The 211,290-nt window shown below is 39.4% G+C and overlaps 1 protein-coding gene across 6 annotated transcripts; it reads left to right on the forward strand.

Moving 5' to 3' along the window:
• Positions 1–88,790: 88,790 nt before the first annotated feature.
• On the forward strand, positions 88,791–210,871 carry MET (MET proto-oncogene, receptor tyrosine kinase). 6 transcript variants are annotated; one of them, XM_081958609.1, is made up of 21 exons: positions 88,791–89,061; positions 125,467–126,684; positions 138,376–138,567; positions 154,851–154,985; positions 156,917–157,090; positions 166,688–166,848; positions 169,652–169,754; positions 169,876–170,012; positions 177,951–178,112; positions 179,951–180,050; positions 185,547–185,762; positions 189,276–189,422; positions 194,563–194,722; positions 196,796–196,936; positions 200,801–201,031; positions 201,578–201,658; positions 202,302–202,483; positions 203,358–203,467; positions 206,621–206,786; positions 208,067–208,203; positions 208,401–210,871. In XM_081958609.1, exons 2-21 carry the CDS (start codon positions 125,482–125,484, stop codon positions 208,609–208,611), a joined length of 4,149 nt encoding a protein of 1,382 aa, XP_081814735.1. In that variant the 5' UTR covers positions 88,791–89,061; positions 125,467–125,481; the 3' UTR covers positions 208,612–210,871. The 6 variants fall into 6 exon arrangements, with proteins under 6 accessions (XP_081814735.1, XP_081814732.1, XP_081814733.1 ...); XM_081958606.1 differs by lacking the exon at positions 88,791–89,061 and adding an exon at positions 89,503–89,653; XM_081958607.1 differs by lacking the exon at positions 88,791–89,061 and adding an exon at positions 89,641–89,685.
• Positions 210,872–211,290: the final 419 nt, after the last annotated feature.

A 211,290-nucleotide genomic window follows, 5' to 3' on the forward strand; every position in this document is an offset into this window, starting at 1 on the left:
AAGAGCCATCTAATGTTAACGCAGGAGGTTTCACATCAATAGCACCTGTGCCTTGACCTCTGCTCCAGGAGGAGGGAGGAGGAGCCAGGAAGTGGAAATAAATGCCAGACAGATGTTCAGCATCAAATTATGTCTCTCTTGCAAGAAACTCTGACATTGTTATTCTTCTATTCGTCACTGAAGAATTGCAGCACTTGGAGGTTGCACCATGGGAGCCAGTTAAAAAAACTTCAGCCCCATCCCCCACCCCCAGAAGAACCTGAGAACTTGAGGCTTTGATCAAATGGGTCAAGGGCTTGAAGATGATTAAAGGAGTTTTCATGGCATGTAATTTATTGTCATATCAAATGGCTGCACCGTATGGACTTATTGCCTATGCTTATTAGTCTACAGATTGTTTCAAACATCTCATGTGGAGTAAGCCCTGTCAAGGTGCTTTTATAAAGCTCCATATGTCACACATTTTTCACAAGTTTAGCAGTATTTTTTCCAATTTCCTTGAAGTGTGAACTTTTAATCAAGAATGAACCCATCTTCACCCCCCAGACTTCCAAAAGAGCTTTACATTATAGCACCTTCTGAGCATTACAGGTTCTTTCAGTGATCTCTCTCTATTTTTTGCGTCTCACTTTTTACAAGGAAATGCGTAGGAAGGACTGAAACATACTAAGATATTATTCCAGGTGGTATAAGTTTCATCTAAGTGGGATCAAACCAGACTAAATTCTTTAGCGGAATAGCCTTGGAATTCCAGGGTATATTAATAATATGTTACACTATATCTGCTGGGTTTAGAATTGGTTGCTATATCAGATAACTGCAGTGAACAAGCTAACTATACAGTATTTCAGATAAGCACTATTTCTTTTCTGGCCAATATTGATGCTGGCTTCAACCAAGGGTGCTAAAATGCTTATCTGGAATAAAAATAATAGAGCTTCCATTGCAGTAGCTGGGAAAGTTACCCTTTACTCATGGCTGTTGTGAACTGCAATGTAGCAACTGAAAATTGGCATGTAAATAATGTATTATTATTATTATTATTATTATTATTATTATTATTATTATTATTATTATTATTATTATTATTATTATTATTATTATTATATACTTTATTCATTAAACATGAAACTCAGCCAACTGAACATTCAAAAATGCATTACAAATACCAGTGACTGGTGCTAATGGTTGATACAGTTTGCTGCCAGCGTCCTAGGTATCAACCAAGGACCTTCTTAAAATATAAAATGTTCCGAATAGCGCAGGTTTTTGCAGTTCCACTGGTGTTATTGCAGGAAGCTGCAATTTGTTGATGTATCTTGTAAAATTCTTGGACATGGTGCCAAGTGCCCTGATGACAATGGGTATCACTGTTACATGCTTCATCCGTAGCCGTGTAGTTTCGATGGCCAGGTCGCGATATTTCATTATTTTTTCTAGTTCTTTCTCTTCTACTCTGCAATCTCCAGGAACAGTGATATCAATAAACTGTACACTTCGGCCCTCTACAACCATGATATCTGGCGTGTTGTGCTCCAAATGACGATCCGTTTGTATTCGAAAGTCCCACAAGATCTTCACCTTCTCATTATATTAGTAATTATTAATTATTAATTATTAATTACTAATTATTAATTATTAATTATTAATTATTAATTATTAATTATTAATTACTAATTATTAATTATTAATTATTAATTATTCATTATTCATTATTCATTATTCATTATTCATTATTCATTATTCATTATTATTCTTGTTGCTGTTGCTGTTGCTGTTGTTGTTGTTTATTGTTATTGTTGTTGTTATTATTATTATTATTATTATTATTATTATTATTATTATTATTATTATTATTATTATTATTATTATTATTTTACATTAAAGCAATGGCCCCCAACCTTTTAGGCACCAGGTGTTATATATTTCATATATTATGAGTATATCACAAATGTAAGTTATGAATATAGAGGGCCTGCAATACAAACATAGTCTTTTCATGAACACACCTTGCTGGAATGTGTGTACTACTACCCATAAGGAAAAATTCTGAGTGTGTGTATGAATGATTTATTGTTGGTGATACCAGGTAGAACATTGGTGGGTGTAAGGAATCTAGTGGATTCATAGATCAGGGAGTAAGAATGTGAAATTCCTGAGAAGACTGGCAAAGGTGCTATACACATGGATTCAGAGTAAACAAACTGGGTATAAAGAGAAGACTGTCATGAACACAGACCTCCGAAGTTCAAGACGACTCTTGCTGGAGTAGGGGACGCCCTGAATCTGCTTCCCAACCCATTCTAACCTAGCCTGATCACCTATATTGAGAGTTTATGTGAGTATTGTATGTATGTGCAGCCTAGTTGGGCAAACAATACTTACAGCAACTTGCGTAGCCTTGTTGGGCATAGCTTATTGTAATAACTTTGAAATTAGACAACAACATGTACAAATATAAAGGAACTAATTAAGCTTAGCTGCACACTTGCTTTGCTTTTTGTCCAAATAACAAGAATAAAAGAACTATTGAAAAACACTATTTTGAATGGCGTGAACTCAAATTTATGATGCAGGGACCTGTTCTGTGGAGAGAAGTTTTTTCCTTGGACCAGAGGAGGTGTGGTTTCGTGTGCTGCCTGCAACTGGGCAGCATGGGGCTTCACTTGTTTGCTTTCTTGTTTTACAGAAATGATGCTGTCATTTCAAGGTTTTCTCCTATGCACACAGCAATAGGCAACATATCTAGATTAATCCAAGGTATTAAAGGTCAATAAAGCTGTAGTATCGATATTTAATCATTTGGGGTAAAATCAAAAACAATATATGAAATTGAAATGCCAAAGGAGTCATGGTGGCACAGTGGTTAGAATGTAGTATTGCCAGCTAACTCTGCCAACTGTAAGGAGTTCAATCCTGAGCAGCTCAGAATGAAGTTCACACATCTTAAAGTTACCAGATTTGAAAACACTGCTTCAAAATGAGAAGTGAGTATACTATAAATCAAATTGCCACCCCACGATTTGAACTTTCCAGCTTGCATTAGCAGTTTATTGACATTTTCCCATACTTTCAGTTTCTATTAGCACACTATTTTTGTTGGCTTCAATCAGCTCCCAGCACTGAAGAAGACTGTTTGTCTTCTGGATAAGCCAAGAAGTTGGGTTCCATCTTATTCTCCTTCTATCTGGAACTTTAAGTGGTAAGACATCCTTCCCAGCTTTTTCACATCCATTTCTATGTTAAAGCATATTAAAAAAACAAAAAACTTCTTGGTTATTATTTTTTCCCAGGCCAGGCGGGTGGGGGTGGGATGGAGATGACAACATTATTTACCTAGTAAGGATACTGTTGCTTTTGAATCTGGAATAAAATCATACACAAACCTTCCCTGGAAAAGCACCTGCTTTAGTTTTCATTTCAGACTGTCTTGCTGCTTGCCCTAGGCCCATCTTGGTGAACTTATGGCATGGGTGCCACAGGTGGCACGCGGAGCCATTTGTTAGGGCATGCAAGGCATTGCCTTGTCAGCTCCATTGCGCATGCGTGCTCTGGCCAGCTGACTTCGGCCTTCTTTTGAGGCTATTTTTCACCCTCTGGAGGCTTCCTTGAAAGCCTCCAGAGCACGAAAAACCGTTCCTATGGGCAAACCCGAACTTCAGGAACTGTCTTCCAGTTTGGTCATAGGGCCATTTTTCGCCCTCCGGAGCCTTCAGAAGGGCGAAAAATGGTTGTGCATGCATGCCTGCTAGGATCATGCACATAGCGTTATGGGTGTGGCATGCCTGGGCATGACCCCCCCTTGCTCTCCCCATGCAAGCCAAAAAAGGTTAGCCATCACTGCCCTAGGCCTTAATCTTTCTCGTGAAGCTTGCATGCCAAGTCTTTCTTTCCTGGTTTTAATAAGTCAGAGGACAGCTCCATGTGGATATCTTTGATTTCTTTGTGCAGGAAGGCAGTCTTTATAACAAGATGAGTAACTCCCATGCTCCTTACAGCTAAGCCGAGCTGTGTTCTTGCTGAAGCCTGCTTTATCACTGGTGCAAATATCTTGCTACCTTCTTTGCCTTTTTCGTTGCCTTTTTGGAGGGAATTATAGCTACCAGTCTAGCCCCATAGCACTGGAGATTCCCTTCTACATCTCCCATAGCTGCCTTCCTTGTGGGTAGATTAATAAATTCCTGATGTTATTCTTATGGACTGCTTTAATTTCTTGTTCTGCAGCTTTTCTCATAGATTCAACAGCTGACATTCTCTCAATGTCTTTTGATGAACTTTCCAAGCCTTTTCAAACTATTATTCTTGGTAATATAGGAAAAATCATGGGGTTGTTAAGTGAATCCAGCTTCCCTCATTAACTTTGCTTGAAAGAAGATAGCTGGGAAGATTGCAAATGGTGATCACATGATTCTGCAACTATTGTAAATACACACCTGTTGCCAAGTGTCTGGAATTTGGTCATGTGACTGGTGGATGCTGCAATAGTTTTAACCAGGGGTGGGCTTCAAAAATTTCAGGTTCTCTGCTCGGTTGCTGGATTCACCCACCCTAGTCAGCCTCATGCAGGGAACAGGGGGGGGGGCATTTTCATCTTCCCCAGGCTCTGGAGGCTTTCCTCGAGCCTCTGGGAGGGTGAAACTGCCTCCTCTGGGCTCCGGAGGCTTTCTGGGAGATCCATTTTTCCCCTCCCTGAGCTCCGTGCAGGGTCTCCACTCCAAAATGGGCTGCGTGGAGACTCCTGGGAGGGGCAGGGAGGGTGTGAGAGGCAAGGGAGGATGGCAAGGCCAGTCAGGGGTGGGATTTTGAGGTTCTCTGAACCGGCCATAACGTTAGCTATGAATTCTCCCGAACCCAGGCAAATCTGTAGCAGCCCACCCCACAACTGTCAGGACTGGTCATACATCACTTTTTCAGTGTCACTCTAATTTTGAACAGTCACTAAACAAATGGTTGCAAGTTGAGGACTAGCTGTATTAGATGTATTTAAAAAGGCTTCTTCCTCACATCTTCAATTGAGATGTTCTCTTCTATTCCTGAAAGGTAAGCATAAACTTTAATACCAAACATTCTGATGTGCCTGAAGCTTCCTTTTTTGCTATAATTCATAGCACATCATGTGGGATCTTGGTTGATAACCTATTTTAGAAATAATTGCCAGTATTGACTACTTTGTAAAAAAAAATTTATAAGCTCAGCATCTTGCAGAATAGACCTCATGATTTTTGTTAGAGTAATTTTTTACCCTTCTATATCATTCTGTTCTGAGATATAGATATTCTAATCTATAGAACAGTGTCATGCTCATTAGCGTCCTTTTTCATTTTATCTGTCATACATTCATCTCTAATATACATGCATAACTGGGACCTTCTGCCAAATGTGTTCCTCACCAAAGCCTCTTATTCCTTTAATATTTTTTTTATTTGACTCTTCACTAAACAAGTACTAAAGCAATCATCTATGAAAGTCAATAAGTATTTGTCTATGCATGATTTTACTTGCATTGACCCACATATATTACCATGGAACAATTCTAGGGACTGCTTTGTCTCTTTTCTTCCAGGAACTAAGGAACCTTTTATTTTGCTTTTCATTATCAGGGTCAATTGGATTAAGTTGCATATGGCTTTTACCTCAATCCTTTCTTTCTATAATTTATGAACAGCATCTGGATTTCTATTCTGCATCGTTCTGTGCCATAGTCTTAAATAAATTCTCTGACTGCATTTTTCCCAGCATATTCTCTACAGTACATAATCCATTGCAATTTCTTGAAGGGTGATGATTTTAAGTCCTATAACAATGATTGTCTTTAAATGTATTCTTTTGTGTCAGATTTTATTGGAAGCTAACTGTATTTGTTCTAAATTTGGCACATTCCAAACATCCAAAAGAATGTAAGAAAACCTTACTAATATTCTCCTTGTTAAAAGAAGTTACATTATTTAGCACCATCTGCTACATAAATTGCTGCTTACTGTGTCTAATTGGATAAATCTTTCCTTTTTCTTAACAAGGTTATTTGTAGGACCAGAATCGATGTGCATTTCATTTTTGAACCAGGAAAGCAAGGTTGAGACTGATCTCTCTTAGTTTCATTATTTATTTACAGTCCATTTTTCCCCTTGTGGTATGATGATTCATTCTCTCTGAAATTTCATTGAGCTGGATTTCATGACTTAGATTTCTTAGGACAATAAGCTTGCAAATAACTAAGGCTGTTACAATGAAAGCAATGCCTCTCCCTGAACCAAAAGTAATAGATGAACAAGCATAGCATTACTCGCCCAGAAGCAGCTGATTCATTTGCAGCATCTCAGGTTCTGATGCTGCCCTACACCTGTGCATCTTTCTTTGATTAAAGGGGGATGCAAATATAATCGGTCATTCAATCCGTTGAAGTTTCAGAAGCATTTTTATTAAATTCTGCTCCTTTCAGCTTCTCCATTCTGAGAGTTGTCCACTTTTTCCCCCAAGTTTTTTCTTCGGTGACTCAAGATGACCTTTGTCTTTTTTTTTTTTCACAGAACATTTTGTTCATTGCTCTGGGCCCATAACTTTATTGAAGGAGGCAATCTGAGCATTTTTGGAGACCAGGAAACTCACTTGATCAAGTACCCATGGAGCCACCCTGGAAATGCGGAGGGGCTGACTCCCACCGCCTTAGTCCCGGCCCACAGGACTTTATTCATGTAGATCATTTTTTTTTAACCTAAAAGACAATTATGAGATTATATTAGAAATGTTTCCTGGAAGAAAGCAAGCATGGAGGGATGGCGGCGCCTGGAAACTGCTGCAAATCTTTGGCTTCACCTGGCCTCACCTCCCTCTGCCCGGCCTCATCATGCCCACCTGGCCTTGCCATGCCATGCCATGCCATGCCAAGCCTCACCTCACTCTACCTGGCTTCAACATGCCACGCCTCACTCCACCCCACCCCACTTCACCCGGTCTTGCTACACCTTGCGTGGCCTCATCCTGCCACATCTCGCAGCAACCTCTAGGAAGAGATAAGCATGGCCAGACACCCCCTCAGGGAAGTGGGGCTAGGGTGGGCTGTGGGTTCCCAGTGCCCTGGGAGCTCAGGACCAGGCTGGGCACTTGTCCTCCGTTGCCCAGGGCTTTGTGAGGCATGCGGCTGTGAGCCCCTCTTTGAATTAGTTGTTCTGGTGTGCAATGCCCTATAGTGTCCTTTTGAGGGTAGAAAACAACACTATATGGCATTGCACACAAGAACAACTAGACACAAGGACAGTTTTTTTCTCTCATGCCATCACTTTCCTAAACAACTAATTCCCACAACACTATTAAACTATTTAGTAAAGCTTTATTACTATTATTTTTCTCATCTTTCCTATTACCTATCTCCTTTTCTACTTATGACTATAACTTTGTTGATAGTATCATTACAAGTTATATTGTTTTATTAGTTTTCTAGTATGATTTATGTTGATTGTCTATTGAATATCGCATGACTAAGTGTTGTATCTTATGATTTAGTTTTGAGACACATTTTTAGAATGCTTCATAATGCTGATTCTATTTTACCATCATAATCATTTTGTATAATCACCAAACATGGCCACTTCACTGTTCAGCCCTAACACCAAATCATTCATATAAAAGTTAAAAGCAAAGATACCAATCTGGATTCTTAGAAGACCCTAACCAAGTACGAGAACTGTATATTTATTCCTACCATATTTTCACTTTTTTAATCAGTTGCTTGTCTGCAGAAATGGTTCTTATATGACTGTAATTAAGTTTGCTCAAGAACCTTTAGCAAGGAATTTTGCCAAAGGCTTTTGGAAAGCCAAGTATATAATATCTATTAGGCCATCTTTGTATACACACTCACTGACACTTTCAAAGTTTAAAAAGTTAGATTGCAAAACCTTATCTGAGCCTTTTCAACAAGTGTTGTTCTATTTTTGTAATTAATTTTGCTTTAATAATACTTTAAATAAGTTCCACTTGAACAGATGCTAAAATAACACATTCTCCTTTGATCCTTTAACAAATAAAACAGGGTCACATTGGCTATTTTCCAGTACTCTTTTTATTAGATTTTTTCTTTTCTCTCTCTCTCTTCTATGTATCCTAATAGGTGGTCTTGACCTTAAACCCTCTGCCATCTTTAAAGCCATCTCACTATTATTAGTATCTCTGATACTTCCTGCTAATCACTCTAATATTTGTTTGGACTTGTTGTATCTTTCCTGATCTGAACTATGTATTCTACTTGGATGTTAATAAACTCTGCACATTGGCCCCATCAAAGTTGGGAGGTGGCCAACATAGCAAATAGCCTCCAAATCAATTACGTCTCTATCATATCCAAAATATGTGGATATAAATAAGGATAAGGATTTTATTTGGAGCCTAAATAAACTATATTAAATAAACAAACAAACAGGTTTAGCTTCTAGAAGAGAAGAATGAATGATGGATGCTTTGGAGACTATGATGGATATTTGCAGACTGAGAACAGTAGAGAAATAATATTTTCCACATCAATAATAAAGACCTTTAATTCTGTGCTTCCACTTGAGATGATCAATAGAGGTTACAAACGTTCAACATAAAGCAATATATTTTGGTCTAACTTTACATTTAAAATGCCAAACAATTGGGCACCAAGCCAAGTTTAATAAAATAAAATGCTTGTGTGAATGATAAATCATTCTTTGGAATTCTTTGCAAGCTAAAGTTTTAACACTTGAGGGGATAGTTCATTGTGTCGTTCTCATTTTACATCCATTTAACTTCCAGGAATCAATAGATTACTCAGGACTTCAAACCTAATGAAATCAGAAGCATTTAAAACATACAAATGATATTTATGCTAAATATTATTGGAATTAGAAGTATTTAGCCTTTTCTGTTCCTGTTGTAGTTTACACACATTATTATTCTGAAGAAAGGTTTTCTTTTACCCCAACAGGAACTTTCTCCCAATCCAAATAGTAGTTTCAGGGGAGTGATTTTTATTAAGATTTCTGAAAGAAGAGGGAAACTCCCCTTATGCTTGCTTAAGTCTGATAATTAAATTCTCTTTCTGTCATTCATAGTTTTTATAGTTGGTTTCCAATTTACAACAAAAATTAAGACCAGAATTTCCACTGAAAGTCATTGAGGTCATAAGTAGAATCAGACCTGATTTTACAACAATTTTTATCACAGTTGTCAAATGAAAAGTTGTATTTGACTATTTTCCCTTGCCATATATATTTAGATATATCTTTTTGTCATTATATGACTGGTATAGTCTGAAACAAAAACATCATTCTAGGCAAAACATTTGTTTTTATCAACATTCTTCCTAACAGTGATAATTTTAATTTCCTCATTTTTAACATGATCTTGATTTCATTCCATGTCTTAACATAATTATTTTGAAATAACATTCAGTTCATATTTGTCATACAAATACCCAAGTACTTCAATTTTTCCTTAAAAAAATTTTCTCTGTCAGTTCTATTTGATCTTCTAATTTCATTTTAACATCTTCAGCTTCTGGTCAGTAATCTTAAAATCTGCTGGCGTACTAAAATCATAATTTTCCTATTAATGTTTCTAAGTCACATGGCAAGATAGGCAGCAAATAAATTTAACAAATAAAATAAATAAATCCCTCTACTGCCGGGGTGTCAAACTCAATTTCATCAACATTATGGTTGCCCTCAAAGGGCCAACAGCATGTAAGACTGTGACTGTGTCACAGCAGCCAGGTGGGTGTGGCTAGCTGGGTGTGACCAGCTCTATTGTGTGCATGCTCAGGGGAGCGCCCTGCTGGGCTGGTGTGGGCCATGGCCACTTTCTGGTATATTGTCCACCACAAGATCCAGAGATTTTTCTCCCTTACATCTTGGGTTTCCTCCCTTAAATGGGGTAAGAGAACAGGAGTGGAAATAAATAAAATATACTAGAAAGAAAAGGGAAAAAATATGTAAAACAAAGGAAAGGAAAGAGGAAAGAGAAAAGCATAAGGAGAGGAGAGAGAAGGAGAAAAGGAAAGGGAAAAGCAAAGATGAATCAAAAAAAGAAAAAGGAAAGGAAGGGGGAAAGAAATAGAAAGAGAAGGAAGGGGCCAGGAGGAAAGACAGCTGAGAATGGAAGAGAGGGAGGAAGGAAGGAGAGAAGAGGAGAAGAAGGAAGGGAAGGGGAAGGGAAGGAAGGGGAAGGGAAGGGAAGGGAGAAAGGTGGGAAGAAGGACACTGCCCAGAGATGGCATCTACCTTGGCAAAGAACCTTTATCTGGGTCTGGAATGAAATGCAAAAACTGAGTGATTTGAAAAATTCTGCATTTGCAGAGCGAACAGACTAATCTAACTGTCCTGGGCTTTAACCCTTTTGTCTTCGATCATTTCTCACAACCATTGGTAACTTTCTCATTGAATTCTCTGGTAATCCAGGTACAAGATTTTGTCAGTATTTTGATCACAGGTGAAGCCAGAAAAAGGAGACATCTCAAAAACACTCAAATGCAAGAATATTGCAGAAATCCTTTCAGGGGTCACAGAAATGTGTAAGGAACACATTTTAGGTGGAATGGATGAGACATTTGGAGTACATACAAGATATGCAATAAGAAATAACTTGCCCAGAGAGGTACACATAAGATTTATTTTAAAAACCCTAAAAATGAAATACTGCAAGCAACAAGAAGTACTAGAATAAAATACAAATCTAGAGAGATAGTGGTATTGAAGCAAATTCCAAGGAAGGTTAGAGAAATAAGAAAAGAATACCACTTCCTGACCAAGAGTCTGATTAAGAAAGGGGTGAGTTTTAGATGGCTGGTTCCAGAAGGAATTTGGTAAACTGGCAAGAACAAAGGCACAGATTAGATACACTAGAGAAAACAGAATTATTTTATGAATGACATATAGTAGCACAGGAAGGAATGTTGGTAAGAGAAGAGGGAGGAACTAAATCCCAAGAAACCAGGGGGAAAGATCAAGGGAGGACAGAGAAAGAACAGGAAGAGAAAGCGCTAAGAGAAGGAGCAAGGGCCAAAGAGACAAAGGACAGAGGCAGCTGAGAACGATTAGATCAACTAAACCTATAAACCAATGATATGGAGGAATAAATAAAAGTAATCTCAATTAATATAAATGAACTAAACTCCGCAATAATAATAAGAAGAACATTCAACAAACTAGAGAAACTGAAATTGGACATTATATTCTTACAGGAATACATATTAGAAAGAAACACAGAAAACTTTTGGAACAGGTAAAACTAGGTAATTTATACACAACTCTAGCTGACCAAAGTAAAAAGGGAATAGCAGAAAGATATTGAGAAAGATATTATTAGAGGCAAATGATAAACAAGAAGAATTTTTTGAGAAACTACACAAAAAGATAATAGAATATAAATACGAAGATATATGTTTACTAAGAGACTTTAATGCAATTGTAAATAATGGAATAGACTATAAATCCACAAAGATGAACAAGAAGCCAAGAAAAATCCTACCCAAAACATTTTTCACAATGACAGAAGAATTAAATTTGCAAGACGTTTGGAGAATAAGACACCCGAAAGAAAGACAATATACCTTCTACTCAAACATACACTTATCTTGGTCAAGAATAGATATGATGCGGATATCAACAGAGTTAATACTCAAAACATTCAAAATAGACATAGACATAACCACATGGGCTAATCATAATCCAATAATAATAATGACTTGGAAGGGACAGAGGAAAATGGGGAGATGGACTTTAAATTTAAGAATATTAAATGAAAAAAGTTTCCAGCAATATATGGAAAAGGAACTGTCTTATTTATTCCAGGAAAATAGAAAGTAAGACACATCATTACAGACTGTATGGGACACCTGTAAAGCATATATCAGAAGTCTCACAATAACATACTTAGGGAAAAAGAATAGGCAGAATAGACAAACTCAAAAGAAGTTGGAATTAGAATACAAAAGTTTGGAGACGGGGCTGCAGAGAAACCCACAAAACAAAAAAGTTAAAAATATGTTGGTACTGCAAAAACATAAACTGAACCTGATAGAAAATGAAGATTTGGCAAACAAAATAAAATCGGCAAAATAAAACTTTTTTGAAAATGCAAATCGACCAGGACATTGGCTGGCCTACAAGTTGAAAAAGGAAAGAGGAAAAAAAACTCATCAACCAACTGGTGGCTGAAGAAGGGAATTTACAACATTCAAATGGAGAAAAGAAAAAAATAATTGAGAACTACTACAACAAGCTGTATCAATATGAGAGGGTACCAGAAGGGAAAATAAGACAATTCTTAGAGAAAACCAGAATAACTAAGAAATTTCCAAAATTGGAAATCAAATAAGCTACCAATAGATGAAGAGATAAAGAGATATTAGATTGTGCAGAGATGAATAGGTTGACAATGAAAATAAAGGATAAAGAGGAATCGGAGTACTTCAAGACATGGGGAAGATTCTATGATTGGCTAGAGAAAGGAAACTAGAAAAGAAAACAGGGAGAAGATATAGAACCCAGATGAGGCATTGTTAAATGGAAAAGTGGGGGAAGAAGAGGAAAACAAAAAAGAAAATATTACATATATAAGTATACATCCAAAAGTGAGATATAAAGGGAAGGAAAATATAGCTAGGATAGATTAGTGAAGGTAAGGGAATAAGAAATGATATCAAATTATATTTGGGTCTGCGGAAATACTATCTCAAGGAAATATAAACTGAGGCTGGAAAGAGACACCTACAATAATAGAAAAGAAAGAGAGAAAGAAGGAGAACATGAAAGGAAGACAGGGGAAAGAAGAAAGAGGAGGATGGAAGGGAGAGGAAGAGAAGGAGAGAGGGTAGGAAAGGGAAGAGGAAGAGGAGGAGTGGGAGAAAAGCAAGGGAAGAAGGAAGGGGAAGGAGAGGAAGAAGGAAGAAAGTAGAGAAGGGAGGGAGGGAGAAAAGAAAGGGAAAATGAGGTGGTGTTACAACAGGAAGAAGGGATGGTAAATAAAGCAACCCAAATTTTATATTATAACCCATTAAATGAAATATTAAATGTATAAGAATGATAAATGTATAGAAGAATAACAACTATGTGAGTGTACACTTAAAATGCTATATAAGAGAATTAAAAATTAAAAGGGGAAAAAACACTCTGATGCAAAATTGTTTTCCCTCTTCCTCCCCTTAAGTTTAAATTAGGTTTATGAGGCTGTTTCTATAGGAGGCATGGATTCTCTGGCCTTAATAACATTTTAATTTTAAATTTAATTTAAATTACTCATTCGAGTAATTTCACCCCTGGACAATCTCCCATTTGCCCTTCTATTGCTGAAAGGGGCATTGGAAGTAAAACAATAAAAGAAAACCAATGTTTCCTTTGTGAGGCTTTAAAAGGGCCCACTAAAGACAGCAATCCACCCACATGCTGTGGAACTCCATGCAGGATTTCTCTCTCTGAATTCAAGTGACTAGGGGGGGGGGCAGGCAAATTACAGTCCCTAAAATTAATGTCACTCCAGAAGTAAGCATCCTTCATTTTGTCACTTCAGTGGGATTGTAAATTGTTATTTTTTAATTGAGGATTTAAAACCAGAATTTGCTTTTTTTTAAATTTTCTTTTTCCTTTTTTTAACGGTGGAGGAAAAGAAAGTCTTTGTGAGTCCTTTGCTAACTCTCCAGTTTTTGTTTGAAAATAGGACAACAGTCTGGAGTCCCTTAAATGTGGGTTCGCCACATTTAAGTACCCCAAGAACTCTAAACAAGAGTTAATTTTTACAAGGCATCCTTGCCGTGTTCCTTTTTTTGAATTACACGAAGTTTTGTTATTCTCCACTAACAATTATTTGTGTTTTCTGTGAAGTATAAATCTACATTACCTATTTAATAAAATTATCTCTAGAATTCGTGTGTTCTAGAATTCTGAACAAGGAAACCCAATTCAAATTGTCAAAAGGCTTCTCTGCATCCAATATCAATACAGCTTGTTTTTCATTGTGTAGCTCCAAGTACTATCCAAAATATTTCTAATATAATCTCATAATTGTCTTTTAGGTTAAAAAAAACATTGATCTGCATGAATAAAGTCCTTTAAAATTACATTGAACATTTTAGCCAAAATTATGGTAAACAACTTATAGTAATTATTCAATAAAGACATGGGTCAACAATTACTTGTTAAAGTGAACTCTTGGTTCTTTTTAGGTATTAATCCTAAATTAGCCTCCTTCTAGCTATCAGGAACCTTTCCATTCTATAAAGTAATACTTGTGGTTTGTTGTAAAAGCTTATAAAAGTTGACCCCCAAATCATTTATAACAAGAGCCCAGCAGCTCATTTAGACCAGGTGTTTTTCCTGTTTTTTAAATAGATTTCCCTTTTCATATATATTCCCTTATTGTTATAGATCCATTCAAAATTTGTCTATGATTCTCTATGATCCTTGGTAAATTCTGTTTATATAAATATTATTCCATCTTTTCTAAGGAAATTTCTTGAACTTTACCTAAAGTAGAATAATATTGTTGAAACAGTTTTGGCCTTTTTGCATTATCTATTATTACAGTATTTCCTCCTTGTAACTTAATATCACTTTATTTCCTTTTTCTTTTTCCAGCTTATATGCTAACCATTTCCTTGGTTTATTTGCAAACTCATTTTTTGTTCCATGTAATTCATCTTTATTTCCATTTCTCTCACTGATAACACAGATAGTTGTGACATTAAATATCCTTCCCTCATATGCCCCTACTATGGACAGAATATGTAAGGGGCTTGCAAGAGTTCATAGATAGCCACTGCTGCATTTGACAGTCATGCTGTCCTGCCAACTATATGGGAGAGATTCTGATAAGGACGGTATTTCCTGCATGTTGAAGTACTCAAGATACAATATATGTTAACAGTCTGTTCTAACTTTCTTGAAATATTCAGCCAGTAGAGGACAGTGCTAATCTGAACATCCACTATGCTGAACCTTTAATACTTTAATATGGTTAAAACAGTTGGATATATGGGCCTAATAAAATTGCAGGCATTAAATCCCATGAGTTCTTTGTACTTCATTACTGAAATTATAGAAAAGTCTGTTCTAAGCTATTTTTTCCCTTTTCATTCAGAGAATGTGTTGCAGAAATTGACAGGCTTTAGACTTCTCGGGATACAGGAAAAGTTTATTTGGCAGCCAGGTTCAGAAAAGTTAGCCCATGGCTAACGTTGTGAATTTCTGAATAACCTTCATTAGCACACATTCTTATACATTCTCAAAGACAGCATAACACGGAAACACTTAACTCATTTCTTATTGGTTACCTTGAGGAAAAAGCCTTATAAGGAGATGGGGGTCTTACTTCTTATTTTGTTACAGGTATGGACTACGTGCCATTAACGAACTTTAATTGAACCTTGTGGTTTTGGACTTTTGACATAGGGACATTTACTGGAACATGTTGTGGTTGAAGGCTGATGACATTTCCCTGTCCCTTTAAGCAAGCTTCTAACTGTCCCTTTTATGCCACGTCTTCATTCTTATATTTTAATCCATATTTTATTCTACTTTAAATGGGCCAGCTGAGTATTGGGCTTCATGCTTATCTTGATGGCACATAAACTTGTTAACTATTTGTTATAAATTTTATTTGGCTCAGATTGCTTTTTTTCTGAGGCAAATGCATTTAAAGCTGAGCTTTCTGACATCTGTAGTATACTTATTTTTCTACAAGTAATAATAAGAGCCACATAATAAGAGTCAATGTACTATATTAAAGTAAAATAGAAATTGTTTCCAAATGCTTATATAAAAGAATGGTAACATTGCAGGTAAGCCTACCTATAGAGGACCCTTAACTGGCACATATTTTGAATTTTAATCAGTTTTCGAATGATGTAAAAGAATGGAAAGAATAGGGTTGGAGCACGAGTTTAAAAATATCTCTCTGGTAATATTCTACAGAAATCAAAGGCAAAATAGCAATATAGACTATAATTGTTATTGTACTGTGGTCTATCAAGAACTCTATTCCCAAAGCTGCTGAGAGGTGCATTTCATGCAAATTGGGAAAGGCCCAAAGCAAACAGTAGGTATGGCCAAAGTCAGAACTAAATCTGATCATCATGCTTGATGCTCCTTTTTGGGGGGAGGGTGTATTTTCTGGCACCCTCTTTTTCTCTATATATTTCTTTTCGTCCTGAAGACTGCCAGAGAATGACACATTACTCCTGCCAGAGGTCTGAATTAATACTGTGCCAAAGTTTGCCTTGCAATTTCTCAAAGGTTTTATTCCCCAGAGAATGAGGCTTCTGTTATTCTCAGGCTGCTGAAGGATTCTTTCAAATTTCTCTGATTGATATGCTTTTTAGCTGACTTTACCCAAAGTGAAAGGTGCTGGTGAGCTTTTTTTTTCCTGAGGGAGGTCTTCTCCCCTCTTCTGGCACCTCATCTGTTGCTAGCATTTCTCATCAGAAAAGGCTTCATGGAAGGAGATCCCACATGCTGCCTTCCTTTGGGGCTTAATGAAGTGTGGGAAGCCTCTTTTTTTAAAAGGAATTTTGAAAGCCAATTCTCTTTCATCAGACTAAAGGTACTTCCATGACAGCTTTGCATTGCTTCTGAATCAGCCGTGGACCTCTGCACTCATTTGTCTCTAGTTTTGGCAGGATTTCTTATTCTGCTGCAATTTCCTTGTAGACTAGAGCCAATCTGTTTTATTCTTTGCAATGCTGCTGCTCTTTGGAGTTAACCTGTTTGTCCATAAAAGTTTGTCAGCCTTGCTATGTCGCCTGACTCCCAAATGGCAACCTTCTTTCTTTCTTTCTTTCTTTCTTTCTTTCTTTCTTTCTTTCTTTCTTTCTTTCTTTCTTTCTTTCTCTCTCTCTTTCTTTCTTTCTTTCTTTTTTCTTCCTTCCTTCCTTTCTCTTTCTTTCTCTCTTTCTCCCTTTCTTGCTCTCTCTTCTGTAATCTTCCCCATATCCTGTGACCACCATAGATGTGAAGATTGGTCACACTTTTACAATTTGATATGGTCACTAAATGAGGCAGTAGGTAAGTGAGAACTAGGTATACAAATATCTACCCTTTCCTATGGTCTTTAGGGGCTAATCTCAAACCAGCAACTCTAGGAATAGTTTCTAATCTGTTCCCCACTACCTTTGAGGTCCTGCTGCCTGCACTCTGCAACTTAGTTTCTAATTTCAACTATAAATCTGTAGATTTCAACTATGTTAACCTTTCTTTCCATACATCAACGTCCTTACAACTACTGGAAAGAGTAATACACTACACTATTAAGAATGTATAGGCAACTGATCTCACAGAGACGGCTAATAGGATGTCCTGAGATGATGATTCCCATATTATTTATGAAACTTTTATAATTATTGTATTTTTATTTATTTATAAAATTTATTTGCTGCCCATTTCTGGGCAGCTTTTTAGCCTATCTTGGAGAAGCTAAATCTTCTCTTAAACCTAATAAAAGGTAATAGCAGTGTGTTAATTCTTGGTTGATTTTTGTTTCAGAAGCTAACCTAAGCAGGTTCAACTCTGGTTAATAAAACCAGAACTGGAAGCTAGATTGGAGGTCAAAAAATATCCTACAAAGAAGGCAATGGCAACCTGCTTCTATACTGTTGCCAAGAAAGTGACACAGAGATATCGATGAAGTTACTTGAGGAAAACTTGAAGGGCATTAGTTTCTCATGAGTAAATCAAAAACTGCCATGTAGCTTTTCTTCTTCCCCTTAAAATTATGTTGATCCAACAATAAAGGAAGCTCTAACACCACATTAGTTTATTTTGTATAGAAACAATTAAATGTAACTTATCAAAAGCCATAATTAAAGGATTTTGGACTAAACTGAAAAAAATATTCAGTTGTCATTGTAGTCTTAAGGATTGTAGCAAGCGACAAGACTAAGAATATCCCTGAAGACAGAAATAACAGTGTTAAAATAATTTATCCCCATTCTTAACCTTTTTGATGTCTAATGTTTAGGTTGTTCATGATCATTTCACAAAACTGGTTGAAATAAAGTGAAGTGTATTTACTTAATGAAATAAAGGTATTTCCCAGTAAAAGGAAATGAGGGAATCCCCATTATAGTATGAATCCACAGTGCAGACTTTTTTCCTCAATGATATATTTCCATTGAAATAACAGAATGGTTATTTCAAGAAGGTTAGGGCACATCTACAATTGATGGCTTTTCACTTGAGGTACATTAATCTGAAAGTAGAATAGAATAGAATAACAGAGTTGGAAGGGACTTTGGAGGTCTTCTAGTCCAACCCTCTGCTTAGACAGGAAACCCTACACCACTTGAGACAAATGGTTATCCAACATCTTCTTTAAAACTTCCAGTGTTGGAGCATTCATAACTTCTGGAAGCAAGTTGTTCCACTGATTAATTGTTCTAACTGTCAGGAAATTTCTACTTAATTCTAAGTTGCTTCTCTCCTTGATTAGTTTCCATCCATTGCTTCTTTTCCTACCCTCAGGTGCTTTGGGGAATAGCTTGACTCCCTCTTCTTTGTGGCAACCCATGAAGTATCGAAACACTGCTATCATGTCACCCCTAGTTCTTTTCATTAAACTAGACATACCCAGTTCCTGCAGAGAATGCTATATAACATCTATCAGTCCCTGTAAAATCAGAATATATGTTTGTATTTATTATTTTATGCATCTCTTCCATCTAAGCTGAAGTATTTACCTAAATCAGGGGTGTCCAAACTTGGCAACTTTAAGACTTGTGGATTTCAACTCCCAGAATTCCCCAGCCAGCAGAGAATGCACATCCCTTTCTAACAAATGTTGGGAAGCAAACCCCTCTTCAAATCTAATCAAGCAGCAATGCTTATGATGGTCCCAGGAGTTTCCCCAGAACTGGAAAATGAGAAAATCAGTGGCACACTTTTACAAAACCAGCTCCATTCCCTTTAAACACATCTGTGATGTCCAAATGTGTGTGCAAATAATGCCGCCTTGTGTAACAACAATGAAGTCATTGTCCCTCACCACCATCCCCAGCATTTCTCCCATTCCCATATAAAATAGAAGGACCAGCTCAGGATATAATTGGGAACAGGCAAAATGAGGAAATGCAAACAAAAAACAAACACGGATTTCGGCCTGCTTCTCTGCACTTCATTGTTTTCAGCAATTTACTCGGAATCTGTTTCCAACGCAGGAAAAAGACAGACTAAGGAAAAACTGCTACAAGGGTATTTTTTTCTCATGTCTCATTTCCACGTTTTTCTTACAGGTAATGTTGAAATCTGTCTCCTCCATTTTGTTTATGTATGATAAGGGCATACCAATAATATACCTGCTTAATATCCATCATGGCTACATTGATCCTGGCTTTCTAAATTCCATTCAAAATTTTCTGTAGCTTATCTGCTGAGATGAAGTATTGATTCCTTATGGACCTTGGCATTGTGATCTGAATGCATCCTGCTCAGAACCTTTCTTCAACCCTTCAGCTGCTTTGCTTTAAGCCGGCAAGCTAGGGTCAGACAAGAGAAGCCTTTGTTTCATCTTCTCTCCTCCTATTCAAGGGCTTCTTCTCTTTGCCAGCATAGCTTGGCTTCATTCTGATAGCATCTGCCTGTGATTAAAGATAAAGTTAGGACAGACTGCTGGCTCACTGGCCTTTTAGTTTTAATTTGTGTTATTGATATTGACTTTGGATCTTGCCAGGCTTACTTTCATTTGAAGAGGATCTTCTGGGGAACCGGTTCCTATGGTAACAAACAGCGTGCATTGTAATAGGAGCAGATTACTGATGAAATAAATAATAATTATTGGCCTTCCTTTAAAAATATTTTTTCCTGTTCATTCATAGTAATAATGGGCAAGTTTCTTAATAAGGGCTTAAATGTTATACATTTCAAAGTTGGAAATACAAGTGTACATATGGAAAGGATATTTACCTTTCTTTCCTATGCCTCCAGACTATGTTAGAGTTTGCTTCTTTGCAAGTAGAAGAAAAATTTTCATTAGCTCAGAGCTCAGGATTCCCACAGAAGCAAAGAAATCCACTGCAGATAGATTTTATTTACAAAATGCACTTAGGGACCATTCAAAGTTACAACAGCACTAAAAATGACCCGAGTTAAAAAAAATTAAATATGTCGGAACTAATCACATGTTGGTTCTCTTTTCCCATTTTTTATACAATTAAAGGAAATGGCTAGTCTTTTCTGTTCTTTTTGTAATAGCTTTCAAAACGGGCACACCTGACTTTTTAGTGGCATGGGGTCACAGCCAAATGATTTATTGCTCCAGGGGAAAGAAATAAAAAGTAACAAAGGTAATTTAATTGAAATTAAATTCTGAACAGATATTTCAGTACCATTTGAAAAGAATGAGATGGAGACAATCAGAAGCAAGGTGGATTGATTCATTTATAGTGGTGGCGGGTACACAATTCTGATGGATCTGAATAGAGGCAGATACTCATGGAAAAAAAATCTATTATGTGTTGTTAAAATTGATTCTTTGTGGCACATTATCCATCAAGTAAATTTAAGGAGTGCCCTGGAGAACTTATGCTGGGATCTCAACTGGTATACCCATTGTTAGATATTAGCATATATCGGGGCAAGTCTCCTCTCTGGTCCGCTGCTACAGCGGGAAACAGGTATCGTTCTGATTGGTCAAGGGGCGTACCCGATCCCTATAAAAGGGGAACCCTCCGACCACAGAGTAAGCTGGATCACTACTACTACTAATAAAGAGTTGTTAAGTCACTTCCTGTCCGCAGTCTGTTCTCTCGTTGCCCAGATCTAACATTGGCGACGAAGGTGGGATCGAGAGACAGATAGGACGAAGAACGCTACTCCAGAATCTCCGGATTTGATCCAGCCCAGGAATTCGGCAGAAATTCCGGCAGCCATCTCGGTCACCGCAGCGCAGCAAATTCAAACGAGAGAAAATGGCGATGCACACTCCCCCCGCTCCATTCGACCCAGCGAACGACGAGTGGGAAGCCTTCATGATTCGTTTCGAGTGCTTTCTCGAAGCGAACGAATACACAGGGATCACCGACGCCCGGAAGAAAAACATCTTCCTCGGCTACTGCGGGAAAGAAGTCTTCAACACGGCCAGAGACCTCACCGCGCCTACTCCAATACAGGCAGTATCATGGACAGCGTTGCAACAGGCTCTGCAGACCCATTACGCGCCAAAACCTTCCCGCCATGTTTGCCGCAAGGAATTCAACACGCGGAACCAGAAAGCGGGAGAATCAATCAATCAATATGTTGCAGCCCTGCGTAAAGCAGCAACTCACTGCGAGTTCAGGGATCTGGACGAGCATATCTTAGCGCAGCTTATCTGTGGGTTAAGAGACATTTCACTACAAAAGAAGCTGTTGGCAAACCCGAATTTAACCCTACAGATAGCTCTAAACGAAGCAAGAGCGTCAGAGTCAGCAGAGAAATCATCGGTAACCATACAACGAGGTTTCAGTGCAAACCAGCCAGTACCAAGGCAAACCAGAGTTCACTACGAGGACACAAGCCCCGACTACGAGGATCCCGAGTTCGAGGACAGTCACCTGATGCGGAGCAGTCACATGAGGCCTGGGGGGAGACCCGGATTCCGTTTGCCACCCTGCGCAAGTTGCGGAGGGAATCACCCCAGGTCTACCTGTAGGTTCAGGAACGTTGTTTGTTCGCACTGCAACAAACTTGGGCACATCGCACAAGTGTGCCGGAGCGAAGTCCCTGCCTCATGGCAGCCACCCATGTACCGCCAACAGAAGCCCAACCCAGGGGCTTGGCGAAATCAAAAAGGGCGCCCAGAGAGAAATCCACAAGTGTTTATCCAGAGAGAAAATTCCCAAAGAGCTGAGCGAGTGTATCCCCAGAGAGATTACACACAAGGAGCTGAGCGAGCGTATTCCCAGAGAGACTACACACAAAGAGCTGAGAGAGCGTTCTATCAAGATGCTCAACGAGAGTATTTTCAGGATACAGATGATGAGATAGAGTTGACCCAGAGAGAGGAATTGCGAACGTATCTCACATCAATAAGCCAGGTCCGCACCAAGCGGCCTAAAAAGCTGAAAGTCACAGTCCTCTTGGAGGGCTCACCTTGCGAGCTGGAAGTTGACACAGGATCATCCCTAACGATCATTTCATGGGCATCCATGAAACAGGCTATCCCTAGCCTCAAAAAGAGCCAACTACGCGTTCCAGACATCCTGCTACGAGACTACCAGGGGAACCGAGTCCCCATCGTAGGCCAAGGCACGTTCCAGATCCGTTTCAAGGACATCGTAGCCCAGCTGCCCATGACCATTGCCAGTGCACCATTACAAAACCTCCTAGGACTGGATTGGTTCGAATCCTTGGGGCTAGAAGTCATCGGAATCAACGCCATGGAAAACAGCAGCACTGAGCAGATTTTTAAGGAGTTCGAGGATGTGTTCAGCCCCGGTCTTGGTAAGTATGTGGGTAAACCAATATCATTCAATTTAGACCCCAAAGTGGCGCCAATCCGACTTAAACCGAGACGAGTGCCTTTTGCACTCCGCCCAAAAATAGATAAGGAAATAGATAAGTTAGTGGAGCAAGGAATCCTTGAGCCGGTGGATCACGCGCGCTGGGAAACACCCATCGTGACCCCAGTCAAACCAGACGGATCAGTCCGCATCTGCGCGGACTATAAATGCACAATTAATGTCGCGCTACAACAGAGCGCATATCCTGTGCCTGTAGTACAGCACTTATTGCACTCGTTGGGGCCAGGAAAGGTATTTGCTAAATTAGACATGGCACAAGCTTACCAGCAACTGCCAGTTGATAGCGCCACAGCGGAGGCCCAAACTATAGTGACGCATAGAGGAGCATTCAAATGCAACCGGCTACAATTCGGTGTGAGTATTGCCCCAGGATTGTTCCAGAGCGTCATGGAACGACTTTTGCAAGGGATACCGGGAGTCGTCCCCTATTTTGACGACATCTTGGTGTCCACTGCAAACGAGGAGCAATTAAATAAAAGAGTCAGAACTGTTTTGGCCAGAATCAGAGAAAAGGGTCTCCGCCTCAAAAAGGAAAAATGCCAAATTAACGTGCCTAGCGTAGAATTCCTGGGTTATAGAATCGATGGTCAGGGAATACACCCCACTTCAAAGAAAATTAAGGCGATCCAGGACGCCCCCACACCACGAAATCAGACCGAGTTGCAGGCCTTCCTTGGACTACTTAACTTCTACAGCGTTTTTCTGAGGCAGAAGGCGACCGTTGCTGAGCCACTACACCGTCTACTCCAGAGGAACGCACCATGGAAATGGGGACGATCCGAAGCTGCAGCTTTCGCCGGAGTAAAGCGCTTGCTCACCACTGACTCACTGCTTGTCCAATACAGCCAGACCCTACCGCTGGTATTGACCTGCGACGCATCACCCTTCAGAGTTGGAGCAGTCCTCAGCCACAGGATGCCCGACGGAAAAGAAGCACCCATCGCCTTCTACTCCAGGACTCTTTCATCGGCCGAGAGGAACTACAGCCAAATGGACAGGGAAGCGCTAGCTGCTGTAGCTGGAGTAAAACATTTCCACGAATACCTCTACGGCCGCGATTTTGAACTGATTACAGATCACAAACCGCTGTTGGGACTTTTGGCGGGAAACCGCCCCACTCCAGTCTCCCTTTCTCCACACATGACCAGGTGGACTGTTTTCCTGGCTGCGTACTCCTACAAATTAATTCATCGACCGGGTTCCACTCTAGGACACGCAGACGCACTCAGCCGTTACCCACTACCGGACCTTTTGCCAGACCCCACTCCCGAAGTACCGGTGCTGCTCATTGATTGTTTGGACTCAGGACCGGTTTCTTCCTACGATGTTGCAAGGTTTTCTTCTAAAGACATGTTAATAAAGCAAGTTCAAACATGGGTTTGGAGGGGGTGGCCGAAGGGAAACGTGGGCCCGGAATTCAAAGTGTTTTGGTCAAAATGGGACGAACTCTCAGTGTTACAAGGTTGCTTATTGTGGGGGGATCGAGTTGTTATTCCGTATGCTTTACGTAGGAATGTATTAGATGCTTTACATGTGGGTCATCCGGGGATTGTTAGGATGAAGGCGTTAGCAAGAAGTTACGTTTGGTGGCCAAACATGGACAAAGAAATAGAGAAATGGGTGGCCACTTGCGACCCATGCCAGGAATCGAGACCAGCACCCCCGGAAGCGCCCGCCACAGAATGGGAGAAGCCTAAAGCACCCTGGTCGCGAATACACATCGACTTCGCAGGGCCATTCCAAGGTCAGACTTTCCTTATAGTTGTGGATGCATACTCGAAATGGCTAGAAGTAGTCCTAATGACTTCAACCACGGCAGAGGCAGTCATTAAGCTTCTACTGCGACTTTTAGCCACTCATGGCCTGCCCGACCTCCTGGTCTCCGATAATGGGCCCCAGTTCACGGCCATGCAATTTGAGACATATCTAGCAGGACAGGGGATTCGGCACGCCCTCGTCGCGCCATTCCATCCGGCTTAAAATGGACAGGCGGAGAGAATGGTGCGATTCGCAAAAGAGGCCCTCGCTAGGATGGGTCCAGGTGATTGGCAAACACGCATTGACCATTACCTCTTAATTCAGCATATCACCCCAAGTGCAACGAAGGGTAGGAGCCCCACTGAACTACTCATGGGCCGCCGTCTACGGTCTCACCTGGACCGTCTTCACCCAAATTACTCTGCCACAGCTCCCCCAGACTCCACGAGCAAAATTCGGTCTTTTAGCATAGGGGATTCAGTATACGCCCACAACTATGCAGGGGGGACATTGTGGATGCCGGCAAAGGTCATTGGCATCACGGGTCCACGATCGTATCTGCTGGAGCTGGAAGATGGGCGGAACTGGAAAAGGCACATCGATCAACTTCGGGGTCGCCTAGCACACTCAGACCTTCGAAACGAAGATGAGAGTTTCCTGCCAACGGAAAGTCAGCCACGCGAGAGCCCCATCATAGAAAACTACGACACCTGCGAATCCAGGTCGGAACAAGAGATCGAGCACGAAGCAGAGCAAACCCCAGACAACGCAACCGAGCAGACTCCGGAACGCCCTAGCAACGAAGGCACGAAACCCCCCGAACGTGAAACAGGAAAAGCATCCGATCCTGCAACCACTTCTAACCAACCCGAACTGCGACGCTCCTCCCGAGTAAGGCAAACCCCAACATACCTAAAAGACTATGTTACTAACCGCAACGTTCGGTCTAGGAGGGGAGGGGTGTTAGATATTAGCATATATCGGGGCAAGTCTCCTCTCTGGTCCGCTGCTACAGCGGGAAACAGGTATCGTTCTGATTGGTCAAGGGGCGTACCCGATCCCTATAAAAGGGGAATCCTCCGACCACAGAGTAAGCTGGATCACTACTACTACTAATAAAGAGCTGTTAAGTCACTTCGTGTCCGCAGTCTGTTCTCTCGTTGCCCAGATCTAACACCCATGTAGTTGATTTTCATGTTTAGTTAATGCTCAGAGCTGCTCACCCATTTCTTTTTCTTGTCTTCTAGCAACTGTTCTCAAGGGACAATTGCTCATTGCAACTCAGACCTTCAATTTAGTTTTGACTTCTTGTGTGGCCATTTCTCAACTGTCTTCTGACCAGATGTAGTGAAAAGCCGGTGATTTATTTCACAATCAATCACTTCACTGTCAAGTTGGGAGTCCACCTAGGTTACCTTCTTGGTGATTATTCCCTAAGTATGCAATTCCTTCTTGGAAAAAAAACCATCAGGCTAGTTTCCACTAAGAGATCTTGGCAGGTAAGAATCTTTCTATTTAATCAGAATTTAGTTGTGTTGGTTGGTTTGACAGTTCAGTTGGAAGGAGGGCTGCTTTTGCTGAATTTAATTTAGCATTTTAAAATTAAATTGTCTCTGCTGGGGATTTTATTTATGGCATTGATCATTAGGCATCCTGAACACATTTTGTTGATAGAAAGAAAAGATATAGATCCAAAAAATAAAATTTATCTTGAGTATATATTTCTACTACCAAACATAATTATGTATCAAAGTCCATTTCTTCCAACTTTCTGGGCCATCTTCATATCTCCTCTTCCAGATGGTCCATGCCAAATGCAGTGGGCCTTACTAATGAAACTTCTACCCTTTCCTCAATGATTGCAGTCGTAGCGCTGTTGGCATGACATGTGGCTATTTTACATCTGTTCATGCGAATGGTTACACTGGCTTAATTAGCTCATGACTTTGCTTTAGGCCCTGCTTTGTTTATATTGTTGGAGTGAAATTCAATTGGCTCTGGCATCAATTCGTATTTTATTCTCAGATAAATGTCGAATATGTTATCGCTAGGGGTGAGGTTCACATTTCTTTACAATAAAAATCTAAGAATCAATTAGTGATCGAATGTGGCTGAACTATCATAGAACCCCTTTGTTGAATAATGGAAAAAGTTTGGTCATGGGGAATAATTTTATGCTTGTTGCACAATTATAACACATGGCTTCAACAACGAAATAGGAATCAGTATGTTTTAAAACTCTGCAATATAAGCCAAGAAAGCTGGGGAGATTCCTGAAAATGCCACTTGTCTCTTTTGTGTGGTAACTATGGAACCAAAGCATATCTCCACAATGGACCTTTTGTAGATGGTATCTGTTGAGTGATCATGGACTCGGTGGGCATGGGAACTGAACAGAAGCCACCTTCCTAACAACATTTCTCCCAGCTCATGAATGATGCACTATGGCAAAACATTTTTCAGGAAGCTCCAGCTTCTCTGCCTGGGTTACAACACCTGTTTGCAAAGTCAAAATGAAGATTCATTAGACGAGCAAATCTCAGGGGATGGGAAAATAAGTATAATTTTAACAACTTTTAAAAATCATTTATCCAAAAAAGGCACAGAGAGTTTGCCTCCAAGCGAGAATTTTTTTGCCTCATTTACAGCATCCCACTTGTTTTGCATTGCAGTCCCAAGATCATTACATTGACAAGGAGCTCTTCCTCACTACCCCTCCACCACACTAAACTCAAAACCTGGAGATACAACACAGCAGGAAATAGTTGATCTTGGATTTAAAGAAATGAGCTGCAAGGCTTGCTGTGATCATCAGCTAACTTACTTGTGTTTCATCAATTTCTGGTCTTGCCAATGTCTGTCACTAGCCTGCCAAGGAATATGCCTCCTTCTTTTATGCTTAAAAAAAGCAATTGTAACTTCATCCTCTATTCATCAGAAAAGAACAATAGTTTTAATGGACCTGTGTGATGGATGTTAATTTCTAAGAGTAGCTGCTGGTTATGCTTTAAAGGAGGCTCCTTATACAAAAGCCAAAAAAAATTTTTTTTTGAAAAAAAAAACACATCTATAATTTAACAGCCAGTGTTGGCAAACTACTGACATAGAGATATTCATATAGGTATAGAAACACTCTATAGAATGGTAAGGGGAAAATCAATATATATGCACTCTTCAGACACTTGAAAAGATGTCACAAAGGAGAGCAAGAGGTTTATTTTCTGGTGATCCAAAATACAAGACAACACTTAATGGCCTTAGGTTAAGGAAAGGATGATCCTGTTTGAATGCTAGAAATATGCCTTAAGCACACAAGATATTTGATAGTGGAATTAAGGAAGTTCTGAGCCGAGCTCAGTGATGAAATGCTACTGGTTCGGACCAGTTCACACGAACTGGTAGTAAAAATACTACTGGTTCACCTGAACTGGTAGTTAAAAAAATGAAACCGGTCGGGTGAACTGGTTTTTCCGACGATCTGCTGTGACGCGTGATTTATATTAATCTAATCTAATCTAAATCATGTGGCACAGCGGATTTCCCCCCCCCTGCTGTTCACTTACCTTTGCAGGCGTGCTCAGTAGCAGGCTCCGCTCATCAGCCTAGATCATCTATTTTTGATGCTCTGCACATGTGTGGGAGGTTGTGCGTGCACGCGATCACATTGCTACCAAACCAGTAACAAAGGTAAGTGGATTTCACCCCTGGCTGAGCTCCTCTCTATTATATTCAAGTGGAGGCTGGAAGGCTTTTTGGGATACTTTGATTTGGATTCTTGCACTTAAGGAATTGATACTCAGAGAGCAGCCTTTTAGGCTATATCCTCTTTTTCTATCTCAGTAACCAGGGCTTCTTGACTGCTACCATAGCACAGTGATCCTGGATTGGCTCTTAATAGCTTGTTCCTGCTCCCTGTGGTCATGGAAGCTTTAATTAATTGTCTCCTGATTACAAAACAGCTTATTAGAGTAATTATGCTTCCTAAAACTGCCACTGAAATATTCTGGCCATGAAATAAACACTGAACCAGGTGAAATAATTAATTTGGGATGATATTGAGAAAGTAAGCTGGAAAGTGCCCGGATTTATACAAGACTGGAAGAAAGGATATGCAAGCTTTCTCTGAGCTTCTGTCTTCTTGATGATCTCAAACTATGATTTATAACAGTATTTTCAGCTATGAAGATAAATGCAATACCATTAGTTTAAATGGACTTTCCTTGAGTCTTGGAAGATGAACACCAGGCAGTCAAGACAAACAACTCAAGTCAAAATGAAGTCAATAAGAATTCTATAAAAAGCATGGCTAAAGTAATTATTCAGAAAGCATGACACCAAGACAGGGTAAGAATATTTATAATGCTACTTTTGGTAAATCCACAAATCAGAGCGTGAGTAATAAAGAACTACAAATAAAACAAAACAATGGGTTATTATTTAAGCTCACTGAAGAAGAATGAAGCATGAGCAGCTTCAAAAGCTGCTAAAATAAAAATATCACCTTACAATGGATGAGTGGAGCATATAATAGAGACAAATAAATCACAGCTTCAGAAAGGATTACAGAGCAATGTTTGATGATGATGTTAAATTTAAATATATTAATTCTAATTGTTAATTATCTGAAGGACCATTTACAACATGTTGGAAAAACATGAATTATCTGAAGGACTAATTATAACATATTAGAAAAACTGTCTAGCCTTAATATAAATTGTAATGGAATTCATGGCAAATTGAGATAACACTGCGTATTATCCCATGTGATGTTAGAGAGGCATATCTTCTGATATTATTTATTTATTTATTTATGTTCTTCTAACATATCAAGACTTTAAGAAAAACCTTAAGATTTATTTCTGGTAATATTCTTGATTGGAATCTCTCTCACATACATGCATATGCACAGTGTTTGCAAAAAAAAAAGCATGCTTAAGTTAACCATTAATTATCTCAATCCGATTTTTTTGTACTCATAGAATATGCAGAACCATAATCACTTTGTTTGCATTTGGGGTGGACTAGTCTGTGGTTCACTGCACCATGTGAACAGTTTTACTGAAAAAAATGGCTTAAACATCTAAGTGAAAAACTCCTTCTCTTGTTATTTGTCCTCTTTGAAAATTAATTTAAAAGCAAATTTATTGTCGCATTTCTTGAACTTCAGAGAACAGTGACCAGAGACCTATTGATTGGTCTTAAATTGCCTATTATGAATGGCATCCTAGAAGGACAACTTAGGAGAATGCAGCTCTGCAGCTTTTCAAGTGACATCATCTGCCAGAATGCCAGGTAACTAATGGAATTTCCTTGGTCTGACAAGCATCAAATTTCACTTGGTGTCTCCCATAAACATGTTCAATGTGTTTCACAGCCAGAACAGTCCTCTTTGAGGGAGATGGGCAGTACAGGAATGTAAAAAATAAAAATAAACTTTCTTCCAAATAGCTATATGTAGGATTATACTTATGCTTAATAACTTGGATAATTATGCTACCTATTGTTGTTCTTGAGAGGCAGGTGAGAGCATATATGTAAGGGGGTTTGATATGAGTATTTGCACTTCAAAGTTACCATTATGCTATTAACTGTTATACAATAAATTTGATCAGTTGAAGAATGAAACTAAAAGGTACGTTTATGAAGCCTTGGTCATTGTAAGGTAAAGGTTCCCCTCACATATATGTGCTAGTTGTTCCCAACTCTAGGGAGTGGTGCTCATCTCCGTTTCAAAGCCAAAGAGCCAGTGTTGTCTGAAGATGACTCTGTGGTCATGTAGCTGGCATGACCAAATGCTGAAGGCACACAGAATGCTGTTACTTTCCCACAAAATGGTCCCTATTTTGCTACTTGCATTTTTACATGCTTTTGAACTACTAGGTTGGCAGAAGCTGGGACAAGTAACAGGAGCTCACTCTGTTACGCGGCACTAGGATTCGAACTGCCGAACTGCCGACCTTTCTGATCGACAAGCTCAGCATCTTAACTACTAAGCCACCGTGTCCCACTTGGTCATTGTAGAAACTATTAATGCAGAACACTCAATAAAACATATTTTCTTCCCTAGCTTTACAGTGTAATTACAGTGAAGAGACATCTATATATTTTCCTTGCCCTAGCATTGCAATGGCACACTTACCAATTATGAATGAGCTTCTCACAATGGAGCCTGTATCTAGATCAGACCTGGGCATTGTATGCCCCCCCCTCCCGCTCAAAGGCCACATCCAATCCTTTCCCTTTTGCTTTCTGGGTTGGGTGAAGTCAATCAGAAATTCAAAATAAAATATAAATAAGCATATGATGTGCATGCAATACAACTGCATTGCTTTTATTTTGAAGGTGACTGCTATTTTTTCCCCATATTTATGTATTTAGGTGCATACTTGCCTACATATCTTCACAGTTCTATTGGTTCAGCTCTCCAGAACAGTCCCAGTTTCTCATGTAGGCCCTTGGGAAGATTAATTGCCCAGACATGATTTAGCTATTAGCGTGCCATTGAGGCAGGGTAACAAGGTATCAAAGCGATCCAGCAGAAAACTAGCCATCATCATACCAACATGTTTTCATTCTGCTTCTGTTATGATTTGACAATGTCTTGAGCTACAGTGCCCCTGAGGCTATTTCTTCTTCAAATATTGGTGAAAACAAAACCTACCTTGCAAACATTTTTGTGCTACGAAAGGAGAATATTAACTTTATGGAATGTTTTCATGAGATTGCTATTCCCACTCGTATCTCTTGAAAGCCCACCACCATCTTCCACCTGGATGGCATGCCCAACAGGTTCCTCTCCTTCCCATGTGTTCCTTATTCCTCTTCAATCTGCCCAGAGGTGGGTTGCTCCCAGTTCAGCCCCGTTTGGCCAAACCAGTAATGGTGATTCAGTGACCCAGATGGCCATGCTGTACATGCGCAAGCAACATGCGGTGAGCGCACATGCGAGTGAAGCAAACCAGTACCAGCTGGTACATGAACTCACCCCTGAATCTGCCTATTGCAAAACCCTGATTCTCACTCTCATTTCAGATGTGCAGCAAAAGGAATGCTATACAGACAATACTTTCCTTTAGTTTTTTCAATACTTGACTTTAGCTTTAAGGAAAGAACAAAAGCACATTGCTGGGTGTGTAGAAAAGAGTTTTAAATTTTAAGCTTATAAGTTTCATGACTGTCAAAGAACTATTGAATCATGAGCCTATTGACTCATAAAGACAACATAGCACTTGTATAATTTCCTGCCTCTCCTAACCAGATTGTTCATTCTTGCAAGTTTCAATCTGCCTGGAAACTATCACTCTATCTAGTCAGAATTCCTCTACCATTTGCACTCTTCCCCACTCCCAGAGCATAAATACCTGGTTCTTTATGGTAGCTCATGGCAATTGCTAAATTATAGTAGAAGCAAAAGAAAAATAGCCCTCTTACCTCTCAGGACAATCCCATAAGTACTATTTTTAGAAGACTGTAATCCACAATTTACTTAAAATAGAGGAGAATCTGGACTTCTAAAAAGGGAGCAATGGGTGGGCAACAGCAAATGGAATTGCTTTAGGAACTGCAGCAGTTAGGGGGTGGAACTGAGAAAATTTTTGAAGTCTCTTATCGGTCAACTGATGAGAATGCTGATTAGTTTGTAATTTGAGCATTTTCCCTATGTTCCAAGGCCAGCAGGAGTTAATAAGATTGTGCAGCAGAGAATAGATCTGGTGCCATGTGACATTGCTCACAGCTGAAAGGTGTCCTCCAACACACTACAGAATCATTATCCTGTTGCCTGTCAACTTTGCATTTCTGTTAGATTTGTCTTCCAACAAAAACATTTTGTATGGCTATCCAAATTTTGTCCATGCTAGTGAAATAATTCAGAGTATCTGAGCCAAATCCATAATCACTCTGACTCCAGAAATGAATTCTAAAGACAATGATACAAGGAAATGTTTCCATCTAATTCAGCAGTTCTCAACCTGTGGGTCACGACCCCATTTGGGGTTGAACGACCGTTTCACAGGGGTCGCTGAGACCAGCACAACTCTAAAGTTTAGACTCCACCTCACGTTCCTTGAAATCCCCGCGGATGGGCTCCGGAATGGCCGCGCAGCGTGACACTGTGGCTCCATGCCATAAAAAACATAGGTGCACGCACACAACCTGTACAATTAGCCTCGGAGACTTTGTAATGGTGGAAAAGTGTTCCTGCGAGGGAGGAAGGGTCTTAGGTCCTGCTCCGGGTTTGTAATTGTGCGGGGCATGCATGCGGCTATGTTTTCCACACTGCTGCCAGGTACTTTTAACTATATCTAAATCCACAACCAGACCTGTCATCAAGAGCCAAGCTCAGGAGCCCAAATTGGCTCCATTCACACAATGAAAACCTGCCTGCTAAAAGTACCATAAACCATGCACAAAGGAAACAAGAAAACAATTTAAAAATGATACAAGTGGATTTATTATTAGAGATAAAATGTAACAGAGAAAATGATATGTATGAAAATATAAAGTTGGGTTTCTTGAAATGCCACCCCAAGAACCCATCAGAGAAAGTAAACAAGCAAGGGCAACAACGGAAAGGAGGAAAAATGAGGAGGGAAAGGAAGAAAGGGTAAAGCAGAGGGAGTAAAGAAGGGGAATCAAGAGTAGGAGAGAGGGTAAGAGGGAGGAGAAGATGGGAGGAGGGGAGGAAAGAGAGGGGAAGAAGAAGGGAGGAAGGAGGAGGAGGGAAAGGAAGAAAGTGTAAAGCAAAGGAAGCAAAGGAGGGGAAGTAAGAGTAAGAGAGAGGGTAAGAAGGAGGAGAAGAGGAGGAGGGGAGGAAAGAGGGGAAGAAGAAGGGATGAAGGAGAGGAGGAAAGAAGAAGGCAGAGAAGGGAGGTAGAGAAGATAGAAGGAGCAAGGTTGTTGCAAAATAAAATGGGGGGGGCAAGAAAGTGACTCAAACTGTATTCTATATATTTGTAAGAAAATAACAATGATAATGATATAATTGATGGTAATTATAAGAGTGTATATTTGTGAATGAACTTGAAAGAGAAAATAAAAAACTTTTGTTTAAAAAAATAAAAATAAAAAATAAACAATGCACAATATTTGCCCAATAAATTAAGGTTAAGCTTACACCACCACCAAGGTTAAGAGCACTACTGCAAACAACCCCAAACCAGGCTGAAGATCCATCCAGGCAGTTTTCCAATATCAATATCTACATTACGATTCATAACAGTAGAAAAAGTACAGTTATAGAGTAGCAACAAAAAAATTATGGTTGGGGGGTCACCACAACATGAGGAACTGTATTAAAGGGTCACGGCATTAGGAAGGTTGAGAACCACTGATCTAATTCATCCTTCTGTAACCTGTTGAGAAAATCAAACATAGCTGGATACATTTGTGCATGTGTCATATATGTAGGTTGTAATTGCCCAACATGCTAAATTTGATTAATTTTAACCTTGATTAATCTAGTCAGACATTAATCAATGCAAGCACAATTTCGCCTAGAAGTCCCTTCCCCTAGTACATTTATTTAAATGAAAGTTATACACTATCTTTGTAGCAGAGGTGGGTTCCTACCGGTTCGCACCGGTTCAGGAGAACCGGTTCATCAAATCTACCAAACCAGTTAGAAGAGGTTCCACCGGTGGACCCGGAAATAAGTTCTGGAATGCCTGCCCCGGCCCTGTTGCTTGCTCGCTCACCCCCGCCTTTCCGGAGGCCACTCGTTCGCTCACTCACCCCTGACTGTCCAGAAGCCGCACCATCGCTCCCTCCCTCCACCCACCCGTCCCCACTATCCTAGACCTGCTCACCGCTCACTAATTGGCTGGCTCACCAATTGCCCTGCCCACCTCTAAGAACCATATCTAAACCCACTTAACTTTTTCCCTGCTTGGCTCTCTATTGCTGCCTGCCAACTCTGAGGAGGTAAGTAAGCTACAACTAAGCATGGAGCTGGGGGGCAGGCCATCTAGAGTGGCCTGCCATGGTCCTGCATTAAAAGCGAGTCTGGTGACCTTTTGCGGCCTTGCAAGGATCTTGGGCTCGCTTATAGCACAGGGCCACATGGCTGTCAGCAAGCATGGGCGTGGGGGCGGGGGCGGGGATGGGAACTTACGCGGCGTGGCCAGCATCTTTGACAAGTTCGAGGACCTCGCAAGGCCTTTGCAAAGTCCCCGGACTTGCCTAAGATACTTGGCCACCAGAAAGCATGGGCGTGGGGGTGCGGCCTTGCAAGGATCTCGGGCTCGCTTATAGCACAGGGCCACAGGGCCACAGGGCTGTCAGCAAGCATGGGTGCGGGGGTAGGGATGGCGGTGGGAGCTTATGTGGTGCGGCCAGCGTCTTTGACAAGTTCGGGGACTTTGCAAGGCCTTTGAGAGGTCCCCAAACTTGTCAAAGATGCCGGCCGCACCACATAAGCTCCCACCGCCATCCCTACCCCCGCACCCATGCTTTCTGGCAGTCAGGCATCTTAGGCAAGTCCCCTTTGGGTTGCCGGGACAGCAAATTTCAAGGGAAAGCACAGCTGCTGGAATAGGTGCACCACTGTGCCTGCAAAATAATGCTCTCCAAGAAGCCTGCATTACCGGAAGCAGCAGAAGGAGCAGCAGGGGACAACACCCCCACCCCCCGGTATCCAGCATCCTCCTTGGGAGCCTCGAGTTGCGGTTGTTTGCACATCTCTCCCGAGCTTCTCTCGGGAGGTGAAATGGCAGGTGCCTCACTGGCAGAGTCTCTGGGTGAAAGACGAGTGAGCTGGGTGGAGGAAGGGCGAAACTGCTGGAGCTGCGTTGCCCCCTGGGTTCTGAGACTTCTGCCCCTCGTACCACACTTTGCAGCCGCTGGAGGCCCACGCGGACCTCTTCAGGGTGCTGGGCAACCTGGTTCTGGGGATTCCCTCCTCCAAAAAGACCGCCCGCTCCTCTCTCCAGATCTTGCGGCTTTTGGGGGGGGGGTTCTTTTTTTAAAAGCCTCTCCAGAGGATCTTGAAAACTTGCGAGGTTGCTTTGGGAGGGGGGGGCAGATGGACAGCATTCCCTCCCCTTCCCTGTGCACCTGTAGCCTCAGAGCCAGCAGGGAGCGTAAGCAAAGGAGGAGGTGGAGAGCTGGGTGGAAGAAGGGGAAAACTACTGCTACTGCTGGAACTCCATTGCCCCACTGGGTTCGGGGACTTCTGCCCCTCGTGCCGCGCTTTGCAGCCACCGGAGCCCTGCACAGACCTCCTTCTCCGGCAGCAGCAAAGCACAGCATGGGGGGCAGAAGTCCCCGAATCCAGCAGGGGAACGTAGCTCCAGCAGTAGCAGTAGATTTCCCCTTCCTCCACCCAGCTCTCCACCTCTTCCTTTGCTTACGCTGCCCACTGGGTTAGGGGGTTCTGCCCCATCATGCCACACTTTACAGCCTCCAGAGCACCACACAGACATCTTCAGGACACTTGGCAACCTGGTTCTGGAGATTCCCCCTCCCCCCAAAAAAGACCAACCGCCCATCTCCAGATCTTATGGCTTTTGGGGTGGGTTTCTTTTTAAAAAGCCTCTCCAGAAGATCTTGAAAATTTGTGAGGTTGCTTTGGGGGGGCAGATGGCCAGCATTTCCCATCCTCAATTCCCTGGGAGCCTGCAGTCTCAGAGCCAGCGGGCAGCGTAAGCAAAGGAGGAGGAGGAGAGCTGGGTGGAGGAAGGGGAAAACTACTGCTACTGCTGGAGCTGCATTGCTTTTTGCGGAGGAGGGGGGATGCCATACCCACAACTTTTATCCCTTTCCCACCCACCTAACCACCCACCCCCACCCCGCGTGTCCAGGCACTACGTCGGGGGAAATTGGGCGTGACTGGTCTTGAACGCACGTTTCCACCCACCTCCACGCTTTTGCAAATTGGCTGCCTGTGGAGCATGGGCCCTTTTTGAAGCCAGGTTGAGTCCTTCCTTGGAATGGATGCCCATACACAAGGGGCACAGGCTAAAATCAGGTGCCCTCATCTGTTTCTCCCAAAGGTACTTTTTTTCCTCCATGAGGCAACTGGACTTTCTGGTTTTCTTTGAAGATGTTTTGCTTCTCCTCCAGGAAGCTTCTTCAACTCTGAGGAAGCTTCTGGAGGAGCTGAAGAAGCTTCTTGGAGGAGAAGTGAAAGGTCTTCAAAGAAAAAGCAGAAAGTCCAGCTGCCTCTTGGGGGAAAAAAGCATCTTTGGGACATCCTGGATGACCAAGAATCCCCATAGACATCCCTCATTCTAGCTTTCTGATGTCTCCTAGCCTTGCTTGCCTTCCATCCCTTGTGGTGGCCACTCTCCCAAAGCCCATGATAGTTGAGCATCAATATGTCTTCTTGTAGCATCAAGGGTGGCTGAGGGTTCAGAGGTGGCACACACCCATGGTTTCCTGATTGCCAGGGCTATTTGGGAAATCTAAGCTGGAGAAACCTGGTCTGTCCCGAACTTTTGAAGCTGGTGGGCTCTGGATAAAAGTCAAAACCTGAGCTTGATGCTGACCTAGAGGTTTTTGTTGAAATCCTGGTTCAAGTTTTGAAGAAAGACTTATTTCATCCTAAACTTGTGTCTGCTTTCATCAAACCTTAGAGCAGTGTTTCTCAACCTTGGCGACATTAAGTTGGCTGGGGAATTCTGGGAGTTGAAGTCCACAGGACTTAAAGTCGCCAAGGTTGAGAAACACTGCCTTAGAGTGATTTAGAAAGAAAGAAGGGAGGATGGAGGGAAGAGAGAAAGAAAGAAAGTGGGAGAGATAAACACAAGAAAGGAAGAAAGGAATGGAGGGAGAGTGAGAGAGAAAAAAGATAGAAAGAGAAAGATAGAGAAAGAAAGAGAAAGAAGGAAAGAGAACTTATGACCACAATTGAGCCCAAAATTTTGTTTGCTAAGCAAGAGCATCGTTAAGTGAGTTTCACCACATTTTCCAAGTTGGCCATGCCTATGTCACATGACTGCCAAGCCACTCCCACCCAGTCACATGACCACCGAGCCACTCCCACAAAACAGGCCACACCTAAAGAAGAGGTTCTAAAAAAAATTGAAACCCACCACTGCTTTGTAGCTATCAAAAAGCAGTGTAGGATGTGGGAAGCAAGGTAGACCATGACTCGCCAGTGAAGTGCCAGCCATTTTCTAGCATCAAGAAATAGTAGATTGTAGAATATTAACTGCAATGAGAACAAAAAGGGGCAATTTTAACTGTTATGAAATGAACACTCCAGCTATTTAAAAACTGGGCATTCTCCTTGAAATGATAATTCTGTTTTGGAAAATTAAGATGAATTCTCTCTTTATTTTTTTCCTTTGTTACCTCTTGATTAATAGAGGTCTTGTTCAAATTGTTGTATTAACTATAGCTGTCTTAGTTTAATAAGCACTTGAAATGGAATATTCTTAAAAAAGAATGCAGAGAACGTATCTATTTTCTTATTTGTAAAATATATTTATTGCTCATTCCTTTATTCGCTCTGGATGGCTTCTGAAATACCATAGAAGTAAATTATTATATTAAATTATTATTAAAGCATAACATCTATAACATACAAATGTTATAGGAAAGCTCTAAAAATGCATTTATCTAAACTCTAAAAAGAAAATTCTTTCAAATTCATCAGCAATTTATTACACTATATGGATCCGACCGCAGAGAAGCTGAATTGGTTATCAGTGGCAAAGATATGATGACAGGACCTATAATGTAAGTCTCTCTGAAGACCTGAGTTTGATACTATTCAGAAACAAGCAAAATTATAATGCCTTAATTCAATTTTCCAAATAGTAAAGTCCCAGAAAGTTGAGATTGCACCACCCAAAATCCCAGCCAGCAACCTGAATGCTGGAAGATGCAGTTCTAATACATCCTTGGGGTAGTTTTTTAAACTTTTTAAACTTTTAACAGTTTAAAAGTTTAAACTTGAACTTAAATGCGTGTTCTGGCTTTGTTATTGGGAAAGATTAGAAACAGAATCATGAGAATCGATTTCTTGATGCCACTTACCTCTCTAAATTGGCTATTAGATCCCTGAGGGAAAGAAGACCAAGAAGGATTTATCATTTGGGCTAGAACGTCTCCTGAACAACAACTATTTATTGACTTGTCTAAGTTTTAACTCACTTCTGTCTACTGTCTGGTTATTTGTGTGTGCGTACATGTGTATGTGTATGTGTACCTTCAAGTCATTGTTTACTCCTGGCAACTGCCTGGACTATTCCTTGCAGTTTTCTTGTCCAGATTTTTCAGAGGTATTTGCCATTGCTTCCTTCATAGGACAGAGAGAGTACGGCTGTCCCAAGGTTATCTACAGTAACTAGCTTTCTACCAAGGCAAGACCTGAACTCACGGTCTTCTGGTTTCTAGCCTGGTGCCTTAATATTACACTAAACTGAATCTTTGGTAACAGCCCAGCTATTTCGACAACATAGACACCACTAAAGCCAATTTGTACAGGATTCTAATGAAAAAGAAACAAAATGGGTTACACAAGACAGAAGCCTTTCTACTCTTCATCTGTGGGATACAGGTACTCAGTAAGCAAATAAATTGTCTTGATAACTTTTCCAGCCCTGCAGTCTACAATCACATCTCATTTTTAAACTTACTATTTAGGTGTTTGCTTGCACATTGGTTTCTAAACTATTCTGCACTTATATGATAGAGCTGCTTATGACTCTAGAAGACCCACTGAGCATAGCATAATTATTGCTGTTTTTGATGTCATCACCTGGTAGGGATTTTTCTTCCAGATTCTCAAGGTTTGAAATAAGCTGTGAAATCAAACAGAAGTAATGTGCCCTCACCATTTATGTTTCCTTTCTGTTGCATGGAGAAAAGCATGATTGTTTCCAAGCAAATTATGTGGGTCCCAGTATTTATTTCAATATTCCCTAGCAGTTGAGTCATCTTTAAATGACAAGGCATTGTTAATTTTCCTCTCTCGCTCTACTTGCCTTTCTCCTTGCTTCTAACCTACTGAAATCCAAAAAATCAATATATCTTTTTAAAAGCTCAAAATATGTTTTTGTTTATAGTGAAGTCTGCCTCCAGTACAGTTAGCTTAACTAGAAGATGAATTACAATGTGTCTACTGAAGCTGAAAGGTAGTTAATAAGTCAAGCTGTTCAGAATCCAATATCTCGGCAAAAGACCATTGATCAGCTTGAGTAAATACTTTTATCTGGTGAACATCTTAGTGCAAAGGAAATACCAACAACTTCTCAAGCATTGTTTTACTCTTTCCTCTACCTGGGGTGATCAAAGTGCTCAATAAGAATGGAGCCATAAAGGGGCAAATCTACCAGCCACCCCAATTCTCACAAACTCCCACGCCATTGCTTTATCCAGGCTCTTAGGGTCCAGGGAAATTAAGGCTCCCTACTTATACTATGATCCAACAACCATTGTGCCAATGTAGCAGTAATGAGGGCAGGCTTTATCTCACCTCAATTAAAACTGGGGAATGCTTCAAAAAACTATAATTCACAAGTGAGGGAATGGCCTTCATCTTTTACCAGTAATTGCTAAGCAGCATTGTTCATCTGAATATCCAACCAGGACTCTGTAGAGATTCTCAGTCATCCAGGTCATGGTTGTTCCAAAGGTGTTTTTTTTTTTCAGGAGGCAACTGGACTTTCTTGTTTTTTTTCTTTTGAAGATCTTTCACTTCTCATCCAAGAAGCTTCTTCAGCTCTTGCAGGATAGTGGGGAATGGAAGGATTTATATTCCTTGCAGACAGTGCTTCAATGACCCTCTAAAACAGGGGTGTCCAAACTTGGCAACTTTAAGACTTGTGGACTTCAACTCCCAGAATTCCCCAGTCCTGCTCTAAAAGGATGCAAATTTCTAGCTGTCAGCAAGGAATATAAATCCTTCCATTCCCCACTATCCTGTAAGAGCTGAAGAAGCTTCTTGGAGAAGCGAAAAATCCTCAAAAGAAAAAACAAGAAAGTCCAGTTGCCTCCTGAAAAGGTACCTTTAGGACATCCAACCAGGATAAAAAAAACTCTTTTTCCCTTCCTCCCACCTCCTAATTCCTGTTTTTAAATCCACTCTTTAAAAACATTCTGCTGAAATTGGTAGAAGCAGATGGTGTGGGTGTAGTCTGCAATTGTTGAGACAAAAGCATTGCAGCTAACTGGCCAATTAGCTCACCAAACTAAGGAATATGTCTCTTTCATATATTTTACACACTCGCAATCGCACTTTAAAGCACACGGACGCTTTAATGCAGGGGTGTCCAAACTTGGGAACTTTAAGACTTGTGGACTTCAACTCCCAGAATTCCCCAGCCAGCCATGGGAGTTGAAGTCCACAAGTCTTAAAGTTCCCAAGTTTGGACACCCCTGCTTTAATGAAAAGCACTCCACTTTAAAAAACACATCATTATCCATTTTACTTTAAAATAAGAAAAGTTGGGGAAATGATTTAAGGAAATGATTTTTCAACTGATGAGGAAACCTTGCACAGCTGGTCCTTGACTCACAAGAGTTTGCTCAGTGACCATTCAAAGTTACAATGGCACTGAAAAAAGTTACTTAGTGACCATTTTTCACACTTATGACCATCGCAGCATCCCCATAGTCATACCATTTATGTTCAGATGCTTGACAAGTGGTTCCTATTCACGATGGTTGCAGTGTCCCGGGGTCAGGCGATCCCCTTTTGAAAACTTCTGACAAGAAAAATCAATGGGGAAGCCAGATTCACTTAACAACCCTGTTACTAATTTAACAACTGCAGTGATTCACTTAACAAATGTTAAAGGAAAGTTGTACATAAATTTAAACATAAATTTTGGGCTCAATTGTGGTCGTAAGCTGAGAACTACCTGTACACATTTACATCACTGGATCAGGTTTGCTAATGTGAGAGCCAGGCCACTGGGTGGCAGCACCTTCAGTGCGCTGTGCTTAACTAATCGGAAACACCATAAACATGTTAACTTGCCAAGAAAAATATTAGTGCATTATCTTTTTCCCTAAAGATTTGGTTTTTCAATGCCTAAGGAAGTTTTCAAGGTTCCTGTACCTTCATGTAGCTTATCAGCCACATTATATACAACAGAATAGTGTGGTTCTTTGTTAGCATATTGCTTATAAAGGACCAACAACAGAAAGTGCTAGGTTTTTTTCTCTCTATTTTTTTCTCCTAAAGCCCACATTTCCTCAGAAATATTGTTCTGGCGTCTTATCACTTACCAGTGCTGAATAACCCTGAAGCAAATAAAATTGAATAACAAAGCTACTATTTTCTGCCATATCATATTTCTCCTTTCTCTGCTTCGGTCATATTTCGTTCATTCTCTTTTTTCTTTCTTTCTGGCACTCTTGGTTCTATTTCCTTTTGTCATCACATGGTAGTCTGCTAGGGAGGAAAAGGCCCCACGTGTCAGATATTTGTATTCATCATTTGTATACAAGACAACTTTGAGATGAATATTTCATATGCCCTTAGACATGCACATTCCTCAACTCTGTTCTAAGTGGTGTTTTACAAAGGCACAGTTTGCCTTTTCCTTTGTGCTTATTGAACTGATCCCACAAAAGGATTGAGATCCAGACAACTTTATTTAAAGCAATGAAGGTCTGTAGGATGAACTGCTTTAAAATCCTTATTGGATGAGGATCCCACCATTATGAATGAAACATCATATTTGTGTGAATGTGGATATTGCTCAATCAGAAGAAGTTGGTCTAGGTCAGTGATGGCTAACCTTTTTATTGTCACATGCCAAAAGCGTGTGTGCACCAATAATGGAATTTACATGTGCCCCCCCAGGCATGTGCACATAATCCCCCATGCTCTCCTACCCCCTGTGCATGCACACTCATCTCCTGCATGCGCTCCGCCCCCCACGCATGTGCGACAGAGACCTGAAAACCAGCTGGCCGGCGGGAGGCACGTGCGCATGCATGGTAGAGCTAAGCTGGGGCAATGGCTCTGCATGCCACTTGTGGCATGTGTGCCATAGGTTCACCATCATGGGTCTAGGTAAAGTTAAAACTGTAAAGGACAATATAGATAGTGAGGCTTTTCAGGGATGAGAAACCACTAAATGATCCAAAGGCATTTCTCTTGGCAATAGTTTCCATTTCCACTAGTAGGACACAGTGATAGAGGAAAAAGTAGGTGTCGGGGCTGCCTCTGTCCAATTCCTAGGAAAGAAAAACCCTTGGCTTCACAGATTCAGAAAAAATGTACTTTTACTAGAACTGAATGCAGCAAGTTTCAGGCAAGATCTGAGGCAAAAGCACGCAAAGCAACAAATTGAAACAAACTTTGAAGCAGTCGATGATGATGTCTAGCATCCACCCAGGGTGTAGAGGGAAAATATTTCCAGGCAACGAGGTATTGGACCTCTCCTCTATGTTTCCTGGAATCCAGAATTTCTTTAATTTCAAAATGCTGCTCTCTTTTGATTAGAGTGTATCGGGTCCAGGGTAAAGTGATGACACAGTTTCAGGTTTCAATAAACTGCAGTGAAACACAGGGCAAATACATTTAAAATTCTTACACAATTCCAGTTGTATAGTGAATGAGTTAAATACTTTAATAATGAGAAATGGCCCCACACATATTTAGGACCCAATTTCTTGAATGGTTGAGTGGACTGTAAGTACTTTGCAAAACAGCAGTCTGTAAAGATGCAAAATCAGCACTGAGAGCTTCCACCTCCCGACAAGCTTTATCAAGGTGGGCCATGTCCTCTTTCCCCTGGCTAGCCTCACCCCATCATCAGTTATGTGGTAGCCTAGCCGGCGGGGCTCCACCCAACTATTCCGTGCCCCAGAACAGCTGATTGTCGGGCCGGAACAGCTGGTCATTGCTTGGAGCTTCTGATCCCTGCCGGTGGTGTTCCTTGCATCACCACACCTCCCCACTTCACAGCTGAGCCCCATCGCTGCCTCCATCGCCTCTGCAGCCTTTCCTACACCCCTATCACATTGCTCCATTGCTACGGTCCCAACACCTCCCTACACCGGTGCTGCTCCATCCCGCCCATTGTGGCAAACCCCGGACATCAGGTTTTGACAATTGTGCTATTCACTCCACTAAGGTAGTTTCTCTTGAGGCAGCTCTGGCATAGTTACAAAGTCCTGATCAAAGGCCACCTTATATGGAGTGAACCCTGTGCTACTATGCACAGAATTGTTATATGCTACCTCTGCAAAGGCAAAAGGTCAGCCTAACTGTCCTGCTGGTAATCAATGTAGCACCTGAGGTATTGTTCCAGGACTAAGTTAGTTTGTTTACATGCCCTGTTAGTTTGGGGTTGGTGGGAGGAGTTTAAGCCCTGGTCAGTTCCCAACAGCTTCACAAATTCCTGCTGTGATGTAAATTGCAATCCTCTATCTGAAATAATGCGCTCAGGCCCTCCATGCAACCTATACACGTGTTGTACGAAAGTTTAGCTAGCATCTTTGTTGAGGAAATCTTGGAGCAGGAAACAATGTGCACCTGTTTCGAAAAAAGATCAGTAACAACTCAAATAACTGTTCTCCCCACTTTCAGGCAATTCCACAATAAATCCATAGATATTTCTTTCCACAGTACCTCAGAACTGGCCAGTCTGTAAAAGTCTCTTCGCCACTGGACGAATTGGACAGTTGGCCACATAGCTTTCAATGTCTTTCTTCAAGGAAAGCCATAAAACTGCCTCTTAACCAAGTGCAGGGTTTTTACAAATCCAAAATGTCCTGCTGACTTAGAATCATGAGCATCTTTTAAAACGGTGCTCCTCAAGCTTGAGGGCACATATGATTTGCCTCTGACCCAAGCCAATCCATCATGCATGGTGCAGTCATTTTTATGAGTAGTAAGTCATTCATCAACCTTTAACACTCCTTTAAGCTTCTCACACAGTTCATTTGGAATTTCAGGCTCCTTCTTCCCCTGAGCTCAAGTGGTTATTGGGGCTGCTAGTTGCTTCGTAGGGATAACAGGTCGAGCTTTAATACTGTTGTATTGGGGCAACCTAGACAAAGCATCCGCCAGAATATTCTTCCCCCGTCGAACCATTGGCGAAGGGCTGTCATAAAGTGGTCATAGTTCTGCAGTTGGGGGGCATTCTCATTGTGGAGGGAGACCTTCATTGGCCAGACCAGGAAATGTTGTGAGAAAGTCTTTGATTCAAGCGCTTTGTCTTTGGCTGCTGCATACCAGAGCTAGAAGAAATGGCCTTGGAGAGATAAGCAAAGCCCAGGCCATAGTTGGAAAGCTGCAAAGAAAAATTCTCCACCGAACCCTCCCTCATTTCCATGGCAGCCAGCAGCAGGCTGGCTGACATTAGGTTTGTTTGTTTGTTTGTTTCTTTGTTTGTTTCTTTGTTTGTTTATAAAATTTATAGGCCACCCATCTTACCTCAAAGTAACTCTGGACGGAGAGGTTGTTTCAAAGTTACACAATAATTCCTGGGCAGAGTAAAAATCTTCCTGTCAATTCCATAATGGAAAATAGGACAATGTAGAGAAACTTAAATACAAATAACATCTTGCCCCTTTTCCAGCTTAAAGTCCAGTCACTTCAGATTTGAAGTTAAGAATTAGAGCCTCTGTTAGAGATTTTCTAGAAGAGTAAAGGAAAAAAAAAAGATTTCTTATTATTATTTCAAATTAAAGTGGGGTTATTAAATGCTTTGATGTCCCTCTGAGCTGCAGTTGCCTCTAAACATTTATCCAGTAACTGAGTTGGAAACAAACTGAGGTGGAAACAAAATCTGATGGGAAAATATTTTGTTCCTTGTACAAGACAGGATTATTGAAATATTGTTTTCTTTTGAGACCACCAGTGATGTGGTTACATTTTGCATGCATCTCTACATAAATCAAAACTGATTTATGGTCAAAATGATAATGGCATATCAAAGACTTGTTTATAATGGTTGACATTATAATCATTATGGTGATGGATGATGATTATGATGATAATCTGCTTTACATATAATTGTTGAATATAGATAACAACCCCCTAGCACCTACAATTTGCATATTAGCAGTGGTCCCACAAAAAGGCAAAACCGTGTATGGAATTATAACTGTTATAAAAATATATGCATTTTGCTGTTACAATCTATGCATATCTTGCAATAACCACAGTTCTATACAGAGATTTGAAATATGATGTTTTTCCTAAGAATCCTCTTGAAAGTATATCAGATATTTAGGTATCCCAGAAGGCACACGGACCTGTTACTTTTAATATCACTTACGATTAATTCATAATAATGGAATAAACTACAGTAGATACACCCAGCTGACAATGTTTAAATATAATTGTAAAAATAGCTGATATAAACACTACCTGCCTATAGCCATGGCAACCATTTAGTTCTAGTCAGGGATGTTGATTCTTTTATTTTGTTTTTCATTTTCTAACCCCAGCTCAAAATTAATTCCCTCTGGATACTTTGCTATCATGCATCAACCAACAGAATAAATGCTCTTCTCTGAGAAACACTTTCCTTTTGTGCTTTATCTACAAATTGGGGGTTGTTGTTGTACTGGCCTTTCTGCTACAAAATGTCATCCTTGTCTGAGTTGTGTAAGCTCACTGGGGGATTAATATGGGCGTACTCTTGTCCTTTGGTTTTGGGGGGCTTCAATTTGCCCTTGGGTAGAGGCAGCTGATGAGTTCAGGGCCACAATGACAACCATTGGCATATCTTAGATAACATGTAGAGGGAACACATTTGATCTACCTTTTTTTTTTTTAGAATCTGAGATGCGATGAAAAAACATGTTGAAGAAAAGCAAAGAATGAGTGCAATAGAACATGAGGAAGAGCCCAAGTTCATGTCGTAAACCATAGTGGCTTAGAATAGTTTCAGTTTCAGTTTATTAAATTTATAAACCGCCCCCTCTCCCCGAGGGGGAGCATAGCAAAGTAGCCCTAATTCTCTGTTTCCATTGCACCTGCAAATAGCTATCCAGCAGCATTGTTTACATTTGCTTGGAACTTATTATGGAAAACAATGCCAAAAAATTGGCTGATGGGTTATTATAATGAATTTGAATAGTATCTGGACAATGAAATACCGGGTTTTCCCAAAAATAAGACAGAGTCTTATTTTCTTTGACCCCAAAATAAGTGGTTGGCTTTATTTTCAGGGATGTCTTATTATTTTTGAGGTGCAGGATGCCCCTTATCCTCAGCCCATGGCCTGCGGATCAACTGATCCAGAGAGGGCCGGAAGTTCTGTCTCTGTTTCTGGCACACTCTTGCCAGCCCTACCATCACTGAGCGTGCCGCTCATTTTGCGGTCGTCACTAAGAGAAGGGGCACAGTAGCTAGGGTTTGTGGGAGTGGCCTCTGTGAGGCCATTCCACATGGATGGCAGGGGCATGTGAGATACATGGGGCATGTCCCTCCCCTTTCCTCCCCCAGGAAATGGTGGGGACCAGCTGTGCATGTGTTTAAATATTTTAGGGAAGGGCTTATTATCCGGGGAGGTCTTCTTTTCAGAGAAACAGGGTAGCTGTGGATGCAAAGACTGACTGATTCCATAGGTAGTCCATCTTTAACAGTGGGTGAAGTTGTGTTTTCTGTTATGGAGCCTGCTTGCTATTTGCTCTGAAAAGAATGTAGATCTGACTTTCAGAAGTGGAAGGAGTGCAATGAAACATTAAAGACAAACCAAACAGCAACTTAATACTGAAAAGGTGAAAAGTGTGGGAACTCAGATTAACCCTCCTTTGATTTTGTTTGGTATAAGGAGAATAAAGAGAGAGCCTCTAATAGGCTTTCAAAATTAAGTTACCCTATTTTACAACATTAAAGAGCATTCCTGGAATTTCCACTGCGTCTATATCTTTATCTTGTTTGCCTTGAAAAAGAGACATAATTTGAAGGTCTTCAGGCACTCAGCCTCCAGCTTGAACAGCCAACGAAGGTTGTTGCCAAGAGGACCTTTGCACAATATAATCAAACCTTGTGTGTCACTTCCAACCATTCCTCAAACAGGAGGCTTTGCTCAGGGTCACTGATCTCCTTGTCCTCTTACAATTCACTCTGTGTGTGTTGCGAGAGCTCTGAGAGCCCTTCCTTCACCTTTGAACTCATTTTAGCAGAATTATCCTTGCCTCCTTTTAAATTTTTAATTTAAAAAAACCCCGTGTTTTTATATTCTATATACTGTTATACATGGTTTTTATATTTTAACTTTTTAATTTTCCACTGCCCACAGTCCCTTTCTGAAGAAGATGGGTGGTTCAAAAATGTGAAACATATACCTGGATAAGGGACTGGATAAATCTAAAGAACAAGAGAATATTAACAATAGAAGGGCATGACCTAGAAATAGGTTGGCATGCCTTTATTTGGGATGGGAAGAATAACACTTATAGTTACTTTCAAAGGCACCAAATTAGAAATGCCCTACTTCAAACATGGTTGAAAATTAAAAGAAAACACTACAATAAAATTCCAATCTGGCTATCTACTATGGAAGGACTAATTTATCAGAATGTATTCGATATAAATAAAATAATAAGATAAGAAGATTTATTAGATAACCAGGAAAGATTAGAAACAAGACAAGAATAAAGAATGAGGGAATAGATATAGACTGGTGCCCATACTTACAAATATAGGCTAGGTACAAAAAGACTGAGAAACAGATGGATTTTACAAAGAATCACAAGAATTAGACAAAATTTTACAGGGAACTGAAGAAAGTTTGATTAAAAACGTACCACTACTTATTAAGATTTAATATGGAAGAAGAAGTTGTGAAAAAGACTATGATAATGTGGGCTACAAATTTCAGATACACTATAGAATTAGCAGATTGGGAAAATCTCTGAGAAACAAATTACAAATTAACAATGGCAATGGTATACAGGGAGAACTTACACAAAATGTTCTACAGATGACACCTACCATCCGCAAGAATAGCAAGAATGTTTCCGGAATGTTCACCAGCGTGCTGGAAATGTAACCAAGAACACGGAATGTTTTATCATATGTGGTGGACGTGTGCCTCTGCAAAAAAATATTGAACAAAAATAAAAGACTGGTTTGAAGAGATTACTACACACACAATAGAACTAAAACCAGAACTATTCTTATTAGGAATAATCAAGGGGAATTATGAGAAAAAAATTAAATACCTAATACTACATGTAATCATGGCAGCAAGAATCACATATGCACAGAACTGGAAAAATAAATATATGCCCACAAAAATGTGAAATATAAATAAGCAAAGAAACAACTATGAATGGAAGACTTATGGAAACTCCAGCTTTTTCAGTATATTGTGGGTATGCTTAAATCTACTTATGTAATGCCACTACTGCAAGAACTGCATTGGCTACCAGGTAGCTTCCATGTGGCATTTCATCAAAGTGTTAGCTTTCACCTTTAAACCCTATCTGGTTTAGGGCTTAGAAATCTTCACCATTACCTGCTCTGGTTATGTTAATCCATTTATTGAGATCTGGAAGAGATCCAACCCATCCCACTGAGGGAATGTCATCTACAGGGAGTCCATTATTAAGCTTTCTCAGATCACCCCTTCTTTATTAAACTTTTGTAGAGTTGGGAGAGATTTAGAATGGTATTTGAAGACAAAATGAAAGATCATACCATTGTTGAGGTCTAGGTAAACTCGATATAATGCTATCAGTAATTTTGTTATTATTTCTTATTGCCTTAAATCCTTTTCTATATTTGGTTTCTTGCATGCTGCTCTCTGGTGTTCATACCAGAGTAGTATATAAATACACAGCAAGTACATATAGACTTTACTATCCAATATGAGAGAAAGTTGCAAAGCATATAATGCTTAAAATTGAATTTGGAGTATTGTGTGTCAGCTGCATCTCATCATGAGTTTCTGCAGCATGCTTGCTCTCTGCTGCCATAGAAACCAGGAGGGGGGAATGGGCATTTGGGATGGGGAACTAAGCTGGTATGTAGTAGTCCTTTGAGAACTGGAGGGGAGGTTTGAACTCCTGAATTATGGAGCTGCTGAGTGGAGTTGTTTATACTCCATCAAGGCCAACAGTCCTGAGACTTCAGATGTGAGAAATACCTGCAGAGGAGCTTCCCCATAACATCATACTGGACATTGATTGCACTCTCAGTGCTGGACCCTGGAGGGAGAGATTTGGGGTGACTTGCAATGTGTAACTTTCACGTGTTTTGAATCAGATCTTGCCTTGCTTTTGCTGCTATCATTTCAAACTTAGTAAAAGTACCTCTTCTCTAATCCAATGGAGTTGGGGGTTTCCTTTCTTGAGTTTTGAATGGAGGCAGGCCTGACATTGTATCTTTCAGTGTATATGGCTGAAGACCATGAGAGATGAAGATTACTTTTATAACTGTCATCGAGTTGGGTGCTCTAGGGACAGAACACCAGGTAACTTTCTTGTTTCCAAGGATTTCAGCAGCTTTGTTCAGTGATGTAATGACATCACCAACATTTTCTTCCAGATTTTCAAGGACTTTAAGGAATCGCTGGAATGGGATTAATGGAAAAAATAAACCTAACCTGGTGAAAGTTCAGAGCAGGGATTTTGTCCATTAAGCCTTCGAAACAAAATAAAAAATAATGGGCTAAAAAGTTTGTTCCAATTTATTTCTGATGTTCTCTAGACACTGCCATTGGGGGAATGCATGCAGTCACTTATAAGTCTGTGTTATTATATTATGGCAAACAAAAAAAAATGGCAACAATTGCAGGAAATTCAGACGTGAGTACTATGATGACAATCTGCAGCTAAAATCAGCCACATCATCATAACTTAAAAAAAGAAAAAAAGCCTTGTTTTGTAATACAGGTAATCTTTGGCTTACAACCACAATGGAAACCAGAATTTCTGTTGTTAAACAAAGTGATTGTTAAGTGAGTCACGCCAAGTTTTACAGTCTTTTTTGCCACAGTTGTTAAGCAAATCACTGCACGTGTTAAGTGAATCAGGTGGTCATTAAGAAAATCTGACTTCCCCCATTGCCTTTGTTTGTTGGAAGCTGGTTGGGAAAGTGGCAGGTGGTGATCACATGATCCCAGATGCTGAAACCATCGTAAATACATGTTAGTAGATAAGCACCTAAATTTTGAATATTTCACCATGGGGATGCTATATCAGTTGTATGACACTTGGTTGTAAGTATTTTTTTTCAGTGTCATTATAACTTTGAATGGTTGTGAGTTAAAGGTACCTGTTCTGACCCCCCCCCCCTTCATCCACAGCAAAACACTCTGAGCCAAAGATACTTTACAAGGTTTATTGACAGAGAGACAGGTCCTTGGCAGTAAACCAACACAGATAAACCTTAGCAACAACCCGGCACTGATAAGTACTAGCAGCAATCCAGCCTGCCATGCTCACAAGACTGTTCTCCAAAATTAGTTCATGCGTTGACTTCTGCAAAAGGGGCATGTGCACAAGCAGTCCTTTTATACTCTGGAGAGGAGCCTAATTACCACCAGCTGAGTACAATTACCTCCTGTAACTGCGCAAGCGTTCCTTACGCCTATTAGCTCTCCGGTGGTGAGCATCCAGAAACAACTCACTGCTGATGTGCAGATCACACTCCCTTGTCTCCATCCCACTGGTCCAAGGCTCAGGCGCCTCCTGGTGGCCAACCAGGCTCTCTGTGCCCTGTTCAGAGTCGGAACCCTGTCCAGGGTCCTCCACCTCCTCCTGAGCTGACTCATAGGGACCCTCACTGTTGGAGTCTAGTGGCAGCTCCAACAGCTCCTGCTGGGCCACAACAGGTACCTATAGAACATTGTCTTTTTCTAGACAAGAAAACACAGCTGATAGCTCATAAAGTGATTGCTATCATCTTAAATTATATGTTCATTTAAATTCTTAGAGAGTAGAATTTTGTAGCAGAGGGAGACTTCTTAGCATTATCATCATTAGTTAGATACACTTCTGAATGGTTTCCAGCCGTATGAAGGGGATTTTTTTTATCTAAACTGGGATGGAGTTTCATTTAAAAAAATGGCATGTTGGTAGTCTGCCCAGATTTAACTGGCTGGCATTTTACTTGAATTGAATAGATATTGGTTACCTTTTCATGGAATTCAGGCACTAATGAACCAAGTTACCCTCTTTGTTAGGCCTTGGAGTGACCTAATTGTTAAAATATTTGAACGCCTTTGTTGAGTGCAATTAGTAGAGATGATTTTGAATGTTTGCCCTTATCAAGCAACAAGTGTTAAGGATCACTCTGTCCTTGTGCACTGTTAAAATTTTGATGCCTCTCGCTTGTAACATTTGGTAAGGACAAATTGACCTTTGTTAAATACCTTCAGTAAGAATTTTTTGTCCTTACCAGCTACATTTGGTTAGATTATGTCTGCTCATTATATGTGAATTAATAAAAGGATCCAGTCTTTGGTCCTTGAGATGAAGGTCTAAAGGTTTTTTCTTATCCCAGAAAAGAGCACAAAGAAGGTTTAAACATGCTTATTACTGTCTGCTTACATTATTTTGTTGTGTTATTTATCTGTGCTTATTTGCACACACTTATTTTTTGGCTGTCACTGTAATAAAGTCAAATGCTTTTCGTAGAATTCACCAAGTATTCTGTGATTATACTCAGATGATTCTAGAAAATTCCCCCCAAGCAATTTATTGCAAGATTTTTTTAAAAAAATTTTCTGTGCTAGCCTCCTAAACATATATTCTGTGGATATTTTCCTTCTTCTTCTCCTATTTATAGGCGGAGAAGAAAAATATTAGAACAGAGGAAGGCAAGGGGACAGAATATAATATCCTACCACTTGGTCTACAAATCAGTTTGTAAACTGTTATCCAAATCTAACAGGAGATTTGGCTGTTTTACATATTACTTTTGCTTAGGAACTATTTGATGACAACTATGGTAGTTTGAAATTCCTGTCTTTGAAAAAGAGATAGGATCATACATATTTATACAGCTGATCCAAATGCTCAAAAATTGGATTAGAAAGGTGAAGGTATGATGTTTTGAAGTTCAGATATATTGGGACTCTTGACTAATAACCTAAGATAAGATGTATATTAATAGAATTTTCTGCATTATAATCCTAATTTCAGACTTGATTCTATTTTTACTATTGTTTGTTGTAAACTTTTATTTAGTCTTAAATTGTTACCTATTATTGTCTGTATGGAATTTTTACTAGTTTATTTTGACAAATATGATTTATTTCAAGTTTCTTGTAATCAGACTGCAACCTTACACATAGAAAACCAGCCTACATTGATGTAAAATAAAATTTCAAAAATCACTCAATCTCTTCTTACTTGCTCATAAACAAATTAAGGGCACCCAAGTTTACTGCAGCAGTCGAAAAAGAATTGCCTTATAAAGTAGATTGCCATCATGTATTTAGATTACCCGGATGTTTACATTCCCAGCTGGATGGTAGCTGTTGCCAAAATTCTTAGGAATTCAATCCTTCCTCAATTTAATTCGTACAAGACTTTCATATGCATACCTTATCTATTGCACTGCCATACAGGAATATTATGTCTAATAGAGGGAAAAAGTAAAGTAAAAAACAACATAATCTCCCCGAGTTGGAAGCTGAAAGAGAACTAAATATACTTTAAAATGTCTTATATTATGGGGCAATAATGATTACTATAAATAGCTCTGATTATCCTATAATATATATTTTTGTTTGTTTTTCACACTTCTTAACCACCATCTACCTCATCATCACATATGACCTTAACATGGAGAAAAGTATGCAGTAGGATACCACAAGGTTCCCTCTTAGGTCCAGCACTCTTCAATATTTTTGTAAATGGCTTAGATGAGGGAATGGAAGGGGAATTCATCAAATTTGCAGATGACACAAAGCTGGCAGGAATAGCCAACACCCCAGAACATAAACTCAGGATCCAAAAAGATCTTGACAGACTTGAACAATGGGCCTTATTCAGCAACATGACATTTAATGTGAAGAAAAACAAGGTTTTACAGGTAGGTAGGAAAAACCAAAGGCATAAGTACAGAGTAGGCGAAACCTGGCTTAAAAGCAATAACTGTGAGAAGGACCTTGGAGTCTTGGTGGATGATCAGTTAAACATGAGCCAGTAGTGTGCAGCAGCAGCCAAAAATGTTAATACAATCTTTGGTTGTATAAACAAAGGCATAGAATCAAAATCATGTTGGGAGAAAAATCCAGGTCCAGTTCCAAGCCTGGAATAAAATGGAGGCTGATTGGAAAGAAAGTTGGTTTATTGATGAACAAAACCACCAATAGCATGTGATTCTGGGACAACTGACAAATTGGTTTAGTTTTACATGGATTTTTATACAGTTTTTAGAGCATTTTGTAATCTGGAGACTTGCTTTGTGTTTTTATTATTTGATTGGTTTTACTTGTTTCACAAAGACTCAAGATGGGTTTTATTATTACTTCCTTATTCCTAATCCTGTCAGGCATGTGTAATAGATTTTATCCTGTTATCTATTGCCTCTAGCCTGCCTTTCTTAATGGACTGGTATTGTTTCCACTTTTCTCAATGAATGGAGTTAAAATATTGTCCTGTCCTTTCTTAATCCCATCTTAATTCCTAAAGGTGTTTGTGAATAGATTGGCCCAGTCTTTCTTAATGGGCCCAAATATCTTCTGGAGACAATTAAGACTGAGTCTGCTTTCTGTCTTCAAGAGCATGTTTCTCCATTTCTGCCTTTGGGGAAATATAATATTCTGCTTCTTTTAATAGTCCTGTTAAGTCTATCCCCGTTTGGAGACTAGAGTTCAGCAGCGGAATGTAGTAACGAATAAGCCGCTGTATAGTCACTCACAGCCACAGAAGGTAAAAACAAAGAATAGGTTTACTTGAGTAACAAATATGGGATAAATAGTCTCCAAACAGACTATAAGCAGTCTTGAAGTATATACAGTCTATTTACACCTTGTTGAAGTTACAGTTGCTCAACTCACAATTCACCATGTAGACAGGTAACTTAGTTACAGACTAGCCACCATCCAATACACAGTCTTCTCTCCAATACAAAGCTCATACAGTAACAGTCAGTAACAATCAGGAACATCAGAGGCTGGGGGGGGGGGGGGAGGATGGTAATAGTTCCTTCCTCCTTATATGGCTGCTTAAAGCAATTAGCATCCAATTACATCTCTCTAGCATTTCAAGTAACAGATACATTTGTTACAATCATGGGCTATTATACATTGCCAAGCCAAAACTAGGGTTACATCCCTAACAAGTCCCCAAAATATTTCACTATTCTTCCACAATTATGTGCTGTATTAGTACCACTTTATAAATCCTTAGTAAGGCCACATCTGGAATATTGGATCCAGTTTTGGTTACCACGTTACAAAAAAAAATGTTGAGATTTTGGAAAAAGTGCAAAGAAGAGCAACTAAGATGATAAAGGGCCTGGAGATAAAAATATATATATGAAGAATAGTTGCCGAAATTGGGTATGGCTAGTCGAGAGAAAAGAAGGACTAGGGGGACATGATAGCAGTATTCCAGTATTTCAGAGGCTGCCACAAAGAAATGGGGTCAACTTATTTTTCAAAGCACCCAGCACCAGAAGGCAGGACAAGAAACAATGAATGGAAACTAATCAAGGAGAGAAGCAACCTGGAATTAAGGAGAAACTTCCTAACAGTGAGAACAATTAACTAGTGGAACAGCTTTGCCTTTAGGCGTTGTAGGCATAACACCCCTGATCTTGGCAACTACATCAAGTACCGCAATAGTCGTGATTTTTTTTCTTTTTGGCTATAGCTGTTTGTTTATTTATTTGCTTTCTATCCCATCTTTCATACAGAAGCTCAACATGACTTTCCTCCTCTTATACATTTCATACATAAATAGTCTTTAAATATTATTAGAAGCAATAGTGTTAGGTACTCTATTTATTAGACAAATTTATATGGCTGCCCAACCACACATGTGACTCTGGGTGGCTTACATTAGAAATCACAACATAAAAATCATAACGTCTATGTTCCCATGGCAGCAGCAATGCAATCAGATCAATCACCTGAATCAACTTCATCACCATTCAAGGTCCCCAGGTCCATAAGAAAGCGGCCATCACCAAGAAGGCCCACCTGTCATCCCTATCCCTGATAGATGGGAACCACAACTTACACTACCTTCCCATCCTAGTGAGCCGGGTGATGTAATGTGGGAGAGGCAGTCCTTTAAATAACCTGTCCCCCAAACCACATTGTGTATAATCTGCAGCAAGATAGCATATATGTGAATGCTTTTTTTCCCCCTCATCAAGTGCAGCCGTCATTACTATATCCGCCCACCGGTGCCTCTTGTATCACAATTGGCTGGGCGCCGGTTGTCCTCGCACCACCGCTCCTGTCAGGTAGCCCCTCCCTTTCACAAGGCAGTGCCTGCTACCGCCCACCACCTCCACTCCCCTGGCTCCAAACACTGGCACGCAGGTGTCTCAGTTCCTGAGACCATTGAAAATATGTGCTTTCCGGTGGTCTTAGGTGACCCCCGTGAAAGGGTTGTTTGACCCCCAAAGGGGTCGTGACCCACAAGTTGAGAACCGCTGCTGTAGACTGTGAAGTTTGGTTGAGCTTTGCTTCTTCCCAGGTGCCCTGTGGTGAGATTGGTAAAGGGCTAATACTATCATGCCTTAATCAGAGGGGGAGACCTTTGTTATGTAGAATAGACTGACTCAGGCATTTTAATGGCCCATTGACAAAGGTGGCGGCTATTAAGAGTGAGTCTGCTTCCTGCCTAAAAACATGTTTCTCCATTTCTTATCCAGGGAAATAATCTGCCTTTTCAATATTTCCCAGGATAATTTATTTTTCTAGGAGAGGAGTGGGTTTTAACTTCCTACAGACTGATGCAGAATGATAGCCACAACAATTAATTTTAATATACTGTTTGCTGAAGAAGTTTCTCTCTTTACTGATTATTTTAACTGTAAGTAGCTAGACCTACTAGGTCAATCAGTTACCCAAAGTTGCCTGCAATGTGCCAAACATACCTGCTTCTAAGTTTATATATTAATGAGAGAGAGGGAGAGGGAGGGAGGGAGGGAGAGAAAGAGAGAGAGAGAGATCTTTTATATGAGAAGCAAAGCAATAGCCTCTGGAGTTATCTTCATTTCCCTAAGTGGCTTACTGGCTGAGTGACTAGGGACAGCAAACAGTAGCTTGACAAGGGAATTTGACAGAAAAAATAAAAAAGAAGGTAGCTTTTTCTTTTCTTTTTTTTAGTTCATTTTTCACTTGAGCAACATAGAGATTGATAGAATTCTTGTGATCTGCAGTGAATGTGCCATGATTTCTTCCCTAAATGTAAGAAAGAATTATATATGTTTAAATGCCATTTGCCTTCTTAGTGAATATGATGAAACAGCTAGAAGTAGACTAGAAGCTGTTGGATCTGGGCAACGAGAGACAGACTGCGGACACGAAGTGACTTAACAGCTCTTTATTAGTATTAGTAGTGATCCAGCTTGTTTGGTAGTCGGAGGGTTCCCCTTTTATAGGGATTGGGCACGCCCCTCGACCAATCAGAGGGATACCTGTTTCCCGCTGTAGGAGCGGACCAGAGGGAAGACTTATCCTGATATATGTTAATATCTAACACCCCTCCCCTCCTAGATGGGACGTTGCGGTAGGTAACATAATCTTTTAGGTAGGTGGGTGTTTGTCTTGCTCGGGAGGAACGTCGTAGTTCGGGTTGGCTTGAAGTGGTTGCAGGACTGGGTGCGGGTTGGTTTGAAGTAGTTGCAGGATCGGGTGCTTTTTCTATTTCCCGTTCTGGAGGTCTTGTGCCTTCGTTGCTCGGGCGTTCAGGAGTTTGTTCGGCTGCGCTGTCTGGGGTTTGCTCTGCTACGTGTGTGTAGTCTTGTTCCACGCTTGGCTCGCCGGCGTCGTTGTTTCCTATGCTGGGGTTTTCTTGTGGCTGACTTTCCGTAGACAGGAAACTTTCGTCTTCATTTCTAAGGTTGGAGTGTGCTAGGCGACCCCGCAGTTGATCGATGTGCCTTTTCCAATTTCGCCCATCTTCTAGCTCTAGCAAATACGATCGTGGACCCGTGATGCCTATGACCTTTGCCGGCATCCATAATGTCCCCCCCGTGTAGTTGTGAGCGTATACTGAATCCCCTACTCTGAAAGACCGGATCTTACTTGTAGAGTCTGGGGGAGCCGTGGCAGAGTAATTCGGGTGGAGCCGGTCTAGGTGAGACCGTAGGCGACGGCCCATGAGTAGTTCAGCGGGGCTCCTACCCGTCGTTGCGCTCGGGGTAATGTGTTGAATGAGGAGGTAATGGTCGATGCATGTTTGCCAATCACCTGGACCCATCCTGGCGAGGGCCTCTTTTGCGAATCGCACCATTCTCTCCGCCTGTCCGTTTGATGCTGGATGGAATGGCGCGATGAGGGCATGCCGGATTCCCAACCCTGCTAAAAATGTTTCAAAGTGCATGGCCGTGAATTGGGGCCCGTTATCGGATACAAGGAGATCTGGCAGGCCATGGGTGGCGAAGAGTCGCCGTAGAACCTTTATGACTGCCTCTGCCGTGGTTGAAGTCATTAGGACTACATCTAGCCATTTTGAGTATGCATCCACAACTATAAGGAAAGTCTGACCTTGGAATGGCCCTGCGAAGTCGATGTGTATTCGCGACCAGGGTGCATTGGGTTTTTCCCATTCTGTGGCGGGCGCTTCCGGGGGTGCTGGTCTCGATTCCTGGCATGGGTCACAAGTGGCCACCCACTCCTCTATTTCTTTGTCCATGTTTGGCCACCACACGTAACTTCTTGCTAACGCCTTCATTCTAACAATCCCCGGATGACCCATATGTAAAGCATCTAATACATTTTTACGTAAAGCATGCGGAATAACAACTCGATCCCCCCACAACAAACATCCTTGTAGTACTGAGAGCTCGTCCCGTTTCGACCAAAACATTTTGAATTCCGGGCCCACATTTCCCTTTGGCCACCCCCTCCAAACCCAAGTTTGAACTTGCTTTATTAAATTGTCTTTAGAGGAGAACCTTGCAACATCGTAGGAAGAAACCGGTCCCGAATCCAAACAGTCAATGAGCAATACCGGTACTTCTGGAGTGGGGTCTGGCAGAATGTCAGGTAATGGGCAACGGCTGAGTGCGTCTGCGTGTCCAAGAGTGGAGCCCGGTCGATGTATCAATTTGTATGAATATGCAGCCAGGAAAACAGTCCACCTGGTCATGCGAGGAGAAAGGGAGACCGGAGTGGGGCGGTTTCCCGCCAAAAGTCCCAACAGCGGTTTATGATCTGTGATCAGTTCAAAATCGCGGCCGTAGAGGTATTCGTGGAAACGCTTTACTCCCGCGACGGCAGCCAGCGCTTCCCTGTCCATTTGGCTGTAATTTCTTTCGGCCGATGAAAGAGTTCTGGAGTAGAACGCGATGGGTGCTTCTTTTCCGTCGGGCATCCTGTGGCTGAGGACTGCTCCAACTCCGAAAGGTGATGCGTCGCAGGTCAATACCAGCGGTAGGGTCTGGCTGTATTGGACAAGCAGTGAGTCAGTGGTGAGCAAGCGCTTTACTCCGGCGAAAGCTGCAGCTTCGGATCGTCCCCATTTCCATGGTGCGTTCCTCTGGAGTAGACGGTGTAGTGGCTCAGCAACGGTCACCTTCTGTCTCAGAAAAACGCTGTAGAAGTTAAGTAATCCGAGGAAGGCCTGCAACTCGGTCTGATTTCGTGGTGTGGGGGCGTCCTGGATCGCCTTAATTTTCTTTGAAGTGGGGTGTATTCCCTGACCATCGATTCTATAACCCAGGAATTCTACGCTAGGCACGTTAATTTGGCATTTTTCTTTTTTAAGGCGGAGACCCTTTTCTCTGATTCTGGCCAAAACAGATCTGACTCTTTTATTTAATTGCTCCTCGTTTGCAGCTGACACCAAGATGTCGTCAAAATAGGGGACGACTCCTGGTATCCCTTGCAACAGTCGTTCCATGACGCTCTGGAACAATCCTGGGGCAATGCTAATGCCGAATTGTAGCCGGTTGCATTTGAATGCTCCTCTATGCGTCACTATCGTTTGGGCCTCCGCTGTGGCGCTATCAACTGGCAGTTGCTGGTAAGCTTGTGCCATGTCTAACTTTGCAAATACCTTTCCTGGCCCCAACGAGTGCAATAAGTGCTGTACTACTGGCACAGGATATGCGCTCTGTTGTAGCGCGACATTAATTGTGCACTTATAGTCCGCGCAGATGCGGACTGATCCGTCTGGCTTGACTGGGGTCACGATGGGCGTTTCCCAGCGCGCGTGATCTACCGGCTCAAGGATTCCTTGCTCCACTAACTTATCTATCTCTTTGTCTATTTTAGGGCGGAGTGCAAAAGGCACTCGTCTCGGTTTAAGTCGGATTGGCGCCACTTTAGGGTCTAAATTGAATGATATTGGTTTACCCACATACTTACCAAGACCGGGGCTGAACACATCCTCGAATTCCTTAAAAATCTGTTCAGCGCTGCTGTTTCTTACGGCGTTGATCCCGGTGACTTCTAACCCCAGGGCTTCAAACCAATCAAGCCCCAGAAGGTTCTGCAATGGCGCGCTGGCGATGGTCACGGGCAGCTGGGCTTCGATGTCCTTGAAACGGATGTGGAATGTGCCTTGGCCCACGATGGGGACTTGGTTCCCCTGGTAGTCTCGTAGCAGGACGTCTGGAGCGTGTAGTTGGCTCTTTCTGAGGCTAGGGATAGCCTGTTTCATGGATGCCCATGAAATGATCGTCAGGGTCGATCCTGTGTCGACTTCTAGCTCGCAGGGTGAGCCCTCCAAGAGGACTGTGACTCTCAGCCTTTTGGGCCGCTTAGGGCGGACTTGATGTATTGTGGTGAGATACGTTCGCAACTCCTCTCTCTGGGTCAACTCTATCTCATCGTCTACATCCTGAAAATACTCTCGTTGAGCGTCTTGATAGAACGCTCGTTCAGCTCTTTGTGTGTATTCTCTCTGGGGATACGCTCGTTCAACTCCTTGTGAGTAATCTCTCTGGGTATACGCTCGTTCAGCTCTTTGGAAATGTTCTCTCTGGGTAAACACTTGTGGATTTCTCTCTGGGCGCCCTTTTTGATTTCGCCAAGCCCCTGGGTTGGGCTTCTGTTGGCGGTACATGGGTGGCTGCCGTGAGGCAGGGACTCCGCTCCGGCACACTCGTGCGATGTGCCCAAGTTTGTTGCAATGCGAACAAACAACGTTCCTGAACCTACAAGTAGACCTGGGGTGATTCCCTCCGCAACTTGCGCAGGGCGGCAAACGGGATCCGGGTCTCCCCCTAGGCCTCAAGTGACTGCTCTGCATCAGGTGACTGTCCTCGAACTCGGGATTCTCGTAGTCAGGGCTTGCGTCCTCGTAGTGCACTCTGGTTTGCCTTGCTGCTGGCTGGTTTATGTTGGCCCCTCGTTGTATGGTTACAGATGATTTCTCCGCTGATTCTGACGCTCTTGCTTTGTTTAACGCTGTCTGTAGGGTTAAATTCGGGTTTGCCAACAGCTTCTTTTGCAGCGAAATGTCTCTTAACCCACAGATGAGTTGCTCTAAGATGTGTTCTTCCAGATCCCTGTATTCGCAGTGAGCTGCTGCTTTTCGTAGGGCTGCAACATATTGATTAATGGATTCTCCCGCCTTCTGAGTCCTCATGTTGAATTCTTTGCGGCAGACATGGCGGGAAGGTTTTGGCGCGTAGTGAGTTTGCAGAGTCTGTTGCAACGTTGTCCACGATACTGCTTGTATTGGAGTAGGCGCGGTGAGGTCTCTGGCCGTATTGAAGACTTCTTTTCCGCAGTAGCCGAGGAAGATGTTTTTCTTCCTCGCATCGGTGATCCCCGTGTATTCGTTCGCTTCGAGGAAACACTCGAAACGAATCCTGAAGGCTTCCCATTCGTCGTTTGCTGGGTCGAAAGGAGCGGGGGGAGCATGCATCGCCATCTTCTCTGTTTGAATTTGCCGCGCTGCGGTGATCTGAGATGGCTGTCGGAATTTCTGCCGAATTCCTGGGCTGGATCAAATCCGGAGATTCTGGAAGTAGCGTTCTTCGTCCTATCTGTCTCTCAATCCCATCCTCGTCGCCAATGTTGGATCTGGGCAACGAGAGACAGACTGCGGACACGAAGTGACTTAACAGCTCTTTATTAGTATTAGTAGTGATCCAGCTTGTTTGGTAGTCGGAGGGTTCCCCTTTTATAGGGATTGGGCACGCCCCTCGACCAATCAGAGGGATACCTGTTTCCCGCTGTAGGAGCGGACCAGAGGGAAGACTTATCCCGATATATGTTAATATCTAACAGAAGCAGTCCCTCAATTTATCATTAAAAATTTAAATATGGACTAGAAATAAATAATATTGGAAAAGTGGCAACACTATCAAGAAATCCATCAGAAGATGTAACATATGAAGGAATGGAATTGGGAAGGGATAGAAAAATGGAGAAACATTACATAAATGAACAATCATGCCAACAAGAGCTCTTTTCTGTAGATCTTCATAATTGTTTGTAGAGATCTCACACAAAGATATGATTTTGAGCCCCTATATGGAAAGTGGCTGCCACAAACATGACTATCTAAGGACAATGATTCTCAAAGGAAGAATGAGAAGAAACTAAGAGAAATTTCAACAGGAGAATTTGCAAAGTACTACATTATTCATTGGATAGGAAAAAATCTGTAAAAAGTCAGGGAGGGTCATACCAGCCAACAATACACATGAAAATAATCTGGCAATCTTGATGGCTCTCCAGGTGAACATGAGCTAACAGTGGGATTCAGATGCAATAAATAAATAAAACCACAATCCTTTGCTGAATCAAGAGAACTATAATAGAAAGATAGAGAAGCCACCATGATTTCTACTCTGTATTGGTTAGATCACATGACTTAGAATAATTTTATTGTCACTTTGAATCAGAGGTGATATTCAGAGGTGATATTCATATTGAATCAGTTCTGAGGTTCTGGAGAACCGGTAGTGGAAATTTTGAGTAATTCGGAGAACCAGCAAATAGGCTGGCCCCACCCCTGGTGCCTCCCAGCTCATATTCCTTTGTTGCCCTGAACAGAACAGAGCTGTAAAGCAGGTTAGTGGGGTGGGGAGGGAATGGGGATTTTGCAGTATCCTTCCCCTGCCATGCCCACAAAGCCACACCACTCCCACAAAGTCACGCCCACAGAACTGGTAGTAAAAATTTTTGAATCCCACCACTGCTTTGAATGAAATTTTGTTGCAAACGGCTCTCAAAGGGACACCACCTCCAATAAACATGACAAAATAAATAAATACAAAGTTATACATATACCCACATATATGACACAGAGAAACAACACAGTCTAGTTCAGATGTATACATGTACATGGCAAGAAAAACGAATCTTGAGCGTTTACCTAATGGATGGCATAAGGAACAAATCTGTTACAGAATCTGGTAATCTGGCTAGAAATACCTCGAAACCTCCTCTCAGAGGGGAGCAACAGAAACAGACCATAAAGTGGGTTTGTGGGGTCTCTAACAATGATTTGAGCTCTAGGCACATAGCATTGCATTTTAGAAGACATTGACAAAGAAAAGCATGTTCTAAGGGAAACAAAATCCTAAAAGGACACCCATTAAAATAATAAGGTGCCTTATTAATAATATATGAAGAGTTGTTGGAGGAGTTGAGAAATATATATGAAGAGTTGTTGGAGGAGTTGAGAAGCTTTAGTCTAGAGAAGAGAAGACTGTCTTCAAGTATCTGAAGGGTTGTCATTTCATAAAAAGGGTAGAATTTTTCACAGTTGTTTCAGAAAGTGGAACTATAATCAATACATAATAGAAAAGCTAATTTCAGTTGTAAATCAGGAAAAAGTTCCTAAGTGTAAATGCTATCCAGAAGTAAATAGACTGCTGCTTCACAGTGTGATTGATTTTCCTTCACTGGAGGTGTTTAAACAGAGGCTGGATGTCTATTTGCCAGAAATGCTGTAGTAGTAGATTGCGGCAATGGCAGAGTATAAGATTCTGTGAATTCCAAGGTCCATTCTGATATAGTATGTACTATAATTCTATGAATCCCTGTGTAGTTCCAGAAATTTTTTGGAAATTTGCTGTAGCTTAATTTAACATTTAAAAGGTGCGTTAAATTATTTGCAATCAATTCATTGTTGACTCATAGTGATCACTTAGATTTTCTCCATCACAATCAATTCCTAATCTGTTTTTTAATGTCTCCCAAGTGTATACTAATTGCCATTGTATTTGAATCCCTTCTTCTCTTCTCTTCCACTTTTTCCAGCATTAAAGCCTTCTACAGAGAGCTAAGGTTTCACAAAATGTGCTGACTTAGAGTAATTTGAGCTTGGTCATTTGTGCCTCTAGTAGTAACTTTGAGCATACTTTCATATTTGCTCTAATTTTAACAATTTGGATTAAATGCAATTTAATTGCAATAAATGTAGTAAAATAAATTATGAATGGCTACAGTCTAATCCTGTGGAAGTGGCCACACCGGTCTTAAAAAAAATAGGCAAAGTAAGTTGCCCGGTAAGGGATATGTTAGTGCACCAACTGCACTAACAGAACAACTGCATTTGATAAGATTGTTCCTTTCTGACAACCGGTTATTTTGTATCTGGTTTAATAAGGAACACCCTTAGAAGGACTTGGCAAGAATTGTTCCTTTACTAGTTTGTCTGGCTGGTAAATGGGTACTTTGTGACTGCCCAAGCCCCACTATCAACCACATTGTGACTGTATCCCCCACTATATACTCAACATCTGAGATAAGCCCACAAGCACAGAAGGGCTGCTTATCCTTAAGTACCCTCACTGGGGTATCTTTCTTGTATTTCATGCTTCCTTTTCTTGACTCTTCTCTATTGAAATGTTCTCTTATTATTTTCTTTCTTGTTATCTTTTCTACACTTTTCAACTGATTTTCTCCATCTACTGTAATGCTCCAGAGATTTCCATACCACCATCATGCCATTTCATTCTGTTCCCAATGCTTCCAAAGAAGTTTCAAGTTTATCCATAGCCATCCTCTCTGCCACCTACTTCAATATAATAAAACACTATGAGTCAATGCTTTACTGCAACTAACCAAAAGAGAACATGATGCCCAAATACGTATTTAGCTCACATTATGTAAATATGCCTGGGGGTTGCCAGAGAAAAAAGGGAGCAGTTATGAGAGCAGTCCTTACAGATCCAAGAGATTGCACTTCTGTTTCATTAATAGAATCTGTCAAAAGGATGGCATCTTGTCATCATAATAAAGTGAGAGAAACTTTAGAAAAGGTTGGGATATGCCAATATGAACTCATGAGCTGAGACAGAGTATTACAGAATAACAGAGTTGGGAAGCACCTTGGGGGTCTTCTTTGTCCAACTCCCTGCTCAGGCCGGAGAGCCTATACTATTCCAGAGAAGTAGCGGTCCAGTTTCTTCTTAAAAAGCCTCCAGTGATGCAGCACTCACAACTTCTGTGAGCCATTCCACTGTTAGTTCTAGGTTGCTTCTCTCCTTGATTGGTTTCCATTTATTGTCTCTTGTCTTGCTTTCTTATGCTTTGCAAAATAGGTTAACCCAGAGGTTCCCAATCTTTTTCGGTTTGCGGCTCCCATAACACTTCGGATTTTTTCCGCGGCTCCCTTAATAGGTACATCCGATTTTTTTTAATTTTTGACTTTTTAAGGATTTGGAAATCTACTTTTTAGTTCGTTAAGGTTAGGTTAATTGAAAAATAAATTAAACACGAGCTTTAAATTCACAATTTATTGAACATCGTTTAATGATTTAAAATTATTAATGGGATGGATGGGCTTGTTGTTCGCTGCACAACTTCTCAAATCTTGGATCAGAAAAATAGCTTTTGAAAAGTAACTTAACCACCACACTAGCCCAATGGTGGGCAACCTTTTTTTTCAACTGAGCCAAATCTCGCCAAAACCACGATTGAAATTTATTTGGAGAGCCGCTCTTGCTTAGCAACCAAAATTTTGGGCTCAATTGTGGTCATATGTTGTTTTTCTTTCTTTCTTTCATCTCTCTCTCCCACTTTCTTTCTTTTTTTTTTTTCTTTCTCTCTCTCTCTCTGGCTCTTTGTCTCTCTCTCCCTCCCTCCCTCTCTGTCTCCCTCTGTCATTTTCTCTGGGTGTCTATCTGTCTCTCTCTCTCTCTGTATCTCTGTCTCTCTCTCCTCCTTCCCCCATCTCTGTCACTCTGTGTGTGTGTGTGTGTGTCTGTCTGTCTGTCTGTCTCTCACTCACTCTGTGTGTGTGTGTGTGTGTGTCTCTGTCTCTCCCTCTGTCTCTCTCCCCTCCCTTCCTCTCTCTCTGTCACTCTGTGTATGTGGGTGTGTCTGTCTCTCACTCATTCACTTAATCACTCACTCTGTGTGTGTGTCTCTCTCTGTCTGTCTATCTTTCTCTCCCTCCCTTCCCCTCTGTGTGTGTGTGTGTCTGTCTGTCTGTCTGTCTGTCTGTCTGTCAGTCTCTCTCTGATTCCCTCCCTCACTCCCTCTCTCTGTTCCTCTCTCTGTCTGTCTGTCTCACTCACACACACACACACTGTGGTCACCACAGTGTGTGTGTGTGTGAGTGAGACAGACAGACAGAGAGAGGAACAGAGAGAGGGAGTGTGGGAGGGAATCAGAGAGAGACTGACAGAGATGAATCAGAGACGTACTTTTAGCTACCTGGCAGCGGCGTTTTGCCTTGGGGGGCTCCTCAGGACTTCCCAAGACTTCGGAGGGAAGTTTACAGCCCTCCCTCGGAACGCTTCGGAGGGAAGCTTCTGCAAAGGCGAGTGGCAACAAGTCTCCCAGGCTTTAATTTGCCGAGCTGTGCGCACGCGCCTGTTTTCCACGGCGTGGAGCAGCGGCGAGATTCTGCGCGGCGAGTGATGATTCCAGGGGCCATCCGGGAAGATGAGGAACGTGAGGGGGACCCTGCCCCCCCCACTGATGCCCCCCGGAATCATCGCTCACCGCCCAGAATCTCGCCGCTGCTCCACACCGTGGAAAACAGGCGCGCGCGTACAGCTCGGCAAATTTCAGCCTGGGAGACTTGTCATGCCCGGGCTTTTGCAGAAGCTTCCCTCCAAAGCCCGAGAGGGATGTCAGCGTTAGACCCAGCGGGCGCAGGTATTAATTGAATATTTCACGGCGCCCTTATGACGATAGCGCGGCTCCCCAGGGAGCCGCGGCGCACACTTTGGGAATCACTGGGTTAACCCATTCTTCTTTGTGGCAGCCCCTCAAATATTGGAACACTGCTATCATGTCACCCCTTCTTTTCACTAGACTAGACATACCCAATTCTTGCAACTGTTCTTATTTTAGCCTCTAGCCCTCTAATCAAAGTTGTTAGAAATGGCAAAGTTGCTCACTCAAAAGCTTTCCTCAGCTTTAGGGTTCCAAATGGACAGTATACCTTTGTTAAATTCTAGCTACTGCAGGTGAGCCAGAAAAAATAGTTCAGCAGCTGAACACAGATGATAACAGGAGCTCACATAAATATACAGTCACTTCTATAGCAGTGCAAAGACCCTGCATGGAATTCCCCTTATTATGTTTCCACCACACTCAATCATTTTCATGCATAGGATTTACTTCCTTACTTCCAGTAATTATTCAGTAGGTAGCTATATTTAGGAATGGCCTATAAATGAGTTATTCCATCAAAATCCCTTAGTTTTCTACAAATAGTGTCAACATTTCAAAATTAACCTGATAAATGGAGAGCTGCCTTCCTACTATCATGATAAAAAATACTTTGCTAAGGGAAGGTTTCATAGAAACAATCATCAAGATCATGACTAACTGCCTACTACTTGAGCAAGCTGCTTGTTCTTGTTTATCTGGACAAAAGTCAGCAGTGAGTGTGCCTCAATTGAAATTGTGTGTGTGTGTGTGTACGAGGCCCTGTAACAATCTTATTGGCTGTTATTTTGCCTCTTAACTGCCAAATGTAATCTTTGTATCATTTACAAAAAGAAAAAAAAATCCAGAAACTTCAAAAACCAACCACCAAACCCCATGACCACCCAAAATTGGTGACAACAAGAAAGCTGCTTGGGCAACCGTATAAAATCTTCAAGCTTGTGTACTGGTTTCCCATCCCTGCCTTAGAGCATTTAAGATGGTCCAGTTTCATCAGCATATCTGCCATTCACAGCCATGTATTAAAATAATCCTTGTATTCTGTTTGTGAACAGTAAATGAGATGGGCATCATATAAATTTAATAAATATATAAAGAATTGTGTTCAGCTCAGTTGAACACTGAATAGAGTTAATTTAATATGGAAATGTTTATGCAGAATGATTATTTAGTCCTAGGTTATGTCTAAGAAAACTAAACAGTCACAGTAATATTGTCATAAACTTTCTTTTGTGATGTGTTACTAACTTCATAGCCTGACAAATCCCATTATCAAAGACTGTCTTTGGCCTCTTGCACATTTGAGTCAGTACATGTAGTCCTCAAATTATGACCATAATGAGCCATGCCTATTATTGTTATAAGTTCTAATGGCCATAAAATGAGTAAGTCTTGTGACCAACTCAATTGGTCAAACACACACACACACACACACACACACACACACATGTGACCATGGGATACTGAAAGTGGGGGTAAACATGAATGTGGCCATGTTGCTAAGAGCCTGAATTGTGATCAAAATCTAGAACATGTCCATCAGAACTTCAGATCTGGGTTGTAAGCCTCTTTTTGGATGCCATTGCAATATCAATGTGTTGCTAAGCAACTAGGCGTAAGTTGAGGTTTACCTTTACTAAAAAATTCTCCCAAAATTCCAATGAATACTTCTACTCCTTGTACTATGCTTTTATACATCTTGCCTGCATACACATACAAAACAGAAATGTTAAACTGTTTGCAAGACTATTTCTAAGCTAGCAGCTATTGCACACAATAAATATCTGGTCTATGTAGCAGCAGTCTTCTGGTAGCTAATAGTGTGAGCTAAATGTCACATGCATCAAGTTATCCCAGCCCTACAAATAGCCAGAAAGCCTGACTAAAGTGATATTTAAAATTCAGTGCCCACAGTTCATTGCTGAAGTTAGTGTAATTAAAACTCATAAGGAAAAAGAACACTTTTTGTGCATATTACATATGTTTATTAAAAACCTATGAACATTTTAATGTCTGTAGCTAATAAAGTTAGCAGTCAAAAGCACCCTAAACTCTTTGATAAGTGATGGGCATCATACATCAACATTTTATTTGTGCATCTTTATTCATATTGTAGGAAGTTATCACCCAGCCCTCTCCCAGAAAAACGAAATATCCTAGGAAGTATTGAAAAGGCAGAATATTTCTCTGGATGTGAAAAGGAAGAAACATGTTTTATTAAAGAGAGAATAGCTCCCTGCAGCTTCCTGCCCATCCCCCTTTGTCAATGGGCCATTGCCCAAGCCTGTCCCTTTACATAATAAAGAGTTCTCCCCTTCAGCTCCAAGGTGATGAGATTAAGGCATGATCAGCCTTTACTCACTCACCACATGGCATCTGAGAACTCAACCAAACCTGGATTCAAAACACAGCCTAGAGAGTTGCCCCTGCATGGCCCCAAGGGAGTCTGACAACCAAGTAGAAGACAAGCTCAAGATCAAAGGCCAGAGAGGGCATAAAACCAGGGACTCAGCATCTCAGTCCCTCCTTCTCTTCTTCTCCCCAACATTGAAGCATGTGATCACTCTTTTCTGTTCAGGACTCAAGCCATGTGGTCCTGTCCACCAATAAACCATCTTTCCAAGCAGCCTCCATGTCTCCAGTGTCTTTTTCCCCACTTGGAGCCAAACCCAGAAGGACATTTCTTCCAATAATATTATCAGATGCCCACAATCCATACAAGCATTAGTTATCATGTTTTACTTGGTTAGAAAATGGAGAAATGGGTAATATGATTTATGAAACCTTTTCAGTTAAATCCTTATTTGATGTGTTTGGTTTGTACAGTTTTTATATGTTTTTTTATAATTTTTGAAATATCTTAATATCTCACCCATCATTTCATAGCTGCAAATTATCTGGTATTTTTTCAGCAGCTGAGAGAAGAGAGCAAAAAGTGATGGGTGATTCAGAGCTTACAAAATCATTTATTTTGTTTGCCACCAAATATTGATCCATGCTTAATAACTTGTGCTCCGTTTTATTGTCATAATGTCCAAGAACATGGGGTTCTTTAAAATATAGTTTGGTGATGTATATTGTTTTAGAATGATTTTTTTTAAAATCTTGGAATGAATGGAGATCAGTTTAGCTTTTTAAAAGGCTACATCCAGAGAAAATATCTTCCATGGTAAAAGCTAAACTAAAAAGAAGTGTGCATGTGGTAGGTTTCCTTTCTTTAATTCACATTTCTTTCCACTTCAGCTTAGTTTCTAGTGACTTCATGGGCATGTTCTTGTAGCAGTAAAGAAGGTATTTGTATTCTCTTCTTCCCAGTTGCTTATTCAGCTTCCCAATCTAGCCTACAGCAGCCCTGGCATTTGTGTGTAACCTCCCATTTACAAACTATACAAGCCAACTCTACTTATCAGCTGAACCCAAATAAGGTCAGCCAGGTATTTCTACCTGCTGAGACATATCTTTTTTTAGACCAATAGTTAGTCTAGTTCTATTATATTTTGAATATCAAGTTAGAAAATGTTTTAAAATCATTAAAAGTATCAAAATGAAAAAAATAATTAAAATACCAAAAGAGCCAAAAGAGGGGGAGGTCTAATAGATTCCCTAATAACATATAAAAATAGTTTCCTGTTGTGTGTTTATTTAGAATTTTATCTACCTAAATTCCATCACAATTATTAGATAAATATCCATAGAAACATAGTTTTGGTTTGCCTTGGATGAGTGTGAGCCTTTGACAATTTTTTCCTCTCTTTTCCTTTATAGATTTAAAACAAAGCTTAGTGGGAGCTTTTGTACACCATGCAGCATAATCACAAGGGTTTCATTAGACTCCTAAAAGAGCAATCAGATCACAATGATGCCTTAATTGATCACTCCTCAATAAAAAACATAAAAGGTTTTTATTCCGCCTGAGTCCAAAGTCAAGCTTCTTTATCTCTGTCAGAGGACACTACTTGGTCTCAGTTCTTATCATGATGTTAAATAGACCATGGATGAACTGTTAACCTCTTTTGTTCAGTTCCTGATCATTCATCAAGTGACATTGCATTTGTTCACCACTCACTCACTCAGTTTGTTTTCCACATCTCACTTCTCTCCTGCAAAAATCCCAGAGATATATTTAAGAGTACAACACTAAAATATTATGAAAAACATTGAAACTAATCAAAAAGATAAGGGGGAAAACATGTGATCCCACAAATCCTACTTCATTTAGTGATGTTTTGCTCCTCAAAATAGGTGATTCTTAGTGTGCTGCCAAACTATCGATAGAGTTGGTACCAATAACAGGTTTTTGAAGAGAGTGATGATTGTTCTGTTAATATTTTGTTAATAATAACACAAAATAGGCCTTCATGAAAATCAAAGAACATGGCAAGGTAAGGAGCAAAATGAAAACTGGTTTAGGATCTATAGTATATAATTTCTTGAGGAATTAATGCTATCTGTATATCTTTAACTCACTCTGATACAAATAGAAATGGCATTAACCTAATAGTGTCATTTTCTGACTTGTGGTTTGTGAACTCATACTGTATACTTCTCATATAAATATAAAAAGCAGGTGGAAGAAAACAGGCACAGGCTGTAAGTGAAGGTATACAATAATCAGTTCCGAAGTGGAATGGAACTTTGGATCCAATGTAGACTTAGTCAACATATGAGTCAATGGCCCTTTAAAGACACTATGTGTTTTTCTGGTCTTACACGGTCAAGTGGCTTCATAAATATACATATTTGAGTTTGAGAGATATTAAGGAAAAATTGAAACATGCCATTCAATGCAGGCTTTATATAATACTTAAGGCATGTGGTGCTTTGGGTAGAGATTATGGTGACAATATAGCAGGGGCTCGGTTTGGTCTGCTTTTGACTACTGAGAACATGTCAGTTTCTAGTAATTTCTCTTCATGGTAATTTTGCCTAAGGCAGCAGAGGAGATCAGGCACTAGGCATCTGTCTAGACAATAGGCATCAGCATTTGTCAAAGTGTTGGTGATTCTCTATAATACTGTAGACTGTCTTATCAGTTTTACCAGTGCATGTAGCATTCTCTGTTAATATTGAGGGTGTTAATCAATTTTGACACATTTTAGTCATTATGTGAAATGTTGATGCCCTTATCCCTCCAATCACTTTCAGTGTACTGACTCAAGATGCTTCTATGAAATCAGCTCAACTCATAACAGGCCCATTGGGATATTGTAACCTGATCTTGGAACAGAATAACCAGCTATTCATAGGTCAACCTTTTTGCACTGCCAAGCAATATAAATAGAGATATAAACAATATATTGCTGGCTGAACCCCTCAGTGAACTAAAAATGCACTATAAATGTTTTTTCCCCCAAGTTGCCCTAAGGATACTCAAGGGATTGTTAATTAAGTAAACTTTGGCTTAAAAATCAGGATACAGAATCTTGCATTCAAAATACTTGGCAAAGAAATTAATGCACGGTACTTACTTTGATATAAATGTACACAGTTTTTTTCCCCATTTTTTTTCCTTGATAGAGTGAAAAATGTTGAAGGATTAGGCCTAATCCTCCAAATATTGTAGTAGAAGCAAGAATGTCTCTTTTTTATTCTTGCTACTTAGTAGTGCCTGTGGATCAGCAAAGCAATTCACTACATTTTTCAAATGGTTCTCTGATTAGATAATTCAGTTTATTTCCAACCTGTTTCTGTTTCTGCACTTTCATTTCAAAAGAACCACTCAGTTCAGCTGTTTGTAGCAGCAGACAGAAAGGAGCTGAGCAAGGGATTAGATTTTTTAGATTTCAACCTATGTTGCCAGGTTCATAATACTAGGGATCAATGGATCATTGGTAGTTTGGCCCATTAGCTGCTACTCCAGTAGTGATTAAGGCTCACTGGTGCCCTAAGCACTGACAAATCTTGGTGCCCCCCTCCTTTGTACATACTGTACAAATCTTCATTGTTGTTTTTTTTCTTTGTCATGCCCCCTCTTGGCCTGGGGCTCTTACCATGTGCTTAGTCTGTTTAATGGTTAGTACACCACTGGATGGAGCACCACCAGTGGATGGAGTAAAGGAAAAAGCAGGCAGAGGAGAAAAAGAAAAAGAGGAGAAAAAGAAGAGTGGAGTAGGCAAGTCAATGGTAGCCTGAAGAGATCTCAGAAGCCTGGAATCCATTCTAGATACAGGTTGTTATTGTGAGACCAAAATGATTGCCTGGATCCCTGGCTTTATTTTACCCAGCACGCATAATTATTTAATGCAAAAAAAAAACACCCAAACATATTTCTAGAATAAGAATATTGGCATTCTTCTTTTTTTTCAGTCATAGCTTCACAGAATGTCAGAACTCTTCTTAAAATGGGTGTAGTAACTTTACCACTCCTGATCTTAAAAACATTTGTTGGGTGCAATCCTTAATATTATTTATATAAAACTGACTTTTAAGTAAGTCTGTTTAGGAATTCAGCCTCAGCTAATATATGTTGCTGTAGGGCAATGATTTAAAAGAAATAAACTAGCGGAATTTTGAAAGTCTAAAGGTCTGATTAGATAACCTTATGTTCTTTTTTGAACTCTGGGAGAACAAACAGAGTGACAGTCACAGGTGTGTTTTCCATGCTGCCTGAAGCTCAAATCAAATAAATCCTTTTCCTGTTCTTCATAGCAGACGGAGGCATGGGGGGACGGGGGAGGGGAAGGAAATAATAGACGGATCAGATATTCTAGTATTGAGAAAAGCACATACATAATCAGCATGATCTGTCCAAAGCACATCTCCCACCCTCCAATTCTAGTCTGGGCTAGTCACATAACAATTATGAACAAAGAAATATGTGGACTTAATCAATTTGCAGGTTAGTGATAAAATTGTGTGTATCAACCTTTCCTTGCTTGGGGAAATGGGGTGGGGAAAATAAAAATGATGCGAAAGTATGAAAACACAGAACATCTAGATAAACTGACCCCAGCCTGAACTTATTAAAAATCAGGTGTCGTGACTGATGTTGTGTTCACTTCAAAATCATCTTCCCCCTCCTCACAGCCTTTGATTATTTTCTTTCTGTACTTTTGTCCTCCTTTCTGTCATTGTTATTCATGGTAGTAAAATATAAATTTTAGCACCCTCTTATTGGTGCTATTGGAAAATCTGGACAAAGAATTTAAAAAGTGAATAATTGATATAGCACTTAATCAAGTGGCACTTTGTTAACTCCATGCACTGGTGCAGGGATATGGAATCTTTTGATAAGAGCCCCAGTAGATAGGGTGATAATGCAAGTGGAGAGGGTTAGGGCTTTTGTGTTGTTATCCTGAAGAGCAAAGAGTTTTGATAGGGTCCTTCATTCTTTTTAAAATACTAGCTGTTAACCCAGCATTGCCCAGGTATTTGTTTATCCCAATCCTGTATTAGACATTCACAAAACGCAATTTCTAATGTTGGTTTTTCCCCATTAACAGAGAGAGACCCCTTGTGAAGTACTGTGAAGCCGTTACCATGGCAACTCCACTGGGCTGTACAGTAGAAGCCATTTTAAGGCACAACAGGCTGTATCTTAACAGGAACTTGAATCCAAAATGCACACTATCACTGTCAAAAGTACTGTGATTTGACACCTTTTCATTTCAATGGCCCAGGCATTCCAGATGCTGGGACACACAGACACAGACACACACACACACCGAGGGATGTTAGGGGTATTTGTTTCCAGAGAAAACTTCTGTGTACGAAGTTTGGTTGAAATTGCTCAAGGCGTTCCAGAGTTATGCTGGAAAATACACACACACACAGCCATTTATGTATATGATATTCCTATTATTGGGTTTACACTATTAGTGTACAGCAGTGTATTTTCTGCCTCAAACTAACAGAAGGCTACCAACTATCCTCGGTTGATGTAAACAAAGCAGGCTATAGAAAGAGAGGGAAATATATGATTAGGTGCTGCAGATTCCCCACTTTTGCATTACTAGAAATAATCAAGGGCAGGTGTGTTACTGCTGAAGCCTGTCCCTGCCAAACCATCAATATCATATCAGAGTGCTATGAAATGATGTTGCCTCCATCATAAAAAAAAAAATCTTGCAAATTATTGCAGATCACCATGACTGTGGCTAAATATAGACTGCATGGAATAAATCAGAGTTATTTACTCATACGTCTTTTTAAAGAAGATGAAATCTTGCTGATTACCGATTTGACAGAGAAAATGTGTTGGGGGGGGAGGTGCTACAGTAAAAAAATGGGTAAGATTAAAAGAAATAAGATATCATTGTGGCAATTTATCAGAAGCTACCTTTCCAGGTAGGATATTTGAACAAGATCTTTCTAAATCAGCTCCCAAAGCTCCCAAAAGGACAAAATATAGTGGTAATGAAGACTTCATTTTCCTCTAGCAGCTGCAAAAGAAAGTCAGCTAACAGTGGGAAGCCACATGGATTTCTGATTTGTTTTGTTAGCAGTTTTATTTTTAAAAAAGTTGAGATAAGAATAGGACTTACGTAGTTATTCTGAATCCATCAAGATTTACAGAAGGGGATTAAGTGATGGACTGAAGGGATCTTGATAATAAGTGATCAAATCATATTGGAGTTCAAAACAATTAGAGAAAGACATTAAAAGAAGGATTTCCCTGAATTTAGAAAGAACATATTTTAAAGATTTGAAGCAAAAGATGGGTAGAACAGTAAATTGACATTCAAAAGGATAATTATCAAAGATATATAAAAGCTATTGAAAGCATGGTACAAATTATCTTATATGGATAAATAGCAAACTCCCTGAGAAGATGAGATGTAAAAAGGAAATGTATAGAAAATGGAAGCAGGAGTTAATAAATAAGGAGATGTACAAACAGATATATTTAGAGCTTGTAAAGATTGAGTTGGGAAGGTGAAATCTCAGATGAGATGAGAGTCATGATAAATTTAAAGTAGATAAGAGTGTGAGACTATGTCTGAAATTAAAACCAAAGAGTGAAGAAAGATGTCAGTTTGAGGAAAAAGAGAAATACAATTCAGGAATGATAGTGGCATAGCTAGAGCTTATGCTTGCTACATTAAATAAATTTAGGTCTTCGGGACCAAATAAATTCCAGGGCATAGAAATTCAGGCCAAAGTGATTTCAGAATCACAGATGGTAATATTTGAAAACTCCTGGAGAACTGGAGAAGTGCCAGAACATCCGAAAAAAGCGAATATGGCCCAATGTTCAGAAAGAGAAGGAGAGAGAAAGAGGATTGAAAACCCACAGAACACAGATCTATTGATTTAACATCCATCTTGAAACAGATACTGAAATAGATAGTCAACTATAGGATCTATGAGTATTTAATACTATTTCTAAGAACCACAACAGGTTTGTCAAGATCAAGAATCAGACTATTCTTTTTTTTTATGATAAGTTTGGACGACCAAGACAAAGCTATATTATGATATGATATGATATGATATGATATTATATTATATTCTTCATTTTGGTAAAGCTTTTTACAAGATTTCTCATGGTATATTTGTAGACAAGGTAGATAGGAGGTAGATGCAGTGGTGGGTTCCTACTGGTTCAGACCTGTTCAGCCGAACCAGTAGTAACTTGGCGGCCTGGGTCACTGGAACCAGCAGCAACCCAGGCCTGCTACCACCACCCCGAACCAGTTCTCCCAGTGGTGCCATAGGTGCCACCATCTTATTTTTTTGCTTCTGTGCATGCACAGAGCAATTTTAGTTGTACTGTGCACGCACGCACAGTGCACCCTTGAGTGAACCAGCAGTAGTCTCTGCTGGAACCCACCGCTGGCTAGATGGTACTGTAAGGTGAGAAATTTGCAATTGGCATTGCATTGTCCTGGAGTAAAATATAGAGTTGGGTCACCCAGATCTCCCTCCTCAGCCCATTCATATTCAGCTGCTTTATAAATGACCTAAAGGGACACTCCCCAAATTTGCAGAAGACAGGCTAGAAGGGTTTGATATTCTTGAACAAGACAAAATCAAAAGTCAGAAGCTTGAATACTGTCCCAAATCCAATAGGATGAGGTTAATTTGTGACGTGTTAAGATCCTACACCTGAGGGGGGGGAATCAAGTCCATACATACAGAAATGGAAAGATATGGCATCTGCTTTGCAATAGGTTTTTAGGAGTACTAGTGACCCCCAACTAAACATGAGCAACCATATGATGTAGCAGCCAGAAAGATCAGTGTAATGTGGGAATGCATTAATAAAAGAAATATACTGTATCTATTGAGTTTTGTCTATGTTGATTCTCAATCATCCAGGTCACAGTTATCGCAAAGGTGCTTTTCAAAAGCAACTGGACTTTCTTATTTTTTTCTTGAAAACATTTTGTTTCTCATCCTAGAAGCTTCTTCAGCTCCTACTGAATGTTGGGAAGGGAAGGATTTATATTTTTGCAGTCCTCTGGTCATTAGCACTCTGAAGATTGGTGGTTAATTCTCTTGAGAGTCAACCTTCAGAGTACTTAAAACCAGATGACTGCAAAACACATAAATCCTTCTATTCCCCACCATTCAGTCAGAGCCGAAGAAGCTTCTTGGATGAGAAGCAAAACATTTTCAAGTAAAAAAAAATCCAGTTTGAAAAGTATTTTTGGGATATATCCATGGAGATAATCATTCAATTGTGATTCTCCACTGGTTAAATGAGACTTAGAATACCATGCCCAGTTCTGGACATCATACCTTAGAACTGACATGGAGAATTTGGAGTTGTGTCATAGGAGAACTATCAAAATAATAATGGATCTGTATACTAAGACCCATTAGGACAAATGAAAAGAGTTGGCATGTCTAGCTTGCAAAGAGGGAAGATATGATAGAAGTGTACAGTATCACATGCAAGAGAAAATAAACTCATTGTTTGTGAAATTGGAAAGAAGAACTTAAAATTAAAGATGTAGGCTCAATATTAGGGGAAAAAATCTTCATGGCAACAAATGATAATCAGTGAAACAGTTTGTCTAGATAGAAGAGTGGTGATTCTATGCTGAAATAGGGTCACCACCAGAGGTGGTGTTCAGCAGGTTCTGACCAGTTCTGGAGAACCGGTAGCAGAAATTTTGACTAGTTCGGAGAACCAGTAAATATCACCTCTAACTGGCCACACCCTGATCTATTCTCTGCCTCCCGAGTTCCAGCTGATCGGGAGGAAATGGGGATTTTGCAGTAACCTTCCCCTGGAGTGGGGAGGGAATGGAGATTTTACAGTATCCTTCCCCTGCCATGCCCACCAAGCCACAGAACCGGTAGTAAACAAAAGTGAATCCCACCACTTGTTACCACTTAGAGTGGTTTACAATCTTGCACTGATTTATATTGTGAAAGATGGGGAAGTTCATAATCACTCTTGGCTGTTTTTTAACTAACTAAGTACAAGAACTTCATAGTCTACCTGCAATATTTTTTTCTGAATCTTTCTCTTCTGGGAAAAAAAATCATTTGAAAAATTTAATTAGAACCAGCAGAGGAAAAAATGGAGTAGAATTTCTCCTCCTAGTAGTAATGCCTGGCTCTAACTGGCAAAATAATATAGGCATGGAATTTACTTTCTCGCATTTCAGAGATCACAGTTCACTTCAGTAAAGAGGATGAATAGGTTATTTAAAAATTGAAAATGAATTAAAATATAAACTTTATCTTCAAGAGATAGCTGAGCATGTTTCAGTTTATCTAAACATTTTAAATCCACGTAGCTTGCTATTGTCAAGTTTTGCTTAAACATCTGTTCCATGTTCCTGTTTTTCTATTTAATCAAAATATTGAATGTCATTTTGTGCTAGCAAAACAGCACTAAATTACTTAAGACAAACTTTAAATGTCATAACTATATTTTCATTAACTATTCTGGTGGGATCAGAGACTGTTCATGCTGCAAGTAGAGAATGTATCTTTAGTTTGAGAATGTATATAGAGAATGTATCTTTAGTTTGTTTTACTGTGTTCATCCTTTTTGTCTTTTTAAAAATCTTTTTAGGCTTAGTAATTGTTGAAATAACTAATAGAACATGTATTTCTTATTGGACATTCCAATTCAAACAAACATGTTGATTATAATTCCTGAATTATCCATTCTTCTGGCCTGTTTGGTGAGTAAGTTAGCTATCTATGGAATAGTAGACAAAAGGAAAAAATAAACATATTGCAAAACATTAATGATATTCAGCAAAGTCAATTTTGTTGTGGATTCACTTGAAAAAGTGTTCTGATTTAGAGGACTGCTCATGTGCAACTTTTAGTTAAAAAACAGGAACTTGAAAAAATGCTAATGTATCATGATATGTTATCTCCAAACCTTTTCTTCACTTAACACTTAACAAAAATGCTCTAATAAGATAGAAGTTCATGCTTGTGGAACACAATTTTATGGATACTCCTACTGAGTGCAGACACATTTACAGCCTTGTAACAATGCAATCATTTATAGAATTGTAGATTCCTGTGCAATTGATGGATTATATAGCCTTATAAGTGAGTATAGGCTTACAATCAAGGTATGCTTTGAATGATAGCTTTAACCGGGCTAGATATGAACATTAATATCTCATAGCAAGTCGATGCTATTTTAGTCTGCAGGTGTAAGTATGCAGGGATCACATGTTTGATTGCTTCCTTCATCACACACTCTTGAAGGCAAGCTAGAGATGGGCAACATTTAGCTACAGAGCTGCACACAAACGCAAAGCCCTTTCCTTTCTGTACACGACTGCAAAACGCTGTCTAGTTGTGTATTTTCCATTACTAGGAAGCAGACACAATAGTATAAACCCTAAACTCAATATAATTTTATAAACAAAAATGTGCAAATTTTCATGGGGGGAAAAGATAGCTCACTTATCATCTTTCCCCTTTCTAAAATATTGTTAATTTAAGGCAATTGTCCTCTAAAATGTTGCCCATCTTTAAAATAATATAGAAAAGCCACATCTCATAAAGACCTCACAGGTAATAGTCATACTTTCACATAATGGTGAAGTTTATTTTTTGTATAATGATATTTTTATTCAGAATAAATATAGAATGCAACTTTCGTTTTCTTCTTTGCAAAGGTGGCAGAACCCATCTCTCTGTATTATCTTTCTTGATACTGACAATATGAAAAACCATTCCTCATCAGAATTGCCGTGCATAATAGAACGAAAAAGGTGCTGTACATAGGAAAAAGGGTGTGTGTGTGATTGGGTTGGTGACTCATTCACTTGTGCACCAGCTCAGTCTTGTAGTGAAGGCATAAATATTAATAACAAAGTGTTATTACCACAATGAACCGCAATACGTGCAGAAGTAACAAATAAATAACTTTCTCTTTTTGAGGTTGTCAAATGTCTTTTGACGTGTTTACATCACAAAATGCAAATTGTAAGATATTATTTTGAGAGCATACCAAGGGCATACTGCTCACAAAATGGTTGCCAGGTCATGCGTGATCAATTGCTAAATATCATTTAGTCCCTAGTTAGTATAGAGGCTAATGTTGGATTTGAATTAAGAAAAGCAAAGTTAAGGCCCATTCAATCATGGAACTTAATGTGTAGCTTTGGGCCAGTCACATTTAGGGACATCACCTTCAGATCTGAAATGGGAGTAGCATTAGAAATTGCTACTATAATGTAGAACAGAAGAAGCTGTGGTTTTCTGATAGAAAAGCAGTTATTTCTCTGACTCCCATCTCCGCCCTTTAAAAATTACATCTAGTGAGCTTGAGAAAAGCAGAAAACAAAATTGCAACTACAGGACTGCAATCTGAACAATTAAGTTTACCTAGATTTCCTATTTGGTTGGGTTAATACATCATAGGTAAAGGTAAAGGTTCCCCTCGCACATATGTGCTAGTCGTTCCTGACTCTAGGTGGTGGTACTCATCTCCGTTTCAAAGCCAAAGAGCCAATGCTGTCCAAAGACATCTCTGTGGTCATGTGGCCGGCATGACTAAAAACAGAAGGAGCACGGAACACTGTTACCTTCCCACCAAAGGTGCTCCCTATTTTTCTACTTGCATTTTTTACGTGCTTTCGAACTGCTAGGTTGGCAGAAGCTGGGACAAGTAATGGGAGCTCACTGTTACATGGTACTAGGGATTCGAACCACCAAACTGCTGACCTTTCGATTGACAAGCTCAGCATCTTAGCCTCTGAGTCACATAGAAAAGAGTTAAAGAGGGGGACCTATGGGAACATCTATGAAAGATAGAAAGTTCCTAGGCAAGATAAGTTATTTATAATGATCCCTTCAGGGAAGGAATGTGAATGTCAGAGGATACAAAGAGGAAGACAAGTGTGAATGCATGACCCATGTAATATGTGGGAATGACCTTGGGAGACAGGGAGAAGAAACACAGCCAAGGCAATGGCCAGAAAAGAGGCAGCTTAGCCCACAGAAAGAACATGGGCATGGCAAATGTCTCATAAGGAACTCTCCCAAGTTTCTTGAGTGATAAAGGTGATTGGGGGAAATGTACTTTGAGACTTGCAAGATTCTGTTAGTGAAACCTTATAATAAAGTAGAATTGGTTCATCTTGATAGAAGAAGAAATATTGCATAGGCGTTCATGAAACTTGATGGGATCATATTCATGACTGGAAAATACTCCATGAACACTACAACTTATTCAAAAGAAACAGATTCAACAGACAGAATGGGAGCATTGTATTTATAAAGAAAACTTATGCTTGCACAGAAATTTAGGAAACAGTACAGAGAAATCCAATTGAAAGCATTTACAAAGAATAGAAGGAGAAACCAAAGTGATATTGTTGTGGAAATTTATGGAGTGTCTTGGCAGGCAAAATATATAGAGGAAGGTTTTCTGTGCCCAAGGACCAAACGTTCTAAGAGACACAATAGTAACAATGGGAGATTTCAATTTCTCTAACATATGCTCTAAATCTAACTTTTCCAAGAATCAGAGGACTAAAAAATTCCTGTTCTCTCTTGCTGACAACTTGATTTATCAGAAGGTGGAAGAAAGAATAAAAGAATATGCCTTCTTGGATCTGATCCTTACCAGCAGGAAGGAATTGCTTGATAAAATGAAAGTGACTGGAACTCTGGGAGAAAGTGACCATGTTATGATGTCATGTTGTGATATCACAGAGAAAAGCATCAGACATAAACAGTTCACAAAAACAGATTCTGATGTACTCAAAGAGAAGATATATCACGTCTGGTGGCTTAAAATCCTAAAGGAGACCCGAAAAGATTAACATTCCTGCCGAATAAAATAATAAAGGCACAACTGTTTTCTGAAAAGAAAAAAGGATACCTATAAGAAATGGAAAAAGGGGAATTCAACTAAAAAGGCTATAAGATTCTCAATAAAAACTATAAGGATGATGTCACGAGGCTAAAGAAGCTACAGTTACTTTAAAATGTAGCAGCATGAGCAGTCCTGGGTGCTTCTCCATATGTCCGTTTATCAATTTTGCTCTATAACTTTTGTTGACTGCCACTCAGCTTTTAAATGCAATTCAAAATGCTGGTTATTACCTATAAAGCCATGCATAACATTTGGCCTCGATATCTGAAGGAATGCTTGTCTCCAATTATTTCTTGACATTTTCCTGCAGAGTTGGTGTAGTCCATTACCCTTCTATTAAATGTTGTCATCTTGTGGGATCAAGGAGGCATGCATTCTCTGTTGTGGCACCCACACTCTGGAATGGCATGCCCCTGAAGATAAGGACAGTAGGCAATCTCTACTAGGATTCCAGAAAACTCTGAAAACTTGTCTTTGGTCCCCAGCTGGGAGCTGATATGTTACTGTTTGTCCAGGATCCCTGTTTAGTTTGATTTGTGTTGTTTACAAGATAGTTTTAGTCTGGGCTGTTCATTTGGTTTTATATTTATCTGTTTTTATAGAGTTTCCAGTTTCATACATCACCCAGAATTTATTAGAATTGGGCAGCTAACAAATTCAAATAAGTAAATAAATACATTTTAAAAAATAAAGTAATGATAGAAGAACTGGTAACTGTAATCCCTGACAACTCCTGGAGAACTAGGAGGTTTCACAAGACAGGAAAGTAAATATTGCCCTCATTTTCAAAAAAGGAAAGGGAGACTCCAGGAAACTATAGAACCTGATTTTTAAACTGGGCATGTTTCTTAAGCAAGTCATCTCAGGCTTATCCAGTCTCCAATTTTTAACATGTTTGCCAGATGAGAAGAATCCTATATACATGATGTACTTTGATTGAGCAAAATATTTGAAAAGGTTTTCATAATATCCCCATTAACAACATGACAAAATACAGGCTAGATGACACACATGCTGTATGGATTCATATAGCTGAGCAACTATATCCACAGAGTGTGAAGACGGAACCGTTTTGCTTCTTTCAAAAATAATAGTTTTCAACTTGTCAATGAACTGGGGGGAGAGAAAAGGAATGTAGGGAATGTATGCAGAGCTTGTGAGAGCTTGGAGACAGGTCACCACTTCAGGTGCTTGAGAAAGAGATGGAGTGTTCTCATAACAAAAGGCCATCTCATAATTGGACAATGTGATCATCCAAGGGTGGGGAGAAGGAGAAAGGATTGTATAATTGAGCAAGCATATGCACGAGAAACCAGAGCTGGTTTTGTTTCTTCAGTACCAAGATGGTGTATGCAATAAAGTTTTACTTTTGGGAATTAAATCCTCCCAAGAGTATTTCCTTGTTTTGGGTTTGCTAATTGGACAGTTGACACAGAGTACATTAGGTTGCAGTGTAATTTCAAGTAAATGGCTGCAAGGCTTTGCTTGGGACCAATACTGTTGAACATTTTTATTAATGACCTAGATGAGAACATGATTATCCAGTGTGTAGATGAAACAAAACTAGGACATGTATTCAACATTTTAGAGGACAAAAAGAAATTTCAAGGAACTCTAGACCAAAACTCTCCAATCCTCAGTTCCTGGACCGACACCGGTCTGCAGCATGCCAAAAACCAAGCCACGCAAACAAGTGAAATCTCATTCCCAGGATGCAGGCAATACATGAAACCATGCCTCCTCCTGTCTATGGGAAAATCTCTCTCTGTGGAATCTGTACCTGGTGTCCAAAAGGTTGGGAATTACTGCTCTAGACAGACTAGAACAGTGAGCTGAAACAAATATGATGAAATTTACATAAATAAATGTCTGTGTCCAAGAGAAAAAGCTGAAAGGCACAGGTATAGTATGGGGGAACGTTGGCTTGGTAGTAGTATATGTAAACTGGATCTGAATATCCCAGATCTCAAGTTGAGTGTGATGTACTTAAAGTTAAAAGTTCTATGGAGTGATATATTAACATAATACAATACAATAGTAGAGTTGGAAGGGACCTTGGAGGCCTTCTAGTCCAACCCCTAGTCCAACCCCCAACCCCTAGTCCAACCCCCTCCCATATATATCATGGGAACTAACTTTTCCTCTATGCTTGCTTTGTTCAGATCCTACTTGGAATATTACATCTAGTTCTGAAATATGTAGTTTAAAGTCAACATCAACAAATCAGAGTGAATTGAGAAGATATGTAATGATTAGGCAACTGGAAACTAATTGGTTAAACTGTTTAATCTGCAAAAGGAGAAACTGGAAGGTCGTATGACAGAAATCTTCAACAATCTAAATCAGGGGTTTGGCCTTCTGGGCCAAATCCAGCCTATGGGGTGCTTAGATCTGGCCTGTGGGGTCACCCTAGAAACAGCAAAGGACCAGCCCACAGTGCCTCTGCCAGTGAAAATCAGCTCGGGAGTGCTGCAGGAGGGTTGCAGGAGGCCATCGCAGTTGAAAACAGAGATTGTGAGGGCCACACATGATCCTCCCAAACTCCATTTTCACTGGCAGAGGGTTGCAGGAGGCCGTCGCAGCAGGAAATGGAGCTTGGGAGCCTGTTTTCATTGGCAGAGCACTAGTGGGTGCCCACAACACAAGTGATGTTGAGCTCGGCTACACACACCCTAACCACACCCACCCTGGCCTCACGAGGTCAAACACAACCCTTTTATGGCCCTCAGTGAAATTGACACCCCTAATCTAAATGATTGACATATAGAATAGATAGTAGATTTAATCCTTTGTTGACTTGAAAGTCAGGATGAGAATGAGTGAGTTAAAACAATAAGAAAGTGGATTCAGGTTAGTTATAAGAGAAATACCCTGACATTAGATGCTGGCCATTAGTGGAATAAGCTGTTTCCTAAAACGGTATGCTTGTCTTCAACGGAGATCTTCAAATCAAGACTGGATAGTCAAAATACATTTAGCAGTTCCTGCATCAAGCACGGGTTGGACCAGATGAACTTTGATATCATTCTCCAACTCTACAATTCTATGAATTACCCTAACAAAAATTGATTCAGGAAAAAATGTTTGTAATGCAAAAGGTTCCATATCTGCTATAGATGAGGGAAGTTCTGAAATTTTATCCTGCATTTTCTCTTCTCTAAACAAATGACTCCAAAATATAATTCTGTATAAAGCATTTGGGAACTCGCTTTTCTACTTCCAAAGGCATCAGCAGACTAATATTTTCATCTGCAGCTTTTTTAGCACATTTTAAACATCTGGATACCACATACATTTTTATTTAAACAAGGTCAGCTTGAGGATTGTTACCACTGTAAGAGATAATATGGTTAGGACTATAATTCTGGATTTGCCTTAAGGCACCATGCATTCCACAATTTCATGGTAATCCATGATGCCAAATTATAGGAATGAATTGTCAGAATATGATTCCTGATAGCAGTTTCTTTGGATCTCTCTGAATGGGAAGCTGCGCAGAATCACTCTTAATAGCAAGATGGACATCATAAATGTAATAAATAAATAAAGCTAAACAGTACAAGTAAAACCCCACTGAATATAAATATGAAGGAAGGAAAAAAAGTTTAGACAGAAGGCTTGGTGTACTATCATGTTAAGCTGTAACCTTATTTATTTTGGCTTAGCACAGTATATGAAGTTGGCCAGTAAATGATGCAGAAGACAAGGTGAGGAAAGACAGTATTTAGTTTATAATATTTTACTGGAAATGTGATGTAAAATCAACATTTTGTGACCTAATAGCAAATACATGTGCATCTTTCTTTTTGTAAACAAATAAAGTATTTTGAATCATTATCAGTTAATCTTTAGTGATTGATTTTTTTCAAATAAAACCAAGCTGAGTTCATACTGATGCCCATGAAACATTACTGGGCAAACATGTTTAATTCTGATCAAGTCTCTCAACTTCTTTATAGGACACTTGTACATGACTACTCTGTTTCTATTCAGAAAGAGCTCTGGTGATACCATGATAACAGACTATTTTTCAGGCATAATCTTATTCATTTCTGCCTTGTATTTGAAACCACAATAAAACTAATCTTTGTTTTGTTTGCTTGCTTCTTTTAAACACAGCACATTTGTGTAATTTGTGGGCAATCCATCCCTCCATTTGCAGGAACCTCTGACTGTCAGTTCATGGGCTTCAGGTCTTCAAAGAAGAAAAGCAGCTTTCACAAAACTATTGGAATATATAAATGATTAACAAAAAATTAACACTAAGATTGAGGATTGGGTACAAGCAATTCCTGTATTTTACATGAGATAGTAGCAAGGGGTTTGTTACCAAACCTGAAGCAGCTTGGAATACTGCATTGATTTCTGCTCCACATTTTGGAACACAGTGATTATAGGTTATCTTGAAACTGGATCCAAGGGATTGGAAGTAAAAAGGAAAATTGTTTCTGTCAGCTCTTGAACACTAACATTATATGCAATCCTTCCTAAAGATAGAAAGAATAGATTGGAAAGAAAGCTGAGCATCCCAATTTAAGAACAGGCATCCATTCCTTCCAATTCTGAGCACTTCCATACTTTATGAATGCACTTACTTGGCCCAAAATATTTTATATTCTATTTGCTTGCTCATGCTTGCAAGGGTTTGATTATCAAAGTGCTCATTACACATCCCAATTGTTTCACTTTTATAATTCAAGCAGTTGGTTCAAGAGACCCTATTTCTGGAGTATATATAAAATAGAGTATTATAGGCAGAATAGTCCAAGTGTTTAATATCTGTGTATTCTACTCTTCTTGGGAGTCATATACCCACAAATAGATGGTGATTTGATGATGTTTATGTGGTGATTTAAATCTGAGTCTCCAGGGAAAGATGTTCACCTTTGACAGTCACAACAGAGAGAATACAGATTGAATTTTCTCAGAGGTCCATTGCATTATCTCAGTAGGTCGGCATAGAGAAGAAAAGCAAAAGACATCAATTTATGTTTAAATGGAGGATAGGGACATTATATTTTATAGCATCTTCTATTTAGAAAACTTACGAGGTTTCACCAACATTTGTGTTTTACGCTTTTTTAAACAAAACATTAGGAAACAAAACATTACTCATACTCCTTAAATGCTACAGTTTTCTGCCTTTGTTTTATGCAGGTTCAAGTGTCAAAGAACATACTGTATGCATATGGTTAATTGAAAAACTGACTTCTGTAGTTAGGAGTGAAGATGTAGGTAGAAATCATTATTTGTATTAACATAATATATTTTGATTCTACACATTTTATCCTGATAATAGCAAGACAAAATGAAATTACGGCAGGAAAATGTGAACATCAAACAATTCATCTCTCAGAAGACATTAATATATTATCCTAAACTGCATTTTTTTAAAAAAAATCTGCCAATAAACTGTAATTTACCAACTGTTTTTGAATATAAACTGACTTACCCCATAATCAACTAATCTGCATGCGCTTGCTCATTTATACTGCATTAGTCAGAAAACAGCTTGCATTGTTTAATACTCTCACCAGGAAGCCTCAATAGATATTAAATATAGTGGTGTTTATAAAAATTAGTTGTTCTTTTTATTTCCTATGTGCCTATTGATAGCAGCGCTAAACCCAAGATCCGACTTCTTCCAATCTAAAGGGCAGAGGGGTGCTTGTAAAAGTGCAGTCACACACTCAGCTGATACATGCTCATACTTGAGCATAATAAAGGCTGTGTTTACATGCCATTATAACTCATAGGGATCAGAACTATGTTTCACTCCATTAACTTCAATTACCCAGTCTTGCAGAATACTCAGCCATAAAATAATCAGACTGGTTGTTTGTGCATCACAAACTAGCCAGTAACATTTTAGCCTAAACCTGCTGAGAATTGGTTTAATTTTCTTTTTTTCTTATTGTGAAGACATTTATTAGGATAGAAATTGGTTTGTAGAGATTGGTGAATAGTGAAATGCCACTGAGTTCAATTTTTGTATTTCAAGGGTCTCTATGTAGAATAGGCTGTCAAGTCCTCTAGAAAAAAGTAATCTAAAAAATAGAACACCCAGATGATGTCTGGTGTGGAGTGTTAAATTTCAGGCATGAACAGTAGCACTGAGGCACAAATATGACAACAGAAAGCATTGATGGCATTTTGAATGGTTTTATTGTGCCCTCGGGTTTCATGAACTGCAGCAGCCTTTCCCAGTGTGCTACTATCCAAATTATTTGAATTCAGCAGCTATAAACTTGAGTCAACAAAAAACACCATGAAGAGAAATGAGGGTTCAAGTCCAAAACAGCTGGAGGTGACCATGTTGCAGAAGTGTGGGGTAACGCAACCATCATTTTGATGAAGCATTCCTTCATGAAAATTGCCATAACATCTTGCTAGTTTTTAAAGTCTCCGCCATAAACTTAGTTGCCACCCATGTTAACATGGGAGCCCAGCCAGTGCAATGTCCCTCATCTTTTATGACGGGAGATGGGGGCTGTAGCTAGTATTTGTCCTTTAAAGTCACAGAAGAGGGAAGTAGTATCAACGTTAAGTCTTGTTGGCCAAATCTTCTCTACAGCTACACAAAGAGCAGTGAAATCCAACTTCCTAAAGAGAAACTGCCTTCCCTCTGCCTTAAGAAATCTGTCACTTGAGTGAAGAAGCATTTCTTTCAGTTGCTTAGTAATCCGTGTAGTTCGTCGCCGGCCGCCTCCCTCAGGACAATGGAGGGTTGGCTAACAATAGCTGAGCGAGGCTCTTTTCCTCCTGCGCCTTTGTCTCTGCGCTCTGTAACTCCTGGGAAAGTATAAGCGTTTCTTCTTCCACTCAGCCGTGCGTTTTCGTTCCCGCGCTGCCTCCCAAGACGCTTCCTTCCCTGGCAGGAGGAGGAAATCACCTGAAGCCGGCTGCGTGCCTGGGAAGAGAAGAGGAAAAGTGGGGCAATATTGGCGGGAACAGGAAGCGATCCTTGGCGCCTCTGTTGCTTGTGGCGACGAAGGGGAAAGGGGGAGAGTGGATTCTCCGTCTGTTGTAGTTGGCCCCGACGAACGGAAAGACGCGTCCCCCTTTGCCAGCGTTCCCGCACCCGGTACACAACACACACAGAGAGACACACAAGCACACCACCCCGCTCGTGCTCTGGTGAGTCACAAGCAGGTCAGGAGGACCGCACGGGAAGGGAGGGGCGCAAAGCCTTCGGAGCCGCCGCAAGAGCTGCGAGCCGCCACCAGAGCGGGAGAGGAGCTCGCTCAAGCCCTGTCACGGCCACTGCGAGAGACTCCCTCGCAGGCGGCGCCGGAGGCGTCTCGGCGTCCTTCCTCCAGGTGGTTCAGCCGCAGAAGGGAGAGGGGAAGCGTGTGGCTCCCTTAGTCCGGCCCATTGGTGGGACAGTGAGCAAGGAAGGCAGATGCTAAGGACCCGGCCGCTGAACAGCTGTGCCCTCGCCTTCAGCAGCAAAGGTATGTAATCCTAAGGATCCCCGCGGGCTGCATACCCTTTACGGAGTGGAAAGGGATCCAAGCACAAAACCGCCGCTGCAATGCACCAGCCATTAGCTCTGGAGCTTTGCACGACCCTGTGCTATGTTCTGCAGAAGTATCTCTTGCGTAGACGTGACTAGTTGGACCGTAGTCCTGAGCTCATCTCCGTAAACCGGCTAGTTTTTGTAGTAGTGCAGGGGGTTGCTTTTGAAAGAGTGCTTGATGAACCGCTTAACCTTTATCCCCCCCTCCTTTCGATTGCAGGTGGTTTGGAGGTAATGGTAGGAAAGGGGAGTGCCCCTGAGCATGTGCTGACTTCATTCCTGCTTACGGTATTTGGTTCAAGTGTACTACAATCTAGATCGGGGCGTGACTTGTTAGGGAGTGCTGATTCTTAATGTTTTGTTTGACAGACTCGCTATTAAATGCATAGAGTATTTTAGCCCCAGAAATTAAAACACTGATTATGCTGGCACGGACCACATATCAGTCACTCGCCTATTTAACCTAGTATACGATGCGACCCCGTCATGGTTCGTTTATGCAAGGAGAAGCGAGTTACCTGGTGAAGGTATGCTGCGAATCCAGCCATCGCGTCATTTAGTGAGTTTAATATTTGACTCTCAAGGGTAGCGGAATTTCATTTTGACCCGTCGCTGGTGTTGATTTGGGTGAGTGCTTGATATGATGCGTGGCAATTGGCTGTTGAGGTAACGACCGGCTAGATTTTTTTTGGCGACGGTGTTGCTGCTTTTGGAGATGTGCCTGGACGCAGCAGGGATCAGCCCTAAACGTGCTTTTTTTTGGTGTTTTTGTTATTTGCCAGGGATCATTCCCGGAACATGGGAAGTGGTAATAACATAAAAAGGAGACGGTCTATAAGCGGGTACAAAGTGGTTTCCCCCCCTCCACTGAGTAAGCTACCAGTTCTCGTGGTTTTTTTTTTTTAAGAGGTGGAGCTTCTAAATCAGAAGACGTTCCAATAACTTCTGCTTGCGAGCTTCGCAGATCTGGGCGACATTCTTTTCCAGGAACACACCTTACTCGCCCTTTTGCCCAGGGTAAAGGAAAATATGCACGCATGCGCACTAAGCTTCGAGGTGCCCTCCACGTGAGGAGGCCTGGATTTAGCAGGTGTCGAGAAAGCTCGAGAGGGGGGGAATCCTGGATGATAAAATGAGGATCGATCCTGGAGCAAACGGTGCGTTTAAAAATAGCTTCTGAAAATATAGAGCAGTGGTTCTTCAACTGACCCAGTTACCCATTTTCCTGGTCTCGAATAATGTCATTACTCCCCCCCCCCCTACTTTGCTCTTTTACAAACTGGATCCCAACTGGATCCTGGATTCACAAGCAATTACAAATTGCTCAATTATCCCCAGAATGTGCCCAATTTACCTACTTGCTTAATTACTCCCAATTTAAGAACTGATACGGAGAATACCACCTAGCCTTGTTTTTGGCGATCGCAGGGCTTTACGATAGTAACTCCGAACTATTCCACACTGTATCGTGGAGTTGGGAGAGGCGGCTGGCCTGTCTGTTAGCTTAAATACGAGGCGGTGCTTTGATTCCTTATGATTGAATTGGCGCGAGGGAGAATATTTCCAACGGATCCTATCTGCTTTCCAGAGGAAGACTGGGGTGGGAGGGACAGAGTGCGTAAAGTGGAGACGAGAATAAGGAAGCACATAAATCTTTTTCTTTTTTTTATTGAAATAGGATCCTGGATGATTCAGGAATGACTGTATCCTAAGGAGGAGGGAAGAGAAAGGGTAGAAGCGGTAGGAGGAAGCTTGAAAACGCGGGTTGCTTACAAAGAACTTCGGCGGCTGGTAGTCTGAGTCAGTTTGCTGGTAGCAGCGGTAGCGGCCAAAAAGCCATGCGAAGATTTTAGGGGCTGGCGGAAGGGGATAGATCTTTCAATACAGACCATTTTAGGCAGCCCTGACCGGAGAGGATGACTTCTTTGGGCGCTTTGCAGGTGAGCTTATCTGGCTGCCAGAATTTCCTGATCGTATCCCTTGTGTGTGAGTTCTAAGAACTCTGGTTCTTAGAAATGTGCTTAAGAAAACCCGTGTGCACGTTGGTCCTAGTGCTAATCTGGTTGGTGCAGAATCAGGAATGTTTGGGATTGAAGACAACTCTCCCCCCCTTTTTTTAAATTAAGGAGAGGGGCTTCAGACTTGCAACACCTTTAAGGACATCTACTTTTATGCCGGTTTGATTGGAGAATATTTTATACCTCATTTATAGGGGAGCTATAAGATGCAGTTCAGTAATTTGCCACCATAAAAGTCTGCAAAAGAATTAGGATTAGTGTAGTCAGTGGAACTGACTGATACCATTTGGAGCAGGCCACCTCAAAGATAGCTAGGCTTCAAACTACATAGCATATTAATTGATCATCAGAACTTTGAATTTGGCATGCAAACTTTGTGATTTTGTAATATATTTCATTAGATACATTTGATTGGTGTTGGCAGCCATAGAAAATATGTTCCCTGAATTTCCTGGTTTGTATTGCGGTGAATGAATGACTCCAAAGGAAAGTTTATTTTTCATTTTTGAATAGCTAAACCTGAGAAGAATATACTTTATGGTAATCCTCAACTTATGACTGTTTGTTTAATGACAGTGAAAAGTTACAAAGGCCTTGGAAAAAGAGACTTATGACCTGTACTTGCACTTAATGACTGTCACACCAGCTCCATGGTTACATGATCTCAATTTGGGTGCTTGGCAAATGTCTCACATTTATGACCAGTGGCAATGTCCTGCAATAACGTGATTGTGATTCATGACACTTTTTGTCAATATCTGGCAAAAATTGTCCACTGGGAAAGCTGGACTATACAGATTTTGGAAAAAAAATAAGACATCCACAAGTCCAGACTTTCATAAGTCCTAATGCAAAACCAGTTTTTCTTTGGAATATCTCCCCAATGCATCAGTAAAGACCATCATGGACTGGAAGAAGTTGCATGCCTTTGATTTAGGGAACACCAAGTTAGTGAAGATTGCCTTATGCAATTATATCCTATGACTATGTCTAATATCAAAAATGATTTGCATTCTGTCAGCAAAATAGGGATGATTGCATACTTTGATGACCTGATCAGTTTGTCAGAATGTAGTAATGCCTAATTTCTATAAAGTCAATTAGAATGGTTTTAAGTACAGTTAAACATTTTAAAGGATAAATTGGGGAAAATAATGTTTATTATCCATGAAAGTGTAGAGATTTGGAAAACACAACATCTTAGTGGTATATTATATTATTTGCATGATGGCATCATTGTACAACAATGCAAATTAATTATTTGGCTCATTTTACATCATTTGGGTAATGAAGTCTTTGCCAACCTACAAACAGAAAATGAAGGCTTTTAGGATGGGAGGATAAGCATAGTTGGACAACCTTTCCTGAAAGATCCCTGGTTGGGGAATGACATTTCTTAGTCAGTTGGCATGACTGGAATCTTGAGCTTCCTAAGTCTCCTAGAAAACTGCAAAGGAGGACACAGGTGAAGGAGGAGAAGCTTCCATGTTGGGAGGACTGTCATTGCCTCTTTACTTTGATTAACCTCTTTAAGCTTCCAGTGAAGCTTGAGCCAAGAAGCTAAGCAATTGTGGGGCTTCTTGGTGATAACCTAGTTCTCTGCTGTCCTTTTGTTGCTGAAGATTGGCCAACTAAAATAAGCCATATGGCATGTAGATATTAGTTGCTCGGGAAGATAACAGGTAGGCACTGGAAATCTTAAAAGCAAGGAAAATGGACTGAGTGGTGGATGAAGGCCAGAAGTGAAGAAGGAATGGCATCTTTGCATAATGATGTCTGTACACAGATGGTATCAATGTAAATCTCAGAAGACGTGATCTATTGCATGTGAAATTCATTTATTAATTTTGCTAAATTTGTATGCTGCCCATCTCACTATCAAGTGACTCTGGGTGACTTATCATATCATAAAAGCAATGTAGACAATTAAAATAGAAACATTAAGCCTTAAAATTGAAAGACTGGAATGATAAATTAAATAAAGGAGCAATGCATAAACAGGATGGAAGTGGGATTTTATGTAATATACTAGCTACCTCCTGAAACCAGCTTGCAGAACCAAGTTTTTAGGCCCTTATGGAAGTCTTAGACCCAGAAACATTCTTGGAAAAAAAATATGGTTGATGATTATAGTCCACTGCTTTCTTTAAGTCTGCATTTCCCTTCCTTTAAGAGCAGATCAGTAGACAGCATCCTCTAAGAATTGGGATTTAGAAAGGGAGGCAATGAACAACCTTAATGCCATCTGATAAATGGTAACTGTAAGTAGCCACATCTACCCAAGCAGCCTTTTTGTGGGTGTCACATGACTACTTCAGATATTTCCACCTGATCCAAACGGATCCTCTGGTGCAGAGCTTAGTGTTCCAATGAGGCAGCATACAACCAATAGTTGCATGGGGCATCAGGAGGGGAAGGGATGAACTTGAGATGATTGCAACCAAGATTTCTAACAGTTCAATGAGCATGGATACTAGTTGGGGTTTCTGAGACTTGTAGTTCATGAAAAATTGGAATGTTATAGATTTCCCGCCTCTGGTGTATAGTCTTATTAATTGAAGGTTGGCCAGTGTAAAAAATTCTGTATATAATTAGTTCTGTCTAGTGTTAAGAAGTATGGCTTTTGTAGAATGTGCTACTCATTGTTATGGCTGGGAAACATTCCAATAACCGTATTACATTGAACTACAAGTATCCACCAGACCTCTTACTAGTTTTTGAGATCAAATCTATGCTTCTGATTTGTGTACCACATTATTTCTAATAAGTGGAATACACTTATCTATTTATAATTAGCAATGGAGGCTCCTCTTGGTGTCCAACATAATGAAAAAAATGTGTTAGTGAGTTCAGAATATATGTGATTATTTTTAATCAAATAATTCATAGCATGTTCACTAAGTACCACAGTAACTCATACCTTCATTACCATGTGACTGGACTATTGCATTGTGCCCCACATGGGGATGCCCCTGAAGATCACACAAAAGCTTCAATTAATCCAGGTTGCAACTGGCCATTTATTAGCTGACACCATCATGAACCTCTGCCCCAGGACCTGCATCGACTTCTAATTAGCTTAAAACATAATTCAAGGTTCATTCCTATAATGTCTTATAATAGTCTTTTCGGTACCACTTTTTCTAATCAGAAATGCCCTGCCCTAATAGTTTTTACTATTAAACAACCAGTAGTCCTCCATTTTCACAAGGTTCACAAGTCAGACTCATAGATGCTCTTTCTCTGTATTAGCATCAGTATTAGTACTTTGAAACAGCCCATGGCTTGAATTGAGATTGGCCTCTTCAGTTTGGCCTTACAGAAATGATTTAAAATCTACCGTTCGGGAAGGTCTACAGCAGTGTTTCTCAACCTTGGGAGATTCTGGGAGTTGAAGTCCACAGGACTAAGTCACCAAGGTTGAGAAACACTGGTCTACAGAGAGATATAAAGTATTAGTGATTTTATAATTATGTAATTTTAGTGTTTTACTCTGGATATTTCCTATGTTTTATTACTGTAATTGCCAGAGGTCTTTGAATTGAAGTGAGTAATAATTCAAATGAATTTCTCTCATACATGATTTTGTGCATTCTTACCTAAATTAGCTGATTGACATCTTTCAATTCTCCTATATGCTGATGAAATGGTTATTCTGTTAATTATCTGTGGCAGGGATGTGAAGACCTCTTAGATTCTTTGTCCATTGTTGTGAAAAAGAGAAAATGATGATAAATTATCAAAAAACAAAAAAAAAATTGGCCTTTAGCACAAGACCTAAAATTCATACTTAGTATATCAATGCTTTAACTACCTGGGAATTATCTGTCACTCTTGGAGATGCAGGGACCCACATTTGACCCAATATGGTGGTTACCCAGACAAGTGCCACAGTTATGCTGTCCTTTTATTTCTCTAAAGGTTCCCATTATGTTACAGATTACCTAAAACATTTTGAGGCAAACACTATGGCACAACTATTATATGGGACTGAAATGGGGCCTTACGCTAACCTAACTGCACCCGAGAGAGTACAGTCCAAGTTCTTAAGTTCAATCTTGCAAGTCTCCAGATGTATATCTCACATAGCTTTAAAACTAGAACAAGAACCTGTTGGGTCATCCTTTGAAAAATATTCTATTACCTAAATAGAGACACCGGCAGGCAAAAAAAAAATCTGTTAATTCCAACTTCTTGTCAGCTTCCCCATTTACTTTACCTGTAGAAAGCTGGAAGGGAGTGTCAGAAACCACAATCACCAGTCTGTGGCTAATTGTAGCACTGGTGCAGTAGCCATATTTTGTGAATATAAGTGCATTATATTTCAATTACATTGGAGTAATGGGTCCCAGATTTTGTTTGCATTCTTTAGGTTAGCGGATTTGAGATACCTTGATTCAAAAAATGTTTCATTATGCTGCACCGTTTGGGCTAATTGAAAGTTACAAACAGGAGTTTTAGTAGTGTATAAATTAGGAACTACAAGAATAGAAGTCAGAATCTTCATTGCCATTTTTAACTACTGGCTAAAACTAATTAAACAGACCTAACATCCCTCATTAACAGTTATAACTTCCAACCTACTTCAAAATGCCCATTAGACAAAAGTTGGCAGCCTATGGTTTATCTAATGAGGCGGCACAAAGGATGGTATACAGCTAAGCAAAACAATAATTGAAGGAGAGGATCCTTAATATAGGATGGCAATATGACATCTAGAAGAGTAGACAGTAAGAACTATCACTTAATATTGCTGTAAGAGTGGGGCAACAAATGCTGTCCAACAAAACTGCTTTCTTCAATAACTTTAAAAATCTTCTCCTCTCTGCCCTTTCTTCTTTAACTCATATACATTAATTGTTTTAATTACCATTTTAATGTGTGTGTGTGTATGTATGTGTGTATGTGTATGTATGTATGTATGTATGTATGTATGTATATATATATATATATATATACACACAACACACACACACACACACACACATATTGTATAGGAATGTGAATCGGTATACATATTACATGCATACATACATGCACATATATTGGTAAAAACCATAATAAAGTTTATCTATCTATCTATCTATCTCTATTGTCTGTATATTACGATTTGACACTTTCTGTACCCTGGAAAAAATGGCTGTCTTAGGAACCTGATCATCCTGCAGATAAGATAGTTGTGAGATAAGATGCATAGTTTTCTTCTTGCTTTTTTCCGTTTTAATCTACACTTTGGGAACCAGTTTGGTATAATAAACTAAGAGGGAAAAATAGTAATATTGTAGGCCATGTCTACTAACAAAGAATTTTCATTGTATCTTTCTTGTAAATTTTTTTACATACATATTATTTTAGAAGTATTGATAATTGATACACATGCATGTTACAATAAGGTTTTTGAACAAATTTCTTTACTCAGTGAAATGTTACAGAGACATATTTAAAGATGAGACTAAGTAAGGGCCCTTTCTTTTTCATTTGCCATTTTCTTCTAGAAAAAAAATCTGTTGACCATTGACCTCCTTGAAATGCTGTAAATATTGTACAGAATTCCTTTATCATTAACCTTATGATGTTGTCTTGTTTTAGTTCCCTTTTAGGAACTTTAATCAGCAGTATAATATAATCTTAAAACAATTTTTTAAAAACAGGGCCTGTGTACCAACTTGTTTGTTTCAGGATTAACAAATCTTTGGAATTGGCAGCCTATTTGCCTCCAGGAAGACAATGTGCTGTACAGGAAAAGGATTACTCATGTTATGTTGCAAAATTATAGTAAAAGAGACAAATACCTGTAGTTGCTTTTTTTAAGGTGAAAAGCTAAACATATACTTAAACAAATCTCAACTCCTGATGACTCTACCTTAACAGATTACTTGGCAATATGGTGGAAGTGGTTTGACATTGCCTTTTTTAATTGAGATTATTTTTCAGTGTTCTACTCAAGCCTCAGGCTTTCAAATGATTCCCTGATCCATGTACTACCTGCTTGGTTTATGAGATCAGCCAAGTTAGATGCTGCTTTCTGATATTTTTCTTAATGCCTGGTATCAATATTTATTTCATTCACCTTTTTTATTGTTGTCAGTGTGGGCTGAAGTATAGAATAACAACATACTTGCAGTGCAAATGCTACCTTAACTACCAGTGGAGCAGTGCTAAAACTGAGATGTTCAATTAGAGTGTGTGTGTATGCGTGTGTTGTACTTATGAAAGAAGTTTTAGAGATGTAGTTTTTGGGGATCTTGATTTCTGTATATTCTAAAACATTGTATGTATATATTTTAAAGCATGATCTCTATGATGCTAACTTGCAGGTCCCTAAAACTATCTTTAAAAATTCTATATAGAATGTATAGAATGATAATGTATAGAAAACTGTGTTAGAACCATGGAAACAATTGATATAAGTATGTCGTAGTATTTTTTTTCCTGTCTTCTACAGACTACATTATATTGAATAAGGAAAAATGGTCGTAATTAGGATGTATAACATCATGTATATTTTTTAAAAATGCTGATACAACTAGTATATCACTGTGGCAAAGTTGAAATTGTGATGTAAAATGAAGAACAACATACAATAAAAATATTTTTAAAAATAATCCTCTTCAACACTGCAGTGGTCTGTCAAATTCATATTTGAATTGAGGAAATCTAAATAGAGTCCATCTATGATGTGCTATTTGAACTGTCAAAAGCTCAATAATTTCATATCCTGTCCACTTATGGTGGATGATAACACAGTGTATCTATCCAATGTGGCTCATTTAAAATTAATTTTTTTCTACTGATGGAGGTATATTTATATTATTGGCATACCCACTAAGTGAAGAAAAACCAGGTCCACAAACATTAGTACTTAAATTTTTATTGTAATTCCTTGGAATGTTAAGTATTTCCAGTCATTACGTCTTGGGTTATGAAAGTTTTGTAGAATGCTTTATATTCTTTTTGTGTAGGTCATAAAAATACATTGCTATCTCTCTTCTCCCTCTTTTTCTATGTGCTTCATTCCAGCTTCTTTAGACAACCATAATCCTATGTTATTTTATTATAATAACATTAGACATCCTAGCATCTAATTCATGATGAAATCTCTGCACTATTTCAGAAGAACTTCATGCAATTCTCAGGTTTTTGTATTTTTGGGATTAAATTAATATATACATTCAGGAAATAATTTTAAAAAGCTTAAGAAGATTTAATGTTCTTAGATTTTTCCCTTTCCCTTGCTCAGTAGGTTCATAGACATTTCAGAATACAAAGTGCCTTAGATAGATTGTTGAAATTCTTTATACCTTAAGAATTTAAAATTAGTAAAGCAGAGATATTTGCTGAAATGAATTCTTTGCTATTTAAACCCCTGAGCTATTTGCTCAGAAATACTGAAAGTAGCAAAGAGGTTGTAGAATCAATCTGGCTAAATTTGCAATTGTTTGTCTTTGACTTCTGAAAATTGATTTCCTCTTCCTGAGCTTGAGTGGTTTGCTGATTAAGAGCAGTGCGCTGAGCAGAAATAGGTATCAGTCGTTTGTGTTTTGCCCTTGTCCAAGTTTTAGCAGGCTATGAAATATCCTGGAAATTTTATAATCCTATAATGTGCAATTGTACATGGAATGCCTGCTTGTCTAAAATCTGCAGATGAGACATCTGTAGGTTCCATTGTATGAAAACAAATGCTTTCTTGCTGTATATATTTCCTGTTTTCTATATCTGATGCTGTTGGAACTAAAGTAAGCCTTCCTTCCCACATGTATTGACTAATCTTTTAGAAATAGTTTAATCCTGAAATGTTTAAATGAGACACTAACTGCCATATGATATAGGCAAAATAGAGGCTGACTTCAATTATATGTCTTATTTTTGATTTGGCATTTTGTTGAATTCTCAGTTAGGTTTCATTAATATGTCCATATTTCAATTTTTCCTTCTTTTTTCCATACACTGTTTTTCTACCTTGCCAGACAACCAGCACTTGCTTAGGTTTTCCCCTTTTCTTTGCAGCTTTAAATTTTACATTCTTTCACTTATTGCATACTCAGAAAAAGATGTGTATTTGCCAAGCTATTACAAGAATATAATGACCATTTCATGTGTAAAGTAAGCCATCTCTGTAAAGGAAGGGTGTCAAACTCGATTTCATTGAGGGCTGCATCAGGGTTGTGTTTTACCTCAGGTGGACATGTGGGCATGGCCAGATCGACGTCACACACGCATCTGTGGTGGGCAGGGCTGGGGGGGAATCCATTGTCATCCCAGACCCCATTTTTAGCTGCAATGGCCTCCTCCAGCTCTCTGCCAACAAAAATGGAGCCTGGGAGGGCCACACGCACCGCTGCCGAGCTCTGTTTTTGCTGGCAGAGGCACCACGGGTTTGTCCTTCTCTGTTTCCAGGATGGCCCCGTGGGCCAGATCCAAGCACCCCTCAGGCCAAATCTGGCCCACGAGCCTTGAGTTTGACACTCCTGGTGTAAACAATCTTTCTTTAGGCAACTATCATTAGTTACATATTTTAACATATTTAAGGTTGATCCATACAACCTGTTCCCTCATGTAATAAGTACAACCCACTAACTCTTGATGGCAAGAATGTACAGTATAAGATCATAGTCTGCTCTAGCCACCGAAAGTCAACTTCACCTGGGTTTTCCTGTTACATACCAAAAGCAAAGTTTTCCAATGTGGGTCAGATCACATGGTGCCAATTGTTGCTTCATTTCATTGTAAGCAAACACTTTACATCCAGTTGTCTATTGTACACTATACAATAGCCCTTCCTCCAGTTACTGTCTTCCATAGCCATTTCATCTTGGGCTGGTGGACTAGCGAACAGTGAACCTTTTTACATTGTTGTTGCTGCTGCTGCTGCTGCAACAGCAGGTACAGTGGTGGCATGGGGAAAGACCAAATTTGTTAATTAATCTTTTTACATACAGGTTCACTGGAGCATTATGCATACTACATACCACATACTACACTGTTCTGACCCCCCTCTTCCCCCGCCAACACAGACACACTCCGAGCCAAAGATACTTCACGAGGTTTATTGTACAGACAGACAGATCCTTGGCAGCAATCCAACACGACTAGACCTTCAGAACCATCCGGCACTGATACGCAATAGCAGCTATCCAGCCTGCCACGCTCACAAGACTGTACTCCCACAATAGTTCCTGCGTTGACTTCTGCAAAAGGGCGTGTGCACAAGCAGTCCTTTTATAGTCTGGAGAGGAGTCTAATTATCATCAGCTGAGTGCAATTACCTCCGGTAACTGTGCAATTTCTCCTGACGCCGCTTAGCGCGCCGGTAACGAGCATTCAATAACTCACTGCTGATGTCTGGCTCACTGTCCTGTGACTCCTCCCCACTGCTCCAAGGCATGACATCAGGAGCACCCTCTCTTTGGCTTTAACCACTGCTCCATGCCTCAGGCGCCTTCTGGTGGCCAACCAGCCTCTCTGATCCCTGCTCGGAGTCAGAACCCTGCCCAGGGTCCTCCACATCCTCCAGAGCCGACTCATAGGGACCCTCGCTGTCGGAGTCTGGTGGCAGCTCCAACGGCTCCTTATGGGCCACAACACTACACTATCTCATTTCTTTCTCTCTTTTTAAAATTCAACTGGTCTTCCAGTGGATGAATCCAATGGGAAGATATCAACTATAAGGGAGAAGCAACAAAATAGATTCCCCCCCCAATGTTCATGGAAAAGAAAGCAGCTTGGAGCCTGTAAAGTCCTGGGTCACCTGGTCAATGTTCCCTCTAAGGTGCGTGGCTGCGTGGCCACGCACGTGGCAAGAAAACACCGTGCAGTAGATTTCTACTGCCACAGGCTCCGGAAGCTGGGGAGGTCCTTTGCAGGCAGCTAGAACTGGCCGCCCGCAAAGGACCTCCCCAGACTTGTCTTGATGAGCATAGGAGACTCGTAGTTGTGAAGCCCCAAAGCCCCTGCTGCCACCGGAATAATTGCTGCCACCTCCTCCTCCTCTAACAGCACTGCTGGATTTGCTGCCCGGTGCTGCGGCTGAGGTGAAGCTGCCAAAGCTCCAGCCGGCATCCCCGTGCGTGGCAGCGGCGCCTCCCCCTCCGCTCAGAGCACCTGAGCTGAGCCCCGCTTCACCCCTGCCCCCTCCTCCTCCTCCGCCGTGCTTTTGAGGAGCCATGAGGCTGCGGGAGCCAGTAGGAAGGCGGGGGGGGGGAGCAGGAGAATAAAGGCCTCATGGCTCCTTAAAAGCACGGCGGAGGAGGAGGGGGGCAGGGGTAACGCGGGGCCCAGCTCAAGTGCTCCGAGTGGAGGGGGAGGCGCCAGCGGGAGCTTTGCCGGCTTCACCTCAGCCGCAGTGCCGGGCAGCAAATGTGGTGGTGCTGTTGGAGGAGGAGGTGGCAGTAGTTATTCTGGTGGCCGCGGGGGCTCGTTGGCATCTTCAGCAGCAGCCCTGCCCACGATGAAGAAACCAAAGATGGAACAGATCCATGCCGATGTCGCTGCAACATGACTGGAGGAGGAATTCTGGGAGTTGAAGTCCACAAGTCTTAAAGCTGTCAGGTTTGAAAACCCCTGCGTTTTTTCCCCCTAAAGGGTTAGGGGTGCAAAGGGTCTTGTAACTTGACAGCTTTAAGACTTTCACACTTCAATGCCAGAGTTCCTGAGCCAACATGACTGGAGGAGGAATTCTGGGAGTTGAAGTCCACAAGTCTTAAAGCTGTCAGGTTTGAAGACCCCTGGGTTTTTTTCTAAAGGGTTAGGGGTTCAAGGGTCTTGTAACTTGACAGCTTTAAGACTTGCGTGCTTCAAATGCCAGAGTTCCTGAGCCAACATTTTGGTTGCTAAGCAGGAGCGTTGTTAAGTGATACTGATATTATATAACACTTAATTAAGCGGGTACCTTGAAGAAACATAACTTTGAGTTTCAAATAATACTGATTTCGTTGTTGTCTTAGGTGACATCTGTGAAAAAAATTCAGGTGCTCAAGCATGAAAATGTGCCGCTCAAACACTATACTTTTCTGCTCACACTGAAAAGAATTACAGGGAACATTGTTAGAAACTAGTCAATACTGCATAGTCAGACATAGCACTAATCAGTCTGCATAGTGGATGTTCTTGCCTCTGAAGATGCCAGCCACAGTTGGTGGCAAAATCCAAAACTCAGGAAATCTTTGCCTAGACCAGTGATGCTTAACCTTTTTGGTGCCAAGTGCCCAAAGCGTGCATGCATGCGAGCGAATGCACACACACGTGCCCCAATCCCCAAAATGCAATGCAAGAGTCCCCTGTGCATGCACACCGCCCCCATCCCCCACCCCCATTTTGACTTCCAGGTTGGTGCAGGAGAATTTTCAGGCCCAAAATGGGACATGGGGGGCCCTCATGATCTTCACAGTTTCACAGTCTCCCCAACGCACCCTAGCTTCCTCCTGCATTCCTGCCTTCCGTGTCTTCCCCGATCTTTGCCATTTCTCTCCCCAGCGCGTCCTAGCTTCATCCTGCATTCCTACTGCTCATGCCTTCCCAAATCTTGGACATTTCTCCCTCCAGCGCACCCTAGCTTTCTTCTCCATTCTTGCCACAGAGTGGCAGCTGCAGAGGGTGGAATCTGCAGAGATCAGGGAAGGCACGGGCAACAGAAATGCAGGAGAAAGCTAGGGTGTGCTGGTGGGACAAAGCTTGGGCGTTCTGGGGAGAAAACTGTGGAGATTGGGGAAGGCCCTTTCCCCATGCATGTGCGGCAGAGACCCAAAGACCAGCTGCCGGCAGGAGGCGCGCACACATGCGCGATGGCTTAATACTGGCAACGAAGGCCTCATCTAAAATAAAATACTATTCTGATGTACATTTGGATATTTGACTCTTGAAAGGAAGAGTTGCTGTAATAAATACCAAGTAATGTTAGAAAGTAAATTTAAAGGAAAGAGGCAAAAACTGTATGGGCCAAAGCAAAATTGACATAATGGTTAAGGCATCGGACTAGAAAGCAAGAGATCATGAGTTCAAGTCCCACATTAGCCATCAAAGCCAATTAGGTGACTTTGGACCAATCCCAAAATCACTCTCCCAGCTCAACCCATTTCACAGGGTTATTGTGGATAAAATAGGAGGAAGGGTGTTAGATATGGTAAGTTTGCCACCTAGAATTATTCGTAAAAATAATAAAGGTTCCATATAAATTAATAAATAATGCAAATTTGCATTATGCAGACAAATGATAAGAGTTCAGCATGAACAGTTTTATACATCTCTATCTAAACCCTAGTACAAATACCATATGAACTTCCCCTTTACACCATTGCAAGCTTTGCAGATATATACAAACAATTCAAAATTTGATATGGCAGTGCATATAATTCAACCTCTCATTTGGGAATGAGTCAAAAGAACAAAATTAGTAAAAATATATTTGTTTTGATACCAGGTGAAACCATAGATCTAGGACTTTTCTCAGTGAATAAAACATATAAACATGAGGGTGAAGGTTCAATCTCCAAGCTTGTGGGTTGGTTTCTGAACATTTCGTTACTGGGTTAGGTAGCATCTTCAGTGGAGTTTAGGGGATGTCATTGTCAGTATTCTGTTTGTCATGTGGTCAGTAGGTCTGGTGATGGTGAGGTAACGTCAGTTGAGGATCCCATCAGGTGAGGGTCTTGTGATAGGTCAGGTGTGGGTGTGTCAAGTGAGGGTCTTGTGATGGTCAGGTGTGCGTCATCAGTGAGAATTTTGTGTTGGGTCTTGTGATGGGGAGGTTACATCAGGTGAGGGTAATTGGGAGGTGAAATGTTGGTTGGGAGGAGCTTGCGTGGATTGGTTGAGGGGCAGTGCTATCTCTGGTTGGCTGTGAGGGTGGTAGTGTGGCCAATGATTTTGTGTTGTTGGTGCGTTTGGTGTCTAGGAATAGCAATAGCTATAGCCCTCAAATCCACAGCTACACTCGCCAGAAATTATCCAGAAGACAAGATACAGAAGGATGAAAGAAACAATGTAATTTACAAAATCAATTGTAACAATTGCAACCAATTATATGTGGGACAAACATCACGTCAGTTAAAACCAGGATCCAGGAATACTGGCTGGCAGTCAAACACCATAATCCCAAATCTTTAATCTCTACCTACCACAACACCAAACAGCACTAGTTCAATTGGAGCAACACAGAAATCATTGGTCATGCTGCCACCTGCCACGCTCATGAGTTCTTCAGAGCCTAGCACTCCACAAGCAATTCCATCAACAGACACATTGACCTACAACCAGGCTACAAACCCCTCAGAATTCAACTGCACTGCCAACCAGAGACAGCACCGACCCTTAACCAACTCAACACAAGCCCTACCCCCAACCAGCACTTCACCTCCTAATGATCCTCATCTGATGTAACCTTCCTATCACAACTCATCACAAGACTCTCTCTGGTGACTTACACCTGACCCATCATAAGACCCTGATCTGATGGGACCCTCACCACCACAAAACTATTGACCACATAAAGTTCTTATAAACTGAAGAACATCTCCACTTACCTAGCCTGGTAATGAAATGTTCGGAAACCAACCCACAAGTGAATGAACCTTCACTCTCATTCTACACCCGAGCTACAGATAATTGCAAATATATACATGTATATTTGTACTATTGCAAATATATGCATGTATATAGATTAGAATATGTGTATATATATCTTTAGACTTTGGCTGCAGAGCAAAATATGTGCGTATATGTTCTACAGAGTCAGTTTTGACTCTTGGAGAGTGCCTGGAGTAGCCCCTGCAGGTTTGCCATGGCCTTCTTCCTAGGGCCGAGAAAGAGTGATTGGATTGGACCTAGGTCAGCCAGCCTTCATTCCTAAGGTGAGACTAGAACTCAGGGTATGCCAATTTCTAGCTTGGTTTCAAGCTTATAGGTGTTACTCTGCTTATGACCATGATTGATCCCAGAATCATGGTCATAAGTCATGCTGGTCATTAAGTGGGTCATCATGTGACTGTACCTGATTTTACAACCTTTTCTGCACCAATCATTAAATGAACACAGCAGTCGTAAAGCGAACACGTTGTCGGCAATAGGCATTTTTGCCAAAAATCAGAAGTAAACATCAATTTCTGCTTTGAAAAACATTATAAATCAGGGTCACATGACCAGAGGACAGATAGCTATAAATGCTGGCTGGTTTCCAGACTCATAAACTCTGAGTCTAAGTTGTAAGTACCTTTTTATTTTTTCAATCTGTCATCATTTTGAACGGTTGCAAGTTGAGGATTATCTGAATACCAAACTGGCTCTCATAATGGAATATAAAAAATGTTTTCTTATTGATTACCCAGTTTTTTAATTGCACTGGGCAAGAGGTAATAGAAGAATGGATACCATCTTTATTACTTTTTCTGAGCCTCAAAACTTAATATATTTTCTGAGAAATTCCTCTGAAAATGTATTTTATTGCAAACATAAACAGCAGAGTTCTTCTGTTTCTTTGTCCTTTCCCTCATCAAACCTGAACACTTTTTTAAAAATTCCTAGGATATTCCTTTACACAGAAACTTTGAAGTATTACTCAGTTTATGCAAATCATATACATATTTTAAACTGTCAGCTGATCAAATGATCTTTTTGTCTCTAGATGAAACTAGTAGCAATATAACTTCTGCAACTTACTTTGAACTCATCTAGTGAAAATCCAGATGGTATGAATTTCTTCAGACTAGATAAAATAAGCTGTTTCACGGATAATGTACTGATTTATTGTAATCCTTAAAAATTGAATCATCAACTCTTCAGAGTAAAACAAGCTTTTGGAGATTGAGTGGTATATATTTAAAATAATTTGATTTCCCCCCCCCCCGCTATGTATATTAACTGTAAATTTTAATTAGAGGAATAAATGAAAGTTTAGAATAAATATTTAAGATCTAGACATTTTCCCTGTGATTTTTTCCCCTGTTCCACTATATTTGAATAGGTAGGAATTGAGTGTTCCATTGGAATCTGTTCCATTCCAAAACCATCTTCATTTCATCCAGTTCTGCAGTACCACTACTTATAAAAGTAAAATTCAAAGTATTTTTCAGAAGGTACCTGATGCAGCATTCTTTAAACAATATGAGATCTGCATGCTTTTGTTCACCCAGTTGTCTTCTGGAATCATAATGTGACACTCAATGTTTTTGGTGTTTCTGTCACACATCCCTCATATATTATTTAATGACAAAAGCTGTTTTAGCTTTATAATCTGTCAAATCGCAGGAATTATTAATACACCATTTAAGCAGCCAGTCATGGCGTCCTGTTTGAAAATAATTCCAATTTGTCATCTAAAGCAGAGTAAAAAATCAAAGCAAAACCACAGTTGGGACAATATAATTAGAGCCCTGCCTTTTTCTAGGAACAGACAGTTTTGAAAATATAGGTGGAACTGCCATCCTTGCATTTTTAACTTTTTGCTGTGAATTTCTTTGTATTTGACTCCCCTACTTTTAAATGAATCTTCAATCATTTCATTTCTCTATGAAAATATCAAGCTTTTACTTTTCAGTTCTTTAAGTTTGGAACTGAACTTCCCTTTATTCTCCATCAACTGCTGTTTTAGTATAATGTTTCCTTACACACAAACATCCAGGAAGCATTTAAAGGAAGCCATCGTTATTATAGGGCTTCTCCACTTATGTTTGGTGCTAAATCATCAAAATAATGCAGCTGCAACTTCCAGGAGCATTTGTCCGATTTTTCAGAGATACTCTTTCTCTTTTTGCTAACCACACTAATCCTCAGTGGGGGGAAATCCAAAGCCTTTGATGATTCCAGTAGCGAGCAAAAGTATTGGATGACAATATCAGCAAGATTTACATTGACAAAAATAAGGACATTCCCAAAGTTATAACACAGAAAGTCTTCATAGCTATGAGCTGCTATTTGCTTTTCTTGGAAAGTATTTTGCTTTATTAATGTACAATATTGTGAAGACTGAGAAAAGCTGATCATCTGGAAAAGCTCTCGCTGCAATGTTTGGGTGCTGGGATATTTTCTGTGTTACGTATAGAGAAATGATGCACATTATTCTCCTAGGCACTGCTTGGAGTGTCCAAGCACGGGTTAACTTCAGCTTGCTGCCCAAGGACTGAGTTCAAATTCTTGTAGCTCCGCCTCTTGCTCCCCTCAGAGGCTGTTTTAAAAAACTCAGTCGCCCTACAGGACGCAATTTGGGGAGATCCAGTCCTTGAACAGCAGACTGGACCCTCTAGTTAGTGTAGTTTTGCTCCAATTAATTAAAGTTTCCAGTTTAGTTAGCTCCTAGATAGAAGTTTGTTGTTGTTTTTTCTGTAGTTTTCGACTTTCAAGGTTTGAATTTTGTGCGCGAGCCAGGCTGCCTGGAGCGCGACTCGCTTCTCGCAGCGACGAGAGCGACCACACCGTGGAGGGGTTCGTTTGGCGGCTGCCGACGAACAGCTGAGGATCAGGTAGGAGTCTAGGACCCCAGCGCACAGCATTAGGCTGTAGCCTTTTCCCCCGGTGCCGTTCCAGACGCGAAGACACGAACGGCCGCCATTTTTGTTTCAAACTTTTGGCGCGCTTTTTTTCCCGGGCTTTTTAGACGCATCGCGTAGCCTGCGCTCTCTGCAGATCGCTGCAGTAGGAATTGAAGAGGACTAGCGCAGGGTCTCCTGACTGGCTCCCTTCCCTCCGGACCTACCACGCGGCCGCAGGGGTTCTTTTGGTCATCCCAGACCATTCACCCTTGTTTTCTTCTGTGCGGATCTGCTGGCTTCCTGCCTTATCTCAGCCGGAGCCTTTTTCCAGCCACCACTTGCCAACAGCTACGAGGTTCCCAGCGATGCAAGCCTCAGATTCTCCCTCCACTCAGCCATCGGGAAGAATCCCCAACGCCATGGAGAAGCAAGTGGATCAGCAGGCTGGCCCACCAGCCGCTAAACGCAGCAGGACCAACCCTGCTGCTAAAGGTGAAGGGGTGGGATGCCCAGCTAAGGGGAAGGCTCCTAAAGCCAAGCAGCCTTCTAAGGCTGAGGAGAGGTTAGCTGCAAGGAGGCAAAAGGCCCTAGAAAGGCAATTTCAGAAGGCCCAGTCTGCCCAGCAGGCCCTTCTCTCAGCTCCTCCACCTGGGGAGGAAGGGACTCCTGCTCCAACCACATCCCAGCAAGGGGTGTCTCCCTCCCTTCCAGGGGAAAGGGAGGAATTTGATTTTTCCCCCAATCTTCCAGGGCCTCAATGGGTTCCCCAGGCCATTCCCTGGCAGCAGATTCCCTTGATGAGGCAGATTCCCTGGGAAAGGAGGGTTCCTTTATCTAGTCAGTGACTGGGCCAGATACTCCTCAAGCCCACGAATCTCCTTTGCCCAAAAGCATGCAGGAGGTGGTGGCAGAGGCCATTTCTCGGGGTATTACTGATGGGATGATGCAGTTGGCCTCTAAGTTCCCTTTTGCCTCTGCTAATCCCAGTAAGGGGAAACCAGCTAGGGCACAGGAGCCTCCAGCTAGGGAGGCCTCCCCTGCCCCCTCGGGCATCAGTGAGGTCTCTGATTCAGAGGAGGTGGAGCGTGATGCTCCTGACCTCTCTGAGGACGAAAATCCCACACCAGAGCCACCCCCCTCTCTGGGTCTCTTCAACCCTTCCATGTTTCGGGCTATTCTGACCAAGGCCCGGGCTGCGGGCCCCCAAATGAGCCTTCCAGCCCCTACGCCCAAACCCGCCTCTGATCAGGCATCCATGGAGGCCATCGGTCCCCAGGACCCAGGGGCATGGCTTTTTAATGAGGTTTCTCCTCCCCTAGACCTGGTTCCAGCTCCACAGCTGTTCCTTGATATTATACAACGCCAATGGGCCCAGCCTGGTTCCTTGGCAAACCCCAGTGGGAATGACAAGAAGTTATATACCATGGAGGGACCTCTGGAGGAGCTCCTAAAGCTTCCCCAGGTTGATGACCCTATTGTGTCCCTTACCTCTAGTTCGGCCCTTCCAGCTGATCTACTGGAGGGGCTCAAGGCAGAGGACAAAAGAGCTGAATCGTCTTCCCACAAGACTCATATGGCCACAGCTTGGGCCATGAGAGCATCTTCTGCCTTGTCCTATTTCGGAAGGGCAGCTCTATTTTGGCTCCGCAAACTGTTGTCCGGCCTACCGGCTGGGGACACTAAAATGAGGCAGAACGTGAATAAGATCATAGTGGCCATTGAATACTCTGCGGATGCCTCGCTTAGTGCCACCAAGTTTTCCTCCAGGGCACTAGCCGCCAATGTGACCTCACGCCGCCTGCTGTGGCTCCGCCACTGGCAGGCAGACGTCAAGGCAAAGTGGAAGCTGGCTTCCGCCCCCTTTAAGGGTGGGAAATTATTTGGGGAGGCTTTGGATTCCTACCTAATCGAATCTAAGGATAAACGAAAAGTACTCCCGGCCATGACCAAGAAACCAGAACGTAAGGGCCAGCCTTTTCGTAGGGGTTCCTTTCAGGGTTCTGAACCTTCCACCTCCTGAGGTAGTCCCGGCCGTCCTTTTTCCCAGTCACAAGAACGTCCCCAGGACAGATCCTCCTACAGGGATAGAAATAGACAACAGGGCTACCGTAAACCTTTCCGAGGGGGGTACGCCAACCGCCCCTTCCGGAAATCCAAGTGACCGTCACAGGGATCCTCCCATAGGCGGCCGTCTCCAACTCTATGCCGCCCAGTGGGAGGAGACCACGACGGATGCCTGGATCATCAACACGGTCCGTCATGGCCTGACCCTGGACTTCTTTCCCCCCCCTCCGAGATCCCTGGTTCGCTGCCCCACTCCCAGGTCACCTCACAAGCTCCAACTCATGAGGGCGGAGATAGACCACCTATTAGAGATAGCAGCCATAGAAAGGGTGCCCGAGGGTCAGGAAGGCACAGGCTTCTATTCCATCCTGTTCCTAGTCCCCAAGCCATCGGGAGGGGTGCGGGCAATACTGGACCTCAAGCAACTCAACAAGCATCTAGAGTACAAACACTTCAAGATGCAGTCCCTGCAGACCATCCTGGGTTGCATCAGACAGAGAGACCTCTTGACTTCAATAGACCTGAAGGAGGCGTACCTGCACATACCAATTCACCCAGCGTATCGCAGGTTCCTGAGGTTCTAGTTTGCCAACCAGCACTTCCAGTACAGAGCCCTTCCCTTCGGACTCTCGTCGGCCCCGCGCACCTTCACCAAGCTGCTGGCCACCATCGCAGCTCACCTGCGCTCAATTCCAGTGAGGCTGGAGTGTTACCTGGACGACATCCTTATCCACTCGTCATCCAGGGAGCAGGCCCAGCAGGACCTCAACACCACCATTCAAGTCTTGCAACAGCACGGCTTCTCGGTCAACCTGGCCAAGAGCCATCTCAACCCGACCCACAGGCATCTCGGCACAATCATCGACTCGGAGTCCTGCAAGGTTTTCCTCACGCAAGAGAGAGTGGACAGCATCAGATCCCTCGTGCGGAAGATCCGTTCCACCAGGTCGGCAACGGTTGTTTCCCTCTCCCAACTGCTAGGGAAGCTGGTGTCCTGCATTTCGGTGGTCCTGTGGGCACGCCTCCACGCGAGGGACCTCCAGTGGTTCCTGCTGCCACTCCAGAGACGCATGGCCAGCAACTCCAAGAGGGTGATACGTCTCCCTCCCAAGGTAATTCGCTCCCTCCGGTGGTGGCAGTCGGACGCTCTCCTGAAGGGCTCCTACTTCAAGGAACCGGAGCGCCTGGTCATCACGACGGATGTCAGCCTCTTTGGTGGGGGGCGCACCTTCAGAACCAGGTGATCCAGGGCAGATGGTCGCCAACGGAGCTCGCCCACAATATAAACTGGCTGGAGCTCCGGACTGCCAGACTGGCCCTGTGGCATTTCCTCCGGCTGGTCAGGGACAAAGATGTGCTGGTCCTGACTGACAACATCGCCACAAAAGCGTACATCAATCATCAGGGCGGCACGAGATCCCTTGCTCTGATGACGGAGGCGGAGTCCCTGGGTCGGTGGGTGGAACGACACCTCAGGTCCCTGCGTGCGGACCACATCTCGGGGGAGGACAACGTGACTGCAGACTGGCTCAGCAGATCCACCATCCAGAACACAGAGTGGCGCCTTCACCCGGAACTGTTCCGTCAGCTGTCTCTGCGATTCGGCCTTCCAGTCGTCGACCTCTTCGCGACCTCTGGCCAACCTCTGGCCAACGCCCAGCTTCCCAGGTACTTCACGAGGTTCCAGTGTCCCGGGGCAGAAGGCACAGATGCTCTTCGCTCTCGCTGGCCCCCGGGCCTGCTGTACGCCTTCCCGCCTCTGCCGCTAATCCCACAGGTCATCGGGAAGATTCTGGCAGAGGGAGCGGAAGTACTGCTGGTAGTTCCTCACTGGCCAAGGAGATCCTGGAGATCCTGGTTTGCCGACCTGATCAGTCTCTCAGTATCTCGTCCCTGGCGCATCCCTCAGGACCGCATATCCCTCAGCCAAGGGGCCATCCAACACCCAGAACCCCAGTGGCTGAAGCTTGCCATCTGGCACTTGAAGGGGACATCCTGAGGCTCAGCGCATATTCGGAAAAGGTGATCCGCACCATCCAGGCATCCAGACGTCCCTCAATGGTCAGAATTTATGAAGCCATCTGGTCGGCCTTCTCTCGCTGGTGCCTCCGACACCAGATCCTTGCCACATCTGCCACCGTCCCCCAGGTCCTGGACTTCTTGCAGGACGGTCTTGACAGGGGTCTGGCACCCAATACACTCAAGCGCCAGACTGCCGCCTTGGCCACCATCTTGTCTACAGGGTCGCACCTGCCCCTCAGCAAACACCCGCAGGTGCGTAACTTCCTTAAAGGAGCCACCAATCTGTCTCCTCCTACCATCCACAGGTATCCAACCTGGGACTTGTCCGTGGTGCTGCGTTCTCTGTCCGGGCCACCATTTGAACCTCTTCGGACAGTTGGACTACGCCACCTGACCCTCAAGACGACATTCCTCATTGCCATCACCTCGGCGCGCCAGATTTCTGAACTGGCAGCCCTGTCAGTCAGAGAGGACCTTTGCGTCATCCACTCCGACAGAGTGATTTTGCGACTGGACCCGGCATTCGTGCCTAAAATCAACAGCGTTTTCCACCGCTCTCAGGAGGTGATCCTCCCTGACTTTTGTCCGCATCCCAGGCACTCCAGGGAATGTGAGTGGCATAAGCTGGATGTTCGCTGCGCCCTGTGGATCTACATGAAGAGGACAGCTCCCTTCCGCAAGTCGGAGGCCCTCTTTGTGTCCTTTCAACCTGCCACCATGGGCAAGAAGGTCACCTCCGCTACTGTAGGGCGCTGGATAAGGGCGTGTATCCAGCTGGCCTACGAGCATCAGGGCAGGCCGGCGCCTCCTCGTGTCACTGCCCACTCAACAAGAAGTGCTGCCACCTCGGCTGCATGGGCCACCCAAGCATCCATTGAGGACATCTGCCGGGCTGCTACGTGGTCGGGCCCGTCGCCTTTTGTCAAACATTATAGACTGGACATCTTTGCCTCGGCTGAGGCAGCCTTTGGGAGGAGAGTTCTGCAGAGGGTTGTCGCTAGCCCCGCGCCCGTGAACACTTCTTCCCTCCCTGGGGGATCATAGCTTTGGCATGTCCCGTGCTTGGACACTCCAAGCAGCGCCTAGGAGAATGACTGTTGGCTTACCTGAATGGTTTTCTCTAGGCGCTGCGGGAGTGTCCAACCCCACCCTATTAGGGGCCGCGGGGTATGTTTCTCCATTGGACTTGGACTATCGCATTGGCAGTTCCTTTGGACCACTCCTTCGTTTTTAAAACTGAGCCTCTGAGGGGAGCAAGAGGCGGAGCTACAAGAATTTGAACTCAGTCCTTGGGCAGCAAGCTGAAGTTAACCCGTGCTTGGACACTCCCGCAGCGCCTAGAGAAAGACCATTCAGGTAAGCCAACGGTCATTTTGATCTAAATTCTGGTTGGCCCTCAATTCAACTACTGTTCCTCTTGTTTATTCGTTTCTGTACCTTTGCTATGGTTTTGCCAAGACCATCTCTAAGACCATCCTCCCTTCTTTGGGAGTAGTTAGTGCAAGAAGCTTCCTTTGCCATCACAAAAATTTTTGTTTAAAAAAGTAAGACCATCAATTAATATTTTATTAACAATTAAAATTACCACAGAGAGTTCATTGACATCATCTCCAAAACAACTTGATACTTTCTGTCTTGTACAAAATGGATATTAGGAAATTTCTAAATTATTTGTTTATTTGAAAATTTTAAACTTAAAAAAAATCTGTTGTCAAGAAAGTGCCTAAAATGTATCAAGCATTCCAACATATAGAAACTTCCTGACTTGTTTATAAGAAATACCATTAATCTGGCAAATTGCCCTCTTTTCAGTCAGACCTGAATCATTGATACTACAGATAGTCCTTGACTTACAACAGTTCGTTTAGTGACCCTTCAAAGCTACCAAGTCATTGGAAAAAGTGACAGGACCATTTTTCACAGTTACAACCATGACCAAGTGATCAAAATTCAGATGCTTGGAAAACTAATTCACATTTATGATGGTTGCAGCATCCCAGGGTCACATGATTCCCTTTTGTGACCACCTGACAAGCAAAGTCAATGGGGAAGCCAGATTCAATTAACAACCAGGTTACTAACTTAACAACTGCAGTGATTCACAACAACTGTGGCAAGAAAGATGGTAAAATGGGGCAAAATCCACTTAACAAATGTCTCACTTCACACCATACATTTTGGGTTCAATTGTGGTCATAAGTTGAGGACTACCTGTAGTTGGATATGACTTTCTATGATTCCTGCCAAGATATCTTCAATATGTACCTGGAGAAAATGATGTAATTAGGATCTATTTTGGTAAAACAGATGTAAGACTAATAGCTTTGAACATTGCAGATATTTCTCAGCATTTCCCTGTTTTTTGTACATAAAGCTGAAAGGCACTTTTTTCAGTTGAGTGAGAGATAAATACAGTGAAAGCTTGACATGCAGTTTGTGAGTTTATGATGCGAAACATATATGAACTAGGCAACCAATTTATAAAAGAGCTGTCTGCTCTTTGCACTTGTGATGATAATAATCTTTTCTGCTGTATTCATGGATGATGGTATGTAAAAAATGTCATGTATAAAGGAGCCTTAATGCCATTGATTTGAATTAGTAGTGCTATGATTACAAAATAGCACAATTTGCCCAAACAAGTCTTGGCCTTGAATTGCTTTAAACCTATTTTTTTTGTAAATGCCTCTAGGTATGCTGTAATTCAGAAGTTCCCCCTGCAGGTGTATCCTGTTTGACTTAAGCTAAAATAAAATAGTTTAATTGAATAATCCACAATCATGTGGTTATTCAAAACTGTAAAGAAGCAATGACTCAGAAGTATTGCTAATGGTTTGAAAACACTTACTGAACCTACTCATGTAATAAAAGATGATATTTTTTTAAAATTCAGAAATCCAGAAATTATTCAATAATTAAATTCAAATCTTATAACACCTTAGGAAAAATATTTTGGAAGGGATATTAAATGTGTTTGAATGAATGTATATATGCTATGTGTAAATATTTATGTGTGTGGAAGCTCTGAATGCAATGATTCCTTTTTAATATATACATTTAAACAAAAGTTTTAAAGCGACAATAAAAACTAATACAAACTAATGCAAAATAAGCACTAAAGAGAAAAAGAAAAAAGAAAACCAAGTGAAGAAACTATAAAAATAGAAGGTTCTGATTTCTTTTGCAACGAATACAAATAGGTTTACGAAGTTACCTCTTACACTGATTTTTTTAAAAAATTCACTTTCTTTAATTATCTAGTTTTTCCTCCAGTCCCCAAAGCACAAGTGCATTTCTGCTTCATGCAAAAGGTCTGTAAGGAGTTTGCAGTCAATCATACATGGGTGTATTGTGTTTTTGCTAATCAAATAAGTTTAATTTAACCATCTCCTCAAGTGAGTACTTTGTATTCAGAATGAGAAATCTGATTAGATTCTTAGCAGCATGTAGGGGTAAGGAGTTCTTTTGGAAAAACATGATCCCCAAAATTAATCCAGACCTAAGCTAACAACAACATGTTCAATACTTTGAATGCTAATAGGTTCATTTTAAGATTCTGTATCCTCATCTTCCTTTTTATCTATCGCAATATATTTTGGATCTTGTGGATAGTGTGTCAAACTGGAATTGTTCAAGGACTGAATCAGCATTGTAGGGGGGTGGGCACCTCCTGCAGCACCCTGCTGACCAAAATGGGGCAGGGGGGTCTACACACATCCCCCTTCACCTCATTTTCACCCTCCATGGCTTCCTGCAGCTCTCTGTAAGCCATTTTCAGGCCCGTTTTTGGCCCATTTTTAGCCGGCAGAGTGCTGCAGGAGGCCATGGAGGATGAAAATGAGATGCGGGGCGGTGGGAGGGCTGCATGAAGCCTGATTTAGCCGCCAGAGGAACCACTGGCTGGTCCTTTGATATTTCCAGGCCAGCCCTGCCTCTGGGCCTTGAGTTGACATCCCTGGTGTATTGGAACTAAATGTAAACAATACAGGTTTAAGTGCTATTCTGCTAAATTAGATGGTTTAAATACATTTTTGTCTATTGTGAATCATTAATCTGATTATTCTTGAAGGAACATGTCTAACCATAAAGGAAATGGTTTTAACATGCTTAAATTTCTTACATTGAGTCAAACCATTGGCCCACCTTATTCAGTATTATTTAGAATGTAAATTTCACTGACTAGCACATCTTGTCCCACTGTTCACACTGAAACCGCACAAATCATATTTGTCAAACAAGTATCATATTCAATGGCCCTGCACTTTGTATCTTAATACAACTCTTTTTCAGTTTCTTGGTATAGAGCTTACAATTTTCTGTCCTTGACACTCATTTTTTAAAAAACTGAAGAGCTACTGTAGAGAAAACCGTATCAAAATACAAATATAAACTAAACTTTACAATCACTATACAAATATCTGTATGAATAATATTACAGGCTATTTAATGCTTGAAATTTTAGTGATTTCATTGTGTTAAATATCAGATCTTCCTGGTTTCTGGTTGCTGTATGTATAACTGCATATTAATATTCATATACAGACCCCTTCATTTTCATTAATTTTGTTATGCTGCAGCCTGATTCTATAGTTGTTGAAATTCATTTTTTCTCATTAATTTACACTCAGTACCCCATAATGGTTAAAGGGAAAACAGAATTTTAGAAATGTCTATAAATTTATTAAAAAGAAAAAAAACTGAAATATCACATTGGTATAAGTATTCAGACTCTTCACTCAGTACTTTGTTGAAGCACCTTTGGCAGCAATTGTAGCCTCGAGTCTGTGACAAGCTTTGCACACCTGGATTAGGGGATTTTCTTCCTTGCAAATCCTCTCAATCTCAGTCAGGTTGGATAGTCAGTTGACAGCCATTTTCAAGTCCCTCCAGAGATGTTCAATAGAGTTCAAGTCTGGGCTTTGGCTGGCAATATTCACAGTGTTGTCTCTAAGACACTGCTGTGTTGTCTTGGCTGTGTGCTTAGGATCCTTGTTGTCTTGATGGAAAATTAACCTTTGGCTGAGTCTGAGGTCCTGAGCACTGTGGAACAGGTTTTTGTTGAGGATATCTCTGTACTTTGATTCATTCAGCTTTCCCTCAACCCTGGCCAGTTTCCCAGGCCTTGCTGTTGAAAAATGCCCCCACAGTATGATGCTGTCATCGCCATGTTTCACTGTAGGGATGATATTGGGCAGGCAATGAGTAATGCCAGTTTTCTCCAGACATAACATTTAGAACTGAGGCCAAACAGTTCAATCTTGGTTTCATCAGACCAGAGAATCTTGTTCCTCATAATTTGAGAGTTCTTCAGGTGCTTTTTTGAAAACTCCAGGTGAACTTTCATGTGTTTTGCATTGAGCAGAGGCTCCAGTCTAGCCACTCTGCCATAAAGCCCAGATCATTGGAGGATTGCCATGATGGTTGTCCTTCTGAAACTCTGTCCCATCTCCACACAGGATCTCTGTGTGACAATGGGGTTCTTGGTCACTTCTCTTACTAACTCCCAAATGCTCAGTTTGATCAGGGGACCAGCTCTTAGAACACTCCTGTTTGTGCCAAACCTCTTCCATTTGAGAATTATGGAGGCCACTGTGCTCTTACAAACCTTCAGTGCAGCAGAAATTTTATTGTAGCCTTCCCCAGATCCCTGCCTTGCAATAAACCTGTCTCTGAGCTCTGCAGGCAGTTCCTTTGATCTCATGGCTTTTGCTCTGCTACAGTATGCTTTGTCAGTTGTGAGACCTTCTATAGAGAGGTGTGTGCTTTTCCAAATCATGTCCAATCAATTTAATTTACCACAGGTGGACTCCAATCAAGGTGTAGAAATATGCCGGCAACAATCAAGGAAAATGGGAGACATCTGAGGTAAATTTCAGGTATTGTTTGCAAAGGTTTTGAATGCTTATGCCAATGGGATATTTCAGTTTTTTTCTTTTTAATAAATTTACAGACATTTCTAAAAGTCTGTTTTTATTTATTCACTATGGGTATAGAGTTTACAATAATGAGGAGGGGCGGGGGAAGAATTTCAATTGTCAAATCAGGCTGCAGCATAATAAAATTGACAAAAGTGAAGGGAGTCTGAATACTTTCTGGATGTATTATATATTCCTTTGCTAATTATCAAGAGAAAATTCACATCATTCTATGTATTGGAATCTCTTTGCCTTGTAACTTGTCCTAACAATAGATTAACAAAAATCATGTTAGTATCTGATAACAAATAGCAAATACGTTTACGCCCTACCTCACCTGATATAGAGGTTATTGAACATGCATATGCCTGTCCATTCATGAAAGGAATGTGACTTAATTCTATCTGTAATTAACCTCCATTTTAAAAAAGAAAGATGATAAAATAAAATAAAATGCTGCTACTGTAAATCATGTCTGGAGAAAATTAATTGCGATCAGGAGCTCTTAAAATACTTCAAGTGCATGGCAGAGCAAGTGAAACTTTTTTCTTTGAATCATTTAAACTCTACATCTTTTGCTTTCTTCTTAGGAAAACAGCTATGCAACTTTGCAAAAGATCTGGTCTCTTTGCAGTGGTGGGTTTCAAAAATTTTTAGGACCTCTTCTGTAGGTATGGCCTCCTTTGTGGGAGTGGCTTGCTGGCCATGTGACCGGGTGGGAGTGGCTTGTCAGCCATGTGAGTGGGTGGGCATGGCCAACTTGTAAAATGTGGTGAAACTCACTTAACAACGCTCTTGCTTAGCAACCAAAATGTTGGCTCAGGAACTCTGGCATTGAAGTGTGCAAGTGTTAAAGCTGTCAAGTTACAAGACCCTTGAACCCCTAACTCTTTAGAAAAAAACCCACTAGGGTGTTCAAACTTGACAACTTTAAGACTTGTGGACTTCAACTCCCAGAATTCCTCCTCTCGCTCTTCATCTTGATGATGTGCGGACGGGTGGGTGGAGGGAGCTGGAACCGGTTCTAACGGCACTGTAGATTTGTAGAACCTCTTCTGTAGAAGAGGTTAGAACTGGCAGGAACCCATCCCTGTCTCTTTAGCACTTTGAAGAAAAGTGCTATTTTGCACTTCCATGTATTGAGAAGTTTTTTCTTTCACATCCTTAAACAACCTTGTATTTTAATATCTATAATTTTAAAGTGAATACATACTTCAGATGCAAGTATGAAGTATACTAAACATCAAAATCTGCAATGAAGAAAAGTATTCATTAAAATATCAGATTTTGTTTTAATTATTTGCTGAAAATAGTGTTAGAACAAACACAGATGACTTTAAAGGTATTTTTAGCTTTTTAAGAGAGGAAGTGGGAGAATTTCTAAAATTAAGGACTCTTTCCTAAATAATTAAGAGGTTAATGTATTCCTGGAGGTAATTTCATGAAAACCTGAAAACATTTTGTGATTGGGGTACAAGTTCAGTGTACAGGTTATGAGTAGGGATAACTTAGCCATTCACCTGTGATGTATCTGAGTCATACAGGTAAGACAGGAATGTAGAAATTTGAGAAAAAATTAATAAAAATATCTATGGAATCTCATTTCTCTTGGTATGGTTTTGTCTCAATAGATGTAGCTCTGATTTTCTCCACCTCTGCCTACATATGTTACAACATATGCACATCTGCATAATTTAATTTATGTTTTGTAACTGTTTTGTTTTCTGTGTTGTAATTAAAAAGAAAAAGCTATGTCTGTTAAGTGCTGATATATGAATAGAATCTGCTGGATCATGGGAATCTACTGTAAGTATATAGATTTATAGAATCTACAACCAGAGAAGGGAGATGGCATGATGAAATGAAGGTGCAATTGAACTGTCTGCAATAGAAGGGGTTTTATTTCAAGTAACAAAATGTTTTGCTTCACTGTTTTATGGAGCAGAAGAAAAACAGTTGAATGTCAGGAAAAGGGAGGATTCAAAGAGCCACAAGATGGAGGGGGAAACATACTTATTTATTCTTTTTAGATAAGTCTGCAAAAGAAGAAAAGACTACTAAATACTTTAGGTTTCTAGACTGCTAAAAATAGGTTTTCTCTGTGGGTAGTTGATCCAACTTTGCCTGTTTTACAGATCTTCAGTTGTAAAGGATAAGAAAGTGATACTGTCTCTCACCAATCTTAAGTGGGTGAAATGAAAACAATGCCAATTCTGTAGAGTAAGCTTGCATTCTAAATATGAAACTATTCCATGCAATAAGTGTAAAAATAAGTGAGTGGACTTTAATCACTTTATGATTTTAAGAGAGAGACGGAGACAGAGAGAGAGATACAAATGAATTTTACACAGAGTGAATCCATAATTGTGATTAATTGAAGATGACAGTGGAAAGCAAAACAGTGCGCTCTGCATCAAAATAAGTATTAATTAAAAAGTCTAATCAAATCTTTACTTTTCTTTCATTGACTTATTTTACAAGAATTTCTGTCAGACTATATGAATAGGTGAATTTATTTTGTTGCGTTAATGTATACCTGTTTCTGTTATATTACTTCATTTATTATTCAGAGAGAATAAAAAACCAAATGAGTATATTTATTGGCACCTATTACAAATCACAATGTGATCAACATGACAATATGCATCATGACTTAATCACTCACAAATATTAGGTAGTTATATTGTCTATATCTTGACACCTGATTAAAGTTGCATCATTATCATGATGACATCATGGAACATATGTTTTTATTTATCCTCTTCCCCCCCTCCCTCCTCAGCAAACATTAAATACATTCACACAATAAAATGTGAATCTAAATATTTCTGTCTGTAGTGTCTACTTTCCTTTTTTTTTTTTTTTTTGCTTTTGGTGCTAAATGTTGCTATGTGTGTCTTTTTATATGGGGGTGGGGTGGGGGTGAGGGCTGGGGAGAGCACAAAGAATAAAAGCTTTAGTGAAGATTTCATAAAGCCCAACTCTGCTCAAACCAATATAATGATACGCATTCTATTGTCTGGTTTTCTTTTCCCTGTTCTGCATTCTTGAGTGAATTCCTTTTTCTAGGCCTCCTTTCAATATTTTCAGAATATTTAACTTTCTTATTATGATCTGAAACCTTCAACCTTTACTCAATAGTATTTCTGTACCTCTTCAGTAAAGGTTGGCGAGTATTCCTTCTTCTCAGTCTTTTGAAACAAAATAGTGTTATTGTTCTGCTTTTCCCCCATAGAACATCAGTGAAAACTCTTGAAGGCTTATTATATTAGTAATAATAAAGACCTATTGTGCCATTTTAGTCCAGCACCATTACTATTATAAGGAAAGAAATAAATCTAGACTAGTACAGGCTGAAAAGCTTGCTTTATTCTTAGGGATTTAAAGCAATGCAGTAGGTAACAAAGCAAAAAATATTATCTACTTATGTTACAGTTTACTTACTCTAGGTTAACATAAAATGAGTAAAATAATATATTTTCTTCAGAATAGAAGATCAATTACTACTTTTGTATGCATGTGATTAAAAGCATACTACAATAATTGATTTTGACCTGGTTAAATAATTTACACTTTGGTTTATGAAAAGCTGCTATAAGCAGAATAGTATTGATTAATGGAACCTGCATGTAAATATTGGTGAACATTTAAATATGTATTAACTTGGCTTTCATCTTTCTCTTTACTTTTAGACTACAATAAATATAGTGCAAATATTTCATATGTTCTATATTTCAGGAAAACAAAGGGCTATGTCTTCTGGAAAAGCCTATGACTTTTTGTTAGTTTTGTTCAGGTTGCATTAATATATGTCATTTACTAATAGCATTAAAAGAGATATTTTTTGTTTAATTTATAGACTGACCATAAAACACAGTTCTGATTTATCTGTTAGGTGATTAGGAAAGCATGTTTTCTCAGAAAAGATTTAGCAAGATTTACTTGAGATGCTTTAATAATGCCCACTTCTTCTGTATGATTTTAGATACAAGTCTTTGTAATTCTAAAAGAGAAAGATAAGGATATGGCAAAAGTTCATTTCCATGAAATTCCAAGCAGGATTACAATCTAATCTCTCTGTTAGTTTTCAACAGAATATGGTAGTTATTTTATATTTAAAATTTACGATGATCTGAATACCTTTAAAATATTCTTTTAAATGATTTTTTTAAAGGAATTGAATTATGAGATGCACAAAATGGTTGGTCAGCAGGAAACAATGTTAACAGATGAAACAAGAAAACTAATCTTACACTTACAGTAAGGAATATTAGGTCACATAAAGTATCAGTTACATTCTAACACCATCCTGCATTATTTTTTGCACCTCCAATATGGCACATCATTGCTGACTATGCTTGTGGAGGCTAGCCCATTTATACATGTGGATGAATGCTCTGACATCATGCTCCCTAGAACACATTTGCTGGCTATTGCATTTTAGTGGTCTTTTTGTTGTCTAGCCACAAATTGTGTCATTCTCTTTGAGTTCAATATAGTAACTTTTATGTTGAATCCAAACTAGAAACATATCTACACAAACAAGATTGGTATTGTTTAGCTCGTTAAGTGAAACACCAAATGGAAATATGCTTCATCTCATGAATTTAAAGAAAACTATTCATATTGAGGTTATTTCAAATGCTTTTCTAAATTGAAGGGTCAAATGTTGTGCTTCTGAAGGTTTACAAGTACTTTCCAAAGACTGATAAAAATTATTTTAGCCAATGATGGATATATATATACAAAAACGGCCATGTTAGAAGAAATTTAATGTACCTAGTAAAAACAGTTAGATTCCAAAAAAATCGCAATAGCTATGTTATGTTGACAGTTGGGCTTTTGGTAAAACTGCTACAAAATGTCTCACTGATGACCACCTAATCCTGTTATTCTTGGCTTTATACCTTACAGTCTGTATTGTGATATGTGATAATCCTGCAGTATTGAATTTACAAAATTTCTGCTGTGCAAATTCCATTAAGCCTGTAAAATAGGAATTGTATAAATATATGAATTCATGGTATGAAGAGTTGAGAAGAGGTTCTCAAATGTTGTAGCTTCCAGAACAATAATTTGTTTCACTCCTTCCATGAATGCAACTGTCCGACTGTGAAGTTGTGAATGCCCCAACACTGGAAGTCTTTAAGAAGATGTTGGATAGCTATTTATCTGAAACGGTATAGGGTTTCCTGCCTAGGCAGGGGGTTGGACTAGAAGACCTCCAAGGTCCCTTCCAACTCTACTATTGTATTGTATTGTATTGTATTATTGACTGTGCTTGATGGGGGATCTTGCTCCGCTTTGCACTATTGGCTCCTCTCCTCTCCTCTCCGCTCCCCGTGAAGAACCTTGAGGAGAACCTTGTCTTTTGGATCCCTTTCCATCCTGAAGTGATAACATACTTAATATAGAAAGTTTTTTGCCTCCTTTTTTCTCTCCATATAATATTATCCTGATTTGAGAAATTGTGAAGAAATAAAAGCCAAGAAAATATTGTTTTTGCCAATCCTCTTGTCTATGCAGAGGATAAATAAATAGAGAAAGGAAATTCAATATTTAATGGAATGAAATGTTCAGGGGACATAACAGCCTCAGTATATCAAATATTTTTTGATATTTGCTCCCAATTTATCAAATTCAAAAATATGTATTTGTTTTAAAAACTGTCTGGATCCAAATAAATAGCTGTGCAAGTTGAATGTGAAACCTTCCCATTACTGCTCTTTGCAGAACTTTTTCAAAATAGTAATAGAGAATAGGGAATTCTAGTAAAAGCCCAGGTTAATTTTGAGATAAATAGATAAATTATTGCTGGGAAACATACAGTTTATATGCAAGCTGCTGTAACTTTAAGCAAAATAAATAAAGCATACTAAAAAGAATATTACTTTAGAAAGAAAGTTGTTGAAGCTTGGTTTCATATTTCTATACTATCAAAGATGCTTTTAAATTTGTTTTTCTGAACGATTGGTAACAATGCTATTCATCTTTCTGTACCAGTAACAATACTATTTATCCATAACTAAATAATACTTTGCACAAAATCCTGTAAACAGCATATGGTTGTCCTTTCAGGAGGCATAATTGTTTCCCTCTAAAGAAACTAAATTTAGATTAGCAACTGTGTCTAAGTATCAATAGAACAATGTTTTGGTTTAACTTGTAGTATATTGTTAAAAACTGATGAATATCCCACTGCTTCAACCGCAATTCATTTATTATTCATGTCAGAGGTTTAAAATATCACCCTACTCACGAGTCTTTTGACTTTGAAAACCACATCAAAATGAATAAAAAGGAAGAAATGTGGTAGATTAGACTCTTCATCAGCCTCTTAGACGGTTCTAATTCTGCCTGTCTGTATAGCTAAATGCTTATCCTATACAGTGACTTACTGCTGTAAGCATTTTAAAAAGTGAACTAATCTTGAGAAAATAAAAAAAACATATAAAAAACACATTACTCAGAAAATGGAATAACAATATTCCTGAATATACTTAAAATGTCATAGGATTTGAATCAAATCAATACAATGTCCAATGCAATATATAAAAAAGAGTGTCTGTCTGCCAATGTTTAGTGATTAATATATTCTATGTTATTAATCTTAAATGTAGTAATTTATATTATAGTGCTGTTAAGGAAATGTATAAAGTATTTAAATAAAATATATATAAATGAATTAGATGTTTATATATTCATAAAGTACATGCTAATTGTATTATTAACACTGGTTCGTTTAAAGCTGGAAAGGAAATCATGAGAAATCATTTATTTTGTGAGTTGTTCTGAATTTCATTTTATTGAGATAAAACAAGAGGGCTGTCAATTCCCCGTGACTGTTAGAAGTAGATTACCAAGTAATGGCATTTTCCAATTAATCTAATTAATCTAACAATATTTCAGTCAAGATTCTTGGCTTTTTTCCTAACAAGTTTGAACCTGAGACAAGAAATGCTGGCCTTGTGATGATGACGGTGTCCTAGTTATAACATAACATAGGACATAACTAAGACACAACTAGGAATGTGAAACAGGAGATTCCATGTACTGTTATATACATTTTTTCAAAGAGGTATATTGCAATGCATTTGGAACATGTACAAAGCCTCTCTTTTTAAAGAATTAAACCAGTCATGCATTTTCTCAGACATGCATAGTTGCTTTCATAAGCTGCTTCTAGCTGTCTCCCCATGTGGCTATAAAGTAGTTATGTACTGCTTTAATGATTTGAAGAGAAGTGTTTTAGAGAGTTTTGCATACCCTATTAATTGCTGTTGCTGGCGGAAAGAGCTAGGCAGAAGTGACTGATTAAATTTCTTTAGCAAACCTATATAGTTGATCTTGACTTCAGCTCATTATGATTTTCAGAAATAGTTATTTTTTGTAAACAGTGTTCTCATAAAATATTTAAAATTATAGCAGGAATAACTGGAATGTTGACATACTGTTTCAGAATGAATTATTGTTGTTGTTTTTTGCCCGAGCCCTATTATCATTAATTCTACATCTTGGGATACGCATATTTTTCTAGAAGTGATGGTCTTACATAGAGATTTCTGAGCAGACCATTTCTGTTATAATTACCTATTTTAGAAATGACAAAACAATTATTTGAACCTAAGGCACCTTCTTTGCTTTTATGTTCCCTAAATCCATTTCTTTCAGTCTTGTGTCATTTTAGTCTCTTGTCATTTTGGGCCTGAGGGCAGTATTTGATTTTGTATCATGTAAGCTGTTCTAGAAGCTTTTTACATTGAATTTATGGTATAAATGGTTTGAATAAATAATATAGCTTAGACGAACAGTTCTGTTGATTAGTCACATGATAATAAATCTTTCTTAAAATGTCTTTTGACAGGATAAATCTGCAGTTATGAACCTTTTTGCTACTTCTCCCTTTGGGATTATATTATTCCTGTCTACCTTGGTACAGAAGAGCAATGGCAAATGTAAAGAAGCAGGTTCAAAGCCAGAGATGAATTTGAGCATCCAATACCAACTTCCATATTTCATTGCGGAAACCCCAATACAAAATATTATTCTCTACAGACAGCATCTGTATGTAGGTGCAGTCAATAAAATCTATGTCTTAAATGAAACTCTTCACAACGTCTATGAATACAAGACTGGGCCTGTTCTGGAGAATCCAAGTTGTGCTCCATGTGATGAATGTAAGCCTAAAGGAAATCAATCTGATATTTGGAAAGATAACATTAACATGGCTCTACTCTTTGAAACATACTACGATCATCATCTTATCAGCTGCGGTAGTGTGGCCAAAGGAACCTGTCAGCGCCATGTCATTTATCCTGATAATCCTGCTGACATTGGAAGTAGAGTACACTGCATGTATTCCAAACTGATGGATGAGGAATCAGATGAGTGTCCGGACTGTGTTGTAAGCCCCTTAGGAACCAAAATTTTGGTGGCAGAAAAAGAAAGATTTGTATATTTCTATGTTGGCAATACTGTAAGTAATTCACCCCAGCAGGACCATTTGCTTCATTCAATATCTGTTCGAAGATTAAAAGAAACTCTGGATGGATTTGAGTTCCTCACAGCTTACTCTTACATTGATATTCTTCCAGAATTCAGGGATTCATACCCCATCAAGTATGTTTATGCATTTGAAAAGGACCATTTTGTGTACTTCCTTACCGTTCAAAGAGAATCTCTTGACTCCCAAGCTTTTCATACAAGGATTATACGGTTTTGCTCTTTTGATTCTGAGTTGCATTCATACGTGGAAATGCCCCTTGAATGCATTTACACTGAAAAACGTAAGAAGAGGTCAACTAAGAGGTCAAATGAGGTATTCAATATTTTACAGGCTGCATATATTGGTAAGCCAGGTGCAACCTTAGCCCAGCAAATGGGCCTTAATATGAATGATGATATTTTATTTGGTGCTTTTGCCCAAAGTAAACCAGACTCTTCAATCCCAACTCCTAAATCTGCTGTCTGTGCAGTTTCTATCAAAACCATCAATGAATTCTTTGGCAAGATTGTAGACAAACAAAACATGAAATGTCTGCAGCATCTCTATAAGAAGAACAATAAATACTGTCTGAACAAGGTAAGCAAGTATTGTATTATAGGATGTTAATTATCTAACACTTGTCTAATTCCCACTGAATGTTCCAGTATTGAATATGTGACTATGCTGATTTTAATAATGAGTAGTAGCTATTATCTTGGATTCTATTTTGGCTTTCATCCAGGATGTCTTTATGTACTTCAGTTTCACTATTAATGCTAGTTACTGCCAATTGTGATTTATCTTCACATAAAATAGTTGTTGTTAGTGTTGTAAATAAAAGTAATTGGAGGATGCATTCAGAAATTAGAGCTTGTATTACATATAGTATAAACCCTAAACCCTGCTTAGCAGTAGGAAATCAAAATAGACAACTCTATTCAGGTTTAATAAAGCCTAATACCACGCAGTGATTCTGTCCCTGTATAGTCTTTCAGTTAAAGATGAATATAGCAATCAGAAATTTCCAAAATGTCTACTGCAAATCTTCCAAAATGTTTGTTTATTTGTTTGTTTGCTTAGAGACCTATCCTATTTTCAATAACTCTGGAACAATACAATCATGGATAATGTTCATGGATTCAGAATACAAACAATGAATAAAAAACAAAAAAAGTTAACAGCAGCTCAACAACCACCTTACCACTGGAAAAATAGCCTGATTTTCAGTGACTTTCAGAACATCATCTGTGGGGAAACTGAACAGATGTTCTGATAGGTGGTATTGTTTAATCAAAAAAATTTAAATGCACTTGCTGTGCCCAATATTATAAGATGAGCAAAACCTGTCCTGTCTCAACTAGCCAAATTCTATGCTATGGAGTTGATAACTAGCAGCTTGACTTTATATCCAAAAGCCAACTGGTAACCAGTGCAGTGGACAGAGAGGTGGTATCATATGGCCGAATAAAAAGGAAACAAGATTCAAGGATTATGTCATTTTGTCAATTTTAATTTTCTTTTCATGGGAATAAAAGTCCCAAAGAGTTTAGGGGAAGAGAAAAGTGGCCTTAGAATAGTTTCCTTGAAATTAAAAGATCTTGGAAGGTTTTGAATCATTTCTCTGTGGATTGGGGGTGTTGCCACTTTAATGATGCAGAAACTAAAATACAGTAAATCTGGGAAGAGATTCAATTGTAGTCATTTTCAGGATGGCTTATTAAAGGATGGTAATTCTTTCAGTTTGATTCAGCATAGTCCTCTTAAAGTAGAAACAAGTGGATAATCAGACTTCTACTTTTGGAATGAGAATACATTTTGCTTTCCCCTCCCTCAAAACAGCAAGAACTGCTCAGTTTTTCATAATTTTTATTTGTTATCTCTCTGCATTGTTTTATTCTGCTATCAAAACAAGCTGATTGTGGAAATGCAGATAAAGGGAAGAGAAAAAAATATAGGAGAGTGAAATGACAGTGAAATAAACATACAGTGATATTTATTTATTAAGATGATAGATGAAAGAAATTGAATTATGCTTATTTTATAATGGGAAGAAGTAATTTCAACCTTCCATCAGGAAACCAAAGGAGCTTTATTGATCTTTTGTCCTTTGGGTATAGCAACATGTAATAAAATAAAGACAAAATAACACAAACAGATTTTACAAGTATAAGCTTTTCTCATCTTCTCATAGTGGTCATATGTCTAGATAGTTCATATCACTTGTTTTAAACAGATTCTCGGGTTTAAAAACTTATACATTACAAATTCATAAAATATAGGATTGGAGGGTTATTCTACATTTTTCTTCCAGTTCAATTCCAGTTACTTTCTGGAATATATAACACTGCCTACTGCATTAATGCCTACTTTTAACCCTGAAAGTACATTGGGTCAAATTTGAATAGACATAGGAAACAAGTAAACAAAGTTTCTATTCGGCTTATTTCTTCTGTAGAGGAAATAACAATGTCTAAGTTTAATAGAATTTTTGGGTCTCTAGAAGGAAGCAGCTTTTAAAGCTCAATGCTTTTAAATCCTTCTGGTATTTTTGCAGCCTGGCAGTAAAGTTTAGATACCAGTTTGTTCAACACAAAGTAAAAAGTAATGTTTCTAGGGTAGCATCCATATATTACTAAAACCCTCATCATTATGACCTTTTAATTGGGAGAAACTGTGTTACAGGTCAACAATTTTTGAACTAAGAATCTTCAAATGGACTAATTTGCAGAATGTGTCTAAAATCTGGCACCCATGTCTCCCGAGATAATGACATTTGGGAAAGCTATGGCTGCTTCAGTGCTACTGGCTGCTTATGGGCTGCTGGGCTTCTGGTCATGTGATTTTCATTTTCAATGTTCCATGACAGTTTCCCAGCCACTCTCGCAATTCCTTGCTCCCTCTCCCACTTAGCAGCAATAACTTAACTGCCTCCTCATAGATGTTTTGGTTTTCACTATGACATCTGATTCACTACAGCTCTTATATATAAAATTGTACACTAAATCAATAGATACATGACACAATGGTTAGAGTGTAGTACTGCAGCCTACTTCTGCTGCCTGCCTGCTGCCTGCAATTTGGCAATTCAAATCTCACCAGCCTCAAGGTTGACTCAGCCTTCCATCCTTCCAAGGTTAGTAAAATGAGGACCCAGATTGTTGGGGACAATATGCTGACTGTGTAAACTGCTTAGAGAGGGCTGTAAAGCACTGTGAGGCGATATATAAGTCTAAGTGCTAAGTGCTATATCCCATTATTATTACTTACCCATCATAATGCAAAAATAAATCTAAAATGCACAAAACCGGCTTTGGTTTTGCTTTCAAATATAAATAGAACCAGCTCTAAGTGGCAATATCATGTTATTAAAAGTTCACTGGTTTTCATTGGTCTGTTTTACCTTTACCTGGGATATTGTGCCTTCCTGAAGATGTAATCATAACCGGATCAAGATGAGTTGATGAATCGGTAGATTGATAATTAATGTGTATTATCATGCTTAATGATTGTAAAATGCCTAGAATCCCTTATGGCGAAATAGGTGGCATATACATTTAATAAATAAATGTGAGTTCAAATCACAGTTCAAATCAATTGTGTTGATAAGAGAGGACTTGTAAGCACATTTGAATGGCTCTGAACAACTCCAAACATCCCTCACCATTGGCCATGTTTTTCAAGGGTCACAATTTCCCTCGCCTTATGATGTTGGATTTACTTTACTCCATCTTACTTTTCCCCCTTCCATGCAGTCTTGTCATATTCTTGGGAAACTGCCTGGCCCTGCAGTATTTTGGACTCCACAGTTTTCTTGGCAAAGTTTTTCAGCAGTATTTGCCATTGCCTCCTTCCTAAGGTGAGAGAAACTAAGTGACCCAAGGTTACCCAGCTGGCTTTGTGCCTAATGCATGGCTAGAATTCACAATCTCCTGGTTTCTAGCCTGTTGCCTTAGACTACAGCAAACTGGCTCTCGTCTTACCCCTATACTAGAATATTTTTTTATATTTTGTGTAAATTAGGACAGTTTTAATTCTCATTTAATCACACTGCTTATTTGTCTTTATTTCTCTAACAGCTAATCCTTTTAAATAATGAATATTATCTACATTTAACTAAGAAATAATTAGCAGCCATACAGACTTTGCTCTAGAAACAGTGCACCTGCTGAAGTATTTTTTGCTTTTTTCTATTTTTGTATGATATATTATTTGAATTTTGACAATTCACATATTAATTAATATGGATACACACCACTGGTTTCTGGGATGATAGCATACCCAGTGATTGCAAGATTAAATTGATTTAGACATCTACAACTAATCAGTCAGATCCTCTGTGCCATAACTTTGTAGCTTAAGCAAGCATTTTATAGTTTCCAATTTTGGGCTCTGCCATGGCTTGTGCAATGGAGAACATGGCATATCAAACCTGGGAAGGAAATCCATTAAATTGTAAGCATTCATTGAATGAAGGACTGATACGTTAGCCTCTAAAATTATGACCATTCCTCTTATACCATATCTCCATTGCTCCTAAACTACTATAAATATGTTTTGACGGCCTCTTTTTTACTGTTGGGTCCAATAATGCCGCTTCATCTTTCTTCCAGCCCATGAATGAGTCAGATTCAAACTAGATCTGTGCTACCTATGTTAAAAGTCACATGTTGATATGAAAAGTCATAAATACCTTTAAAATAAATAAATATTATTTCGCCTTTATTCTAACACTGACAAAGACCTTTTCATCCCTTACCTTAAGAGGAAAGTCAATCAACTGGCAATTATTGAGAAAGGAAAGATATGAATTTTTAGTAGGGTGGAAAAATTCATGCTGACATGGTTTCTGCTAAGGCAAGGATTGGTGGACAGTTCTATGGTATTGGGGGGAAAGCCTAAAATATTAATTAAATATTTCTAAAACATTATTGATATAAGCAATTGTTAAAGCCAAGCCTATCTTGATCAGGAGGTGTTTTCTACTGTCTTCAGTAGCGAATACATTTTTTTTTTTGCCCTGGGTTGCTTTTTTGCCATTTGTTGCCTTTGCCATAACACAAAGCAAACAGGCAAAATACAAAGAATGCATAAGTCCATTATACATATACCTAAATCAATACTATTTACTTAGTGCTAATGCACTAACCAGATTACAAGAATTGATGCAGTGGTAATCAATACCAAAAGTGAATAATACTATGAAAGATCTTTGAAAAGAAAATGTGCTATGTTTTTAATTTGTATTAGTTAATTACATCAGCATTTATATCTATTTTTCCTTACGTAATCTAACATTAGCATAACCTTTTTGCTTTTCCTTTATCAGTAAATGAACACTACGAATTTCTGGAAATACGGGATACTAAATTCATAGCTGATGCTATAAATATTTACTGTATATTTAACAATTATTTCTATTGACCTGAACTGGTTTGGAGACACACTTCCTATTTTATATGCTTGTTGAATTCGAGATAACTACTGTGTAAGAACTCTTTTAATTTTGAAATATCTTACTTTGAATACAGAATTTTTGCATTTTTTTACTGTTTTAATAGAGATGCTTTCAATTTATATAGCCATTACCTCCCAAAACAACTCTGGTTGATTTACCACAAGTAAAACAATACAAAATATAATACAAATAGCACATAGAGCAATCAGGAAAACAAACCAGTCTAAATAAAGTAGTATATCACAAATTTCCACTAACACTTCAGTTCCATGCCCAGGAATATATATCATAAGATTTCATGATAATGAGAGTGATGATCTTCACAATACAATGTAAAATGTGCGAAATAGTTGTGGTATTTTCCCACAATATTCGTATAAAATACAATATTCAGTTCATGAAGCATGTTACTTTAGTATTTAAATAATATATACATGAACAGGATTAAAACCATGAAGCTACTTACTTAGTTTTTTAAAATCCCATTTAGTTCAAGTTCATACAGATTTCTTTCAGAGTGGTTTATAATGCATTGTTAATAAAATCATCCTTATGGAGCAGATAGTTTTGGCACTGATGGTTAATTATTTTCATGAGTATTTATTATGACATAATTTAGATGTTAGTTTGAGAGTTTACTTTTTTTTAAACACATACCGTAATTTGTATTAATTTACCTCTGGTCATACGTGCTATGTTGGGTGTACATAGGAAAGCAAGGTTCAGAGCTGATCAGCTGTAAGGTCATTCAGTTATTTGAGAGGGAAATTTTTTAAAAACTTTTTTTATGTTATACTGTATTTATGTCTTGGTTTTGTTCTATGCTTTTAGTTTTGTATAGATTGCCTTGTGCATTTTTATAACCCATAAAATGGGTTATTCATAATTAAAACTAATTTTTGCTCAAAGTAAAAGTGTTCATTTAAAGTAACAGGATTTTTTTTGTTAAAAACCAAAGAAATACATTAATTTGAAGACCCATATTGTGAAGATTAGTTGTAGAGTAGCTTCACAGATTATTGCATGAGCAAGTAAAATGCAATTTAAATTTGGACAAGCAGGAAATGAGTTTGTATCATCACATTCCAGTTTTGACCTACATCAGATGCAGGGTTTTTTTTCCCTAAATGAGTCACAAATGGACTTTGTACTTTCACTCAAGTGCATGAAAGGAAGAAATAAAAGTAAGCCACATACCAGTAAAACATTTACTGAACTACAATATTTGTGAGATTTGTCACTGGAAGTTGGCAGTGAATATGTGTATGTTTAATCCAGAGATAATTTAATTTTCCATTTTGCCTGCCAACTGAATAGTTTAGGGAGTCTTGAGGTGAGGAAGTGAAACTGAAATATATAATTATCGCATATAAATTAAATGATACGATACTCTCAGTGGCAAGTTTCTTGAATAAGTGGCTTTGAAAAATTTAACCTTTCAAATGGCAATTAAAAATGTTTTAAGGCTGCCTTGATCCATTTAGTGTAAATAGCTGGAATCCAACCATACACTTGCCATTGTGCCCCCTTCACTCTCGAGCCTCATGGCCTCTTCAGCCTAATTTTAAAACTAATTTCTAAACAATTAGCTCAGACCTTTGGCAACACAAATGTGTTCTTTCCCTAGGGACCTTCATTGTTCCAATTGAGCAAAAAAGCAGGTAAAGAGAAATAGAAAGCACTTAAGAGGAAGTGGTTTGTTATTACTTCTCTTCAGGGTGGTGGGTTTTTTTTTTTAAAAAAACTTCTCATTTAAGCTACAGGACATTTCAAGATTTCTTGATGGTCTCCGATCAGGTACTAAGCAGGTCAGACCTTCTTTAGCATTCTAGAATTGTCAAAGTCTGCTGTAAAGAAAAGCAGGATAGAATGAATGGATGAGATGAATGAATAAATTAAATAAAGTTTTAATGCATAAAACTAACTACGGCCTTTTGAAGTGCACCTGTGTTTGTCTGCATAAGGGAGGAAAGTATTTTATGCTGCCTTTGGCTGTTACAATCAATACAATCTTGTCTCAGCAAACCCTGTGCATCCTTAGAGTCTGCTCAGAAATTTGGATTTCTTTTGAAGCTTATTTGGAGAAGGAATGAGGATGGGAAAAGTAAATTGCAGATTCTGGGCCAGTATTTATTAGAATTAGATAATGGGGAGTGGGATTTCACACCTTCCTTTAAAATGATCTTCCAATAGACTGAGAACCTTTCAAATCAAGACCAAAACTTCCTGGGATAATTGATACTCAGTGGTATAGTTAACTCTCCTAGTTGAGGGCAAGACGATGCTAAAAATGTTTTGAACATCTATTAGTCACACTTATATACACATAGCAAGAGATTATAGGAGTTGAATTTTTGAAAATCCAGTTTCTCTGTTCCTGGTCAAATGCAGAATTTAAGTTAGATGTTATTGCAGAAATGCAGCAATCAAATATCACATAGTGATGTGGCTATGTATTTTGAAAAGTTCGCTAAATTGTGTCTCTTCTTTTTTATTAATTTATAGTATAAAATACAAAAATACAATAACAAATAGTAGAAGAAATAGGGGATGGAAAAGGGTTCAAAAATGTGACATTGTGATGTGGCTACCTATTTTGAAAAGATGACCAAATTCTTTTGGCAATTAACATTTTAAAAATTTGATTTCCAGCTGAAATGTGAAATAATACAATTGCCATCATTACATTCTGGTTAGCTTTTTAAAGGACACATTCCCATTAATTTTTCAATATGTCATGGCATAATACATCTTAATTTTAAAACTAATCTTTAAATTTAATAGTAAGTAAAAATGATGACTACAATATTGATTTTAGAAGACAGCTACGTTTTTGTTATTTTTACATTATTGTTTATAACTCCAGTTATATTCTAGAACTGAAGTATATAATATATTCTCCAGTATTAAAATGCTAAGTGATCTCTGTTATGTGAAATAGAAATGAAGCATCAATAGTAAGTAATTCAGCTAATAGATTATTATTGAATTGTCAATGCAACATAACTGCATTCTTTTTTAAGCCCAATTTACCAAGATATATTATGAGGGCAATTTGTCAGAAAAATATGTATTTCCTGTTGATGAATTACAGGATTGAAAACAAAACATATTATATGGTAGTAAACATTACAACATAAAAAGAGTTAGTTAGTTAAAATATTTCCAGACTAATCTAGTTATTTATTTATTTTTTATTAAACAAGTTTATCTGGTTGGCAATTCTGGGTGGTTAAAAAAATTAAACACCCACAGTACCCATAACAACAACAACATCTCTGTGGCAGCAACAAACACAATCAAACAGCCACTTGATCAATTCCATATAAGCTTGTGGTTCGTAGGCCCACTGCGAACCATGTCTTCTGGATCTTCTGAAAAAGTATCATGGTTAATCTTATATTTGGGAAATAATATTTCATAAGGAGGGAGAAATAACAGAGAAGACCCTTTTTTCTTAGTTCCACTATGCATACTTCTCTGACTGATGGGACCTGCAACATACTTTGCCTTCCTGCTTTGGTGGGCCAGGTATATGTAAGTGGGGAGAGGCAGTCCTATAAATAACCTGACCACAAGTCATGTAGGGATTTAAAAGGGATAACCAGCATGTTGAGTTGGACCTAGAAGCAAATTGGCAACCTGTGCAGCTCCCACAAAAGAGATGACACTTGCACAAATCAAGATTTGCACAAAACTATGCAGGCTGCTGTATTTTTAACCAACTAAACTGGTACTTTCAAGGGTGGTCCTATATAGAATGTGTTAGTTATCCAAATGGGAGATAACTAAGGCTTGAGTATCTGTGAGAAGGGCATGTTGGTTCAGGAATGGACATAACTATCATACAGCTCTCCGGTGTACAAAGGCCCTCCTGGCCATAGCTGTCACCTGCTTCTTGAACAGAAGTCAGGAGTTCAGGAGAACACCCAGACTATACACTCTGCTCAACTGGGACAGTACAATCATGTTGTAGCCAAAGATGGTAATTCTTCAGGAACCAAGAAGTCCTGAACTCAAAACCCCTGTATTTCGGCAGGGTTCAGTTTCATCCTGTTGCTCCTCATACAACTTCCAGGTACTACGAAAAAGTGGTCAATGCATTGTTTAACTCATCATTTGCAGAAATGTACAACAGAGTATCATCAACATGATGAATAGTCTTACCTAGCAGCTTTATGTAGATATGAAGAGAGTGGAGAAAGCACCAACTTCTATGGAACTCTTGGAGCAGAGGTCACAGGTTGGACCTCTCCTTCCCAATCAACACTGACTGAAAAGAGCCTCTGAGGGAGGAAGTGAACCAGACTACATAATGATTCTCCTACCCAACCCCCAGAGCTGCTCCAGAAGGATACTCAGAAGTATCCTTTGGTATTAAAAACTATGGAGAGGCCAGGTAGAACAGAAATGTACTACTCATATCTTGCTCCCACCAGAGGTCATCAAAAAGCAGCTGGGGAAGCCAAACACATTTCACAGAATGCTGTTGTAGCTGCCAGCCACTCACCATGTGGTGTACATTCTTGTAGAGTCCATCTTTGCCACTTCCACCACATTCCATGTCTGGGGCTTCCACGATCCAAAGTATAGCAGCCTACCATGATTAATTCCCTGTTTTGCTATTTCTTTGTCTTTGTAGCAGTGGTGAAATCTAATTTTCCCCTCATCGGTTCTGTGGGCGTGGCTTGGAGGGGTCATGTGACTGGGTGGGCATGACCAACTTTTTTTTCACTTTCAGCTATTTTTTTAGCTTTTTAAAGCAATTTTCCCTGCTGATTTACCCAAACCACCAGGGAAAAATGCTTTAAAAAGTGAAAAAAATAGCTTCCAATGAGCACGCAGCTCAGCTGTGAGCTGCGCAATTGTCAGAAGCTATCTTTAAAAGCTGTTTAAAGCATTTTCCCCCTGCCGGTTCGGGTGAACCAGCAGGGGGAAAATGCTTTAAAAAGTGGGGGAAAAGCTTCCGACGATTATGCGGCTCACAGCTGAGCCACACAGTCCTCGGAAGCTTTGTTTTTACTACTGGTTCACAGAACCAAGGACAATCGTCCCTACCGGTTCGCCAAACCAGGAAGATTTCACCCCTGCTGTGTAGACTCCAAGAAGCCATCTGTATCTATACAAATAAGACAAGTATTTATTTATTTATTTATTTATTTATTTATTTATTTATTTATTTATTTATTTATTTATTTATTTATTTATTTATTTTATCAGACTTATTAGTCGCCCCCTCTCCCCACAGGGACTCGGGGCGACGTACACAAGCAATGGTCTACGGACTACAAATAAATATTGTTTTGCAGGGATGTTGGACCTCAAACTAGTATCAGCCATGTAGTTTGACAATATTACTAGAAGTAGGGCAAACAGTAGATGAGCCTTAAGATATTTATATATAAAGTAAGTATTTATCAAAAAATTTATTCAGTCGCTTGCAAACATATTTTAGAATCTGGCATTATATTCACATCAGTGGTGGGTTCCGGGCTGTACGGCCTGGTACGGGCATACTGGTGACCGCTGGGAGCAGCGGCCACTGTATCGGAATGGTATTTCGGTGGGCCCACCTGCCCGCCTGCGTTCCTTACCTCTTTTTGAGGGAAACAGGCCAATTGCACACACACACACAGCGTATAGCACCCGCGCAACCTCGCCGAGCTGGGATTTTGCAGGGTGGTAGCGTGCGCATGCATGTGCAGTGCATGTACCCGAGGTGGACATCCAGCCCCGTCGCAGCATACTGGTTGCAACGGGATCTGGAACCCACAACTGATTCACATGCTCTCTATCTAGAAGAAACTTTATAGCAAATACATTTGTAAAGGATGGAGTATCCCTCCTATATCATTAGTTATATTATTTTTTGCTCAAATAGGCAATGAGAATTCATTCTCCTGCTTTTCAAGCCTAAAGATCTAAAATAATGCAGTGGATTTTGGCCCTCCACTGGTGTTGGTGGATTCCTTGTATGACAGTTTAGAAATATTTGAAATATTGAAAAATATATTTTTACTAAATATTTATATTTATTTGTTAAATAAAATAAATATATATTTATATGTTAAATAAAACACAAATGTAAAAATGTATATGTAAAAATAAAAAATAAAACAATATCCATAATACCATACATCCCTACGACCCATCCGCTCGCACAGAGAGGGACTTCTCCAGGTGCCGTCTACCAGACAGTGCCATGGGGCGGCGCCTAGGAGCAGAGCCTTCTCTGTGGCGGGCCCAGCCCTGTGGAATAACCTTCCCCCGGATATTAGGACCACTACTGACCTCCGCTCCTTCCGTGTTAAGCTCAAGACCCACCTTTTCCAAATAGCTGGCCTGGCTCAACCATAACTTCGTAACGCTCCTGATGGGTTTTTTAATTTAGTAATTTTATTTAAGGGGATTTTAAATTGTGTTTTTAATTGTCTTTCACTTATAAGTCAACTCTCCTCCATGCACATATGTATATGTCTTTGTTCTTTTTGTATATATGTTTGTCTTATGTGTATTTTTACCCGTTTTGATTGTACGCCGCCCCGAGTCCTTCGGGAGAGGGTTGCGGCTAATCAAATAAAATTATTATTATTATTATTATTATTATTATTATTATTATTATTATTATTATTATTATTATTATTATTATTATTATTATATATTTACTTTAAATTTAATAGTACTGTCTTGCTTTTAAAATCTAATAAAATTATTTTCAAAACTCAGTCAATATTCCTGGTCTCCTACCTACCACTTTGTCAGCTACTGAAGTTCTGTCATTTTTACTGTCTTCTTTAATTTGCTGAAACAAATGTATTTTTTTTTTTTGGCAGACTTTTTCAAGAAATATCTCTTACTGTGGAGCTCAAGATGATGAGTATCGGGTGGAGGTTACTACAGCTTTGCAGCGAATTGACTTATTCACCCAGCAATTCAACACTATCCTCTTAACTTCTATATCTGTCTTCATTAAAGGGGATCTTACTATAGCAAATCTTGGGACATCTGAAGGACACTTTATGCAAGTAAGCAATATTATACTACTTGTTTTCTTTACAACAAATTCAGTCAGTAAATGCTAAGGATGGGAAGGAAGGGAATCATCCTTGAATGGGAAAGTCAATCCTAAAATTTTAAACAGTAATACAAGTTAAGATGAAGAAAACAGACATGAAATAAATTGCTCAGTTTAAAACTAGTAATTTATTTGAAGTAGAGTTATGACATTATTTCCTCTATAGTGGAATACTTCCTACATTATCTTTTGTTCAACTCAGCATCCACTCTTTCTGGCTTTGCTCTCAGGTTCTAAAGCAATCTCTTATGATACAGGTAGTCCTTTGGATAGGACAGCAATTGTCTGTCATGGGTACGTGGTGGCTCAGGTGGCTAAGATGCTGAGCTTGTCGATCAGAAGGTTGGCAGTTCAGTGGTTCAAATCCCTAGCACCGCATAACGAGTGAGCTCCCATTACTTGTTCCAGCTTCTTCCAACCTAGCAGTTTGAAAGCATGAAAAAAATCCAAGTAGAAAAATAAGGACTACCTTTGGTGGGAAGGTACCAGCGCTCTGTGCGCCTTCTGCATTTAGTTATGCCGGGCACATGACTATGGAGTTGTCTATGGACAGCGTTGGTTTTTTGGCTTAGAAATGGAATGAGCACCGCCCCTAGAACCAGAAACGACTAGCACGCATGTGCTGGGGAACCTTTACCATAATATCATATGACTAAAATGCTTAACAAGGACAATTCCAGTAGTCCAAGTTCCTGTTGTTGCACGAGGACTATGTGAGTCATTACGCAAAAATCTTACTTGATTGTAACTTTTAAGTTATTGACTTCACTTGTGAGAAGTCAGCAGAGAATGTGAGAAATTGTGATGACATGACTGTGGGAACATTGTGACAGCCAGATCTCTGATGACCGTCACAAGTCCCACTCATTCAGTGCCTTTATAACTTAATAGCTGTTGGATGAATGACCATAACCAGAGAACTACCTGTATGCCACAACTTTATTAGTGCTTGGATCCAGAAGGTCTCCGAGCACCTGTGGTTCTATTTTCTTTAAGGGAGTTTTATTCATGAGTTTAATCAATTGAATTAAAATAACTATTTTAGGGAAAGGGAAAAAAACTTCTTATTCTAAAGATATAATGATCCTGCTCTTTAAAAAAATGAATGAAAATGTTCTATACCATAGCATGGTGGGAGATATAGTATATCTGAATTTTTAAATATCTTGAAAGAAATTTAAAATTTTGTCTTTTTAAAGGTACAGCTAAACCATTCTATTTAGATATTAGTTTCTGGCATTGAAAGTTTAGATGAGTGCAAGCTCATGAAATCCATTTTTATAAGTTGAATAGCTTGTTCAAATAGTAACCAGCATATTTAACTATTGCAGGCTGTAGCTCTCCGGTTGATTTGCAAAAGAAGTCAGCAGTTGTGTGGACAAATAGTAGGGTAATATATTGAAGCAGTGAACTGCTTTATGATTAAATGTGATGTGGGGAGTAGAATTGTAATTCGCTATAGTTTCCTTTAAAGTGCCAGTACTTGATGTAAAATATTTTTATACCCTCCACAGAAATAAAAAGAGTTTCTTATTTCAGAATAGAATAGTGTTCTTACTCATTTCTATCATAAACCAGATCATTTCATACATTTTATCCCCACTACACTGAACTCTAGAAAATATAGCACAATACTTTCAGAGCACGTTTCCTTTGGTAAGGCCAGTCAAGGGACTAAAAAGAATGCTATTGTCTGAAATATATTGTGCCATTAGCAGAAATGTCTATATCCACTGTATTGAGTTACTGAGCAAAAATTGTCTTCGATATTGTATTTTAATAACCTGTGGAGTCTTCCCCTTCTCCCCCAATTTTGTTAGAAGAGTCTGACATATTCAAAAGTACAAAACATATGAATTGCTTTTAATACTTAGTAACATCCTATCTCTTCTTAATATTTTGTCTTGTCATAAAACCTTTAGGCATAAAAAATAAGAGAAGAGGTGTGAATATTATAGAGCATATATAGGCTTTCCTTTATATTCTTAAGCAAATAGTTGCATGGGAAATAGTTTCAAATGTATTCTCACATGCTGTTTCTTGGGATTATCAATAATAAACAAAATTTAAATGTGGTATCTTGTTACTAAAGTTGCTTAACCTCAGGATAAGGACAATGGTTATACAGTATATTAAAACAAATCAAATACTCTAACACTCTGTTTAGATATGATAGTATAATTATTAACAAAATTAACAACAATGTATCATTAGTACAGAACTGCATAATTAATATGTTATTAGCAGGTAAGCTGTGCAATGGACTTTTTTTGTAAAAACTGCAATAAAGAGATGAAGATTTTATTTTAGAACGAAAAATGAAAAATAGCTATCTATAAAACTCTGTTACAATTTCTGAATTTTCGTGTTTGAGCTTTCTGCTAATCATTAGGACCTATGGAGTGCTTAACTGTAACAACTATCCTGATAGTGCAATCCTATGCTAGTTTCTTCCCAAATATTCTTCTGCTATTCATTGAGCTTCTGATGTAACTGTGCATAGGGTTGGGACCCAACTTAGCTTTGATTATGATAGTGTGCACATTTTATGAAGCAGACTTTCTAACATTTAACATTTTTATTAGTTATATAATAAAATAAGATGCAAAATACAGTTGTAAATAGGTGGGGAGGAAGAGGGGGGAAAGAAGTAAGGAAGGAAGGTCTTTTTCCATTAGGGCCAAAAGGAAAAGTTCTGGTTTCATCTTTATCTCCATTTTCAAAATTTTCTGTATTAAAATATGAACCATACTCCAAAAAAGTATTTTTGCTTTATCACATGTCCACCATAGATGATAAAAAGTCCCTTCTTTACTTTTACACTTCCAACATTCTTTTGGCATACCTTTATAAGTAAGTATAAGTATAATCTTTATTGTCATTGTACTTAAATACAATGAAATTGGTTTTAACCTCACTGGTGCAAAATTATAACAGAAACGAAAAAAGAAAGAAAAAGAAAAAACTAGCATGTGCATGGAGTGATTGTGGTTGTATTTAAAAGTCTCACGGCCCAAGGAAAGAAACTATCTTTAAATCTGTTTGTTTGCCTGGCTATACTTTGATGTCTTCTGCCTGATGGTAGAAGTGCAAAGAAACATTAACCAGGGTGTGAATCATCTCTGAGTAGCTTCCTTACTCTGCTAAAGCAGCGAGATCTGGCGATGTCATCCAGTGGTGTCAGAGGGCAACCAATGGTTTCTTGTGCCGAATTGATCCCTCTCTGTAGTGTCTTCCTGTCAGCAGCTGTTAAACCAGCATACCATACTGTAATACAATATGTGAGGACACTTTCTATGGTGGACCGATAGAAAGAGGTCATCAGTCATTGTTCCACCTGATTTATTCGCAGGACTCTAAGGAAATGAAGTCTCTGTTGGCCTTTCCAATCACCAGAGACCTGTTGTTTTTCCATGTGAGATCTTGACTAATAAGCACTCCCAAGAATTTAAAAGAGGAAACCCTCTCCACACAGCCCCCTTGATATACAGTGGGGCAGGTTCCTCTCTGTGCTTCTGGGAATCTAGCACCATCTCCTTTGTCTTACTAGTATTTAGATGTACATTGTTTCTTGAGCACCATGCACCTTATGGACTTCTTCCCTGTGTGCTGATTCGTCCCCTCTAGTTATGAAACCCAGCACTGTTATGTCATCTGCAAACTTTATTATGATATTGGATGGATCACAGGATATGCAGTCTTATGTATACAGCGAGTACATGTATGGGCTGAGCACACTGTCCTGAGGGGAACCTGTGCTGAGCTTCAGCATGGAAGATGTAAAGGACCCAACCCTTACTGTTTGTGGACGATCCGTCAGGAAGTCTTTGATCCATTCACAAGTGAGGGGAGCGAAATTCAGGTCTTTATGCATCTTAGATAACTTATCTGGTGTTAAATACCAACAACACATCATCTTATGGAAATTTTCTTTTAGATTATAATTTAATGCAAATTTTAAACCCTTCATCCAAATATTTTCCCATAGTTCAAGCATCACAGGACAAAAACTATTTTTTTCTTGTTTTCCTGCTGTAAATTTAGGTGTGTCTTATAGTCCGATGCATCTTATAGTCCAAAAAATATGGTAGTTTACATCTGTATTCTAACATTTTCTCACTGCCGGCATTTTTTTCTAGCAGGTCTCTGAGGTCTTTAAACACTTGTGGGGCAAGCATAACCTTTGCCAATGAGCATCTATTCCCTACAGCATTAACATGTCAGGGAAAGAAACTTTTACTGACAGAGTTTCTGTGTGTCAAGCAACTGAGTTTGACAGTTGTAATACCCAAGTGTGCAGCAGCAGAAAACAAAGATAGAAAAACCGTCTTGAGATACTTTAAAACTTTCAGTCATGTTGTAATCTGCATTCAAACAACATGTGCTGCTGAGGAATCTTTTTCCTTGGCCACGCCTCCTGGTGCCATGTGACGCCAGATTTTTTCCTCAGTCTGAAGCCCGGTCAGGGACTAATTTAGTGGTTCCAGCTTTTAATTAGATAGAAGGCTTGGACTCTCCTTTTTATTTTCTCTTTTAGACTTTTTCCTTGATATTAAGTACCTTTTTTAGTTTCTTTGCTTCCAGCACTTTTTTCTTCTTCTACAGCGTCTAAAACTGCGAGCTGAGGTAGGAACGGACATGGGGGGTGCTCTGCTGTCCACGCCGCTAATGGACAGCAGCAGGGGGTCCTTTTAAGACTTTGTTTTCCTTCCTTTGAAGGGCAGCTGCCGGGAGGGGCAATCAGCTTGTTTTTTGTTTTCTTTGCCTTTTGTTGCTTAAGCTGAGCCGCGGAGAGTCTGGAGACCGCAAGGTCACCTCACAGTCTTCAATTCAATTCTCCTTCTCCACCCTCCCACGAGTGCGGCGGCCATTTTGGAAGGGCTTTTTCACGCCCTTTTCATTTCCAAGTCCCTGCTGGTCCTCTTCGGGTCTCTGGAAGAACCAATGCCACTCCCCTGAAGTTAATTGAGGCAGCACTGGTGTTTTGAGGCGGCGGTGCTGGTGTTTTGAGGCGGCGGTGCTGGTGTTTTGAGGCAGCGGTGCTGGTGTTTTGGCCACACATTCACCAGCACAGAGGGGGTCGTCTTTTATTTTAGGCCCTCTCTGATAGATCTGCGGAGCTGCACAACCTGCATTGGTTCACAGGTTCCTATAATCATGTGTCCTCACCGACGATCAGGAGGCCTCCAGGCGTAGATTATTGGCTATGTTTCACTTAGTTATGACCCCACCATTTTGTCTCACTTAGTGATGGACTTTGTTTTCACCTGCAGAAAAGCCCTCCATGTCACGTTCACTGGTCTGACCCACTCAATGATGGCTCTACCATCGTGTCTCACTTAGTGATGGTTTCTCCATCTTGTCCCATTCAGTGATGAGGTCTGCACATCGCACAGGAGGGCAGAGACATCTTGCCCTGTGGACCTGGAACTTCCAGGAACATCATCTGGTGACAAATCAAGTTCCTCCAGTGCCTCTGGACAGCCCAAGGCCTCTGGCAAGAGCAAGCAGCCTAGAAGGGGCAGGGCGGCAAGTCAGACCAGTCAGTCATACTGTCCCTCATCAGCCGCAGCAGATAGGGATGCTGAACGCTGGCAGCGGGCGCTCGAGAAGCAGTTTGAGAAGGCCCAACGCCTCTCAGCAGGCCCCTGCTCCAGTAGTGCCAACTCCATCCCTCCCTTCCATTGGTGACCCCCTGTGGGTCATTGAAGAGGAAGTGGAATCCCAAGATCTTTCACCTGACATCTCCACGGCAGACCCTGGTTCACCAGCGCCTTCCTTTGTTTCCGAAGTGGCCCCTGGGGACATGGTGCAGCCAGATGGGCGAGTTCCATACCCACCCTTAGTAGAACAGGCACCTCCCTCTTCCAGGACTGGGTCCAGGGTTGATCAAGAGCCCGAGCTTTCTGCTCACATGCAGGTGGTCGTTGCCCGCGCAATCTCTCAGGGTATCGCAGAAGGGCTCCAGAAACAAGATCAGGTTTCAACTAATCCAGTTCCAACCCAGGCCAGGAAGAAGGTGCCCAGCACTACCCGCAGAGTACGCCACCCCTCCTTAGAATCCTCAGTGGTCAGTGAGGCTTCAGCCTGGGAAGACTCGGAGCAGGAGGAACAGGGGATGTCGGATGACGAAGATCTCCCCCCGGACGCTGCTGCCTTCTCTGGGCTTTTTAAGCCCACCCTCTTTAAATCTATTCGGCACAAAGCCAAGGCCGCTACCCAAGTGGGCATCAAGGCCCCGGCTGCCCAAGACTCGGCCAAGCCTCCTGTGGCTAATCCTAATGAAAGCATGTTTAAGTCTCAGGCCCCACTACAGGAACTGGTTCCAGTTCCCAGCCTTTTCATGGATGTAATTCAGCGGCAATGGGTCCAGACGGGTTCCCTTGCCGTGCCTAGTGGTGGGGATAAGAAGTTGTATTCAGTGGAACCCGCACTGGAGAACATCTTGTCACTGCCTTCAGTGGACCCTCCAATAGCATCCCTCACCTCGAGTTCTGTTCTCCCAGCAGACCTGATGGAAGGTCTTAAGGCAGAGGACAAAAAGGCAGAGAAGATCTGCCACAAGACACCAGGTGGAAGCATGGGCCATTAAGGTGTCTTCCTCTGCTTCATTTTTTAACGGAGCTTCCATCATTTGGCTGTGGGAGTTGCAGGCTAAGCTCCCGGCGGAGGATACTCGCCTCCGCCAGGACATTACAAAGATCATAGCAGCGGCCCAATATTCTGCCGATGCCTCTCTTAATGCAGCGAAATTCGCTTCGAGAGTGCTGGTCTCCATTGTCACCTTCAGACGCCCCGTGTGGCTACGCCACTGGCAGGCTGACCAGAAGAACAAGTGGAAGCTCGTTTCTGCCCCTTTTAAGGGAGCCAAACTCTTTGGGGAGGTCCTAGATCCCTTCCTGATTGAATCTAAACACAAACACAAGGTACTCCCTGCTCTGAAAGAAAAACAGGAGCGTTAGTCCACTCCCTATTCCAGGAGGCAATCCTTTCATTCCAATGAGTCCTTCCCGTCCACCTCCTCTGCCCCCGAGATCATATAATCAATCCTCCGATTGCTCCCAGGGCAGACAGTCCTTTTGGGACAGGGTAAGCAGGGTAAATAAGTTTAATTTCCGTAAATCCAACCGTGGGGGGGCCTCTCACAGACCTTTCTGCAAATCCAAGTGACCACCAACAGTCACCTTCCATTGGGGGACGGCTCCAGCTGTTCGCCTCCCAGTGGGAGCAGACCATGGAGGACAGCTGGGTCCTTCAAACGATCAGGGAAGGACTGTCACGGGAGTTCTTCTCTCCACCTCCAAGGAACTTCATTCGATGCCCCACCCCCTCTTGCCCTCTCAAAAGAGAGCTCATGACCCAAGAGATTCATCATCTTCTGGCGATAAATGCTGTAGATCCAGTACCGAAAGGTCATCTCTTCAAAGGCCAGAGGGGATTGTCATCATGACGGACATGGGACCTCGCGTGACTCAGGGCAGGTGGTCTCCAGCCGAGGCGTCTTGCAGCATCAGCTTTCTAGAGCTGAGGGCGGCCAGGCTCACCCTGCGTCATTTTCAACAAGACATTCTGCACCAGCATGTACTCTTGATGACGGACAATGTGGCCAACAAGGCCCACATAAATCACCAGGGCGACACAAGATCAAGGAAACTCATGGCAGAGGCAGAGGCCGTAGGCAGGTGGGCGGAGCGTCACATCGAGTCTCTCCGCTCCGATCACATCTCGGGGGTGGACAACACCCAGGTGAACTGGTTGAGCAGAACCACCATAGATAGTGCGGGATGGAGACTACACCCAGTCCTGTTTTGCCAGTTGTGTTGCAGATTTGGCACCCCAACGGTCGACCTATCCACGACAACATGCAACTCCAGCGGTTCTTCTCCCGCTTCCACTCGCCAAGGGCGGAGGGGACGAATGCCCTCCGCTGCCGGTGGCCCTAGGAGCTGCTATATGCCTTCCCATCCCTGTCCCTGTTACCACAAGTGATCCTTAAAATCATCAGGGAGAAGGTGGAGGTATCTTTGGTCGTACCTCACTGGCCTCAAAGATCCTGGTACACCGACCTTGACAGCTTGTCGGTGTCCAACCCATGGTGAATCCCTCAGGATCAGGTCTCCCTCAGCCAAGGGGCCATAGTGTATCCGGACCCCAGTGGCTCCAATTGGCCATCTGGCACTTGAGGGGGACCTCCTGAGGAGGGACAGACTGTCGGAGGAGGTGATACGTACCATCCAAGCATCCAGACGTCCTCAACAACCAGGATTTACAACTCCACATGGTCCGGCTTCGCAAAGTGGTACGACTATCTTCACATTGATCCAGTCACAGCACCGGTTTCCCATGTATGGACTTTCTTCAGGGGGGCCTTAACAAGGGACTCGCTCCTAACACCCTCTGTCACCAGGTGGCTGCTCTATCCACCGTTTGGTCGGGGACTTCAGCCCAGCCCCTCAGCAAGATTCTGAGGGTCAGATGTTTTTCTTAGGGGTGCTTCCAACTTATGCCCTCCGGTGGTCCACCGATACCCGACTTGGCAACTATCTGTGGTCCTGCAAGCTCTCACTTCGAGTCCCTTCGAGTCTCTGAGTACCGTTTCCCTTCGACAACTGACTCTCAAAATCATCTTCCTTGTCTACGAGGCACATCTACGAGGCACATATCTTAGCTGGCAGCCCTATCGGTCCGCGAGGACCTTTGTATCATTCATCCAGATAGGGTCGTCCTGCGCCTGGACCCTGCCTTCATCCCAAAGGTTAACACCTGGTTCCATAGGGCATAAGAGATCATTTTGCCGGACTTTTGCCCGCATCCAAGACATCCGAGGGAACGCGTCTGGCATACGCTGGATGTGAGAAGAGCTCTGCGAACATACATTAAACGGACAGCAGATTTCCGCAGATTGGAGGCCCTCTTCCTGTTGTTCCAGCCAGGGTCCATGGGCAAGAAGATGTCCTCTCCCACTATAGGCAGATGGCTGAGGGCATGCATTGTGGCTGCCTATGAACATCAGTCCAGGGCTGTTCCTCAGAACATCACTGCTCATTCTATGAAGAGCGCCGCCGCCGCCGCAGCCTGGGCTACCCAGGCTACCATAGATGACATCTGCAGGGCGGCTACATGGTCATCTCCATCGCCCTTTGCCAGACACTATAAACTGGGCATGTTTGCATCAGCCGAAGCTTCGTTCGGCAGGCGGGTCCTCCAAGGGGTTGTTTCCACGGCCGAATCCCTGGACAGACCTCCTTCCCACCCTAGTGACATGTAACTTGGGTATGTCCCATTGCTTGGACTCTCCAAGCAGTGCACAGGAAAATGACAATTGGCTTACCTGAAGGGTCCTTTTCTGTGCACTGCAGGAGAGTCCAACCCACCCTGGGTTATCGTGCCCAGGGATTCATTAAGATCAGTTACCATCGGACTTTTCTCAAGTCGTCACCAACATACTACCTTCACTGGATCCAGAAATCGTCAAAAATCTGGCGTGACATGGCACCAGGAGGCGTGGTCAAGAAAAAAGATTCCTCAGTCCCAGGGCAACCAGACTAATTTAATCCATTGCTTGGACTCTTCCGCAGTGCACAGAAAAGGACCCTTCAGGTAAGCCAATGGTCAATCTGTGTCAATTAGATCACATCAATACAAAAAAACCCAGTTTTTAAATAAAACATTGAAACATTAATTTACAATAATCTAACAGGATGGAATGTCTGTATTATTAAAATTAATATTACTATTTTTCCCTACCAAAATAACAGAGTTGATAAAAGACCACCAGATGTCTATTCTGTCCATAGTTATTACCTACCTAGAAACATCCCAATAATACTAGATAAATCAAACATATCAGCATATTAGTTGTAAACCAGAAAACAAATTTTCAGTTTGTCTAATTTTTCAAAATGAAAGAAGGATACTAACACTTTATCAAACATTGCATATGTCTATGTAATAAATACTGAACTACTGAAAACACATCCTTTCCAATTAAGATCGTCTATTTTTATATTGAAGATCAAGTCACTTTATCAACCAAAAAACCCAATAAATTTTAATACCAGCTGCTAAAGGTAATTAAGTATCAGTCTTGGAAATAGATGTAGTATTTAAAATATAGACAGCAATCTTACACTTTTATTTTTTTAGAGCCTAATTGTATTGGGAGTAGGGAATATATTTTTTTCCTGTCGGAACACGTGCTGCATAGTCATGTACATAATTGTTTTGGCTAAAACAAAAGTGTGAAAACTTTGTACTGGTCCTTAAATATCCTTGACTTCAGAGCTGATAAAATATTGTTGAGTTTCTGTTACAAAACAGACTGCTAATAATTTGACTAAGACAGCTGTCATGCATGAGAAAGAAAAGAAACTTATTCTATATCCACCCTAAGCTGTATGACAAGTCGTCTTGCAGATTGTCCCTTTTCTTTCCATTCCCTCCTCCCATCCACCCCCAACATGATTTTGCAGCTGTTTCTGCTTCTTACAGTTGTAATTGTGGTTGGTGCTTGGCTGGGAACACAATCTCAGTACAGCTGTTGAGTGCTAAGTGAATTTGGAAACTTTTCAGTGGTTAAATAAAAGGAATGATAGTATTTCAACCAGCAATATTATGAGTGGGTAAAAGTTGAGTTTTGTCCATTGAAGGCTAAGCAAATTCTATGTTCCTTTGATTGATGTTCCTCAAAAATGGCTATAATCTATCTGATCATATCCTTATTGTCTGTAATGAAGATCAATGATACTTTCAGTGTCTATTCTTTCACTGGAATTATAAATTTTATCTGTCTCAGTGTTTTACAGATGTTTAGGAATTTTGCACATGAGAAATAAGACCATTATAAGACGTGATCTTATAAAACTTAAAATGTACATCATTGGATTTACTGTTGTGTTGGACTGATCCTTTGCTGCTAATATAGCCATAGTTTTCATCTGTAAAGAATAGTCAATCTTATCTACTTCTTTCATTTAAATTGCTGTACAATTATCTTCATGAAACAATTGCTTCATTTGAGTAGTGTATGCTTAAATTATGTAAAATGTAATGATAGTATCAACAAACTTAGTCCAGTGAATTGTCAGTAAAGTAAGTGAATTGTCCAATAGTTAAGCCATTCCGGAGATTATGAAAGATATTGTAGGTTTGGAGTGCTCAGCATGAGAAATGTTGAAATAAAACCAATTCTTGAAGCAACTATTTTTTCTAATAATAATATTACAATAGTTAAAATCCTCAAAACAATACCATTATATTGAATGGATTGGAAATGTGTATAGCTAAAGTGATCTTCAAATGTGTTAGTTTTAGAAGGACATGGTAAAAATGTTGTGAAATATAATATACTTTGAGCATATATCTTCTGGATAGTGGTTTATAGCTGCCGGTGATTCATAAAAAAACCCAGGCAGAATTTGATTTAATTTTAAGCTCCTTATGTTTATTTTAAAAAGTCTGAAATTGGTGGTTCCCAGTGTTGATCTACATTGTGATAAAAAGTTACTATATACAGTTTTATTAAACAGCAAAAATTTGCTTCATTCACATATATTAAAATAATGATATGCAGGCACATGTAGGATTTAATTGGTAATTCAGACTTTGCATGTATATTAAGATAAATTGATAGTAATAAAATGCTGGAAAGAATTTATCTGGTAGCCGTGCACTCCTGGCTGATTACTTACTTTCATTTTAAGTGGAACATTAATCTTTTGCTCCTGTGTCATCTTCAGTACTTGCCATCTCCATAGACAGCAATTATTGAGATATTCTCCGTTGCTGTGAAAAGCTGCTATATATTTGTTGATTTGTTGACTATAATTATGTTATAGTGCCAAAATGAATGTATCAGCAGAAATAGCATTATAAATCTAACTCATCCATTTAATCAGAAAAGTTTGGTATATTCTTTATGGCATTAAGTCCAACATAAATAATTTAGTATGAGGAAATCCTATATGAGGAAATCACCAGAACTGGCTAGATCAATCATTTGGCAAGGTTATTTGTTACATCAAAAACTTTTATGGGTATCAGGATCTGGTTAGTCCCTGGACTGAAGGCTGCTCAGGAATTCCACACACTATCCATGAGACCCTTAAAAGAAAACAATGCATATCTTTATACTATTAAAGCTCTGTTGGTATCCTGAAGTTGGCCCAAACAGTGCATTATAAAGCAACAATTTTTGAATTAAGATATCTAAAATCCATTAATTTAAAGAATGCATAAAATAATCTGGGACACATTCAATTCCCATCTATGGAATTGAAGTTTTAACAAGTTTATTTGCAAAATGAAGGCTGTTGCAGCATCCCTGTGGTCATTTGCTTGTGATTTTTGATACTCCCTGATTTCTGATCATACAAGTGAAGTCAATTGGGAAGCTCGCAGAAAGCCAAAATTTGGTCTCACTCCAGCTACTTTTTTTCTTAATTTAGTAAACAAAATTACTTCTGCTTTGACCAAAATGATTACAGAAAAACTCATTTGAAAAATGGCAATCTTAAAATCTAATATAAAAATAATAATTATTCAAATGGCTATTTAAACAAAATATGCCAACAACCTAATTGTTCAGTAACAAAAGGGCTAGGTGTACCTCCAATGCAACATAGTCCATAGCATGTGGGCCATCTCATAAAAGAAAGGATTCTCTTCAGATCAATGTCTTTCTGATCTCTGACAAATGTGAAATCTATGCATCTTTCCTTATCCTTGCATAGAAAAGGAAAGCAAAGTCTCTTAAGTATTTTGGAACTAGGACATCATAGGTGAAAAGCAGCATTTTAAAAACATATTGGTATTCAAATGCAGCAATCATAAAATTGTGATACATTATACCGTAATAATGGCTTTTACTCACTAGCAATCTGGGTACTACATTTTGTACAAACTGTCGTTCTACAAAGTCTCAAAGGCAGCCTCAGGTTGAACTTGCTATGGCATGTTATGCTATGCTGCCAGCAAGATCTCGGATACCAGGAAGTGCCCTAGCTTAAGCTAGGCAAAGACTCCTAACCATTGCTTCAACCTGCTGTTCTAACAGGAACCATGAGTCTAAAGGATCCCCATGTAACAGATTTGGTCCTCTATTGGAGAGGATGACAGTACTGAGAGGGCTAATTGGAACTGATAAGGAGCTGAGGTATTTCTGGATTAACACTAAATTTACCTTGTTGAGATTCAATTTAAGTTTGTTTGTTCCATGCAGTTTCTCACAGTCTCTGGGCTCCATATGTAGATGTTTAAAGAATCTCTGACCTGACTGGAGTGGTGATAAATTACTGGGTATTATCTGTATACAAATGATGCCTCACCCTGAATTGGTGGACGATCTCTCCCAATTGATTCATATGTTAAATACAAAAGCATAAATGGAAAGTTTAGTCCATTCATATAGATTAATCTGTACTTGCATGCAGCTTTGAAATGTGTTCATTATTATATTTTTCACTCACTCCCCTTACTACAAAACCAACCATAGACTTGATTGTTCTTTCATCACGCTTATTGACTGGACTTGCTAGTGACTGGAATTGCCTAATCAGGTTACAGTAGAACCACCATAAAATGGTGCCTCTTCGTCCTAGAAATTGCAGATGGTTCAGCAAGATATCAGGGTTGATGGTACAATATTGAAAGCCATCAGGAAGTCTAAAAGGGCAAGGAGGTTCTGAAGTGATGATCTATCAGAGTGACCATCCATTATCTAGAGCTTTGATTCATAAGCTGCATTTGAGGAAATGTGAGTGTCCCTGACAGGATTCCTGATTAGCAGTTGTTGGAAAAGTCTGTTCTTTGCACCCATAGTAAGGATTTAGCCTTCAGCCTGCATTGCTAGGACAAAGTTTTGTGTGTTTATTTGCTACAAATTATAAAAGTGGGCACTTCTGAAACACCAGTTTACTGGCATCATGACAACAACAGGAAACACTTCTGGCAGAATTTTATGAATGCGTTTTGGAGGTTCTCTGGAGATTAGGACTATTGCTCAGTGAAGAAATAATTTTTGGCGAGAAAAAGCCTGAATGACTGATAAAAAGGCATTCCTGGCATTTAGCAATGGATATGGAAGAGACAGAATATGACTGCAATAAAGGTATTTGCAGCTGTGGACTTACCTCTCGTAAATTCCAAGATTAATTTGTATTTTCATGCAGCTTTGCAATGTGTTCTTTGTTAGATTTTTCACTCTCCCTCCTGATCATAAAACCACAATAACATCTGAAATATTTTTTAAAAACCATGGTACTTAAAAGTTACACATTTTCAAAAAAAATTCCTCTGCATTGTTACACAGTAAATTCAAGTTTATATTAATTGTTTCCCACTGTCCATAAAAGCGTCCCTGAAGCTAACAAACAATTCAAATATTTGTTTGATTGTTCGTTCATTCAATAAATTTATATGCTACCCATCAAGGTGAGTCTCATGCAGATATAAAATAATTATAAATATAAAATGAATTAAAATTACAAAAGATTTTAAAAAACCTAAAAAAAACCAGACATATTTGGAGCAGAGGTATGGTGGTTTCTTCTCTATTACTGCACCTGTTACTTCCAGCCTCCAGCTTCTTCAGTGCCCCATACCACTGCCATAGCCAAGTTTTTAAGGCTTTTCCTGAAAGGATTTTTAAATCATTACAATTTTTACTGATTTATATAATTTTGCATTTTCTTTTTTCTAATTCTTTATGCCCTGATGAGAAAATTTATTGAAAATTTTATTGATTTTTTTTTTGCCTTAGACCAGTGATGGCGAATCTATGGAATGCGTGCCACAGGTGGCACGCGGAGCCATTTGTGAGGGCACGCGAGGCGCTGCCCTGTCAGCTGAGTTCACCATTTTTAAAAGCCATTTTTTTCACCCTCCCCAGGCTCCAGAGGCTTTATAGGAGCCTGGGGAGGTGGAAAAGAGCCTCCCCCGCCTCTCCCCGGAGGCTTCAGGGACCGTCTGGAGGCTTCCCTGAAGCCTTCGGAATGCTTAAAATGACCTCCGAGCAAACCGGAAATGACTTGCGGTTTGCTCGGAGGGTCGTTTTAAGCATTTCGAAGGCTTCAGGTTTGCTCGGAGGGTCGTTTTGAGCACTCCAAAGGTGTCAGGGAAGCCTCCGGATGGTCCCTGAAGCCTCCGGAGGGCCTCCGGGGGGGGCGAGGGAGGCTCTTTTCGCCTTCCCCAGGCTCCTATAAAGCCTCTGGAGCCTGGGGAAGGTGAAAAAAGCATGTAAAAATGGGGGGGGGTCGCGCCTATTGTGCGCGCATGTGCACTGGGGGGTCACACATTGCATTATGGGTGCGGCACGCCCACACAACCCCCCCTGCGCTCCCCCCACTTGTGGCACGCAAGCCAAAAAAGGCCTTAGACTATTTACAGACAGAGGGGTACTCATCAATTTCCTCTTATATCTAAAGCTACAGCAAAACCTCCAAAATAAGTTTCTGAGACTTGATAAGACTGAGACTTGATAAAGCATTAAAGAATATTAGCTTTTTCAGTTGGGTTTAGAAAACTAATATGTAGCTATGTACCTGTCAAGGGAAGCAAACTCTGTCAGCCATGTTAGCTCCATATTAGCAGAACTGTTTGTGCAATTTTGAATGTCAGCACTACATTGTCATAGAAATGCAGTTCTGCATCTATATAAATATAAAATGTTAAAACCATCCTGGCCCAGGAATGCTGGCACTTGAAGTCTACAAGTCATAAAAGGGCCAACGTTCCCACCTCTGATGTAGAAGGTTCATTAAGAAGTAGGAGTTTTAATCTTTGCTTTTCCTTTCAGTTTTGCTTTTTGCAAAACTGTAATTATTTTGTAGAATCTAATGCCTAATGTTTTAACTGTGACAGTGAAAGTACACCTTTCTTACCTGCACTATTTCCTAAACAAAATTAATGTCTACCATTAGTTCTTTGGAATAATATTTTTTTTAAAAAAACCTGTTGTATCCACCCATTATGAATTACATCCAGAGAGCAGAACTTGAATTGAAAAAGGATACGGGAAGAAGAAAAAAATTAACCAGAGCCATAACCAATGTAGATCTGCAGCCTAATCCTCCTTCCTGCAGTGCCAAATGCTCCATTCAAGTTATCTACAGTAGCTTCTGCCTATATTCAATCATTCTCTCCACCTTCCCCCATAAAGCAATAGTTGTAGATTAAAATCGCTGTGTGATATAAATATAAACTGTGTGATTGTTGTTAATATTTCTCTCTTTTTAGATAGTGATCTCTCGTTCTGAACACACAACACCTTACATGAATTTCCATTTAGATTCTCAGCCTGTTTCTTCAGAGGTTATCATTGAGAATTCTCTAGGCAACGATGGGCATATTCTGGTGATCACTGGGAAGAAGGTAAAATATTATTTATAATTTTTTTGTGCCCAAGTGCATTTTTGGGCAATGTATGCACATATAGATACATATGTGTATATATACCGGTACACATATAATCATAATAGTGTTTACATTACGCTACTTTCGATTTTTTTCTGCTTTATACATTTCCTTCTGTATCAAAGAAAAGTGAAAATATATTATTTTATTGATAGATGGAACCGAAAGAGTTTGCCTTGTGTACCTCTCAGGTTTTTCATGAAAATAGATGAGATCATGAAATGATTATACTTTAATATTTTATAATACAACACTAACTTTTAAATGGAATGCATCGACCAACTAAATTTCTTCTTTACATTTGATTGCAAAAGGGAAAATCACCTATTTCAACTCAGGACTAAATCATTTAATATAATCTGCGATTCCAATTATTTTTCCTTTGCAACCTTTCCAGACCTGTATTTCCTCACTGTTTTTCCTAAGGAGGAAAGTAAATGAATAACTGAGTATTGTTTGAATAGGGAAGCTGTGATACAAACCAACCAAAGAAAGGAAATGTAAATGTAAGGTTAGATGCCTTCTTTTTTTTTTACTTTGGTGGAAAGTATGTAGGACAAAAATACACAATAACTTAAAAGAATGAGACTTTAAAACTTCCTGCTCTTTGTTAATTTTATATGAGGATTAAATAGCATTTGAAACTTCTTATTATCCGTTTCTTCTATACTTTTGCAAACTTAGGGTTTACCAATTAATTTCTACCTTCTATAAGGCTATACAAAATAGTCATGGAAAAGAAACAAAGGTAATCTGGTTGATTACTTCTGATAGTCTTCATTGATCACAAAAGTATTTTAATTTTTATGAACCTTCATTTAACTTTTCCTATCCCTATAGGGATAGCTATAATACATTATTATCAGATTATCAGTTTTCGTGCCTTAAATGAAAGTAACTGAAAGCAGAATGGTGTACATGCAAAGCAACAAAATAATGATGATCATCATTATAATCATCCCAATAAGAGGGGGGAGTAAAGAATATAATAATAAATATAAATAATATACTGCCACACAACAACATGGACCAATACATATAGACATTAGACAGCATTGTGAGAATTAGGTGTTCAGCAGAGTGATAGCATGAGGGAAACAAACTTTCCTTTCGAACAAGGAATCTCATCCAGTGAATTCCACACTGACCATGAGATTAGACTATGCATATAGCTAGATTTTGTTTGTTCTTGTTTGAATGTCTGCTAATCTTGAACCTGGGAATGCATAAACATAGCTTTTAAGTTCAAATTTAAATTGACCAGGTTATGATCTTAACTATACATACTTAATATTAAGCCCCTTTAATGTCATCATGCTCAAGTTCAGGCTGTAAATTATATAGAATCTACTTTATAATCTATTTATACTGGTATATGGTAACAAAATATGGAGCACCTTTGCAAGTACAATAAGATAGATGATTTTTTGCATGCTTCATTAGGAACTCTTTTTGTTGTACAATTCCTAATGACAGAAGTCATTTCCGGTTTGCTCGGAGGGTCATTTTAAGCGTTCCGAAGGCTTCAGGGAAGCCTCCAGACGGTCTCTGAAGCCTCCGGAGGGCCTCTGGGGGGGAGGCTCTTTTCGCCCTCCCCAAGCTCCTATAAAGCTTCTGGAGCCTGGGGAGGGCGAAAAAATGGCTTTTAAAAACAGTGAACTCAGCTGGCCAGCTGACAGGGCAGCGCCTCGCATGCCCTGACAAATGGCTCCGCATGCCACCTGTGGCACGCGTGCCATAGGTTCACCATTACTGTGCTAAGCTATATGTTTGGGGTTTTTTGTTTTGTGTTGTAAGATACGGAAAATTACTAGCACCTTAGCTTTGTATAACTCTTCTGCTAATCTTCATAATTAGTTTCTATGTCTCTGTCATGTTTTACCCATTAGGTAACCAAGATTCCACTAAATGGACCAGGATGTTCTCATTTCAGCACCTGCGGTCAGTGCCTTCTAGCACCTTCTTTTATGAACTGTGGATGGTGTGGCAATCAGTGTGTGAGGCCACAGGAATGTCATATAGGAGGATGGACACCAAACATATGTTTACCTAAAATCTCTGAGGTAAAATTACCTTTATCTTTTATTTACTGGAACTGCATAACATGAGTCAGATCATAGTTAACAAATATAAATTATTTGTAAGTTGCTATAGCAATAAATATGTATGTATGTATATCAACAATTTCTATTTTCATGTTTCGAAAGATATTTACCTAACGAAGAATAATTAACTTATTCCCAGATGAGGTCTACTGCTGTTAATTGACTATACTTCCTATTTATATTTTGGCTCACTCTATTCCTTCCCCTCCCCAATTATTTGAAACCTACATAGCCTGTCACATTATGGGATATCAGTGAAGCATAAAACTATAACACAAAGTAGCCATAATATAGGAGAAGCATTTCTGTAAATTAAAGATTATGTTGTGTTCCTTATGTTAATTTGCACTTATAGAATGGTCCAGATGTGTGAACATCTCACCACAACTATTTTCTTACTTGAAACTTTTGCCAAGGCTTCTGTTTACAACATGATGTGAAAGCAGTACAGATGTAAAGAAAAGACCTTTGTACTTCTACAGGAATTCCATGAAGCTGAGATAGGGAAATGCATGAGCCTTTATTCTGATATTTGCAGCTAGGTTAAAACTGGCAGAGGTTCAGAGAAGAAAATGTGATCTGGTACTGTCTTTTACATCTGATTTCACCTAATTACAAATCATATCATATCATATATCATATCATATCATGTCATATCATATATATCCATGATGGCGAACCTATCGCGAGGCGTTGCCCTGTCAGATCCAGTGCGCATGCGCACTAGCCAGCTGACTTTGGCCTTCATTTTTGGCCATTTTTCGCCTGCCTCCAGAGGGCAAAAAACAACCCAACACAGAAACCGGAAGTTCGGGAACGGCAACAGCCACGGGGTCGGAGGGAGTTTGCTCAGGAGCGACGCCGGCAGTGTCGGAGGGAGGCGTAGCCCAAGCTCTCTGGGACGGGTAAGCAAGTGTGGGGAGGCGAAGGGGAGATAGAAGAGAGAGAGCTGGGCAGGAGCCACAGGAGGGGTAAAGCAGCAGTTGAGTGGGAGAGGAGATCCCGGTTTACACACAGGAATGAGGGCGCCTTTAGGCTTGCAGCTTTCTCAGCACCATTGCAAACCATCTTCCATCCACAGCAGATGCACCCCACTGCCTTTAGAGGCAACAGAGGCAACCACTTTTCTTGGTGGGATGGTTTGTGAACTCCCCCCCCTCTGCCAGGCCAAGAGCAGCTGACCTGTGAGGGTGCAGTTTCTCGCCATCATTTGTGGGGCTAAAAAGCTGCATGAAACAGTCTCTCCCACCCTGGCTCACATGTTTCTTTAATTCATGCCTCTTTGTCTCCTCCTGAAATGACCTCATCCTCAGTAGAAAGCAATTGGGAAAGGTGTGTGTGTGTTTCGGGGTGGGGGAAATGAGGTAAGGAGGAAGAACAGAGGCTTCTCGGCTCGCTCTCACCTCCTAGATAGCAGACGTTCCTGTGTTGGGATGCCCTGCCTTTTCTTCCCTGAAGTGGTGCTGGAGGATGGGAATCTGATGTCTGTCCAGAGGCTGATGAGCCCAGGAGCAGTGCACCCATGAAGCCCAGCTGGGCGGAGGGACACAGAGTCCGGGAGGCGAGAGTGAACCAAAATGCTTCCTTTCTTCCTCCTTATCTTATTCTCCCCCCTGTCTCTCTCTCTCTCTCTCTTTCTCTCTCTCTCTCTCTCTCACACACACAAAAATCCTTTCCCAATTGCTTTGTCCCGCTCAAGCCTTTTAGGCAAAGAGGCGCGATTTAAAGAGACAGGCAAGCTGGGGGGAGAAGGGAAGCGGCATTAGCCCCGGCACATATTCCTCCTTGCCCATCATGGCTGCCAGGGCTTCTCCTTCATAATGGGCTCAGGAGGAGGAGGAAACCCCATCTCTCCCATTGGGCGCTCTGCCAGAAAAGCCATCTGGGAGGCGAGAGTGAGCACACACACTCCTTCCCTCTTTCTCAAGTCCATGGAGGGAGATTTCCTTCAGAATCAAAATGGCTGGTGGGACGCCTCAGCCCAGCACTGCTCCCTCCATGGACTTGAGGGGAAAGAAAGCCCCCTTTTTCCCCTTCTCAAATTGCAGCATGCCTGGAGAGGGAGGGAGGGAGGGAGGAAGAGCGCATGCACCTCCAATTAGTTCTCCAAGCTCTGTTTCTTACTGTCATGGCCAGCACTTCATGCCTGGCTGATAAGTGGGTAACCGTGGCGTTTGAGAGAAGAAACACATACAGTCCAAAGGAGCCAGAGAGAGAGAGTGCCTGCTCGCCTGCCTGCCTGCCAGGACGCAGCTACATTTAGGGTTCAGGGGCGGATTGATCTCTCCGGATAGCCGGCACGCTCGGCAACTTGTCGAGAGGCACCAGTCTCCCTTGCGCGCTCTCTCTCTCTCTCTCTCACCACACACACTGCGATTTGAGAAGGGGGGGAAAGGAGGCTATCTTTCCCCCCAAGACCACGGAGGGAGATTTCCTCCTTCACAATGAAAACGGCCTCATCCCAGCACTGCTCCCATGTCAAACAGGGGAAACACCCTCACCGGGCTGATCTCTCTCATTCCCCTCTCCCTGGGGAACTTGTTTCCCCACCGCACACCCTTTCTTCACCGGTGGAAGGCACTGGGCATTGGGGGCATTGCCCCTGCAACTGCCTGCCGGCTACCTGGGAGACCGCTGGTGCTACGAGGTGCCTCCCAGTGCAGGTGAGCCACGGTTGGCTGGGCGGGAAGGTCATGAGACTTCAGGCCACGACCGCATGAGCACGGCTGCCCCACCAAGAGTAGCGGTTGCCTCCGTTGCCTCTGAAGGCGGCAGGGAGTGAAGTCCTGCGGGTGTGAGTGGAAGGTTCTGGAAGCCTTCGGAGGGCCTCCGTGGGAGCGGGAGGAGGGCGGTTTCACCCTCCCCAGGCTCCTAGAAGGGTGAAAAAATGGGACCATCATGCACCAAAAGTAGGGGGGAGGGCGGGGGCCGCACGTGCATGCGTACAGGTGGTAGTTGCATGCACATGCTCATGGGGGTCTGCACACATAGGATTATGGGTGTGGCACGCACACCCACGACCCCCCTGCCCTCACCCCGCTTTTGGCACGCGATGCTAAAAAGGTTCGCCATCACTGGTATATATCATTACTTACAGGACTTATATAGCTTCCTATATGATATATTATAATCATAGGTGTTTCAAAACAATCCCTAAAAAGAACTAAAATAGTATGATACTGTTTTTAAAAAATCTTGTCATTGATTGGAATAAAAAAAATATTTTTGCCTCTATTTAATGTGATGTCAATTCTTGATAGTTAATACTTTTTCTTTAAGCAATCCATCTTATCTTTTGCACTCACTATAGTCTTCATATAAACCACTTTGAAAGGGGAGAAACAGTAGCCATTTTCAGCTTTAAAAGTTTGTAAATAAAAGAGCAAATAAGAGTAATATTACATAAAGGGGTAAAGAACTTAATAGCTCATTGCTGTTTTCATTTAGCTATGGTCACTGCAATTATGAAAGTCTAGTTTTACAGAATGGTTGTGGCATTTGTAGATCCTAATACATAGCATTATTACCAGCTATATTACACTCTATTTTTTTCAGTGGCAGTCACTTTGTTTTTTCCTGGACAAGCATACACATAATAAATCCTGAAATGCTTTATTTTTTTTAATGAATGTTTTAATGGCATTCAAAACATATCTGATTGGGAAAATGAAAAATGTATTGTTATTGGAACTTAAACATGTATTCTAAGCAAAGTTGAAATAAAAGAGAAAACCATACAGAAATGGAATATTAGCAGAATAATAGGAAATATGTTTTCCATAATGGCTTGTGACTTCAGGAAAGATTAGTGAACATCCTTTCACTGTCCTACACTTTACTAATATATACAGACGCACCATAGGGAAGGAAATCCATCTCGTTTAAAAAGGAGCCTTTAGAGTCGTTTTAAGCAAGCCCATACAAACTAAATGAGGGTAGATGGCAGACCCTAAATAACTTAAATTATGAAGTCTGATTCATAGTTACATTAGGCTCTTATGTAGCTCACGTAGTGTACAAGGGTGGTTGAATGCATATAAATCATATTTAAAGCTACATTAAGTCCCTTTATTCCTATGAGGGCAAGGACTAGGTCCCTTAGTATGGCTGAGATGTCACAAGCTGATGAGTCTACAGAGTTAGCATAAAATTGTTTCAAGCCACCCTGTTTGACTCTTTGTGACATAGTGAGAGCATATTATCTCCGTATTACCAACCTACATGAAGTAATTCCAAAGGTCTGGGTTGGGTTATTGCTTTATCTCATTTTTAAAAAAAAGAAAGTGCTAATTTGTTAAATGGGTACAGGCTTATGCTTTTTGAGGAGTAATTTTGTATGAAGATAATAAATGAGAAAAAAAATCTTAAAATGTACTCGATTGATTTCAAGCCATAGTTCATGTGCTGGATATATTTTAGAAAATGCAATAAATATTCTATGACAATGATAAATAGTAAAATATCCCCAGAGCATGTGCCATGGTAAGTGGAAGAGTTTGAGGTTTTGTTTCTAAAAGGAAAGAAATGATGCATTTGTGTTCTTAAATCTTTATGGCTGATAGCTGCTGATGCAGATTTTATGCTTTGCTGAACCATGACAGTTAGTCATACTACTAAAAAAAGATTATTCATATTTGGCCTATAGCTTTAATATAGCACAGGATTGTTTTGGCTGTTAGAAATGCAAAATAACCTCTGGTGTTTGCAATAAAATTTGAAAATCCTTAACATATAAAATCATTTTTTGGAAAGAATAATATAATTAAAAATGTTAAATGAAATTTTTGACGTTAAAGTGAACATAGGGTAACTATTATAAAGGTCTGAGTCGGTATCAATATTACATTTGCCAATAATGCAGTGAGAAAACTTTTAGTTGAATTTCAGATCACAGAATCATCCAAGCAATATCAGCTACAGATCTAGATCCATTCCATTTTAGCCTTAACACAAGGGATTAAAGTATCTATGACAAATGGTATAACTCCACAGGTTTCTGCAAATTGTGGGCAAATTCATTATTTATTTATTTTATTCTTCGCATTTCTAGACCGCCCCCTCTCCCAAAAAGGACTCGGGGCGGTGTATAGTCCACACAACAAATAACAAGTACTAAATACAAATATAAATATAGATATAAATATACATAAGGAGGAGGTTAAAAATGTAAAAAGAACTGTACAGAAGAATATAAATATGGTTCTAAAAACCCTAAAATCAGTTAAATTTAAAACCATACCCTTAAAATAACCAGGTAAGAATATGTTTCCAGGAGGTAACAGTTGTAACAATTATAATTATGCCAGGCCAGCTAATCGAAACAGGTGAGTCTTCAATTTTTGTCGGAAGGAGCGGAAGTCTGTGGTAGTTCTAATATCGGGGGGGGGAGGTCATTCCAGAGGGTTGGGCCCATCACAGAGAAGGCCCTACTCCTTGGCGCCGCCCGCTGGCATTGCCTAGTGGATGGCACCTGGAGAAGCCCCTCCCTGTGAGAGCGGATTGGCCACAGGGATGTATGTGGGAGGATGCGATCCCGCAAGTAACTAGGTCCTGTGCCATGGAGCGCTTTAAAGATGGTAATCAGGACCTTGAAATGCACCCGAAAAACCACAGGTAGCCAGTGCAGCTCGCGCAGGAGTGGTGTTACATGGGAGTATCTGGAGCTCCCCATGACAACCCGCGCGGCCGCGTTCTGGACTAGCTGCAGTCTCCGGGCGCATCCCAAGGGAAGCCCCATGTAGAGAGCATTACAGTAGTCTAGGCGAGACGTCACCAGCGCATGAGTGACTGTGCGTAGGGCATCCCGATCCAGAAGGGGGCGCAATTGACGCACCAGGCGAACCTGGTGGAACGCCCCCCTTGCCACGGCTGCCACATGGTCATCCATAGACAGCCGGGCATCTAGGAGGACGCCCAAATTGCGCGCCTGTTCCACAGGAGGCAATTGCTCGCCCCCTATGGCCAGCGATGGGATCAGCTGGCTGAACCGAGGCGCCGGTAGCCACAGCCACTCAGTCTTGGAGGGGTTGAGTTTGAGTCTGTTGTCCCCCATCCAGACCCCGACGGCTTCCAAACACTGGGACATCACTTCAACAGCCTCGTTGGGGTGGCTTGGGGTTGAAATGTACAGCTGAGTATCGTCAGCGTACAGATGGTATTCAACCCCAAAACCACGGATGATCTCGCCCAGTGGCATTGAAATCTACAGCAGTTAAAACTGGATAGCAACAGTGTTGGGATTAGGGAGGTAGTACAAATGTCATGATGGCAACTGTACCAGTACAACTGAAACCTCACCCATTTTGTATATATGAAGTTGGACAAATATGATCGATCAGATTTGAGATAGATAGGCAAAAATAGGATGGAAGTAGTAACAGATGTGTTTCTTAGTTGTAGCATTCAAGTTAAAGGGTGCTTACTTGGTGCCCTTATTCCCATTCTTTAAACTCTAAATCAGGGGTGTCCAAACTTGGGAACTTTAAGATTTGTGGACTTCAACTCCCAGAATTCCCCAGCCAGCATGGCTGGCTGGGGAATTCTGGGAGTTGAAGTCCACAAGTCTTAAAGTTCCCAAGTTTGGACACCCCTGCTCTAAATAGAGTTGATTAAAACCTGCTTGAACAGTAGAATTATTGAATTTAGCTTGCCTACCAGTGATTTCTCTCTTCTCAGATCATTGAAAATAAATAGAAAGGTGGTTTGGATCTTTTCCCCTCAAAGCCCAAAATAAGAAACTTGTGTTGTGTCAGTTCTGAAATATCAACTATGCAAATTATTAAATCTTGTCAAATAGAGATGCTTTTAATAAGACATTTTATTTTAGAAAAATTTTGAAATCAGATGTTGAGATATAAAAAGTATTTTTTGGGAAAGGGAATGAATACAAGGAAAAACATGGAAAGCAACAGTCACAGCAATTCAAATAAAATCAATATAGCCAACATGCTTGAACTAGCAATTTATTTCAACATGTTTAGAGATTATTGCAAGAGAAGCTAGTGTAAAAAATAACCACCCAAGGCTCAGATGTTACCACTTTTGTCCTTCCTCCTCTTTCTTTTCTTTTTTCTTTTTGTGGATATTTTTTTGAATGTATGTGGAGAACAAATAAAAACCAGTTCTTCTAGAGAAGTTTACTGCTGTCCTTACTAACAAAATACTATATTTCTGAAGTTACAAGCCTGGCCCTCATATTGTAAACAAAGTTTGCTTATACACAATCATTATCTTTCAACAGCTGGTATCATTGACATCTTTTCAGTGTTGTTTGTAGGCTGCAAATATCTACTAAGATTAAATAAAAGTTTATCCAAAATCCCATCACAATATTTGATGAGCTTTCAAATGACCTTGTGGGAGTCAGGTGTTTTGTGTTATTTGCCAAGACACACACTCCAGTGGTCTACGGTAACAAAAGACAAGCCAGGCATAATCCAATATTTAGTAGCCAAATGCAGGGAAGAAAAAAAAATATTCTGACTCAGGCAGTGACCAAATAAAATGATTCAAGCAGATCCAGATTCAAGCATAAATCTCTTAGCAAAAAGGATTTAAGTCACAGCATATGTGTTATGCCATCACCCAATATCTTTTTTAAAAAATTAAACAGCTATAAATATTTCTCACTCCATTCTCTCATACATATCTGCACAAACTGATTTTGTCATTGTGGGACTGTCAACTTCGAAACAGACCCATGTTGCCACAGCCGTCTTTTCACTTCTCAGCTTGCCATACACTATGGGGGGAGGGGGAGGTTTGGAATGTCAAGCCAGACAATAACAACTCATCGTCCCGTGGGAACTAAGGTCATCTCAACAGGTGCTGGCCAGAGACTTGAAGGAGTTACCCGGGAGACACCAGAACACCTAATTGGACAATGTGACCTGTGACAAGGAGGGTGGGGAATATCTATTCTTCCATTATATGAAAACCACGGGAAATAGTGTTGGTTTTGCTTTCACGCGTGCTGAAATTATGTACTCAATAAAATAGTTCTTAAAGAGATCTGATCATCTCGGAGGGTTGGCTTAGTTGGGTTCGTCAGTCGGAACCTTGAGAGGGACATTTGAAAAGATGAAAGGTGTCAATTGAAAGGGTAAAAATATTTATTAAATGTTTCTGATATTTTTATATTTCTTTTACTATTTTCCCCCTAATCCTACATTATGCAGTAATTGTTTCCAGGTGGTTTACCACCAAACATCAAAGTCTCAAAAATATCCCATGCAGGACTACAGGTTGTGATACCTAGATGTCAACTGTGCATGGCTCCATTTGCAATATTGCTTGAAAAATTAACCAATTCTAAGGGAGAGATCTCCCTTTGGCAGCATTTACATAATTAAAACATGTGGAAATGTGCAAGTATGTGCAAATATAACTCTGGGACTTTCAAATGCACTTGGAATTGGGTTGGTTCTTCATTGCCCTAGAGCAATTATTTCACTATCATATGGTTTAATATGTGTTTACATGTTCAGTGTAACCATTTTTCCTTAGCATTTCATATTTTTTTATATTCTTACAGAATTAAGCTAAGTACATTATGTAGATACAGTTTTTTTAAGGTGCCAATGTTACTGGATATCAAAGAGAACAGTAAACTGAGCATTTTTAAAATAGAAATGTTCTTTTCAGATCCAGCAGGAAAATAGAGTTCACAATGAAAGACACAATTGTGCTACTTATTAGAAATAAAATTGCAATTTCTGTAAAACACTATACAACACTTTTATCACAAGTATAAAAAAGTGTTTTGGTCTCTGACCAGGCTTGAATGTTTGCAAAGTTAGATTGTATGTCTATGTAAGCCCTATAGCATTGTCAATGTTTTATTGATAGTGTCTTGCCAAATGCCGTCCACTGAAATTTGTACAACTTCTCTGCTATTCATGCATTTTCCCACCATTGTTACATTTACAGCACAATTTACAATATATAGAAGTTGGTTAGAGGGGGAGGGGAAAGAGCATTTCCTTTTGAGATTGTCACTGCATTGCAAGAATGTAGTTTATTTTTAACTTGAAATTTAGAAGTAACCAACAGATAGCATTTTCAGTGACAGCATTGTAAAAGCCACATTAATTTTTTAGCTCTCAAGACAGTGTTTGATTTATACACCTTTGAAGCTGTCATTGCTGTAAAGACAAGCTTTTCTTCAGGTTGCTGAAATAAGTTGCTTCATCAGTTTGATATTCTTCTATTCAGTATCATACTCTTAATAAAATAAGTGCATTGTATTCTTTTACATACCACAAGAAAGACATAAAAAGCAAACCAAAGGGTATTAAAAAAAAACTATTACAATGCAGAGCTTGTTCCGTGCCCCTAAACACAATAACTCAGAGCTTTGTAGCAGTGGCAGGATTATTTATTGCTAATATCTAAGGAACTTCATACAGTGATAAATGAAAACGGAGGAACAATTAAATTAAAGAGGGGGGTATCTTCAACAGAAGAAATTATTTTCTGCCAGTATTGTTTCTTTTCTTAAAAAGCACCTTCAAAGCCCATTGGAAATCTTAATTTATTATTCTTTTTCCCTTTTAGATTATTCCAAAAAGTGCTGCTTTTGATGCTTCAACAAGACTGACACTGTGCGGGTGGGATTTTGGATTCAGTAAAAATAATAAACCCAGTTTTAAAAAAATAGCAGTCTTTGTCGGGGGACAGCGATGCATTGTGGATGGCAGGGCTAGTGACAAAAACAAGTAAGATATGAAGATATTTTTTCTCTTTAGATATTGTAATGTATGGCAAAAATAATCAATTTCAATGTCTTGCATGAAATCATATACAATTATTTTGGCTTAATTGTATTTTAATGTATTGTTTCTCTCTTTCCCTTTCTCCATTGTTTGTATAGACTTCATTCAGAAAAATAGTATATGAATATTTGTATGGTTTTGAGGACAGGGTGCCTTTGAGTCATTGGTAACTCCTGGTAACTACCTAGACTAGTCCTTGGAGTTAATTGGCAAAGTTTTTATCTGACATGGTTTGTTGTTGCCTTCCTAGGGTGGAGTGAGAGTGACTTGTCCAAAGTCACTCAGGTCTCTTCCTATCAGACTGCACTATACCTCACAGTCTCCCATTTTCTAGCCTAGTGCTTTAACCACTACATTGAACAGGGTCTCCATTTGTATGAATATTTCTATAGCATGGGTATCAAACTCAAGGCCTGGGGCCCAGATTTGACCCACGGGGTGCTTAGATCTGGCCCATGGGTTCGCCCTGGAAATAGCTAAGGACCAGCCTGGGGTGCCTCTGCCAGCAAAAATGGAGCTCCATTTTTCTTGCCAGAAGATTGCAGGATGCCGTTGCAGCCCAAAATGGAGCTCGGGAGCCTGTTTTCACTGGCTGAATGCTCGGGCCACCACATCCCCCATTGACATGAGTGACGTCAAGCTCGCCATGCCCACCCTTGCCCCCCAAGGTCAAATATAACCCTGATGTGGACCTCAGTGAAATTGAGTTTGACACTCCTGGTCTATAGTAAAAATATTCCTGTTTCAGTGGTTATCATATTATCCATGTAGAAAAATGCAGGTTTTGATTCTTACTTATTCAATGGCTATTACCTCTGACCATGAAATGTCACTTCCCAAATGTTATTTGTTCTTTATATATGTATTTATTTTGTTCAAGACAAATTCAAAATTCAAACATATTTAAATAGATTTAGTAGTTTAATGAGACCCTGTTTCGCAAGAAGTGAAAGCTAATGTTGTAGTAAGGTATTAATCAATATTCAACTAGAGGGCATAATATTTGTGTATGTTGTGGGGTTTTTTTTTTTTTGATGTACCTTTTTTAATGTTTTGATTGTTTTGTGGTTTTTGTCCTTTGTTTTTCTTTTGTTTTCTTTTGGATTTTTTTTTTTTGTATTTTGTATTTTAATCTAATGTTATTTGTTAAAGTAAAACACTGAATGAAATATTCAGTAGGTCACTTTTCTCCAACATGATAGTATACATAATCATATGCACATTACATTCAGGCCCAATTACTAACTTGGAATATTAATGTGGATTGAAGCACCAAGCATATCTGTCTTTAAAAGTTGTGCAGATTGCTGAATGCAACATTCGCTTGTTGAAAAGCAATATTTTTTCCAAAGCAATAATTGAGTGTAAGGATGATTTTAAGAAAGGATTTACTTTTCAAGGAGAAAGCTGTAACTAATCCCTCCTCTTTTTTATATAGTGCTCCTTGAATATATACAGTAGAAGATATTTTTCATACAAACTCTTTGAGACTTTAAATAATTGTTGTACTGCTCTATCATTGTTTATTTTTTTTAAATGATCACAAATAAATACATTTCTATTGGTAATTTCTATCAATCAATCATCAAGCTATACCCCATCAATTATTTCTGAACCACCTGTAAGTTCAAGGGTATTTTTATTTTACTGATTTGTCATATTCTTAATGTTTTTTTAAAAAAAACACATTGGCTGGTCTATTTATATATGTTGCAATTTACTTATGAGGTTCTGATTTTTTGTTTAGTTTAGTTATGTTTAATATATTTGTGAGGGATCCCAGTTGCTCTCTGCTTGTTTTCTTGCAGATGTTTTATTATCCAAACTAGATAATATCAGTGCTAGTAAAGAATGCAGTTTGCTGTCAGTTTATATTCTAGTGCAGGGGTGTCCAAACTTGGGAACTTTAAGACTTGTGGACTTCAACTCCCAGAATTCGCCAGCCAGCATGGCTGGCTGGGGAATTCTGGGAGTTGAAGTCCACAAGTCTTAAAGTTCCCAAGTTTGGACACCCCTGTTCTAGTGGCTTGCCTGTCAGTGTTAGTGGAGATGGTCTCAGAGATTCTTTGGTTGGGCTGTTTGCTGTTGGCTTCTTTGGCAGCTTCTTGATTGGAGTATTGTTTACTTGACTGTTGTTTTGTGTTAATCTTGGAGTTAGGTTAACATCAGATCAACCATCTGATCAAGTAAACAATACCCCAATCAAGAAGCTGCCAAAGAAACCAACAGCAAACAGCCCAACCAAAGAATCTCTGAGACCATCTCCACTAACACTGACAGGCAAGCCACTAGAATATAAACTGACAGCAAACGGCATTCTTTACTAGCACTGAAGATATTGTCTAGTTTGGGTAATGAAATGTCTGCAATAGTGGTGAAATCTAATCCCCCCTCCGGTTCTGTGGGCGTGGCTTGGGGGGTGTCATGTGACTGGGTGGGTGTCTCCAACTTTTTTTTTCACTTTTGAAAGCATTTTTTTCCCTGCCAGTTCGGACAAAAGGCTTCTGACAATTGCGTGGCTCACAGCTGTGAGCCGTGCAATTCTTGGAAACTTTTCTTTTACTACCGGTTCGCAGAACCAAGGACAATCCTCCCTAACGTTTCAGCTGAATTCTCACGAACCAGGAGAATTTCACCCCTGGTCTGCAAGAAAACAAGCAAGCTCAGAGAGCACATAGGATTCCTCATGTTAACTCTGAGCTACAAATATTCTTCTTTATTAGTAATATATTTGTTTTTATTGAAGATTGGAATGCAGGCTTGAGCCTGTAAAGAATACAAGTTTTAATGTTTCAAGCAGTGTTTCAAATGGACAAGCTAATACCTCTTTCAATACATTTTCTTATGTGGTAAGTAAAAGATTATTTTATAATTACATAATTTAATTTTAATAGTTATTTTACTTTTATTTCACTGTATCTGTGTTTGTATATAGTTTAAGTAACAAGCAAAACTTTGTTCCATATGCAGGATCCAAGAATAAGGCAGATTTCTCCTAACTATGGTCCAAGATCTGGCGGAACATTGTTGACATTAACTGGGGAATATTTAAACAGCGGTAATTCACAAGAAATTTCTATCTGCAAAAAGCAGTGCAGCCTAACCAGGTACAATGGGGCTGATTTTTATTTGTTTTAATAAATTGTAAACCTGTAGCTCTAAACCAAATGGGAAATATATATTTATCTTCAAAACAAAACATCTCTTTTGGAAATAAAACTCGCAAGACAAGAATCAGTGATTCTCAGCTTGAGAAAACTGTTAAATCAGCCTAAATAGCTGCTGACTTGGAAAGGAGGAAGGAAAAAACTAGAACTGTGATGGCGAATCTATGGCAAGCGTGCCACAGGTGGCACACAGAGGCCTCTCTGCTGGCACACGAGCTGTCGCCCCAGCTGAGCTCCACCACACATGCACACACGCCTCCTACGGCCAGCTGATTTTCGGGTCTCTGCAGCTCGTGCTGTTTAATCAAAATGCAGTTAAAACACTTACATAGACCATTGAGAATATAACTATATCCATGCAACAGGAACAGGAAATGCCTCACAGGAGCAGATAGAGGTAAATCCTAGAGAGGCAGGAAATGCATCACTGAACAATGGAGTTGAATGCTAGAGAGGAATAAAGCTGCATACAAGGCCGACATAACACCTGTAACAGCGTGCGCATGCACAGTGGGGTGGGACCAATCCCCGACACCCCATTTTTGGTCCCAGGAGACTTCAGGGATGCCTGCTAGGCCCAAAACAGAGCGGGGGGTCATGCACTCTCACATGCATGGGTGAGGGAGGAGCAGGCGTATGCACAGGGGAGCAGGGCGCACATGAGGTCATGCGTGCATTGTATTATGGGTGTGGGCATGCACACATGCTTTCAGTACACAAGGACAAAAAGGCCCTCACTGACCTAGGATGTAAAATGTAGAGCATAAACCTATGTATACAAATTTGGTTACTATATACCCGTGATGGCGAACCTATGGCACGTGTGCCACAGGTGGCACATGGAGCCATTTATTAGGGCACACGAGGCGTTGCCCTGTCAGCTCCAGTGTTGGCCAGCTGACTTCGTCCTTCCTTTTTGGCCATTTTTAGGAACGGACTTCCGGTTTGCACACTGGGCCATTTTTTGCGCTCTGGAGCTTTCAAGGAAGCCTCCTAAAGCCTCTGGAGGGCCTCGGGGGGGGGGAGGCTGTTTTTACCCTCTCCAGGGTCCTAAAAAACCTCTGGAGCCTGGGGAGAGCAAAAATGGGTCCATTGTGGGCCAAAAGTGGGGGGAGGGTGGGGGGGTTTCATACATAGCATTATGTATGAAACACCCGTGCATGACACCCCCCCCCGGGCTCCCCCTGCTTTTGGCATGCAATCTGAAAAAGGTTAGCCATCACTGCTATATACTGTGGAGGCATAGATATAGTACAGAAGCCATTATGAGATCTAACTAGAACTGAAAATTGACTGCCCTTAATAGATTATATATGTTTTCTGGCTTTCTCTGACTTCTTCAGGGAATGCAAAATGCTCCAATTTATGGTACTCTGTAAAAGTAACAAAATATATTTTTCATCTCCTTGGCAAAGCATTGGAAATGCCACATACCTCTTGAGTTTGAATTGGGGTTGTACCCTGGTCAAGCAGCCACTTGAGCCTCAGATAAGGGATCAAAATTCAGGATATACCTGATACCTATACTTAATATTTCTCATCACATCACAGTCAATACCCAATAATCAAAACCTATTTCCAAAAGATTTGGCGGCAATTACTGTGCCTGTAATGATGGTGTTAATTTTTATTGAAGAAGGAGTTAGAAAGCAGGCTCTACCCAAACTCAACCAGATATCTCAAATGAACTTTTCCCCTGAGTAGATGAACTAAAAGGGGTGTCATTTTCCTGCTGAGAAGTTCTTTAATCAAGGACAAACAATAGGACAAAATGCTGAAAATCATCATTTGCCACTGTGCTGAAGGGCTAGTTGTTCAAAGCCATAATTTGTTCAATAACTTGCACAATTGATTATTTTTAATTACCTCGCTATTTGCCCACTTAGGGTTGCTTCATGTGCTGCAAAGAGTTGTGCTGTCCTTTAGAGCAGATGTTTTGCTGCTAGCACCCAGCAAATTTTGCCTTTTTCTGCCAGTAGTGGAAAGGACAGTTGCATGGTGTCTAAATAGGTCTATGCTTTTCTGCATCAAAAAACATTCAGTCCTTTATCTAAATAGATAAACTTAGATAAAGATTAACTACTTATGCATTTTAGCCTAGGACAGTGATGGCCTTTTCCAGACTGAGCCTTTTCCAGACTGAGTGCCCAAAGCATGTGCATGCGCGAATGCGCGCACACCCGAATCCCCAAAATGCATTGGGTGCATGGCTCCTCGCATGTGCCCTGCCCCTTGAATGCGTGCGCCCTCTGCATGCACCCCAGTCCACTGCATGTGCACTGGGCCCCCCACACGTGCCCTGCACCCATGCATGCATGAGGCCCCTCTGTACGCACCCTGCCTCCTGCACATGCACAGCAGAGACCAGAAGACCAGCTGGCTGGCAGGAGGTGCATGTACATGCATGGCAGAGCTTAACTGTTGCAAAGACTCACGTGCCCACAGAGAGGGCTCTGCGTGCCACCTCTGGCACAGGTGCCATAGGTTCGACATCCCAGGCCTAGGACTATTGGGTAAGATTGGAAATAGTCCTCCAACACTGTTTTTGAGGTTATGGTATATTTGCTTTAGAGATGGTGAATGAGTTCTTGGTTTTTCTGGGTCATCATCACCATCAGGAAAGAGAAACATCTCACCTCCTAACTCTCAGTCTCTGGGTTCATAACATAATGGAATCGGTTGACTGGGTAAGCATTCGGTACCTTCACCACCACCACTTTTTCTGAGGAAACAACTTCTTCCTAAAAACAAGAGTCCTCTTCATCTTCATTCACATTGCCAACTCATGTTACTTCTGCTGCCACTTTGGTGGAAACTTAAAGCAATGCAGCCTCTTTATAGCTATCTGTCTTCTTCCCTTGACTACATATTTTATCCTGACTCTCCCACTGTCTCTTCAAACTTTTCCAGTCATAACATTTTCCAGTGAAGGTTTTGTAAGAGGAAGGCGAATGTGGCTAGCTATTCCTAAACTGAGGTGCAGTGCAGTAACTATAAAGTCAAGCCTTGATTTAAGATGAAAGGATCTATTATAATCTGTGTGGGTCTTAGCAACCAACAAAGCAGGGCTGTCGTTCTAACACCTAATTGGAAAGATTAATTTTTCCCAAATAAGCAAGCAGGAAAGAAGGGGGAGAAATGTCCTTTTAACATTCACGGAGGATGAATTGAAAAGCAGGGGGATGATGGGACAGAGGATCTCCTTTTTTTCTGGCTTCCCTATAACCTGCAACACATCCAGTGCTTTAAAAGTAAAGCACACTAAGCAACTGTTAAAATTGGGTTTTAACAAGGGTTTGCTTGACACTGCCTGATCACTTCTCTGTGGAACTTCAGCAGCAGTAGCAGCCCTCTTCAGTTTCAGCAGTTGTTTCTTTCTGTCCTGCAGCAAAGAGCGCGCATGCACACAGGCACACATACACACACACACACTGATGCCCACATGGTATGCTGGTCTACAAATTTCCACATCAAGCTATGGAAAGAGTTGCCAATTTCTTTTGTAATCTGATTCTTCCAAGGAATTAAACGAGAAGGAAAACAAAAATTATGTTTAGGGTATTGCACACCTTGAATAATAAATTCAGCGATCACCAAACTTCTTTTCACCTTTCCTATTTTCTTCTGGTTAAGTGGGCAGACTGTTTATATTACTATGGTATTGAAGCTAAACTATTATAGATTATTCATTTTGTGACTGTTAAGGCAATCTTAAAATATTAACAATATCATTTTTTTTCTTTCTGTCTTCTTAAACAATATTCTTTCCCAGGGTAAAATTAACAAGACCAAATATAGACAAAAGTTTAAATGTGGATGACAGAAACCAGCATACTGCAACGATGTTAAGATTAAGATTTTTAAAAAGATTAAATAACCTTTGTTGTCATTTTTTACTGTAAGCACACTAGCACAAATTAAAAATGAAATTCTGTTGCCTGCTCACAAACGAAATTATATATGTATCCATACATATACATAACACACATATACACTTACTATATACATGTGTTTCCCTGAAAATAAGACCTAGTCTTATTTTCTTTTGGGCCCCAAAATAAGCACCAAGTCTTATTTTCGGGGGATGTCTAAGCCCAGGTGTGTCAAGGGCCAGGGGCCACATCTGGCCCATGGGGTGCTTTGATCTGGCCCATGGGGCTACCCTGGAAACAGCAAAGGACCAGCCAGCACTGCCTCTGCCAGGGAAAACGGAGCTCGGGAGGGCTCCATACGGCCCTCTCGAGCTCCGTTTTTGCTGGCAGAGGTTGCAGGAGACTGCTGCAGCTAAAATCTGAGTTTGGGAGCTTGTTTTCACTGGCAGAGTGCTCAGGCCATCACAGCCTCCCCCCCCGACACAAGTGACATCGAGCTAGCCATGCCCACCCTGGCCAAACCCACCCCAGCCCCCCAAGGTCAAACACAACCCTGATGTGGCCGTCAATGAAATTGAGTTTGACACCCTGTCTTAGTCGCTAATCTTAGGACCACTGCAGCCAGGCCTCCTATGTCCCAACACATGTCACACCACTGCCTGACTTCTTCTGCGGTTGCGGCCAGACACCATGTGGCTTGTCGTGCCAGTGGCACTGCTCACAACAGGAGGCTGCATGGCACGTCATGCCATTGCACATGTGTGTGGCAGCATCAGTGCGACAAACCACATGGCATCTGAGTGGTGGCACCAGTGCAATGGACAATGCAGATGAAGTTGGGCAATGGCGTGAGAGGTGTTGAGGCATGGGAGGCCTGGCTGCAGCAGTCCTAATGTAAGTGGGTGCGGGGTGTGTGGGGCAGCTCCACCCCACCCATCCCTGCCCTAGCTTCATTTTTGCTCATGTGCCTTACCCCACCTTGTAAAAGCAAACAGTGGGCGAGGCTTAACTGGAGCTTAGCTTTGGTGTAGGGCTTATATTAGGCACAGGCATGAAAATCAGGCTAGGACTCCTTTTCCGGATAGGTCATATTTTCAGGGAAATATTGTACATAGGAGGCCGCATGGCATGTTTGCCGTTGCGCACACAGGTAGCGGCACTATTGTTGCATGGCATGTGACATCCTGCTGCAAGCAGTGTCACCAGCACAACAAGCCACACGGCATTCTGCCACGAGCGGTGACACTGGTACAATGCATCTTATGGCACCTGGCTGCAAGCGGCCACAGAACAAGTAGGGCAGTTGACCTCCTCCTCTTTGTAGCATCCTCTCAAATACTTGAATACGAACCATGGTGGCACAGTGGTTAGAATGCAGTACTGGAAGCAGTTTGAGTCTCACTGGCTCAAGATTGATTAGCCTTCCATCCTTTTGAGATCAGTGAAATGAGGACCCAAATTGTTGGGAGCAATATGCTGACTCTATAAACTGCTTAGAGAGGGCTGTAAAATACTGTGAAGTATATAAGTCTAAGTACTATTGCTATTGCTGTACTACTATCATGTCCCCCCTAGTTTCTCTAGACTAGCCAAACCCAAACCCAACCATATGCAACTATCATATGGTTTTGTCTCCAGGTCTTTAACCATCTTAGTTGCTCTTTGTCCGTTTTTCACAGTCCAACATCTTTTTTGTAATGTGATGAAAACTGGATGCAGTATTCCATGTATGTTAATACCACTTTATAATCCCTTGGTAAGGCCACACTTGGAATACTGCATTCAGTTTTGTTCGCCACGATGTGGAAAAGATGTGGAGACTGTAGAAAGAGTGCAGAGAAGAGCAACAAAGATGATTAGGGGACTGGAGACTAAAACATATGAAGAACGGTTGCAGGAACTGGGTATGTCTAGTTTAATAGAAAGAAGGACTAGGGGAGACATGATAACAGTGTTCCAATATCTCAGGGATTGCCACAAAGAAGAGGGAGTCAAACTATTCTCCAAGGCACCTGAGGGTAGAACAAGAAGCAATGGGTGGAAACTAATCAAGGAGAGAAGCAACTTAGAACTGAGGAGAAACTTCCTGACAGTTAGAACAATTAATCAGTGGAACAGGTTGCCTCCAGAAGTTGTGAATGCCCCAACACTGGAAGTCTTTAAGAAGATGTTGGATAGCCATTTGTCTGAAACGGTATAGGGTTTCCTGCCTAGGCAGGGGGTTGGACTAGAAGACCTCCAAGGTCCCTTCCAACTCTGCTATTGTATTGTATTGTATTGTGTGGCCTTACTAAGGCTTTATAAAATGGTACTAATACTTCACGTGCCTCTGCTTATACAACCTAAAATTGTATTACTTTTTTTGGCAGCTGATGCACACTGCTGGCTCTTGTTTAAGTGATTGTCCCCTAGAACTCTTACCGTTACTGTTTTTGAGCCAGGTTTGACCTAACCTGGACCATCTGCTTCCTTGACTTTTTTTCTTGTTATTTATATGTTGAAAGAAACTTTTTTTATTATCTTTGACTTTTGTTACAAGTCTTTCTTCATTCTGAGCCTTTGCTTTCTTAACTTCATCTTTGCAGATTCAGGCTATCTGCTGATACTTAGTTATGTGTCCCTTTTTCCATTTTTTGTACTTGTCCTTTTTATCTTTCAGTTTATCAGCGAGATCTTTGTGCAACCAGTCTGGTTTCTTCTTGGATTTCTTGTTTTTCTTTTTCAGTGGTATTGTGCTAGACAGGGTTTTAGAGTTTCCCATGCTTCTTGAGTTGTTTTCCCCTTTAGGATTTCCATCCATGGATTTTTTCTTAGGATCTCTCTGAGTTTGTTAAAATTAGCTATTTTGAAGTTTAAGACACTGACTGGATTATATTCTATTGCTTGTGCTTGCATTATATTGAATTCCAGTATGACATGGTCACTCTCGCCCAAAATTCTGGCAACTTTAACTCCCTCTCTCACTTCTTCTCAAAGTTACAACAGCACTGAAAAAAAGGGATTTATGAACAGATTTCATACTTACGACGTTTGTAGCATCCCCATGGTCATGTGATCAAAATTCAGACTCTTGGTAATTGACTCATATTTATGAGGGTTACAGTGTCCTGGAGTCACATAATCCCCTTTTGCGACCTTCTAACAAGCAAAGTCAATGGGGAAGCAAGATTCACTGAACAACAGTTTGACTAATTTAACAACTATAGTGATTTACTTAACAACTGTGGCAAGAAAGGTCATAAAATGGGCCAAACTCACTTACAAATTTTTTTACTTAACATAAATTTTGGGGTCAATTGCGGTCATAAGTCGAGGAATACCTGTACATGCCAGTCATGAGTTTCATCCCACCTTGTTTCAGTAATGGCAACTATTCATTTTTACCTTTATGCACTAGTACTTCAAGTTTACCGTTTGTTCCTTAAACTTTGAATGTTGGTGTATAGGCATTTGAGTCCTTTATGAGTCTTGGGTATGTTTCTTATAGCTCCTACTTTGTATCTGAGTTTTCCATCCTTTCCATGTTGGATTCATTTCTTTATCATATTAATTTAGTAATAGAAAATGTTAGAATTTTAGTTGCCAGTAACTAGACAACTGAGTAGTTTCTTGTTTTTTAATGTTTCTGACCCCAGAGCCTTGCAGGGTTTTTTGTACTTTAGTTTCTAGTTTGTATGCTAATACAGTGTAATTGGCAGTTTTATGAACTGCAGGTATCTGCTTTAGATGTATCCGTTTTTGCATAATAAATCCATAGGAATGAAAACTAAAGTTTTTTACTTTAATGTATAATCTGCATATATTTTTTTTCAAATACTAAAAATAAATGGACAGAGTTGGTTGACCCACAGTTAAGTTCTATTATATTTGGACTAGAAATTATTTAATCATAGATCTTGAGGATTTTCATAATGGGTAACATTTCATACTGATTCAGATTGTTTTTGAAAATGTGAACCTGATTATAGTTAGAATTATTTTAATTCTTTAATTTTTTTTCTTACAGTGTGACTGCTAATACCATAGAATGTTACAGTCCTTTTCAAAGAGAAACATTGGAATGCCTTGTTGAAATGAAAATTGATTCGGCCAGTCGTTCAGCAGGTCATTTTACCTACAGAGAAGACCCTGCTGTTTCTAAAATTTATCCAGTAAAATCTTTCCTTAGGTGAGTGGAATTTTAACATAGATGTATGAATAATAATGAAAAAGAAATAATGTCAGTAAAATACTACAAATAAACTGCAGAAACAATTTTTATTCTTTATTCATGCTTAAATAATATCTTTATTAATTACACACAGAAGGAAGGTCTTTTTAGAAAATTTGTATTGGCAAAATATTTCCACTCACTTAATTATATTTAGGCTCCTTTTAGGGACATCCACAAGGGTGAAAGATTTTTTAAAAAATCAAGATGGTAGCCACCCACTTTCCAAGGTGTGAAGGTAAACTGCTTTTGGGGTCATTTTGGCAACGTGGGCTGCCTCACTACCCAGTCTTTTTTCTAAGCATTAACAGGAGCTTAATGGAAATTTCTTATGGTAGAAAAATATTAATAGAAAAGTGGTTTTTTTACAAGAATGGAATAGGCTTGTATATTTTTATTATATGTAGATTTAAGATATTTTAATGGCAAAATGAGGATGTTTTAGTATTTTATTCTGTGTTTTCTCTAAAAGAACCAGTCTTGTACAAAAGATTGGAGAAAGAATGATCAGCCCATATCACTGTGGTCGAATGGAAAATTGAACATTGGTCTCCCTCATTAAAATTCAACATATTTATGCACACAGACAACAATCCTGTGTGTGCACTCACAACTTGTCATAAGTACTGTAGATATATATTCATCGTCACCCTTATTTTGGACTTTCCTTCAAGATAATGAATGGCACTGCTCAATCTCTGAAGTGGTCCTTGGCCAGTGTTGGAAGTGGGGGGGGGGGGAATACTGGACAGAGGGAGAATGATTGGCCCAAAGTCACTCAGCCAGCTTTCATACCTAAGGGAAACTTTGAACTCACAGTCTCTTGGTTCTACGCAACTAAGTTGACTACCACACCAAACTTCCTTATAGGAATGTCATAGAAACAATTGTTGGTGGAGTATCTTTCTGTTCCAGTTAAGTGCAAATGGAGAAAGGCTCAGAGAAAAAAGGAAGAATTTGGGGGATTGTGACAAGGAAAAATTGCTTAAAGACTGCTCCAGTATCTTTTAGAAAAACAGTTGACATCTTGAACATTTAAACTCTTTCCAGATTGTCCCCCCCCCCCAAAAAAAATACCAGTGTATGGTAGCACTATAGTATTCCAGAAGCATCCTCTAAAATTGTTATTGCATTATCAAAGAACTGTACAAAAATAGTAAATTTAATGCATACTAATTTATACAGCTTGTTCCTCTCCTCGTGAGAGAAGAATAATATTAAGCTTAGAATTCTTGATGTAAGAATTGTATTTGTTGCTGTAAATAGAATTCTGTTTGCTCTGACTCCTTGAAATGAAACATTGTTTAATATTTCTTCTGTGTCACTCTGCTTATTACACTTTGGTCAACAAACTGCAGGATCTTTAAGTTCTGTTGTTTATATTGCCTTTTGGTGGGAAAGATGGTTGAGGTCTTTCTAAAATCTTTCCTGTTACAAATCAGTTTGTTGTTATTTTTACAAAATTGGTGAAAGCTGTTGGGGCTTGGGTAAATAATGAACCTAAGATCCATCCAGGACTATGTTAAACTACTAGTCTTTGTTTGATATGCATGTTTCCAAGCTTATAAAAATAATTACAACATATTGAGCCATTAAAAATAATTTTTGATAGGAGATTCAGAAAAAAACTCAAAAAAAGAAAAGAAAGAAAGGTTCAGGTGTTGTAATGATCTTTTTGCAAAATTAGTTTCATCCTGTAACTGTATACTTATACATGCATACTTATTAAAATTAAATATCAATCAGTTTTCTGGAGTAATATTTACAATATTATTTCAATATTTTTATTTCATCAGCGGTGGAAGTACAATTACAGCTCAAGGGAGAAATCTGAATTCAGCATTCTCTCCAAAGATGTTGGTAACAGTCCCAAAAATAGGCAGAAACTTCAGTGTGGTAAGTTCACAATATACCACAGCTGCAGACATGATTTTCTGCTCATGTGCTAAATGTAGCTTTGCAGGATTTGTTATTAAAATAAAATGAAATGGTGAACACTTCTTTGTTTAACTGGATAAACATACAAGTAGGGATGACTTGATACAGGCAATAGAGGGAAGATGATATGTGGTGGCAACGGGAGACCCTACAGATTTCCTTAATCCCCTAATTCAAGGATAGATGGATGGATAAAAATATTGCACTTATTATGTTACCTAATTGGTAATGAAACATCTGCAAAGAAACCACCAAATTGTTGGTATTTAGAGAGTACCAAGGATCACACAGGATACAAATATATTTTTTCTATTAGATAAACATACGTTTAAAAGGAAAGCTGAATTAAGGGAAAGTTGAACACAAGAGAATCCAAAATGGGCAACATATATGAAATTAAGTTTTGTTCCCTATTTTATAGTGTAAGAATTTTATGTTTTCACAAATTTTAAGAGGTATCCTAGAACTCCCCACCCAGCATATCCACATCTCTTAAAATTGCAGAAGTAGAAGACTTGACGGCTTTAAATCACACCCACAATAAATAAAAGGCAGTATTCTTGTATTGTGCAGAACATTATTTACTTACACAGAGGCCTTAATACAATACTTTATTTAATAAAATTCTTTTTGATTAATAAAATAATATTCTTGACTAGATCTAACTACCCAGCTTGTTTACTATGTCTATATATTCTAGTTAACACCATGAATGCAGACCTATACTCTAAACTACAACACTAGTCAGGAGACACAGGAGTAGCATCTTCTGATTAGAAACATCCAGGTCACTCAAATGTACACATATCCTAAATATGAACTGCTAAATCATGTGTGCTAAGCTATATATTAGCCATCTAATGAATATGTAATTCAGTTAGACATAAACCTATCCCTTTCGTTTGTTTAGGGCCTTTTTCTATTAGGGAAATACTTTAGTAAGCCTTGAGTTGTAAAATTTTGTTATGCTCTTATTAGTCTATTGAACTTTTTGCAAGAAGAAGTTGTTTTTCTTTCAACAGTATGCAATACATAAGTTGCTGAAAACACATTTTAATATGAATTATGGGTATTAAATGGATACTGGGCTTTATAACTGTATTCTGTTATTTGAAGCCCAAGTAACATATCTGAAGTATCACTTAAGAACAACAGTAAAAGATAGCGGTCATTTTCCTGTCCATGTTTATAAGCTTCCCAAAAGCCATTGTTGGGACAGTTGGGAAAAATGGATTGATGGTATGATACAGCAGGAATAGTTTTGTGCTTTTTGGTACTGTTAATAAATACATCAAGCCAGTAAGTGAAGATGGAAGCAATCCAGGAATTGTATACATACTTAAATGGATATAAATGCCAATGAATATTCATAGAGCTGAGGTTTTTTTTAGGAGTATGTACAGATGCATCTATAGTTAGCAAAGCTATGAAAAATGAGCTACTGTTGCAAACAAAAATTAAATGCTATGTTTTGGCATGAGTACTGTTCATTGGTGTAAGTCTGCACAGTGTGTGAGGTCATGATTTGAAATACCTTTACGATAATTCTGTTTAATAACTATATGAAAGAAAGGGATGAAATGATTTATATTGCTCAATTTGTCTATTTGTCTGCGGGGTTCGGGAGAAAACCATTTTCTGCTGTGACCCCCTGCCCTTTGGAATAACGCCTAATAGTTCTGGCGTTCCTGAAGATCATTAAAACCTGACTATGCTGGTTGGTCTGAGGCGTCAATAAGGATGTGCTATGCTGGGGTTGGCTGAAGATCCCCAGTCCCGTGTCACCTGTTCTCTTGGTTTTTAGTTTTTTATCTCACCATTTTAATTGTTTTAACCTTTTGTATTATCTTTTAAGCTTTTGTAAGCTGCACATAATTGCTGCAACAGTGAAAATGGGCAGAATCGAAATGTGGTAGGTAGGTAGATTAGATTAGATTAGATTAGATTAGATTAGATAGATAGATAGATGATAGATAGATAGATAGATAGATAGATAGATAGATAGATAGATAGATAGATAGATGATAGATAGATAGATGATAGATAGATAGATAGATAGATAGATAGATAGATAGATAGATAGATGATAGATAGATGATAGATAGATAGATAGATAGATAGATAGATAGATAGATAGATAGATAGATAGATGATAGATAGATGATAGGCAGGCAGGCAGACAGACAGACAGACAGACAGACAGACAGACAGACAGACAGTTTGTCTTGGAGATTATAACAAGAAATAACCTGACAAACTTATTTTCTACAAGTCTTTGAAAAGATAAATAATATGCTCAAAATTAAGCAATAATAAGCATAGTAAATTATTTGCTATATGTGGTCGCATTTAATTTCTCTGTCCAGAATAACAATATTGAATTTTTTCCCTTTACTTGAAAAGTATGTGCATATGTGAGAGGGAAGGGAAAACCTAGCATAAACAGGAAAAATGTGTTCAGATCACATTTTGCATGACTTGCAACCACACCATAGTGAAATCTGAGGGAGAAGATTTAATGTCTTCAAATAATTTGAAAAATATGTTAGCACAAAGATAATTTGAATGTATTTCAGTTTTGAAGTAATGCATTCATAAAAGTATCTACAGACTGAATTTCTACAGACAAGTTCATTGCTCAGTCAAAGTGTGTATGATTGGCACATCAAAATATTTATCTGTGTTCAATTTAAATATTTTAACAATAAACAAAAGAACAAAACAATGATTTGAAATGTTTATATCTGAAATGTTTATGATAAATCTTGAGATAATGCTAGTTTAGAAGATTATTACAGCACAACTTTGCATTATACATACTAATGCCCTCAGAATAATCTCAGATGCATGTCAACTGTGATGGTATGCTAGCAATATACCAGATGATCCTAATTTTCTACACTGGAATAGAAAGCTAATAAAAGAATAGTTCACAGATCGTGCTAAATTAAAACAAATTTACTTTGCACAACATGTGAGCTTCTCAATGTTTTAAATGCAACCATACCACTATTTTAAAAATAGAGGCTGTTATATACAAATAGAGCTACCATATATTTTTAGTCTTTTACCCTTACCTCTTGTTCACCATTTCCTGAGTATATCAATTGAATATGTTATATTGATCTGATCCATAAATCCAAAAGTTCTTATTCATCTGGATATCTCTGGCTTTATTTATACATTATAATCTGTCTTTACCACAAGGTGATACTTAACAAACTAATACTAAATTGGAATTAGGTGAGAAAAGAGCAAACATTGATGCTAATTCCTAATAGCCTAAACTATTATGAATTGGTGTGATATGCAAATCATTTTAATGCATCAAAATTTAGAATTCTATTTCAAATATTTTAATTCAGGCATTGTAATGGTCTGAGCTCTATAACTTTTTATCTCTTATCTGAGTCACCCACTTGATGGTACTCTTAAGTACACAGATCTTCTTCCACTTTTATGTATATGTCACAAAGTTAAGAAAAAATAAATTAGTTATTGGAGTTTTAGATTTATAGGTTGTGAATTCATTAATTCAGAGGTTGCATTATTGTTTCTGAAAGATATGAGTGGGTCTTACAAGCCATGTGGGTTTTGTGAAAAGGTTCCTTCTTCCATATGGTCTGCATTCTACCTATGTTCAAAGGTGCAGGTAGTGGAAATAAAAATAATAACAATACTGAAATACGAATGGAACTTTTTTATTTAAACAATTGTAAGCGCTCAAATGCATATTTCTATTTATTTTGTAAATACACATACTTAGTAGTTATATATTATATTAACAACATTTATAAAAATTTAAAGTAACACTAAGTTAAAATGCATCCTAAAATAGGATGCATTTTAATTTAGGCTTAACTGGTTTGATTATCTATAAGGGAAAAAATGAAACAATTTACTATGTCATGAAAGCATCACATTTTTCAATTGTTAAAACTAATTTCAAAGTCAAAATATTGTGTCAAATAACATAACAGTAAGGGCCCTAGAAATGTGATTTACTGTGACCTTTCCAATCAGTCACATTGCATCATCACTAAAGAACATTACTAGATTTTTTTTTATCATTCTCTGAAAGCATGCTTTTCAGAGTCTAGGCAGATAAAGTAATGAGCTACAGATCCCATTCTAGTAGATGACCACAAACTAGATTACAAATGCCACTGTTATTAATTTAAAAGACATTGGTTACTCTGCAGTAGATAAGGTGTGCAATGAATTTGTATTAATGAAATATATTTTAGTATTATAAGTTTATTTTGCACTGTACAACTGCTTCTTTGTGTAATTATCCATTTTTGAAGACCTTAAAAGGTCAAAGAAAAATGTTTAAAATAGTTCTTATGAACAATGAAAGAATTGCATGAGATCCTAACTCTAATTGCATATCAATCTTGCATGTATTAAGTTTTTATACTGTAATATATTTTATACTTGTTACATTTTCTTATATTCTTTTGCAATTTAAGATAACTTTTTCTTTAGATAATCTGTAGCTTAATTGTTAATTTAAGATATTTACTATATTTATAAAGCACAAAATGGTTTGCAATATTTCACCATATGGATTAAAAGTCAGTTGAAGAAAGTTATTTAGTTTAATCCATTTCTTAGAGTAAGACACTTTTAGATTGCCATTTGGTTAAATGTGTTAAATTAGTAAAAGATAATAAGATAAATAAACAACAAGTAAGGATTGGAAACTGATGATTTTCTACATATGTCTAAACTACAACTTCAAACATACTTTACTGTGTGTCACGTTATCTAGAGTAATTGGAAGTTGTATACCAGCAACATCTGGAGAGCAACTATCATTATACTGGAACTAAAAGATTCTTGAAAGAAGGCAGTCTAAAATTATGTTCAATTTCTTCAGAATATGTTTCAATGTTGAATATTTGATAATGTCTCTTCGTTAAGATTTTCTTGCAAATTTGTTTTTCAAGACAGCATCTACATTTTAAAAATAAATAAAATCATTCTACATTTAAATATGACTATTTCTGCTAGATCTTTGTTTTTCAAGTGGAAATAGAGCTTCCTCTGTACTTTGAGTTGAGTAATGTCTTATAGCTGCATAAATAATTTTTTGTAGGAACAAATTATCTCAGATCTCTTAATGTAGACCTATATTAAATTGAGGAAAATGGGGAAATCAAAATCGAAAAACCAGTATGCATTGACGTTATACATATGTAGATTTGGATTTTAAATAAGTAAACAATGATTAATATATAATTCATTATCTATCAGTGAAACATAGAATTTATATCTTCCTGCTTATGATTCTATTGTCAGCATAAGTAGCCATTCAATATAATTTTCAGTGCTCATGCACTTTAAGAAAATACAACTGCAGTGTGATCACAACAAAAAGATAAAACTTCATATAAAATATTTTAGACATAATATTAGCAGATACATCTACTTAATTTGTTTTTCTTACAGGCATGTGACCATCGTTCAGATTCTGAAATAATCTGTTGTACAACTCCTTCACTGAAAGCTTATGAGTTGATGCTGCCTTTTGTGTCAAAAGTGTTTTTCATTTTTGATGGTGTCACTTCATCTGGTTTTAATTTTGATTATGTGAATGACCCTGACTTTACCATTTCTGAAACACCATTTTTGATTTCCAAGGGAAGTCAGAATGTAATAATTAAGGTAAGGTTTTATATAACATACATGCTTCTATCTTGGTGATTATCTTGGCCATTATGGAGGCATTACATTATTAATGGCTTATCTAGTTGAACAGATACTATGTTATACAAAAACTGTGATAATGATTTTAAGCAGATTTAAAAATGACAGATTGCTGAATAGTTTTTAATCTCAGAAGGTAAAAGATGGCTGGGTATTAAGCTAAATAAAAGATGAACTTTACTACACATACATTAAGAAAACATGTTTTCCCTTTCTCTTAGTACAAAATATGCAGTTTGTCATTTCAGTTGGTAATAACCTATTTTTAAAATAATGTAAAGTATCAGTTTTATCCTTTGATACTTTAGAGTGTATATGATATAGTTGTGAAGTTAGTAACTGTGAGCAACTTCCCATAACAGTAAAAAACAAACAGGAGAATATCATCATTTCAGACTAACAAATCATATCAAAAACTATAAAATTTTCTGAACAGCAGCTTACTGCATCAAATATTTGGAGTGGAATAATTTAATGTAGGATTTAAATTGGGATAAAGTAGAGGAAAATGAGAACAAGATGGTTACACATATGCAGGTTTCACATACCTTATCAGGTTAAAAATGTGTACATGAAGATTGCCTGAAATAGCAATAGCACTTACACTTATATACTGCTTTACAGTGCTTTACAGACCTCTCTAAACAGTTTACAGAGTCAGCATATTTCCCCCTTTTTGGGTCTTCATTTTACCCACCTCAGAAGGATGCAAGGCTGAGTCAACCTTGAGCCTGGTGAGATTTGAACTGCCAAATTGCAGGCAGCCGGCAGTCACCAGAAGTAGCCTGTAGTACTGCACTCTAACCATTGTGCCACCGTGGCTCATATCCAAAATCCTTTGATGCATGCAATTCAGAAATCTCTTGCTCATTTGTGCTGATGAAATTTCTGAAAGAACCTTTGAGATTTGTAGTGGAGTGTTCTGGGAGGTTAAAATCCTTGGCGATTACTTTGTCCTCCTTTTCCGCCTGATATCAAATCCAGAGGGGCACTGTTAGCTGGTAATAGCATATATCGCATTGGAGGAAGAGCAGGTGAAGGAACCCCTAATCTTGTGTGTAAAGTTAGTGAAGTCTGTGAAGAAGTTGTTTTTGTAAATCTGAACATGTGGATTTATTGCAAGATTTGGTTTCCATGTTAGCATTCTCTTCCTTTTGTTTCTGGTTGCTTGTGAGAACTAGTTCAGGATGAATAGTTAGTTCTTATGCAAATACCGGGCCTTGTACATGGTGTCTGAGACACTGCAGCATATTTGTACAGTGATTTATAGCTTATTAATAATATGTTTGAATGGTTGAACTGTGAGTTGAAAGTGACAGTCAGTGATATTACGTTGTTTGGTTTCTGTGGCCTGTCTTTAAATAGGTTCTCCCAGGGAATTGATTTCTCTGTGGTGATAAGTCTGTTGATTTAATTGGATGGTGTGTGTGTGTGTGTGTGTGTGTGTGTGTAAGCAAAAACACTCATGCAAGAATCACAAAATCTCTAGAACCATAAAACTCGTGCTCGGTAACAAAGGATTTTGTGAAATGACCATCAGAACATTAGTATTTTGTATATTATTATTAACACGCTCTGATGCTAAGGAGTTAGACATTCTACTCACCCTCCCAACCTGAAAACTTGGATGTGGGCTTGACCAGCATGTAACTCATGCAGCCTGCTCGCTGGGAATTTGGAGAGGAGCCTGAGGGAAAGAATAGGAGAGGAATAGGTGGTGCTTCTGTGGGGCAAACCTGTGGGAGAGAAGGGGACAGGATGGAGGGTTCTGTGGGGCCAGGCTGAGGGAGACAAGGGGATAGGAGAAATCGATGGTAACTATTCATTAATTTTCAAGCTGTAAGTGTCGATTTATCAAGCCCGATCACATAGTTTCTTAGTGGAGCATGGGTATTCAGTTAGTTTAACATAATATCAACGAAGAAATGCACTCAGTGGATTAAGTTGAAAGTTGGGTGAAGTTGTTCAAGCATTTTATGAAATTTGATGAGAGATTCTTTTCCAGGACTCCAGATGATGGAAATTTCATCAGTAAATCTCAAAAACAAGAGGAGTTCCAAATAAGAATTGAGAAAGCATTGTTCAAAAAATGTTGGGATATTGTAAGATTTGTGTGTCCATAGCTGTGCATTGATTTTCAAACATACAGTATGTTCCAGAGCTCCAATTGGTGAAATGAAGTACAAATACTCATGTTTACACGCTTAATGATCATGCTTTGTTATGTTGTCATTAAGCAAACACAGCACAAAATTAAGTGATCACTTAATTCAATGTTCAAAGAGTTCTTACCAAAAGAGTTTTTGAACTGTGTTTTAATTAGTCCCAGAACAGAAAAGCTTTTATTTGCAGTAACTAATGGGGCACATTTTTCTTCCAATAAATAAATACCTGTAAATTAAAAGTGAGCTCAAGAAAAATACTTAAATAGTTACATATGTGTGCCTATACATTTATTCAGATACTTTAAAACTTATTTGTAAATACCATCAATGTTAAAATAATTTAAGAGGTTTTAAAAGCACCCTCTGAAAACATGTAACATGGAGTAACTAAAACTCATAGGAGAAATTGTGAACCTGATTGAAGAGTTTTGTTACAGACATTTCAGTTAGAAGCAGCAATCACCATTTCCTCCTTGTGCCTGCCAAATGAATATTATTTCAGAGTTGGTCTCTGAAGTTTCATATAAATGCAAAATAAAAACTCAATTGAAAGGGATGTACCCCTAATCATTCCAGTCCATTACCTCATGAAGGCAATTCATGAGGAGAAGTCTCCCCTCTGTCCTCCACCTATGCCATTAATTTCTTTGGATGTTGAGAGATAACCTTTCCTCTTGATTTTATTTCATTAACTTCGAATGGAAATGTGAAGTTGTAGGTCACACACTTTTTTTGCTTTTTGGTAAACATATTTTGGAATATGGCACCGATAACATTGGCTCTGAAACATGTAGCAAATTAAAGTTCCTTAGTATAGCGCTTTAAAGAGTTTTTCTAAATTGCAATCCCTGTCAAATAATCATCAATTTATACAGGAAGTTTTCGTCTTATGGCCACAACTAGAACAAAAAATAAGATGCTTATTTAATGTCTGTAAATAATGTATTTTTATTCCCATTGAACTCCATTCAATCAAGGTGACAGGCAACAAATTGTTAACTTATTTAGACATTCTTAAGCTCCTTTGTAACTTTGATTTGAGTAATGAATAATTATTGGGGAATTTTAGGAAGTAAATGTAGTGTCTATCTGTAATTATTTCAAATGTGAAATTTTTCTGCTTGAATAATTTGCTAACTTTTAGAGACCAAGTACCCTTGTTTAATCTATTGTAATGGCCACTAAGAAATGGCATTTCTTATGGCATTTTTTTAACTATGGAAAGAATAAATGCAATCTAGTGTTCATTCTGCCTTTTGTTTTACTACTTCTCTCTTTATGTTTGATTAATGTAACTTTTTTTTAGGGAAGTAACATTGACTCTGAAGCTGTTAAAGGCGAAGTATTAAAGGTTGGAAACAAGAGTTGTGAGAACATCACCTTGAAGTTGCAGTCTGTTTCTTGTACCATTCCTAAGGAGCTGCTCAAAACCAACCAAGAATTAAATATAGTGGTAGGATATTTATTTTAATATTGCATATATGATTCAGCTTTAAATGCCACAATTTTTACTAACAATCCCTACTGCTCTGCATTTCTAGTTGGTTTTATATGTTCATTTTGTCTTTGGTTTATGTATTAAGTGAGTAGCAGCAACATTTGGAAGTGCGTAGTTTTTGCATTCTTACCTGGTTTTAACCAATCATTTGGTTCATATTGTATTTCTGCATTTCTTTTTCAAATATGTATATAATTATAGTTATTATTAATTATATTTTTCTCTTTTTTTAGTATTTTAGCAATTGAACACTTTCACAATCTTATAGGAAAATGTTTCCCCATATGACAACATCATATTTCAGCTAAAGATATGAATTGAAAATTTGTCTGCAATTCAGAATCAAATTTGCAACCATAACTTGGCATTTTAAATTGTGGATAAAGTTTGAGTTTTGGCTTTTAATAATCCTAATCCTTATTATTTCCATAATTCTTTCTCTGCCTATACATATTTCAAAAAGAAATGTAGAAATACAATATGCCATACAGTTTAATTCTCCAAATATTTTCTTGATGAAAGATTTGCTTTTGTTAGCTAAGCACCCTCCTTGATTAGATCGTGGTTACATTTACGCTGCCAATATTGAAAGACGAATCTTCCAATATTGAAAGAGATTATTTACAAGGGTGTGTGTGTATTTGAAACATTAGACAGATGTATCAAAGTGAATATGAAGCATGCCAAACTGAATACCTTAGGAATAAGTGAATATCGATGAATTGGAATGGAACAATTAATTTCATATTATTATAAATTATTCATGGCATGTCTATACAATGGAATAGAGTGGGAGTAATATTCAATAAAATATACTAAGTACTATATGAGCTTGACTATAACCTAGTAAACAATAGGATTTTAACTGTTAAAAGTAATGGATATCCAGGAAGAATCAGTACAAAGATGTGCATCTATTAGGAATCACAGAATTGTAGGTCTAAAAGGGAGGTCTTCTAGTCCAACTGCCTGCCCAATTATTGCATCCTGGGCAAATTGTAGTCCAGTCTCTTTTTGAAGACCTACAGTGATGGAGCATCCCTAACTCTGGGAGGCAATTGTTCCATTAATTATTCTAACTTTCAAGAAATGTTTCCTTAGTTCCAGCTTGGGTTTCTTTTTAACCAGCTTTCATCCATTGCTTGTTGTCTTGCCCTCAGGTGCTTTGGAGAATAAGTCAACTCTCTTATACCTGTGACAGCCAAAAACACTGGAAGACAGTTCTTATGTTACTCCTAGTCCTTCTGTTCATTGTCCTAGAGCTAAACATATCTAATTCTTAACCATTCATCATACAGTTTAGCCTCTAGGTCAGGGGTATAAAACTCAAGGCCCATGGGGCCGGCCTGGAAATAGCAAAGAACCAGCCCTTGGTGCCTCTGTCAGCCAAAAAGGGGCATGGGGGGGTGCACGTCCATGCTCCGTTTTTTGCCTGGGTGACCTCCTGCCACACTGCTGCCAAAACAGGGTGCACTGGGGCCACATGATGCCCTGCACCCCATTTTTGGCCCGGACAGCCTCCTGCAACACTCTGCCAGCCAAAATAGGGTGTGGGGGTGCATGAGGCCTTCCTGAATCCTGTTTTCAGCCTGGACAGCCTCATGCAGCATTCTGCTAGCCGAAACGGCATGGGGGGTACACGATCCCCCCGTGCCCCATTTTTGTCCTGGAGAGCCTCCTGCAGCACCAAAATGGGCCAGTAGGATGCTGCAGGAGGCGTCCATCTCATCCCCCACCAGTCCGCAGAGGAGAACTACAATGCTGATCCGGCCCTCAAAGAACTCCAGTTTGACACCCCTTTTCATCTCTTATCATCTTTGTTGCTCTTCTCTACACCCTTTCTAGGAGCTCGGTGTTTTTGTTTTTTGTAAAGTTAACCAGAACTAGACACATAGTTCCAAGTGTGGCCTCACTAATGCAGTGTAGAACAGTACTATCATTCTTGTATTTTTGATGCTATCCCTCTATTGATGCAGTCTAGGACTGCAGTAGCTTTTTTGGCAGCTGCACTACATTACTGGCTCATACTTAAGTAATGGTCCACTAGGATACCTAGATCCCTCTCACAGTTACTACTGTCAACCCAACTGCCACCTATTTTGTATCTGTACATTTGGGGTTTTTTTGCTGCTTAAGTTCAGGACTTTGCTTTTCTCCCTACTGAACTGCATCTTGTAGGATAGGGCACAATGCTGAAGTCTATCAAGATCCTTCTGAGTCTTGTGTCCATTTCTCAAAGTATTGACAATTCTCCCCAGTTGTGTCTGCAAAATTGATGCGTTTCCCTTCTATCCCCTCATGTAGATCATTTATCAAGATGTTGAAGAGCACTTGGCTCAAGACAGAACCTTGAGATACTCTGTGCCATGCTTCCTTCTATGTAGATATAGTTCCATTAAGACTATATGCTGAGTATGGTTGATCAATCACCTGTGAATCCATCTGGTGATGCTCCTGTCTATCCCACATTGTTCTATCTTACCAAAAAGTAGCCTGTGGTTTACTTTTTCAAATGTCTTACTGAATTCCAAGTAAAGTATATCCACAGCCTTTCCCTGATTCACTAATTTCGTCATTTTATCAAAGAAGGCAGAAAAGTTTGTCTGACATGTTTTGTTTTTAACAAACCCATGCTGGCTTCTAGTGGTTGCTGTGTTCATGTCTAAGTGCTCACAAATCTCTTGCTTGATTATTTTTTCTAGAATTTTCCCAGGTAATGATGTCAGGCTGATTAATCTCTAGTTTCCTGGATCCACTTTTCCCCTTCCTGAATATTGGAATGACATCAGTTCTTTTCTAATTCTTGGCAGTTCCTCCCTTCTCTAGAAACTCTCAAAGATTTTGTTCAGTGGTTCCGAGATCACATCAACCAGCATTTTCAATATTCTGGGATGTAAATCATCTGGTCTGGCAGTTTGAACTTGTGTAAAAGGACACAATGATAGAATGAATTCTATAGAAAATTACAAGAAACATTAAATGCAATACTAGGAATGGTATAGAATTGTTCTTGGATTATCAGAATGGCAAAATGGCAAAATTCTGGGGGAACCTCTGTTTACAACAGTGCTTCTCAATTATTTTCTGTCATGCCCCCCCTAGGAAGAAGAAAACATTTCACGCCCCCCGCGCGACTGTAAATAGTATCATTTGTCTATAAAATTGTTATAAGTACATCTCTGCATAACACTGTATCCTTATTAACGTATAAGAGAATAAAAAAAGAAAGAAATGTGGATCAATTTACAACAAAGAATAGCTTTATTAACTGTAGCAGAAAAGAGAGAGAGAGAGAGAGAGAGAGAGAGAGAGAGATATTATATCTCTCTGAATAAATATTCAGAAGAATCTATCCACTATAGATGATTGCTCTTTGCAGAATTACTATAGCTTTGTGTCCAAGCGTAGTTAGTTTAGCACTGTTTTGATAAGGCCTAAAAAGTGGAACTTGAATACGCTTAGGATTGTAGATATAAAACAAAGGGAAAAGAATGAACTTTCAGTTTTGTTCAAATAGTTACATATGCTCTGATAGAAAGACATTACCACTTTCAAGGACAAAGTTCTCTGGCTTCCAAACTCCAAAACTCGGCTGCTGAGTCTTCCAGCAGCGGTGGCTCTAGGAGGGTGCTTTATGGTTGTGGGCTGGCTGCTGGAAGACTCTCTGTCTGGAAGACTCTATATCCAAAAGACTCTCTGTCCAGCAGCCAGCCCACAACCATAGAGCGCACTCCTAGAGCAGCCACTGCTGGAAGACTCAGCAGCCGAGTTTTGAAGTTTGGAAGGCGGAGAAGAAGTTATGCTCGTGAGCGTGGTCACCTCATGGCAGCTTCGCTCCTGACAGTCAAACGAGGTCGAACGAGCCCCCCTTTACGGAGCCTCGCGCCCCCCCTGGGGGGCGCGCCCCACTATTTGAGAAGCACTGGTTTACAAGATGATTTGATTATGTCACATTACTGCCCACTTAACTCAAACACATATTTTTCTAGGACTGTGTATCTTCTGTAAGGTTCTGCCAACAGAATACAACAACAAGCACATACTTTAGATAGGAAGCATCTTTCCCACTTCAGATACTAATACTGCACACTTCTAACAAAGCCCAGCATAGTTCAAAGCAATGGCTTTTTGTGATAAAAGAGACTGCAGAGACTGGCAATGACAAAGCATGAGCACGAGGCCTTTCAATTGTGGCTATGGAGACAGTATGAATACCTTGGACTAAGGTATATATATGAATGCAAGCAGATGGTGGAAAGTGTTTGGTAAGGTTTAGAGAAGTAAAAAGAAGAAGATAATGAATCAGGTAGATTGCTGACATCAAAGATATTATTGGAATGTCTTTGGAAGAGTTACAAGTTACAAATAAAAATAATTCAGAATGGAAAAATATTTCTTCATATAATTGGCAGGAACTGAATCCAACTTGATAACAATTAACAAAATTTCAGTAATTGCTGTATAAATCCGATAGCATATTTTTACCAACAACAGAACAAATGATTTGAGGATACCAGAAGATGTCCACTATTGTAATCATAAGAAATGTTATAAGCTATTGCAAAGCATAGAGCATGGCATAGTTTAAAATTAATCAGTAACTTCTTACCCAAATGATCACATTGTTAATTTGGTGAGCTATCTATAAAGCAAATAAATCAATCTGAAAAGTTACACAAATAACTGAATAAACATTTAGACTTTTTTTTCCTTATCTCCAGAATTGAGCAAAACTTTTGAATAAGCCCTATTACTCAATGAACGTATTGCATGCTGCATTATTCTCTGCTAAGCAAGGAATCATTGAGCCAGCAGACAAAGGCAGATACAAATACTCTTCCTCATCCTCATCATCATTTTTGCTTCCTTACTAATTGGACATTTTTCCTGGGTCAGAATAAGAGCTACTGATAGCAAAAATGAAGCAAGTAGAATTTGTAGTGGATGTGTGATAAAATGTGTTATTATTGGGGAAGCCTTCTCTATATATCAACTTCCACAATTAAATTATGCTGATTTTTGTCATTGTTGCTATATATGTATGTATGTATGTTTTAGTACATTTTAGAGTTTTTAAAATCTATCTTTCTTTCAGTGGAAAAAAGAAATTTCATCAACAGTTATTGGGAAAGTAATGATTAAACCAGACTCAAATTTCACAGGACTCATTGCAGGCATTGTTGCAACAACATTTTTTCTCTTGCTGCTAGCATTTGGATTTCTCTTTTGGAGAAAAAAGAGAAAGCAAATTAAAGGTGATGATCATTAATACTTTTTACTGTATTTCAATAAAATCTCTTTTTAGTTCCTGGAGTTTATTTAAAACTTTGCAGTAATTCTTGCTCAGCTAAAATATATTCCATGATGTAAGAGGGTTAACCAAATCCTCGCTTTTTAAGAGTGTCGAAGAACTATAAATAATAAGGCTCTCTTTAGCAAATGAAAATGCTTTCCTAACAGAAAGATTTGCAGAAAAAATGTGCTCAATACTACTTTGTATCTGTCTCCCCTACAAAAGATATCTGACAGATTACCTGAGCCTTATACTGAGTTTCTCAAGGAAGGAATTGGAACAGCTAATACAGATAGGCATGTGGATGGTGGTGTCAGTGCTGTATTCTTGGATTAATAAAAGCCTTTAACAAATTCCTCATCAAAAGTTCTTTGATAAACTTAGTGACCTTTGGATAAGTTGACTCATGCTTTTATAGATTACTAATTGGTTAAAAAAACAAAAAAAACAAAAAGTAGGAATAAGAGAGCATTATTCAGAATGGAGGGTAGAAAGAAGTACAGTTGCTGAAGGATTTGTGTTCAGACCATTTAACTTGTGACTTTAACATGACCTTAACTTGGGTGTAAACAGTTTCTTGGCCATGTTTGCAGATAATAAAAAATGAAATAGTAAAAACCAAAAGTAGCTGATCCAGTAGAAATTCTTCAAACTAGCTTAATGGTCAAATAAATAGTAGAAGCAATTCTATTTTAGGACAATAAGTGTAGGATGAAGGAAAAGGATAGAAAAGGGCAATCCAAGTACTAGAGAGATCAAACCCCTAACCCTTTAGGAACTTTTTATCTTAGAAAAAAAGGTTGCAGAGGGAAGACAGAGTTGGTCCATACAATTATAAATGACATGACAAGCCATGTGTAGTACTAAATATGGTTCCGTGCCCCCCCCAAAAAAAACCACTACAAAAAGGAAGCATCCAATAAAGCTGATTGGAAGACAATTTAAAAGAAGAGGAAGCATTTGCTCATATAATCATAATGTATGAGTAATACAAGTAGACGTCAGTCTGTGTAAATAATTCATCTGTGGAATTCATTGCTACATAATATGCTCATTAACCTAAATAACTATAAATTCATGGAGGACAGGTCTATTAAAGACTCTAGGTCTTGTAAACTCTCTAGGATGCCTTCTGCCTGCAAGCAACCCAGAGGCATTTACTTGGATTAAGATAAACCTTGCCCTAATCCAACATATTTTTGATTAGAAAGATGAGATATTTTAACAACAATAACAGCAACAATAACAACAACAACAATAATGACAGCAACAACAACAATAAATTTGCCATCAGTCAATTGCAGAAGGTTCCTTTACTTGGAACAGCTTTTATCCTACAACAATATCTGTAATACTGTCAAATATACAGATTTGCCTATCCCAGGACTCGATAGGTAGGCAAAAATGCTGAACTCACTCTGAATAACTAGTTGACTGTGTGTATGACAACAACAACAACAAGAAAAAGAACAATAATAAAGAAATTGCAGCTTCCTGCAATAACATCAGCAGAAAAACTATGCTAGTTGGAACGTCATACATTTTAAGAAGATACTAGAATGCTGGTAGCAGCCCCTATCAACCATCAGCGCCAGTCAATAATATTTGTTATACATTTTTAAATGTTCAGTTGACTTGAGTTTTATGTTTAGTGAATAAAAGATAATAATAATTGTTAAAGCGATACCCATTGTCATCGGGGCACTTGGTACCATGTCCAAGAATTTTATAAGATACATAATTGCAGTTTCCTGCAATTACACCAGTGGAACTGCAAAAAACTGAGCTACTCGGAACATCGTATATTTTAAGAAAGTACTTGGTTGATACCTAGGATGCTGGCAACAACCCGTATCAACCATTAGCACCAGTCAATGGTATTTGTGATACATTTTTGAATGTTCAGTTGGCTGAGTTTCATATTTAATGAATAAAGTAAATAACAACAACAACAATTCCATTAGTTCTATTCAGAATGATGATAATGGAAATATCATGTTTTTTATAATATTGACATTCTTTCTTCTATGATAAGATTTAGGTGGAGAGATTGTTCGCTATGATGGAAGAGTACACACTCCTCATTTGGACAGGCTTGTGAGTGCAAGGAGTGTAAGCCCTACGACTGAATTAGTGTCAAGTGAATCTGTAGACTATAGATCAACTTTTTTGGAAGGTACAATATTACCATTTTTCTCATTAATAAATACAAAAGGATTGCCAAATGCTAAGCTACTATGTGGTTTCTATAATGAAATATATATTGGTACCTTTTGATTTGTCTTAGAAAGGTTTGTTGTATTAGGTATTTTTGTTACATAACACTGATAGTGATAAAAAGTCTATAAGAAAACAATCAAACTCAAAGAGCACCAAGGACCCCACTGTTGCATATTTCTGAAAGTCAGTAACATGCTGAATCTGTTATAAAACCAAATATCCCCCTGTTTGTCTTCATCAATATTGTGATTTTCTCCTTTTAATGATGTAATATGCCACAATATCAAGATGCTGATGACAAGAATAGTGAACCAATTCTTGCTGTAATTTCTATGGGAATGCTACCTCAAACAACATTCTTCTGCAGGTTTTATGTAATTCAGATATAATGTTTACAACTAGTTACTTAGCAGATTTCCATCATCATACAGCCTGAATTTGTGGCCCTCTCCTTGTTTCTTGTTTCTTTTGCTTGCTAGTATATTGCTAGTATATTGATGTTACCACAGGTGAAATTTTAATTTGGGCAATAGGCCTCCACCAAATTCACTGAAATGTTCCCTTTTTATATTCATTCTCTGTGATGATTTCAAATAATGTATCTTCATAACCTAGTAAGAAGTTTATACAAAGAGTATTATCACTCACTCATGTAGCCTTTCTCTCACACATTGGCCTTCAGAAATATGTGAAGTCAATGGTGAACTTGTGACCTTCCACTATACTTGTAGTCAAGAGACTTTTGCAATTTGTGAAATTTTGGACTCCTCTTTTATGCTGTCATGATCATATAAATCTCAATATCAGCATCCTAATTTGTAGAGTGGCAGTAATGTGAACTGTCCGGGTACCTGCAGGATATTTTAAAAAATTCCAAGTAATTCTAGGACATTATCCATTTTAAAGCTTCTTCAGAACAACATTTTTCTTACAAGTAACTAGTGCTGCTGAATACATGAAAAAACATGTCAAGTTGTATCAAAGTTCAATAAAGCAACAACCAGTCAAAGAAAAATATCTGTTGTAAATTGAGATACCTGACTTAAGATCATAAGCATATGTGCAAAACCTGAGAATGCTTATTTCAGGGTGTAAAGCATTCAAAACACTGAGGCTGCAACTTCTTCTAGAGTCTTGGCAGGGCTGATGCATGGATTTTTCCAAATGTTCTACTTGCCCGATAAAGTGGCTATGAATTCACACACATAAAAATCTTTGAGGTACTTGGGCTGAGCACTGCGTAGGAAGTAGTTGACTTAATGCTTCAAGAAGGTGCTTCACAAGTGAATTTGATAAAGTGCCTTTTCAAATGCTTTGCACAATGCTATTTATGCATCAGATCAGTCATATGCAGTCACTTAGGCATACTATAATTAATTAATTAATTAATTTTTCTTATTTCTAGACCGCCCCCCCTCCCCGAAGGGACTCGGGGCGGTGTACAGGCACCAAATTTAAAAACCTTACAAATAATCATAAATATAGTTAAAAACGAATTAAACTTTAAACCCCTGTACAATTTATAAAAATTAAAAACTAAGCCTAAGACCAAAATTTAAAAATAGAGACTGGGGTGGGAGAGCTGGAATTAGGCCAAGCCGGCTAGATTAAACAGGTGGGTTTTGAGCTTCTTACGGAAGGAGCGGAGGTCCGTGGTTGTTCTAATATCAGGGGGAAGGTCATTCCAGAGGGTCAGGCCCATCACAGAGAAGGCCCTTCCCCTGGGCGTCGCCCGCTGGCACAGCCTAGTGGACGGCACCCGGAGGAGTCCCTCTCTGTGTGAGCGAATCGGCCGAAGAAATGTGTGGGGCAGGATACGATCCCGCAAATAACTAGGCCCTGTGCCATGGAGTGCTTTGAAGATGATAATCAGCACCTTGAAACGCACCCGAAAAGCTACAGGTAGCTAGTGCAGCCCGCACAGGAGAGGTGTTACGTGGGAGTATCTAGCGACTCCCGAGACTGCCCGCGCGGCCTCATTCTGAACCAACTGCAGTCTTCGGGTGCATCTCAAGGGGAGCCCCATGTAGAGAGCGTTGCAGTAGTCCAGCCGGGACGTCACAAGCGCATGGGTGACTGCGAAGGGCGTTCCGGTCCAATAAAGAGTTCAGTATATGAATAAATGTGGCCTTTCTCTCAACTCTGGAATTGCTAGTCTACACCCTGTTTAAGTAAAAATAAAATTAATAAATGAGTCGTATATCCTGATCTTATTTGAGCACAGATGGCTAAGAAAAGAGTACTTCTGTTTACAAGTATAAAGAAAATTTCAACATAGGTAAGAATGCTTTTAAGGCTTGTAAGCAATGTTCACATTGTTCGGTGAACTATACTTCATACAAACTAAACATTTCCTGACAGCATTATAATAGACCAACTATTTGGACTACAATTATGCTTGTGTATACACACACACACACATCCCAGGTCCTTGCCACAAAATAAGCATAAATAGAATTTGATCAATAACACTGAAAACAGTCATCTCAGATGCAGGTACGTTCCAGATGAGTTAATTGAAACTTCCATAACTCTTAGAAATTGAAGAACCACGTACTGTGAGCTGAATGAGTTGAGAATTGAGAGTTGTGGGACCTAGTTGGGAGAATTCTAATCTAGACAATGAAGCAGTAATGATTTAGGTTTTGGATATCAAAAGTTATTACCTTTGAATTGTAAGAAGTGGCATACCAATGTTAGTTAAATTAAATAAACAAACAATGCAATAAGTTAAATAAATACAAATACAACAATAAGCATACTATTATGCTAGAGCACTTCCTGGTGCATTGTGTCCGCAGTAATAAAATATCCACATCAGCTCTGGCAGGACAAGGTCTCATTTAAAGATTCTCCATTGTTTGCTGAGAAAGGGAAAGAGCCCACACATTTCCTAGGCTTTGTCATCATCCATTTCCTTGGATTCAGAGTAATGAGAATGGTAGTGTTTTGTTTAGACACATTTTTATTCTGCTAACCTGTCTATGCAAATTCATAAAGATTGATGTCTGATCACCCCTACACATTATGGTTCTTAAACGAAAATAGTAAATTCATTTATTGTACTTAAAAATGTTACATAGTGAAAATTCAGAAAATGAATAATAAGACAATTTCCTATTTGAATATTCACCTCTATATAGTTATAGTAATTTAAGCAAATTTTAAACTGTTCATTAAATTATTTGAAACTACCCAATCTCTTTTGTTATTTTTTTCTTCTCTTCCCTAATGTGTAATGTCTATTCCCCTAAGATTACTATAAATTCAGATGGTTTTTGTTACAATTTTGGACTTGGTTCAAAATACATAATTGTTGGGAAATTCTACAAAAGGAAATGTGTTTTGCACCATGGCAATTCCAATTAAGATTTGCAGTAGAACAGTATGTTTATGAGAGATGGATGTCAATTAACGTTTGAAACAGTTTTATATAAATGGCGTGAAGAAGATATTACCCCAACAAATGAAAGACAAATATAGTATATAACAGTTTGCTTTTGCAAGCCATATTTTCTTGATCTATAAGAGCTTCTGATTCTGTTTCCAGGCTTAGCTCCACCATTTTAAAAGAATCCCGTTAGTCAAATTTTCCTGTAGCATCACTATGAAAAGTTCTCTTTCAAGGGTATAGCTGCTGTCTCTCTCAAGTTGCAGATAAGCTGGTTCCTGTTAGGATTACTGCTATTGTTTTAGCAATTGTGTGCTACATTATGTAATAAGGTGAAAAATAAAATTTAAAATGAAAACTAAACAGATAAAATTGGGTCTTTCTGTGGCAGAATTTGCTATTGACAATGATGTTCACATTTTTTTACAGATCAGTTTCCAACTTTATCTCATAATGGATCTTGCAGGCCAAACCAATATCCTCATGTGGACCTATCTCCCATTCTGTCTACTGGAGACTCCGATTTAGCTAGTCCATTGTTACAGACTAATGTTCATATTGACATAAATGCCTTAAATCCAGATCTGGTCAAAGAAGTTGAGCATGTTGTTATTGGTGCTGATAATATGATTGTTCACTTCAGTGAAGTAATAGGAAGAGGTAGGTGTCTCAACTGTATTTTATATTTACACATTCAAAATTTACCAAATTCAAAAATTTGGCTTTATTCCTGCTTATCTGGGAATGCTGAATCATTCAATCTTATTCAATTTTATCTGAAAATAAATTCCATTGGGGACTTCCCAAAAGATGCATTCAATGCATCAGAGAATATATCCAGCATCAGAAACTGCTTATTTGCACACAGAAAAACTTCAAGAATTGTATTTCTAAAGTTAGGAAAGTCTGATATTGTAAACGTTCAAAGGAAGATGTGCCAAGGGCAAGGTGATGGGTCTAGTAGATTTAGATTTAGTATGTTTGAACTTTTGAAATATCAGAGCTATCAGTTGGGAAAATGATTGTTTTATCATTGTTTTATCATTTTTGGCACTGTCACTGCATTGTTCTAAGCAGCTCAGAATGATTTCTGAAAGAATCCAGGACAAGCTTCTTTCCCTCAGCAATTGATCATCTTCAAAATATAAAGACAGCTCCAGAGAAACCAGTAGAAATTTGACTTGTGATGATATTCTCTCTCTGTAGGGCATTTTGGATGTGTTTATCATGGAACTTTATTGGATACCGATGGCAAGAAAATTCATTGTGCTGTGAAATCCTTGAACAGTGAGTCTTGCAATATTTTATTCTGAGTCATTGCATTTTCACTGACTAAACTATATAAGTTGAGCCATGATTATTTTTATCAAGTTAAGTGTCTTTGTGTAGCTTGCAGAAATTTTATTTCATACATCTTGCAATGTCCATATGGAAGAATGCTCATGTTTTCCGTCCACATAATAAATAAAAGATTAAAGGAAAGAGAGAAAAATGTGGTATTGTTTTACCATTCGACTATCTTATGTTCAGTTTTTATGAGTGAGACAGTTGGAAAACAGCAGGACTTAATTGGCACAACTATTAATAACATTCTTCTAGTTTGACAGATGGAGCATTTCTATATATTGTTACTAATATGTGAAAAAGGAAGAGAAAGGAGTTCTGGAATTATGTGCAGTAAAATTTGTTAAATAAATTCCAGATAATACTCTCCCAGCTCATTTGCTTATAGATAGGCAGCATCTAGCCCTGCAAATACCTGGATATAATTTCGAGAGTACTTATCTAAATTTCAGTGTGTTTTATTACTTTATTGGGATTATAAAGGAGTAATACTAAGAAGGTATATTCTCTCCTTTCATTAAAAATTTGTTTAAAGTATCTTAGAAATGATATGTATATTTATTTAACATGTTGCTACATTTTTCAGGAATTACAGATTTGGATGAAGTAGCTCAATTCTTAAAAGAAGGAATTATAATGAAGGATTTCACTCATCCCAATGTCCTGTCACTACTTGGAATTTGCTTGCCTAACGAAGGTTCTCCTTTGGTGGTGCTTCCCTATATGAAACATGGAGATCTTCGGAACTTCATTAGAAATGAATCTCATGTATGTGTATTATGAGGTGTTCAGTAGTGATCCAATTAAGCAATTGTGTATTATTACAGTTATGCCGTCTGAAAGTATAAATTGATGGATCAATTATTATTTTGAAATATGGTACTTTAATCAGAATTTAATGAAGTTGCATTACACATTTTAAGTAAAAATTGATTGTTGAAAAGTACAGAAACATTATCGGAATCAAAGGATTTATGTGTAGGGTTTACTTTGCTTTATTTTTTTTAAATAAAATTTTATGCTACCCATCTTGCCTACAAAGTGTTTGGACCTGAATGATCAGAGTTCTTGTCTGTAGGATTGCAAAGAATCTGAATTTTTGTTCTTCAGTTTCTTGTACATTGCCTATAGATTACTGTTGAAGTTGGAGGGAGATGGACTTATAAACATACATTTTCAAAAATGTAGACATTTTTTTTAAAGCAATATGCTATGCTCAACCCTTAATATCTCTGGTAAACTTGGGAAAATCATTGAGAGCTGCTGCAGTTGCTGTCTGATTCTGGTAGTTTCCCATTTATCTTTGCCATAGGCAATTCTTTACAATTAAAATAAATAAATCACAAAAATTACAGTACAAGCATTTTGTTGTTTAAGTAAACTAGTTCTAGTGATAAATTAATTTCATTTAGATTTAGATATATACATGCTGTATAATCAAATAAATACTTTAATTTATTCCATATTTTGTTTCCTTGGTTACTAACAGTAACTTTAGGGTCAGGGAAACAATGTTTAAATGTACAGCCTTTCAATATTAAAATGAAGACTAAGATTGATTTCATGAATTACAATGCACATTTTAACTGAAAGTCATTCTTCACAACATTGTTTTAACTACTAAGATGTCCATAATTTTCAGAATCCAACAGTGAAGGATCTGATTGGATTTGGTCTGCAAGTAGCAAAAGGAATGAAATACCTTGCAAGCAAAAAGTTTGTCCATAGAGATTTAGCAGCAAGAAATTGTATGTAAGTATGGATTAACTTTTTTCTCATATTATTTTATAGCCAGTTTGGAATAGTGATTAAGGCACCATGATAGGAGCCAGACGATTGTTTATTTTAGTCTCACCTTAGTGATGTAATCTAGCTGAGTGATTTTAAGCCAGTCACACTCTCACAGCTCACCTCACCTCATGGGGCAGTTAGAAAATAGGAAGACAAAGAAGATTACATTTGTTCACTGCCTTGAGTTATTTATTTTAAAAAATGAAGGTGGGATAAAAATGAATAGTGGCATTTGGGGGGGATCATTCCATTTATACTATTTTATTTTTTATTTCTGTCATCTATCTTTTTAATACAGTGTTTCCCCGAAAATGAGACAGGGTCTTATTATTTTTTGACCCTCAAAATAAGCACTTGGCCTTATTTTCAGGGAGGTCTTATTATTTTTGAGGTGCAGGAAATGGCAAGCATGGTCACCTCATGGCTGCTGCTGTGTGGCAATATTTTTCGGGGAGTACTTATTTTCAGAGGATGGCTTATTTTAGCACATGCGCTCAAAAGCCCAATTGGGCTTATTATCCAGGGAGGTCTTATTTTGGGGAAATCGGGATATAAAACTTAGAACTTTATCTATAATGTTCCTATAGAGAAGCGTTCCTCGGTTTTTGCAAGGTTTAAGATATGTGGACTTCAGCTTCCAGAATTCTCCAGTGAACACATTTTAAAGATTTTTTATCTGAAAAGTTACCAAGACAGAGAAACATTGCTACAGATGTTTACAACTACTGAATATTGCTCAGAGAGTTGCATCACTTAAGTGGTATAGCAAACACCATTACATTCAATTTTGCTTACTCTTCAGAATATAGATAATTATTTCAATTTTTTTTAATTCTAAAGAGACAAAAGACTTTTTGGTTCTGGTATTTTACTAAGTATTATATATAAAGCAGAAAAAAGAAAACCCAATTAGCTCATTGAATTTGAATCTCTCCCTCGAGTTTATCCTCATGGAATGGATCTTTTTCTTCCCTTATTTTCAAATTTAGTCAATAGCATTTTAAAAATAGCATTTCAAACTTATAGAAGACCATCCTAACTAATTAAATTATTAAATTTAAGTCATTCCCTCCAGCTTATCTTCATAGGGTGTAGTCTTTTTCTTGTCAGAGGAGTCTATCAAGTCTTTTTTCTTCAAGAAGTTCTCAGCTTTATTTATATCCATGAAAAAAATGTCCCAAAGTTGTTCTGTTAGAACATGTAAATTAACCTGGAAATAGGTATTTCTAGAAGAGTTACTTTATTAAGGCAGGGTCAAATCTAGTTATTTGCTAGATTAAATCCTCATAGATTAAAGTTTCCTTCTCTAAAATGACTATCATATCTGTTTTTCTAAAAGAATTCTCAACCTTGTTAGTATCCATGAGGAGAAACTCTAAAACTTGATCTCTGGAGAGTTGGAAATTTACTTGGCACTTACTCTTGTTTCAGTTGCACTGGGAGGGTTGTATTTATTCAAGCCATCATCATAAAAGAAAGCTGATATCAGATTTATATTCCAAAGGCACAATTAGGTTATTTGTATTGTCCAGCTTTTGTAGAGTTGACACAGTGGGTTGATAAGTTTCTACACCTAATTGTGTCTGTTGTTCTTTTTTAATATCCTCTGTATAATTAATATCTTCTAACTGATTTATGAAAAGAGCAATTTTCTGTAAGGACTTTTCAAAGATTTCCTTGACGGTAGAGTCCAGTTCAGAGTTAAATATCTCGTAGCTCCCTCTGATGGTCAAACTTTTTATTTATTTATTTATTTATTTATTCCTTTTTCTAGCCAATCAGAGTTTATGAAAAGCAGCAAATTTCAACCACCTATAACAAAACAGTACAAGGCTACAGATTATTTTAAAAATAGTAAATTAAAACCATAACTTTTATCCTTATATTTCAAGAGAAAAAATACTCCACACATCCTTATTTTGGCTGCTTCTAGCAACCTTCTTCCTTGTTGTTTAACAATAAAGAAATCTCAAAAATGGCATTCAGAACTTCAAAAAGGAGTGATAGGCTGTAACTAAAGAGAGCCTCTTTTAACTAATAGAGATAATAAATTGATTAAGAAATGAAGAGCACAGCTTATTGTCCATTTGAAAAATAAATTCCAAAACAGCTGCTTTATTCACAACCAGAGAAGGGGTGCTCCAGGTTTGACCCAATTTAGCCAATCTGGTAGTGGTAATCTGGCCTGGGTTGCAAAACCGGCAGCGACTCAGGCTGGCCACCGGTTCGGCTGAACCAGTAGAGGCGGCAGTGGGAGGCTCCACCCACCCGGACACTTCTGCACATGCGTAGAAGTGTTGTGCACATGCGCAAGCGAACCAGTAGTAAACCAGCTAGCAACCCACCACTGCTGGACACGCCCCCAAACCATTTCCCCGGTCTCTGTTGCCATTGCTGGAATCTTTTTTATTAACTTTTAATGGTCTTTGTGCATGCACAAAACCATTTACAGCAAACTGGGCATGCACGAGCAATGCGTGCGCAAAGCGAACCAGTACTGGTTCATGTAGGAACCCACCCCTGTCAACAACAATGCGATTTCAACCCACCCCCATTTCAGTTCACCAACTATTCTGAAGCATGGCTTCTAAAATTGCTTGCAATTTTAGAACAAGTTACTTGTTCCTCACATTTTTTGACTTTTGCTGTCAGAACAAGAATTTTTGGTCCAAGCAAAAGTTATGGGGAAAAAATATTGTTGGTATCAGGATACCAGACAGATTACTTTGCATAATTATTCAGTAATCCAAGAATTCATCATTTGAATAATGAATTAGCTTAGCATCAACTAGTTATGATTATCCACAATTAAAATTACATTTTATTATACTAATTATCAATTAAAATTATTATTTCATCATGTCAAATTTAAGTTGTATTGCTATAAAGTTATGGCTACCCAAGAATTGTATGGTTGATTAATAATGTCAACTATTAAATGAGTCAGCAAAGTTGCTATCAACTATCTAGTGGTAAATTGCAAATAAAAACAGTAATGAACATGAGTAATTTAATATTTTGATTATTTTTGAAAGTGGTTTCTTAAAATTATAAATTCTGTCTTCTTAGCTCCAAATAATATTTTATGTTTGTGTGTGTGTGTTGTTTTTGTAGGCTGGATGAAAATTTCATAGTCAAGGTTGCTGATTTTGGACTTGCGAGAGATGTATATGATAAGGAGTACTACAGTGTACATAATAAAACAGGAGCAAAATTGCCAGTAAAATGGATGGCTTTAGAAAGTTTGCAAACTCAGAAGTTCACTACAAAGTCAGATGTGGTAATATATTTATCATTATATGGGACTTGCTGATTATATTACAACAGATTATTGGAAATATCAAAGGAAAAGAATTATATAGTAGATTAATGCAAGGGAAAAAAACCTTAAACCAAAACTAGCCTGTTTCTTAATTTGCAGGTCAATGGGTATTATTATTTTTATGTCCATATTTCAGATGACCAAATCTTAAACCTACAACTAAGAAGCTTTCCAATCTTAAAATACTAAATTTGAATGATTGCTTTGAAAACCTTGATAGTACTGACCCGATATTGAAACTGTCCCCTTAATATATGGATTTACAACTGCTCTCCAGTTGAGATCAATATCATACTTCCTACAAGAGATTCATAATCACATAACACTGTGTTCTGGACCTGGGTCTGGGAATGAATAGGTGGGATATTATCTTTCAGAGTTAAAGGATTGAAATGAAGTGTTAAGTATCTGCTGGGTTATTTTGCTCTTATCTAAAGTAGCCATTTACTCTGATGATCACCGAAGAGATGGTGGGACTTACTTTTTGCTCCCTTGTTCATTTTCATCAATTCAGTTTTTCTTAAGACTAAAGACTTACAGTAAATCTGTATGTTTGATAGATAAATGCCTATGTGTGTGCAGCTTACTAGTTTTTTCTTCTTCATTAATTCCATACAACATTTTCCCAACAGGCTGTGCTTTTTTCTTAGAAACCCACTTTCCCCTTGAAATTTTATTTTGTTCTGGAGGTTAATTTCTTATGAGGCCTTTGTTAGCTTGAGTCCATTAATGCCAAAATTGCAGAAGATTACTTCTGTTTAGCATGGAAGAAATCCCAGATTCAGTTGTTATTTCCCCCTGCCCCCCCCAAAAAAAAAATTATGTAAACAAAATCTCTCAAAATAGAGAATATTGGACTAGATGATTGGAATTTGTGTTGATTTTGTTGAACCAATTTCGTTGTATTTAAGTACAATGACAATAAAGATTATACTTGATGCAAGCCAGAAGTGTATAACTTCCATCAGCTTGAAGAATTCACCTGATTATGCACAGTACATCAAGGATAGAGGGACCAAGAAAAATTCACAGAAAGCATTTTAAAAGAGTATAATGACCGCCTTGCAACCCTCCAAGACTTAAGACTTGCCTCTTACTTCTGTTCTCCTAAATTGCAAAAATGCAATAACAGAACAAAAATGTTGGCCTTGTCTTGTTGATAATGTGGTATTCAGTTATGAATGCTTGTGGCTTTCTTTCAGAGCCTTATGATTTGATTTTTATGTTCTTTTTGTTAGTGGTCCTTTGGTGTTTTACTTTGGGAGCTGATGACAAGAGGCGCACCACCTTATCCTGATATCAACTCTTTTGATATTACCGTTTACTTACTACAAGGAAGGAGGCTCTTGCAGCCTGAATACTGTCCTGATCCACTGTAAGAAAAGTCTAAAATACCTTCTAGAATTGAATTGAATTTGAATTTATTAGATTTGTTAGCCGCTCCCTCTCCACAAAGGGACTCGGGGCGGCGTACAATAAATAAAAACACATATTATACAATTAAGAAGTCTTGTAAAATCATGTTGTTAAATGTAATAGATAAAAAATAATTTTTCTGCTTTTTCATTGCAGATATGAAGTCATGCTCAAGTGCTGGCATCCAAAGTCTGAACTACGGCCAGCCTTTTCTGAGTTAGTTTCAGATATATCCATGATCTTCTCCACTTTTATTGGGGAACATTATGTTCATGTGAATGCCACCTACGTCAATGTGAAATGTGTCACACCATATCCGTCTCTGCTGTCATCACAAGATAATATAGATAGAAATGCAGATACATGATAAAGTGCATTAAACTGTGCTAAAGGGGACAGGGCATAAATAATGGCCAACTACTTTTTAAGTGTTTTTCTGTGTGTGAAACCACTGCATATGTGTATATGTTGTTAAAATTGCACTATTTTGAGGAGGCAATTCAAGTTGCTGAACTGTACAAGGTCAATGTATTGTTCGGATATAATTTTCATGTGAGGAGGGCGATTGCAGAAACTACGCTGCAGTGGAAATTCTTCATCTACTGCCAAATATCACTCACTGTGAGCAATCTCTAGCTACTGTTATACTGTTATCGACTTACAACAGTTCGCTTAGTGACTATTCAAAGTTACCACGGCACTTTAAAAAGTGACTTACGACCATTTTTCACACTTATGACTATTGCAGCATCCCCATGGTCATGTGATTTACATTCAGATGCTTGACAGCTGACTCACATTTATGACATTTGCTGTGTCCCAGAGTCATGTGATTCCATTTTGCAACATTCTGACAAGCAAAACCAACTAACAATTATGTTAATAATTTAACAACTGTTGTGATTCACTTAACAAAGTTCTCACTTAGCAACATAAATTTTGGGCTCAATTGTGCTCGTAAGTTGAGGACCACCTATACTCTGCAAAACTGATGATTCAGAAATTTCTCAGTTACTCATAATACAAGATACTGAGAGTTGAGAGAGTTTTATTAGTCAAGTGCTTTTCACTCAATAAGGGCCAAACTAAATAAATATTCCAACGTTCAAAGATTGTACTTCACTATTGAAGTTTATTTGGTATAGCAGTTATAATAATATAAAAGTAGCCCAGATCTAATGGACGTTAATCAGATTGTCCAGCTATCACTACACAGATTTTTTTAAATAATTTGGGAAAACTGATGGCAATACAACAGATTATTATGTCATACTGCGGATGCACCAGCCACAAACAAAGCATAATGAATATTTAAAGAAAATGTTTCTGTACTACGACAAGAATGAAATGTTTCAGAAATTCCTTTACCCAGTAGGCTGAAAAGTATGTTAAGTATGTGGACAAAATTCCACAGGAGGATACCAAACTGTGCAGGGAAGCAGTAAAGATTTTGTAAAAGTGTCTCTGTGTGAGAAAAATACAACAGAAAAAAGTTGAAGAGCTTGAATCAGGATGTTAACCTATTCAGTTAAAGAGAGTGCATCTTTACATTAGTGCTGCTAAATTTAGCTCATCACATTTAAACAGGTTTTTATTAAAAAATGAAATAAAATCCTGCAAATACAGATCACAGCTGCTTGATGCTGTCAACTGGTTCTTAAGATTTTGACATGATGTAGGCCTTCCTGATGACCAAAATATATTTTTAACATGTCATTTTTTTTAAAAAAAAGTTAACTTTTGACTGAACATCATATTGGTTTCTGTTCCTGTGGAATCCTGTGCATTCTACTGTATAGACTATTTGATGTAGAATCAACAGATAGGTGAGGAATGTTGCTCTGTGTGTGCGTGTGTGTGTAAACTTTCAAATCATTCTATTTTTATACTGATTTTTAATTAATTTTATAGATAGGTGTATAGATAAATTCTTGGCTAGGGTATAAAATGTTGCACTGTGAACACTTCAAAAATATTTTATCACAGCTTTTAATATTTATAAAGTTGTTTAAAAACTCTAATCCTGTAAAGACTGGAAAGCCAAGAACTGTTGCAAACTACTTGTAACCCAAGTGTTTAATCTCCTTTTCTGGAATCAGACTTTTTTTGATATCTTTGAGGAGACAGTACTTATAAAGAAGCCAATTACAGGGGAGATTTATTGTTCCAGAGAAAGGATACCACACTAAAAGATTTATGATGAGATTGGACTGGTAAGCAAACTACTTGCTGATAATACTGGATTATATTGAACTGCCACATCCATTTCAGTAGCAAATACTTCATGTCTGCTGAGAAAGCAATATTACCTGTAAAAGGCCTTAGCACAAAAACATAATTCTCCTTCAGGCAAAGAGAAAAAAAATGCTTGAAGGTTAAGGCAAATTATTATACCATAGTTTAATGTTGATAATATAAATCTACATATACAGGGAATGCAGGGTGCAGGGATGAAATATTGTAATATTTATGTGATAAAATTAATGCCATGTCTGGGACCCCTGTAAATAATGTTCAATTGTTGTAGGGATTTGATGTTTTACATTCATATACTTGCCAATCGGATAAATGGTACTTGCCTTTTTAATTGTGATATGTAATAAAAAATAAAACATTTGTATATTGGCTATTTGTGAAGTTATGTCTGTATTTATAACAGATACACATATGTAAATGTAGTTGATTACGTCAAGACTTGAATTTACTTGGAAAAGAAAGTATAGACAAGATACAGTTTTGCATGATTTTCATCTCTTAGCTGTTGTGTTGTGATTGAAGCAAAAAGTAACAAAGGTGGTCAGTGTTAGGACACATCCATCATGTGGCTATTGACATATTGGCTGAGTTAGATTACAGAATTCCATGCTATGATATTAAGGTTGCAACCATATGATTGATGCGGATTATGTGCCATCAAGTCCTTGTCAATTCTTAGTGCATACATATTTTTCTTCTTGATGATCTGTCATAACCTGATGCTTCAACTCTTCTAACAGTGCCCTTATCACTACTGTAACTTTGCTTCATCTTTCCAGCCTTCTCCCGG

This window comes from Natrix helvetica (genome assembly GCF_964273705.1).
Source record: "Natrix helvetica genome assembly, chromosome: 6".
In the NCBI taxonomy this organism is placed as follows: Eukaryota; Metazoa; Chordata; class Lepidosauria; order Squamata; family Natricidae; genus Natrix; species Natrix helvetica.

Coding starts and splice junctions, on each gene's coding strand:
- MET (XM_081958606.1), top strand. CDS start 89,600: ATGCGACCCCGTCATGGTTCGTTTATGCAAGGAGAAGCGAGTTACCTG. Junction 157,091..166,687: donor GTTTACCTAAAATCTCTGAG/GTAAAATTACCT, acceptor TTTCCCTTTTAG/ATTATTCCAAAAAGTGCTGC. Junction 178,113..179,950: donor CCAGTAAAATCTTTCCTTAG/GTGAGTGGAATT, acceptor TTATTTCATCAG/CGGTGGAAGTACAATTACAG.